Source organism: Panulirus ornatus, chromosome 10, assembly GCF_036320965.1.
Source record: "Panulirus ornatus isolate Po-2019 chromosome 10, ASM3632096v1, whole genome shotgun sequence".
NCBI lineage: Eukaryota > Metazoa > Arthropoda > Malacostraca > Decapoda > Palinuridae > Panulirus > Panulirus ornatus.
The window spans coordinates 31,941,845-32,201,884 of record NC_092233.1 but is presented as its reverse complement, the minus strand read 5'-3'; the positions used below and the strand labels follow the sequence as shown (position 1 = coordinate 32,201,884).

General features: G+C 41.2%; 2 protein-coding genes across 5 annotated transcripts; one reads left to right on the top strand and one right to left on the bottom strand.

The window, feature by feature from the left end:
- Positions 1–33,770: 33,770 nt before the first annotated feature.
- On the bottom strand, positions 33,771–102,443 carry LOC139750881 (gem-associated protein 8-like). Of its 4 annotated transcripts, none has more exons than XM_071665746.1 (4): positions 102,267–102,443; positions 92,367–92,543; positions 67,411–67,821; positions 33,771–34,228 (listed from the first exon to the last, which is right to left on the bottom strand). In XM_071665746.1, the coding sequence occupies exons 2-4, from the start codon at positions 92,541–92,543 to the stop codon at positions 34,061–34,063; spliced, it is 756 nt and encodes a 251-aa protein (XP_071521847.1). In that variant the 5' UTR covers positions 102,267–102,443; the 3' UTR covers positions 33,771–34,060. The 4 variants fall into 4 exon arrangements, with proteins under 4 accessions (XP_071521847.1, XP_071521849.1, XP_071521850.1 ...); XM_071665748.1 differs by having other exon boundaries at positions 67,411–67,818; XM_071665749.1 differs by lacking the exon at positions 102,267–102,443 and adding an exon at positions 101,981–102,218 and having other exon boundaries at positions 67,411–67,818.
- Positions 102,444–107,448: 5,005 nt separating this feature from the next.
- On the top strand, positions 107,449–247,463 carry LOC139750880 (minichromosome maintenance domain-containing protein 2-like). The gene is made up of 13 exons (XM_071665745.1): positions 107,449–107,617; positions 107,811–108,196; positions 108,356–108,504; positions 126,876–126,998; positions 136,563–136,708; positions 170,884–171,037; positions 181,199–181,346; positions 181,596–181,845; positions 182,717–182,909; positions 210,464–210,611; positions 232,039–232,181; positions 244,580–244,766; positions 247,010–247,463. The coding sequence occupies exons 1-13, from the start codon at positions 107,449–107,451 to the stop codon at positions 247,091–247,093; spliced, it is 2,280 nt and encodes a 759-aa protein (XP_071521846.1). The 3' UTR covers positions 247,094–247,463.
- The last annotated feature ends 12,577 nt before the right edge of the window (positions 247,464–260,040 follow it).

Sequence of the window (260,040 nt, the reverse complement as noted above, 5' to 3'; positions counted from 1 at the left end):
GGTATATAAATTTACGAAATGGAAGACAAAGCTTATGTAATTAAACACATTTTAATAATCTAATATATAATCACCAACACATTTGGGTCTGATAAAGACCATTTATGACCTTTATAATCCTAGTACGCTACGTCTGGCAGCGCGAACAAGGCACACAATAAACTAGCAGCTGACAGCAACAAACATTAAAATCTTCCTCAGATGATAATGTTTTCGGGTCTTGATATTTCTGGATGTTTGTATGGATTTTTTGGTTCGGTAGGTGACCCATTAGCGATGTGAAGAAGGACTGATATTTTGTGTGGGGAGAGTGTGGGTTAGGTTACGATTTCCAATTCCTTAACACAAGTAATTCTAGTAATATTTTTTTTTTCTATTTCATTTTTCCTGGGTAACTGTCCTAGCTTTCTCTACGGTTAGGATTATGTACTGTTAGTTACAGCAAAAACTTCGATGTCTTGATATTCCTTGAGCTCCACGTTATTCCCTTTCCAGCATCCACTCCCCCGCCTAATTTCTTTCAGTCTTGTAGTTTACCACTGAGTTCAGGAGCAAACATATGAAAACTGATTCAAATTTGTCAGGGACACGTTCAACTTACACTTTAAATTCGTTGCTGCTCGTTGAATCAACAACGAACAATGGAAAACTGTTCCAAACATTCACAACTCTGTAACAACAACTACCAGTTCTTAACGAGAGTGATAACTTTAAGAATAACTACCAGTTCTTAACGATAGTGATAACTTTAAGAATAACTACCAGTTCTTAACGATAGTGATAACTTTAAGAATAACTACCAGTTCTTAACGAGTGATAACTTTAAGAATAACTACCAGTTCTTAACGATAGTGATAACTTTAAGAATAACTACCAGTTCTTAACGATAGTGATAACTTTAAGAAGAACTACCAGTTCTTAACGAGAGTGATAACTTTAAGAATAACTACCAGTTCTTAACGAGAGTGATAACTTTAAGAATAACTACCAGTTCTTAACGAGAGTGATAACTTTAAGAATAACTACCAGTTCTTAACCAGAGTGATAACTTTAAGAATAACTACCAGTTCTTAACGATAGTGATAACTTTAAGAATAACTACCAGTTCTTAACGAGTGATAACTTTAAGAATAACTACCAGTTCTTAACGATAGTGATAACTTTAAGAATAACTACCAGTTCTTAACGAGAGTGATAACTTTAAGAAGAACTACCAGTTCTTAACGAGAGTGATAACTTTAAGAATAACTACCAGTTCTTAACGAGAGTGATAACTTTAAGAATAACTACCAGTTCTTAACGAGAGTGATAACTTTAAGAATAACTACCAGTTCTTAACGATAGTGATAACTTTAAGAATAACTACCAGTTCTTAACGAGTGATAACTTTAAGAATAACTACCAGTTCTTAACGAGAGTGATAACTTTAAGAATAACTACCAGTTCTTAACGAGTGATAACTTTAAGAATAACTACCAGTTCTTAACGAGAGTGATAACTTTAAGAACAACTACCAGTTCTTAACGATAGTGCTAACTTTAAGAATAACTACCAGTTCTTAACGAGTGATAACTTTAAGAATAACTACCAGTTCTTAACGAGAGTGATAACTCTAAGAATAACTACCAGTTCTTAACGAGTGACAACTTTAAGAATAACTACCAGTTCTTAACGAGAGTGATAACTCTAAGAATAACTACCAGTTCTTAACGAGTGATAACTTTAAGAATAACTACCAGTTCTTAACGATAGTGATAACTTTAAGAATAACTACCAGTTCTTAACGAGTGATAACTTTAAGAATAACTACCAGTTCTTAACGAGTGATAACTCTAAGAATAACTACCAGTTCTTAACGAGTGATAACTTTAAGAATAACTACCAGTTCTTAACGAGAGTGATAACTTTAAGAATAACTACCAGTTCTTAACGAGTGATAACTTTAAGAATAACTACCAGTTCTTAACGATAGTGATAACTTTAAAAATAACTACCAGTTCTTAACGAGTAATAACTTTAAGAATAACTACCAGTTCTTAACGATAGTGATAACTTTAAGAATAACTACCAGTTCTTAACGAGTGATAACTTTAAGAATAACTACCAGTTCTTAACGAGAGTGATAACTCTAAGAATAACTACCAGTTCTTAACGAGTGATAACTTTAAGAATAACTACCAGTTCTTAACGAGAGTGATAACTTTAAGAATAACTGCCAGTTCTTAACGAGAGTGATAACTCTAAGAATAACTACCAGTTCTTAACGAGAGTGATAACTTTAAGAAGAACTACCAGTTCTTAACGAGAGTGATATCTTTAAGAATAACTACCAGTTCTTGACGAGTGATAACTTGAAGAATAACTACCAGTTCTTAACGAGAGTGATAACTTTAAGAATATTCTACTGTGTTCTCTTGTTTTGCTGTTAGTTTCAGCTGTCAAGAATCTGTCGCAAGGTACGTCTTCCAGTCCTCAGATCAACTTATAGATATATATCGTGTCTCCTTAATATCGTCTACGAGCCAAATAGGGCAGATTTCTGATTATATCTATCATTATCAGCCATAACCCACTCCAAAACTAATGTAATGGATTCAGCCTCAGCAACATCTTTCTCACTCATGCTCGTCTCCTCGACCCAAAACCACCTAGTAAGATTTAGATGTGTTCAAATATTCATAAGGGCGCTTCTTAATTCTCTTATGTATCCACAAAAGGTTAAGTAACCATCTAAGACCTAAGTCTGCAATTATGCCATTCGAAAACAAAACTGCTTTTATTACATTTGAAAACGAATCAGTCCCCTAATATTTTCATCTGAAATATCCCAAGCCCGTATTAGTTCATTCACTATTTATTCTCTCTTCGCCATATGTCACCTGTACTACTATATATCTTCTTGACTAACCTGATATATATCACACGTTCAGCATGACCTCGCTATCGAAAAGGAATTCACCCAGGTGACTTGTGTTAAGTTTTAATGTCACACCTTTACTCTTCGTTCTTCTTAATTCCAACTGTACTTCGCAACTTCTCTCTCTTCCGCTCTCATTTTTTACCACTCTCGACCTAAATTCTTTGGGGTTTCAGAGCTACACATCCTCGGTGCAAGCTTCGTGCCATAACTCCACTTTTAATTTCAGTTTTTCTACAATCATCCTCTCTCGAATTCACTCCCAAATATTCAGACATCCACAACTTTCAGTGCTTCACCATGAAAAACTAATCTCACAGTCTGACTCTTCCATTTCAAAACAATAGCAAATTTTATTCCATTTCATTTTCAGAATCCTCCTCCATGCAGGTTCGAACCGGCCCACCATTATGTATAACTTTTCCAATGGTTTAACTAACTACAAACGGTGCATCACACTTTCTCTCTTTGGATATGTGCAAGTACTCTACGCATTCTCCTCCCTTCCTAAATCCACCTTGTTCCTCACCAATTAATCCTTTGGACACAATCAGTCACTATCCTGCCACAGACTTAGCCACCAATGCTAACGAGACATTCCTCTTGATTCCCACAGCCACTTGTACTCGCCTCTTCTGCACGAGTGGAACAATTACTGTTTTCATCCAACCATCAGGCACGTGACTGCTCTCTCATTCTTCCATTAACACTCTTCAGATCCATTCCACAGCAGCTTCACCTCCCATTCTTCACTATCTCGCTCACAACTTCTCTTGCAAAGAAATGATGCAACATGAGCTATTCCTCCATCATTATGGGTTTACCCTGTTGCTTTTTACCAGATTGCTCTGAGAATGACTTTATGCTTATTATACACTGGTACATTTATACTTTCTGCACATGATAAGGAATCGTCTAGCAAGCTTCCTCACGTTATAATCTCTGCTCTGTTTCATACAATTAAATCTGGTCCACTCCCGGCTCGTCATATTTTTGATAACTGGCATGTCACGAATTAAAGGAAGTCGCAGTCATAGTTACGTGAGATGGACGAAAAAGATCTCCCCAGGTGTCTGTATACTGCCTCCATGAGAGCTGCAGCCCAGGAACACGGCTTGGCTTGCAGCTGGTTTTTTCCTCTTTCTAAATCCCACTTGATCCCATTTCAAATATGAAGCGAAAACCCTCGTCATCGTTACATATTGTGTACACTTCATACATTTTCATTGTTTACGAGTCTGTTGGTGTCCTAACCTAGGATCTTTTAAAGTAAGGTCTTTAAAAACTCAGAGCACGGCTTTGAAACCTCATCTCCATCTTTTTTTTTCTATACATATAATAAATTCAACATAATCCTGTTTTAAATGTGAAGCGAAAACTCTCGCTTCTCAACTCGTCATCGAAACGTAATAATCTACAGGCGTTTTGCATGAGTTAGTTGCTGCTCCAGACTAGGCTGTTCTCTTCAGTAAGTTCTTAAAATAAAGGAAAACAGAAAAAGAATCGCTAAGAACGCTAAGCTCATCATCGAGGTTTACCCTGCGACTTACTCATGTCTGAGTCTTTACAGTAGAAAGGTTATGATAAGAAGGAAGAGTATTTCACAACTTCCCTGTTTGAGTTAAAAACAAAGGTATCGTAAGGGTCATTCCTGGTGTTCCTGGTTTCCACAAACAAATTACGAATAAGCAACAGCTAAGCAAGTGCCGCCGGTCCTGACCCTCGCGGCTTGACTACACACAAACACCTCACGAGAATAGTCGCCGTAATAAAGCCTGCAGAACAGAACAAAATTGTTACGGCATACGGAGAGACAATGGTTAAACGGAAGTGATGGTTAGTGTTAACAATATGGAAGACTTTATATAATTCGGGCTGAGAAAGAGGTGGAAGAAACCCCAAAATTGCACTTCATTCGTGGACGAGAGAGACCCCGGTACATGTGGAATAGAAGCTCATGAAATAAATAGTTTCGAAGAATATACAGGAACTTCAGCTTTTGGAAAGCGGGTTTTATATTAATTTTATGGCCCTCTAGAATAAAGTGGATGACAAAGGTATGGCCATGTCGGTGCTATTGCGGGGTTGTACAGTGGTGATTTGCAGTCTAATGGCGCGCAGTTCATAAAACTTTGAATTTGGCGCTTAATGTTTTCCGCGTTTTTCTCTATCCCAACCTCTGAACTAATTTTTCTAATTTGTCTCTAAACAAACCACTTCTCATCTAGATTACAGTACATCCATCATACAATGATTTTTCTTTATTTACTGAACATATTATCCAATAGAACAATGGCATCCAATCCATCACACCAACCTTGTACTATGGCATTATTAGATGTCAAGCAACTGGTCCCTTTTCTTACGTATTTCCAGCTAAGTTCAGTCACGAGCTGATAGCCATGAAATATAGCATATACACTGCTCGAAGCCTGTCTCGCCCTCTGGCCACCACATTGTGTACCTAGTCATATATATATATATATATATATATATATATATATATATATATATATATATATATATATATATATATATATATATATATATGTAAGGCATGTGTACGTGTAGGAAGAGAGGAAAGTGATTGGTTCTCAGTAAATGTAGGTTTGCGGCAGGGGTGTGTGATGTCTCCATGGTTGTTTAATTTGTTTATGGATGGGGTTGTTAGGGAGGTAAATGCAAGAGTTTTGGAAAGAGGGGCAAGTATGAAGTCTGTTGGGGATGAGAGAGCTTGGGAAGTGAGTCAGTTGTTGTTCGCTGATGATACAGCGCTGGTGGCTGATTCATGTGAGAAACTGCAGAAGCTGGTGACTGAGTTTGGTAAAGTGTGTGGAAGAAGAAAGTTAAGAGTAAATGTGAATAAGAGCAAGGTTATTAGGTACAGTAGGGTTGAGGGTCAAGTCAATTGGGAGGTGAGTTTGAATGGAGAAAAACTGGAGGAAGTGAAGTGTTTTAGATATCTGGGAGTGGATCTGGCAGCGGATGGAACCATGGAAGCGGAAGTGGATCATAGGGTGGGGGAGGGGGCGAAAATTCTGGGGGCCTTGAAGAATGTGTGGAAGTCGAGAACATTATCTCGGAAAGCAAAAATGGGTATGTTTGAAGGAATAGTGGTTCCAACAATGTTGTATGGTTGCGAGGCGTGGGCTATGGATAGAGTTGTGCGCAGAGGATGGATGTGCTGGAAATGAGATGTTTGAGGACAATGTGTGGTGTGAGGTGGTTTGATCGAGTGAGTAACGTAAGGGTAAGAGAGATGTGTGGAAATAAAAGGAGCGTGGTTGAGAGAGCAGAAGAGGGTGTTTTGAAGTGGTTTGGGCACATGGAGAGGATGAGTGAGGAAAGATTGACCAAGAGGATATATGTGTCAGTGGTGGAGGGAGCAAGGAGAAGAGGGAGACCAAATTGGAGGTGGAAAGATGGAGTGAAAAAGATTTTGTGTGATCGGGGCCTGAACATGCAGGAGGGTGAAAGGAGGGCAAGGAATAGAGTGAATTGGAGCGATGTGGTATACCGGGGTTGACGTGCTGTCAGTGGATTGAATCAAGGCATGTGAAGCGTCTGGGGTAAACCATGGAAAGCTGTGTAGGTATGTATATTTGCGTGTGTGGACGTATGTATATACATGTATATATGTATATACATGTGTATGTTTTTCTCCATTCAAACTCAAATCCCAATTGACTTGACCCTCAACCCTACTGTACCTAATAACCTTGCTTTTATTCACATTTACTCTTAACTTTCTTCTTCCACACACTTTTCCAAACTCAGTCACCAGCTTCTGCAGTTCCTCACATGAATCAGCCACCAGCGCTGTATCATCAGCGAACAACAACTGTCTCACTTCCCAAGCTCTCTCATCCCCAACAGACTTCATACTTGCCCCTCTTTCCAAAACTCTTGCATTTACCTCCCTAACAACCCCATCCATAAACAAATTAAACAACCATGGAGACATCACACACCCCTGCCGCAAACCTACATTCACTGAGAACCAATCACTTTCCTCTCTTCCTACACGTACACATGCCTTACATCCTCGATAAAAACTTTTCACTGCTTCTAACAAATTTCCTCCCACACCATATATTCTTAATACCTTCCACAGAGCATCTCTATCAACTCTATCATATGCCTTCTCCAGATCCATAAATGCTACATACAAATCCATTTGCTTTTCTAAGTATTTCTCACATACATTCTTCAAAGCAAACACCTGATCCACACATCCTCTACCACTTCTGAAACCACACTGCTCTTCCCCAATCTGATGCTCTGTACATGCCTTCACCCTCTCAATCAATACCCTCCCATATAATTTACCAGGAATACTCAACAAACTTATACCTCTGTAATTTGAGCACTCACTCTTATCCCCTTTGCCTTTGTACAATGGCACTATGCACGCATTCCGCCAATCCTCAGGCACCTCACCATGAGTCATACATACATTAAATAACCTTACCAACCAGTCAACAATACAGTCACCCCCTTTTTTAATATATATAATATATATATATATATATATATATATATATATATATATATATATATATATATATATATGTTATACCGGGGTCGACGTGCTGTCAATGGACTGAACCAGGGAATTTGAAGCGTCTGGGGTAAACCATGGAAAGGTCTGTGGGTCCTGGATGTGGATAAGGAGTTGTGGTTTCGGTGCATTACACATGGCAGCCATAGACTGATTGTGAACGAATATTGCCTTTTTCGTATGTTTTCCTGGCGCTACCTCGCTGAAGCGGGGGATAGCGATGCTGTTTCCTGTGGGGCGGGTAGTGCCAGGAATGGATGAAGGCAAGCAGGTGACCTCTCTCACATACTTCTCAATACATCCAGGGCTTCTGCACCCTGACCCACTCTATGGTTCACTTTATCTTCCATAATTCCTTTCGCAGTCATGTACCCTCTCCAGTATCTAAAACACTCCATGGCACCCAGATTCACTCCATTCAGACGACCCTCTCTCTCTCTCCCTTTACCTTACTTTTATTCACATTAACTCTCAACTTCCACTCTCTCTCAAGCTTAGACATCAGCTCCTGAAGTTTATCCCTTAAGTCGGCCAACAGAGCCCTGTCACTGCAAACGAGCTGATTCAGCTACCAGGTTCCCCCATCTCCCAACTGACTGAAAATCTGTCACTCTTCAAAACCCTAACACTTACCTCTCATAATCCCATTCATCAGTGGGTTAAACAGCCACGGTGACATTACACATTCTTGATGAAACATAGTATTTTCACTTGGAACCATTCACCCTTCTCTCTTTCTCCTTGTATGAATGCTTTACTTTCTTGGTGGAAACCCCTTACTAACTCTTGTAAGTTTCAACCTACACCATATATTTTGAGCACCTTTCACAAAGCATCTCCATCAACACTATCATATGCTTTCTCCAGATCTCTTTTTCTTAGTATTTCTCAAAGAAAACACCTGATACACACACTTCCAATCCGATACTCTTTGTATGTCACCACCCTTTCAGTCACCATTCTCCCTTACAACTTACCATGTATACTCAAACTTGTACCTCTGTAATTCAAACATTCACTTTTTAACCCCAATCACTCCATTACCAAACTACACATAGACCTCACTCAACATATCTTTGATGGCTTCAACCCCCTTCCCCCAGACACACACACACACTCACACACATATACGCAGTGGCAACAGACATCAAAGCTACTGACAGCATCCCTTAACATACTCCCACACAAAAGATACTCAACACCATCCTCCACAACTATCACAAAAATGTTTATCCATCTTCACAGATAGTCACACACAGGTTTCACAGGAGAGTTCTCCAGAGAAAATTTCCTTCTCCAACTCTTTAATATCTTCCTACATGACTTCACAACACAAAACAACCTTACAATTACATTAGAGCACCCTAACACACACAAAGCAACTACAAACATACAACATTGCATTGCACACTTGCAGCATTACCCTTCTAATAACAGAATGTCTGCATCTCCATAGAAGTCTTTAGTCACTTTTGGCCCTAAACAGACATGAATCCAACCTGCACCATCCTGTCACCATGAATTGCCCATAGCTCCTATTCATCAAAACACCAACTCTTCTAGGCATCAAATGCAACATACTCGACATTCACTCCCATGCCAAAAAATAAAAAAGCAAAAATATAAATACCCTTAAAACACTTAAACTGGCATCATAGCTGGGAAAATCCCTTAGAATCCTGTACAAACAATTCATCCACTCCATCCAAAACTCTGTCTCACCTGAAAGGCCATCCTTCCTATCAAGTACAGATATAAAAAATTGGCAAATCACACAAAACAGAGCATTCCAAAACATGACTGGAGCAACCACAAACACCCAACCCTACACAATGAAATAAGAGATCCTCCCAATATGCTTGACATTCCATCCTCTACAATGGCACTTGAGTCTTCCAATCCAAATTACTCAAAAACCATCAACCAATTCAAAAGTAGAAATAAAAATCCTCTCCCTACTTCAAACTTCAGTAACACAAATCACAGATCTCTCTGCCCCAAACAAGCATAACATGGACAAAAACATATATAACTGTAACCCAACAATCACTAAACAACCATTCTTCCAACCAGTTCCTAAACACCACCCCATCTGACATCTGATATATGCTATATATCTATCTGTGTCTCTGATGCCTGTTCCCTTTGGGAACTCCCCTTAAGGGGTGGCCATGTCAAAAGAGTCTCCACTTATCCCTATCCTTACATGCCTCCCTTGCATACATAATTACATACATTCTTCCTCTGTTTCTCTCCCTCCAGTATTCCTCCACCCTTGTTTGCCATGTCACAGGTGGTCTTCCACTCACACCAATTCCTTTAATTGTACTATTATACACTCTACTTGTAAACTCCTAGTCTTGTGTTCTTTCCACAGGCCCAAACCAACCCAAAATATTACATTTCACCTATTCTGCCACTCCACAATTCATTCCCTTTGCATTCCTTATCATACCATTCACCCTTTCATTTCTTTCTTCATCCCATCTAGTCACACCACATGCTCTTCTCAAATAGCTCATATTCAGCCTAGATTCTTGACCTGTGCTTCATTCTACATCCCTGTTTCGGCTACATATGTCAAGGTTGGGAGGACTATGCTGTCCCTTAATCCTTTCTTCACTTTCATGCTTTCAGCTCTTCCCTTCATTATTCTATTAAGGGACCCAATGACTCTTCTACCCTGTACTGCTCTCTCCTTCCCTATCACCACACTAAAGACAGCTCCCAGATACATAAATTCCCTCACTTCTTCCAGTCTTTTTCCCCTCTATCCACAGCACAATTTAGTACACTTTCTCCTTTCACTCTGTATGGTTTTACGAAATCTATACTTTCACTCCATTTCCTTTCAAACAGCATTACTTACTTTTACTTGCATTTACCTTCTATCTCCTCTGCTTACATACATCATACAACACTTACAACCTTCTGCAGCTCCTCTTCACTCTCAGCTAACAACACAGTATCATATGCAAACAAGTTTGCCCAAGCCACCATATCTCATTGCCATAGTCCATCTCTGCACCCCATAACTTTTGCTCAGCTCTACATCCATTCTTACACATGCATTTGCTCCTCTATAGAGAGCTTTTACACCATCCTACAGTTTCCCCCTATACCATATATTCTTAACCCACAAAATATTCCACTCAACTCTGTCACACACTTTCTGCAGATCCATAAAAGCTTCTTACCTTTTGCTAAATACTTTTCCACAGTCATCTTTACTACAAAAATCTGATCTACACATCCCCTACCTTTCTTAAAAAACCCCTAGCTCTTCACTTATTCTGCATTCAATCACTTCCATCACTCCATTAATCAGAATTCTTGCATAAACTCTTCCTGGTATACTTACCAGACTTATTCCCCTATAATTGCTACTTACATCCTTTGCACCTTTTCCTTTGAATAAAGAAACAATAATAGCCTTCACCCAATCCTCAGGCACAACCTTCTGTTTTCATGTTAAATTACACATAAGATACATCCACTCTATCACACTTTCTCCTCCATATTTCAGCATTTCAGCCATAATCCCATCCACTCCAGGTGCCTTTCCTACCTTGAGCCTCATAATTACCCCTCTTACCTCCCTCTTTGCTATAGGCCTTTGGACTTGTATTCTCTTCCTTCTCACCTTCATACTTATGCATGTAACAACTGTTGCCTCTCCTCCCACATTCATCAGTTCTTCAAAATACTCTTTCCATCTTCCTTTCACTTCCTTCTTTTGAGTCAGCAATTCCCCTTCCTTACCTCTCACATCAATATCTTTCCTTTTTCACCTCCTTCTAGTGTAGTTTCTTATCCCAAAACTTCTCACTTAACTTTCTTCCAAAATCTTTATCTCCTCTTTCTTTACTTTCCTCTTATCAGCTTCTTAACATTCTGCTTACATATTTTGTATTCTTCCCTCTTCCTTTACTGAACTTCCACTGGTACATTCCTGTTGAGTAAGCTACTATATGCCTTTTCCTTCTCTTCCATAGCATTTCTAATCTCTTCTGTCCTCCATACATTGCCCTTTTTATTCCTGTATCCAACTACTGATTCTACAACCTTTACTACTATTTCTCTAAACATTGTAAACACCTCATTCACATGTGACTGCATTCCTACATTCACTGCACTTCCATTTAAGCTTTCAGTTACCTTCCTTTCATCCTCCTCCCTGTATTTTTCCTGATTCTCTTCTCGCTTGCCAACATTTTTACCTCTCCATTCTTCCTTACACCATACCTCCATTTCCCTGATCCTCATCCACACAACAACTGCAAAATGGTTGGAGTCTTCAAAGAATCCTCTCATAACTCTAGCATCCAGCACAGCCTTTCTCATTCTTTCATCCATTGCCACAGAGTCAATCAAAGGCTTTTGCTCTTCTCTTCCATCATTCCACATCCATGTACATATGAGGATCATGTGCTAAAAAAGGTGTTTGCAAGGAATAAACCCCTCTCAGCACAAATATCCACAAGATAGCTTCCATTCTCATTCACTTGAGGCAACTATCTCACCAATTCCATCACATCCTGATTTCATATTCATATCACCCAAAATGACCATGTTTCTCTCATTCTCAAATCTGTTTTTACAGTCATTCAAATTCCTCCAGAAAAGCTTCATTTCATCCTTATCTCGTATAGTCTTCATATTCACAGGCACATATACACATACCCATGCATATTTCACAATCCCCAATCTCTCCTTTCGCCCACACTATTCTTGATCGATTCCATTCATGCTCTATATTACTTTCCCATACTCTTGGTGATAACAGAATTGCATATCCTTCTTTTCTTCTTCCCAGATATTTTTACTCATTCCCATTCATATTACACCTCCTTCCAAGCCCTCCCATGCCTTGCATTCATTTCCATTTTCACTCCACACATCCTGCCCAAGGATATGGGTTTCCCCAATCCCTAGTATATCCATGCTACAGTTTTCAAATCTCTCCATAATCTCCCTCCTTTCATTCTCTCTAGTCATCCCATTCACATTCAGAACCATCCCCCTAAATTGCTTTTTATTCTTAATCCTCAGCATCAATAGTAAATTCTGGTGCTGCTTCTTAGCTTTGATGCCTTACCCTTGACAGGTCACTGGCAGAGGGCAACTCCAGCACAGTTTCCAAAGGCAATGAGGCTCCAAAATTGTCAAAACTAAAAGTACAAGTACACCTCAGGTGTATGTCCAAATCTAAAACTATTGCCCTGATGTAATTGGACAATGCCTCCCCTTTAGTCCGATATATGCCCATGAGTTATACTTTCTTATCTACATTTTGGACATCACTTTTTCCTACAACATTACAATCACTGATTTGATATATTTTATGACCCTGGGGTTTTCATGAGCAACTGAATACTTCCCATCTATTCCCTGCATGTCATAGAAGAGTGATGAAAGGGGGGGGGGTTGGAAATCTTACCCTCCTTGTATTTTAATTTCTAAAATTTGGAGCAGGAGGAGTCAACTGAGGATTACTCATCCTCCTTGAAGGCTCAGGCTTGGGTATCTGAGTGTTTGCAGATGTAACCAAGATGAGAAGGGAGAGATGGGTAGAATGTTTGAGGAGAAACTTATATGTTCTCACACTGAGTGAAACAAAGCTAAAGGGGAAAGTGGGAAGAACAGTGGATATGTCTTAGGGGTAAAGTCATGGGTAAATGTAAGAGTGAGAGCTAAGGAAGGGGTAGCGCTGCTGCTGAATATGTGAAAAAGTGTAAGGAAGTGAGCCCCAGACAAATGTGGGCAAAAATGGAAAGGGATTACAAGAGGTGAGTGATCATTAGTACTTATGCTTCTGGAAACTAAAAGGAGAGAGGCAAATGTTTTGGGAGGAGATGAGTGAGTAAGCAGTTTTGATGCATGGGATTGGTTATTAGTGATGGGTGATTTGACTGTGAGAATAGGTAATGTGGCAGCTGAGGGTATGATTGTGGGGCATGGAGTACCCAGTGTTGTGAATAAAAATGATGAACAGGTTGAGGAGCTGTGTACTGAACAATGACTGGAGACTGAGAATACTTGGTGCTGAAACTGGTATGAACATATTATGGAAATAGGAGACGAAAGGATGACAAAGAAGGTACATGTGTCAAATGGGTAGTGAACAATGAAAAGAGCCAGATTGAATGGGAGATGAATTGATGAAATGACAAAGGTTTTCAGTATTTGGAGAATGAATATGTAGGAGGGTGTAAGGCATGCATGAAAGAGTAAATTGGAGCAATGTGGTATACAGGGGGCAACTTGTTGTCAATGGACTCAACTAGAGAACATGAAGTGATCAGGGGAAACTACTAATAAGTAAGTTGTGGTTTGAGCACCTTACACATGACAGCTAGATTGGATCAAGTATATGAAGCCATTTCTTCGTTCCTGACACTACCTTGCAAACAGGGGAAATGGCAAACAAGTATGAAAATAAAGTACTTATCTTTTATTTTCATACTTGTTCACTGTTTCCTGTGTTAGTAAGGTAGTGCCACCACCAGCTGAAGAAGAGTTCATTTGCTCACATCAATAGCTATCATTTTGTAATGCAACATAACCAGAGTCCCCATCCATAACTACATCTCACCAACCTTTCTGTGATTTCCCATGGCTGCTCACATTCCCTTGTTCTTGCTGTAGCACAGTGCTCAAATCTACTCTATGCCATGCAGGATCTTTCACAACCTGCATGTTCAGGCCCAAGCACTTAAAATCTTATTCACTCCAACCTTCCTCTTCTAATTTGGTATTGCCTTTCTCCTTGTCCTTTCTATTTCTGACACATTTATCCTTTTTAGTCAACCTATCCTCACTTATTCACTTCATATGGCCAAACCATCTCACTGAGGCACACCAGGTATTCCAATCATCAGTCATTTTTCCATACACAGCCTCATAAGATGTTTATTGTGATTCTTTACAACACTGGGTACTCCATGTCCCTCATTTCTTCCCTTTCAACCCAGTCTATACAGATGCTCCCCAACTTATGATTTTTCGACTTTACAATGGTGTGATAGTGATACACATTCAATAGAAACTATCCTTCGAATCTTGATCTTTTCCCAGGCGAGTAATATGCAGTACGATACTCCCTCATGATGCTGCGCAGAGGCAGAGCCGCAGCTTCCAGGCAGCCACGCAATCATGAGTACCTTCTACCGGTTATTCTCATGCCTAATCAGAAGAGAGAGAGACTGATGACTGTCAATGTAGTATCCTCACCATCTGGCAATTAATTTTAGTTATATGCTTCAAACATTCTTCAAGCCCAGTGTGCTTTCAGCTGTGTATGTTTATGGTGAGTAACCATAACCATTTTTGAGCACAGTATTCAATAAATTACGAGATATTCAACACTTTTTATTACAAAATAAGCTTTGTGTTGGATGATTTTGTCCAAGTGTAGGCTTATGTAAGAGTTCTAAGAATGTTTAAGGTAGGCTTGGCTAAGCTATGATGTATTAAATGTATTTTCCACTTATGTTATTTTCAACTTACGATGGGTTTATCGGAATGTAACCCCATCGTAAGTCAAGGAGCATCTGTACTTTTTCTAAATCCATAAATGCCACATAAAAATTCTTTTCTTATGTTTTTCTAAGTATTTCTGACATACTATCTTCAAAACAAACACATGATCCACACATCCCCCAACACTCCTGAAACAACATTGCTCTTCTCTAGCCTGATGCTCTAGCATGCCACTACCCGCTCAATCACCACTCTTCCATACAACACACTAGGTACCTGCAACAAACATTATTTATGTATTTATTTATTTTGCTTTGTCGCTGTCTCCCGCGTTAGCGAGGTAGCGCAAGGAAACAGACAAAAGAATGGCCCAACCCACCCACATACACATGTATATACATACACGTCCACACAAGCAAATATACATACCTATACATCTCAACATATACATATATATACACACACAGACATATACATATATACTCATGTACATAATTCATACTGTGCCCTTACTCATTCTCATCGCCACCCCGCCACACATGAAATAACAACCCCCTCCCCTCTTATGAGCACGAGGTAGTGCTAGGAAAAGACAACAAAGGCCACATTCGTTCACACTCAGTCTCTAGCTGTCATGTAATAATGCACCGAAACCACAGCTCCCTTTCCACATCCAGGCCCACAAAACTTTCCATGGTTTACCCCAGACGCTTCACATGCCCTGGTTCAATCCATCGACAGCACGTTGACCCCGGTATACCACATCGTTCTAATTCACTCTATTCCTTGCATGCCTTTCACCCTCCTGCATGTTCAGGCCCCGATCACTCAAAATCTTTTTCACTCCATCTTTCCACCTCCAATTTGGTCTCCCACTTCTCCTCGTTCCCTCCACCTCTGACACATATATCCTCTTGGTCAATCTTTCCTCACTCATTCTCTCCATGCGACCAAAGCATTTCAAAACACCCTCTTCTGCTCTCTCAACCACACTCTTTTTATTACCACACATCTCTCTTACCCTATTGTTACTTACTTGATCAAACCACCTCACACCACATATTGTCCTCAAACATCTCATTTCCAGCACATCCACCCACCTCCACACAACTCTTTCTATAGCCCACACCTCGCAACCATATAACATTGTTGGAACCACTATTCCTTCAAACATACCCATTTTTGCTTTCCGAGATAATGTTCTCGACTTTCACACATTCTTCAACGCTCCCAGAACTTTCGTCCACTCCCCCACCCGTATGATTCACTTCCGCTTCCGTGGTTCCATCAGCTGCCAAATCCACTCCCAGATATCTAAAACACTTCACTTCCTCCAGTTTTTCTCCATTCAAACTTACCTCCCAATTGACTTGTCCCTCAACCCTACTGTACCTAATAACCTTGCTCTTATTCACATTTACTCTCAGCTTTCTTCTTTCACACACTTTACCAAACTCAGTCACCAGCTTCTGCAGTTTCTCACACGAATCAGCCACCAGCACTGTATCATCAGTGAACAACAACTGACTCACTTCCCAAGCTCTCTCACCCACAACAGACTGCATACTTGCCCCTCTTTCCAAAACTCTTGCATTCACCTCCCTAACATCCCCATCCATAAACAAATTAAACAACCATGGAGACATCACACACCCCTGCCGCAAACTTACATTCACTGAGAACCAATCACTTTCCTCTCTTCCTACACGTACACATGCCTTACACCCTTGATAGAAACTTTTCACTGCTTCTAACAACTTGCCTCCCACACCATATATTCTTAATACCTTCACCTCTTGCCTCTTTCTTTTATACATCTCCCAGTCATTTGCATTTTTTCCCTGCAAAAATCGTCCAAATGCCTCTCTCTTCTCTTTCACTAATAATCGTACTTCTTCATCCCACCACTCAATACCCTTTCTAATCTGCCCACCTCCCACGCTTCTCATGAAACAAGCAACAAACATATGCCTATTTAATTGATAAAGTTGCCTTTATCCTCCCTTCCCTTCACACAATGACAAACAGGAATTCCACCAATCCTTTGGTATGTACCTCATAATTCATAAACTCAATGAAAACCCTAAAGAAACAGTTAGCAATATTGCCACCCCCTTTCTCAAGAATTTCAATTACAATTACATCAACTCCACCTGCCTTGCCACATTTCATGTTATGCAAGGCTCTCACCCATCTCTTCTCTTTTAACCATACCATTTGCTATGACCCCTCTGAATTTGCATATCTCCCTGACCCAAACACTTTATATCTGCCAAACTGTCACCAAAAACATTCAACAATTCTTTAAAATATTCAGTCCATCTTATCACTGTCTGTTACCATTTCCCCATTTGTCCCCTTCATCAATGTTAACATTTGTTCTACTCTTTTTCTCATGCTACTAACCTCCTTCCAAAATATTTTCTCCCTGAAGTTTGCGATTATGCTCTCACCCCAATTCTCTTTTGCCCTCAAAAAAAGCTTCCTCATGACTTTCTGTCATTTTCTTTTGTACATCTTCCACTCTCCTAAAAGTAATGCCCATACATCTCTCTTTTTACTTTCACAAGCAACTTAACTTCATTATCCCACTACTCACTACCCTTTCCCAACTCCAGCACACCACACTCTTCTCTTGCTCATCCTACCACAGCTTCCCAAAACACCTCCCTTCCTCACCCACTACACTAGCTTCATTTATTTTCAATTTTGCCATTCTACACTCAAATGGTACAAGGCTCTTTTCCAAGCTCACTTAGTATTACTACCATCTTTTCATCCACATTATTTCTTCTTTTCCAAAAGCCTCAACAATTCTTCACCCTTGCCTCTACCAGGTAAAGATCAGACATTCTACTAGCAGCTCATTTCACCTCATTCACATCCAAAAGTCTCTTTTGCAAGCCTGTTAATTAAATTTGTAATCCAACAAAGCCTGCTTACCATCCTCCCTTCTCCAAGTATACTTAGGTATGTCTCCTCTTTTCAATGCGGATATTCCACATCACCAGTCTTTTTCAGTAAATAACTCCACAAGCTGTGCACCATTTCCATTCACATCATTGATATCCCTTGCTCTCCAATTATGTCCTCATCTGCCACATTTCTCACTTTTGGATTTAAACCCCCCATCTCTCACATCAGCTGCTCCCAGAACAACCAGCCACTCTTAGTCACTCTTTCTTGTGGGCAGGTGCATAAGCAGTGGTAATCACACATCTCTAGCAGTACACTTTCATTTTTATCCATACCAATCTGGAGCTCACTTCTATAACACTCTCACACATTCCAACAAATCCACATCCACTTGAAGTGCTACCCTTCCTTTAGCTCTTACCCTCATCCTCACACTAATCCATGACCTTATCTATAAGAGATTTACATACCATTCTTCCACCTTACCCTTGAGCTTTGTTTCACTTTGAGAAAGTCCAGGTTCCTTTTCTCAAATATATTATCTGTTTATCTATATCTTTGATACCTATTCCCTCCAGGAACTTTTTTGAGTTGGTGGCCATGGGAAAAGTCTCAAAACTGATGAATTCCAGAGCTGCTTCTTTGCCTTTAGTGCCCCTTCTTCAACAGGCCACTGGCAGAGGGCAACTCTAGTGCAGTGTTTCTGGAGGCTCCTGCCCAATGTTCTTACTGACTATGTCTACCTGATATATCTACCTAATATTCCTGCCTAATGTTCTAATCTGCTTTTTCTACCTAATGATCTCGCCTGATGTTCTTACCAATTAATTCTACCTAAAGTTTCCATAAAATATTCCTCTCTACTGTTCCTACCTACTACTTCTATCTATTGTTCCTAACAGTTTGCCTGAAAGGCAAGGCTAGCACACAGCGCTCATAGCATAAAAATCTAGTTACGAAGAATGAGTTGTGCGAGTTGTGTCGTCAGGTATCATGAAGCAAGGAGAGATTGCGTGTGTTTCAACAGAATACCCACAGTCCATGTGTGGGTGAGGCAGAAAGACAGCTTCCTAGGTCACAAGAGTGCAACTTGACAACCACTGAAGCGTTGGCTTATTACATAGCTGTCAATAACCCTCTTGATACCAGGATGAGTAGTAATGGTAATATACCTACCTGGTTGGCAGCTGCCTACCAACTAATACCTACTTACTACCTATCCCTCTTTTCATATCATCTTGGTGACATCCACATGCATTCAGACACCTCAGCTTGAGCTTTTGAGAAGGATGAACACTACTTGCTCGGCTCCTTCTCCTAGTCCAGATAACTTCTCCCTCATTTTTCCCATATGCCTACACCATTTGATCACATCTCTTCAGCTCTCTCAACTAAATTCTTCTTATTACCACACCTCTCCCTTACCCTTTTATCGATTTCTTGATCAAACCACCTCATAGCATACAATGTCCTTAAACATTTAATTTCCAACACTTTCACCCTCCACCAGCTGCCCTCATCTACTGCTCATGCCTCACATCCACACAACATTGATGGGGCTATCATACCTTCAAACAAACCCAATTTTGCCCTCCCAGATAACGACCTCTCTTTCTACGCATTCCTCAATGCTGTCAAAACCTTTGCCCTACCCTATGACTCACCTCTTCTTCCAAGATTCCATTTGCTGCATGTCCACTCACAGGTATCTAAAACGCTTCATTTCTTTGAAATTTTCTCTGCTCAAATTTTCCACTAAAACTCATACCTCAACTCATCTGTCCTACTAAACCTATACCCATACTTTTATTCACATTTACTCTCAAGTTCCTCCCTTCTCACATTCTCCCAAACTCAATCACCAACTTCTGCAGTTTTATATGCGAATCTGCCACCAGTGCTGAGTCATCAGCAAACAACATACTCATTTCGCAGGCCACCTCACCCCTACAGACTGCATGTTCACCACTTTCACCAGAACCCTCGCATTTATCTCCCTCACCAAACCATCCATAAACAAATTAAACAGCCAAGGTAACATCACACACTCCTTCCACAGATGACACTTCACCTGGAAACCATTCACTCTCCTCTCTACAGTTTTGCACACGTCTTACACCCTGGATAAAAAACCTTTCACTGTTTCTAATGATCAACCCACCTGGCATGGTTGGTTTACAATGTGCAATAATTTCTCCCCACAGTCAATCACCCTCTAGCCATGCGAAAGACATGGTAACATAGACTGGAGATGGAGATCAGAAGCCAGGGCTTTGTGGTTAGAGGTTCTGTGAAATTCAAAGCAAAGTAGGAACATGGGTACCTCTACCACCATCAAATATAGAGGGAACAGTAAGAAAGAGGAAAGAAAGGTTTAATAAAAGATGTTAGATGTAAGGGAGCTTAAAGATGTTCAGCAGCTACAATATAGATGACACCCTGGCCAATCAACACTTGTAAGGTTAAAGAGAGCAAGGAATGAGTATACCATGATAAAAAAGGTGGAACAAATACCCTCAAAGGAGTCAGTTACGGAGCAGCTAATCAAGCCAAGGGATTCAGAAGGTAGAATCGTTGAGGATGACTTAAGGATATGTGACGAACTGAATAGCAAGTTCAAAAGTGTAAGACACTATAGCCCAAACACCAGTGAGATGGAAGTTTTAGAAAACAATGTTTGAGGACAATACACAAAGAAAGGAAGGTTGATCAAATAAGAAATGATAGGGTAGGAGAGATGTGTAAGAAAGAGTATGTATGAGTGCTGAAGAGGGTACGCTGGAACGGTTTAGACATATGGAGAGGACAAGTGAGGAAAAGATGACGAAGAGGATGCACATATGGTGCAAATATCAGAAATAAAAGGAACAAGGTAAAAGGGAAAACCAAGGAGGAAGCAGCAGGATGGAATGAAAGATGCTTTGAAGGCTCAGAACCTGGAAGTTCAGGAAGGTGTGAGGTGTGCAAGGGACAGAGAATAGTGAAGCAAAATAGTTTACTAGGAACCATGTGCAGTCAATGGGCTGAACCAAGTCATGTGAAGCAGTCCAGGGAAACCAAGGAAAAGTCTTTGGGGCCTAACTGTATATAGGTGGCTCTGGTTTTTATGCATTATTCATGATAGAGAGTGGATGTGAATGAATTAGGCCACATCATCTGTTCCTGACACTACCTCTTTGATGTGGGAAATAGTTAGCATGTAAGAGAAAAAGTCTAGAAAAGACATTAGCAGAATATTTAAAAGATCTCAACCCTTAAAAGGCTCATGATATTGATGAAATTTCACTATTTGTGCTGAAGATGTGTTCAGATACATAAATCTCTTAAAGATGTCACTGAAGAGAGGCAGAGTGTCAAAGAATATGAATAGATATGAACATCATATCTATCTACAAGAGAGGAGACTGGAAAGAGGCACTGAACTAGAGAGAGATCTTATTACCATTAATCTTCTAGAAAAGATACTACTGGTCAAAAAAGATTTTGTTCCATGGAAAAAATGTTTCTAAAGTATTTTTGGATGGTGAATCCAAAAGATTTCAGAATTTCTCTATCACCCAAGTTTTTTTTTGTTCCAGCATACTCACATATCATTACATACAGTATATGTATGTGCCAGTGCTCTATGGAGCATTTGAAACAAAGAGTTTATAAAACACAGCTATTGTCATTGTTTGTGAAGTGCAATAGCTTCTTTATGAAAGCACAAGCCTAGATAAATGAATCACTAGGAGCCTGTAGAAACATGATTGGATATGTTAGGACATTAAAACAGTTGCCCACCGAGTAGCACTTCTCTGTCAGTTGAGGGCTAGAACTCAATGTGTAAACAGAACCTTTTCCACTCTGTTGACAGATTGTGCTTTTGTGTATTCAAGTGTTGTGCTGATACCCCATCCACCATTATAATGCCAAGAAACTGTAAATAGTCCAAATTCCTGTGGTGAATTCACATTCATCTCGCAAAAGCATTCTCTAACACCCCTCATTAAAAAATGCTATGAGCATCACTTAGGTTGTAAAGTGAGTGACCTGGAAAAAAGACGAGTCCCCCATATTTGTTATGTTTCATGTGTCGGGCTTCTCACAGCCCGGTCAAAAGGTTCACACCATATTCCTTTGGCCATTCATATGGTTTGGAGAGAACCTAAAGATCATGCTTCAAGATTGCTACTTCTGCCTGACAAACATAAATGGTTATATATTTTATCTATTATACTTACTCACCGTTTCCTGCGTCAGCGAGATAGCACAAAGAAACTGATGAGCAATGGCCCAACCCACCCACGTATGTATATTTATATTTATTTATTTATATTTATTATACTTTGTCACTGTCTCCCGCGATAGTGAGGTAGTGCAAGGAAACAGACGAAAGAATGTCCCAACCCACCCACATACACATGTATATACATACACGTCTACACACGCACATATACATACCTATACATCTCAACGAATACATATATATACACACACAGACATACACATATACACATGTATATAATTCATACTGTCTGCCCTTATTCATTCCCGTCGCCACCCTGCCACACATGAAATGACAAACCCCTCCCCCCACATGTGCACGAGGTAGCACTAGGAAAAGACAACAAAGGCCACATTTGTTCACACTCAGTCTCTAGCTGTCATGTATAATGCACCAACACCACAGCTTCCTCTCCACATCCAGGCCCCACAGAACTTTCAACGGTTTACACCAGACGCTTCACATGCCCTGGTTCAATCCATTGACAGCATGTCAACCCTGGTATACCACATCATTCCAATCCACTCTATTCCTTGCATGCCTTTCACCCCCCTGAATGTTCAGACCCCGATCACTCAAAATCTTTTTCACTCCATCTTTCCACCTCCGATTTGGTCTCCCACTTCTTCTTGTTCCCTCCACCTCTGACACATATATCCTCTTTGTCAATCCTTCCTCACTTATTCTCTCCATGTGACCAAACCATTTCAAAACACCCTCTTCTTCTCTCTCAACCACACTTTTTATTAGCACACATCTCTCTTACCCTTTCATTACTTACTCAATCAAACCACCTCACACTACATATTGTCCTCAAACATCTCATTTCCAGTACATCCACCCTCCTATGCACAACTCTATCTATAGCCCACGCCTCGCAACCATATAACATTGATGGAACCACTATCCTTCAAACATACCCATTTTTGCTTTCAAGATAATGTTCTCGACTTCCACACATTTTTCAATGCTCCCAGAACTTTCGCTCTCTCCCCCACCCAATGATTCACTTACGCTTCCATGGTTCCATCTGCTGCCAAATCCACTCCCAGATATCTAAAACACTTCACTTCCTCCATTTTTTCTCCATTCAAACTTACCTCCCAAATGACTTGTCCCTCAACCCTACTGTACCTAATAACCTTGCTCTTATTCACATTTACTCTCAGCTTTCGTCTTTCACACACTTTACCAAACTCAGTCACCAGCTTCTGCAGTTTCTCACACGAATCAGCCACCAGTGCTGTATCATCAGCGAACAACAACAACTGACTCACTTCCCAAGCTCTCTCATCCACAACAGACTGCATACTTGCTCCTCTTTCCAAAACTCTTGCATTCACCTCCATTACAACCCAATCCATAAACAAATTAAACAACCATGGAGACATCATGCACCCCTGCTGCAAACCAACATTCACTGAGAACCAATCACTTTCCTCTCTTCCTACTCGTACTCATGCCTTACATCCTCGATAAAAACATTTCACTGCTTCTAACGACCTGCCTCCCACATCATATATTCTTAATACCTTCCACAGAGCATCTCTATCATATGCCTCCTCCAGATGAAAAAGATTTTGAGTGATCGGGGCCTGAACAAGCAGGAGGAAGAAAGGTGTGCAAGGAATAGAGTGAATTGGAACAATGTGGTACACCAGGGTCGACGTGGTCAATGGATTGAAGCAGGGCATGTGAAGTGTCTGGGGTAAACCATGGAGAGTTTTGTGTGGGCCTGGATGTGGAAAGGGAACTGTGGTTTCGGTGCATTATACATGACAGCTAGAGACTGAGTGTGAACGAATGTGGCCTTTGTTGTCTTTTACTAGCGCTACCTGGCACACATGCGGGGGACGGGGGTTGTCATTTCATGTGTAATGGGGTGGCGACGGGAAATGAATAAGGGCAGACAGTATGAATTATGTACATGTGTATATATAAATATGTCTATGTGCGCATATATATGTATATGTTCAGATGCATAGGTATGTATATGTGCGTGTGTGGACATGTATGTATATACATGTGTAAGTGGGTGGGTTGGGCCACTCTTTCGTCTATTTCCTTGCGCTACCTCGCTAATGCGGGAGACTGCGACAAAGTATAATAATAAAAAATATATATATATATATATAATATATATGCATTTTACCTTTCTAAAAGGGGAAACAGAAGAAGGAGTCACGCAGGGAGTGCTCATCCTCCTCAGATTGGGGTGTCCAAATGAGTGTGGATGTAACAAAGATGAGAAAAAAGGAGAGATAGGTAGTATGTTTGAGAAAGGAAGCTGAATGTTTTGGCTCTGAGTGAAACGAAGCTCAAGGGCAAAGGGGAAGAGTGGTTAGGGAATGTCTTGGGAGTAAAGTCAGGGATTAGTGAGAGGACAAGAGCAAGGGAAGGAGTAGCACTACTCCTGAAACAGGAGTGGTGGGAGTATGTGATAGTGTAAAAAGTAAACTCTAGATTGATATGGGTAAAACTGAAAGTGGATGAAGAGAGATGGGTGATTATTGGTGCATATGCACCTGGGCATGAGAAGAAAGATCATGAGAGGCAAGTGTTTTGGGAGCAGCTGAGTACTCGAGTGTGTTAGTAGTTTTGACGCATGAGACCGGGTTATAGTGATGGGTGATTTGAATGCAAAGGTGAGTAACGTGGCAGTTGAGGGAATAATTGGTGTACATGGGGTGTTCAGTGTTTTAAATGGAAATGGTGAAGAGCTTGTAAATTTATGTGCTGAAAAAGGACTGGTGACTGGGAATACCTGGTTTAAAAAGAGAGCTATACATAAGTATATGTATGTAAGTAGGAGAGATGGCCAGAGAGCGTTATTGGATTACGTGTTAAGTGATAGGTGCGCGAAAGAGAGACTTGGATGTTAATGTGCTGAGAGGTGCAGCTGGAGGGATATCTGATCACTATCTTGTGGAGGCGAAGGTGAAGATTTGTAGAGGTTTTCAGAAAAGAAGAGTGAATGTTGGGGTGAAAAGAGTGGTGAGACTAAGTGAGCTTGGGAAGGAGACTTGTGTGAGGAAGTACCAGGAGAGACTGAGTACAGAATGGAAAAAGGTGAGAACAAAGGACGTAAGGGGAGTGGGGAAGGAATGGGATGTATTTAGGGAAGCAGTGATGGTTTGCACAAAAGATGCTTGTGGAATGAGAAGCGTGGGAGGTGGGCAGATTAGAAAGGGTAGTGAGTGGTGGGATGAAGAAATAAGATTATTAGTGAACGAGAAGAGAGGCAATTGGATGGTTTTTGCAGGGAAATAATGCAAATGACTGAGAGATGTATAAAGGAAAGAGACAGGAGGTCAAGAGAAAGGTGCAAGAGGTGAAAAAGAGGGCAAATGAGAGTTGGGGTGAGAGAATATCATTAAATTTTAGGGAGAATAAAAAGATGTTTTGGAAGGAGGTAACTCAAGTGCATAAGACAAGGGAAAAATGGGAACTTCAGTGAAGGGGGTTAATGGGGAGGTGATAACAAGTAGTGGCGATGTGAGAAGGAGATGGAGTGAGTATTTTGAAGGTTTGTTGAATGTGTTTGATGATAGAGTGGCAGATATAGGGTGTTTTGGTCGAGGTGGTGTGCAAAGTGATAGGGTTATGGAAAATGATTTGGTAAACAGAAAAGAGGTAGTTAAAGCTTTGCGGAAGATGAAAGCTGGCAAGGCAGCGGGTTTGGATGGTATTGCAGTGGAATTTATCAAAAAAGGGGGTGACTGTATTGTTGACTGGTTGGTAAGGTTATTCAATGTATGTGTGATTCATGGTGAGGTGCCTGAGGATTGGCGGAAGGTATAAGTTTGTTGAGTATTCCTGGGAAATCATATGGGAGGGTATTGATTGAGAGGGTGAAGGCATGTACAGAGCATCAGATTGGGGAAGAGCAGTGTGGTTTCGGAAGTGGTAGAGGATGTGTGGATCAGGTGTTTGCTTTGAAGAATGTATGTGAGAAATACCTAGAAAAGCAAATGAATTTGTATGTAGCATTTATGGATCTGGAGAAGGCATATGATAGAGTTGATAGAGATGCTCTGTGGAAGGTATTAAGAATATATGGTGTGGGAGGCAAGTTGTTTGAAGCTGTGAAAAGTTTTTATTGAGGATGTAAGGCTTGTGTACGTGTAGGAAGAGAGGAAAAAGATTGGTTCTCAGTGAATGTAGGTTTGTGGCAGGGGTGTGTGATGTCTCCATGGTTGTTTAAATTGTTTATGGATGGGGTTTTTAAGGAGGTGAATGCTAGAGTTTTGGAAAGAGGGGCAACCATGCAGTCTGTTGTGGATGAGAGAGCTTGGGAAGTGAGTCAGTTGTTGTTTGCTGGTGATACAGCGCTAGTCGCTGATTCGTGTGAGAAACTGCAGAAGCTGGTGACTGAGTTTGGTAAAGTGTGTGAAAGAAGAAAGCTGAGAGTAAATGTGAATAAGAGCAAGAGCAAGGTACATTAAGGTTGAGGGACAAGTCAATTAGGAGGTAAGTTTGAACGGAGAAAAACTGGAGGAAGTGAAGTGTTTTAGATATCTGCGAGTGGATTTGGCAGCGGATGGAACTATGGAAGTGGAAGTGAATCATAGGGTGGGGAAGGGGGCGAAAGTTCTGGGAACATTGAAGAATGTGTGGAAGCCAAGAACATTATCTCGAAAAGCAAAAATGGGTATGTTTGAAGGAATAGTGGTTCCAACAATGTTATATGGTTGCAAGGTATGGGCTATAGATAGAGTTGTGCGGAGGAGGGTGGATGTGCTGGAAATGAGATGTTTGAGGACAATATACGGTGTGAGGTGGTTTGATTGAGTAATTAATAATAGGGTAAGAGAGATGTGTGGTAATAAAAGGAGTGTGGTTGAGAGAGAAGAGGGTGTTTTGAAGTGGTTTAGTCACTTGGAGAGAATGAGTGAGGAAAGATTGACCAAGAGGATATATGTATCAGAGGTGGAGTGGGAGACCAAATTGGAGGTGGAAAGATGGAGTGAAAAAGATTTTGAGTGATCGGGGCCTGAACAAGCAGGAGGATGAAAGGCGTGCAAGGAATAGAGTGAATTGGAATGATGTGGTATACCAGGGTCAACGTGCTGTAAATAGATTGAACCAGGGCTTGTGAAGCGTCTGGGGTAAACCATGGAAAGTTCTATGGGGCCTGGATGTGGAAAGGGAGCTGTGGTTTCGGTGCATTTATTACATGACAGCTAGAGACTGAGTGTGAACGAATGTGGCCTTTGTTGTCTTTTCCTAGCCCTACCTCGCACACATGAAGGGGGAGGGGGTTGTTATTTCATGTCTGCCGGGGTGACGATGGGAATGAATAAAGGCAGACAGTATGAATTATGTACATGTGTATATATGTATATGTCTGTGTGTGTATATATATGTATACGTTGAGATGTATAGGTATGTATATTTGCATGTGTGGACGTGTATGTATATACATGTGTATGTGGGTGGGTTGGGCCATTCTTTCGTCTGTTTCCTTGCGCTACCTCGCTAATGCAGGAGACAGCGACAAAGCAAAATAAACTAAATAAAATAAAATATATATTCGAGATAATGTTCTCGACTTTCACACATTCTTCAATGCTCCCAGAACTTTCGGCCACTCCCCCACCCTATGATTCACTTCCACTTCCATAGTTCCATCCGCTGCCAAATCCACTCCCAGATATCTAAAACACTTCACTTCCTCCAGTTTTTCTCCATTCAAACTTACCTCCCAGTTGACTTGTCCCTCAACCCTACTGTACCTAATAACCTTGCTCTTATTCACATTTACTCTCAGCTTTCTTCTTTCACACACTTTACCAAACTCAGTCACCAGCTCCTGCAGTTTCTCACATGAATCAGCCACCAGTGCTGTATCATCAGTGAACAACAACTGACTCACTTCCTAAGCTCTCTCATCCACAACAGACAGCATACTTGCCCCTGTTTCCAAAACGCTTGCATTCATCTCCCTAACAACCCCATCCATAAACACATTAAACAACCATGGAGACATCACGCACCCCTGCCGCAAACCTACATTCAGTGAGAACCAATCACTTTCCTCTCTTCTTACATACACGTACACATGCCTTACCTCCTCAATAAAAACTTCTCACTGCTTCTAACAACTTGCCTCCCACACCATATATTCTTAATACCTTCCACAGAGCATCCAGGTCCCACAAAACTTTCCATGGTTTACCCCAGATGCTTCATATGCCATGGTTCAATCCATTGACAGCACGTAGACCCCGGTATACCACATCGTTCCAATTCACTCATTCCTTGCATGCCGTTCACCCTCCTGCATGTTCAGGCCCTGATCGCTCAAAATCTTTTTCACTCCATCTTTCCACCTCCAATTTGGTCTCCCACTTCTCCTTGTTCCCTCCACTTCTGACACATATATCCTCTTTGTCAATACTTCCTCACTCATTCTTCCATGTAACCAAACAATTTCAAAACACCCTCTTCTGCTATCTCAACCACACTCTTTTTAGTACCACACATCTCTCTTACCTTTTCATTACTTACTTGATCAAACCACCTCACACCACTTATTGTCCTCAAACATCTCATTTCCAACACATCCACTCTCCTCTGCACAACCCTATCTATAGCCCATGCCTCGCAATCATATAACATTGTTGGAACCACTATTCCTTCAAACGCACCCATTTTTGCTCTCCGAGATAACATTCTTGCCTTCCACACTTTCTTCAATGCTCCCAGAACCTTTGTCCCCTCCCCTACCTTGTGATTCACTTCCGCTTCCATGATTCCATCTGCTGCTAAGTCCATTCCCAGATATCTAAAACATTTCACTTCCAGTTTTCTCTATTCGAACTTACCTCTCAGTTAACTTGTCCCTCAACCCTACTGAACCTCATAACCTTGCTCTAATTCACATTTACTCTCAACTTTCTTCTTTCACACACTTTACCAAACTCAGTCATCAACTTCTGCAGTTTCTCATCCAAATCATCCACCATTGCTGTATCATCAGCAAACAACTGACTCACTCAACAACAGATTGCGTACTTGCCCCTCTCCAAAACTCTTGCATTCACCTCCCTAATCACCCCATCCATAAACAAATTAAACAACCATGGAGACATCGTGCACCTCTGCTGCAAACCAAGATTCACTGGGAACCAATCACTTTTCTCTCTTCCTACTCGTACACATGCCTTGCATCCTTTGTAAAAATTTTTCACTGCTTCTAGCAACTTACCTCCCACACCATATACTCTCAAACCTTCCACAAAGCATCTCTGTCAACCCTATCATATGCCTTCTCCAGATCCATGAATGCTACATACAAATCCATCTGTTTTTCTAAGTATTTCTTACATACATTCTTCAAAGCAAACACCTGATCCACACATCCTCTACCACTTCTGAAAACCACACTGCTCTGTACATGCCTTTACCCTCTCAGTCAATACCCTCCCATATAATTTCCCAGGAATATTCAACAAACTTATGCCTCTGTAATTTGAACACTCACCTTTATCCCCTTAGCCTTTGTACAATGGCACTATGCATGCATTCCACCAATCCTCAGGCACTTCACTATGATCCATACATACATTGAATATCCTTACCAACTAATCAACAACACAGTCACCCCCTTTTTTAATAAATTCCACTGCAATACCATCCAAACCTGCCACCTTGCCAGCTTTCATCTTCTGCAAAGATTTTACTAACTCTTCTCTGTTTACCAAACCATTCTCCCTGAGCCTATCACTTTGCACACCACGCCAACAAAAACACCCTATATCTGCCACTCTATCATCAAACACATTCAACAAACCTTTAAAATACTCACTCCTTCTCCTTCTCACTTCATCACAACTTGTTAATATCTCCCCATTTGCCCCCTTCATCGATGTCCTCATTTGTTCTATTTTCTTATGCACTGTACTTACCTCCTTCCAAAACATCTTTTTATTCTATCTAGAATTCTATGATACTCTCTCAATTGAACTCTCTCATTTGCCCTCTTTTTCACCTCTTGTATCTTTCTCTTGACCTCCTGCCACTTTTATAAATCTACCAGTCATTTGCACTACTTCCCTGCAAAAATTGCCCAAATGCCTCTCTCATCTCTTTCACTAACAATCTTACTTCTTCATTCCACCACTCACTACCCTTTCTAATCTGCCCACCTCCCACCTGTCTTATGCCACATGCATCTTTTGCACAAGACATCACTGCTTCCTGGAATATATCCCATTCCTCCCCCACTCCCTTATTTAATTTTCTCTCACCTTTTTCCATTCTGCACTCAATCTCTCCTGATACTTCCTCAAACAAGTCTCATTTCCAAGCTCACTTACTCTCACCACTCTCTACTCTCCAATATTCTTTCTTTTCTGAAAATCTCTACAAATCTTCAGCTTCGCCTCCACAAGCCTTTCAATTAGCACTTAATCCGATAATGCCCTCTGGCCATCTATCATATTCATTGTGTATACTCGTGTATATTTCTCTTTTTAAACGAGGTATTCCTAATCACCAGTCCTTTGTCAGGCTTCTCATAGCTTGGTTAAAAGGTTCATGCCATATGCCTTTTGCCATTCATATAGTTTGGAGAAAACCCAAAGATCATGCTTCAGATTACTACTTCTACATGACAAAATATAAATGGTATAATATCAAAATCCACACATACTTGATTTACCATCTGCTATGTCAGGCCAGTACCTCATAGTCAGGAATTACCTGTGCCAGAGCCTCCAAGAAACATGACATTGGATGACGATGAGTCTGGTGATGAGAAAGCAGACCAAGTAGAGAACAATATGAATCCAACATTTGAGGCAAGCTGTTCTTCAAGTGAAGCATATTTGCCATGTCAAGGAGATCTTAATAATCTCATCTGTGATTTAAATTTGTCTATAATGCAAGCTGAACTTTTGGGTACCAGGTTAAAGGGCTGGGATCTTCTTCAGAATGAAACTAAAGTTTGTTTTTATTGTGATCACCAAGTCGTTTTCAAAAAATTTTTCTCCCTTGAAGATGATCTAGAGTTTTAAAATGATATCTGTGCTGTTATGGAGGCACTTGGCCATGAGTATAACACATGAGTGGCACTTGTTTGTTGACTCATCAAAAGTAAGCTTGAAAGCAGTTCTATTCCACAACAGACATAAGTTTCCCTCCATTCCTCTGGCTCATGCAGCTAACATGAAGGAATCGTATGCCTAAAGGTTGTGGCACTTTTACTTGGAAAGCAACTTGGTTACATGAAGTTCTGTTGTTTCTTCTGCGAGTGGGACAGATGGTACAAGAAAAAACTTTGTAAAGAGAGCGTCACTAAAATGAACATCACTGACTCCATTGAAGAAGAATGTCGTCAATGCTCCCCAAATTGATTCTGAGAAAATTTATCTGCCTCCTTTACACATTAAGCTCTGGTTGAAGAAGAACTTTGTCAAAGGTGTGCTTAAAGCGGGCCACTATTTCACATATTTGAAGAATAAATCCTCCAGAATCATTGATGCAAAAATCAAGGAGGGTATTTTTGTAGGACCACAGATCAGGGAACCTCTTTGAGATGTAAAGTTCGATGAAGAGCTAAATGAAGTTGAAAAAACTGCATGGCTGTCATTTAAGAGAGTTGGCAAAGATTCTTTTGGGAATATCATATCACAAAACCACTGTGATGTAAAAGATTAATTGACTTCATATAAAGCACTGGGGTGTAATATGAATCTAAAAATTCACTTTGTGGACTCGCACTTAGACTTTTTTCCAGAAAATCTTGGGGCAGTCAGTGATGAGCATGGCAAAAGATTTCACCAAGACATTTTGCACATGGAAAAGTGGTACCAAGGAAAGTGGAATACCTCTATGTTGGCAAATTATGGTTGGACACTAAGGAAGAATGTTCCTGAGGCCCAATATAGCCGAAAATTGTACACTTATACATTTTAGAGGTAAGTTTTTAAGTGTAAAATTAGACTTATTTATGAATGATTAATAAACATTTAATGTAAAATTTAACTGCTCTGTCACTAAAAAACCATGACCGATAGAAAAATTCTTAAAACATATTAGAATTCAGTGTAAAAAGTACTATAAGGTCCACCTATTTTTGTTCGTGGGACAAAAAAAGAAAGATTTTGTTGACCAGTGTTAAAAAGCAAATGGATGACTTTCTATGGAGGTGTAAGTACCGAAGTGAGAAACTGTATGGTTTTAGGGAAAGAAAGTAACGTGTAACAAATCTCTTAAATTTCTAAAAGAGTGAGCTCTGTCTTAGACAAAAGGGAAGGCTAAATGAACTCATTTCATCTGGACTACAAGAAAGCATTTGACACTACTGCATGGGAGGCTGATTAAAGACCTGAATCACCAGGTCAGGGATGAGAAGGGAAACTCCTTCAATAAGAGAAGATCATCTTGGTGACCAGCAAAGTGCTACAAGGTTCTGTTCCATTACCTTTACTCTTCTTTATCTATGTAAACAACTTGCCCAAAGGTATGGACTCTTACTGAAATAAGTTAACATATGCTGCAATAGTCATGAGGGAACTGAAGAGCAAGCAGGATTGCATCAACTTACAAGGGGACCTAAACAGACTCCAAAGTTAGTCTGTTACATGGTTGATGAAAATCCAACCAAGCAAATGTAATGAGTATCTATCTATTTATATCTCTGATGCCTGTTCCAATTGGAACTCCCTCAAAAAGGTGACCACATCAATAGAGCCTCCATAACTAAAGAACTCCATTGCCACTTCAAAACCTTTAGTGCCTCATTCTTAACAGGCCACTGGCAGAAGGCAAGTCTGGCGCAGTGTTTGCAGAGGCTCCAACCTAATGTTCCTAGTGACTACTTCTATCTAATGCTCCTATTTAATACTTCTACCAAATGTTTCTACCTAATAATCCTGCCTAAATGTTCCTACCTAATGCTCCTACCATTTTGCCAAAAGGCAGGGCTAGTGCATATTGCTCACCCCAGGAAAAGCTAGAGTTATAAAGAATGAGCTGTGTAAGTTAAGTATTGCCAAGTGTTACATATGACAAGGAGAGATCATATGTTTGTGGACAGAATGCCAGTAGTCCACATGTTAGTGAGGTAGTAGTGGGTAACTTTGACTGGAGCATTATGTAGAAGCATTAGGTAGAAGTAGTGGGTAGGAACATTAGATGGAAGCATTAGGTAGAAGTAGTAGGTTGGAACATTAGGCACAAACATTAGGTCGACACATTAGGTACAAGAAGTCAGTAGGAACCTTAGTTAGGAACCTCTGAAAACATTATGCTAGAGTTGCCCCTACCAGTGGCCTTCTAAAAGTGAAGCACTAAAGGCTAAGAAGCAGTACTGGAGTACAGCTATGGAGACTTTTGCCATGCCCACCCCCTTGATGGAGTTCCCAAAGGGAACAAGTTTCAGAGATATAGATACAATGGATAGATAGATCTGTCTTTGGATCATTTGGAAAATGAATCTATGGGCATTGACTTTTCCAGTAATGAAAGCTGACCAAGATGAGGCTGAAGATGCTTTTAGCACAAGTGGAAGTATTGGGGCCAGCAACCACTTCACTTTAACAACACTGACTGATGTAAATGATAATTTTACAAACTTTGATAATTTTGCTGTCTTGAAAAAATCATCAATGAATCACCGATTAAAATACACAACAATTTATTACATAAAGAAATAATAATCAGCAATCACTTTTTTTGGTGTTGGTAACATATTTAAAGCATAACTCACTTGACACTCACTAATTACTCCTGCACTTTTCAGCATGTTGTGCTGGCACAAATACAAAAGTTCTACACAGTATTAGAGTGATAGTAGCAGATGGAATATACTTCTGATGTGATCCTTTAATTGTTATATGAATACCTTTGAAAATGTAAGGTTAAATTATTTTTTTACAACTTAAATATGTAAAAGTGTTCTTTACAATTTCTAGTTGAACATGACATTTATGGGTATATTAGGCCAGTATTGAGGTTGATACAATGTACAAATACGGTCAAAAGACAGCTGAATGGCTGTTTCCATGGCATGTATTTGTGGAGATGAAGTTCCATATAAATGCTGCATTTCACGACTTCGGATGGTGTCTGGATGCTCCTGAAAGTAAAAATATAATAAAAAAGTGTAGTTAAATAGTCCAGGTTAATAAATCTTTTTACCAACTGATGCCTTTTATTCACCAGGTATGAAGTGACTACTACAAATCAATTACTTTACTACGAATGACAAATAACACCTGATGGAAATTACTTGTTTAACTGCTAAGAGAAGTCCCTGCTAAGCCCAGTTTGGAGAAAATATACTAGCTATAGTTCAGTTTACCCTAATGAATGAGTGAAAAATGAGATTACAATAAAAATGAACAGGGTGCAAGGTGAGGCAATAACATCCCTATGACTGGGATGCAGAATAAGAAGACAGCACAGTATGAGAAACAGAGGTCAAAATGGGATATGAAAAATAGAAGTAAAGAATGAAGAGCTGAAAAGGTCTGGCCATCCTGAATGAAGGAATCCAGGAAGACTTATGAAAAGAATGAATACGAAGGAGATGGAAGGAGGAAGAAGAGAGAAGCCAAAAATGAGGAGGAGACACAGAGATATGGTAGAGGGAAAATGAACAAGAAACAGTCTTTGGAATTTGGAAAGAATAGGAATACAGGAAGGAAACTACATAAGCCAGTATGTTGGATACTGAGACTGCAGCTCATTCACAGGGATACTTTTGATGGTATTTTCAAAATGGACTTACCTGCAAGTGATTACACCATGTGTTAGTTTTTTTTTTTTTTTTTCTTATACTTTGTCGCTGTCTCCCGCGTTTGCGAGGTAGCGCAAGGAAACAGACGAAAGAAATGGCCCAACCCCCCCCCATACACATGTATATACACACGTCCACACACGCAAATATACATACCTACACAGCTTTCCATGGTTTACCCCAGACGCCTCACATGCCTTGATTCAATCCACTGACAGCACGTCAACCCCGGTATACCATATCGCTCCAATTCACTCTATTCCTTGCCCTCCTTTCACCCTCCTGCATGTTCAGGCCCCGATCACACAAAATCTTTTTCACTCCATCTTTCCACCTCCAATTTGGTCTCCCTCTTCTTCTTGCTCCCTCCACCTCCAACACATATATCCTCTTGGTCAATCTTTCCTCACTCATCCTCTCCATGTGCCCAAACCACTTCAAAACACCCTCTTCTGCTCTCTCAACCACGCTCTTTTTATTTCCACACATCTCTCTTACCCTTACGTTACTCACTCGATCAAACCACCTCACACCACACATTGTCCTCAAACATCTCATTTCCAGCACATCCATCCTCCTGCGCACAACTCTATCCATAGCCCACGCCTCGCAACCATACAACATTGTTGGAACCACTATTCCTTCAAACATACCCATTTTTGCTTTCTGAGATAATGTTCTCAACTTCCACACATTCTTCAAGGCCCCTAGAATTTTCGCCCCCTCCCCCACCCTATGATCCACTTCCGCTTCCATGGTTCCATCCGCTGCCAGATCCACTCCCAGATATCTAAAACACTTCATTTCCTCCAGTTTTTCTCCATTCAAACTCACCTCCCAATTGACTTGACCCTCAACCCTACTGTACCTAATAACCTTGCTCTTATTCACATTTACTCTTAACTTAAATAGAAGTTACCTTCAGTAAAGTTCTATCACTCAACCGACAGAAGGGAGTACAATCTCGATGAGAAACATCTTACTCCATAATTGCCCATCATTTCCCTAATCTTCCTGGAGCCCCGTAAAAATGTCCCTGAGTTGTATAATAATTTACAGATAGTATGTGGTAGGCAGGCACAAGTGAGGGAGATATTACTGCCTGGGTGTTGGAAGTAGTGATAAAAGTGTCATGTTCCCCTCCATGGTCCAGGTTGCTCTTTTCTCTGTCTTATACACATGTGAGTTGCCGGAATTCAATCCACAATCCACAAACAGAAATTTTCTCTTACTAAACACTTCATGACACATAATTCACATAATTCTTTTTGCTAAATGAAGAACACAGTATAAGCATCAGTTAATGACCATGAGTAGGCTTGTAATAACAAATGAGAAGAAAGGTTTTGAACTGAAAAGACCTTTCTTCTATGTTATTATAAGCCTAATATTGTGGTGTGGGAAAACTTCCAGAGATACAGACAGTTTCTCCTGGAAAGAAGCACAATTATGCAAATGTCAGCTGTTACAGTAACTAAGTGATGATGCAGTCTAAAGTGAAAGGCAGAGTACAAGAGGAAGACAAGGAGACATTATACTATTACTATTGTTCAGTGTATGTGGTGAAGGGGGTAATAGCTACCAATAAAAGCAATGTGTGGAATTTGGGTGCAGAAAACATTAGAATAATTACCAGCTTGCAATTTACAAGTGATGAAGAACAAGTAAAACCCACCCAAAAAATATACAAGCAATGAGATATAAAATTTCTAAATGTGTGGAAAAAGACTAAAATAATGAATGCATATGAAAACAAGCAGGAAGGACTAAAGATATGAGATCAAAGAAGCTTACATATATGGACAATAATTTCATATACACTCAAGTAATGAAAACTATATTAAAATTAAGAAAGGCCAACAAACTGCATGTGATTCAAAGAATGGTAACAGGTAATGGGTATCATTAGTTATAGCAAAGTTCATCTGAAGTGAAGCAGTCTACATCAACTATATAAATGGCTGGAGCAGTGCAAGAAGTTGAAATAAATTTCTTGAGAAGTGAAAGTGGGGTGGATGGATTTAACAAATGAGAAATGTGGATGAAGTGTCTACCAGTTCTATAAAACACACAGAATGAGTATCTGAAGAGTGAATTTGAATGGTGAGATTAACAAAAATGTACATGAATGAGACGAGTGGATGAAGATATACATAAATAACCAGAAGCAAAATGAAAATACTGCATGAAATTAAGAGGGCTACCTTAGAAGAGGAATTTGAAAAAATTAAATTATTGTTGCATATGAGGAAATTTTAGAGATAATAAAAAGATATTTTGGAAGGAGGTAAATAAAGTGTGTAAGACAAGGGAACAAATGGGAACATCACTGAAGGGGGCTAATGAGGAGGTGATAACAAGTAGTGGTGATGTGAGGAGATGGAGTGAGTATTTTGAAGGTTTGTTGAATGTGTTTGATGATAAAGTGGCAGATATAGGGTGTTTTGATCAAGGTGGTGTGCAAAGTGGAGAATGATTTGGTAAACAGAGAAGAGGTGTAAAGCTTTGCGGAAGATAAAAGCTGGCAAGGCAGCGGGTTTGGATGGTATTGCAGAGGAATTTATTAAAAAAGGGGGTGACTGTATTGTTGACAGTTGGTAAGGTTATTTAATGTATGTTATGACTCATGGTGAGGTGCCTGAGGATTGGCGGAATGCTTGCACACTGCCATAGTACAAAGGCAAAGGGGATAAAAGTAAGTGCTCAAATTACAGAGGTATAAGTTTGTAGAGTATTCCTGGGAAATTATATGGGAGGGTATTGATTGAGAGGGTGAAGGCATGTACAGAGCATCAGATTGGGGAAGAGCAGTGTGGTTTCAAAAGTGGTAGAGGATGTGTGGATCAGGTGTTTGCTTTGAAGAATGTATGTGAGAAATGCTTAGAAAAGCAAATGGATTTGTATGGAGCATTTATGTATCTGGAGAAGGCATATGATACAGTTGATAGAGATGTCCTGTGGAAGGTATTAAGAATATATGGTGTGGGAGGCAAATTGTTAGAAGCAGTGAAAAGTTTTTATCGAGGATGTATGGCATAAGTACGAGTAGGAAGAGAGGAAAGTGATTGCTTATCAGTGATTGTTGGTTAGTGGCAGGGGTGCGTGATGTCTCCATGGTTGTTTAAATTGTTTATGGATGGGGTTGTTAGGGAGGTGAATGCATGAATTTTGGAAAGAGGGGCAAGTATGCAGTCTGTTGTGGATGAGAGAGCTTGGAAAGTGAGTCAGTTGTTGTTCGCTGAAGATACAGCACTGGTGGCTGATTCGGGTGAGAAAGTGCAGAAGCTGGTAACTGAGTCTGGTAGTGTGTGAAAGAAGAAAGCTGAGACTAAATGGGAATAAGAGCAAGGTTATTAGGTACAGTAGGATTGAGGGTCAAGTCAGTTGGGAGGTAAGTATGAATGGAGAAAAACTGGAGAAAGTAAAGTGTTTTAGATATCTGGGAGTGGATCTGGCAGCGGATGGAACCATGGAAGCGGAAGTGAATCATAGGGTGGGGGAGGGGGCAAAAATCCTGGGAGCCTTGAAGAATGTGTGGAAGTCGAGAACATTATCTCGGAAAGCAAAAATGGGTATGTTTGAAGGAATAGTGGTTCCAATAATGTTGTATGGTTGCAAGGCGTGGGCTATGGATAGAGTTGTGCGCAGGAGGGTGGATGTGCTGGAAATGAGATGTTTGAGGACAATGTGTGGTGTGAGGTGGTTTGATCGAGTAAGTAATGTAAGGGTAAGAGAGATGTGTGGAAATAAAAAGAGCGTGGTTGAGAGAGCAGAAGAGGGTGTTTTGAAATGGTTTGGTCACATGGAGAGAATGAGTGAGGAAAGATTGACCAAGAGGATATATGTGTCGGAGGTGGAGGGAACGAGGAGAAGTGGGAGACCAAATCGGAGGTGGAAAGATGGAGTGAAAAAGATTTTGAGTGATCGGGGCCTGAACATGCAGGAGGGTGAAAGGCGGGCAAGGAATAGAGTGAATTGGATCTATGTGGTATACCGGGGTTGACGGGCTGTCAGTGGATTGAATCAGGGCATGTGAAGCGTCTGGGGTAAACCATGGAAAGCTGTGTGGGGCCTGGATGTGGAAAGGGAGCTGTGGTTTTGGGCATTATTACATGACAGCTAGGGACTGAGTGTGAACGAATGAGGCCTTTGTTGTCTTTTCCTAGCGCTACCCCGCACACATGAGGGGGGAGGGGGATGGTATTCCATGTGTGGCAAGGTGGTGATGGGAATGAATAAAGGCAGACAGTGTGAATTGTGTGCATGGGTATATATGTATGTGTCTGTGTGTGTAATATATATGTGTACATTGAGATGTATAGGCATGTATATTTGCGTGTGTGGACATGTGTGTATATACATGTGTATGGGGGTGGGTTGGGCCATTTCTTTCGTCTGTTTCCTTGCGCCACCTCGCAAACGCGGGAGACAGCGACAAAGCAAAATAAATAAATAAATAATAAAAATAAATAGATGAAGAAATCAAACATTATCCCTCCTCCCTGCTGTAATAAAGAAGTAAAATTGCAAATATAAATTTCTTGACAGTCTCTAGTGGATTGTTGCAATACCTGGCAACTCAAATATAGTAAAAACATAGTATGCAGTATTTTTTAATGAACGAACGAAGAGAACAGCATGCTTTCACTTGTAAGGATGTGTGGTTGGCTGACCAAGAATGCTTCTTTATGTGGCTTTTTTTTTTTTTTTTTTTTTTGTCGCTGTCTCCCGCGTTTGCGAGGTAGCGCAAGGAAACAGACGAAAGAAATGGCCCAACCCACCCCCATACACATGCCTTGATTCAATCCACTGACAGCACGTCAACCCCGGTATACCACATCGCTCCAATTCACTCTATTCTTTGCCCTCCTTTCACCCTCCTGCATGTTCAGGCCCCGATCACACAAAATCTTTTTCACTCCATCTTTCCACCTCCAATTTGGTCACCCTCTTCTCCTCGTTCCCTCCACCTCCGACACATATATCCTCTTGGTCAATCTTTCCTCACTCATTCTCTCCAGGTGACCAAACCATTTCAAAACACCCTCTTCTGCTCTCTCAACCACGCTCTTTTTATTTCCACACATCTCTCTTACCCTTACGTTACTTACTCGATCAAACCACCTCACACCACACATTGTCCTCAAACATCTCATCTCCAGCACATCCATCCTCCTGCGCACAACTCTATCCATAGTCCACGCCTTGCAACCATACAACATTGTTGGAACCACTATTCCTTCAAACATACCCATTTTTGCTTTCCGAGATAATGTTCTCGACTTCCACACATTCTTCAAGGCTCCCAGAATTTTCGCCCCCTCCCCCACCCTATGATCCACTTCCGCTTCCATGGTTCCATCCGCTGCCAGATCCACTCCCAGATATCTAAAACACTTCACTTCCTCCAGTTTTTCTCCATTCAAACTCACCTCCCAATTGAATTGACCCTCAACCCTACTGAACCTAATAACCTTGCTCTTATTCACATTTACTCTTAACTTTCTTCTTTCACACACTTTACCAAACTCAGTCACCAGCTTCTGCAGTTTCTCACATGAATCAGCCACCAGCGCTGTATCATCAGCGAACAACAACTGACTCACTTCCCAAGCTCTCTCATCCCCAACAGACTTCATACTTGCCCCTCTTTCCAAAACTCTTGCATTCACCTCCCTAACAACCCCATCCATAAACAAATTAAACAACCATGGAGACATCACACACCCCTGCCGCAAACCTACATTCACTGAGAACCAATCACTTTCCTCTCTTCCTACACGTACACATGCCTTACATCCTCGATAAAAACTTTTCACTGCTTCTAACAACTTGCCTCCCACACCATATATTCTTAATACCTTCCACAGAACATCTCTATCAACTCTATCATATGCCTTCTCCAGATCCATAAATGCTACATACAAATCCATCTGCTTTTCTAAGTATTTCTCACATACATTCTTCAAAGCAAACACCTGATCCACACATCCTCTACCACTTCTGAAACCACACTGCTCTTCCCCAATCTGATGCTCTGTACATGCCTTCACCCTCTCAATCAATACCCTCCCATATAATTTGCCAGGAATACTCAACAAACTTATACCTCTGTACTTTGAGCACTCACTCTTATCCCCTTTGCCTTTGTACAATGGCACTATGCACGCATTCCGCCAATCCTCAGGCACCTCACCATGAGTCATACATACATTAAATAACCTTACCAACCAGTCAACAATACAGTCACCCCTTTTTTAATAAATTCCACTGCAATACCATCCAAACCTGCTGCCTTGCCGGCTTTCATCTTCCGCAAAGCTTTTACTACCTCTTCTCTGTTTACCCACTCATTTTCCCTAACCCTCGCACTTTGCACACCACCTCGACCAAAACACCCTATATCTGCCACTCTATCAGTTAAAAACAAATGGATGGATATACAATTCATTAAATCATATTTCATATATCATACTGAAATTCACAAATGAAAGCAAAAGCTAAAGGAATATATTACAAATAAACAAAAATGTATTCGAGCTTGTCATCATCATACATCAGACACCTGACCTGTCATGGAACCTACTTAACAGAGGGAAAAATAAAACATGAACCACAGTATATAAGTAACAGTAATAAATAAAGATTCAGCGAAAGGACACAACTGAAACCACATTTTTTTTTCACATGTCCAGTTCAGCAACATCATCATCATCACACTTATGGCATTGCTACACCATCATCTTCATGCTGATATCACTATTTCACTGAAATTCTCACACTAATGCAACACCTACACTGAGATCCTCACACTTATACTATCCTAAACCAGCATCACCATACCTACTATCCATCTATCTATATCTCTGACACTTGTTCCCAACTGGAACTCCCTCCAGGGGGTGGCCACAGCAAAAGAGACTCCATTAGTGAACTCCAGTGCCAGTTCTTAGCCTTTAGTGCCTCACCCTTAACAGGCTACAGGCAGGGCACAACTCTGACACAGTGTTTTGCAAAGGCTCCAACCTAATGTTCTTACTGACTTCTACATAATGCTTCTGCCTAATGTTCCTACCTACTACCTCTATCTAATGCTCCTGCCAAAATGTTTCTACCAAAAGTAAATAACTGATCCATTTTCCATTATAATCATTACAAGTACACAATAAGTCGCACTGTCATTTCAATGAAACTATTATTTTCACAAAATGGCTTGATTATAGGCATATCTATTTTCATCCCTTTGAAGGACTGATCCTTTAAGCCATCCAATTCTAACTTACTTTGAATGCATTTTAATAATGAAAAAGATAATCTTATCTTGAACTGCTTATGTATGATGTACCATGAAGAAATTACAAATAAAACACTTTAAAAGAAGTGCTCATTCATGACAGAGGTTAAAATGACATGAATACTGAAAAATCAGATACGAATATTAAAAATCAGACTCACATACCAGTGCTTGCATAAGTGACATCTGACCAAGGTGTTAACGAGGCTGTTAATCCAGATAATGGAACACACAATGCCTGCATGCCCTACACTATGAATCTGTGCCAAGCCAAAATTGTCCAGCATGGAAGACAGCTGGGATGAAGCAGAGTGGCCTTTTTCCAAAAGAAATTCACCTACTGACTTTACATGAGAAAGACAGACAACAGGAGGCCTGATTTGTCTACAACTGGGTTGTCTGGTTAAGAAGAAAAAAATTCAACTTGAAAAGAAAATGTAATTCTGCTCAGCAGTTTTTTAAGCTGTTACCAACTCCCTGCTGCTGCATATTGGCCTTCTATTGTCCCTGTTACTGCTGTCATTTATACAGTTTATTTCTGGCATTTTTCTCAAGAGTATACCTGAATTAATAAAATATTCATTTAAATGACTTTCGAAGGTATTTATAACCTTAGCATTCACTACATCTGATGGTAACTTATTCCAGTGCTCAAGACACCTACAGGAAAAGCTTTTTCCCGTGTCTGTAATACATCTTTTAGCTTTGAGTTTTATCCCATTCGTCCTGGTAACTGTATTTTCTTATATTTCATAAAGATGTTCATGATTTACTTTATTGAACTTGTTCAGAATTTCGAACACTTGGATTAAGTTGCCATGAAAACTACATTCTTTATGGGAAAAGAGATCTAATCGTTTTAGCCTCTCTTCACATGCCAGATTTCTAAGGGATGGAATCACTGTTGTCGCGTCTTTGTACTTGCTCTACTTTTTTCTTTTTTTTTTTTTAGTTTGGGGACTAAAACTGGACTGCATAACATGGGAGATTGTATATAAATGGTTTATGAGATAGGATGAGTGAGGTGACTTTCAAGATAAGGCCAGATCAGACCCTCCAGTGAAAATTATTGTGGAGTAAGATGGATCATAGGGTGGGGGAGGGGGCGAAAATTCTGGGAGCCTTGAAGAATGTGTAGAAGTCGAGAACATTATCTCGGAAAGCAAAAATGGGTATGTTTGAAGGAACAGTGGTTCCAACAACGTTGTATGGTTGCGAGGCGTGGGCTATGGATAGAGTTGTGCGCAGGAGGATGGATGTGCTGGAAATGAGATGTTTGAGGACAATGTGTGGTGTGAGGTGGTTTGATCGAGTAAGTAACGTAAGGGTAAGAGAGATGTGTGGAAATAAAAAGAGCGTGGTTGAGAGAGCAGAAGAGGGTGTTTTGAAATGGTTCGGGCACATGGAGAGAATGAGTGAGGAAAGATTGACCAAGAGAATATATGTGTCGGAGGTGGAGGGAACAAGGAGAAGAGGGAGACCAAATTGGAGGTGGAAAGATGGAGTGAAAAAGATTTTGTGTGATCAGGGCCTGAACATGCAGGAGGGTGAAAGGAGGGCAAGGAATAGAGTGAATTGGAGCGATGTGGTATACCGGGGTTGACGTGCTGTCAGTGGATTGAATCAAGGCATGTGAAGCGTCTGGGGTAAACCATGGAAAGCTGTGTAGGTATGTATATTTGCGTGTGTGGACGTATGTATATACATGTGTATGGGGGTGGGTTGGGCCACTTCTTTCGTCTGTTTCCTTGCGCTACCTCGCAAACGCGGGAGACAGCGGCAAAAAAAAAAAAAAAAAAAAAAAAAGATGGACTGATAAAGCAAGCATTAGAGGACTGTGAAAAGGTCATTCTGCTGGAATACCTCCCAGAATGCCAACAATAAAAGAATGGCTGTCAGAATGACAGTGAGGCCTGTCTAACATATGTATGAGAGCAAATGGACAAAGAAATGGACTTCTGAGGTCATCAAGCAGGGCCCGGTGAAATGACCTTCTGCTTGACCCCTCATGACAAGGTTCACTATGTGACATCTTAACAAAGTATCATTAATGTTGCACAAGTATCATCAGCTTTCTCTTCCCATTCAATTCAATATGTACATTAAATTCCTTGAACAAAACACGAGTGATAAAATTTACAAGGAGGCAAGGGGTGGCCATGCCACCTGCAACATGTGGGGTTAGATGTATTGGTATGGTGTGGGTGAATTGGCTGAAACTGAGGGAAAATTTAATGCTGACTAGTATCTGAAAATACTGGAAAGGGTCATGCTTCCCTCCATTTTTGCCTATGCTCTCCAATACCCAGAATGAAATATCTTCATGCAGGACAACTGGCCTGAGCATCCTACCAGGGTTGTGGGGCAGTGGTTTCAAGATAAGGGGATACTGACTCTCTTCTGTGGCCCAGCAAGGGTTGAAACCTCAACCCTACTGAAAATATTTGGGCATATATAGTCAGCAGTGGAAAAAACCTCATGGCAATGGCTGAACCATGCAAGGGCAGAGTGGGAGCTCAATAAGACGAAACAACAAATGGTTTATAATCATGCTGTATAAGTGCCCTAAAGGATACATGAAGTTTCTGTCAAAAATGGATGGAGGAGGCATTAATTATTTACCTTATTTGTTATCATAATATACCATGTATTCTATTTTGTGCATTTCATTTCATAACTTTTTGCTTCAACATAATGTGTCTCAAAAGTTTTGTCTTCATAATACAACAAACTGAATAAATTCACTTTCTTGACTAGATGGCCTATAAAAATAAAATGTATAGAGATTAGAAGATGTGGAAGATGCATATATATGAAATATTTTGTCTTCAAAGGTATGAATTAAAATCTTTTTAAAAAAAAGTTTGGTAAAATATCTTCAACATTTTTTATATATGTTTAAGTTTGCTACTTAAAGAAAAATGCCATTCCTAAAACACATGATGTTACATAATCTATGAAATGATCACTTGGATTAAAATTAGTACAACCATGTAACTTACATGGATGAATGTGATGGTTCAGTATCATAAAGTCTAACTACTGTTAATGATAATTCCTCAGTACTGAAGAATGGCAAGATCTACTCTGACATGCAATAAATGTGGTTTCAGTGGCCTATATTTTCTATTGATTCTTTACTTGTACCAGCAACATTTATCATGTGGTTCAAAAAAATAATTTCCTTAATGTGATTGTAATGACTGTAATGATGAATAAAGAATGAGTGAAAGAAACAGATAGCTGAAACCACATATTTTTGCATATTAGAGGAGAAATTCTTGCACTCCTCCAGAACTAAGGAATTGAAGATGTCCCATTTTGTCATTAACAGTGGTTTGTGATGTATGAAATTGACCACAAAAATGTTTGGGTTATTTAGCAAAATATTCAATTAGCTTTTGCAATGATTTTTCATTTTTTGTTTAATATCAGAAGTATCATATCATCATACTTCATAGCCATCTCCGTGTTAGCGAGGTAGCGCACAGAAACAACCCATCCACATACACTAGAATATACATAAATGCCCACACACACACATACATACCTACACATTACAACAGGTACATACATATACATATATCATACTTGACGGCCATCTCCCACATCAGCGAGGTAGCGCAAGGAAAGAGACAAGGAATGGCCAAACCCACCCACATACACATGCATAAACATAAACGCCCACACACACGCACATATACATACATATACATTTCAACATATACATACATATACCTACACAGTCATACACATATATACACATGTACATATCCATACTTGCTGCCTTCATCCATTTCCATAAACACCCCGCCACAAACAAAATAGCATCCCTCCCCCCTTCCAGTGAGGCAGCACCAGGAACAGACAAAAAAAGGCCACATTCGTTCACACTCAGTCTCTAGCTGTCATGTGCAATGCACTGAAACCACAGCTCCCTTTCCACATCCAGGCCCCACAGACTTTTCCATGGTTTACCCCAAATGCTTCACATGCCCTGGTTCAATCCAATGACAGCACGTCCACCCCAGTATACCACATCGTTCCAATTCACTCTATTTCTTGCACGCCTTTCACCCTCCTGTATCTTCAGGCCCCGATCACACAAAATCTTTTTCACTCCATCCTTCCACCTCCAATTTCGTCTCCCATTTCTCCTTCCCTCCATCTCTGACACATATATCCTCTACGTCAATCTTTCCTTACTCATTCTCTCCATGTGTCCAAACCATTTCAACACACCCTCTTCTGTTCTCTCAACCACACTCATATTATTACCACACATCTCTCTTACCCTTTCATTACTTACTTGTTCAAACCACCTCACAGAACATACTGTCCTCAAACATTTCATTTCCAACACATCAATCCTCCTCCACACAACCCTATCTACAGCCCATGCCTAGCAACAATATAACATTGTTGGAATCACTATTCCTTCAAACAAATCCACTTTTGCTCTTTGAGAAAATATTCTCACCTTCCACACATTCTTCAATGCTCCCAGAACCTTCGCTCCCTCCCCCACCCTGTGACTCGCTTCCGCTTCCATCGTTCCATCCAATGCTACGTCCACTCCCAGATATCTAAAACACTTCACTTCCTCCATTTTTTCTTCATTCAAACTTACCTCCCAATACATACATACACTGACTTGCTGCCTTCATCTATTCCTGTCGTGACCCCGCCACACATGAAACAGCAAACACACACACACACACACACACACACACCGCAAGGTAGAGCAAGGAAAAGACAAAAAAGGCCACATTCATTCACACTCAGTATCTAGCAGTCATGTGTAATGCACTGAAACCACAGCTCCCTTTCCACATTCAGACCCCACAAAGATTTCCATGGTTTACCCAAGATGCTTCACATGACCTGGTTCAATCCACTGAGAGCATGTCCATCCCAGTATACCACATCATTCCAATTCACTCTATTCCTTGCACGCCTTTCACCCTCCTGTATGTTCAGGCCCCAATCGCTCAAAATCTATTTCACTCCATCCCTTCACCTCCAATTTGGTCTCCTGCTTCTCCTCGTTCCCTCCACCTCTGACACATATATCCTCTTTGTGAATCTTTCCTCACTCATTCTCTCCACGTGACCAAACCATTTCAACACACCCTCTTCTGCTCTTTCAACCACACTCTTTTTATTACCACACATCTCTCTTACCCTTCCATTACTTACTTGATCAAACCACCTCACACCTTACACTGTCCCCAAACATTTCATTTCTAGCACATCCATCCTCCTCCACACAATCCCTATATATAGCCCACACCTCGCAGCCATATAACATACCCATTTTTGCTCTCTGAGATAGCGTTCTTGCCTTCCACACATTCTTCAACTCTCCCTAAACCTTTGCCCCCTCCCCACAATGTGACTCACTTTTGCTTGCCATGGTTCCATCCACTGCTAAATCCACTCCTAGATATCTAAAACACTTCACTTCCTCCAGTTTTTCTCCATTCAAACTTACCTCCCAACTAACTTGTCTCTCAATAATCTTGCTCTTATTCACATTTACTCTTAGCTTTCTTCTTTCAAACACTTTACCAAACTCAGCCACTAACTTCTGCAGTTTCTCACCTGAATCAGCCACCAGCATTGTATCATCAGCGAACAACTATTGATTCAATTCCCAAGACCTCTCATCCACAACAGACTGCATACTTGCTTCTCTCTCCAAAACTCTTACATTCACCCCTAATCACCCCATCCATAAACAAATTAAACAACCATGGAGACAACACACACCCCTGACACAAACCGACATTCACTGGGAACCAATCACTTTCCTCTCTTCCTACTTGTACATATGCCTTACATCCTTGGTAAAAACTTTTCAGTGCTTCTAGCAACTTACCTTCCACACAATATACTCTTAATACCCTCCACAAAGCATCTCTATCAACACTAGCATATGCATTCTCCAGATCCATAAATGCTACATACAAATCCATCTGTTTTTCGAAGTATTCTCACATAGATTTTTCAAAGCAAACATCTGATCCACACATCCTCTACCACTTCTGAAACCACACTGCTCTTCCCCAATCTGATGCTCTGTACATTCTTTTATCCTTTCAATCAATACTCTCCCATATAATTTCCCAGGAATATTCAACAAACTTATACCTCTGTAATTTGAACACTCTCCTTTATCCCCTTTGCCTTTGTACAATGGCACTATGCATGTATTCCACCAATCCTCAGGCACTTCACCAGGAACCATACATACAATGAATATCCTTACCAACCAATCAACAACACAGTCACCACCTTTTTTAAAATTTTCCACTGCAATACAATCCAAACCTGCCACCTTGCCGGCTTTCACTACCTCTTCTATGTTTACCAAACCATTCTTCCTGGCCCTCACACTTAGCACACCACCTCGACCAAAACACCCTTTATCCGCCACTCTATCATCAAATACATTCAACAAAACTTCAAAATAATCACTCCATTTCCTTCTCACTTCACCCCAACTTGTTATTACCTCTCCTTTAGCCCCCTTCATCAAAGTTTCCATTTGTTCTCTTGTCTTACTCACTTTATCAACCTCCTTCCAAAACATCTTTTTTATTATACTTTGTTGCTGTCTCCCGCATTAGTGAGGTAGCAAACGCGGGAGACAGCGACAAAGCAAAAAAATATTTTTTTTTTTTTTTTTTTTTTTTTTTTTTTTTTTTTTTTTTTTTAGACTGCGTGTCGTAGAAGGCGACTAAAAGGGAAGGGAGCGGGGGGCTGGAAATCCTCCCCTCTCGGTTTTTTTTTTTTTTTTTTTTTTTTTAATTTTCCAAAAGAAGGAACAGAGAAGAGGTCCAGGTGAGGATATTCCCTCAAAGGGCCAGTCCTCTGTTCTTTTCTTTTAAACTATTCGCCATTTCCCGCGTTAGCGTGGTAGTGTTAAGAACAGAGGACTGGGCCTTTGTGAAATATCCTCACCTGGCCCCCCCCTCTGTTCCTTCTTTTGGAAAATTAAAAAAAAACGAGAGGGCAGGATTTCCAGACCCCCCGCTCCCTCCCCTTTTAGTCGCCTTCTACGACACGCAGGGAATACGTGGGAAGTATTCTTAATCCCCTATCCCCAGGGATAATATATATATATATATATATATATATATATATATATATATATATATATATATATATATATATACATATATATATGTATATATATATATATATATATATATATATATATATATATATATATATATATATTATCCCTGGGGATAGGGGAGAAAGAATACTTCCCTCGTATTCCCTGCGTGTCGTAGAAGGCGACTAAAAGGGGAGGGAGCGGGGGCTGGAAATCCTCCCCTCTCACTTTTTTTTTTTTAATTTTCCAAAAGAGGGAACAGAGAAGGGGCCCAGGTGAGGATATTCCCTCAAGGGCCCAGTCCTCTGTTCTCAACGCTACCTCGCTAATGCGGGAAATGGCGAATAGTATGAAAGAAAAAAAAAAAAAATATATATATATATATATATATATATATATATATATATATATATATATATATATATATATATATATATATATTTTTTTTTTTATACTTTGTCGCTGTCTCCCGCGTTTGCGAGGTAGCGCAAGGAAACAGACGAAAGAAATGGCCCAACCCCCCCCCCCATACACATGTATATACATACGTCCACACACGCAAATATACATACCTACACAGCTTTCCATGGTTTACCCCAGACGCTTCACATGCCTTGATTCAATCCACTGACAGCACGTCAGCCCCGGTATACCACATCGCTCCAATTCACTCTATTCCTTGCCCTCCTTTCACCCTCCTGCATGTTCAGGCCCCGATCACACAAAATCTTTTTCACTCCATCTTTCCACCTCCAATTTGGTCTCCCTCTTCTCCTTGTTCCCTCCACCTCCGACACATATATCCTCTTGGTCAATCTTTCCTCACTCATCCTCTCCATGTGCCCAAACCACTTCAAAACACCCTCTTCTGCTCTCTCAACCACGCTCTTTTTATTTCCGCACATCTCTCTTACCCTTACGTTACTTACTCGATCAAACCACCTCACACCACACATTGTCCTCAAACATCTCATTTCCAGCACATCCATCCTCCTGCGCACAACTCTATCCATAGCCCATGCCTCGCAACCATACAACATTGTTGGAACCACTATTCCTTCAAACATACCCATTTTTGCTTTCCGAGATAATGTTCTCGACTTCCACACATTCTTCAAGGCCCCCAGAATTTTCGCCCCCTCCCCCACCCTATGATCCACTTCCGCTTCCATGGTTCCATCCGCTGCCAGATCCACTCCCAGATATCTAAAACACTTCACTTCCTCCAGTTTTTCTCCATTCAAACTCACCTCCCAAATGACTTGACCCTCAACCCTACTGTACCTAATAACCTTGCTCTTATTCACATTTACTCTTAACTTTCTTCTTCCACACACTTTACCAAACTCAGTCACCAGCTTCTGCAGTTTCTCACATGAATCAGCCACCAGCGCTGTGTCATCAGCAAACAACAACTGACTCACTTCCCAAGCTCTCTCATCCCCAACAGACTTCATACTTGCCCCTCTTTCCAAAACTCTTGCATTTACCTCCCTAACAACCCCATCCATAAACAAATTAAACAACCATGGAGACATCACACACCCCTGCCGCAAACCTACATTCACTGAGAACCAATCACTTTCCTCTCTTCTTACACGTACGCATGCCTTACATCCTCGATAAAAACTTTTCACTGCTTCTAACAACTTTCCTCCCACACCATATATTCTTAATACCTTCCACAGAGCATCTCCATCAACTCTATCATATGCCTTCTCCAGATCCATAAATGATACATACAAATCCATTTGCTTTTCTAAGTATTTCTCACATACATTCTTCAAAGCAAACACCTGATCCACACATCCTCTACCACTTCTGAAACCACACTGCTCTTCCCCAATCTGATGCTCTGTACATGCCTTCACCCTCTCAATCAATACCCTCCCATATAATTTACCAGGAATACTCAACAAACTTATACCTCTGTAATTTAAACACTCACTCTTATCCCCTTTGCCTTTGTACAATGGCACTATGCACGCATTCCGCCAATCCTCAGGCACCTCACCATGAGTCATACTTACATTAAATAACCTTACCAACCAGTCAACAATACAGTCTCCCCCTTTTTTAATAAATTCCACTGCAATACCATCCAAACCTGCTGCCTTGTCGGCTTTCATCTTCCGCAAAGCTTTCACTACCTCTTCTCTGTTTACCAAATCATTTTCCCTAACCCTCTCACTTTGCACACCACCTCGACCAAAACACCCTATATCTGCCACTCTATCATCAAACACATTCAACAAACCTTCGAAATACTCACTCCATCTCCTTCTCACATCACCACTACTTGTTATCACCTCCCCATTTGCGCCCTTCACTGAAGTTCCCATTTGCTCCCTTGTCTTACGCACTTTATTTACCTCCTTCCAGAACATCTTTTTATTCTCCCTAAAATTTAATGATACTCTCTCACCCCAACTCTCATTTGCCCTTTTTTTCACCTCTTGCACCTTTCTCTTGACCTCCTGTCTCTTTCTTTTATACATCTCCCACTCAATTGCATTTTTTCCCTGCAAAAATCGTCCAAATGCCTCTCTCTTCTCTTTCACTATTACTCTTACTTCTTCATCCCACCACTCACTACCCTTTCTAATCAACCCACCTCCCACTCTTCTCATGCCACAAGCATCTTTTGCGCAATCCATCACTGATTCCCTAAATACATCCCATTCCTCCCCCACTCCCCTTACTTCCATTGTTCTCACCTTTTTCCATTCTGTACTCAGTCTCTCCTGGTACTTCCTCACACAGGTCTCCTTCTCAAGCTCACTTACTCTCACCACCCTCTTCATCCCAACATTCACTCTTCTTTTCTGAAAACCCATACAAATCTTCACCTTAGCCTCCACAAGATAATGATCAGACATCCCTCCAATTGCACCTCTCAGCACATTAACATCCAAAAGTCTCTCTTTCGCACGCCTGTCAATTAACACGTAATCCAATAACGCTCTCTGGCCATCTCTCCTACATACATAAGTATACTTATGTATATCTCGCTTTTTAAACCAGGTATTCCCAATCATCAGTCCTTTTTCAGCACATAAATCTACAAGCTCTTCACCATTTCCATTTACAACACTGAACACCCCATGTATACCAATTATTCCCTCAACTGCCACATTACCCACCTTTGCATTCAAATCACCCATCACTATAACCCGGTCTCGTGCATCAAAACCACGAACACACTCATTCAGCTGCTCCCAAAACACTTGCCTCTCTTGATCTTTCTTCTCATGCCCAGGTGCATAAGCACCAATAATCACCCACCTCTCTCCATCAACTTTCAGTTTTACCCATATTAATCGAGAATTTACTTTCTTACACTCTATCACATACTCCCACAACTCCTGTTTCAGGAGTATTGCTACTCCTTCCCTTGCTCTTGTCCTCTCACTAACCCCTGACTTTACTCCCCAGACATTCCCAAACCACTCTTCCCCTTTACCCTTGAGCTTCGTTTCACTCAGAGCCAAAACATCCAGGTTCCTTTCCTCAAACATACTACCTATCTCTCCTTTTTTCACATCTTGGTTACATCCACACACATTTAGGCACCCCACTCTGAGCCTTCGAGGAGGATGAGCACTCCCCGCGCAACTCCTTCTTCTGTTTCCCATTTTAGAAAGTTAATACAAGGAGGGGAGGATTTCTGGCCCCCCGCTCCCGTCCCCTCTAGTCGCTTTTTACGACACGCGAGGAATACGTGGGAAGTATTCTTTCACCCCTATCCCCAGGGATAATATACATATTTATATATACATATACACATACACATACACATACATACGCACATATACACACACACACACATACATATATATACATATGAAAAATGTAAGAAACAATTTAGAAAACTGAAACTTCTAGCTTGAAATGAATGAAAAAAATGAATGTCACATAATGGTTCAACCTCTGGCTATGGAAAAAAGGAAATGTATAATTTATTTACACAAACGTCAATAGCAGTTCTCATCAATTTAACCACTGTATCAATAGGCTTCAATGTCTAAGCTACATTTTTCTCCAATTTCACTATTTTCCTTCACATTTTCAATTGTGTCTGAAGGTTCTACTTCAAGAGTGATTGTTTTTCCAGTAAGGGTCTTCACATCTTGGTTACATCCACACACATTTAGGCACCCCACTCTGAGCCTTTGAGGAGGATATATATATATATATTTATTTATTTTACTTATTTTGCTTTGTCGCTGTCTCCCGCGTTAGCGAGGTAGCGCAAGGAAACAGACGAAAGAATGGCCCAACCCGCCCACATACACATGTATATACATACACATCCACACACGCAAATATACATACCTATACATCTCAAAGTACACATATATATACACACACAGACATATACATATATACACATGTACATAATTCATACTGTCTGCCTTTATTTGTTCCCATTGCCACCTCGCCACACATGTAATAACAACCCCCTCCCTCCTCATGTGTGCGAGCTAGCGCTAGGAAAAGACACCAAAGGCCCCATTCGTTCACACTCAGTCTCTAGCTGTCATGTAATAATGCACCGAAAACACAGCTCCCTTTCCACATCCAGGCCCCACAGAACTTTCCATGGTTTACCCCAGACGCTTCACATGCCCTGGTTCAATCCATTGACAGCACGTCGACCCCGGTATACCACATCGTTCCAATTCACTCTATTCCTTGCACGCCTTTCACCCTCCTGCATGTTCAGGGCCCGATCACTCAAAATCTTTTTCACTCCATCTTTCCACCTCCAATTTGGTCTCCCACTTCTCCTCGTTCCCTCCACCTCTGACACATATATCCTCTTGGTCAATCTTTCCTCACTCATTCTCTCCATGTGACCAAACCATTTCAAAACACCCTCTTTTGCTCTCTCAACCACACTCTTTTTATTTCCACACATCTCTCTTACCCTTACATTACTTACTCGATCAAACCACCTCACACCACATATTGTCCTCAAACATCTCATTTCCAGCACATCCACCCTCCTGCGCACAACTCTATCCATAGCCCACGCCTCGCAACCATACAACATTGTTGGAACCACTATTCCTTCAAACCTACCCATTTTTGCTTTCCGAGATAATGTTCTCGACTTCCAAACATTCTTCAAGGCTCCCAGAATTTTCGCCCCCTCCCCCACCCTATGATTCACTTCCGCTTCCATGGTTCCATCCGCTGCCAGATCCACTCCCAGATATCTAAAACACTTTACTTCCTCCAGTTTTTCTCCATTCAAACTTACCTCCCAATTGACATGACCCTCAACCCTACTGTACCTAATAACCTTGCTTTTATTCACATTTACTCTTAACTTTCTTCTTTAACACACTTTACCAAACTCACCAGCTTCTGCAGTTTCTTACATGAATCAGCCACCAGCGCTGTATCATCAGCAAACAACAACTGACTCACTTCCTAAGCTCTCTCATCCACAACAGACTGCATACCTGCCCCTCTTTCCAAAACTCTTGCATTCATCTCCCTAACAACCCCATCAATAAACAAATTAAACAACCATTATGACATCACACACCCCTGCCACAAACCTACATTCACTGAGAACCAATCACTTTCCTCTCTTCCTACACGTACACATGCCTTACATCCTCGATAAAAACTTTTCACTGCTTCTAACAACTTGCCTCCCACACCATATATTCTTAAAACCTTCCACAGAGCATCTCTATCAACTCTATCATATGCCTTCTCCAGATCCATAAATGCTACATACAAATCCATTTGTTTTTCTAAGTATTTCTCGCATACATTCTTCAAAGCATACACCTGGTCCACACATCCTCTACCACTTCTGAAACCACACTGCTCTTCCCCAATATATTTTTTTTTTTTTTTTTTTTTTTCATACTATTCGCTATTACCCGCGATAGCGAGGTAGCGTTAAGAACAGAGGACTGGGCCTTTGAGGGAATATCCTCACCTGGCCCTCTTCTCTGTTCCTTCTTTTGGGAAAAAAAAAAAAAAAAAAAAAAAAAAAAAAACGAGAGGGGAGGATTTCCAGCCCCCCGCTCCCTTCCCTTTTAGTCGCCTTCTACGACACGCAGGGAATACGTGGGAAGTATTCTTTCTCCCCTATCCCCAGGGATATATATATATATATTATCATTTTTATTATTTATTATACTTTGTCGCTGTCTCCCGCGTTTGCGAGGTAGCGCAAGGAAACAGACGAAAGAAATGGCCCAACCCCCCCCCATACACATGTATATACATATGTCCACACACGCAAATATACATACCTACACAGCTTTCCATGGTTTACCCCAGACGCTTCACATGCCTTGATTCAATCCACTGACAGCACGTCAACCCTGGTATACCACATCGATCCAATTCACTCTATTCCTTGCCCTCCTTTCACCCTCCTGCATGTTCAGGCCCCGATCACACAAAATCTTTTTCACTCCATCTTTCCACCTCCAATTTGGTCTCCCTCTTCTCCTCGTTCCCTCCACCTCCGACACATATATCCTCTTGGTCAATCCTTCCTCACTCATCCTCTCCATGTGCCCAAACCACTTCAAAACACCCTCTTCTGCTCTCTCAACCACGCTCTTTTTATTTCCACACATCTCTCTTACCCTTATGTTACTCACTCGATCAAACCACCTCACACCACAAATTGTCGTCAAACATCTCATTTCCAGCACATCCATCCTCCTGCGCACAACTCTATCCATAGCCCACGCCTCGCAACCATACAACATTGTTGGAACCACTATTCCTTCAAACATACCCATTTTTGCTTTCCGAGATAATGTTCTCAACTTCCACACATTCTTCAAGGCCCCCAGAATTTTCGCCCCCTCCCCCACCCTATGATCCACTTCCGCTTCCATGGTTCCATCCGCTGCCAGATCCACTCCTAGATATCTAAAACACTTCACTTCCTCCAGTTTTTCTCCATTCAAACTCACCTCCCAATTGACTTGACCCTCAACCCTACTGTACCTAATAACCTTGCTCTTATTCACATTTACTCTTAACTTTCTTCTTCCACACACTTTACCAAACTCAGTCACCAGCTTCTGCAGTTTCTCACATGAATCAGCCACCAGCGCTGTATCATCAGTGAACAACAACTGACTCACTTCCCAAGCTCTCTCATCCCCAACAGACTTCATACTTGCCCCTCTTTCCAAAACTCTTGCATTTACCTCCCTAACAACCCCATCCATAAACAAATTAAACAACCATGGAGACATATATATATATATATATTTTTTTTTTGCTTTGTTGGTCTCCCGCGTTTGCGAGGTAGCGCAAGGAAACAGACGAAAGAAATGGCCCAACCCACCCCCAATACACATGTATATACATACGTCCACACACGCAAATATACATACCTACACAGCTTTCCATGGTTCACCCCATACGCTTCACATGCCCTGATTCAATCCACTGACAGCACATCAACCCCGGTATACCACATCGATCCAATTCACTCTATTCCTTGCCCTCCTTTCACCTTCCTGCATGTTCAGGCCCCGATCACACAAAATCTTTTTCACTCCATCTCTCCACCTCCACTTTGGTCTCCCACTTCTCCTCGTTCCCTCCACCTCCGACACATATATCCTCTTGGTCAATCTTTCCTCACTCATTCTCTCCATGTGCCCAAACCATTTCAAAACACCCTCTTCTGCTCTCTCAACCACACTCTTTTTATTTCCACACATCTCTCTTTCCCTTACGTTACTTACTCGATCAAACCACCTCACACCACACATTGTCCTCAAACATCTCATTTCCAGCACATCCATCCTCCTGCGCACAACTCTATCCATAGCCCACGCCTCGCAACCATACAACATTGTTGGAACCACTATTCCTTCAAACATACCCATTTTTGCTTTCCGAGAAAATGTTCTCAACTTCCACACATTCTTCAAAGCTCCCAGGATTTTCGCCCCCTCCCCCACCCTATGATCTACTTCCGCTTCCATGGTTCCATCCGCTGCCAGATCTACTCCCAAATATCTAAAACACTTTACTTCCTCCAGTTTTTCTCCATTCAAACTTACCTCCCAATTAACTTTACCCTCAACCCTACTGTACCTAATTACCTTGCTCTTATTCACATTTACTCTTAACTTTCTTCTTTCACACACTCTACCAAACTCAGTCACCACTTCTGCAGTTTCTCACATGAATCAGCCACCAGCGCTGTATCATCAGCGAACAACAACTGACTCACTTCCCAAGCTCTCTCATCCCCAACAGACTTCATACTTGCCCCTCTTTCCAAAACTCTTGCATTTACCTCCCTAACAACCCCATCCATAAACAAATTAAACAACCATGGAGACATCACACATCCCTGCCGCAAACCTACATTCACTGAGAACCAATCACTTTCCTCTCTTCCTACACGTACACATGCCTTACATCCTCGATAAAAACTTTTCACTGCTTCTAACAGTAAAGTGTGTGAAAGAAGAAAGTTATGAGTAAATGTGAATAAGAGCAAGGTTATTAGGTACAGTAGGGTTGAGGGTCATGTCAATTGGGAGGTAAGTTTGAATGGAGAAAAACTGGAGGAAGTAAAGTGTTTTAGATATCTGGGAGTGGATCTGGCAGCAGATGGAACCATGGAAGCGGAAGTGAATCATAGGGTGGGGGAGGGGGCGAAAATTCTGGGAGCCTTGAAGAATGTTTGGAAGTCGAAAACATTATCTCGGAAAGCAAAAATGGGTATGTTTGAACGAATAGTGGTTCCAACAATGTTGTATGGTTGCGAGGCATGGGCTATGGATAGAGTTGTGCGCAGGAGGGTGGATGTGCTGGAAATGAGATGTTTGAGGACAATATGTGGTGTGAGGTGGTTTGATCGAGTAAGTAATGTAAGGGTAAGAGAGATGTGTGGAAATAAAAAGTGTGGTTGAGAGAGCAAAAGAGGGTGTTTGAAATGGTTTGGTCACATGGAGAGAATGAGGGAGGAAAGATTGACCAAGAGGATATATGTGTCAGAGGTGGAGGGAACGAGGAGAAGTGGGAGACCAAATTGGAGGTGGAAAGATGGAGTGAAAAAGATTTTGAGTGATCGGGGCCTGAACATGCAGGACGGTGAAAGGCGTGCAAGGAATAGAGTGAATTGGAAAGATGTGGTATACTGGGGTCGACGTGCTGTCAATGGATTGAACCAGGGCATGTGAAGCGTCTGGGGTAAACCATGGAAAGTTCTGTGGGGCCCGGATGTGGAAAGGGAGCTGTGTTTTCGGTGCATTATTACATGACAGCTAGAGACTGAGTGTGAACGAATGGGGCCTTTTGTGTCTTTTTCTAGCGCTACCTCGCACACATGAGGGGGGAGGGGGTTGTTATTACATGTATGGCGAGGTGGGGATGGGAACAAATAAAGGCAGACAGTATGAATTATGTACATGTGTATATATGTATATGTCTGTGTATGTATATATATGTGTACATTGAGATGTATAGATATGTATATTTGCGTGTGTGGACGTGTATGTATATACATGTGTAAGTGGGCGGGTTGGGCCATTCTTTCGTCTGTTTCCTTGTGCTACCTCACTAACGTGGGAGACGACAAAGCAAAATAAATAAAATAAATAAGCTCTCTCATCCCCAACAGACTTCATACTTGCCCCTCTTTCCAAGACTCTTGCATTTACCTCCCTAACAACCCCATCCATAAACAAATTAAACAACCATGGAGACATCACACACCCCTGCCGCAAACCTACATTCACTGAGAACCAATCACTTTCCTCTCTTCCTACACGTACACATGCCTTACATCCTCGATAAAAACTTTTCACTGCTTCTAACAACTTGCCTCCCACACCATATGTTCTTAATACCTTCCACAGAGCATCTCTATCAACTCTATCATATGCCTTCTCCAGATCCATAAATGCTACATACAAATCCATTTGCTTTTCTAAGTATTTCTCACATACATTCTTCTGTTGGGGATGAGAGAGCTTGGGAAGTGAGTCAGTTGTTGTTCGCTGATGATACAGCGCTGGTGGCTGATTCATGTGAGAAACTGCAGAAGCTGGTGACGGAGTTTGGTAAAGTGTGTGGAAGAAGAAAGTTAAGAGTAAATGTGAATAAGAGCAAGGTCATTAGGTACAGTAGGGTTGAGGGTCAAGTAAATTGGGAGGTGAGTTTGAATGGAGAAAAACTGGAGGAAGTGAAGTGTTTTAGATATCTGGGAGTGGATCTGGCAGCGGATGGAACCATGGAAGCAGAATTGGACCATAGGGTGGGGGAGGGGGCGAAAATTCTGGGAGCCTTGAAGAATGTGTGGAAGTCGAGAACATTATCTCGGAAAGCAAAAATGGGTATGTTTGAAGGAATAGTGGTTCCAACAATGTTGTATGGTTGCGAGGCGTGGGCTATGGATAGAGTTGTGCGCAGGAGGATGGATGTGCTGGAAATGAGATGTCTGAGGACAATGTGTGGTGTAAGGTGGTTTGATCGAGTAAGTAACGTAAGGGTGAGAGAGATGTGTGGAAATAAAAAGAGCGTGGTTGAGAGAGCAGAAGAGGGTGTTTTGAAATGGTTTGGGCACATGGAGAGAATGAGTGAGGAAAGGTTGACCAAGAAGATATATGTGTCGGAGGTGGAGGGAACGAGGAGAAGAGGGAGACCAAATTGGAGGTGGAAAGATGGAGTGAAAAAGATTTTGTGTGATCGGGGCCTGAACTTGCAGGAGGGTGAAAGGAGGGCAAGGAATAGAGTGAATTGGAGCAATGTGGTATACCGGGGTTGACGTGCTGTCAGTGGATTGAATCAAGACATGTGAAGCGTCTGGGGTAAACCATGGAAAGCTGTGTAGGTATGTATATGTGCGTGTGTGGACGTATGTATATACATGTGTATGGGGGGGGTTGGGCCATTTCTTTCGTCTGTTTCCTTGCGCTACCTCGTAAACGCGGGAGACAGCGACAAAGTATAAAAAAAAAAGAAAAAAAAAAAAAAAAAAAATTCTTCAAAGCAAACACCTGATCCACACATCCTCTACCACTTCTGAAACCACACTGCTCTTCCCCAATCTGATGCTCTGTACATGCCTTCACCCTCTCAATCAATACCCTCCCATATAATTTACTAGGAATACTCAACAAACTTATACCTCTGTAATATGAGCACTCACTCTTATCCCCTTTGCCTTTGTACAATGGCACTATGCACGCATTCCGCCAATCCTCAGGCACCTCACCATGAGTTATACATACATTAAATAACCTTACCAACCAGTCAACAATACAGTCACCCCCTTTTTTAATAAATTCCACTGCAATACCATCCAAACCTGCTGCCTTGCTGGCTTTCATCTTCCGCAAAGCTTTCACTACCTCTTCTCTGTTTACCAAATCATTTTCCCTAACCCTCTCACTTTGCACACCACCTCGACCAAAACACCCTATATCTGCCACTCTATCATCAAACACATTCAACAAACCTTCAAAATACTCACTCCATCTCCTTCTCACATCACCACTACTTATTATCACCTCCCCATTTGCATCCTTCACTGAAGTTCCCATTTGCTCCCTTGTCTTACGCACTTTATTTACCTCCTTCCAGAACATCTTTTTATTCTCCCTAAAATTTAATGATACTCTCTCACCCCAACTCTCATTTGCCCTCTTTTTCACCTCTTGCACCTTTCTCTTGACCTCCTGTCTCTTTCTTTTATACATCTCCCACTCAATTGCATTTTTTCCCTGCAAAAATCGTCCAAATGCCTCTCTCTTCTCTTTCACTAATAATCTTACTTCTTCATCCCACCACTCACTACCCTTTCTAATCAACCCACCTCCCACTCTTCTCATGCCACAGGCACCTTTTGCACAATCCATCACTGATTCCACTGATACATCCCATTCCTCCCCCACTCCCCTTACTTCCATTGTTCTCACCTTTTTCCATTCTGTACTCAGTCTCTCCTGGTACTTCCTCACACAAGTCTCCTTCCCAAGCTCACTTACTCTCACCATCCTCTTCACCCCAACATTCACTCTTCTTTTCTGAAAACCCATACAAATCTTCACCTTCGCCTCCACAAGATAATGATCAGACATCCCTCCAGTTGCACCTCTCAGCACATTAACATATAAAAGTCTCTCTTTCGCGCGCCTGTCAATTAACACGTAATCCAATAACGCTCTCTGGCCATCTCTCCTACTTACATACGTATACTTATGTATATCTCGCTTTTTAAACCAGGTATTCCCAATCACCAGTCCTTTTTCAGTACATAAATCTACAAGCTCTTCACCATTTCCATTTACAACACTGAACACCCCATGTAAACCAATTATTCCCTCAACTGCCACATTACTCATCTTTGCATTCAAATCACCCATCACTATAACCCGGTCTCGTGCATCAAAACCACTTACACACTCATTCAGCTGCTCCCAAAACACTTGCCTCTCATGATCTTTCTTCTCATGCCCAGGTGCATATGCACCAATAATCACCCATCTCTCTCCATCAACTTTCAGTTTTACCCATATTAATGGAGAATTTACTTTCTTACATTCTATCACATACTCCCACAACTCCTGTTTCAGGAGTACTGCTACTCATTCCCTTGCTCTTGTCCTCTCACTAACCCCTGACTTTACTCCCAAGACATTCCTAAACCACTCTTCCCCTTTACCCTTGAGCTTCGTTTCACTCAGAGCCAAAACATCCAGGTTCCTTTCCTCAAACATACTACCTATCTCTCCTTTTTTCACATCTTGGTTACATCCACACACATTTAGACACCCCACTCTGGGCCTTCGAGGAGGATGAGCACTCCCCGCGCAACTCCTTCTTCTGTTTCCCATTTTAGAAAGTTAAAAATACAAGGAGGGGAGGATTTCTGGCCCCCCACTCCCGTCCCCTCTAGTCGCCTTCTACGACACGCGAGGAATGCATATATATATATGTACAGAGCATCAGATTGGGGAAGAGCAGTGTGGTTTCAGAAGTGGTAGAGGATGTGTGGATCAGGTGTTTGCTTTGAAGAATGTATGTGAGAAATACTTAGAAAAGCAAATGGATTTGTATGTAGCATTTATGGATCTGGAGAAGGCATATGATAGAGTTGATAGAGATGCTCTGTGGAAGGTATTAAGAATATATGGTGTGGGAGGCAAGTTGTTAGAAGCAGTGAAAAGTTTTTATCGAGGATGTAAGGCATGTGTACATGTAGGAGGAGAGGAAAGTGATTGGTTCTCAGTGAATGTAGGTTTGTGGCAGGGGTGTGTGATGTCTCCATGGTTGTTTAATTTGTTTATGGATGGGGTTGTTAGGGAGGTGAATGCAAGAGTATGCAAGTATGAAGTCTGTTGTGGATGAGAGAGCTTGGGAAGTGAGTCAGTTGTTGTTCGCTGATGATACAGCACTGGTGGCTGATTCATGTGAGAAACTGCAGAAGCTGGTGACTGAGTTTGGTAAAGTGTGTGAAAGAAGAAAGTTAAGAGTAAATGTGAATAAGAGCAAGGTTATTAGGTACAGTAGAGTCGAGGGTCATGTCAATTGGGAGGTAAGTTTGAATGGAGAAAAACTGGAGGAAGTAAAGTGTTTTAGATATCTGGGAGTGGATCTGGCAGCGGATGGAACCATGGAAGCGGAAGTGAATCATAGGGTGGGGGAGGGGGCGAAAATCCTGGGAGCCTTGAAGAATGTTTGGAAGTCGAGAACATTATCTCGGAAAGCAAAAATGGGTATGTTTGAAGGAATAGTGGTTCCAACAATGTTGTATGGTTGCGAGGCGTGGGCTATGGATAGAGTTGTGCGCAGGAGGATGGATGTGCTGGAAATGAGATGTTTGAGGACAATGTGTGGTGTGAGGTGGTTTGATCGAGTAAGTAATGTAAGGGTAAGAGAGATGTGTGGAAATAAAAAGAACGTGGTTGAGAGAGCAGAAGAGGGTGTTTTGAAATGGTTTGGGCACATGGAGAGAATGAGTGAGGAAAGATTGACCAAGAGGATATATGAATCGGAGGTGGAGGGAACGAGGAGAAGTGGGAGACCAAATTGGAGGTGGAAAGACGGAGTGAAAAAGATTTTGAGTGATTGGGGCCTGAACATGCAGGAGGGTGAAAGGCGGGCAAGGAATAGAGTGAATTGGATCGATGTGGTATACCGGGGTTGACGTGCTGTTAGTGGATTGAATCAGGGCATGTGAAGCTTCCGGGGTAAACCATGGAAAGTTGTGTGGGGCATGGATGTGGAAAGGGAGCTGTCGTTTCGGGCATTATTGCATGACAGCTAGAGACTGTGAACGAATGGGGCCTTTATTGTCTTTTCCTAGCGCTACCTTGCGCACATGAGGGGGGAGGGGGATGGTATTCCATGTGTGGCGAGGTGGCGATGGGAATGAATAAAGGCAGTGTGAATTGTGTACATGAGTATATATGTATGTGTCTGTGTGTGTATATATATATGTGTACATTGAGATGTATAGGTATGTATATTTGCATGTGTGGACGTGTATGTATATACATGTGTATGGGGGTGGGTTGGGCCATTTCTTTCGTCTGTTTCCTTGCGCTACCTTGCAAACGTGGGAGACAGTGACAAAGCAAAATAAATAATAATATAATATATACACACAGACATATACATATATGCACATGTACATAATTCATACTTGCTGCCTTTATTCATTTCCATCGCCTAACCGCCACACAAGAAATGACAACTCCCTCCCCCTGCACGCATGTGAGGTATTGCTAGGAAAAGACAACAAAGGCCACACTTGTTCACAATCAGTCTCTAGCTGTCATGTATAATGCACCGAAACCACAGCTCCCTTTCCACATCCAGGCCCTACAAAACTTTCCATGGTTTACTCCAGATGCTTCTCATGCAATGGTTCAATCCATTGAAAGCACGTCAACCCCGGTATACCACATCGTTCCAACGCACTATATTCCTTAAACACCTTTCACCCTCCTGCATGTTCAGGCCCCGATCGCTCAAAATCTTTTTCACTCCATCCTTCCATCTCCAATTTGGTCTCCCACTTCTCCTCGTTCCCTTCACCTCTTACACATATACCCTCTTTGTCAATCTTTCCATTCTCTCTATGTGAGCAAACCATTTCAATTCATCCTCTTCTGCTCTCTCAACCACACTCTTCTTATTACCTCACACCTCTCTTACCCTTTCATTACTTACTTGATCAAACTACCTCACACCAACATCTCATTTCCAACACATCAACCCTGCTCCTGCACAACCCTATCTATAGCCCACGCCTCGCAACCATATAACATTGTAGGAACCACTATTCCTTCAAACATACACATTTTTGCTTTTTGAGATAATGTTCTCGTTTTCCAGGCATTTTTCAACGCTCCCAGAACTTTCGCCCCTTTCCCCACCCTGTGACTCACTTCCACTTCCATGGTTCCATCCACTGCCATATCCACTCCCAGATATCTAAAACACTTCACTTCTTCCAGTTTTTCTCCATTTAAACTTACCTCCCAATTGACTTGTCCCTCAACCCTACTGTATCTAATAACCTTGCTCTTATTCACATTTACTCTCAGCTTTCTTCTTTCACACACTTTACGAAACTCAGTCACCAGCTTCAGTGGTGTCTCACCCGAATCAGTCACCATTGCTGTATCATCAGCGAACAACAACTGACTCACTTCCTGAGTCCTCTCATCCACAACATACTGCATACTTACCCCTTTCACCAAAACTCTTGCATTTACCTCCCTAACGACCCCATCCATAAACAAATTAAACAACCATGGAGACATCATGCACCCCTGCCGCAAACCAACATTCACTGAGAACCAATCACTTTCCTCTCTTCCTACTAGTACACATGCCTTACATCCTCGATAAAATCTTTTCACTGCTTCTAGCAACTTGCCTCCCACACCATATACTCTTAATACCTTCCACAGAGCATCTCTATCAACTCATATCATATGCCTTCTCCAGATCCATAAATGCTACATACAAATCCATTTGTTTTTCGAAGTATTTCTCACATACATTCTTCAAAGCAAACACCTGATCCACACATCCTCTACCACTTCTGAAATCACGCTGCTCTTCCCCAATCTGATGCTCTGTACATGCCTTCACCCTCTGAATCAGTACCCTCCCATATAATTTCCCAGGAATACTCAATAAACGTATACCTCTGTAATTTGAACACTCACCTTTATCCCCTTTGCCTTTGTACAATGGCACTATGCATGCATTCCGTCAATCCTCAGGCACTTCACCATGAGCCACAAATATAATGAATATCCTCACCAACCATTCAACTACACAGTCACCCGGTTTTACAATAAATTCCACTGCAATACCATCCAAACCTGCCACCTTGCCAGCTTTCATCTTCTGCATAGCTTTCACTACCTCTTCTCTGTTTACCAAATTATTCTCCCTGACCCTCTCACTTCGCACACGACCTCGACCAAAACACCCTATATCTGCCACTCTATCATCTAACACATTCAACAAACCTTCAAAATACTCACTCCATCTCCTCACATAACCACTATTTTTATTCCCCTAAAATTTAATGATACTCTCTCACCCCAACTCTCATTTGCCCTCTTTTTCACCTCTTGTACCTCTCTCCTGACCTCTTTCTTTTATGCATCTCCCAGTCATTTGCACTACTTCCCTGCAAAAATCATCCAAATGCCTCTCTCTTCTCTTTCATTAACAATCTTACTTCTTCATCCCACCACTCACAACCCTTTTCAATCTCTCCTCTTCCACCTTTCCCATGCCACAAGCATCTTTTGCGCAAGCCATCAGTGCTTCCATAAATGGATCCCATTCCTCCCCCACTCTCCTTACATCATTTACTCTCACCTTTTGCTATTCTGCTCTTAATCTCTCCTGGTACTTCCTCACACAAGTCTCCTTTCCAAGCTTACTTACTCTCACCACTCTCTTCACCCCAACATTCTCTCTTCTTTTCAGAAAACCTCTACATATCTTCACCTTCGCCTTCACAAGATAATGGTCAGACATCCCTCCAGCTGCCCCTCTCACCACATTAACATCCAAAAGTCTTTCTTTCACACGCCTATCAATTAACTTGTAATCCAATAACGCTCTCTGGCCTATTTACATATGTTTACTTATGCATAGCTCTCTTTTTAAACCAGGTATTCCCAATCACCAGTCCTTTTTCAGCACACAAATCTATAAGCTCTTCACCAATTCCATTTACAACACTGTACACCCCATGTACACCAATTATACCCTCAACTGCCACATTACTCATCTTTGCATTCAAATTACCCATCACTATATCCCAGTCTCATGCATCAAAGCTGCTAACACACTCACTCAGCTGCTCCCAAAACACTTGCCTCTCATGATCTTTCTTCTCATGACCAAGTGCATAGGCACTAATAATCACCCATCTCTCTCCATCAACTTTCAGTTTTACCCATATCATTCTACGGTTTACTTTCTTACACTCTATCACATACTCCTACAACTCGTGCTTCAGGAGTAGTGCTACTCCTTCCTTTGCTCTTGTCCTCTCATCAACCTCTGACTTTACTCCCAAAACATTCCCAAACCATTCTTACCTTTATCCTTAAGCTTCATTTCACTCTGAGCCAAAAGATTCAGGTTCCTTTCCTCAAACATACTACCTATCTCTCCTTTTTTCTCATCTTGGTTACATCCACACACATTTAGACACCTCAATCTGAGCCTTCAAGGAGGATGAACACCCTGCATGACTTCTTCTGTTTCCCTCTTTAGAAGGTCAAATACAAGGAGGGGAGGGTTTCAAGCCCCTCGCTCCCAACTCCTTTAGTTGCCTTCTATGATACGTGGGGAATATATGGGAAGTATTCTTTCTCCCCTATCCTAAGAATTATAATTCAATAATATCTGCATTCCTATAATCATTTTTACATGGATAAAAAATACAAAGGAAGCATTTCTGTCATCCAATTACCTCATCTTGGTAACGAAAACTTGCTGTGCTCATTCAATCATGAAAAAATACTTTATACTACACATTCATTATGTCTGAGTTACCATATATCACTACTGTCCACCACAGACTATTATAATGCTTACCTTAGGTCCAGTATCAGCAACTGAGTCCTCTGGTGTTAATGCCCCAGTGAGACCTTTTAACCTTGCCTTGGTAACCTTCCACTGTTCTCTGTGCTTCTCACTTTCCTCCATAAAAATCAGGAAGTCTTCAGCCACATCCATGTCCTCTTCATCATCAGCATCTTGAATATGCATTCCTTGACTCATCTGAGAGTGTAAAATTTCTGTATCACTTAGAACTCCAATGTTATTCTCATCACAGTGTTCCTTATTTCTTCTGTTCCTTCTTTTTCTTTTTCTCTTCCGCCTATTTCTGTTGGCTCGTGCAATATCAGCCAAACTTCTGTTGGAGCAAGATGAAAGTTGTTGCCCCAAGGGTATCTGGTGTAACTGTTCCTCTTGATGATTATTTTGATGCAAAAAGGATCCCTGCTGAAATTCAATGTTTATTAGGATTTCTAAGCAGATAGGAAACATTTATTTATAACTTGCTCATGATAAAATTTGAAATGAGAGACTCTTTGAGCCTAAACAAGGCAGCCTAAGAGATACAAAGGCTTTTATCGTTTACATCTTTCACAGCTATCACAATTAGACAAAGTCAGACAGCATGCTGAAATACCACATAAACAGGGACTAAGACAACCTAAACTACATACCACTAATTGCTAACTCTCATCCCAAATTTATTGATGGTGACATCTACACTTCATGCTGTTTCACTAAAAAAGTAAAAATTAACTGATTGGTGATGGATAAAATATATGGGGTGGATAAGATGGCTAACTATATCTTCAGCTCATTGCATATAAACTTTTTCGAACCTGAAAGCTCAGCTATATGTACAAAAGTTACATCGAATTTTTTTTTTTTTTTTTTGCTTTGTCGCTGTCTCCCGCGTTTGCGAGGTAAGTTATCATATTCTGTTTTCTTTTATAGTACAACTTTGGCATGTGCTCTTGAAAATTTGCTGCTTTTATGCCTCCAACTCTGGCCAGATCAAGCTGACTAAAGCCCACAGACACTGTGTGGACTATAGGAACTCAAGAAGTGGACAACTGTTGCAAGGCTTTCTCCTTTAACTGCTTGTTTGTGGAACCCTTTCTTACAGATGATTTTTACTGACTTCGGCAATTGGTCGGTATTTTTCCTTTGGAAACCAAGTGTGCTGTCTCTTGAAGAATACAAGACATATCAATTTTCCTCTTAACAGGAATGAACTTGACAGCTTTCCCAGAGAAAATAATTAGGTGCAACTTATTTTGTACTGATAAGTATTTGTGTTTTATCTATCTGTGCATAACAAAATGGAGTAAAAGCCTCATAAACAGTAAATGAAATATAGCACAATAAAGTATTCAAAACTTTCCCTTGATATATACAGCAATTTCATAACAATTCTGAAGTTTTCATGGTTTATGAATGACTGCAATTTTCATACTTTGTTCAACCAGAACTCATCACTACTTCTCCCACCTTACCAAAATAAATCTTATGGAGAGTGATGTTGATGGCACATCAGGAATTAAAGCTGTTTGTTCAGTTATGGAAAATGGTATTGCCACAGACTATATTGATTTCCTTTATATCCTTATTTAAAGGATATACTTTTGACTGAAACAAATAGTACCATCCACTGATTGTGAGACATGAAGCCTGTGATAGTCTCTTCAAGCTGTACATGGAAAAATATACAGGCGTTAGTGAAATGCGCGTTTCTTGCATTATCAGTGTTATGACATTTGTACATGATCAAAATGATTATTGGAGCATAGCCCCTCTTAGTCAGGTGGGAATTAAAAGGGTTAACTATATTAGGTGACTGCTTCCTTAAGTTTTCAGAACAATGCAATTTGTAGACAATGTTATTAGCATGAGGGGATATGAAGTTTTCGAAGTAAGGCCTGTTATATTGAGTTGCAAGGAAATTCAAGATTCTTTTTGATCTATTTAGTCCCAGTGATGTTGCATGGCCTATAAATGAGGACATATGGAAAAGGGTGGATGTATTGGAAATTAAATGTTTGAGGAAAATCTAAGGTGTGAAGTGGTATGACTAAGTGAATAATAAAATGGTAAGAGAGAGGTGTAGTGATAAGAAGAGTGTGGTTGAGACATCAGAAGACAATGTGCTGTAATGGTTTGGACAAATGGAGGGAATGAGGGAGGAGCGGTTAACAAAGGGGATACATGTATCAGAAGTGGACAGGAAAAGAAGAGGGAGACCAAAATGGATGTGCAATAATGGAGAGAAAAACATTTTGAGTGGTCAGGGCCTGCAAATGTAGATGTCCATTGGATAGAGTGAATTGGAATGATGTGATAGTAGTATACAGTGGTTGACATGCTGTCACTGAACTGAACCAAGGAATGTGCAACAGCTGGAGGAAACCTTGGAAAGGTTTGTGGGGTCTGGTTCTGGATAGGGGAATGTGGTTTTGATGCATGCACATGACAGCTTGAGAGTGGATGTGAATGAATATGGCCTTTCTTTGTCTGTTTCTGGGACTTCTTTGCTACTATGGGGAATAGTGGACTGGTGTGAAAAAATGAAACTTAGTGATTGACAAATTTAACAAACTATCAAAATAAGTATAATAACACTAGTGCAATGGAAAGCATACAGATTGTGAAACTATGTAATTTTGTGGGGATATTTCAATACAATTATTAGCAAACAAAAAAGTGAATTCATCTAACTGCTGAAAAATTATTGTGAATATACTCAAAAAGTCAATTTCAAGGGTAAAATGCTAGTGAAAATCCAGTATGCAAGAATAAATGAGCACAATAATCTCTGTAACAGGAATATTTCTTTCTTTCTCTTCCTTTCTTAAAATACCTCAGAGTATGCCTACACAAAAACTTAGCAACTACATGGTGCTATATGGCAAAATTATGCCAACCACTAACACCTCATACCAGGATGATGTGGTGAGTATGACATGTTTACTTAAGTTTTTGTTATGTCTGAACTTATCTAAAAAATGAAATATCCATTTCGGAAATTTCCATAATTTCAGTCTAACCTATGAGAGAAAATCAGTAAAGGAATATATGAGGGGTTAAAGGTTAAACTTTCATATATGAGGGGTCTAATCACCAGAAAGAAAAAAGTCTGATAAAAAGTGGTGAGATGATACATAACCCCCATCCTGCATATCATCACATGCCTGAGAACCTGCTTTCATATGGCCATGAAGGTTATCCAGTTCCTTTAGGGGCTCATGCACTATACCATCAGATTCAGGGTGGTACTTTTGCCTATATTTTCAGCCTAAAACACATAAACATAATTCTATGGTGATAAGACAAATCTGGTAGGGAGCCATCATAGAGGGCAAATAAGTATGTTTATTCCTTGTACACATCCCTGTTGGCCTTCATGAATGTCACTGTTCTTGATCAGATGTTCTAGTATGTGTTCTTTTTTTCACTCTTTCATCAACTTTTATCACAATCAAAGTCAAGCTAACCTGCTTGTACTGTACAGATATTTCCTTGAATCCTCCTTTATGTTTTGGTGTTACAAAGACCATTTTGTGATATGCAATTTTGCTTTAATCCAGACTTTGCCTTATCAGTAACATAACTGGTTTTGCTACTGCTGTTTTTGCCTTCTTGAGGATGATGGCTGGGATTCTATCTGGTCCAGGGGCTGAATTTCTTCAGAGATGGTCAACTGTTTTGCCTGTACCATATTCTGACGTCTAAATATCTATGAGTGCATTTCAAATGGCAGTAAATATTCCCTATTTTGCCATACTTGGATATGGAAATAAATGAACTACATTCAACCTTTTCTTAAAAAAAAGTTAATTACACGTTTTTTTCCTTACATATCAAATCAAATTACGACATCATAGAAATATACTATCAAATATGCTGCAAGGCCTACCTATATTCATTTTATTTATTTTGCTTTGTCGCTGTCTCCCGCGTTTGCGAGGTAGCGCAAGGAAACAGACGAAAGAAATGGCCCAACCCACCCCTATACACAATGTATATACATACACGTCCACACATGCAAATATACATACCTATACATCTCAATGTACACATATATATACACACACAGACACATACATATATACCCATGCACACAATTCACACTGTCTGCCTTTATTCATTCCCATTGCCACCTCGCCACGCATGGAATACCATCCCCCTCCCCCCTCATGTGTGCGAGGTAGCTCTAGGAAAAGACAACAAAGGCCCCATTCGTTCACACTCAGTCTCTAGCTGTCATGCAATAATGCCCGAAACCACAGCTCCCTTTCCACATCCAGGCCCCACACAACTTTCCATGGTTTACCCCAGACGCTTAACATGCCCTGATTCAATCCACTGACAGCACGTCAACCCCGGTATACCATATCGATCCAATTCACTCTATTCCTTGCCCTCCTTTCACCCTCCTGCATGTTCAGGCCCCGATCACACAAAATCTTTTTCACTCCATCTTTCCACATCCAATTTGGTCTCCCACTTCTCCTCGTTCCCTTCACCTCCGACACATATATCCTCTTGGTCAATCTTTCCTCACTCATTCTCTCCATGTTACCAAACCATTTCAAAACACCCTCTTCTGCTCTCTCAACCACGCTCTTTTTATTTCCACACATCTCTCTTACCCTTACATTACTTACTCGATCAAACCACCTCACACCACACATTGTCCTTAAACATCTCATTTCCAGCACATCAATCCTCCTGCGCACAACTCTATCCATAGCCCACGCCTCGCAACCATACAACATTGTTGGAACCACTATTCCTTCAAACATACCCATTTTTGCTTTCCGAGGTAATGTTCTCGACTTCCACACATTCTTCAAGGCTCCCAGGATTTTCGCCCCCTCCCCCACCCTATGATTCACTTTCGCTTCCATGGTTCCATCCGCTGCCAGATCCACTCCCAGATATCTAAAACACTTTACTTCCTCCAGTTTTTCTCCATTCAAACTCACCTCCCAATTGACTTGACCCTCAACCCTACTGTACCTAATAACCTTGCTCTTATTCACATTTACTCTTAACTTTCTTCTTTCACACACTTCACCAAACTCAGTCACCAGCCTCTGCAGTTTCTTACATGAATAAGCAACCAGTGCTGTATCATCAGCGAACAACAACTGACTCACTTCCCAAGCTCTCTCATCCACAACAGACTTCATACTTGCCCCTCTTTCCAAAACTCTTGCATTCACCTCCCTAACAACCCCATCCATAAACAAATTAAACAACCATGGAGACATCACACACCCCTGCCGCAAACCTACATTCACTGAGAACCAATCACTTTCCTCTCTTCCTACACGTACACATGCCTTACATCCTCGATAAAAACTTTACACTGCTTCTAACAACTTGCCTCCCACACCATATATTCTTAATACCTTCCACAGAGCATCTCTATCAACTCTATCATATGCCTTCTCCAGATCCATAAATGCTACATACAAATCCATTTGCTTTTCTAAGTATTTCTCACATACATTCTTCAAAGCAAACACCTGATCCACACATCCTCTACCACTTCTGAAACCACACTGCTCTTCCCCAATCTGATGCTCTGTACATGCCTTCACCCTCTCAATCAATACCCTCCCATATAATTTACCAGGAATACTCAACAAACTTATACCTCTGTAATTTGAGCACTCACTCTTATCCCCTTTGCCTTTGTACAATGGCACTATGCACGCATTCCGCCAATCCTCAGGCACCTCACCATGAGTCATACATACATTAAATAACCTTACCAACCAGTCAACAATACAGTCACCCCCTTTTTTAATAAATTCCACTGCAATACCATCCAAACCTGCTGCCTTGCCAGCTTTCATCTTCCACAAAGCTTTTGCTACCTCTTCTCTGTTTACCAAATCATTTTCCCTAACCCTCTCGACCAAAACACCCTATATCTGCCACTCTATCATCAAACACATTTAACAAACCTTCAAAACACTCACTCCATCTCCTTCTCACATCACCACTACTTGATATCACCTCCCCATTTGCGCCCTTCACTGAAGTTCCCATTTGCTCCCTTGTCTTACGCACTTTATTTACCCCCTTCCAGAACATCTTTTTATTCTCCCTAAAATTTAATGATACTCTCTCACCCCAACTCTCATTTGCCCTCTTTTTCACCTCTTGCACCTTTCTCTTGACCTCCTGCCTCTTTCTTTTATACATCTCCCACTCAATTGCATTTTTTCCCTGCAAAAATCGTCCAAATGCCTCTCTCTTCTCTTTCACTAATAATCTTACTTCTTCATCCCACCATTCACTACCCTTTCTAATCAACCCACCTCCCACTCTTCTCATGCCACAAGCATCTTTTGCGCAATCCATCACTGATTCCCTAAATACATCCCATTCTTCCCCCACTCCCCTTACTTCCATTGTTCTCACCTTTTTCCATTCTGTACTCAGTCTCTCCTGGTACTTCCTCACACAAGTCTCCTTCCCACGCTCAGTTACTCTCACCACCCTCTTCACCCCAACATTCACTCTTCTTTTCTGAAAACCCATACAAATCTTCACCTTAGCCTCCACAAGATAATCATCAGACATCCCTCCAGTTGCACCTCTCAGCACATTAACATCCAAAAGTCTCTCTTTCGTGCGCCTGTCAATTAACACGTAATCCAATAACGCTCTCTGGCCATCTCTCCTACTTACATACGTATACTTATGTATATCTCGCTTTTTAAACCAGGTATTCCCAATCACCAGTTCTTTTTCAGCACATAAATCTACAAGCTCTTCACCATTTCCATTTACAACACTGAACACCCCATGTATACTAATTATTCCCTCAACTGCCACATTACTCACCTTTGCATTCAAATCGCCCATCACTATAACCCGGTCTCGTGCATCAAAACCACTAACACACTCATTCAGCTGCTCCCAAAACACTTGCCTCTCATGATCTTTCTTCTCATGCCCAGGTGCATATGCACCAATAATCACCCATCTCTCTCCATCAACTTTCAGTGTTACCCATATTAATCGAGAATTTACTTTCTTACATTCTATCACATACTCCCACAACTCCTGTTTCAGGAGTACTGCTACTCCTTCCCTTGCTCTTGTCCTCTCACTAACCCCTGACTTTACTCCCAAGACATTCCCAAACCACCTAAATGGTTCTCCCTATAAGAGAAGAAAATGTCAAAAGAATTTGTGCAGGATCATTAGAAACTAACAATGATTCACCCAAATATACAACAAGTGTGACTGTACTAGCTACAAGCCAATAATAGCTATGAATACACTGTCCTACTTCATAGCACTTCCTAATTCAGGCATTACATGGTCATACAATGTTTACATTCTAGTTCAATCCAGGCAGAGTTTTGCAACGTCATAAGGTTCTATGAATAACCAATTTGTTTCAAGACATGACAAGGATATTTCATACCCAGGTCAAATCATCATCACCACAAGATATGCCAAACATGTCCTGATCATTGTAAATCTCTTCATCACCTGAGTTCTTATCAATTCTATTGCACAAAAGAAGCACCACATCATTTAGGAATGGCCTGCTGACCCACACCTCAATCATATCCTCTACCTAGTCATGAAAAATGGGGATTAAAACCATCACTACAAAACTGCAGGACAGTTTCCACATTCTGCATGCATAGTTAGCATGCTGTATATGTAGACTGTAGCTGTCTGTGCAGGGCAGTAAGGAGACATGTCTGTTGTCTTGTTATTGTTTTACTTCTCCCCTGTGTTGTTTGCTTTGTTGACATAAATAACTTTATTTCTCCCAAACAACTTATACTATGCATCCCTATGCTTCTTAATCACTTCCAAGTTCAAAAAAGGCATTAATGAACTTTTGATATTTTTGTAAAATGATCAACACATTCAATTTCCTTTTTTGAAGGAGACATAATCATTTGCTATAAATGCAAGCATTACTAAATCAGCTTTCTTCATTGGTGTTGACATTTCACAATATCTGAGATTAAAGACCCTCCTGTCAATGTAGTGAGCTCAATCACTGTCTATGAATAGTGCCATCAATATTACTGATATCTCAGTATTTCCAGATAAGGGCAGTACCTCAACAGGCCCTGGATGTCTAGCTAAAACATGCATCACATAAAGTGCTATCTTGGTGTGAAAATGTCTAAATCCACTGGGTTTGAAGATAACTCCTCAACAGTTACACTTTCTTCTTCGGCTATGATGTAAGATGACATGTTTTCAAGAAATTTGTTAAGAGATAAGAAATTTTCATGAAATAGATCTGACCAACTGGCAACTTTAAACAGCTGTCTACCCAAACATCCATGATTAGATCAATGAGAAATTCCTTAACTGTTCCACTGCTGTGAGACTCTAGGGAGAAACTGGTGGGTATTTTGGTACCAGGACTGTTGATTATATACTTGTCTCTCATTTCATGTTGCAATCTTTCTGTGCTTTCGATAGATTACTCTTTAAAGGCGGCAACCACAACATCATACCAACCACAGCCCATAGGAGAGGATTCCATGACTTTTATTACCATGCAACCAAAGGTTACTAAGGTAACAGTTATTTTGCAAACAGATGCCGTTAAGTCCACTCCATACAAAGATACTGTGTCTTTGGCAGGAAGCTCTGTAGCTTTCAGCATGGTACCAACTTCACAAAGATCACTAACAGCCACACATGACAGTCCTGATAGAAGTGAATATGTTAGCAACATGCTGATGTCCACAGCAATGTTTTGCTTGTCTGAAATTACTAAAAGTTTCCCCAGTATCTTTCAAATTAAAGTTCTCTATCTTTCCCTTCTGTAGATATATTCCAGGGATCCCACGTGTTACATGAGATCTGAGAAGTGGGGAAAAGAAATGTTCCTGATAACTTTAGTCTGTTATTTACAATTCTTTCTACTTCTGGATGCCATGCTGTAGAGCATTCAACAGGCTTTTTTTCAATGTTGTACTCATCCGGAGCCCTTATAGAAATATTGCTCATCTTCTGACTTTCTATGGCAGGACTAAAAGGGCTTAAAAAGACTTACTCCAAAACAGTAACCAAAGAAGCTATCCACTATTCTGAGCGAAAATTTTCAGAGGGCCTACAGGCCTTCTGAGGGTTGTCTACAGGGATATCAAGGCCTGTTCAGAACCCATTTGTCCCTGTCTGTTATATTTGCAGCAAACTGTGTAATGTCACCACCTTGATAAAAGGCTTGCCCTAAAGCCCTGTTGTGGTTTCACTGATGCAAAAGCCCTCATTTCTCAAAAGAAGTCTTTGTCCCTCGATGACTTGCATCAAGTTGCAAGAGTGCACACAGTAAGCCCCAAAGGGGGCTTATTTTCAAGTAAAAAAGTAGTGCTTTCTCTCTCTCCAGCATAAAAGTCTGAGGTCAGTGTAGTTTTCTTTTATAGCCAAATGGAGCATATGCTCTTAATCCATCCCTCATGTCCAGATATAATCCAAAATTGTGCCCTTCTTCCCACTTTACCACTTCAGACCTTTCATCTGAAGAGTTCACATCTTCTCCAAAAGTTGCTGTATCTACATTCTTGAGCAGCTTGTTCAAATCTGTGGGTTTTGGAAAAGTGGATGAACTCATGCAATTCTGTTGGGACAGAATGCTCTGTTGAATCATCTTAGAAATCTAGCCAGTAGCAGTCTATCAGATGCACCTGAAAAATGTTCCTGTGCAGTCCAAACTTGATTGTACTGCTTGCCAGCCATGGCTTCCTTCAGCTGCAAAGCATAAAGACCAGCCTGAAATATTACATCTTCAAACCCACTCCCAGGAACAAACTTTCCCATAACGCTGAAGTTTTCTTGAAAGAGGTGGAGGTCTTCTAAATGAATAACAACACTCATGAGCTCATCTGGGAAGTTTCACAAAGCAAGATATGCTTTTACTGCTACTCCAACTTTAAGTATCAGGTGAACCTTAAGCCAAATCTATGACTGTGTTGTTATCAGAGATGGGTTTGTAGATTAGGGGCAAACGTGTGATTAAAGTCTTGTGCGGTGAGTTACAACTGATTCTTGATACAATCTGATCTGCCATGTGTTTCGACTAAGTTTCCATAACATCACCTTTTCAAAAGTGCCTGATTCTTCCTTTGGGTATATTCATCCACTGATATTCCAGCCCTCCTATATTTGATCAATTGTCCTTCTTTAAAATCAATAAATTTCTACGGTAACACCATAGTTGGCTTTTACATGTATATGACATCCCAATAGTATTAGGTAATTGGCAAGATATGTTACATGATTAAGACTTAATAAAAGATAAAAGGATCATTCTGCAGCTATATATTCTACAATGATACTAGTCTTGGTTGCCATGGAATACCATATGATGTTAATGGGACAGAACAGTACAGTACAACACGGGGTAGAAGAGTCAGTGAGTCCCTTAAAAGAATAATGAAGGGTACAAGCATAAATATGGAATTGAAAATATGATTAAGGGACAGCACAGTCCTCCCAACCCTAACCTATTCAACAGGAACATGGACATAGGATGAGTCATAAAGGTCAAGAATCCATGTTGTGGAAATGTGTTACTTGAGAGGAACATGTGGAATGACTAGATGGAATGGAGAAAGTATAGAGGGGTGTGTGGGATATTTAATAAGCAAAGGAAATGAATTGTGGAATGTAGAATGGGTGAAGTGTAATACTTTAAGGTGGTTTGGGCATGTGAAGAGAAGGCAAGATGAAGAGTTTCCATGAAGAGTGTATCATAGATAGATTAAAGGGGTTGGTGTGAGAGGCAGAAAACCTGTAACATGGGGAAACAGAGTGGAAGAGTACTGGGAGAAAAATGAGGTTAGAATGCATGAAATGGTGTATGAAAGGGAGGCATGTAAGAAGAGAGAAAAGTGGTGATTCTTTTGCTGTAGCCAACCCTTGATGGAAGTTACCAGAAAGAATATTGTCAGAGATATAGATAATCAACCTCTTTTGAAAAATCAAGATAAAAAAATCAATTTGGTTCTTTCTGCAACTTTACATGAAAATGTAACTTTCCAATGAGACAATCACTACATACACAGGACAAATACGGATGAGGTTAAAAATGAAAATATGCGGTGTGGTCTGTTAACTGGTAAAATAGGAAAAACACATATTATTATTTTGCTTTGTCGCTGTCTCCCGCATTAGCAAGGTAGCGCAAGGAAACAGACGAAAGAAACGCCCAACCCACCCACATACACATGTATATACATACACGTCCACACACAGCATATATACATACCTATACATCTCAATGTATACATATATATATATATATATATATATATATACACACACAGACATATACATAAATATACCCATGTACATAATTTATACTGTCTGCCTTTATTAATGCCCATCGCCACCCCGCAACACACGGAATAACAACCCCCTCCCCCTCATGTGTGCGAGGTAGCGCTAGGAAAAGACAACAAAAGGCCCCATTCGTTCACACTCAGTCCCTAGCTGTCATGTAATAATGCACCGAAACCACAGCTCCCTTTCCACATCCGGGCCCCACAGAACTTTCCATGGTTTATCCCAGACGCTTCACATGCCCTGGTTCAATCCATTGACAGCACGTCGACCCCGGTATACCACATCATTCCAATTCACTCTATTCCTTGCCCGCCTTTCACCCTCCTGCATGTTCAGGCACGGATCACTCAAAATCTTTTTCACTCCATCTTTCCACCTCCAATTTGGTCTCCCACTTCTCCTCGTTCCCTCCACCTCTGACACATATATCCTCTTGGTCAATCTTTCTTCACTCACTCTCTCCATGTGACCAAACCATTTCAAAACACCCTCTTCTGCTCTCTCAACCACGCTCTTTTCATTACCACACATCTCTCTTACCCTTACATTACTTACTCGATCAAACCACCTCACACCACATATTGCCCTCAAACATCTCATTTCCAGCACATCCACCCTCCTGTGCACAACTCTATCCATAGCCCACGCCTCGCAACCATACAACATTGTTGGAACCACTATTCCTTCAAACATACCCATTTTTGCTTTCCAAGATAATGTTTTCGACTTCCACACATTCTTCAAGGCTCCCAGAATTTTCGCCCCCTCCCCTACCCTATGATTCACTTCTGCTTCCATGGTTCCATCCACTGCCAAATCCACTCCCAGACATCTAAAACACTTCACTTCCTCCAGTTTTTCTCCATTCAAACTTTTTTTTTTTCTTGCTTTGTCGCTGTCTCCCGCGTTTGCAAGGTAGCGCAAGGAAACAGACGAAAGAAGTGGCCCAACCCACCCCCATACACATGTATATACATACGTCCACACACGCAAATATACATACCTACACAGCTTTCCATGGTTTACCCCAGACGCTTCACATGCCCTGATTCAATCCACTGACAGCACGTCAACCCGGTATACCACATTGATCCAATTCACTCTATTCCTTGCCCTCCTTTCACCTTCCTGCATGTTCAGGCCCCGATCACTCAAAATCTTTTTCACTCCATCTTCCCACCTCCAATTTGGTCTCCCACTTCTCCTCGTTCCCTCCACCTCCGACAAATATATCCTCTTGGTCAATCTTTCCTCACTCATTCTCTCCATGTGCCCAAACCATTTCAAAACACCCTCTTCTGCTCTCTCAACCACGCTTTTTTTATTTCCACACCTCTCTCTTACCCTTACGTTACTTACTCGATCAAACCACCTCACACCACACATTGTCCTCAAACATCTCATTTCCAGCACATCGATCCTCCTGCGCACAACTCTATCCATAGCCCACGCCTCGCAACCATACAACATTGTTGGAACCACTATTCCTTCAAACATACCCATTTTTGCTTTCCGAGATAATGTTCTCGACTTCCACACATTCTTCAAGGCTCCCAGAATTTTCACCCCCTCCCCCACCCTATGATCTACTTCCGCTTCCATGGTTCCATCTGCTGCCAGATCCACTCCCAGATATCTAAAACACTTTACTTCCTCCTGTTTTTCTCCATTCAAACTTACCTCCCAATTGACTTGACCCTCAACCCTACTGTACCTAATAACCTTGCTCTTATTCACATTTACTCTTAACTTTCTTCTTTCACACACTTTACCAAACTCAGTCACCAGCTTCTGCACTTTCTCACATGAATCAGCCACCAGCGCTGTATCATCAGCGAACAACAACTGACTCACTTACCAAGCTCTCTCATCCCCAACAGACTTCATACTTGCCCCTCTTTCCAAAACTCTTGCTTTCACCCCCTAACAACCCCATCCATAAACAAATTAAACAACCATGGAGACATCACACACCCCTGCCACAAACCTACATTCACTGAGAACCAATCACTTTCCTCTCTTCCTACACGTACACATGCCTTACATCCTCGATAAAAACTTTTCACTGCTTCTAACAACTTGCCTCCCACACCATATATTCTTAATACCTTCCACAGAGCATCTCTATCAACTCTATCATATGCCTTCAACTCTATCATATGCCTTCTCCAGATCCATAAATGCTACATACAAATCCATTTGCTTTTCTAAGTATTTCTCACATACATTCTTCAAAGCAAACACCTGATCCACACATCCTCTACCACTTCTGAAACCACACTGCTCTTCCCCAATCTGATGCTCTGTACATGCCTTCACCCTCTCAATCAATACCCTCCAATATAATTTACCAGGAATACTCAAAAAACTTATACCTCTGTAATTTGAGCACTCACTATTATCCCCTTTGCCTTTGTACAATGGCACTATGCACGCATTCCGCCAATCCTCAGGCACCTCACCATGAGTCATACATACATTAAATAACCTTACCAACCAGTCAATAATACAGTCACCCCCTTTTTTAATAAATTCCACTGCAATACCATCCAAACTTACCTCCCAATTTACTTGACCCTCAACCCAACTGTACCTAATAACCTTACTCTTATTCACATTTACTCTCAACTTTCTTCTTTCACACACTTTACCAAACTCAGTCACTAGCTTCTGCAGTTTCTCACATGAATCAGCCACCAGCGCTGTATCATTAGTGAACAACAACTGACTCACTTCTCAAGCTCTCTCATCCACAACAGACTGCATACTTGCCCCTCTTTCCAAAACTCTTGCATTCACCTCCCTAACAACCCCATCCATAAACAAATTAAACAACCATGGAGACATCACACACCTCTGCCGCAAACCTACATTCACTGAGAACCAATCACTTTCCTCTCTTCCTACACGTACACATGCCTTACATCCTCGATAAAACCTTTTCACTGCTTCTAACAACTTCCCTCCCACACCATATATTCTTAATACCTTCTACAGAGCATCTCTATCAACTCTATCATATGCCTTCTCCAGATCCATAAATGCTACATACAAATCCATTTGCTTTTCTAGGTATTTCTCACATACATTCTTCAAAGCACACACCTGATCCACACATCCTCTACCACTTCTGAAACCACACTGCTCTTCCCCAATCTGATGCTCTGTACATGCCTTCACCCTCTCAATCAATACCCTACCATATAATTTACCAGGAATACTCATCAAACTTATACCTCTGTAATTTGAGCACTCACTCTTATCCCCTTTGCCTTTGTAAAATGGCACTATGCAAGCATTCCGCCAATCCTCAGGCACCTCACCATGAATCATACATACATTAAATTAACTTACCAACCAGTCAACAATACAGTCACCCCCTTTTTTAATAAATTCCACATACCACTTTTTTTTTTTTTTTTTTGCTTTGTCGCTGTCTCCCGCGTTTGCGAGGTAGCGCAAGGAAACAGACGAAAGAAATGGCCCAACCCACCCCCATACACATGTATATACATACGTCCACACACGCAAATATACATACCTACACAGCTTTCCATGGTTTACCCCAGATGCTTCACATGCCTTGATTCAATCCACTGACAGCACGTCAACCCCGGTATACCACATCGCTCCAATTCACTCTATTCCTTGCCCTCCTTTCACCCTCCTGCATGTTCAGGCCCCGATCACACAAAATCTTTTTCACTCCATCTTTCCACCTCCAATTTGGTCTCCCACTTCTCCTCGTTCCCTCCACCTCCGACACATATATCCTCTTGGTCAATCTTTCCTCACTCATTCTCTCCATGTGCCCAAACCATTTCAAAACACCTTCTTCTGCTCTCTCAACCACACTCTTTTTATTTCCACACATCTCTCTTACCCTTACATTACTTACTCGATCAAACCACCTCACACCACACATTGTCCTCAAACATCTCATTTCCAGCACATCCATCCTCCTGCGCACAACTCTATCCATAGCCCACGCCTCGCAACCATACAACATTGTTGGAACCACTATTCCTTCAAACATACCCATTTTTGCTTTCCGAGATAATGTTCTCAACTTCCACACATTCTTCAAGGCTCCCAGAATTTTCGCCCCCTCCCCCACCCTATGATCCACTTCCGCTTCCATGGTTCCATCCGCTGCCAGATCCACTCCCAGATATCTAAAACACTTCACTTCCTCCAGTTTTTCGCCATTCAAACTCACCTCCCAATTGACTTGACCCTCAACCCTACTGTACCTAATAACCTTGCTCTTATTCACATTTACTCTTAACTTTCTTCTTTCACACACTTTACCAAACTCAGTCACCAGCTTCTGCAGTTTCTCACATGAATCAGCCACCAGCGCTGAATCATCAGCGAACAACAACTGACTCACTTCCCAAGCTCTCTCATCCCCAACAGACTTCATGCTTGCCCCTCTTTCCAAAACTCTTGCATTCACCTCCCTAACAACCCCATCCACAAACAAATTAAACAACCATGGAGAACATCACACACCCCTGCCGCAAACCTACATTCACTGAGAACCAATCACTTTCCTCTCTTCCTACACGTACACATGCCTTACATCCTTGATAAAAACTTTTCACTGCTTCTAACAACTTGCCTTCCACACCATATATTCTTAATACCTTCCACAGAGCATCTCTATCAACTCTATCATATGCCTTCTCCAGATCCATAAATGCTACATACAAATCCATTTGCTTTTCTAAGTATGTCTCACATACATTCTTCAAAGCAAACACCTGATCCACACATCCTCTACCACTTCTGAAACCACACTGATGCATACCATATATATATATAAAAAAGAAAACATAAAATAGCCCCCACATTGATCTAATCAACATTCAGATTCTGATTCCTGGATAAAACAGTTATAAGTAAATACCAGTTTCATAAATTTTCCTTCACTGTATACTTGTCTATTCATAGTTGTGATGCTCACAACAATTGATTTGAATTAAGTGTGGCTTACCTTATTTCCTTTCCATCTGGCTTATTAGGTACATACATTGCTATATTACCTTGTATGAGTTAGGTTCTATCTGCTCTGAATGTTTCCAACTGATCCAAGTTTGTTTTGTCTCTAATTTTCTCAGTGAGCCACGTCTGTCAGATTATTCTGGACTGGGTTGCTGTCCCAAGTGTATTTGTGGATGTAATCAATTCTGATTCTAGAGTTCTTACTTAATCTTTGTATATCGATACACATCATTTTCCAAGGATTAATTATTCCTTTAACTGTCCTCCACTGGTTCTTAAAATTTATTATTTTTTTTTTATACTTTGTCGCTGTCTCCCGCGTTTGCGAGGTAGCGCAAGGAAACAGACGAAAGAAACGGCCCAACCCCCCCCATACACATGTATATACATACGTCCACACACGCAAATATACATACCTATAAAGCTTTCCATGGTTTATCCCAGACGCTTCACATGCCTTGATTCAATCCACTGACAGCACGTCAACCCCGGTATACCACATCACTCCAATTCACTCTATTCCTTGCCCTCCTTTCACCCTCCTGCATGTTCAGGCCCCGATCACACAAAATCTTTTTCACTCCATCTTTCCACCTCCAATTTGGTCTCCCTCTTCTCCTCGTTCCCTCCACCTCTGACACATATATCCTCTTGGTCAATCTTTCCTCACTCATTCTCTCCATGTGCCCAAACCACTTCAAAACACCCTCTTCTGCTCTCTCAACCACGCTCTTTTTATTTCCACACATCTCTCTTACCCTTACGTTACTCACTCGATCAAACCACCTCACACCACACATTGTCCTCAAACATCTCATTTCCAGCACATCCATCCTCCTGCGCACAACTCTATCCATAGCCCACGCCTCGCAACCATACAACATTGTTGGAACCACTATTCCTTCAAACATACCCATTTTTGCTTTCCGAGATAATGTTCTCGACTTCCACACATTCTTCAAGGCCCCCAGAATTTTCGCCCCCTCCCCCACCCTATGATCCACTTCCGATTCCATGGTTCCATCCGCTGCCAGATCCACTCCCAGATATCTAAAACACTTCACTTCCTCCAGTTTTTCTCCATTCAAACTCACCTCCCAATTGACTTGACCCTCAACCCTACTGTACCTAATAACCTTGCTCTTATTCACATTTACTCTTAACTTTCTTCTTCCACACACTTTACCAAACTCAGTCACCACCTTCTGCAGTTTCTCACATGAATCAGCCACCAGCGCTGTATCATCAGCAAACAACAACTGACTCACTTCCCAAGCTCTCTCATCCCCAACAGACTTCATACTTGCCCCTCTTTCCAAAACTCTTGCATTTACCTCCCTAACAACCCCATCCATAAACAAATTAAACAACCATGGAGACATCACACACCCCTGCCGCAAACCTACATTCACTGAGAACCAATCACTTTCCTCTCTTCCTACACGTACACATGCCTTACATCCTCGATAAAAACTTTTCACTGCTTCTAACAACTTTCCTCCCACACCATATATTCTTAATACCTTCCACAGAGCATCTCTATCAACTCTATCATATGCCTTCTCCAGATCCATAAATGCTACATACAAATCCATTTGCTTTTCTAAGTATTTCTCACATACATTCTTCAAAGCAAACACCTGATCCACACATCCTCTACCACTTCTGAAACCACACTGCTCTTCCCCAATCTGATGCTCTGTACATGCCTTCACCCTCTCAATCAATACCCTCGCATATAATTTACCAGGAATACTCAACAAACTTATACCTCTGTAATTTGAGCACTCACTCTTATCCCCTTTGCCTTTGTACAATGGCACTATGCACGCATTCCGCCAATCCTCAGGCACCTCACCATGAGTCATACATACATTAAATAACCTTACCAACCAGTCAACAATACAGTCACCCCCTTTTTTAATAAATTCCACTGCAATACCATCCAAACCTGCTGCCTTGCCGGCTTTCATCTTCCGCAAAGCTTTCACTACCTCTTCTCTGTTTACCAAATCATTTTCCCTAACCCTCTCACTTTGCACACCACCTCGACCAAAACACCCTATATCTGCCACTCTATCATCAAACACATTCAACAAACCTTCAAAATACTCACTCCATCTCCTTCTCACATCACCACTACTTGTTATCACCTCCCCATTTGCGCCCTTCACTGAAGTTCCCATTTGCTCCCTTGTCTTACGCACTTTATTTAACTCCTTCCAGAACATCTTTTTATTCTCCCTAAAATTTAATGATACTCTCTCACCCCAAATCTCATTTGCCCTTTTTTTCACCTCTTGCACCTTTCTCTTGACCTCCTGTCTCTTTCTTTTATACATCTCCCACTCAATTGCATTTTTTCCCTGCAAAAATTGTCCAAATGCCTCTCTCTTCTCTTTCACTAATACTCTTACTTCTTCATCCCACCACTCACTACCCTTTCTAATCAACCCACCTCCCACTCTTCTCATGCCACAAGCATCTTTTGCGCAATCCATCACTGATTCCCTAAATACATCCCATTCCTCCCCCACTCCCCTTGCTTCCATTGTTCTCACCTTTTTCCATTCTGTACTCAGTCTCTCCTGGTACTTCCTCACACAGGTCTCCTTCTCAAGCTCACTTACTCTCACCACCCTCTTCACCCCAACATTCACTCTTCTTTTCTGAAAACCCATACAAATCTTCACCTTAGCCTCCACAAGATAATGATCAGACATCCCTCCAGTTGCACCTCTCAGCACATTAACATCCAAAAGTCTCTCTTTCGCACGCCTGTCAATTAACACGTAATCCAATAACGCTCTCTGGCCATCTCTCCTACTTACATAAGTATACTTATGTATATCTCGCTTTTTAAACCAGGTATTCCCAATCATCAGTCCTTTTTCAGCACATAAATCTACAAGCTCTTCACCATTTCCATTTACAACACTGAACACCCCATGTATACCAATTATTCCCTCAACTGCCACATTACTCACCTTTGCATTCAAATCACCCATCACTATAACCCGGTCTCGTGCATCAAAACCACTAACACACTCATTCAGCTGCTCCCAAAACACTTGCCTCTCTTGATCTTTCTTCTCATGCCCAGGTGCATATGCACCAATAATCACCCACCTCTCTCCATCAACTTTCAGTTTTACCCATATTAATCGAGAATTTACTTTCTTACACTCTATCACATACTCCCACAACTCCTGTTTCGGGAGTATTGCTACTCCTTCCCTTGCTCTTGTCCTCTCACTAACCCCTGACTTACTCCCCAGACATTCCCAAACCACTCTTCCCCTTTACCCTTGAGCTTCGTTTCACTCAGAGCCAAAACATCCAGGTTCCTTTCCTCAAACATACTACCTATCTCTCCTTTTTTCACATCTTGGTTACATCCACACACATTTAGGCACCCCACTCTGAGCCTTCGAGGAGGATGAGCACTCCCCGCGTGACTCCTTCTTCTGTTTCCCATTTTAGAAAGTTAATACAAGGAGGGGAGGATTTCTGGCCCCCCGCTCCCCCCGCTCTTAAAATAGTATTATTATTATTTTCATTATACTTAGTTGCTGTCTCCCGCATTAGCAAGGTAGTGCAAGGAAACAGACAAAAGAATGGCCCAACACACCCACATACACACATATATACATAAACGCCCACACATGCACATATAAATACCTATACATTTCAAAGTATACATACATATACATACACAGACATATACATATGTACACATGTATATATGGTTTACCCCAGACATTTCAAATGCCCTGGTTCAATCCACTGACAGCACATCCACCCCTGTATACCACATCGTTCCAATTCACTCTATTCCTTGTACGCCTTTCACCTTCCTGTATCTTATGGCCCTGATCACTCAAAATCTTTTTCACTCCATCCCTCCACCTCTAATTTGGTCTCCTCCTTCTCCTCGTCCCCTCCACCTCTGACACACATATCCTCTTGGTCAATCTTTCCTCACTCATTCTCTCCATGAGACCAAACCATTTCAATACATTCTCTTCTGCTCTCTCAACCACACTCTTTTTATTACCACACATCTCTCTTACCCTTTCATTACTTACTCGATCAAACCACCTCACACCACATACTGTCCTCAAACATTTCATTTCCAACACATCCAACCTCCTCGCAACCATATAACATTGTTGGAACAACTATTCCTTCAAACATACCCATTTTTGCTAAGATAATGTTCTCACCTTCCACAAATTCTTAAATGCTCCCAGAACCTTCGCCCCCTCCCCCATTCTGTGACTCACTTCTGCTTCCATGGTTCCATCCGCTGCCAAATTCACTCCCAGATATCTAAAACACTTCACTTCCTCCAGTTTTTCTCCATTCAAACTTACCTCCCAATTTACTTGTCAATCAACCCTACTGAACCTAATAACCTTTCTCTTATTTACATTTACTATCAGCTTCCTTCTTTCACACACTTTACCAAACTTAGTAACCAACTTCTGCAGTTTCTCACCTGAATCAGCCACCAGTGCTGTACCTTAAGCAAACAACAACTGACTCACTTCCCAAGCCCAATCATCCACAACAGACTGCATACTTGCCCCTCTCTCCAAAACTCTAGCACTCACCTCCCTAACAACCCCATCCTTAAACAAATTAAACAACCATGGAGACATCATGCACTCCAGCTGCAAACCAACATTCACTGGGAACCAATCACTTTCCTCTCTTCCTACTCGTACCCATGCCTTACATACTCGATAAAAACTTTTCACTGCTTCTATCAACCTACCTCCCACACCATATACTCTTAAGACCTTCCACAGAGCATCTCCATCAACTTTATCATATGCCTTCTCCAGATCCATTAATGCTACATACAAATACATCTTTTTTCTAAGTATTTCCACATACATTCTTTAAAGCAAACACCTAATCCACACATCCTCTACCACTTCCCCAATACGATGCTCTGTACATGCCTTTACACTCTCAATCAATACCCTCCCATATAATTTCCTAGGATTACTCAACAACTTTATACCTCCGCAATTTGAGCACTCACCTTCATCCCCTTTCCCTTTGTACAATGGCACTATGCACTTATTAAACTATGTACTCATTACATTTGTTGTAATATTTCTTGTTTAGAGCTAGATTATTCACGATTTTTCAAGGCCCCTTCATCTCAACCAAGTTGTGTTTTCATTGGTGTTTTAATCCCATTTCTGCCTGGACTTTCCTTATTTGGTTCTCCAATGAAAAGAGATTCCACTGTTTCAATGTGTGTCTGCAGGCAGCATATCCTGGCTAATAATTGTTGCGACTCCCATTCCCTCTTGGTATCCTCTTTCAATACTTCCATATTCTTGCCAATAGTGGTTCATGCCATCATTCTGTTTTGGTCTTATGTTGAAGCTGATATGTGATTTCTAAATACTACAATCTACATACTTCATACTCAAGCAATTCAATGTTTTGTTCTCGTGATGCATATCCATTAATTTCCCTTTTTCTCAACTGTTTTGAAGGCCATGTTCATTACAGTATAAATTTCTTTGGTACTGGTTTTCGTTATGCAATCTTCTATTGTGTTCAAATCTTCCTGTATGTCTATTATCATTTCTAAGGTGAGTTTCCTTCTTTCTCCTTCTTGCACCTCCACTGTTATCAATTTTGGTTACAGTATTTTCTAAATGTCTCACTATTATGGTTGTTTAACTATACATTTCTCACTTTTCTTACGCCCTTGGTATCATTTTTATTTTTATTTTGCTTTGTCGCTGTCTCCCGCGTTTGCAAGGTAGCGCAAGGAAACAGACGAAAGAAATGGCCCAACCCACCCCCATACACATGTATATACATACACGTCCACACACGCAAATATACATACCTATACATCTCAATGTACACATACATATACACACACAGACATATACATATATACACATGTACATAATTCATACTGTCTGCCTTTATTCATTCCCATCGCCACCTCGCCACACATGGAATAACATCCCCCTCTCCCTCATGTGTGTGAGGTAGCGCTAGGAAAAGACAACAAAGGCCCCATTCATTCACACTCAGTCTCAAGCTGTCATGTAATAATGCACCGAAACCACAGCTCCCTTTCCACATCGAGGCCCCACAGAACTTTCCATGGTTTACCCTAGACGCTTCACATGCCCTGATTCAATCCATTGACAGCACATCGACCCCGGTATACCACATCGATCCAATTCACTCTATTCCTTGCCCACCTTTCACCCTCCTGCATGTTCAGGCCCCAATCACTCACAATCTTTTTCACTCCATCTTTCCACCTCCAATTTGGTCTCCCCCTTCTCCTCGTTCCCTCCACCTCTGACACATATATCCTCTTGGTCAATCTTTCCTCACTCATTCTCTCCATGTGCCCAAACCATTTCAAAACACCCTCTTCTGCTCTCTCAACCACACTCTTTTTATTTCCACACATCTCTCTTACCCTTATATTACTTACTCGATCAAACCACCTCACACCACACATTGTCCTCAAACATCTCATTTCCAGCACATCCACCCTCATGCGCACAACTCTATCCATAGCCCACGCCTCGCAACCATACAACATTGTTGGAACCACTATTCCTTCAAACATACCCATTTTTGCTTTCCGAGATAATGTTCTCGACTTCCAAACATTCTTCAAGGCTCCCAGGATTTTCGCCCCCTCTCCCACCCTATGATTCTTATCCGCTTCCATGGTTCCATCCGCTGCCAGATCCACTCCCAGATATCTAAAACACTTCACTTCCTCCAGTTTTTCTCCATTCAAACTTACCTCCCAATTGACTTGACCCTCAACCCTACTGTACCTAATAACCTTGCTCTTATTCACATTTACTCTTAACTTTCTTCTTTCACACATTTTACCAAACTCAGTCACCAGCTTCTGCACTTTCTCACATGAATCAGCCACCAGCGCTGTATCATCAGCGAACAACAACTGACTCACTTCCCAAGCTCCCTCATCTACAACAGACTTCATACTTGCCCCTCTTTCCAAAACTCTTGCATTCACCTCCCTAACAACCCCATCCATAAACAAATCAAACAACCATCGAGACATCACACACCCCTGCCACAAACCTACATTCACTGAGAACCAATCACTTTCCTCTCTTCCTACACTTACACATGCCTTACATCCTCGATAAAAACTTTTCACTGCTTCTAACAACTTCCCTCCCACACCATATATTCTTAGTACCTTCCACAGAGCATCTCTATCAACTCTATCATATGCCTTCTCCAGATCCATAAATGCTACATACAAATCCATTTGCTTTTCTAAATATTTCTCACATACATTCTTCAAACTGATCCACACATCCTCTACCACTTCTGAAACCATACTGCTCTTCCCCAATCTGATGCTCTGTACATGCCTTCACCCTCTCAATCAATACCCTCCCATATAATTTACCAGGAATACTCAACAAACTTATACCTCTGTAATTTGAGCACTCACTCTTATCCCCTTTGCCTTTGTACAATGGCACTATGCAAGCATTCCGCCAATCCTCAGGCATCTCACCATGAATCTTACATACATTAAATAACCTTACCAACCAGTCAACAATACAGTCACCCCCTTTTTTAATAAATTCCACTGCAATACCATCCAAACCTGCTGCCTTGCCGGCTTTCATCTTCCACAAAGCTTTTACTACCTCTTCTCTGTTTAGAAAATACTCCCTTGGTAATTTTTATGATAAAAGCATTATCTATTGAGGCTTTGAGATGAGTGTACTTACAGTCTTCCCCACAGCTGGGGGTGCGATATTTGTTATACTTGTAACAAATTTCTGGTGTGACCAAGAAGATCTAGGATGGAATGAAGAAGGGTTTGGGGTATTTGAACCTTGAACATTCAGTACAGAGAAAGGCATGCATGACATAAACTGGACTAACATGGTATGTGTTGGATCAACTTGCTGTCAAAGGGCTGAATGAGAGCATAAGATGCATTTAAGGTAAATCACAGAACAATCTGTGGGGCTTTGCTGTTGATGGAAGGCTCTTCTTTTGGTGTGAGAACTTGGGAGTGGATAGACGCAAATGCTGCTGTTGTTCATTTGTTCCAGATGCTAAATTGCTAAGGTGGGACGAGCAATAAGGAAAAGAAAAATCTATAACATGAAACTCCTCAACATGTTCAGAAAATATAATGGAACAACTATTGACAACTGGAAATGCAAACACTGCCCATTAACATGGCAAAGCAATGGATGCTCTTATGGGAAGTTTGGTTGGGTGGGAATCATAGGGGTGAGACCCCTTGATATGTATTGGGCTGAGTAAAGTTGGTTTGGTTAAGTTAGGATTTGTGTCTAAATTATTCATGCTCACACTTTTCCAGTAATTCAAAGCACTTCCCTCATGTGTTGGGGGTTTAAAGCTGGAAGAATATTTGGTTATGGGACTTCCATGGCAAAAAACTCATCTTACGCACCAGATTCATCTTACTCAATAAAATCTACAATTCTAAACAAATTCAGTCAGAAAATATAACAAATATGATCAAACAAGTTTCCTTTAGTTAACCAGAATCCCTCATGAAATCATATATCACTTAGTTAACTTAAGCACTACTAGCCACATACCAGGTTAGACAGTGCAGCCTTTGTATGTGTTGCTACATATTTTGCTTTTATCACTGCATCACGGTGAGCTGTCATCATCATGGTATTGTAGTGTTGCCAGAACAGAGCATATCGACGATCACTATACCATGGGTCCTCTGAGCTCAATGGGCTTTCCCTCTGCTCTTTGTTATGCATCTGTAAGCATAATTTGGATCAGTAAGTGTTCATTGGAGTATATAAGAAAACCTTTGTGCAAGGCCCAACCTTAAGCTTGTTGCTAGACCTAGCATCTGTTACCTGTATTGAAACATAAGAATCAGTATTCCTATAATCCCTTTCAAAATCTTAAAACATAGAGCACCTTACCTCTTATTGTGTTATCAGATCTAAACACAGAAAATTTCTTCACATTTTTCCCAAAATCTTAATGAAAAATTCAGCCAAAATTTATGTCGTCAACTGGCTGGATACTAAGGCCATTCAATCCAGGGGCAGAGCAAAATTTCTGTTATCACTGAGATGGTTGCTAAGGCCTCATCAATCCACTGCATTCATATGAGAGTGACTGCTAATTCAACGTGTGTCCCTGCCTGTTGCTGTGTATACTTATCACCTATTGGGATATACTAAATGCATGGTGACTGAGGGGTAGTGAATGCAAATTGCCAGAATTAATTCTGATTACTTTTATCATGATGACATTAGCAAAAATGGAAATCATCAAGCATGAAAGGAAGACTAAGAGCTTGGACCTAAATATGAGCTCTCCATCATATAAGAGAAAGACAATAAATAATCTTAGAGGCAGGAGCAAACTCATATCCTTGCAAGCAAGGTCAGATTGCATGACATATCTTAACACTTCTATAATCTGTTCTCCAATAGATTAAGTTTCATACTTGATAAAAGCATTGTTCATTGGCATCACTATGTTAACAATGTTTTCACACCAAAATGTTACAGTTTCATAATTGCTCTGTTCATCATCAAAGGGAGGAAACAAATCTTTAAAGAATGCATAAAAACCTATAAATCCTCCCCTAACCTAGCATTTTCTGTTTTTATACTGAATTCAGTCTGCAGTGTTAGTGAAACCTTGTGCAGAATTTTGGTATGAAAACTTTAAAAATAGTTATGTACCCTAAAGTAACCATTCACATCACTTAGATGCAATGCTCAACTTATAATTCCTTTTTTTTTTTTTTTTTTTTTTTTTTATACTTTGTCGCTGTCTCCCGCGTTTGCGAGGTAGCGCAAGGAAACAGACGAAAGAAATGCCCCCCCCCCCCATACACATGTACATACACACGTCCACACACGCAAATATACATACCTACACAGCTTTCCATGGTTTACTTCAGACGCTTCACATGCCTTGCTTCAATCCACTGACAGCACGTCAACCCCTGTATACCACATGACTCCAATTCACTCTATTTCTTGCCCTCCTTTCACCCTCCTGCATGTTCAGGCCCCGATCACACAAAATCTTTTTCACTCCATCTTTCCACCTCCAATTTGGTCTCCCTCTTCTCCTCGTTCCCTCCACCTCCGACACATATATCCTCTTGGTCAATCTCTCCTCACTCATTCTCTCCATGTGCCCAAACCATTTCAAAACACCCTCTTCTGCTCTCTCAACCACGCTCTTTTTATTTCCACACATCTCTCTTACCCTTACGTTACTTACTCGATCAAACCACCTCACACCACACATTGTCCTCAAACATCTCATTTCCAGCACATCCATCCTCCTGCGCACATCTCTATCCATAGCCCACGCCTCGCAACCATACAACATTGTTGGAACCACTATTCCCTCAAACATACCCATTTTTGCTTTCCGAGATAGTGTTCTCGACTTCCACACATTTTTCAAGGCTCCCAAAATTTTCGCCCCCTCCCCCACCCTATGATCCACTTCCGCTTTCATGGTTCCATCCGCTGACAGATCCACTCCCAGATATCTAAAACACTTCACTTCCTCCAGTTTTTCTCCATTCAAACTCACCTCCCAATTGACTTGACCCTCACCCCTACTGTACCTAATAACCTTGCTCTTATTCACATTTACTCTCAACTTTCTTCTTCCACACACTTTACCAAACTCAGTCACCAGCTTCTGCAGTTTCTCACATGAATCAGCCACCAGCGCTGTATCATCAGCGAACAACAACTGACTCACTTCCCAAGCTCTCTCATCCCCAACAGACTTCATACTTGCCCCTCTTTCCAGGACTCTTGCATTTACCTCCCTTACAACCCCATCCATAAACAAATTAAACAACCATGGAGACATCACACACCCCTGCCGCAAACCTACATTCACTGAGAACCAATCACTTTCCTCTCTTCCTACACGTACACATGCCTTACATCCTCGATAAAAACTTTTCACTGCTTCTAACAACTTGCCTCCCACACCATATATTCTTAATACCTTCCACAGAGCATCTCTATCAACTCTATCATATGCCTTCTCCAGATCCATAAATGCTACATACAAATCCATTTGCTTTTCTAAGTATTTCTCACATACATTCTTCAAAGCAAACACCTGATCCACACATCCTCTACCACTTCTGAAACCGCACTGCTCTTCCCCAATCTGATGCTCTGTACATGCCTTCACCCTCTCAATCAATACCCTCCCATATAATTTACCAGGAATACTCAACAAACTTATACCTCTGTAATTTGAGCACTCACTCTTATCCCCTTTGCCTTTGTACAATGGCACTATGCACGCATTCCGCCAATCCTCAGGCACCTCACCATGAGTCATACATACATTAAATAACCTTACCAACCAGTCAACAATACAGTCACCCCCTTTCTTATAATTCCCCCTTATAATTCCTATACCACACAAATTTTCTAGGTTCAATCATATCTAACCAAGAAACCTACAAGCTACCCTAATCTTAGTTAGGTTGTTTAGATCATCAATTAAGCCCTGTTGTAAAACGATATGCAACAAATATATGTCAACAACTACACAACAGCTTTTCAATAAAACAGCAAAGAAAACCCTTAAAATTTCATACTTCCAATGATAACACTATGCCCTTAACCTCTTACCTTCTCTAGACATAAATTTACTTGAGATGAAAGGCCCCCCTAGATGTAAGTACAAACTGAGTTTCACACCCCTGTTTCAATGACACTGCCAAGCCTGGGTTGCTGCAGAGCTGGTAGTGCATGACAATCAACTCCCACAGTCTAGCACCCTCTAGCTATACCAAAGACAGAGTATTCCCATGAGTTTTCTAAGAAGGAAACTGAGTGGCCATTAGCTATATTCAGAGGACCAGGCAAACGATGAACCTGAATTGCTTGATGATGGTTATCTATCTTTGGATTATGTAGAAAGTTGACCAAAAGGAAGCAACAAATGGTATTTCTAGTACAAGTGGAGGCAGTACTGCCAGTGCCTAACTGGCCTTGACAACATTGCATCTGTTCTTGAAATATATATATATTTTGCTATAAATGTAAGAAACCAAAAGGATATTTTGAAATGTATCACTGATCAAATACTACCGTTAGACCTGATAAAAAAGACACAAGATAAAAAAATCATAATAATACAGAAAACAGAGATATATCACCTTTGGTAAGGTTCCTTTGTCCACAGGTACAGTCATGAAAACAAATCAGCGTGGATGTCAGTAATTCAGAGAAAGCTTTGAATACCTCACTGAACCAACAAACTCCACAACCTTTTCATACACAACTGTCAAATTTAAGTAAGGGAAATCATAAAGGGAAGCATCCTGTCTAAAAGAACTTCGGCATGGAATAGTGTAACCCGCTCACTAAGTTCTCACTCAGTTGATTGCAACCTTCCTTGCTCACTTAAAGCAGCAAATAAACTCACAGAGCCCAATACATCCAGGTAAGATTAGCTGTATGCACTGAATAATGTGTATAAGAAATACTCAGAGAAAAGAAATACATACAGAAATGGATTTGTATGTAGTATTCATGGACCCAGAGAAAGCATATGAAAAAGCTGATAGAAATCCTTTGTGTAAAGTCTTAAGAATATATAATGAGGGTGGAAAGCTGCCAGAAGCAGTGAGTTTTCATTAAGGGTATAATGCATATGTATGATGAAGAAGAGAGGAGTGAATGGTTCTAAATGAAGAATGGTCTGCAGCAGGCGTGTGTGATGTCACAATGGTTGCTTAATTTGTATACGGATGGGGTAATATGGAGAATAAATGTGAGGGTAAACCATGGAAAGTTGTGTGGGGCCTGGATGTGGAAAGGGAGCTGTGGTTTCAGGCATTATTGCATGACAGCTAGAGACTGAGTGTGAACGAATGGGGCCTTTGTTGTCTTTTCCTAGCGCTACCTCGCACACATGAGGGGGGAGGGGGATGGTATTCCATGTGTGGCGAAGTGGCGATGGGAATGAATAAAGGTAGACAGTGTGAATTGTGTGCATGGGTATATATGTATGTGTCTGTGTGTGTATATGTATGTGTACAGTGAGATGTATAGGTATGTATATTTGCGTGTGTGGACGTGTATGTATATACATGTGTATGGGGGGGGGTTGGGCCATTTCTTTCGTCTGTTTCCTTGCGCTACCTCACAAACGCGGGAGACAGCGACAAAGCAAAATAAATATAAAAATAAATATAAATAAAATGTGAGGAGTCTTGGAGAGAGGGAAAAGTATGCAGTCTACAGAGGATGAGAGGGACTGGCAAGTGAGTCAGTTGTTGTGTGCTGATGATACAGCACTGTGGGCAGACTCATGTAAGAAACTGCATAAGTTGGTGACAGAGTCTAGAATGGTGTGTGAAAAGGGGAATTTGAGAGTAAATGTGATTAAAGCTAGGTTATTAAAACTAGCACAGTTGAAGGACAGGTTAGTTTGTCAGTTTGAATGGAGAAAAATTAAAGGAAGATAAGTGCTTTAGATATCTTGGATTAGACATGGCAGCAAATGAAATCATGGAAGCAGAAGTAAGTCATAGGGTGGGTGAGGGGAAGAAGGTTCTGGATGGGCAAAAATGGATATGTTTGAGGGTATTATAATCCCAACAATATCATATGGATGTGAGGAATAGGTATTAATAAAGCAATGTGGAGGAGGGTGGATGTGTTGGAAATGAAATGTATGAGAACAAGATGTGGTGTGAGGTGGTCTGATCAAGTAAGAAAAGGGTAAGAGAAAGATGCAGTAATAAAAAGAAAGTGTGTGAGAGAGCTGAAGAGGGTGTACTGAAACAGTTTGGAAATATGGAGAGAATGAGTAAGGAGTGGTTGACAAAATGGATATGTGTGTTGGAAGTGGAGGGAACAAGGAGAGCGGGAAGGCCAAACTGGAGATGGTAGGGTGGAGAGAAAAAGATTTCGAACAATCAGGGAGTGAACATGCAGGTCTGTGAAATGAGTGCACAGGATAGAGTGAACTGGATGGAAGTTGTATACAGGGGTCGATGTGATGTCAATGGACCAGGGCATGTGAAGCATCCAGGGTAAACCATGAAAAGATTTGTGAGGCCTGCTTGTGGATAGGGAGGCATGGTTTCAGTGCATTACACATGACATCTAGAGAATGGATGTGAGCAGATGCAGCTTTTCATTGTCTGTTCCTGGTGCAACCTCGCTAATGCAGTAAACAACCATCAAGTATAAAAAAAATCATATAAGGCTATAGTAATGAAGGTTTTTGTATATCAGGGAAAATAATCACTAAGTAAATAGGTAGTAATTGGCGGGCAGCCACTGACCAGGAAGGTATAATACTGGTACTACCTGCTTGGATATCAGGGAGGATTAGTGACAGTTGCATGGTGAGCCAGCACTTCAATGGTTGTTAAATTGCATTCTTCTGACCCAGGTAGCACTGTTATCTTTCTGATTCATCCATACATGGATTGCTGTCCAGAAATCTACAATCTCTCCATCACACATAACATTTGACATCATTTAACTTACATTAACAATTCATTTTTTGTACGTCTAGACCTTCCAACAGTGAGCACTATACGCCAGCCCTGCCTTCTGGTAAGATGGTAGAAGCGACTGATAAAAGTAGGAGATAAAAACAATAGAAGAGCAATATTTGAAGTAGTAGGTATGAATATATTGATTGAGAGGGTGAAGGCATGTAGAGAGCATCAGATTGGGGAGGAGCAGTGTGGTTTCAGAAGTGGTAGAGGATGTGTAGATCAGGTGTTTGCTTTGAAGAATGTATGTGAGAAATACTTAGAAAAGCAAATGGATTCGTATGTAGCATCTATGGATCTGGAGAAGGCATGTGATAGAATTGATAGAGATGCTCTGTGGAAGGTATTAAGAATATATGGTGTGGGGGCAAGTTGTTAGAAGCAGTGAAAAGTTTTTATTGAGGATGTAAGGCATGTGTACGTGTAGGAAGAGAGGAAAGGGATTGGTTCTCAGTGAATGTTGGTTTGCGGCAGGGGTGTGTGATGTCTCCATGGTTGCTTAATTTGTTTATGGATGGGATTGTTAGGGAGGTGAATGCAAGAGTTTTGGAAAGAGGGGCAAGTATGCAGTCTGTTGTGGATGAGAGAGCTTGGGAAGTGAGTCAGTTGTTGTTCACTGATGATACAGCACTGGTGGCTGATTCATGTGAAAAAGTGCAGAAGCTGGTGACTGAGTTTGGTAAAGTGTGTGAAAGAAGAAAGTTGAGAGTAAATGTGAATAAGAGCAAGGTTATTGGGTACAGTAGGGTTGACGGACAAGTCATTGGGAGGCAAGTTTGAAGGGAGAAAAACTGGAGGAAGTAAAGTGTTTTAGATATCTGGGAGTGGATTTGGCAGCGGATGGAACCATGGAAGCAGAAGTGAATCATACGGTGGGGGAGGGGGCAAAGGTTCTGGGAGCCTTGAAGAATGTTTGGAAGTCGAGAACATTATCTCGGAAAGCAAAAATGGGTAGGTTTGAAGGAATAGTGGTTCCAACAATGTTATATGGTTGCGAGGCATGGGCTATTGATAGAGTTGTGCGGAGGAGGGTGGATGTGCTGGAAATGAGATGTTTGAGGACAATATGTGGTGTGAGGTGGTTTGATCGAGTAGGTAATAATAGGGTAAGAGAGATGTGTGGTAATGAAAAGAGTGTGGTTGAGAGAGCAGAAGAGGGTGTTTTGAAATGATTTGGTCACATTGAGAGAATGAGTGAGGAAAGACTGACCAACAGGATATATGTGTCAGAGGTGGAGGGAACGAGAAGTGGGAGACCAAACTGGAGGTGGAGGGATGGAGTGAAAAAGATTTTGAGTGATTGGGGCCTGAACATGTAGGAGGGTGAAAGGCGTGCAAGTAATAGAGTGACTTGGAAAGATGTGGTTTACCGGGGTCGACGTGCTGCTAATGGATTGAACCAGGGCGTGTGAAGCGTCTGGGGTAAACCCTGGAAAGTTCTGTAGGGCCTGGATGTGGAAAGGGAACTATGGTTTCAGTGCATTATACATGACAGCTAGAGACTCAGTGTGAACGAATGTGGCCTTTGTTGTCTTTTCTTAGTGCTACCTCGCACACATGCAGGGGGAGTGGGTTGTTATTTCATGTGTGGTGGGGTGGCGATGGGAATGAATAAAGGCAGACAGTATGAATTATGTACATGTGTATATATGTATATGTCTGTAAGTATATATATGTATATGTTGAGATGTATAGGTATGTATATTTGCGTGTGTGGACGTGTATGTATATACATGTGTATGTGGGTGGGTTGGGCCATTCTTTCGTCTGTTTCCTTGCGCTACCTCGCAAACGCGGAAGACAGCGACAAAGCAAAAAAAAATATATATATATATATATATAGCGCTGCCTCGCTAACGTGGGAGACAGCGACAAAGTATAATAAATAAAAAAATATATATATATTTTTTCCCTGGGGATAGGGGAGAAAGAATACTTCCCACGTATTCCCTGCGTGTCGTAGAAGGCGACTAAAAGGGAAGGGAGCGGGGGGCTGGAAATCCTCCCCTCTCGTTTTTTTTTTTTTTAATTTTCCAAAAGAAGGAACAGAGAAGAGGGCCAGGTGAGGATATTCCCTCAAAGGCCCAGTCCTCTGTTCTTAACGCTACCTCGCTATCGCGGGAAATGGCGAATAGTATGAAAAAAAAAAAAAAAAAAAAAAATAATAATAAAGTAGGTAGGAACATTAGACAAGAGCATTAGGCACAATTAGTAAATTGGATCATTAGCTAAGAGCATTAGACAGAAGTAGTACATTGGAACATTAAGTACGTGCGTAATCAGCACGATCATAAGGTATGAGCCTATGAAAAGACTGCATTGGAATAACCCTCTACCAATGGCCTGTTTTGGGTTAGATGCTAATAGTTAAGAAGTGACAAAGGAATTCAGTCATGGAGACTTTTGCCATGGCCACCCATTGAGCGAGCTCACATAGTAACCAGGCATATGAATTTAGATATATAGTAAATAGGTAATACACTTGTTAAAATTCACAAAACTTAAAAAACCAATGTGCATATTATTAATGTACCAGAATTACATTTATCAGCTGGTATGGATGACATGGAAAGGCCAATTGGAGGCCTGGTGGGCAAAGGTATGAATATGGTTCAGTTATGGAGACTTTTGCTATGGCCACCCCTTGACAGAGATCACATATGCATATGAATATAGATAGATAGTAGATAGGTAAAAGACTTGTTAAAATTCACAAAAACCAATGTGTAAAATATCAATGTACAAGAATTACATTTATCAGCTGCTATGGATGACATGGAAAAGGCCAATTGAAGGCCAGGTGGGCAAAGGTATGAATATGGTCTATCATGGACCTGTTTACCAAATGGCGTCCTAGCTACGTCTCTTCATTGTATATCAACTGACTGTTATATTTCTTTCTTGTAGCTCCCCCTGATGGTGTGATTATTACACGAAAATGCACTCAGGACCTTACTACGTTTCATTTCCTTGTAGACTAATAGGAATATACTTGATCACTCACTCAACTGTGATCCTTTCTAATATGGTCTTTCATGTTTACTGACATTTGTTGGTAGTTAGCACAATGTTCAGTTGTGGATGTGACAGGTATATTTCAACTAAAATTTTTCATTTTTTCTTGAAAGTGAAACCCTAATTCCTATCACCTTATTACATGTTGCAGAATGAACTATTACACTCCAAACCTCAAACACTTACTCTCATTGTACTCTCCTTACACTAACACTATGAAAAAAATATGCTATATACAAAACTAGTAATTTCACCCTTTCTTACCACAAGGCTGCAAAGACCAGACAAAATTATCTATTTGTGACATTAGAAAATAAGGTGACATATATATTCAGGCAGCTTGGAATAGTTAGGTGAGATCTTCATGAATTCTTATGCATTATGGAAATGTTTCAGTTATGTTCACAATAATCATCCCCACATTTTCCGTACTCTTCTTAACCCTCTTCACTAATATTCATTTCAATAAAATGAAGTGATCACGATATTTTTTTTCTCAAAATTTCACCTCTAGCATTAATCACCATGGGATATTTTTTCCAAAAATTAAATAAATAGCAAATAAATAATTAAGATGATACAACTAAAGTAAATAATTACCTAGTTTGCACGTGATACATTAACAGTGCAAGGACAGTAAATTATTACCTTTCAAGATATACCAAGGGATTTTCCCATCACCATCTCCGCCAGTGGTTCCCCTTAACACAGTAATCTGTTAAACCATTTAATTCTACCACAAGTGATGACACGATCAGCACATGCATATTTCTAGTCTTCATCAGTGAGTGAAGAACATACTGAAATTATGCACAACCTAAAGGACATCACGAAGAAAGTTTTTCAAAATACTGTAAAAACTTCGACATGTTACAGAGACCTGATATATGAGCATCTATAATTCAGTCGAAAGGTGGAAATGTTTTGTGATTACCTTGATCTTTTATATGAGGCTTTATGACAAGTCGTTAAAGACTGATATTCCTATGGAACAATATATTTCCACCCAAAAGCCGTAACTACAATTACTAACGGCCGATAATCAACTCATTATTGCGCTTAGACAAGTTGAGTTTCAGCAAATGTTTTTACAAACAAACAAGAACACAGAGGAAACGAACATATGGTTATTTATGACAAAAATGAAGTACATATTTTCCAAAATATTATACAATATTGATTTAATTATGATTTCAAGACATGCAAATTTAGTATATCATGTAAAGGGTTTGAATCTTTAATTTAAGACGTTAGTCGTCTAATGATCCAAATTTTATACTGCATAAAGCCCTTTTGAGACCACTCCATACCGTTATTTTTATATGATCTTAAAAGTATAACTGAATTCTATATATTTCCCAATTCTTCTTGGCTGATCATTACTTTTACAGGACTTGATGTTGTCCAGCCAACCTAAAACTCGACTTAATATACACCATCAAATTCCTTTACAACTACTTGGTTATCGTTACAAAAATTCTAAGTAGAATTATTATAGCATTTTTTCAGTCTAATTTTTTAACATAGATCAGATATAATCTCGAGATGATAGAGTTTAGGTTCGTCGTCCGTGAGCGGCAAGTTTGGCTGAGTAGCGACACAGACGAATGGCGATGCAGAGCACTGGAAGTCGGTGGAGCTTTCAAAATCCCGAACACCTGAGGTATACATTTTCAAGAGTTTCTTAAAAAGGATAACTAAACAACTTTTGCATGAACTAAGAATCAGGAATAGATTATAAACAATTAGAATCAATGTATCATCGACTTTAGCTATAGTTGATGCGCTTGTAGTTAAAGAATATAGTTACTACCTACTTCATGCCCAAGGAGTAAATCCTTTCTATCCTTTTGAAGCTTCTCCAGCACTCAAGAAACTGATCACGTTCAACGGGCGGGAACTCCGTATCTTCTTTATGGATAATGCATTATGGGAATGAGGGGTTATAATACATGTATAAATGAGTGGAAGGCGAGCACCTTACCTCGTAAAGCAAAAATGGGTATGTATGAAGGAACAGTGGTTCCAACAATGTTATATGGTTGCAAGGCGTGGGCTATAGATAGAGTTGTGTGGAGGAGGGTGGGTGTGCTGGAGGTGAGATGTTTGAGGATAATATGTGGTGTGAGGTGGTTTGATCGAGTAAGTGGTGAGGGAGAGAGAGATGTGTGGTAGTAGGAAGAATGTGGTTGAGAGAGCAGAGGAGGGTGTTTTTGAAATGGTTTGGTCACATGGACAGAATGAGTGAGGAAAGATTGACAAAGAGGATATATATGTCAAAGTAGAGGGAACGAGGAGAAGTGGGAGACTAAATTGGAGGTGGAAAGATGGAGTGAAAAAGATTTTGAGTGATCGGGGCCTGAACATGCAGGAGGGTGAAAGGCGTGCAAGGAATGGAGTGCTGGAGACGAAAGAATGGCCCAACCCACCCACATACACATGTATATACATACACGTCCACACACGCACATGTACATACCTATACATCTCAACGTATACATATATATACACACAGACATATACATATATACACCTGTACATAATTCACACTGTCTGCCCTTATTCATTCCCGTTGCCACCCCGCCACACATGAAATGACATCCCCCTCCCCTGTATGTGCGCGAGGTAGCGCTAGGAAAAGACAAAGGCCACATTCGTTCACGCTCAGTCTCTATCTGTCATGAAATAATGCACCGAAACCAAAGCTCCCTTTCCACATCCAGGCCCCACAGAACTTTCCATGGTTTACCCCAGACGCTTCACATGCCCTGGTTCAATCCATTGACAGCACGTCGACCCCGGTATACCACATCAATCCAATTCACTCTATTCCTTGCACGCCTTTCACCCTCCTGCATGTTCAGGCCCCGATCACTCAAAATCTTTTTCACTCCATCCTTCCAACTCCAATTTGGTCTCCCACTTCTCCTCGTTCCCTCCACCTCTGACACATATATCCTCTTGGTCAATCTTTCCTCACTCATTCTCTCCATGTGACCAAACCATTTCAAAACATCCTCTTCTGCTCCCTCAACCTCACTCTTTTTATTACCACACATCTCTCTTACCCTTACATTACTTACTCGATCAAACCACCTCACACCACATATTTTCCTCAAATATATATATATATATATATATATATATATATATATATATATATATATATATATATATATATATATATTATCCCTTGGGATAGGGGAGAAAGAATACTTCCCACGTATTCCCTGCGTGTCGTAGAAGGCGACTAAAAGGGGGAGGGAGCGGGGGGCTGGAAATCCTCCCCTCTCTATTTTTTTTTTATTTTCCAAAAGAAGGAACAGAGAAGGGGGCCAGGTGAGGATATTCCCTCAAAGGCCCAGTCCTTTGTTCTTAACGCTACCTCGCTAATGCGGGAAATGGCGAATAGTTTGAAAGAAAGAAAAAAAAAAAATATATATATATATATGTATATATATATATATATATATATATATATATATATATATATATATATATATATATATATATTTTTTTTTTTTTTTTTTTTTTGTCGCTGTCTCCCGCGTTTGCGAGGTAGCGCAAGGAAACAGACGAAAGAAATGGCCCAACCCACCCCCATACACATGTATATACATACGTCCACACACGCAAATATACATACCTACACAGCTTTCCATGGTTTACCCCAGACGCTTCACATGCCTTGATTCAATCCACTGACAGCACGTCAACCCCGGTATACCACATCGCTCCAATTCACTCTATTCCTTGCCCTCCTTTCACCCTCCTGCATGTTCAGGCCCCGATCACACAAAATCTTTTTCACTCCATCTTTCCACCTCCAATTTGGTCTCCCTCTTCTCCTCGTTCCCTCCACCTCCGACACATATATCCTCTTGGTCAATCTTTCCTCACTCATCTCTCCATGTGCCCAAACCACTTCAAAACACCCTCTTCTGCTCTCTCAACCACGCTCTTTTTATTTCCACACATCTCTCTTACCCTTACGTTACTCACTCGATCAAACCACCTCACACCACACATTGTCCTCAAACATCTCATTTCCAGCACATCCATCCTCCTGCGCACAACTCTATCCATAGCCCACGCCTCGCAACCATACAACATTGTTGGAACCACTATTCCTTCAAACATACCCATTTTTGCTTTCCGAGATAATGTTCTCGACTTCCACACATTCTTCAAGGCTCCCAGAATTTTCGCCCCCTCCCCCACCCTATGATCCACTTCCGCTTCCATGGTTCCATCCGCTGCCAGATCCACTCCCAGATATCTAAAACACTTCACTTCCTCCAGTTTTTCTCCATTCAAACTCACCTCCCAACTGACTTGACCCTCAACCCTACTGTACCTAATAACCTTGCTCTTATTCACATTTACTCTTAACTTTCTTCTTTCACACACTTTACCAAACTCAGTCACCAGCTTCTGTAGTTTCTCACATGAATCAGCCACCAGCGCTGTATCATCAGCGAACAACAACTGACTCACTTCCCAAGCTCTCTCATCCCCAACAGACTTCATACTTGCCCCTCTTTCCAAAACTCTTGCATTTACCTCCCTAACAACCCCATCCATAAACAAATTAAACAACCATGGAGACATCACACACCCCTGCCGCAAACCTACATTCACTGAGAACCAATCACTTTCCTCTCTTCCTACACGTACACATGCCTTACATCCTCGATAAAAACTTTTCACTGCTTCTAACAACTTGCCTCCCACACCATATATTCTTAATACCTTCCACAGAGCATCTCTATCAACTCTATCATATGCCTTCTCCAGATCCATAAATGCTACATACAAATCCACTTGCTTTTCTAAGTATTTCTCACATACATTCTTCAAAGCAAACACCTGATCCACACATCCTCTACCACTTCTGAAACCACACTGCTCTTCCCCAATCTGATGCTCTGTACATGCCTTCACCCTCTCAATCAATATCCTCCCATATAATCTACCAGGAATACTCAACAAACTTATACCTCTGTAATTTGAGCACTCACTCTTATCCCCTTTGCCTTTGTACAATGGCACTATGCACGCATTCCGCCAATCCTCAGGCACCTCACCATGAGTCATACATACATTGAATAACCTTACCAACCAGTCAACAATACAGTCACCCCCTTTTTTAATAAATTCCACTGCAATACCATCCAAACCTGCTGCCTTGCCGGCTTTCATCCCTGGGGATAGGGGAGAACGAATACTTCCCACGTATTCCCTGCGTGTCGTAGAAGGCGACTAAAAGGAGAGGGAGCGGGGGGCTGGAGATCCTCCCCTCTCGTTTTTTTTTTTTTTTTTTATTTTCCAGAAGAAGGAACAGAGAAGGGGGCCAGGTGAGGATATTCCCTCAAAGGCCCGGTCCTCTGTTCCTAACGCTACCTTGCTAATGCGGGAAATGGCGAATTGAGTGAAAGAGAGAAATATATATATATATATATATATATATATATATATATATATATATATATATATATATATATATATATATATAGAAGTGTTTTGGGAACAGTTGAGAGAGTATGTTAGCAGGTTTGATGCACGAGACCGGGTTATAGTGATGGGTGATTTGAATGCAAAGGTGAGTAATGTGGCAGTTGAGGGAATGATTGGTGTACATGGGTGTTCAGTGTTGTAAATGGTTTTCAGAAGAGAGAATGTTCGAGTAAAGAAATTGGTGAAAGTAAGTGAGCTTGGGAAGGAGACTTGAGTGCAGAATGGAAAAAGGTGAGAGCAAAGGACGTAAGGGGAGTGGGGGAGGAATAGGATGTATGTAGTGAAGCAGTGATGGCTTGCGCAAAAGATGCTTGTGGCATGAGAAGCGTGGGAGGTGAGCAGATTAGCAAGGGTATTGAGTGATGGGATGAAGAAGTAAGATTGTTAGTGAAAGAGGAGAGAAAGGCATTTGGACGATTTTTGCAGGGAAAAATAAGAATAATGTTAATAATATTAATAATTATAATAATAACAATAATAATGATAATAATCATAAAGATAATTGTAGTGATAATAATGATAATAATGATAACAATAGTAATAATAATAATAGTAATAATATTGATAATAATATAGATAATTTTTTTCACACCAGGCTTATGGAAGATGCAGAAGACTTGCACATTGCAGCTCTAAAATGGCTGGATCATTCAGGTGGACTGAGTCATTTACATGCTGCCCTAGTAGCTCGAGCAGCACTCTGTCCTTCACCTAAAGTGCTCAGTGTACCCGTCTTTGTGAATGTCATGCAATTGCGAGAGATGAATGGTGTGTATATACTATGTTTATGATTTATTTTCATCCTTAAACTTTTCAGAGGATCTCCTTCAGTCATATTTTTTCTAAACTTCAATTTTTCAATAACAGTGCTCATTTACTTTTGATATAATACAGGTCAAAAGCAATGGTGAACTAAAGAATGATTTATTCACAAATATTATACTGATTTATTTGACAACAGAGGAGTTAGCAAACTTGGTGGTTCATAGACCACTGGAGGCACAGCAAGTATTCCATCAGATAATTCACATCGCTTCAGTTGCCGTTGCACTTGAGCTCAATGGTAAACACCCCAACAACAATAATGAAGTTTTTGAAAACAATGAGGATGACCACTGTGCTCCAGGACCAATGACACATATCCCTGACACAAACAACATTACTTCACTTTATCTCGAGGGAAACTCCAAGTCTTCAAAAACCCATGTCACAGTTAATGCTCTCTCAAGTGAAGAAGTGAAACTGGATAGAGTGGACCTCAACCTTACCCTACAGTCCCTTGCCTCTGATCTGCCTCTTGATGCATCTGTGTCAGGGGATTCCTCCAGTGTCCTCACAGCTGCACAAGTAAGTCTCCACACTTTTTTCTTCTCAAGAAACAAAAATAAAGTAAGGTATATAAACAGTGTTGGTTACATATCAAACTTCTAACAAGCAATATAATATCAACTTGCCTTTGTAATAAATTAGTTGAAAAAATTTATGTAAGCATCATCGTTTGTTCAGATTCATGTGCCTCTGCGTGTGGACGGGATACCATGGACAAGGGAGTGGGTGGTAGATGGAGTGAGGGACTTGCCACTACAGGTACAGGAACCAAAGCTGGCTCTGGTGTCTGGCAAGATCATCTCTATCTCTCTTCCTACCTCTTACACGTAAGTTAGGTGATTTGGAATATTTTAGTCCTAGTTTTGTCTCTATCATTTCATGGAATACATTATTCTCTTAAAAATTCATAGTACTGGGCAAACGGCATGGAACAGCATGTAAATACATTCCTTCTTGGATCATGAAATGAATGATACCCAAGTGTAGGAAGATTGAGTATGAATTAAGTGTACTTTTTGTTTACCTCTACACCATACAGATACATATCTCCTAGTACATATAATAAATGGTTTGGATGTCAACTTTGTCCACTCTTTACCTCATCAGTAGATTTATTTGAAAATTTATGAAGTCACCCATATGGGTGGGTAATGTTTCTATGAAATAAGACTAATTGAATATGTAAAAATTATTGATGTAAAAGACTGTGAAAAAGTGTGCTGAAAATGTGTCACCTTTTTTTCTTAATGTGAAGTATCCTACAGCTATGATAAAAAACACAGAGAACCACTTGAAATAATGAAGATCATATCATTAATCAGTAATGCCAGGGAAGCCAATCCTTACAATTTAGGTACTTTATGAAGCCTAAGGTGGTTACACCTTTCAGGAGATTATTGCTGAATGTTGAGATAAGGATTTTAAGGTGACTGATGACTTACTAACATCATCCAGTTGCATGTCAAAGTCATAGCAGGACTATGTCAACTTGCCACTGTGTTATTTCATTCTTGAGATAAGGACAAATATTGAAAGCATAGTTTCTGACCACCTTCCATTACTGACATTACTTTGGGTCTTTCTTCTGTTCTTACTCATGGGATAGAACCTAAAAGCATAAAATGGGATTTTGACAGTCAAGAAAAGATGGAAAGTATTGTAAAGCAATCTCATGTAAATTACAACCCTTTGCAATGAGGCTGCATTCCTTTATGATACTAGTCATGTCTGTACAAATCCTAAGTACCTTTAGGTACATGTCTCTACAAACTCTGCACCATGAGTTTGTGGTACAACTATACTTAAGTGATGTCAGGTGGTTGAAGAAGAGTACAAAGTATTTGAAAGTGAAGCTATCCATCTAACTATCTATCTATCTGTTTGATCTAAGCAGCCAAAACAGACATGGAATGAGTCACAAAAGTCATGAACCCATGCTGTGGAAATGAGCTATGCAAAAGGAGCATGTGGTATGATTAGATGGAATGAAGAAAGAAATAAGGGGGTGAATGAGAGATCTGATACAGCAAGGAATGCAAAGGGAATAGATTGTGGAGTGGTAGAGTGGGTGAAATGTAATGCTTTAATGCTTTGAGGTAGCTTGGTAGACAAAATCTAGCCAAGTTTAATGCTACCAAGGCCCAATTTACCTATCTCTCCCTCAAAAACTCCTCACAACTTTCATTTCTCCTTTGATGGTTCTGTAATTCCACCTCTTGACACATTGAACATACTTGGTACTACTGTAACGTCCATTCTTTCTTGGAAACCCACATTACGGTAATAGCTAAGTGTGCCTCTGACAAATTGGGTGTCCTGTTTAGATACAAAAAATTCTTTTCTCCTGAACAGTTGCTTTGTTTATGGAGTACTGCTCTCACACCTGTGGTGGTTTTAACTCTGTATCTTTATTTAACAGAGCTGAGTCTAAAGCCATCTGACTTATATACTGTCCAAGGCGAACTTCCAAACTTGACCCTCTTGCCCTATGCCACAATGTTGATTCACTTTCCTTCTTTTACTGACGTGACTTTGGTTTTTGCCTCTGAGAGATGGCTTCTTGTGTGACCCACCACTAACTAGACTGGGCAGGCTGCTGTGTCATGATTATTGTGTGGATGTCAGCAACTTAAGTGTGGGTTGTTTTGATAACTGCTTTCCGTAACCCCAAAGCTCTGGAAATCTCTGCCTTCTTATGTCTTTCCCTGTAACTATGACATGGCACATTTCAAAAGATAGGTTTTTCACTTCCTCCAAAATTTTTAATTACTTTCTCTTGTCTTTTCTTTTTTCTTTTCATAATTCTCTCTATATTTCAATTAAGGCCCATCATTGATGTGGACTTTTGTCTGTGACTGAAGCCTTAGAAAACATTAAAAGGGAAGTTTACATAGAGAATGTATGATAATGATTAAAGAGATTGGTGTGAGAGGAAGACCACCCATGGCATGAGGAAAAAGAGTGAAAGAGTACTAAAGGGAGAGAAATGGTGGAGAAATGCATGGAATGGTGTATGCAAGGGAGGCATGTATGGACAGGGATATGTGGAGACTGTTTTGCAATGCCCATCCCCTTGGTGGTAGTTCCCCGAGGGAATGGGCATCAAAGAGAAGGTGAAGCAAAAGTATAAACATGTCTCAGGATGGAAAAGACTGTGTAAGGATCATAGGACTGCAAGTAAAGCTGTCATGGGCCTTAGCTGATTAAATGCAATGCTCATGAACCAGATTTAATCCCACATGCATTAACTTGGAGAACATACAGTGGAATATAAATCATCCTGTGTTAACACATGAACAATAGAGAAAAAATTGAACTCTCCATGAACTACTACCCTTCAAAATTATTTCTTTGAGAGGGAAATGGAAAATATCATGTGGTAGCAGGTAGAGGCATTAGACTGAAATCTTTAGGAACATTAGGTAAAAGCCTCTGCAAACACTGCGCTAGACTTGCCTTCTGCCAGTGGACTGTTAAGGGTGAGGCATTGAAGAATAAGAAGTAGCACTGGGGTTCTTTAGTTATGGAGACTGTTGCCATGGCCAGCCCTCTGAGGGAGTTCCAGTTGGAACAGGCAACAGAGATATTGATAGATAGATAGTGGTCTTTTATTCATCAGAAACTTTCACCTGCATTAATTATACATGAAAGAGATGGGAAATTTTAACCTTTTCGGCTTCAGGTGTTTGTCCCATTAGGCAGCAGTGGAGTACCTTTAGAAGCACACAAGTGTCTCAGTCAGCCTTGTGGTTATGTGAGCTATATTCATTGATGGTTACATTATTCATCACTTCAAGATACTTAGTAAAGTGATTATAGCCCCTTTTTTGAACATCAAGGTTCCATCTAAATCTGTAAATAGCAGGCCCATAGCTACTGTCAAAATACTTCAAAATCCTAAGTAAATTTACAATAGTCATCATATTCATGAGATGTGGGTGTTCTTTTCACATTATAGGAGGACATGCCACTTATGTCCCCAACCCACTTTGAGAAGCTTCTATGACATGTGCCCTCTGTTCCCCTCCAGCAAGATAATATTCCCTGTTCTTGGACTGTGTCTGTTAGTGGTTATTCCATGAGTGAGAAATCACCATCAGTGGGTGGAAAGGAGTCATGTCTTGTCAAAGACCTTGCTCCAAATGAGTTCATTTCCCGACTCCTAGGTGGATTGCATCTTTAAGTCTGTGAGGACCTTATAAAACAGTCTTGGGGTGATAAAACTGTAACAGTAAAGGTACTCTTTTTTCCACTGAAGGAGTCTTCCTCATTCCTGCCTGAAGATCTAGCTTCTTTTTCAGCCTCATATATGGTACAATGTCAAGTGCTTTCTGGTAGTTCAGTTGTACACACCTTATCCAACCTTCCCATTTGTCTAAATCGGAGTTTACTTTCTCATACAAGTCTAAGAAGTTTGTAGTTTCTCTTTTAGATAGTTTCTCCATTGCAAGTAGTAATCCAATTATTTTCTCATTGCATCTTACAGCATTTTGCAGAATACACTCATTGGAGAAAGCAGTTTATAGTTCATTGCAAATTCTCAGTCTCCCTTGTTGAATATACAGAAGGTATGATATTTGCCCCTTCTCATTCCCCTGACGTTTTCCCTTTACTAACATCTTGAATGACATTTTAGGTGGTTTGGAAGCATATCTGTGTTCTGCTTCAGCACATATTTAGAAACTTTATTAGGATCATGAGCACTAGGTAAAAGTAGTTATTAGGAACATTTGATAAGAGCCTCTGCAAACCCTGTGCTAGGTTTGACCTCTGCCAGTGGCCTGTTAAGGATGAGACACTAAAGGATAAGAAGCAGCACAGGATCTATTTAGTTATGGAGACTGTTGCCATGGCCACCTCTTTGAGGGAGTTCCAGTTTACATGAGAAAGACAGACAACAGGAGGCCTGATTGGCCCACGACTGGGTTGTCTGAAAAAAGAAAAAAAAAAAAAAAAAAAATCTGCTCTAGTTTTTTAAGCTGTCAAGCTGTCACAGACTCCCTGCTGCTGCACATTAGCCTTCTAGTGTCCCCATTACCAGTGTCATTTATTCATTTATTTCTGGTGTTCTCAAAGTATACCTGAATTTATAAAATATTTGTCTAAACTTTTGAAGGTATCAATAGTTTTACCATTCACTACATCTGACGGTAACTTATTCCAGCACTCAACACACCTCTAGGAAAAGAAGCTTTTTCCCATGGCTGTATTATATCTTTTGGCTTTGAGTTTTATTCCATTTGTCCTAGTAACCATACTTTCTTGAATTTCAAAAAATGATCGTGGTTCACCTTTTGAACTTGTTCAGAATTCTGAGCACTTGGATTAACTTGCCGTGAAGTCTACATTTTTTAAGGGAATACAGATCCAGTCGTTTTAGCCTCTGTATGCCAGATTTCTAAGAGATGGGATCAATTTTGTCTTGCGCCTTTGTACTTGCTCTATATCTTCCATTTTTTTTATAGTTTGGAGACCAAAACTGGACAGCATATTCAAGATGGATGGTCTTACTAGAGAATTACAGTGCGAGAATTGTTTCTGGAGTCTTGTAATCTACGTTCCTGGCTATGAAACCTAACATTAGGTTGCCTTTTTTACTTGCTGCTTGACCTTTTTAGTGTATTTCAAACTGTCGCTAATGACATCTCCAAGGTCTTTTTCTCAATCTACTTTAGTTAGAGTGTTTCCAAATAGTTTGTAGTCGTAACATACATTCTCGTCTCCAAAGTGCATAACTTTACACTTGTCTACATTGAACTTCATTTGCCATCTGTCTGACCACTCTGGTAGTAAGTCAGTATCCCTAAATCATTTCACAGTCCCACATGTTTACATCTCTACCTCTTAGTTTAATATCATTAGCAGATTAGGAGATCTTAGATATGAGACCAAGTCCTATGTCATTAATGTATATTATGAAAAGAATTAGACGAAGGATGGCCCCCTGTGGTACACCACTGGTTATCTCTTCATAGGTTCCCAATTAGTGATGGGAGGTGCAAGAAAAGCTAACTATTGTGCATGATCTTTTTGTGGGGAGTCAGTAAGTGACCAAAAACTACATGTTGACAGCGAGTTGATAGTGAAAGTTGTTCATTAAAGGAAGGAATGTTTGGACACACTAAGAGGGAGATGGCAGATCAGAATGCTGATAGCCCAGGTCGAAAAAAGTGGAGATGAGGCAGTCAGACGATGGTTCGATATATGATACTTACAAAATAGACCCCCTCCGGCACTGTTCACCTTCCAGTGCGGCCTGTCGTACGGAAGTATCGGACGTACCCTGCCCGCTTCTCGCTACAACAATCTGTCCTCAGGAACTGGTACCTGCCCTTGTAGCTTCAGGAGAACAGCCAAGTCCCGCTCACCACAAGCGCACAAAGGGAAAACACCTTCTCCAGCCCGATGGCCGACACCATATGAACAAGGCAGGCCCGATTAACCTGTGCTCTTGGACCACATCCTGTGAAAGGAGTGGGTCCAGGTTAGGGCTTCAACTGAGCACACCTCTAGGTCCCGGTAAGAAACCCGTAACCCTCTGAAAACACTCGCACTTTCTTGGCACCATGCGCCACGCCAGTTAACTGTGGCAAATGTCACATGCACGGTGCCTTTCCCGGTGAAATCCCGTAAGCCCTGAAGGACTTCCAGGGTGCCGTAAGAGCTGCACTTATGTAGATGTGCAGCTGAAAGTACGAAGTGAACACCAGACTTGAGTATCTATTATAAAAGCCTTTTTGCCTTTGGAAGCCACGATGTCCGGCTTCATAAAGGACCCCACAATAGGAATGCGAGGTACGCAGGCCACTTCGTACCCCATCTGCCTCGACCGACCAACCAAATAGGCACTGATGTTATCGTGCCTCTTTACCCTACCCCGTGAGTACGCGGGCATACTTTGGCGATATGCCCAAGCGTACCGGGCTTGTGACAAGTGTCACAGAGACCGTTGTTTTCGGGCCGGCCTCTAGCAGCCCTAGCAGGGGCGGGTAAAGCGCCAATCCTCACTTGGACGGCTTTCACGTAATCAGCACCAGATAGGAAATGGTTCCCCTATTTACCCATCTGCTGACCTGAGGCACGGTAGCAGATGGAGCGAGACCCGCATCGTCATCGATGCTGATCAGATTGGCCTTCTATAAGCCATGGCGTTTAAGTTTATTACCCGCCTGCCGACCAGCAATACACGTGGGTCCGGACCAGCGCTGCAGCTTGCTCATAACTGCAGCCACCTGAATCACCAGGTCAGTTGAAGTGAGTAATTTCTCGAACCTGGCTTGATTATTTAGCTGGACGGTCGAGACAAAGTCCGGTATACTAAGCCCACCATCTCCTGCCGCCAAGTGGAAGTATGAGCAGGGAACATCATGGGCTACGCGGAACCAGTGGCGAACCGCGACTCTTGACTCGCCTGTCCATGCGTGCTAGCTGCGTCTTATAATCTTCCCCCAGCACCAAGCGATACATGAGCTTTGGCACTCAGTGGTCCACTAGCAACACAATCCTTTGTTGAGATTTTAGAGGGGCTCTGGTCATGTTAAGGAGCCCCTCTTCTGGTAGGGCACCATAGGACTTACGCCTGCACCCTGCTCCAACAAGAACGCCGAGGTACCTAAAATCGCCCTCAGCACTCATGAAGCCGATAGGGCTACCCAAGACTTGAAACGTCCTACCTTTGTTGACGTACCAAGTCTTGCGCTTGCTATCGATCTCCATGTTGAGGGAACGACACTCCCGGGTTCACTCAAAGTTCAACCCTGCAAGCGTCTCTGTCATGATGTTGATTGCCTGTTGCAAGCCAGTTGGCGTCTTTGCCACCAGAACCAAGTCATCAGCAAATGTCAGCACTACCTTCTGGTCACCGATTCCGATGCCCACACCTAATTCCTTAACTCATGCACTCCCTAGTCAATCACAAGGTTGAAAAGGATTGGTGATAGAGGGTCACCCTACTTGACCCCACGAGTCATTTTGATTCTTCCCGACATCTCGCCGCTACCTTCGATGTGTGTGAAGGCTCAGCCATAAGTCAACATAAATTTGCCCTGACGAGGGCAGGAATGCCCTTCCGCGGCATGGCCTGCTCGACAGTGCTATGATTAACACTGTTGAATGCTTTGGCCATGTCGAGGAATGCCAGGTGCACACCATGGGCATGTTCCTGTGCACGACCGACGATCGCATCCAAGATCGTGAGGTTTTCAAGGCATCTGTCCTCAGGAACGAATGCCTTTTGAGCTCCGTCGATCTAGACGAGGCTCGAGATATGGCTGCTTAAGATTTTATGAAGCAGTCGGAGTATGGCACAAGAGATCGTGATAGGCCTGTAGTCCTTGGGTTCTGTCGGATTAGGTACTTGTGATATCAGCACCATACGATTTGCCTTGAATGGTTCTGGCAACGTAGATGTGGCTAGCCACAGGTTATACATCTTGCAGAGTACTCTTGGAGGAATGGACTTCAAAAAGTGCGTCTACATTCCTTCAGGGCCAGGGGCTGATGTCTTTGTGGCATTGAGGTGGTGTGGTACCTCACTTATGATTATAACTTCTACTATCTGTTCACTTGTTAAGTCACAATCGGTAATTACACGTCAATCCAGCTCAGATGGTCGAGAGAATAGAGCTTCCCAGAAGGGGTAGAGGGTTTCTGGCCCAACCGATGTTGGCAGTACCTCCCATTCGTCTTTCAACACAGTCCGGCAGCCAAAGACTTATTCTTTTTGTAAAGCCTCTGTACTTTACGGTATTGTTCTCTCCGAATACGATTTCCATGCAAAGGAGCCTCCTCAGTAAGGTGTACGCTGCTAGGGTTCGCTGGCTGTCTTGCTCCGTGTTCCCCACGATTCCGGTGGTGTGAGGGCGAGCCACAGGAGCTTATCAGTTGCCTGGCATGCTCTGTAGCTACCCTGATTGCGGCATGGTTGTCACCCTGGCGCAAATGGCTCAGGGTAACACTTCAGACTTCCTCTCCCTGTGATGGATTTGTGGTGCCAGGCCCGAGTGTGTCAAGATAGGTGGCAGTCTCTGCAACGAAGGAAGCAACGGATTGGGATTGGGGAACTCGCGGGGCGTCTGGGACAGATAAAACCGTGGGATCAGTCTCAAGGCCAGGAGTGGCCGGCTCTTTTCCTCCGAAGACAGCCCCCTCTCCCACATCCGCAAGATCTTCACCACTAGAGTCAGCACGCACACGCCTTCTTGCGCGTGGTGCCTTCTCGAGGGCGCCATTCCGTGTGTTACTTCCTGTAGTTGCCGGGACATGCCACCCCTCCGACACACTACCAGTCACCTCACCTTCACCGGTTTCCTGGTGAAGATTAACGTCCAAGGTCAGCACCTGAACTCTGATCTTATACTGCGCTTTCCTTCGAAGGGCTTTTTGATCGCTTCGACCGTCCTGGAAGGAACAGTCGCCTGCAACCGCTGGTTCAAGCCCAGGCCAGCAACTAGTGAAGGACCAGCTGCTATCTTCGCCTCTGCCCTTGCGAGGAGCTCTATCTCCTCATCGGTCCGTTGAGCCTTGGAGAGAACGTGTCGCGTCGCCAGCTCTTGATGGAAAGAGCCGGAATGTGCCTGCCTTTCGTGGGCCCTACGGCCCCGAAGCTGGCAAAAGTGATCCCACAATGTGGGCAAGTGAGAAAACGGTCGTCGGCTGTTGTCGGCACCCGAAATACCAACAGTGGCTGGTATGCTAGTCCAAGAGAAATTGTTGGCCGTAACGAGTGCCACGGAACGAAAACCCGTGACGGGTGGACACTCCGAAAAGGATCGAACAGTACTGCCGCCCGAAGGAAGCAGAGGACTGCAGTTAAGAGATGGAAGCTGCCACTGTGCTTCATTCCTAGGACTTCCTTTTGGTAGTTGTCCTACTGTACCAGCAAACGGAGCTGGACAACTTCCGACTCTCAGCTGTTTGATTGACCAATGCTGGGTGACCAGTGAATGGTGCTAGGGCTTGAAGTCGCAACCTCTCAAGTTATCGGCTAGATGGTTTTATAAAGCGGGGCGACTCAAGCCAATCTGATGCTTTGCCGTGTAATACTACTACACGCTGTGTTCTTCTGGTAAGCCAGTCTATGATTCAGGTACAGACTACACCGATTCCGTGTGCTTTGATTTTATGTAAAAGTCTCTTGTGAGGTACTTAATCGAAATTGTTTTGGAAATCTAAATATACTACATCAGACGGTAATTTTTCGTCCTAATTCTTATAAATAGCGTAAAAAAAATTCCAGCAATTCGTCAGGCAGGATCTTAGCGGAAATCGTGCAGGTTGTCCAATATAAGTTTGTTCTAGAAACGTGACAATTTTATCTCGTAATATTTTTTTTCATCATTTTACCTAACACTGACGTAAGGCTAATTGGGTGGTAGTTCAAGGCACGCTTTTTGTCATATATATATATATATATATATATATATATATATATATATATATATATATATATATATATATGTATATATATATATATTTATTTATTTATTTATTTATTATACTTTGTCGCTGTCTCCCGCGTTTGCGAGGTAGCGCAAGGAAACAGACGAAAGAAATGGCCCAACCCACCCCCATACACCTGTATATACATACGTCCACACACGCAAAATATACATACCTACACAGCTTTCCATGGTTTACCCCAGACGCTTCACATGCCTTGATTCAATCCACTGACAGCACGTCAACCCCGGTATACCACATCGCTCCAATTCACTCTATTCCTTGCCCTCCTTTCACCCTCCTGCATGTTCAGGCCCCGATCACACAAAATCTTTTTCACTCCATCTTTCCACCTCCAATTTGGTCTCCCTCTTCTCCTCGTTCCCTCCACCTCCGACACATATATCCTCTTGGTCAATCTTTCCTCACTCATTCTCTCCATGTGCCCAAACCACTTCATACCACCCTCTTCTGCTCTCTCAACCACGCTCTTTTTATTTCCACACATCTCTCTTACCCTTACGTTACTCACTCGATCAAACCACCTCACACCACACATTGTCCTCAAACATCTCATTTCCAGCACATCGATCCTCCTGCGCACAACTCTATCCATAGCCCACGCCTCGCAACCATACAACATTGTTGGAACCACTATTCCTTCAAACATACCCATTTTTGCTTTCCGAGATAATGTTCTCGACTTCCACACATTCTTCAAGGCCCCCAGAATTTTCGCCCCCTCCCCCACCCTATGATCCACTTCCGCTTCCATGGTTCCATCCGCTGCCAGATCCACTCCCAGATATCTAAAACACTTCACTTCCTCCAGTTTTTCTCCATTCAAACTCACCTCCCAATTGACTTGACCCTCAACCCTACTGTACCTAATAACCTTGCTCTTATTCACATTTACTCTTAACTGTCTTCTTCCACACACTTTACCAAACTCAGCCACCAGCTTCTGCAGTTTCTCACATGAATCAGCCACCAGCGCTGTATCATCAGCGAACAACAACTGACTCACTTCCCAAGCTCTCTCATCCCCAACAGACTTCATACTTGCCCCTCTTTCCAAAACTCTTGCATTTACCTCCCTAACAACCCCATCCATAAACAAATTAAACAACCATGGAGACATCACAAACCCCTGCCGCAAACCTACATTCACTGAGAACCAATCACTTTCCTCTCTTCCTACACGTACACATGCCTTACATCCTCGATAAAAACTTTTCACTGCTTCTAACAACTTGCCTCCCACACCATATATTCTTAATACCTTCCACAGAGCATCTCTATCAACTCTATCATATGCCTTCTCCAGATCCATAAATGCTACATACAAATCCATTTGCTTTTCTAAGTATTTCTCACATACATTCTTCAAAGCAAACACCTGATCCACACATCCTCTACCACTTCTGAAACCACACTGCTCTTCCCCGATCTGATGCTCTGTACATGCCTTCACCCTTTCAATCAATACCCTCCCATATAATTTACCAGGAATACTCAACAAACTTATACCTCTGTAATTTGAGCACTCACTCTTATCCCCTTTGCCTTTGTACAATGGCACTATGCACGCATTCCGCCAATCCTCAGGCACCTCACCATGAGTCATACATACATTAAATAACCTTACCAACCAGTCCACAATACAGTCACCCCCTTTTTTAATAAATTCCACTGCAATACCATCCAAACCTGCTGCCTTGCCGGCTTTCATCTTCCGCAAAGCTTTCACTACCTCTTCTCTGTTTACCAAATCATTTTCCCTAACCCTCTCACTTTGCACACCACCTCGACCAAAACACCCTATATCTGCCACTCTATCATCAAACACATTCAACAAACCTTCAAAATACTCATTCCATCTCCTTCTCACATCACCACTACTTGTTATCACCTCCCCATTTGCGCCCTTCACTGAAGTTCCCATTTGCTCCCTTGTCTTACGCACTTTATTTACCTCCTTCCAGAACATCTTTTTATTCTCTCTAAAATTTAATGATACTCTCTCACCCCAACTCTCATTTGCCCTTATATATATATATATATATATATATATATATATATATATATATATATATATATATATATATATATATATATATATTTATATGTGTGTGCACGTGCACACAGTTCACACTGCCTTTATTCATTCCCATCGCCACCTCGCCACGCATGGAATAACGTCCCCCTCCCCATCATGTGTGCGAGGTGGCGCTGGGAAGGGACAACAGGGGCCCCGTTCGTTCGCACTCGGTCTCTGGCTGTCGTGCAATAGTGCCCGAAACCACAGCTCTCTCTCTCTCTCTCTCTCTCTCTCTCTCTCTCTCTCTCTCTCTCTCTCTCTCTCTATATATATATATATATATATATATATATATATATATATATATAGGGAGGATATATGGGGATAGGGGAGAAAGAATACTTCCCACGTATTCCCTGCGTGTCGTAGAGGGCGACTAAAAGGGGAGGGAGCGGGGGGCTGGAAATCCTCCCCTCTCATTTTTTTTTTTTTCCATAAGAAGGAACAGAGAAGGGGGCCAGGTGAGGATATTCCCTCAAAGGCCCAGTCCTCTGTTCTTAACGCTACCTCGCTAACACGGAAAATGGCGAATAGTTTGAAAGAAAAGAAAGAATATATATATATATATATATATATATATATATATATATATATATATATATAATAATAATGTCCTTAATGGCGAATTGTGACGTTATTTCGTCTTGGTACATAGTGGCGGATTGGAAGTCTATTTTCACTATAACAATGGCAGATTTGTGATGGGTCTGAGGTCTTTGTGTGAAGGTGCCCATTGAAACCCATGTTGATGGATTGAGGCATATACAGCGAGTAAATTAGGGCTGGATGGAAGGTATCATTGAAGAGATACCTGAGGGTGAGATGAACAGCCCATACCCCACATTCTACTTTCCTCATCATCCTGTCGTCAGGGAAGTCAGCACCACAAGTAAAGCATCCTCCTCGAAGGCTCAGAGTGGGGTGCCTAAATGTGTGTGGATGTAACCAAGATGTGAAAAAAGGAGAGATAGGTAGTATGTTTGAGGAAAGGAACCTGGATGTTTTGGCTCTGAGTGAAACGAAGCTCAAGGGTAAAGGGGAAGAGTGGTTTGGGAATGTCTTGGGAGTAAAGTCAGGGGTTAGTGAGAAGACAAGAGCAAGGGAAGGAGTAGCAATACTCCTGAAACAGGAGTTGTGGGAGTATGTGATAGAATGTAAGAAAGTAAATTCTCGATTAATATGGGTAAAACTGAAAGTTGATGGAGAGAGATGGGTGATTATTGGTGCATATGCACCTGGGCATGAGAAGAAAGATCATGAGAGGCAAGTGTTTTGGGAGCAGCTGAATGAGTGTGTTAGTGGTTTTGATGCACGAGACCGGGTTATAGTAATGGGTGATTTGAATGCAAAGGTGAGCAATGTGGCAGTTGAGGGAATAATTGGTATACATGGGGTGTTCAGTGTTGTAAATGGAAATGGTGAAGAGCTTGTAGATTTATGTGCTGAAAAAGGACTGATGATTGGGAATACCTGGTTTAAAAACCGAGATATACATAAGTATACTTATGTAAGTAGGGGAGGTGGCCAGAGAGCGTTATTGGATTACGTGTTAATTGACAGGCGCGCGAAAGAGACTTTTGGATGTTAATGTGCTGAGAGGTGCAACTGGAGGGATGTCTGATGATTATCTTGTGGAGGCTAAGGTGAAGATTTGTATGGGTTTTCAGAAAAGAAGAGTGAATGTTGGGGTGAAGAGGGTGGTGAGAGTAAGTGAGCTTGGGAAGGAGACTTGTGTGAGGAAGTACCAGGAGAGACTGAGTACAGAATGGAAAAAGGTGAGAACAATGGAAGTAAGGGGAGTGGGGGAGGAATGGGATGTATTTAGGGAATCAGTGATGGATTGCGCAAAAGATGCTTGTGGCATGAGAAGAGTGGGAGGTGGGTTGATTAGAAAGGGTAGTGAGTGGTGGGATGAAGAAGTAAGAGTATTAGTGAAAGAGAAGAGAGAGGCATTTGGACGATATTTGCAGGGAAAAAATGAAATTGAGTGGGAGATGTATAAAAGAAAGAGACAGGAGGTCAAGAGAAAGGTGCAAGAGGTGAAAAAAAGGGCAAATGAGAGTTGGGGTGAGAGAGTATCATTAAATTTTAGGGAGAATAAAAAGATGTTCTGGAAGGAGGTAAATAAAGTGCATAAGACAAGGGAGCAAATGGGAACTTCAGTGAAGGGCGCAAATGGGGAGGTGATAACAAGTAGTGGTGATGTGAGAAGGAGATGGAGTGAGTATTTTGAAGGTTTGTTGAATGTGTTTGATGATAGAGTGGCAGATATAGGGTGTTTTGGTCGAGGTGGTGTGCAAAGTGAGAGGGTTAGGGAAAATGATTTGGTAAACAGAGAAGAGGTAGTAAAAGCTTTGCGGAAGATGAAAGCCGGCAAGGCAGCAGGTTTGGATGGTACTGCAGTGGAATTTATTAAAAAAAGGGGGTGACTGTATTGTTGACTGGTTGGTAAGGTTATTTAATGTATGTATGACTCATGGTGAGGTGCCTGAGGATTGGCGGAATGCGTGCATAGTGCCATTGTACAAAGGCAAAGGGGATAAGAGTGAGTGCTCAAATTACAGAGGTATAAGTTTGTTGAGTATTCCTGGTAAATTATATGGGAGGATATTGATTGAGAGGGTGAAGGCATGTACAGAGCATCAGATTGGGGAAGAGCAGTGTGGTTTCAGAAGTGGTAGAGGATGTGTGGATCAGGTGTTTGCTTTGAAGAATGTATGTGAGAAATACTTAGAAAAGCAAATGGATTTGTATGTAGCATTTATGGATCTGGAGAAGGCATATGATAGAGTTGATAGAGATGCTCTGTGGAAGGTATTAAGAATATATGGTGTGGGAGGCAAGTTGTTAGAAGCAGTGAAAAGTTTTTATCGAGGATGTAAGGCATGTGTACGTGTAGGAAGAGAGGAAAGTGATTGGTTCTCAGTGAATGTAGGTTTGCGGCAGGGGTGTGTGATGTCTCCATGGTTGTTTAATTTGTTTATGGATGGGGTTGTTTGGGAGGTGAATGCAAGAGTTTTGGAAAGAGGGGCAAGTATGAAGTCTGTTGTGGATGAGAGAGCTTGGGAAGTGAGTCAGTTGTTGTTCGCTGATGATACAGCGCTGGTGGCTGATTCATGTGAGAAACTGCAGAAGCTGGTGACTGAGTTTGGTAAAGTGTGTGAAAGAAGAAAGTTAAGAGTAAATGTGAATAAGAGCAAGGTTATTAGGTACAGTCGGGTTGAGGGTCAAGTCAATTGGGAGGTGAGTTTGAATGGAGAAAAACTGGAGGAAGTGAAGTGTTTTAGATATCTGGGAGTGGATCTGGCAGCGGATGGAACCATGGAAGCGGAAGTGGATCATAGGGTGGGTGAGGGGGCGAAAATTCTGGGAGCCTTGAAGAATGTGTGGAAGTCGAGAACATTATCTCGGAAAGCAAAAATGGGTATGTTTGAAGGAATAGTGGTTCCAACAATGTTGTATGGTTGCGAGGCGTGGGCTATGGATAGAGTTGTGCGCAGGAGGATGGATGTGCTGGAAGTGAGATGTTTGAGCACAATGTGTGGTGTGAGGTGGTTTGATCGAGTAAGTAACGTAAGGGTAAGAGAGATGTGTGGAAATAAAAAGAGCGTGGTTGAGAGAGCAGAAGAGGGTGTTTTGAAATGGTTCGGGCACATGGAGAGAATGAGTGAGGAAAGATTGACCAAGAGAATATATGTGTCGGAGGTGGAGGGAACGAGGAGAAGAGGGAGACCAAATTGAAGGTGGAAAAATGGAGTGAAAAAGATTTTGTGTGATCGGGGCCTGAACATGCAGGAGGGTGAAAGGAGGGCAAGGAATAGAGTGAATTGGAGCGATGTGGTATACCGGGGTTGACGTGCTGTCAGTGGATTGAATCAAGGCATGTGAAGCGTCTGGGGTATACCATGGAAAGCTGTGTAGGTATGTATATTTGCGTGTGTGGACGTATGTATATACATGTGTATGGGGGTGGGTTGGGCCATTTCTTTCGTCTGTTTCCTTGCGCTACCTCTCAAACGCGGGAGACAGCGGCAAAAAAAAAAAAAAAAAAATATATATATATATATATATATATATATATATATATATATATATATATATATATATATATTTTTTTTTTTTTTTTTAACTATTCGCCATTTCCCGCGTTAGCGAGGTAGCGCTAAGAACAGAGGACTGGGCCTTTATATATATATATATATATATATATATATATATATATATATATATATATATATATATATATATATATATATATTTTTTTTTTTTTTTTTTTTCATACTATTCGCCATTTCCCACGTCAGTGAGGTAACGTTAAGAACAAAGGACTGGGCCTTTGAGGGAATATCCTTACCTGGCCCCCTTCTCTGCTCCTTCTTTTGGAAAATTAAAAAAAAAAATGAGTAACATTTGCTAGTTTCCAGTCAGTTGACACCTGACCATCCGATAGAGATTTATTGAATATTTTTGCTATGGGGTTTATCAGATGTCTCCTGACCTCCTTTAAGAATCTTGGAGCAAAGTTATCTGGGCCGTTGGATTTGTTAGGATTTGATTAACCTCATTAGTCAGTCATGTTCATTTCGTAATAGTGTAATTCTTTTACTTTTTTCCTTTGTCTTATATAGTTAAAGGATTCCTTAGGATTATTCTTAATTTTGAAAGATATTCTTTATTCTTCGCGTTTACTGTCTTATGCCCTTCCTACTCTCTTTGGATTTTGATTGATTCCTTGTGATTTCCATCGGTCCCCATTGATTTGAATTTCATGTTTCTTCTTTTGGCGAATTAGTCCTTCTATTCTATTCATCCATGATGGTTTTGAAATATAGCAAGTTTTCTTCGTAATTTGTGGAATATGTTTATTTTCAAGCTTGAGTAGTGTGTTTTTAGAATTCCACATTTCCTCTCCTGTGGACTTCAAGAAGTTTTGCCCAGTTGGTGGGGGGAATTTCTTGTCTAATGTTTTCATAATTTGTTCGTTTGTAATCTGGGATCAAGAGTTTGTTGTAATTCATTTCATAATCTAATTTTATCTCTAATCAAACTGTGATCGCTGTTTGACATACTTTCGCGTACTTTGCAAGAGTTTATTAAGTTTGTGTCACTGGTGAGGACAAGATTAAGAATGTTTTTACCTTTAGTTGGATTTTTAATTGTTTCAGAAAAGCGTCTTAATCGGTTCTGTTAGTCTCGCTCCCTTTTGGTCACCTCTTAGCGTGTTCCAGTTTATGTTTGGGCTGTTGAAGTCTCCTGGCATTATAACCTCTTTACTGTTTATAATAGTTTTGATTTCATTGTATTATAACTTATTATCGTCTTTTTGCTTAAGAGGTCTGTAAATAACACCGAGACGTAGTTTACTTTTGAAGTTGTCAGTAATATCAATATAAAGATTCGGGTGTGTGTCTACTGTACTTATCTTTAAAGCACTTAGATTGTTACCAACGTAGATGAGAGCACCACCAACCTACCCTGTACAGGAGATCTTTCGTAAATACTTTGTATCCGGGTATTGCTAACTCGGCGATAAACTGTTTATTCTCAGTTTACTCACGCTTCTGAGAGTGCAGTTATGTTCGGTTTTTCAGTAACGTATTGGAATAAGTTCATCGCGTTTTGTAATGACGCTCCGGGTATTTGCGTATATTAAATTTATTTTCTTCTGAGTTGATATCTGGGCCGAATTTGCCTTTTTTTTTTTTTTTTGTTGGAACAGGCATCAGAGATATAGAAAGCTCATGATCCTTATGAGGGCCAAGGCCCTTTAGAAGATAAGTTTCTGTCATTTCTAGATATTTCAGTGCTGTATAAAACCTCTTTCATTCCAACTCATTAATGTTGGGCCTTTAGTGTCTCCCATAGTAAAGACAGTTCTGAGCTTATCATTCAGCTCCATTCATATCTTTTGTTTATCCTCTAGAAATAATCCCTCTGCATCCCTTTGCCAGAGTTGTTCCTTTGTAATTGACATTTAATTCTGACAGATTTATGGAAAAGTTTTGGTGTCTCTTCACTCTTTTACTATACTCTTTCCAAAGTGTCTCTGTTCCTCCTTTTCAAATGCTGGTTGGTTGTAGTGCTACCTATATCTTATCATAGCATTACCAGATTCTATCTGCATGTGTTTACACTGCAGGTGAAAAGCTCCCTTCAGTTATGTTGCATTGCTGGCATTGAACAAAAAGGAGTACATCCTTATTATGGACCTTCTCACTTCAAAGGAGTCCAGGACTGCTACAGCTTCAAGGCTGCATGAGTCTCATAAAATGAGTCCTGGGATTACATGATCAATCTCCTCAGTACATTCCTAAGCTCTCACTTTTGGCATCCAAAATTTTACTGAACTATACCTCTCTTTTCAACCCTCATTTTGTATTTGCGGCTAAAGGTACCTATGTTCTCATTATTTAAGTTTCATATAACCTCCACAACAATGATTTATATCAAGCATTTGAACACCACTTTCCATCAACTTTTTTTAATAAAAGTAGTCTCTAATGGTGGCAATGATTCAGTTATGAAAATCAAATTACAGCGAAAAAGATGCATTTATCATTAACATAAAGTATGAAAATCCATACATACTTGGAATAATACATTTGAATATGGAAGCTAAAGTACAAGTCAGCTGTGAATCCTAGTTCTGATTTATAGGGTGTGGGCACGATATGTGTGTAGCAGCAGTAACTGTGTTGGTATGGCCAGAGACCTGCATGTAAGAGTGTTTGCTGTTGGGAAACCAGAGACTGACACCATTCATCACCATCCAAAGTGCAGGTGAGTATAGATGCTGTTTGTCAATTAATTGTCAAAAGCCCATTTATTCAGGGTTCTCATAGATAACTTCTGTCATATTACGTCTGCATATTGTTACATCTTTTTCTTCTGATATTGATATAATTATCCTATTTTACATGAGGTATTGTAAATGCTAATTTGTTAAGTTTCCTTGGTTTTCATGAACCATTAATTGCATATATAGCAAAAAAAAAAAAAATTGTGTACGAAGTTGGTACTGTATTCCAATTGGTGTGAAAAATTATTGAAAATATAGCATGGGCTATAAATAGTTGTGTGGAGGAGGAAGGGTGTGTCGGAAATTAAATGTTTGAGGACTATGTGGTGTGATGCGTTTTGATCGAGTAAATGATGAGGGGGTAAGGGAGGTGTGTAGTGATGAAGGGAGTGTGGTTGAGAGCAGAGGAGGGTGTGTTGAGGGTCACGTGGAGGGAATGAGGGGAGGGGTTGACGGGAAGTATGTGTGTGTGTGTCGGTGGTAGAGGGAACGAGGAGAGGTGGGAGACCGGATCGGAGGTGGAAGGATGGAGTGAAAAAGATTTTGAGCGATCGGGGCCTGAACATACAGGAGCATGAAAGGCATGCAAGGAATAGAGTGAATTGGAACGATGTGGTATATCGGCGTCGACATGCTGTCAATGGATTGAACCAGGGCATGTGAAGAGTCTGGGGTAAACCATGGAAAGTTTTGTGGGGCCTGGATTTGGAAAGGGAGCTGTGGTTTCGGTACATTACACAGCACAGCTCGAGACTGAGTGTGAATGAATGTGGCCTTTGTTGTATTTTCCTAGCGCTGCCTCGCGCTCGCGTGGGGAGAGGGAGTGCTGTTTCATGTGGCGGGGTGACAACGGAATGAATGAAGGCAGCAAGTATGAATATGTACATGGGTATATATGTATATGTCTGTGTATGTATATGTATGTATACGTTAAAATGTATATGTAGGTATATGTGCGCGTGTGGGCGTTTATGTATATGCATGTGTATGTGGGTGGGTGGGGCCATGCCTTCGGCTGTTTCCTTGCGCTACCTCGCTAACGCGGGAGACAGCGACTAAGTATAATAATATAATGATGATAAACTTAGGTTTATAATCATCCTCACTTCCTCTCAGTTAGATGACTGATAATGATGTAATGAAACAAGATTTTTTTTTATGTTGGTGGCTCCAGTCATGAACAAAAGTACAAATCGAGGTTTGGCCTTAATTGAAATATTTAGAGGTTAAATAGAGGGAAAAAGAAGGGACAAGGAAAAGTATGAAATTTTGAGTGAGTGAAAAACCTGCCTTTTAAAAAGTGCCAAGTCATAGTCATTGAGAAAGACGTGAGAGGGTAGTGAGTTCCAAAGGTTTGAGGTGTATGGAAGGAAACAGTGATCAAAATGGCCCACCCTTGAGTTGCCAATAGCTACCATGTGATAAGTTGGACCACTTTCAACTCGTCTCTATCAAGTAAGTATGCAGAGGTAGAACCACACTGGATGTGAGAGCAGTATTCTATACAAGGACAGATGAATCCTTTGTTTAAACTGAACAACTACTTGAAAGAAAAAACTTTAAGATCTGTACAGGACTTTGTTATATAGATGCAGAGGAAACCATTTCCATAACATGGGCTTTCCAAGATAGGTTTAAAGATATCTATCCAGTATTCTTAAGAAATTCATATGAGATTGCTTGTAACAGCATGAAGAATTCATTTTCCTTTTGACCCTTACAGATCCAACTTGGTGGGTTACAGTTTATTTGTAAAGTATCATCACATGAATTTCTGAAAAATAATGTTACCTTACCATCAAAAAGTTAATGTTGCAAAGGATGCTTATTTTTCAACAAGACACATACTATATTTCATCCCTTAGTTGTGCCATGATGAGCATATAATTTACTTACTATTCATTGTACAAACAAAGATTCAAAAAACAAACAATAAAGGGGAAGATTCTTGTTACCATTGACTCTGTTCAGTGTACTGAGTTACCTATAGTTTTCCCTGGATAAACTTAGCTTGTTAGGCATCAAGAAAATATTTTTACTGATACATGAAAAATTAAAACCATTCATATACAAAATTCCAGCATACTATTATTTTATTATACTTTGTCGCTGTGTCCCGCGTTTGCGAGGTAGCGCAAGGAAACAGACGAAAGAAATGGCCCAACCCCCCCCCCATACACATGTATATACATAAGTCCACACACGGAAATATACATATCTACACAACCTTCGCATACATATGCTCATATTCCTTGAAGACTCAGGCTGAGATGTCTCAATGTGCATGTGCACAGTTGTAAGTAGTATAAAAAGAAGGGAGAGATAGTATGTTTGAGGAGAGGAATCTGGATGTTGAATCAAGCTCTTGAGTGAAACTAAGCCCCGGAGAAAGGGGTACAAATAGTTTGGGAATGTTTTAGGGTAAAATTAATGATTAGCATGGGATGATGAATAAGGAGGGAGTAGCAATTCTACTGAAGAAGTTGTGGGAATATGTGAAAGGTAAGGTTACTACATCTTTAGGGATGGAACAGAAGGGGGAGGTGTTGCCCAAGTCCATCAGGGCGATTGTAGTTTTTTAAACAGACAAACACTTGATGTGTGCTGGGGTTTCAGTTTTACAGACAGTTTGGGAGCCCTGCTGCCTCTGGGAAACACTGTGCTGGTGTTTAACTTCTGCCAGGGGCCTGTCAAGGGTGAGGTGCAAAGACTGAGAAGTGACAATGAATTCTACTGATTATGCTGGGGAGTAAAAGGAATGAGCAAATGAGGGTGATAGGCTGAGGAAAATGGATGACTGATGAGAGTAAGAGGAGGGAGCTTGTAGACATATTTAAAAGTGATAGTTGTGCTAGGGGTTGGGGAACCCACGTCCTTGGGCAGGATGTATGGAGTGAAAATGGATATGATGTATAAGGGTATAGTGTAAAGCATGTATGAGGTAGTGGTATAGATGGGAATGAATGAAAAATTATCAGGGAAAAGGGAAAAAGGGATGTGTAACTGAGCTATCACCAATATTATGGGGGAACGTTACAAAGCATAGAAGGAATGGATCAAGAATAGTTAGGTTGAAAGGAAAGATTGGAATTGTGGAGTATGCTGAGGATGTGTATATGTGCCTGTGAATATGAAGACTGCAAGGTAAGGATGAGATAAAGCATTTCTAGAGAAATCTGAATGAGTATATATGGTTTTGAGAGAAGGAAGTGATTGTAATGGGTGATATGAATGTGAAGAGGGCTTCAATGAAATTGGCAAGATAGTTGGTAAATGGTAAATGAGAATGGAAGTTATCTTGGATATTTCTGTGCTGAGAAGAGTTTATTCCTTGCAAATGCCTTTTTTTTAGCACAAGTTGATCCAGATATGCACGGATGAGAAATGATAAAAGAACAAAAGGGTTTGATTAACTAAGTGGCAGAAGATTCTTTGGACAATGATCATTTTGCTGTTCTTATGGGAGTGGGGATCAAGGAAACATGGAGGTATGGTGTAAGGATGAATCAGAAAGAATGAAAGAAGTATGAAAGGAGGGTCACTTAAAGTTCATATAAAAGTGCAGTAAATGTAGAGATGCATTCATGTGTGAATGAGGTGTTAAGATTTTCACAGAAAGACTATTAAAGGTTGTAGAATTAGTAGTTAGATACAAGGTCATGATATATAGGAATAAAAAGAAAAATACATGGTAGAGGGATGAGTTTACAAATGCTGTAGAAGAGAAGAAAAAGGCATATGGTAGATTGCTCAAAAGGAATATACTAGTGGAAGTTCAGCAGAGGAGGAGGGAAGAACCTAAGATGTGTAAACCAAATATTAAGAAGCTGCTAGAGGAAAGCAAAGAAAGAGGGAATGAAGAGTGTAGAAGAAAGTTGAGTGAAAAGTTTATTGAAAATTAGAAATTGTATTAGAAGGAGGTGAAAAAAGAAAGAGGTGGTTGTAAGAGTGGAAATGTTCATGTAAGAAGTAAGGAAAAGGAATTGCTGAGTCAAAAGGAAAAAGTGAAAGGAAGATGGAAAGAGTATTTTGAACAACTGATGAATGAGGTAGAAGTTGAAGCAGCAGTTATAACATGCATGGGTATGGAGGATGGAAGGAAAACAATACAAGTGCAAGAGCTTAAAGTAAGAAGGGAGTTAAATAGAGTGATAATGAGGCTGAAGGTAGGAAAGGCACCTGGAGTGGATGGGATTATGGCTGAAGTAAAGAGGAGAAAGTGTGAGAATGGATGTATTTGATATGTAATTTAGCATGGAAACAGAAGGCTGTGCCTGAGGATTAGATGAAAGCTATCACTGTTCCTTCATTCAAAGGAAAAGGTTCTAAGGATATATATAGCAATTTGAGGAATAAATCTGTTAAGTATATCAAGAAAAGTGTATGCAAGTGTTGATTGATTGGGTGTGGAAGTGACTGAATGTAGAATAAGTGAGGAGCAAGGGGACCTTAGGTAAGGTAGGGGCTGTGTGGATCAGATTTTTTAGTGTAAATGACTTTAAAAAGTACCTAGTGAAAGGTAAGAAGCTGTATACAGCTTTTATAAATCTGAAGAAAGCATATGAGAGAGTTGAGAGGAGTGTTTTATGGGAAGTGTTAAGGATATATGGGATAGGGGTCAACTGTTAGGTAGTGTGAGTCTCCTATAAAGTAGCAAATATATGTGTGAGAGTGATAAAGACTTGTTGGTATACATATGGGTGTGAAGCAGGGCTGTGTGATGTCACCATGGACTGATGAGAGATGCGAAAGCAAAATTAGGGAAAGTGGCTGTCTGCAGAAAGGATTAAGGGACAGCATAAGCCTCCCAACCCTAACCTATGTAGCTGGAACATGGATGTGGAATGAGTAAAGAGGTCAAGGATCTACGCTGTGGAAACATGCTACTAGAGAGGAGCATGTGGTATGACTAGATGGAATGAGGAAAGAAATGAGGGGGTGTATGAGAGATATAGTATGGCAGAGAATGTCAAGGGAATGACTTTTGCAGTGGTAGAGTGAGTGAAACATAATACTTGGGCATATGGAAAGAATGCAAAATGGGGATTTTAAAAGGAAAGTGTATGATAGCACAAGTAAAGGGGTTTGGTGTGAAAGGAAGACCACCTGTGAAATGGGGAAATGGAGTAGAAGAGTACCAGGAGAGAAATGGTGGAAGAATGTGTGGAACAGAGTATGTGATGGAGGCATATAAGGACAGGGATAAGTGGAAACTCTTTTGCTGTGGCCACCTGCTTAATGGAGGTTCTGAAAGGGAATGGGCATCAGAGATATTGATAGATAGGTAAGGAAGTGGGCCCATAACAGATATGGTGTTAGAATGAGAGTGGATTAAGAGAGGTTGGTGACTGGACACAGAAGGACTAGGAAGGGAGACAAGTGTTTTAGGAGGATCTGAGTGAGTATGACTGCAATGTGCTTCATAGTGGGGTAGAAGGTGGGCAGACACTGCTTGATTATATAGTAATTTATAGGCATGCAAAAGAGAGACTCTTGTATGTGATTGTGATGAAATGGGCAGCGAGTCAGACATCTTGTCTTTACATGGTAGAGGTGAGGCGCAAAGCTTGTAGAGGCTTTACGAAGACAGGAAATGTTATGGATGGGAAGGTGGTGAAAAAAAAGTAGGCATGCAAAAGAGACTTGTGTAAAGTGATGCCAGGAGAGATTGAGTGTAGAGTGGGAAAAAGGTGACAGTAAATGAATTTAAGGGAGTGGATGTGGAAAAGGAGTTGTTTAGAGGAGCTCTGTGTAAATGTGCAAGTGAAGTGTGTAGAATGCAAAAGTTGGGAGGTAGGTATATGAGAAAGAATAGTAAATGGTGGGTTGAGGAAGTTAAGTTGCTAGTGAAAGAGTAAAGGGAGGTATGAGGGATTGGGAAATGCATCAGAGAAATTGGCAGGAGGTCAAGAGAAAGGTGTAGGGGCTGAAAAGAAGGACAAGTGAGAATTGGGGAGAGTGAGTATCAGCAAACTTCAAAAAAAAAAATAAGCAGATGTTTGGAAGGAGGTTAATAGAGTGAAAAAACAAGTGAACAAATGGAAGCATCAATGAAGTGGGAAGATGAATAAGTGTAACAGGTAGAAGAGGTGAAGAGGAGATGAAGTGAGTGTTTTGAAGGACTGTTGCATTCTTTTGTCGACAGAATGGCAAATGATAGGTGTTCTAGATGTGGAGGTAAACAAGGGGAGAGTCATGGCAAGTAGTTTTGTGAAAGGAGAAAGTGTAGTGAGAGCCTTGCATAAGATGAAGTGTAGCACAGCAGTGGGAGTGCATGGAACTGTAGTTGAAATTCTTGAGAAAGGAGGTGATTTTGTTTATTGGTTAGTTAGAGGTTTCAATATGTGTATGGATCATGGTTTGACACCTGAGAACTGGTAGAATGCCTGTATGGTGTCATTGTGTAAAGGTAATAAAGACAAAGGTGAATGTTTAGTTACAGAGTTATAAGTTCTTTAAGTATATTTTATAGGATGTATGGAAGAGTGGTGATTGAGAGGGGGTGGCATGCATAGGGCATCAGATTGGGGAGGATGTGTGGATTACGTGTTTGCTTTGAAGAATTTGTGTGAGAAATACTCAGAGACACAGAAGGATCTGTATGTATTATTCATGGATCTAGAGAAAGCACAAAATAGAGTTGATAGAGATGCTTTGTGAGTGTTATGAATATATGGTGTGGGAGCAAAACTTAGTAGCGAAGTTTTTATCAAGTGGGTAAGGCATGTGTGCAAGTAGGTAGAGGGAAGGGTGAGTGGATCCAGATGAAGATGGATCTGCAGCAGTGGTGTTTGATGGCATTATGGCTGCTTAATCTGGCAGGTTGGCAATCTGTCAGGGGTGGTGGGGCTCAAGAGGTGATTCAGTTACTGTGTGCTGATGATATGGCACTGATGGCAGATTCATGTGAGGAAATGCAAAAGTTGGTTTCTAAGTTTGAAAGAGCATGTGAAAGAAGAAAACCTAGAGTAGATGTAAATAAAAGCAAGCTTATTGGGTTTAGGAGTAGGTTTAGGAGTGGAGAAAGATTACTTAAGGTGTGTGTTTGAATGGAGAAAACTTGTAGGAGGTGAAGTGTCTTATTCATCTTTGAGTGGACATGGCAGCAAATGAGAGCTGAAGTAAACAATAGGACAAGTGAGGAGGCAAAAGTTCTAGGTGCATTGAGGAACATGTTGAAAGAGAGTGAATATTGGGCATGTTTGAAGGTATAGCAGTCGCAACAGTGTTGTATAGATGTGAGGGATTGGCTGTAGGTGAGAATGTACAGAAAAGTGTGAATGTGTTAGAAATGATGTTTAAAGACAGTATGTGGTATGAGTATGGTTGGTTAAGAAATTATAGGGTAGGATATAGGTATGTTAATAACAAGAGTTTGTTTGAGAGGGCTGAGGATGGTGTGCTGGAATTGCTTAGACAGAGAATGAGTGAGGAGAGGTTGACAAAGAGGGTATATGTGTTAGAGATGGAGTAGGCATAAAGATGAATAATGAACTGGAGATTTGAGTGCTTGGGGCTTCAATGTGGAGGATGGTGTATGGTGTGCACAGGCTAAAGTGATTTGGAGCAATGTGGTATACATGAGGTGACATGCTATCAGTGGACTGAATCATGACATGTGATGCAGTCATAGAAAACCTCAGAAAGGTCAGTGGGACCTGGTTGTGGATAATAGGCTGTGGTTTTGGTGCATTACATATGACAGCCACAGAGAAAGTGAACAAAAGATGTTATTCCTTTGGTGGCAATCCCTTTCTAACATGGGAAACAGTGAACAAGGGTGAGAGAAAACATGAAATTTAGAGTGAATCCACCCTCAATATATTCAGATTTAGCATGATTCATGTTCTGTGATTCTCAGTAGCATTCAGTCAGTTTCAGCTGAGCAAGAAACAAATAAATTGCCATCAGTGGAAATATATATCATATTAGCTCTTTCTTGGTAAATATGAAATAACTCAAGCTTAAGCTTAGAAAAAAAATCACTGTTAGCAGCAGTTTGGACCACTCTTATGTTCTTCCTCATAAGAAAAACTCTGTACTAAATGTTAATGAAACCCTCATGAAATATATTTTTCCATACTTACAAAGGAATACAATGATTTTCAAATAGCAAGAAAGAGTAGAGACATGCAGATACCTTAAAGGGGAAAAAAAATTCTTCACATTTTTCATGTAACTGAGGATGTGCAAATATAGCCATGCATGGATATGAAGCAAAATATTTATCAGTATATATCTGTGGTACTGTTTTCAACCTCTGTAATTGGAAATTCATTCCATATATTAAGAGATCTGTTGAAAAAATACTTTGCCTCCTTTGAAGTAAAGTATTTGTCTATAAGTTTGTATCCATTACTTTATGTGAAATCAGGTGAATCTATCCTTAAGTAGCTTTTCAGACTGAGATTAATGAATTCTTTGATTATTTTGAATACTTGTGCTAGATCATGTTCTTAGTCTTCTCTTTATTTAGCTAAATAGATGTAAGTTGTTTAGTAAGCTCTCATAGTATTTGTTTCTCAGTTTAGGAATAATCTTGGTCGTTCATCATTATACTCTCTCCATTCTGCTTTATTTTTTCCTAGTACGGTGACCAAAACAGAACAAAGTATGAAATAGACATAGTATTCAAGCTGGGGATGCAGCAGTGAATTGTAAAGAGTGAGGATTATTTTCCTGAACTTGAATTTGACAGCCCCTCTATAAATCCAAGAATTAGCAGTTTATTGCTTTTGTTCCTTGTTTACTTGGCTTTAGGTCACCAGAGGTTATTACACCCAAGTCTTTTTTTTCTCAGCAGAGTACATCCTATAACTTGCCTTTTCCTTTTTACTGTCAATATGTAAAACTTTCCACTTATTGATATTAAAATTTGTTTGCCATTTGTGAGCTCAATTCGTTAGTTTGTATATGTTTTTTAAAGGCGCAAATGCTCTACATCAGTTGTAGATTTATGTACCAATTTAGGATCGTATGCAAACTTCAGTATCTAACAATACAACCCAATATCAATATCATTAGTATATATGAGAAAGAGAGCCAATCCTAAGCCCGATTCTTGTGGCACACCACTTGTTACGTTCAACCAATATTCTAATGCACCAAAGTACAATCCTACCTGAACCATGTTACTTAACATTTGTTAGTAACCTTTGATGTCCTTTGATGTGGAACTTTGTCAAATACTTTTTGAAAATCCAAATAGATGACATCACCTGATTTACATTCATCATACATGTTGATTATATCATAGAAGGACTAGAGAAGAGTTGTTGGACAAAAGTGATTTAATTGAAAACCATTCTAAGAACTGTTTATCAAATAGTGGTCCTATATGATTTACAGTCTTTTCCTGAATGATGGTTTCCATAAGTTTACCAACTACAGATTTTAAACTAACTGGATGGTTATTAACAATTTCATATAGTACAACACTCCATGTAATAGATACATGAAATGATTAGGACAGTTTAGCTTTGATTTACTTGTAACACTACCAGTTTTTATGTTGCCCGCCATTAATACAGTTTTATTGTCTGCAGAGTGTGTCACTCACCACTAGTTGAGGATCCATCATCAAGGGAGCTAGGGGAAAAGTTGATGGTGTTCCTGTTGCCAGATGCCCAGGCCAACACACTTGCAGTGGATGCCTACACACGTGTTCAGGCTCTAAAGCTAATACTAAGAGGTCAGGACTGGTCATATTAATGGTATTTTGCAACTCATATTTTTGATATGTGATTAAATGGAATAAAGTGGAGAAGATAAGGCAATGTAATGTCTGAAGAAAGACATTTTTGTGGTCATCAGACCTTTCTTATGAAAATGTTAACTCTAGAATAAGTGATACAGAGGAGTAAATGTACAGCATTTACTTATTTGTATATTCATTATTCTTAGTCGCTGTCTCCCACATTAGCAAAGTAGCGCAAGGAAACAGACAAGGAATGGCCCAACCTACCCACATACACATGTGTATACATAAATGCCCACACATGCACATATACATACCTATACATTTCAACGTATACATACATATACATACACAGACATATACATATATACACATGTACATATTCATACTTACTGCCTTCATCCATTCCTGTCGCCACTCCGCCACACATGAAATAGCATTCTCTCTCTCTCTCTCTCTCCCACCTCCAGCGAGATAGGGATAGGAAAAGACAAAAAAATGCCACATTCGTTCACACTCAGTCTCTAGCCATCATGTGTAATGCACTGAAACCACAGCATTTACTTATACATGAAAATTTCTTGAAAGTTAACAAAAAACAATCTTATATTGTCTTAAATGAGTATGGTCAGGTAATAAAGTTACTCTAGAAAATTTTCTGGAAGAATTTCTGTTGTTAAAAGCAAGCATGAAAGGTAAAAGTGGTATAGTGGTTAGCATACATGACCGTGATGCATTCACAGGCCACCCAGGGTTGAGTGCATAGGTTTGAATCATGGTTGCAGCAGTCAGTCCACAGTCAAGCCAGCTGTTCATCCACCCCTAGGGGATGGTCAGTAAAATGGAGGTAGTGATGCAGGGGCAGGGTAGAGCCAGGAATGGATGAAGGCACCCAAGTATGTATATGTAAAGGTGTATATATGTATATATGTCTGTGTATGTGTATATGTTAATATATTTTTTATTTTTGCAGGGGAAAAATGCAATTGAGTGGGAGATGTATAAAAGAAAGAGACAGGAGGTCAAGAGAAAGGTGCAAGAGGTGAAAAAGAGGGCAAATGAGCGTTGGGGTGAGAGAGTATCATTAAATTTTAGGGAGAATAAAAAGATGTTCTGGAAGGAGGTAAATAAAGTGCGTAAGACAAGGGAGCAAATGGGAACTTCAATGAAGGGCGCAAATGGGGAGGTGATAACAAGTAGTGGTGATGTGAGAAGGAGATGGAGTGAGTATTTTGAAGGTTTGTTGAATGTGTTTGATGATAGAGTGGCAGATATAGGGTGTTTTGGTCGAGGTGGTGTGCAAAGTGAGAGGGTTAGGGAAAATGATTTGGTAAACAGAGAAGAGGTAGTAAAAGCTTTGCGGAAGATGAAAGCCGGCAAGGCAGCAGGTTTGGATGGTATTGCAGTGGAATTTACTAAAAAAGGGGGTGACTGTATTATTGACTGGTTGGTAAGGTTATTTAATGTATGTATGACTCATGGTGAGGTGCCTGAGGATTGGCGGAATGCGTGCATAGTGCCATTGTACAAAGGCAAAGGGGATAAGAGTGAGTGCTCAAATTACAGAGGTATATGTTTGTTGAGTATTCCTGGTAAATTATATGGGAGGGTATTGATTGAGAGGGTGAAGGCATGTACAGAGCATCAGATTGGGGAAGAGCAGTGTGGTTTCAGAAGTGGTAGAGGATGTGTGGATCAGGTGTTTGCTTTGAAGAATGTATGTGAGAAATACTTAGAAAAGCAAATGGATTTGTATGTAGCATTTATAGATCTGGAGAAGGCATATGATAGAGTTAATAGAGATGCTCTGTGGAAGGTATTAAGAATATATGGTGTGGGAGGCAAGTTGTTAGAAGCAGTGAAAAGTTTTTATCGAGGATGTAAGGCATGTGTACGTGTAGGAAGAGAGGAAAGGGATTGGTTCTCAGTGAATGTAGGATTGCGGCAGGGGTGTGTGATGTCTCCATGGTTGTTTAATTTGTTTATGGATGGGGTTGTTAGGGAGGTGAATGCAAGAGTTTTGGAAAGAGGGGCAAGAATGAAGTCTGTTGGGGATGAGAGAGCTTAGGAAGTGAGTCAGTTGTTGTTCGCTGATGATACAGCACTGGTGGCTGATTCATGTGAGAAACTGCAGAAGCTGGTGACTGAGTTTGGTAAAGAGTGTGAAAGAAGAAAGTTAAGAGTAAATGTGAATAAGAGCAAGGTTATTAGGTACAGTAGGGTTGAGGGTCAAGTCAATTGGGAGGTAAGTTTGAATGGAGAAAAACTGGAGGAAGTAAAGTGTTTTAGATATCTGGGAGTGGATCTGGCAGCGGATGGAACCATGGAAGCGGAAGTGGATCATAGGGTGGGGGAGGGGGCGAAAATCCTGGGAGCCTTGAAGAATGTGTGGAAGTCGAGAACATTATCTCGGAAAGCAAAAATGGATATGTTTGAAGGAATAGTGGTTCCAACAATGTTGTATGGTTGCGAGGCGTGGGCTATGGATAGAGTTGTGCGCAAGAGGATGGATGTGCTGGAAATGAGATGTTTGAGGACAATGTGTGGTGTGAGGTGGTTTGATCGAGTAAGTAACGTAAGGGTAAGAGAGATGTGTGGAAATAAAAAGAGCGTGGTTTAGAGAGCAGAAGAGGGTGTTTTGAAATGGTTTGGGCACATGGAGAGAATGAGTGAGGAAAGATTGACCAAGAGGATATATGTGTCGGAGGTGGAGGGAACGAGGAGAAGTGGGAGACCAAATTGGAGGTGGAAAGATGGAGTGAAAAAGATTTTGTGTGATTGGGGCCTGAACATGCAGGAGGGTGAAAGGAGAGCAAGGAATAGAGTGAACTGGAACGATGTGGTATACCGGGGTTGACGTGCTGTCAGTGGATTGAATCAGGGCATGTGAAGCGTTTGGGGTAAACCATGGAAAGCTGTGTGGGTATGTATATTTGCGTGTGTGGACGTATGTATATACATGTGTATGGGGGTGGGTTGGGCCATTTCTTTCGTCTGTTTCCTTGCGCTACCTCGCAGACGCGGGAGACAGCGACAAAGAAAAAAAAAAATTATTATACTTAACCACCGTCTCCTGAGTTAGTGAGGTAGCACAAGGAAACAGACAAGGAATGGCCCACCCCACCCACATACACATGTATATACATAAACACCCACACATGCACATATACACACAAATACCTTTTAATGTATACATGCATATACATACACAGACATATAGACATGTATATATTCATACTTGCTCCTTCATCCATTCCTGTCGCTACCCCACCACACATGAAATAGCAAGAGGTGAAAAAGAGGGCAAATGAGAGTTGGGGTGAGAGATTATCATTAGATTTTAGGGAGAATAAAAAGATGCTTTGGAAGGAGGTAAATATTGTGCATAAGACATGAGAACAAATGGGAACATTGGTGAAGGGAGCAAGTGGGGAGGTAATAACAAGTCGTGATGAAGTGAGAAGGAGATGGAGTGAGTATTTTGAAGGTTTGTTGAATGTGTTTGATGATGGAGTGGCAGATATAGGGTGTTTTGGTCGGGGTGGTGTGCAAAGTGAGAGGGGTCTGGGAGAATGGTTTGGTAAATGGAGAAGTTAGTGAAAGCTTTGTGGAAGATGAAAGCTGGCAAGGTGGTGGATTTGGATGGAATTGAAGTGGAATGTATTAAAAAAGGGAGTGACTGTGTTTTTGATTGGTTGGTAAGGATATTCAGTGTATGTATGGATCATGGTGAAGTGCCTGAGGATTGGCAGAATGCGTGCATTGTGCCATTGTACTAAGGCAAAGGGGATGAAGGTGAGTGTTTATACTACAGAGGCATAAGTTTGTTGAGTATTCCTGGGAAATTGTATGGGAGGCTATTGATTGAGAGGGTAAAGGCATGTACAGAGCATCTGATTGGGGAAGAGCAGTGTGGTTTCAGAAGCGGTAGAAGATGTATGGATCAGGTGTTTTCTTTGAGGAATTTTTTCTTTTTTTTTTATACCTCGTCGCTGTCTCCCGCGTTTGCGAGGTAGCGCAAGGAAACAGACGAAAGAAATGGCCCAACCCCCCCCCCATACACATGTACATACACACGTCCACACACGCAAATATACATACCTACACAGCTTTCCATGGTTTACCCCGGACGCTTCACATGCCCTGATTCAATCCACTGACAGCACATCAACCCCTGTATACCACATCGCTCCAATTCACTCTATTCCTTGCCCTCCTTTCACCCTCCTGCATGTTCAGGCCCCGATCACACAAAATCCTTTTCACTCCATCTTTCCACCTCCAATTCGGTCTCCCTCTTCTCCTCGTTCCCTCCACCTCCGACACATATATCCTCTTGGTCAATCTTTCCTCACTCATTCTCTCCATGTGCCCAAACCATTTCAAAACACCCTCTTCTGCTCTCTCAACCATGCTCTTTTTATTTCCACACATCTCTCTTACCCTTACGTTACTTACTCGATCAAACCACCTCACACCACACATTGTCCTCAAACATCTCACTTCCAGCACATCCATCCTCCTGCGAACAACTCTATCCATAGCCCACGCCTCGCAACGATACAACATTGTTGGAACCACTATTCCTTCAAACATACCCATTTTTGCTTTCCGGGATAATGTTCTCGACTTCCACACATTTTTCAAGGCTCCCAAAATTTTCGCCCCCTCCCCCACCCTATGATCCACTTCCGCTTCCATGGTTCCATCCGCTGACAGATCCACTCCCAGATATCTAAAACACTTCACTTCCTCCAGTTTTTCTCCATTCAAACTCACCTCCCAATTGACTTGACCCTCAACCCTACTGTACCTAATAACCTTGCTCTTATTCACATTTACTCTTAACTTTCTTCTTCCACACACTTTACCAAACTCCGTCACCAGCTTCTGCAGTTTCTCACATGAATCCGCCACCAGCGATGTATCATCAGCGAACAACAACTGACTCACTTCCCAAGCTCTCTCATCCCCAACAGACTTCATACTTGCCCCTCTTTCCAAGACTCTTGCATTTACCTCCCTAACAACCCCATCCATAAACAAATTAAACAACCATGGAGACATCACACACCCCTGCCGCAAACCTACATTCACTGAGAACCAATCACTTTCCTCTCTTCCTACACGTACACATGCCTTACATCCTCGATAAAAACTTTTCACTGCTTCTAACAACTTGCCTCCCACACCATATATTCTTAATACCTTCCACAGAGCATCTCTATCAACTCTATCATATGCCTTCTCCAGATCCATAAATGCTACATACAAATCCATTTGCTTTTCTAAGTATTTCTCACATACATTCTTCAAAGCAAACACCTGATCCACACATCCTCTACCACTTCTGAAACCACACTGCTCTTCCCCAATCTGATGCTCTGTACATGCCTTCACCCTCTCAATCAATACCCTCCCATATAATTTACCAGGAATGTATGTGAGAAATACTTAGAAAAACAGATGGATTTGTATATAACATCTATGGATCTGGAAAGGCATATGATAGGGTTGATAGAGAAGATTTGTGGAAGGTTTTAAGAGTATATAGTGTAGGAGGTAAGTTGCTAGAAGCAGTAAGAAGGTTTTACCAAGGATGTAAGGTATGTCTATGAGTAGAAAGAGAGGAGAGTAATTGGTTCCCAGTGAATGTCAGTTTGAGGCAAGGGTGTGTGATATTCCCATGGTTGTTTGATTTGTTTATGGATGGGGTGGTTAGGAAAGTGAATGTATGAGTTTGGAGAGAGGGGCAAGTATGCAGTCTTTTGAGGATGAGAGGGACTGGGAAGTGAGTCAGTTGTTCACTAGCGATACAGCTCTGGTGGTTGATTTGGGTGAGATACTGCAGAGGTTGGTGACTGAGTTTGGAAAAGTGTGTGAAAGGAGAAAGTTGAGAGTAAATGTGGAAAAGAGCAAGGTTATTAGGTTCAGTAGGGTTGAGGGACAAGTCAGTTGGGAGATAAGTTTGAATGGAGAGAAACTGGAGGAAGTGAAGTGTTTTAGATTTCTGGGAGTGGACTTAGCAGCAGATGGAACCATGGAAGTGAGTCATAGGTTGGGGGAGGGGGCGAAGGTTCTCGGAGTGATGAAGAATGTGTGGAAGGAGAGAACCTTATCATGGGAAGCAAAAATAGGTATGTTTGAAGGAATAGTTGTTCTAACAATGTTATATGGTTGTGAAGCATGGGCTATAGATAGATGTGTATAGAGGAGGGTGAATGTGTTGGAAATGAAATGTTTAGGGACAATATGTGGTGTGAGGTGGTTTGATCGAGTAAGTAATGAAAGAGTAAGAGAGATGTGTGGGCTATGTGTGGGCTTGGGCTATGGATAGAGTTGTGCGCAGGAGGATGGATGTGCTGGAAATGAGATGTTTGAGGACAATGTGTGGTGTGAGGTGGTTTGATCGAGTAAGTAACGTAAGGGTAAGAGAGATGTGTGGAAATAAAAAGAGCGTGGTTGAGAGAGCAGAAGAGGGTGTTTTGAAATGGTTTGGGCGCATGGAGAGAATGAGTGAGGAAAGATTGACCAAGAGGATATATGTGTCGGAGGTGGAGGGAATGAGGAGAAGTGGGAGACCAAATTGGAGGTGGAAAGATGGAGTGAAAAAGATTTTGTGTGATCGGGGCCTTAACATGCAGGAGGGTGAAAGGAGGGCAAGGAATAGAGTGAATTGGATCGATGTGGTATACCGGGGTTGACGTGCTGTCAGTGGATTGAATCAGGGCATGTGAAGCGTTTGGGTTAAACAATGGAAAGCTGTGTAGGTATGTATATTTGCGTGTGTGGACGTATGTATATACATGTGTATGGGGGTGGGTTGGGCCATTTCTTTCGTCTGTTTCCTTGCGCTACCTCGCAAACGCGGGAGACAGCGACAAAACAAAAAAAAAAAAAAAATATATATATATATATATATATATATATATATATATATATATATATATTGCTTTATATTTTGCTTAGCCGCTGTCTCCCGCCTTAGCGAGGTAGCGCAAGGAAACAGACAAAAGAATGGCCCAACCCGCCCACATACATATGTATATACATACACGTCCACACACGCTAATATACATACCTATACATCTCATTGTACACACATATATATACACACACAGACATATACATATATACACATGTACATAATTCATACTGTCTGCCTTTATTGTTCCCATCGCCACCTCGCCACTCATGGAATAACAACCCCTTCCCCCCTCATGCGTACGAGGTAGCGCTAGAAAAAGACACCAAAGGCCCCATTCGTTCACACTCAGTCTCTAGCTGTCATGTAATAATGCACCGAAACCACAGCTCCCTTTCCACATCCAGGCCCCACACAACTTTCCATGGTTTACCCCAGATGCTTCACATGCCCTGGTTCAATCCATTGACAGCACGTCGACCCCGGTATACCACATCGTTCCAATTCACTCTATTCCTTGCACGCCTTTCACCCTCCTGAATGTTGAGGCCCCAATCACTCAAAATCTTTTTCACTCCATCTTTCCACCTCCAATTTGGTCTCCCACTTCTCCTCGTTCCCTCCACCTCTGACACATATATCCTCTTGGTCAATCTTTCCTCACTCATTCTCTCCATGTGACCAAACCATTTCAAAACACCCTCTTCTGCTCTCTCAACCACACTCTTTTTATTTCCACACATCTCTCTTACCCTTACATTACTTGCTCGATCAAACCACCTCACACCACATATTGTCCTCAAACATTTCATTTCCAGCACATCCACCCTCCTACGAACAACTCTATCCATAGCCCACGCCTCGCAACCATACAACATTGTTGGAACCACTATTCCTTCAAACATACCCATTTTTGCTTTCCGAGATAATGTTCTCAACTTCCAAACATTCTTCAATGCTCCCAGCATTTTCGCCCCCTCCCCCACCCTATGATTCAATTTTGCTTCCATGGTTCCATCCGCTGCCAGATCCACTCCCAGATATCTAAAACACTTTACTTCCTCCAGTTTTTCTCCATTCAAACTTACCTCCCAATTGACCAGTCCCTCAACCCTACTGTACCTAATAACCTTGCTCTTAACTTTCGTCTTTCACACACTTTATCAAACTCAGTCACCAGCTTCAGCAGTCTCTTACATGAATCAGCCTCCAGCGCTGTATCATCAGCGAACAACAACTGACTCACTTCCCAAGCTCTCTCATCCACAACAGACTGCATACTTGCCCCTCTTTCCAAAACTCTTGCATTCACCTCCCTAACAACCCCATCCATAAACAAATTAAACAACCATGGAGACATCACACACCCCTGCCGCAAACCTACATTCACTGAGAACCAATCACTTTCCTCTCTTCCTACACGTACACATGCCTTACATCCTCGATAAAAAGTTTTCACTGCTTCTAACAACTTGCCTCCCACACCATATATTCTTAAAAACGTCCACAGGGCATCTCTATCAACTCTATCATATGCCTTCTCCAGATCCATAAATGCTACTTACAAATCCATTTGTTTTTCTAAGTATTTCTCACATACATTCTTCAAAGCAAACACCTGATCCACACATCCTCTACCACTTCTGAAACCACACTGCTCTTCCCCAATCTGATGCTCTGTACATGCCTTCACCCTCTCAATCAATACCCTCCCATATAATTTACCAGGAATACTCAACAAACTTATACCTCTGTAATTTGAGCACTCACTCTTGTCCCCTTTGCCTTTGTACAATGGCACTAGGCAAGCATTCCGCCAGTCCTCAGGCACCTCACCATGAATCATACATACATTAAATAAACTTACCAACCAGTCAACAATACAGTCACCCCCTTTTTTAATAAATTCCACTACAATACCATCCAGACCTGCTGCCTTGCCGGCTTTCATCTTCCGCAAAGCTTTTACTACTTTTTCTCTATTTACCAAATCATTTTCCCTAACCCTCTCACTTTGCACACCACCTCGACCAAAACACGCTATATCTGCCACTCTATCATCAAACATATTCAACAAACCTTCAAAATACTCACTCCATCTCCTTCTCACATCACCACTACTTGTTATCACTTCCCCATTAGCACACTTCACTGAAGTTCCCATTTGCTCCCTTGTCTTACGCACTTTATTTACCTCCTTCCAAAACATCTTTTTAATCTCCCTTAAATTTGATGATACTCTCTCACCCCAACTCTCATTTGCCCTCTTTTTCACCTCTTGCACCTTTCTCTTGACCTCCTGCCTCTTTCTTTTATACCTCTCCCACTTATTTGCATTTTTTCCCTGCAAAAATTGTCCAAATGCCTCTCTCTTCTCTTTCACTAATAATCTTACTTCTTCATCCCACCACTAACTACCTTTTCTAATCAACCCACCTCCCACGCTTCTCATGCCACAAGCATCTTTTGCGCAAGCCATCACTGCTTCCCTAAATACATCCCATTCATCCCCCACTCCCCTTACCTCCTTTGTTCTCACCTTTTTCCATTCTGTACTCAGTCTCTCCTGGTACTTCCTCACACAAGTCTCCTTCCCAAGTTCACTTACTCTCACCACTATCTTCACCCCAACATTCTCTCTTCTTTTCTGAAAACCCCCACAAATCTTCACCTTCGCCTCCACAAGATAATGATCAGACATCCCTCCAGTTCCACTTCTCAGCACATTAACATCCAAAAGTCTCTCTTTCGTGTGTCTATCAATTAACACATAATCCAATAACGCTCTCTGGCCATCTCTCCTACTCACATACGTATACTTATGTATATCTCGCTTTTTAAACCAGGTATTCCCTGTCACCAGTCCTTTTTCAGCACATAAATCTACAAGCTCTTCACCATTTCCATTTACAACACTGAACACTCCATGTATACCAATTATTCCCTCAACTACCACATTACTCACCTTTGCATTCAAATCACCATCACTATAACCCGGTCTTGTGCATCAAAACCACTAACACACTCATTCAGTTGCGCCCAAAACACTTGCCTCTCATGATCTTTCTTCTCATTCCCAGATGCATATTCACCAATAATCACCCATCTCTCGCCATCCACTTTCAGTTTTCCCCATATCAATCTAGAATTTACTTTCTTACACTTTATCACATACTCCCACAACTCCTGATTCAGGAGTAGTGCTACTCCTTCCCTAGCTCTCTTCCTCTCACTAATCCCTGACTTTACTCCCAAGACATTCCCAAACCACTCTTCCCCTTTACCCTTGAGCTTCGTTTCACTCAGAGCCAAAACATCCAGGTTAATTTCCTCAAACATACTACCTATCTCTCCTTTTTTCTCATCTTGGTTACATCCACACACATTTAGACACCCCAATCTGAGCCTTCGAGGAGGTTGAGCACTAAATATATATATATATATATATATATATATATATATATATATATATATATATATATATATATATATATATATATATATATATATTTTTTTTTTTTTTTTATACTTCGTCGCTGTCTCCCGCGTTTGTGAGGTAACGCAAGGAAACAAACGAAAGAAATGGCCCAACCCCCCCCCATACACATGTATATACATACGTCCACACACGCAAATATACATACCTACACAGCTTTCCATGGTTTACCCCAGACGCTTCACATGCCTTGATTCAATCCACTGACAGCACGTCAACCCCGGTATACCACATCGCTCCAATTCACTCTATTCCTTGCCCTCCTTTCACCCTCCTGCATTTTCAGGCCCCGATCACACAAAATCTTTTTCACTCCATCTTTCCACCTCCAATTTGGTCTCCCTCTTCTCCTTGCTCCCTCCACCTCCGACACATATATCCTCTTGGTCAATCTTTCCTCACCCATCCTCTCCATGTGCCCAAACCACTTCAAAACACCCTCTTCTGCTCTCTCAACCACGCTCTTTTTATTTCCACACATCTCTCTTACCCTTACGTTACTCACTCGATCAAACCACCTCACACCACACATTGTCCTCAAACATCTTATTTCCAGCACATCCATCCTCCTGCGCACAACTCTATCCATAGCCCACGCCTCGCAACCATACAACATTGTTGGAACCACTATTCCTTCAAACATACCCATTTTTGCTTTCCGAGATAATGTTCTCGACTTCCACACATTCTTCAAGGCCCCCAGAATTTTCGCCCCCTCCCCCACCCTATGATCCACTTCCGCTTCCATGGTTCCATCCGCTGCCAGATCCACTCCCAGATATCTAAAACACTTCACTTCCTCCAGTTTTTCTCCATTCAAACTCACCTCCCAATTGACTTGACCCTCAACCCTACTGTACCTAATAACCTTGCTCTTATTCACATTTACTCTTAACTTTCTTCTTCCACACACTTTACCAAACTCAGTCAACAGCTTCTGCAGTTTCTCACATGAATCATCCACCAGCGCTGTATCATCAGCGAACAACAACTGACTCACTTCCCAAGCTCTCTCATCCCCAACAGACTTCATACTTGCCCCTCTTTCCAAAACTCTTGCATTTACCTCCCTAACAACCCCATCCATAAACAAATTAAACAACCATGGAGACATCACACACCCCTGCCGCAAACCTACATTCACTGAGAACCAATCACTTTCCTCTCTTCCTACATGTACACATGCCTTACATCCTCGATAAAAACTTTTCACTGCTTCTAACAACTTTACTCCCACACCATATATTCTTAATACCTTCCACAGAGCATCTCTATCAACTCTATCATATGCCTTCTCCAGATCCATAAATGCTACATACAAATCCATTTGCTTTTCTAAGTATTTCTCACATTCTTCAAAGCAAACACGTGATCCACACATCCTCTACCACTTCTGAAACCACATTGCTCTTCCCCAATCTGATGCTCTGTACATGCCTTCACCCTCTCAATCAATACCCTCCCATATAATTTACCAGGAATACTCAACAAACTTATACCTCTGTAATATATATATATATATATATATATATATCAAACCACCTCACACCACACATTGTCCTCAAACATCTCATTTCCAGCACATCCACCCTCCTGCGCACAACTCTATCCATAGCCCACGCCTCGCAACCAGACAAAATTGTTGGAACCACTATTCCTTCAAACATACCTATTTTTGCTTTCCGAGATAATGTTCTCGACTTCCATACATTCTTCAAGGCTCCCAGGATTTTTGCCCCCTTCCCCATCCTATGATCCACTTCCGCATCCATGGTTCCATCCGCTGCCAGATCCACTCCCAGATATCTAAAACACTTTGCTTCCCCCAGTTTTTCTCCATTCAAAATTACCTCCCAATTGACTTGACCCTCAACCCTACTGTACCTAATAACCTTGCTCTTATTCACATTTACTCTTAACTTTCTTCTTTCACACACTTTACCAAACTCAGTTACCAGCTTCTGCAGTTTCTCACATGAATCAGCCACCAGTGCTGTATCATCAGTGAACAACAACTGACTCACTTCCCAAGCTCTCTCATCCCCAACAGACTTCATACTTGCCCCTCTTTCCAAAACTCTTGCATTCACCTCCCTAACAACCCCATCCATAAACAAATTAAACAACCATGGAGACATCACACACCCCTGCCGCAAACCTACATTCACTGAGAACCAGTCACTTTCCTCTCTTCCTACACGTACACATGCCTTACATCCTCGATAAAAACGTTTCACTGCTTCTAACAACTTGCCTCCCACACCATATATTCTTAATACCTTCCACAGAGCATCTCTAACGTAAGTAAGTAACGTAAGGGTAAGAGAGATGTGTGGAAATAAAAAGAGCGTGGTTGAGAGAGCAGAAGAGGGTGTTTTGAAATGGTTTAGGCACATGGAGAGAATGAGTGAGGAAAGATTGACCAAGAGGATATATGTGTCGGAGATGGAGGGAACGAGGAGAAGTGGGAGACCAAATAGGAGGTGGAAAGATGGAGTGAAAAAGATTTTGTGTGATCGGGGCCTGAACATGCAGGAGGGTGAAAGGAGGGCAAGGAATATAGTGAATTGGATCGATGTGGTATACCGGGGTTGACGTGCTGTCAGTGGATTGAATCAGGGCATGTGAAGCGTCTGGGGTAAACCATGGAAAGCTGTGTAGGTATGTATATTTGCGTGTGTGGACACGTATGTATATGCATGTGTATGGGGGTGGGCTGGGCCATTTCTTTCTTCTGTTTGCTTGCACTGCCTCGCAAACGCAGGAGACAGCGACAAAGCAAAAAAAAATATATATATATATATATATATATATATATATATATATATATATATATATATATATATATATATATATATATATATATATAAGGGGAGGGGAGTGGGGGAGCAATGGGATGTATTTAGGGAATCAGTGATGGATTGCGCAAATGATGCTTGTGGCATGAGAAGCGTGGGAAGTGGGTTGATTAGAAAGGGTAGTGAGTGGTGGGATGAAGAAGTAAGATTATTAGTGAAAGAGAAGAGAGAGGCATTTGGACGATTTTTGCAGGGAAAAAATGCAATTGAGTGGGAGATGTATAAAAGAAAGAGACAGGAGTTCAAGAGAAAGGTGCAAGAGGTGAAAAAGAGGGCAAATGAGAATTGAGGTGAGAGAGTATCATTAGATTTTAGGGAGAATATAAAGATGTTCTGGAAGAAGGTAAATAAAGTGCGTAAGACAAGGGAGCAAATGGGAACTTCAGTGAAGTGTGCTAATGGGGAGGTGATAACAAGTAGTGGTGATGTGAGAAGGAGATGGAGTGAGTATTTTGAAGGTTTGTTGAATGTGTTGTATGTGTTGAATGTTTGATGATAGAGTGGCAGGTATAGGGTGTCTTGGTCGAGTTGGTGTGCAAAGTGAGAGGGTTCGGGAAAATGATTTGGTAAACAGAGAAGAGGTAGTAAAAGCTTTGCGGAAGATGAAAGCCAGGAAGGCAGTGGGTTTGGATAGTATTGCAGTGGAATTTATTAAAAAAGGGGGTGACTGTATTGTTGACTGGTTGGTAAGGTTATTTAATGTATGTATGACTCATGGTGAGGTGCCTGAGGATTGGCGGAATGCGTGCATAGTGCCATTGTACAAAGGCAAAGGGGATAAGAGTGAGTGCTCAAATTACAGAGGTATAAGTTTGTTGAGTATTCCTGGTAAATTATATGGGAGGGTATTGATTGAGAGGGTGAAGGCATGTACAGAGCATCAGATTGGGGAAGAGCAGTGTGGTTTCAGAAGTGGTAGAGGATGTGTGGATCAGGTGTTTGCTTTGAGGAATGTATGTGAGAAATACTTAGAAAAGCAAATGGATTTGTATGTAGCATTTATGGATCTGGAGAAGGTATATGATAGAGTTGATAGAGATGCTCTGTGGAAGGTATTAAGAATATATGGTGTGGGAGGAAAGTTGTTAGAAGCAGTGAAAAGTTTTTATCGAGGATGTAAGGCATGTGTACGTGTAGGAAGAGAGGAAAGTGATTGGTTCTCAGTGAATGTAGGTTTGCGGCAGGGGTGTGTGATGTCTCCATGGTTGTTTAATTTGTTTATGGATGGGGTTGTTAGGTAGGTAAATGCAAGAGTTTTGGAAAGAGGGGCAAAAATGAAGTCTGTTGGGGATGAGAGAGCTTGGGAAGTGAGTCAGTTGTTGTTCGCTGATGATACAGCGCTGGTGGCTGATTCATGTGAGAAACTGCAGAAGGTGGTGACTGAGTTTGGTAAAGTGTGTGAAAGAAGAAAGTTAAGAGTAAATGTGAATAAGAGCAAGGTTATTAGGTACAGTAGGGTTGAGGGTCAAGTCAATTGGGAGGTAAGTTTGAATGGAGAAAAACTGGAGGAAGTGAAGTGTTTTAGATATCTGGGAGTGGATCTGGCAGTGGATGGAACCATGGAAGCGGAAGTGAATCATAGGGTTGGGGAGGGGGCGAAAATCCTGGGAGCCTTGAAGAATGTGTGGAAGTCGAGAACATTATCTCGCAAAGCAAAAAATGGGTATGTTTGAAGGAATAGTGGTTCCAACAATGTTGTATGGTTGCGAGGCGTGGGCTATGGATAGAGTTGTGCGCAGGAGGGTGGATGTGCTGGAAAGGAGATGTTTGAGGACAATGTGTGGTGTGAGGTGGTTTGATCGAGTAAGTAATGTAAGGGTAAGAGTGATGTGTGGAAATAAAAAGAGTGTGGTTGAGAGAGCAGAAGAGGGTGTTTTGAAATGGTTTGGGCACATGGAGAGAATGAGTGAGGAAAGATTGACCAAGAGGATATATGTGTCGGAGGTGGAGGGAACAAGGAGAAGTGGGAGAGCAAATTGGAGGTGGAAAGACGGAGTGAAAAAGATTTTGAGTGATCGGGGCCTGAACATGGAGGAGGGTGAAAGGCGGGCAAGGAATAGAGTGAATTGGATCGATTTGGTATACCGGGGTTGACGTGCTGTCAGTGGATTGAATCAGGGCATGTGAAGCATCTGGGGTAAACCATGGAAAGTTGTGTGGGGCCTGGATGTGGAAAGGGAGCTGTGGTTTTGGGCATTATTGCATGACAGCTAGAGACTGAGTGTGAACGAATGAGGCCTTTGTTGTCTTTTCCTAGCGCTACCCCGCACACGTGAGGGGGGAGGGGGATGGTATTCCATGTGTGGCGAGGTGGCGATGGGAATGAATAAAGGCAGACAGTGTGAATTGTGTGCATGGGTATATATGTATGTGTCTGTGTGTGTATATATGTGTGTACATTGAGATGTATAGGTATGTATGTTTGCGTGTGTGGACATGTGTGTATATACATGTTTATGGGGATGGGTTGGGCCATTTCTTTCGTCTGTTTCCTTGCGCTACCTCGCAAACGCGGGAGACAGCGACAAAGAAAAATAAATATGCGTGCATAGTGCCATTGTATAAAGGCAAAGGGGATAAGAGTGAGTGCTCAAATTACAGAGGTATAAGTTTGTTGAGTATTCCTGGTAAATTATATGGGAGGGTATTGATTGAGAGGGTGAAGGCATGTACAGAGCATCAGATTGGGGAAGAGCAGTGTGGTTTCAGAAGTGGTAGAGGATGTGTGGATCAGGTGTTTGCTTTGAAGAAATACTTACTTTTGAGAAATACTTAGAAAAGCAAATGGATTTGTATGTAGCGTTTATGGATCTGGAGAAGGCATATGATAGAGTTGATAGAGATGCTCTGTGGAAGGTATTAAGAATATATGGTGTGGGAGGAAAGTTGTTAGAAGCAGTGAAAAGTTTTTATCGAGGATGTAAGGCATGTGTACGTGTAGGAAGAGAGGAAAGTGATTGGTTCTCAGTGAATGTAGGTTTGCGGCAGGGGTGTGTGATGTCTCCATGGCTGTTTAATTTGTTTATGGATGGGGTTGTTAGGTAGGTAAATGCAAGAGTTTTGGAAAGAGGGGCAAGTATGAAGTCTGTTGGGGATGAGAGAGCTTGGGAAGTGAGTCAGTTGTTGTTTGCTGATGATACAGCGCTGGTGGCTGATTCATGTGAGAAACTGCAGAAGCTGGTGACTGAGTTTGGTAAAGTGTGTGGAAGAAGAAAGTTAAGAGTAAATGTGAATAAGAGCAAGGTTATTAGGTACAGTAGGGTTGAGGGTCAAGTCAATTGGGAGGTGAGTTTGAATGGAGAAAAACTGGAGGAAGTGAAGTGTTTTAGATATCTGGGAGTGGATCTGGCAGTGGATGGAACCATGGAAGCGGAAGTGGATCATAGGGTGGGGGAGGGGGCGAAAATTCTGGGGGCCTTGAAGAATGTGTGGAAGTCGAGAACATTATCTCGGAAAGCAAAAATGGGTATGTTTGAAGGAACAATGTTGTATGGTTGCGAGGCGTGGGCTATGGATAGAGTTGTGCACAGGAGGATGGATGTGCTGGAAATGAGATGTTTGAGGACAATGTGTGGTGTGAGGTGGTTTGATCGAGTGAGTAACGTAAGGGTAAGAGAGATGTGTGGAAATAAAAAGAGCGTGGTTGAGAGAGCAGAAGAGGGTGTTTTGAAGTGGTTTGGGCACATGGAGAGAATGAGTGAGGAAAGATTGACCAAGAGGATATATGTGTCGGAGGTGGAGGGAACGAGGAGAAGAGGGAGACCAAATTGGAGGTGGAAAGATGGAGTGAAAAAGATTTTGTGTGATTGGGGCCTGAACATGCAGGAGGGTGAAAGGAGGGCAAGGAATAGAGTGAATTGGAACGATGTGGTATACTGGGGTTGACGTGCTGTCAGTGGATTGAATCAAGGCATGTGAAGCGTCTGGGGTAAACCATGGAAAGATGTGTAGGTATGTATATTTGCGTGTGTGGACGTATGTATATACATGTGTATGGGGGGGGTTGGGCCATTTCTTTCGTCTGTTTCCTTGCGCTACCTCGCAAACGCGGGAGACAGCGACAAAGTATAATAAATATATATATATATATATCTATATATATATATATGGTTCTCAGTGAATGTAGGTTTGCGGCAGTGGTGTGTGATGTCTCTATGGTTGTTTAATTTGTTTATGGATGGGGTTGTTAGGGAGGTGAATGCAAGAGTTTTGGAAAGAGGGGCAAGTATGCAGTCTGTTGTGGATGAGAGAGCTTGGGAAGTGAGTCAGTTGTTGTTCGCTGATGATACAGCGCTGGTGGCTGATTCATGTAAGAAACTGCAGAAGCTGGTGACTGAGTTTGGTAAAGTGTGTGAAAGAAGAAGGTTAAGAGTAAATGTGAATAAGAGCAAGGTTATTAAGTACAGTAGGGTTGAGGGTCAAGTAAATTGGGAGGTAAGTTTGAATGGAGAAAAGCTGGAGGAAGTGAAGTGTTTTAGATATCTGGGAGTGGATCTGGCAGCAGATGGAACCATGGAAGCGGAAGTGAATCATAGGGTGGGGAAGGGGGCGAAAATTCTGGGAGCCTTGAAGAATGTTTGGAAGTTTGGAAGTCAAGAACATTATCTCGGAAAGCAAAAATGGGTATGTTTGAAGGAATAGTGGTTTCAACAATGTTGTATGGTTGCGAGGCGTGAGCTATGGATAGAGTTGTGCGCAGGAGGATGGATGTGCTGGAAATGAGATGTTTGAGGACAATGTGTGGTGTGAGGTGGTTTGATCGAGTATGTAACGTAAGGGTAAGAGAGATGTGTGGAAATAAAAAGAGTGTGGTTGAGAGAGCAGAAGAGGGTGTTTTGAAATGGTTTGGGCACATGGAGAGAATGAGTGAGGAAAGATTGACCAAGAGGATATATGTGTCGGAGGTGGAGGGAACGAGGAGAAGTGGGAGACCAAATTGGAGGTGGAAAGATGGAGTGAAAAAGATTTTGTGTGATCGGGGCCTGAACATGGAGGAGGGTGAAAGGAGGGCAAGGAATAGAGTGAATTGGATCGATGTGGTATACCGGGGTTGACGTGCTGTCAGTGGATTGAATCAGGGCATGTGAAGCGTCTGGGGTAAACCATGGAAAGCTGTGTAGATATGTATATTTGCGTGTGTGGACGTATGTATATACATGTGTATGGGGGTGGGTTGGGCCATTTCTTTCGTCTGTTTCCTTGCACTACCTCGCAAACGCGGGAGAGAGCGACAAAGCAAAAAGAAAAAAAATAAAATATGTATATATATATATATATATATATATATATATATATATATATATATATATATATATATATATATATATATATACGAATAAAGTGTATATGGACGCGTATTCATATATATATATATATATATATATATATATATATATATATATATATATGTATATATATTTAGTGCTCAAGCTCCTCGAAGGCTCAGATTTGGACGATTTTTGCAGGGAAAAAATGCACTTGAGTGGGAGAGGTATAAAAGAAAGAGACAGGAGGTCTAGAGAAAGGTGCAAGAGATGAAAAAGAGGGCAAATGAGAGTTGGGGTGAGAGAGTATCATTAGATTTGAGGGAGAATAAAAAGATGTTCTGGAAGGAGGTAAATAAAGTGCGTAAGACAAGGGAGCAAATGGGAACTTCAGTGAAGGGCGCAAATGGGGAGGTGATAACAAGTAGTGGTGATGTGAGAAGGAGATGGAGTGAGTATTTTAAAGGTTTGTTAAATGTGTTTGATGAGAGAGTGGCAGATATAGGGTGTTTTGGTTGAGGTGGTGTGCAAAGTGAGAGGGTTAGGGAAAATGATTTGGTAAACAGAGAAGAGATAGTAAAAGCTTTGCGGAATATGAAAGCCGGCAAGGCAGTGGGTTTGGATGGTATTGCAGTGGAATTTATTAAAAAAGGGGATGACTGTATTGTTGACTGGTTGGTAACATTATTTAATGTATGTATGACTCATGGTGAGGTGCCTGAGGATTGGCGGAATGCGTGCATACTGCCATTGTACAAAGGCAAAGGGGATAAGAGTGAGTGCTCAAATTACAGAGGTATAAGTTTGTTGAGTATTCTTGTTAGATTATATGGGAAGGTCTTGATTGAGAGGGTGAAGGCATGTACAGAGCATCAGATTGGGGAAGAGCCAGTGTGGTTTCAGAAGTGGTAGAGGATGTGTGGATCAGGTGTTTGCTTTGAAGAATGTATGTGAGAAATACTTAGAAAAGGAAATGGATTTGTATGTAGCATATATGGATCTGGAGAAAGCATATGATAGAGTTAATAGAGATGCTTTGTGGAAGGTATTAAGAATATATGGTGTGGGAGGCAAGTTGTTAGAAGCAGTGAAAAGTTTTTATTGAGGATGTAAGGCATGTGTATGTGTAGGAAGAGAGGAAAGTGATTGGTTCTCAGTGAATGTAGGTTTGCGGCAGGGGTGTGTGATGTCTCCATGGTTGTTTAATTTGTTTATGGATGGGGTTGTTAGGGAGGTGAATGCAAGAGTTTTGGAAAGAGGGGCAAGTATGAAGTCTGTTGGGGATGAGAGAGCTTGGGAAGTGAGTCAGTTGTTGTTCGCTGATGATACAGCACTGGTGGCTGATTCATGTGAGAAACTGCAGAAGCTGGTGACTGAGTTTGGTAAAGTGTGTGAAAGAAGAAAGTTAAGAGTAAATGTGAATAAGAGCAAGGTTATTAGGTACAGTAGGGTTGAGGGTCAAGTCAATTGGGAGGTAAGTTTGAGTGGAGAAAAACTGGAGGAAGTAAAGTGTTTAAGATATCTGGGAGTGGATCTGGCAGCGGATGGAACCATGGAAGCGGAAGTGAATCATAGGGTGGGGGAGGGGGCGAAAATCCTGGGAGCCTTGAAGAATGTGTGGAAGTTGAGAACATTATCTCGGAAAGCAAAAATGGGTATGTTTGAAGGAATTGTGGTTCCAACAATGTGGTATGGTTGCGAGGCGTGGGCTATGGATAGAGTTGTGCGCAGGAGGGTGGATGTGCTGGAAATGAGATTTTGAGGACAGTGTGTGGTGTGAGGTGGTTTGATCGAGTAAGTAATGTAAGGGTAAGAGAGATGTGTGGAAATAAAAAGAGCGTGGTTGAGAGAGCAGAAGAGGGTGTTTTGAAATGGTTTGGGCACATGGAGAGAATGAGTGAGGAAAGATTGACCAAGAGGATATATGTGTCGGAGGTGGAGGGAACGAGGAGAAGTGGGAGACGAAATTGGAGGTGGAAAGATGGAGTGAAAAAGATTTTGTGTGATCGGGGCCTGGACATGCAGGAGGGTGAAAGGAGGGCAAGGAATGGAGTGAATTGGATCGATGTGGTATACCGGGGTTGACGTGCTGTCAGTGGATTGAATCATGGCATGTGAAGCGTCTGGGGTAAGCCATGGAAAGTTGTGTGGGGCCTGGATGTGCAAAGGGAGCTGTGGTTTAGGGCATTATTGCATGACAGCTAGAGACTGAGTGTGAACGAATGGGGCCTTTGTTGTCTTTTCCTAGTGCTACCTCGCACACATGAGGGGGGAGGGGGATGGTATTCCATGTTTGGCGAGGTGGCAATGGGAATGAATAAAGGCAGACAGTGTGAATTGTGTGCATGGGTATATATGTATGTGTCTGTGTGTGTACATATATATATGTGTACATTGAGATGTATAGGTATGTATATTTGCGTGTGTGGACGTGTATGTATATACATTGTGTATGGGGGTGGGTTGGGCCATTTCTTTCGTCAGTTTCCTTGCGCTACCTCACAAATGCTGGAGACAGCGACAAAGCAAAATAAAAAAATAAAAAAAATATATATATATATATATATATATATATATATATATATATATATATATATATATATATATATATATATATTTATTTAATTATTTATCTTATATTTATTTTGCTTTGTCGCTGTCTCCCGCGTTAGCGAGGTAGCGCAAGGAAACAGATGAAAGAATGGCCCAACCCACCCACATACACATGTATATACATACACGTCCACACATGCAAATGTACATAATGTACATACCTACACATCTCAATGTATACATATATATATACACACACAGACATATACATATATACACATGTACATAATTCATACTGTCTGCCTTTATTAATTCCCATCGCCACCTCGCAACACATGGAATAACAACCCCCTTCCCCCTCATGTGTGCGAGGTAGCGCTAGGAAAAGACAACAAATGCCCCATTCGTTCACACTTAGTCTCTAGCTGTCATGTAATAATGCACATGTCATGTAATAATAATATATATATATATATATATATATATATATATATATATATATATATATATATATATATATATATATATACATATATATATAATTATATTTTATTATACTTTGTCGCTGTCTCCCGCGTTTGCGAGGTAGCGCAAGGAAACAGACGAAAGAAATGGCCCAACCCCCCCCATATACATGTATATACATACGTCCACACACGCAAATATACATACCTACACAGCTTTCCATGGCTTACCCCAGACGCTTCACATGCCTTGATTCAATCCACTGACAGCACGTCAACCCCGATATACCACATCGCTCCAATTCACTCTATTCCTTGCCCTCCTTTCACCCTCCTGCATGTTCAGGCCCCGATCACACAAAATCTTTTTCACTCCATCTTTCCACCTCCAATTTGGTCTCCCTCTTCTCCTTGTTCCCTCCACCTCCGACACATATATCCTCTTGGTCAATCTTTCCTCACTCAGCCTCTCCATGTGCCCAAACCACTTCAAAACACCCTCTTCTGCTCTCTCAACGACGCTCTTTTTATTTCCACACATCTCTCTTACCCTTACGTTACTCACTCGATCAAACCACCTCACACCACACATTGTCCTCAAACATCTCATTTCCAGCACATCCATCCTCCTGCGCACAACTCTATCCATAGCCCACGCCTCGCAACCATACAACATTGTTGGAACCACTATTCCTTCAAACATACCCATTTTTGCTTTCCGAGATATATATATATTTTTTTTTTTTTGCTTTGTCGCTGTCTCCCGCATTTGCGAGGTAGCGCAAGGAAACAGACGAAAGAAATGGCCCAACCCACCCCCATACACATGACTTGATTCAATCCACTGACAGCACGTCAACCCCGGTATACCACATCGCTCCAATTCACTTTATTCTTTGCCCTCCTTTCACCCTCCTGCATGTTTAGGCCCCGATCACACAAAATCGTTTTCACTCCATCTTTCCACCTCCAATTTGGTCTCCCTCTTCTCCTCGTTCCCTCCACCTCCGACACATATATCCTCTTGGTCAATCTCACTCATTCTCTCCATGTGACCAAACCATTTCAAAACACCCTCTTCTGCTCTCTCAACCACGCTCTTTTTATTTCCACACATCTCTCTTACCCTTACTTTACATACTCGATCAAACCACCTCACACCACACATTGTCCTCAAACATCTCATTTCCAGCACATCCATCCTCCTGCGCACAACTCTATCCATAGTCCACGCCTCGCAACCATACAACATTGTTGGAACCACTATTCCTTCAAACATACCCATTTTTGCTTTCCGAGATAATGTTCTCGACTTCCACACATTCTTCAAGGCTCCCAGAATTTTCGCCCCCTCCCCCACCCTATGGATTTGTATGTAGCATTTATGGATCTGGAGAAGGCATATGATAGAGTTGATAGAGATGCTCTGTGGAAGGTATTAAGAATATATGGTGTGGGAGGCAAGTTGTTAGAAGCAGTGAAAAGTTTTTATCGAGGATGTAAGGCATGTGTTCGTGTAGGAAGAGAGGAAAGTGATTGGTTCTCAGTGAATGTAGGTTTGTGGCAGGGGTGTGTGATGCCTCCATGGTTGTTTAATTTGTTTATGGATGGGGTTGTTAGGGAGGTGAATGCAAGAGTTTTGGAAAGAGGGGCAAGTATGAACTCTGTTGTGGATGAGAGAGCTTGGGAAGTGAGTCAGTTGTTGTTCGCTGATGAACAGCGCTGGTGGCTGATTCATGTGAGAAACTACAGAAGGTGGTGACTGAGTTTGGTAAAGTGTGTGAAAGAAGAAAGTTAAGAGTGAATGTGAATAAGAGCAAGGTTATTAGGTACAGTAGGGATGAGGGTCAAGTCAATTGGGAGGTAAGTTTGAATGGAGAAAAACTGGAGGAAGTAAAGTGTTTTAGATATCTGGGAGTGGATCTGGCAGCGGATGGAACCATGGAAGCGGAAGTGGATCATAGGGTGGGGGAGGGGGCGAAAATCCTGGGAGCCTTGAAGAATGTGTGGAAGTCGAGAACATTATCTCGGAAAGCAAAGATGGGTATGTTTGTAGGAATAGTGGTTCCAACAATGTTGTATGGTTGCGAGGCGTGGGCTATGGATAGAGTTGTGCGCAGGAGGGTGGATGTGCTGGAAATGAGATGTTTGAGGACAATGTGTGGTGTGAGGTGGTTTGATCGAGCAAGTAACGTAAGGGTAAGAGAGATGTGCGGAAATAAAAAGAGCGTGGTTGAGAGAGCAGAAGAGGGTGTTTTGAAATGGTTTGGGCACATGGAGAGAATGAGTGAGGAAAGATTGACCAAGAGGATATATGTGTCGGAGGTGGAGGGAACGAGGAGAAGTGGGAGACCAAATTGGAGGTGGAAAGATGGAGTGAAAAAGATTTTGTGTGATCAGGGCCTGAACATGCAGGAGGGTGAAAGGAGGGCAAGGAATAGAGTGAATTGGATTGGTATACCGGGGTAGACGTGCTGTCAGTGGATTGAATCAGGGCATGTGAAGCGTCTGGGGTAAACCATGGAAAGCTGTGTAGGTATGTATATTTGCGTGTGTGGACGTATGTATATACATGTGTACGGGGGTGGGTTTGGCCATTTCTTTCGTCTGTTTCCTTGCGCTACCTCGCAAACGCGGGAGACAGCGACAAAGCAAAAAAAAATATATATATATATATGTATATATATATATATATATATATATATATATATATATATATATATATATATATATATATATATATAAACACCCATACATGCACATATACATATCAACGTATACATACATATACATACAAAGACACATTCATATATACACATGTATATATTCATATTTGCTGCCTTCATCCATTCCCATCGCTACCCTGCCACACAAGAAAAGACAAAAAAGGCCACATTCTCTTGCACTCAATCTCTAGCTGTCATGTGTAATACACCTCTGACACATATATCTTTTTTGTCAATCTTTCCTCACTCATTCTCTCCATATGTTCAAGCATTTCAACACACTCTCTTCTGCTCTCTCAACCATACTCTTTATATCTCTTGCTGTTTCATTTCTTACTTGATCAAACCACATCACACCATGTATTGTCCTCAAACATTTCATTTTCTACACATTCACCCTCCTCCGTACAACCTTATCTATAGCCCATAACTTGCAACCGTATAACATTGTTGGAACCACTATTCTTTCAAACATACTCATTTTTGCTCTCCGAGATAATGTTCTCGTCTTCCACACATTCTTCAATGCTTCCAGAACCTTCGCCTCCTCCCCCACCCTGTGACTCACTTCCACTTCCGTGGTTCCATCTGCTGCTGTGTCCACTCTGAGATATCTAAAACATTTCACTTCTGCCACTTTTCCCCATTCAAACTTACCTCCCAATTAATTTGTCCCTCAACCCTACTGAACCTAATAACCTTGCTCTTATTCGCATCTTCTCTCAACTTTCTCCTTTCACACACTTTACCAAACTCAGTCACCAACCTCTACAGTTTCTCACCTGAATCAACCATCAGTGCTGTATGCTTTGCGAACAAGAACTGACTAACTTCCCAGGCCCTCTGACCAAAACAGACTGCATACTTGCCCCTCTCTCCAAAATTCTTGCATTCACCTCCCAAACCACCCTATCCACAAACAAATTAAACAACCATGGGGACATCATGCACCCCTACTGCAAACCGACATTCACTGGGAACCAATCACTCTCCTCTCTTCCAACTCATACCTTACATCCTTGGTAAAAACTTTTCACTGCTTCTAGCAGCTTACATCCCATACTATATACTCTTAAGACCTAGCACAAAGCATCTCTATCAACTCTATCATATCCCTTCTCCAGATCCATAAATGCTACAAACAAATCCATCTGTTTTTCTAAGTATTTCTCAAACACATTCTTCAAAGCAAACACCTGAACCACATATCCTTTAACACATCTGGAACTACACTGCTCCACCCAATCTAATGCTCTGAACATGCCCTCACCCTCTCAGTTCATACCCTCCCATATGATTTTCCAGGAATACTCAACAAGCTTATCTCTCTGTACTTTGAGTACTCACCTATATCTCCTTTGCCTTTGTACAATGGCACTATGCATGCATCCTACCAATCCTCAGGCACTTCACCATTATCCATACATACAATGAATATCCTTACCAACCAGTCAACAACAGAGTCATCCCCTTTCTTAGTAAGTTCTACAACAGTACCATCCAGAACTGCCACCTTGCTGGATTTCATCCTCTGCAAAGCTTTCACTACCTTTCTCTCTTAAGCAAACCATTCTCCCAGAACCTCTCACTTCTCACACCACCCTAACCAAAACACTCTACATCTGCCACTCTGTCATCAAAAACATCCAACAAACTTTCAAAATACTCACTCCACATCCTTCTTACTTCATCACTTCCTGTTATTACTTCCCCCCCTTGCCCCTTTCATGGATGTTCCCATTTGTTCTCTTGTCTTATGGATATTACTTACCTCCTTCCAAAACATCTTTTTATTCTTCTTAAAGATCAATGATTCTCTCACCCTAACTCTCATTTGCCCTATTTTTCAACCCTTGCACCTTCATCTTGACCTCCCATTGCTTTCTTTTATACATCTCCCACTCATTTGCTCTTCTTCCTTGTAAGTGTCATCCAAACTCCTCTCTTTTCTCTTTCAGTAACAACTTTACTTCTTCATCCCACCACTCACTGTTCTTTCTAATCTGCCCACCTCCCACCTTTCTTATGCCACATGCATCTTTTGCACATGCCATCACTGCTTCCCTGATTTCGTCCCATTCCTCACTCCCCCCCCCCCCCCCCCCCCCACACACACACACACACACACACACACACACACACACACACACACACACACACACACACACACACACACACACACACACACACACATCGTTTGCTCACATATTTTGCCATTCTACGCTCAATCCTTCTTGGTACTTCCTCATGCAAGTCTCCTTTCCAAGCTCACCTACTGTCACTACTCTCTTCTCCTCAACATTCTCTCTTCTTTTTTGAAAACCTATGCAAATCTTCACCTTTGCCCCCATAAGCTAGTGATGAAACATCCCACCAGCTACCCCTCTCAGCACATTAATACTCAAAAGTCTCATCTTTTGCATGCCTGTCAATTAGCACATTATCCAGTAATGCCCTTTAACCATCTCTTCTACTTATATATGTATACTTATGTACATCCCTCTTTTTAAATCAAATAATTCCAATCACCAGCCTTTGTTCATAACGCAAATCCACAAGATCTTCACCATTTCCATTCACAGCACTGAATACCACATGTACACCAATTATACTCTCATCTGCAATATTACTCATCTTCACATTTAAATCACCTATCACTAATACCCGGACTCGTGCACCAAATCTGCTGACACACTCACTCAGCTGCTCTCAAAATACTTGCCTCTCATGATCTTTCTTCTCATGACCAGGTGCATAAGCACCAATAATCACCCATCTCTCTCCATCCATTTTCAGTTTTCCCCACATCAATCCAGAATTTACTTTCTTACAATCTATCGTACACTCCCACAACTGCTTCAGGAGTAGTGCTACTCTGTCCTTAACTCTTGTCCTCTCAATAACACCTGACTTTACTCCCAAGACTTTTCCAGACCACTCTTCCCCTTTACCCTTAGGCTTTCTTTCACTCAGAGCCAGAACATCCAGGTTTCTTTCCTGAAACATACTACCTATCTCTTCTTTCTTCTCATCTTGGTTACACCTCAGTCTGAGCCTTTGAGGAGGATGAGCACTCCTTGCTTGACTCCTTCTGTTTCCCCTTTTAGAAATTGAAATATATAAATGTTTTAACAAGGTAGCATCAGGAAACAGAAGTGGAAACATACTTCCACTCACACACACACACACACACATATGCTCTCTGGAAGGTATCAAGAGTATATCGTGTGGGAGGTAAGTTGCTAGAAGCAGTGAAAAGTTTTTATCGAGAATGTAAAGCATGTGTATGAGTAGGAAGAGAGGAAAGTGATTGGTTCCCAGTGAATGTTGGTTTGTAGCAGGGATATGTAATGTCTCCATGATTGTTTGGTTTGTTTATGGATGGGGTTGTTAAAGAGGTGAATGCAAGAGTTTTAGAGAGAGGGGCAAGTATGCAGTCTGTTGTAGATGAAAGGGCCTGGGAAGTGAGTCAGTTGTTGTTCGCTGATGGTACAGCGCTGGTGGTGGATTCGAGTGAGAAACTGCAGAAGTTGGTGGCTGAGTTCGGTAAAGTGTGTGAAAGAAGCAAGTTGAGAGTAAATGTGAATAAGAGCAAGGTTATCAGGTTCAGTAGGGTTGAGGGACAAGTTAATTGGGAGGTAAGTTTGAATGGAGAAAAACTGGAGGAAGTGAAGTGTTTTAGTTATCTGGGAGTGGATTTAGCAGCGGATGGAACCATGGAAGCGGAAGTGAGTCACAGGGTGGGGGAGAGGGCGAAGGTTCTGGGAGCATTGAAGAATGTGTGGAAGGTGAGAACGTTATCTCAGAGAGCAAAAATGGGTATGTTTGAAGGAATAGTGGTTCCAACGATGCTATATGGTTCTGAGGCATGGGCTATAGATAGGGTTATGTGGAGGAGGGTGGATGTATTGGAAATGAGGTGATTGAGGACAATACGTGGTGATTGGTGGTTTGATCAAGTAAGTAATGAAAGGGTAAGAGAGATGTTTGGTAATAAAAAGAGTGTGGTTGAGAAAGCAGAAGAGGGTGTATTGAAATGGTTTGCCCACATGGAGAGAATGAGTGAGGAAAGATTGACAAAGAGGATATATGTGTCAGAGGTGGAAGGAATGAGGAGAAGTGAGAGACCAAATTGGAGGTGGAAGGATGGAGTGAAAAAGATTTTGAGCTATCGGGGCCTGAACATACAGGAGGGTGAAAGGCATGCAAGGAATAGAGTGAATTGGAATGATGTGGTATAACAGGGTTGACGTGCTGTCAGTGGATTAAAGCAGGGTATGTGAAGCATCTGGGGTAAACCATGGAAAGTATTATGGGGCTTGGATGTGGAAAGGGAGCTGTGGTTTTGGTGCATTACACATGACAGCTAGAGACTGAGTGTGAACAGATGTGGTGTTTGTTTTCTTTTCCATGTACTACCTTGCATGCACACGGGGGGGGGATGCTATTTCATGTGTGGTGAGGTGGCAATGGGAATGGATAAAGGCAGCAAGTATGAATATGTATATGTGTATAGATGTATATGTCTGTGTATGTATAGGTATGTATATGTGTATGTGTGGGCATTTATGTATTTACATGTGTTTGTGGGTGGGTTGGGTCATTCTTTGATCTGTTTCCTTGCACTATCTCACTAACATGGGAGACAGCATCAAAGAATAATATGAAATAAAACAAATATATATATCTGTCTGATCATTATCTTGTGGAGGCGAAGGTGAAGATTTGTGGAGGTTTTCAGAAAAAAAGAGAGAATGTTGGGGTGAAGAGAGGGGTGAGAGTAAGTGAGCTTTGGAAGGAGACTTGTGTGAGGAAGTACCAGGAGAGACTGAGTGCAGAATGGAAAAAGGTGAGAGCAAAGGACGCAAGGGGAGTGGGGGAGGAATGGGATGTATTTAGGGAAGCAGTGATGGCTTGTGCAAAAGATGCTTGTGGCATGAGAAGCGTGGGAGGTGGGCAGATTAGAAAGGGTAGTGAGTGGTGGAATGAAGAAGTAAGATTATTAGTGAAAGAGAAGAGAGAGGCATTTAGATGATTTTTGCAGGGAAATAGTGCAAATGAGTGGGAGATGTATAAAAGAAAAAGGCAGGAGATCAAGAGAAAGGTGCAAGAGGTGAAAAAGAGGGCAAATGAGAGTTGGGGTGAGAGAGTATCATTAAATTTTAGGGAGAATAAAAAGATGTTTAACAAGTAGTGGTGATGTGAGAAGGAGATGGAGTAAGTATTTTGAAGGTTTGTTGAATGTGTTAGATGATAGAGTGGCAGATATAGGGTGTTTTGGTCGAGGTGGTGTGTGAAGTGAGAGGGTTAGGGAGAATGATTTGGTAAACAGAGAAGAGGTAGTAAAAGTTTTGCAGAAGATGAAAGCCGGCAAGGCAGCGGGTTTGGATGGTATTGCAGCGGAATTTATTAAAAAAGGGGGTGACTGTATTGTTGAGTGGTTGGTAAGGATATTTAATGTATGTATGACTCATGTTGAGGTGCCTGAGGATTGGCAGAATGCATGCATAGTGCCATTGCACAAGACCAAAGGGGATAAAGGTGAGTGCTCAAATTACAGAGGTATAAGTTTGTTGAGAATTCCTGGGAAATTATATGGGAAGGTATTGATTGAGAGGGTGAAAGCATGTACAGAGTATCAGATTGGGGAAGAGCAGTGTTGTTTCAGAAGTGGTAGAGGATGTGTGGATCAGGTGTTTGCTTTGAAGAATGTATGTGAGAAATAATTAGAAAAGCAAATGGTTTTGTATGTAGCATTCAAGGATCTGGAGAAGGCATATGATAGAGTTGATAGATATGCTCCTTGGAAGGTATTAAGAATATATGGTGTGGGAGGTAAGTTGCTAGAAGCAGTGAAAAGTTTTTGTCGAGGATGTATGGCATGGATACGAGTAGGAAGAGAGGAAAGTAATTGATTCTCAATGAATGTCAGTTTGCAGCAGGGGTGCGTGATGTCTCCATGGGTGTTTAATTTGTCTATGGATGGGGTTGTTAGGGAGGTGAGTGCATGAGTATTGGAGAGGGGCAAGTATGCAGTCTGTTGTGGATGAGAGAGCTTGGGAAGTGAGTCAGTTATTGTTTGCTGATGATACAGTGCTGGTGGTGGATTCGGGTGAGAAACTGCAGAAGCTGGTAACTGAGTTTGGTAAAGTTTGTGAAAGAAGAAAGTTAAGAGTAAATGTGAATAAGAGCAAGGTTATTAGGTACAGTAGGGTTGAGGGACAAGTCAATTGGGAGGTAAGTTTGAATGGAGAAAAACTGGAGGAAGTTAAGTTGTTTTAGATATCTGGGAGTGGATTTGGCAGCGGATGGAACCATGGAAGTGGAAGTGAGTCACAGAGTGGGGGAGGGGGCGAAAGTTCTGGAAGCGATGAAAAATGTGTGGAAGGCGAGAACATTATCTTGGAAAGCAAAAATGGGTATGTTTGAAGGAATAGTGGTTCCAACAATGTTATATGGTTGTGAGGTGTGGGCTATAGATAGAGTTGTGCGGAGGAGGGTAGATGTGTTGGAAATGAGATGTTTGAGGACAATATGTGGTGATTGGTGGTTTGATCGAGTAAGCAATGAAAGGGTAAGAGAGATGTGTGGCAATAAAAGTGTGTGGTTGAGAGAGCAGAAGAGGGTGTTTTGAAATGGTTTGGTCACATGGAGAGAATGAGTGAGGAAAGATTGACAAAGAGGATATATTTGTGAGAGGTGGAGGGAACGAGAAATGGGAGACCAAATTGGAGGTGGAAAGATGGAGTGAAAAAGATTTTGAGCGATCCGGGCCTGAACATACAGGAAGGTGAAAGGCGTGCAAGAAATAGAGTGAATTGGAATGATGTAGGTATATCGGGGTGGACGTGCTGTCAGTGGATTGAACGAGGGCATGTGAAGGGTCTGGGGTAAACCATGGAAAGTTTTGTGGGGCCTGGATGTGGAAAGGGAGCTGTGGTTTCGGTGCATTATACATGACAGCTAGAGAGTGAGTGTGAATGAATGTGGCCTTTGTTGTCTTTTCCTAGCGCCACCTCATGCCCATGCGGGGGGAGGGGGTTGTCATTTCATGTGTGGTGGGGTGGCGACGGGAATGGATGAAGGCAGCAAGAATGAATTATGTACATGTGTATATTTGTATATGTCTGTGTATGTATATATATATGTATGTGTTGAAATGTATAGGTATTTATATGTGCGCGTGTGGCCATGTATGTGTATACATGTGTATGCGGGTGGGTTGGGCCATTCTTTCATCTGTTTCCTTGCGCTACCTCACTGACGTGGGAGACAGCGACAAAATATCATGAATAGAATAACAGATACATATATATATACATGTACTGTATTCATACTTGTTGGCCTTCATCCATTCCTGATACCACCCAGCCCCACAGGAAACAACACAAATGCATGAAGGAAAAGAAAAATGATAACATATTTTCCCTTCTCTTCCCCCAACCCTTTCACTACCCCCTGCATCAGCAAAGTAGTATCAGGAAACAGAAGAATAAAGGCCACATTCACTTACACTCATTCTGTAGCTGTCATGTGTAAAGCATTGAAACCACAGCTCCTTTTCCTTATCCACATCCAGGCACCACGGACCTTTCCATGGTTTATCCCAGATGTTTCGCATGCCCTGCTTCACTTCACTTACAGCATATTGATCCTAGTATACCATATAGTTCCAAGTCACTCTTATTTCATGTATGCCATTCACCCCTCTGCATGTACAGGCACTGATTGCTCAAAATCTTTTTCACTCCATCCTTCCATCTTCAATTTGATCTCCCAGTTCTTCTTGTTCCCTCCACTTCTAACTCCCAGTTCTTCTTGTTCCCTCCACTTCTAACCCATATTTCCTCTTTGTCAACCTTTCCTTACTCATTCTCTCCCTATGTCCACACCATTTAAACACACCCTTTTCTGCTTTCTCAACCAAGCTCTTTTTGTGTGCACTTATCCCTCTTACCTTTTCATTACTTAATCAAACCACCTAAGAATTATTTTAAAGCTTATGCTGCACTAACATTCCCTCATACACTACCTTTACTGTGTTAAGTAGATGGTACTGAGATATAGCAACATATGAGGCCTCCATGTTGATGGAGATGCACCTGAGGGCCTGAATGATGCATTTGTGGTGTGTGGAGGCCTAAAGGGATATGCACATGATTTAGGAATTTTGAATTTAGTGTACAATTTAAAAGGGTGGTGCAGAAACCTTGTTGTATGTAATATATGTTGAACTTAATCATGAACTAGCAAATGATGTGGTATTTCAGAGTTAAAGGGTTAAATGAATGAGTTTCACTTACCAGAATTGTGCTTAACATTCAACTTTTCTGGAACTTATCTATTCCATTATGCAGTTCAATGAACCCTGAGATAATCATAATTCTTTCAACCACATTTTGCTGTTGGTAAAACTAGAGTACCCTTGAATGATGGGAGTAGTCACATATAGAATCTTTATGCAAAACCAAGAGTCTTCATAAGAAGCACTACATTTCTTGGGTGTGCTTAATTATTCTGAAAATATTTTGACATTGTTTGGTTAATCAATGTCACCTCAGTCACTGTAGATGCTTTCATTAGAGAATTTCCTTTTCTGAAAGCAATAAATGTGACTTTGTAAATATATGAAAATGTGTCACATATGTAGATATGAAAACAGCAACCATAAAGTGATGTGTCTTTTGTCATATGGTGACGACATGACTAAGCTTACCCATTGTTTTACCTTCCCCCACCCCCCTTTATCTCCATTTTGCCAAACATATAAGTTATGTTATCTCACTCCTTTGTATATATCTTTTACATTCACATGAATTTCTTTATTAAGCATCATCAGTGAATTCACTCACAGATCACATCCTCCCTTGCTAGCAATTCACCATACAACACCATCCTCTGCCACCACCACAAAATAATCTACATATAAACTTCAGAGCTAAACCATGGCCATGTCAATTATGTTTGCTTGTTCATACATATCCTTTACTTTCATATGTATTTCTTTCTTTTATAGTGGGAAACAGAAAATTTGAAGACCTTGATTTTTGTGTTTGCCCATATTGAGGAGGGAACATGGGAAGTCATGTGGCTTTTAAGAGTTAGAAGGGATATTACAATGATTGTAATAGCAGGATAGCAATGATAGTAAGCCTTCCCCATGGAGTAGGGGGTCCCTGCCCTTTCCAAGCTTGCATGAGTGGGGTTGAGGACTATATTGTTGTAAATTCATTTTCACAAAAGGCTCTCACTTACATGGTAATAAGCAAGTAGATAGTTAATACTTGTAATAAAGAGTTTTCATAACTAATTATGTATTGACGTGTGTATGTGGACATTTGATCAACAAACATATAATATACTGTCTTCAGATGGATGTCTGCTCTGGCACAAATCCATCATATTTTGATTGTTCATATTTGTTCTTTTTAAAACATTACAGGATGCAATTTTCTTCATATTCTCCTATTTTATGTATTATTACTGTTAGGGTGGTAGAAGTTAGTAGGCAGCCAATGACCAGGAAGGTACATTACCAGTACTACCCACCTAGGTATTGGGGGGGTTAATGATATCTGCTTAATGAGCCAGCACTTTAGTGGATGTCAAGTTGCACTCCTCTGACCCAGGTAGCTGTCTTTTCTTTCTGCCTCACTAACACATGGACTACTGGCATTTTGTCCACAATCTCTCCTTGTCATACGTAACATTTGACATCACTTAACTCACACAGCTCATTTTTCCTGTGGTGAGCACTATGCGCTAGCCCCATCTTTTGGCAAAGATATAGATGGATAGATTTTACTGTTAGGTAGTATTACTAATTTGGTTAACCTAAGGAACACTAAATCCAAAGGCTGAGTATATCCATGCATTCCATTAGATGAGATGATACGTGGCTTGGAGCCAGGTCAGCCGTTAGCTGCAACAGTTATGGTGTCCTCTCAAAAGCTACCACAGTTCCCCTCACTGGAAGCCATCCTGGTGCACCCTCCTACACCCCTCAGGCCACCTTCGTCCCTGCCACCCATGTTCAGGTCATGTTCATTACACGATGATTTTCAGTGGGTTGTTTCATGAACTGTCACAGAGCATCTTTTAATGTACAAAGTGGTGGGGGATTTGCTTTAGCAGGTCCCATTTGCAGCCTCAGCAGTGTAATGGAAATCTTTGCTTTTGCCCAGTGGACAATACCAAATCAGGCCCTGTCTGGAAAAAGTTTTGAGAATTTTTTACCTCACCACTGGAAATTCCTTAAAAGATGAATAGACATGTAAGATCAATCATTTGACTTTTAATTCATTAGAATTAATCATATACAGATGAAAGTAGTAGTTCATACATTTTGCAGAATGTCTGTCACTTGTATGGTGTTGGTCTTTTGGATGGTATACAAGTTTCTTCATTGTGAACTTGGGTTAGTAGAATTACCTTACAATAAATGTGGATAATAAAGCACACATCTCAGTTTGTTATCTTAAGCTCACACAGGTACAAAAGTTACGTGTTGTTTACTGTTGAGGTAACTTTTCAAACCAAAAACCATTTTCTTTGCCAAAGGCAAAGCCCTCTGAACATCTGAGAGAGCTTTTGTTCATGGTGGGTTAAAACTCAGTTTGCATCCTACAGAACAGAGTGAATCCATGAGATCTTACCCCTGTTGATCATCATAAATCATATGAAGTTAGTGGATACTCACTCACAGGGTCTTCAAACTGTAATCTTCTTGGACCTATGACTTTTTAACACAGCTGATGTGGAATTGCTGATGTGGTGGAATAAGCCCACCCAGCTCATTTATTTACTAATCCCTGACACCTGCTTTGGGCCTATTACTATCCATAATAAAGATTATTTCCCCTAAAAAGGAAAAAAGGGAGAAGGGAAAGGAAACTTGAATTATTGCTCATAGGACTCTTCCTAAAGTACAGAAATAGCTCTTCATACTTCAAAAGCTCCACTTCTTACTTATGGACAGAGCCCCTTAAATGTCTGAAAGCATATTCACGTGAAGGAAGATGGCTTGATGAACCAAAAAAACAAAAAAATTTTACCTTTAACCCTTGCACTGTGGCTTAGGCATATCCATTAATAATATTTGAATTGGCTGTCTTTGCCTTGAGCTGAAACTTATGACATCCCACATATTGTTATCAAAGAGTACAACAATTTTTTTCATTACTTTGGTCAGTATATGTGAAGATATCAAGGAGGGCTGTTTGAGAACTTCGCCCTCATGTTGTGATAATATGTAAAGATGTGGTAATCTTACAAGGAAATGCATGTTACTTGTGAAAAGCCTTAGAAATAACAGATGGTGGCAGCTTCTAAAAAGTGGAGGGGCTCACTGGAGCAAAAGCCAATGATCTGAAGGCAATGATGTTGCATATATCAGTTCTATACAAGTAAGTCTAAACAAAATGGGGGGCTGAGACCCCCTGCTTTTCATAGTGGGGGGTTTCAGCCCCCCCTCCTGCCCCACTGTGCTGCCACCACTGAATAACATTTGTATGAGACAAAATCACTTTCAGAAATATCTTTCACTACATCTTGGCCTAGCAAGGGAGCATCAAGAGTCAAAGGGTGTGTAGTAGATGTAAACAGTGTTTCACTCAGTTGAGATGTGTATCATTTTATTCAAGAAAAGATATGTTTTAGTTAATCATAATAACAAACTTCTGGAGATATTTTTTAAAAGATTTGAGAATATCCTGCATGCACATTTCAAGATATAAGGATTGCCACAGGTGAAGGGTTAATGACAATCCCATCATCTACAATAAAGGAAGAGAATGGCATGGACCTTGTACATTAACCCTCAACATCCACAAAACAAAAGAAAAAAATTCTCCCTCTCCTGAAAATAGGAAACTTAAGATTAATTGAAGTGTTTACTTTTTTAAGTTAGCTAAGATGTCACTGGCATCAAAAGCCTTAATTGAGGATGAAGAAGTAAGGTTGTTAGTGAAAGAGAAAAGAGAGGCATTTGGATGATACAAGGAAGGGAAGCAAATGATTTGGAGATGTATAAAAGAAAGTGGCAGGAGGTCAAGAGGAGGGTGCATGGGTTTAAAAAGAGGGCATATGAGAGTTGGGAGAATAAAAAGATGTTTTGGAAGGAGGTGAATAATGTGTATAATACAAGAGAACAAATGGAAACATCGGTGAAGGGGGCAAGTGGGAAAGTAATAACAGTTAGTGATTAAGTGAGAAAGAGATGGAATGAGTATTTTGAAGGTATGTTGAATGTGTTTGATGATAAATTGGCAGATGTAAAGTGTTTTGGTTAGGTTGGTGTGCAAAGTAAGAGTATCAGGGAGAGTTCTTGGTGAAAAGAGGTGGTGAAAGCCTTGCGGAAGATGAAATTTGGCAGGGTGGTGGGTTTGGATGGTATGATATTACAGTTGAAATCATTAAGAAAGGGGAGGATTATGTTGTTAATTGGTTGGTAAGAATATTCAATATATGTATGGATCATGATGAAGTGCCTGAGGAATGATGGATTGCTTGTATAGTGCCAATGTACAAAGGCAAAGGGGATAAGGGTGAGTGTTCAGACTACAGAGGCGTAAGTTTGTTGAGTATTTCTAGAAAATATTATGAGAGGTTATTGATTGATAGGGTGAAGGCATGTACAAAGCATGAGATTGGGGAAGAGCAGTGTGGTTTCAGAAGTGGTAGAGGATGTGTTGATCAGGTGTTTGCCTGGAAGAATGTGTGTAAGAAATACTTAGAAAAACAGATGTATTTGTATGTAGCATTTATGGATCTGGAGAAGGCATATGATAGGGCTGATAGAGATGGTTTGTGGGAGGTAAGCTGCTAGAAGCAGTGAGAAGTTTTTATCAAGATTGTAAGGCATGTGTACAAGTAGGAAGGGAGGAGAGTGATTGGTTCCCAGTGAAGGTTGGTGTGTGGCAGCAGTGCTTAATTTGTTTATGGATGGGGTGGTTAGAGAGGTAAATGGAAGTTTTGGGGAGAGGGGTGAGTATGCAGTCTGTTGGGGATGATACAGCACTGGTGGCTGATTCAAGTGAGAAACTGCAGAAGTTGGTGACTGAGTTTGGAAAAGTGTATGAAAGGAGAAAGTTGAGAGCAAATGTGAATAAGAGCAAGGTTATTCAATTCAGCAGGGGTGAGGGATAAGTTAGTTGGGATGTAAGTTTGAATGGAGAAAAATTGGAGGAAGTGAAGTGTTTTAGATATTTGAGTGGACTTAGCAGCAAATGGAACCATGGAAGTGGAAGTGTCAAAGGGTGGGGTTGGGAGTGAAGGTTCTGGGAGCGATGAAGAATGTGTGGAAAGAGAGAACATTATCTCAGAGAGCAAAAATGGGTATATTTGAAGGCATAGTGGTTCCAGCAATATTATGTGGTTGTGAGGGATTAGCTATAGTTAGGGTTGTATGGAGGAGGGTGGATGTGTTGGAAGTGAAATGTTTAAGGACAGTATGTGGTATGAGGTGGTTTGATTAAGTAAGGAAAGGGTAAGAGAGATATGTGGTAATATAAAGAGTGTGGTTGTGGGAGCAGGAGAGGGTGTGTTGAAATAGTTCGGACATAGGGTGAAAATGAGTGAGGAAAGGTTGACAAAGAGGATAAATGTGTCAAAGGTGGAGGGAGCAAGGAGAAATGGGAGACCAAATTGGAGGTTGAAGGATGGAGTGAAAAGGATTTTCAGCAATCGTGGCCTGAGCATGCAGGAGGGTGAGAGATATGCAAGGAATAGAGTGAATTGGTGTACTGGGGTCGATGTGCTATCAGTGAACTGAACCAGGGCATGTGGAATGTCTGGAGTAAACCATGGAAAGATCTTTAGGGCCTAGATGTGGATAGGGAGCTGTGGTTTCAGTGCATTACACATGACATCCTAAACTAGTTACCCATCTTATTGACAAACCATAAAGGTGGATGAACAGCTGGGTTGACTGTAGAGTGACTGCTGTAACCTGGATTTGAACCTATGTGCTCCATCTTAGGTGGCCTTTGAATGTGTCATGGTTAGGAATGGAGGTCATAGCCTTCTTAAAATATCAAATATTATGTTAATGGAATGCTGAAAACAAACATAGGGGTAAGTTTAGCTCATGTCCAGTTGCATAGATAAAAGAATACGTATTACATCATCACCCAGCACATTCTGCTACAGAACCTTGTTTGGTGCCGCTAGATATATTCTTGCTGTAAATGGAACATTACTTTTAGCTTTATGTAGGACTTTACATGAAGTTTATTGTCATTTTCACCTACATATTGTACATAGCTTCTTTTTTTTTTGTATTACAATTCATACAAAACTACCTTGTTCATAGAACTGAATGGAATACTTTTGAGAAATGTGATGTGTGGATGGTATCATCTGAGGTGGGCCATATGTGTAAGCCTACTAGCTGGCTGGGCAAGCAATTCCTTATCAGTCTTCCCTGTTTGTTTAGCCCCACATATTCCGTTTCTGTTTCATGCACACATTTCATTTTGAGAGAAGAAAAATGAAAAAAAATTCTTGAATGTTATTATTAGTAGAGCTATAGTCCATGGTAAATAATGAACAGAATTCTGATGCAGTTATTATGAAATGAAAATAGCAATGTTTTTCATCTTACACTCCATGTCTCTCTTTCTCATTGCATCCTTCCTATCATCCAATCTCTCCTAACCCACTACTGAGATGGATGTATCTTGTGACAGCACTTTATACATGCATAGATCAGCAATGCTTTGCACTCTTTAAGTTTTTTGAGTATTGGAGGATCCAATCATGGAGAAAAGTCCACATTAAGGCCAGGCCTGAATCGAATAAGAGAGAAGTTAATGATTGGGAAACTGAAAAGACAAGAAAAGTATTTTGTGAATTTTTGAGGAAGTAAAAAGCCCTTTTTGGAAAGTGCCCGGTCATATTTATGTTAGAAAAAAACACAAGAGTTTAAAGAGTTTCAAAGCTTTGAGGTGTAGAGAAAGAAACAGTTATCAAAAAAGCCCATCCTTGAGTTGCCAACAGTCACAAGTAAACATGTGATGCATCAGCTTGTTGACTATTGTGTGGTCTAGCTAGTGGTAGGGGAACACAGACAGACAAAAACAAAAGAAAAGCAAAAGAAACAAAAACAAAGAGGCAAAAGAAAAAGTAATACCCATAGAAGAGGGAAAGTAAGCCAACACTGCAGTTTAGGACAAGTATGTCAAGATATGCAGTAAGCCTGGGACAGTATATAGGTGGGACTGCTTTCAACTTAACTCTGTCAAGATGCAGGGTTAGAGCCACCCCAGATGTGAAAGCAGTACTCCATATAAGGATGACTTAATCCTTTGTATAAATAGAGCAACTGTTCAAAAGAGAAGAGATTTTGACATCTAAACAGGACTCCCAGTTTCTTAGAGTTAGACTGCTATTCCCATAATATGGGGTTACCAGGATAGAGTGGATGTTACAGTAATACCAAGTATGTTCATTGAGTCAAGATGTGGAATTACAGATCTGTCAAAGATGAAAGGAAAGTTGTGATGAATTTTTGATTGAGAGATGGGTAGAAACTAGGTCTAGGAGGCATTAAACTTAACCAGATTTTGTCTACCCTGTTGAGACATCTTGTCCAAGGCTGAGTTTATTGAGGAAGTTGTGTCAAGACAGGATACAGATAGCGTGAGAGAAGGAGCAGAATTGAAGAATATGGAGGAATGCAGTGTTGAGTAATCAGCACATGAGTGCATTTGGTTATTTTTTCAAGAAAAGAGAGAAGGGAGAAAAATGTGTAGGAGAAAGGACAGAACCTTGAATGACACCACAGTTGATGGAGAAAGGGTAAGAGGCTGATCCATCAACTGCCAAGGAGATATTTCAGCCAGAGAGGGAGCAAAGTGAGGAAGGAAAGATAAAAGAGGAAGGTTTAGAGATGAGACCCCAGTGCAACATCCCAGTCAAAATCTTTGGATATCTTAAAGGCAACTAAAGAGGATTCCTCAAAATCTTTTAGGGATGATGACCAGACATTAGTAAGATAGGAGAAAGCATGACCAGTGAATCTAACCTTTTGGAAACCATACTGGTGGTGTGGTGAAGAGAAGGCTGTGAGATTCAAAATGTTTGAAAACCTGGGAACTAAGGAGGGATTAACAGACTTTGGAAATGATAGATGTCAAAGCAAAAGGACGATAGTTAGAGGGGTTTGAATTGTTACTGTTCTTATGAATGGGACTCACCAATGCATGCTTTTAAGAAGGGAAAATTTTGGCTTTTAAACAGATGTGGAACAGACAAACAAGTACTGATGCAAGTTCAAAACACTCTTTGAGTACTTGGGGATAGGTACCAGCAGGACTGTAAGCTTTGCTTGTGTCCAGAGAGAGAAGTGCTTTTCAAACAGTTTAAAAAGGATATTATGGAGAAGGGCTCAGGATTGATAAAAGGAGCATCAGGGGCTGAAGGAATGTAAGAGTCATCCAAGGTAGAGTTAGAGATGAATTGAGAACCAGAGTTGATTTGTTTACAGGTGAGACAGTTATAGTACCATCAGAGCAGAAACGTAAAGGAAGTTGTAAGTAATGCCCTTAGCTAAAGACCAAAAAGACCTATCAGTTGAAGAGGAGAGGTTATCAATCTTCCTTTGAATAAAGGAATGCTTTCCCTCATGGTTGATGTAATGATATCACAGGCATTGATAAATGCTAAATGGGAGTCAGAGGAAGGAAAGTTTTTCCAAGCCTGATATGCCTGGTCCCTTATCTGAATGGCCTCAGAACAGGAACGGTTGACCAAAGGATTGGAAGAAGTCATCGTGGAGGAAGAGGGAATATATGCTCCCAATCCTGCAAAAGTAACCTTTGCTATGCATTTGATGGATACAGAAGCATCATCCCTCAAGAGAATTATCTTGAGAGAATTATCAAGTTATCTCAGTCAGCTTTGTTGAGATGCCAATATTTACATTTAGAAGGAGCCACTGGAGGGGGAGGTCCTGTTGAAAAGGTACATTTATGAGCATGGTCAGATGAACCAATTGGGAGTGAGATTGTGTAGCTACAGTTTGAAGGATTAGAGATGAAAAACAGATCCAGAATATTAGGAGAGTGGTCACAGCAGTAGGGAATATTGGGGAGGGGGTAGATAATTTGCTCTAAATCATTGAGAATGGAAAATGTGAGGGGTCAATCACTCCACCATCTGTGTGGGAGGAATTCAACCATTTCCTGTAGTGAATGTTGAAATTTCTTAGGTAGAGGATCTTGGATTGCAGGTGATATGTTATGACCTCATGGCACAGGCTTAGAAGTTGTAAAATTTGTAGAGCTAGGAGAGCAGATAGCTAAACGATGGAACAGTGTGGTAGTTGGGAGACAGACCTTGAGCCATATAAAATTGAAGTCTGGGTGCTAAGTCCTTGAGGCATGCAACAGGTGTATTTATGTTGAAATAGCACAGACACCACCTTAGTGGATATTATAGTTGGATATGAGAAAGGGGCTTGTGAGAGCATCATTATACAGTTGGGTATTAGATAGAAGAAAGATATTAGATGGTATTCAACTGAAGAGATGTTACTTGAGAGACCATGAATGATGGTAAGCTGAACAGAAAAATAGGCAGGTCTATCAGAGTGGGAAATGTCGTGGGAGGGGTTGGTACTACTACTGTCTAAGCACTTCCTCATATGGATAGTAGAGTTGTATGGAAACCCAGAGATTCTTAGCATCCCATGATGCTAGGGACTAGAGGCCATAGGTTTGTTGGACCTTAAAAATGAAAAATGACTGAACAGTCAGGGTATGGCAAGAGAAATTATGTGAAGAAAATAAGTGAGGTTTAAGTAGATGTATTGTACTTGTAAGGGGAAGATGGTAGGACTAGCCTGGCAGTCCCATTTTGACGAAACAGAAAGTAAGAACGGCAGTCTTAACATGGAGGGTATAAGATGGTTCTGGGAACTGCCTCAACACTCTTGAGTGAGGATTGTAGAACTACCCCAGGTGGCTGCTGTTAACAGCCATATAAGTGCCGTATCATCAGCAAAGAACAACTGACTCATCTTCCAGGTCCCCCTGCCTCCAGCATACTGCACACTTGCTCCTCTCTCAAAGATCCTTGCATTCACCTCCCTCACCACCCCATCCAATAACAGATTAATTTGCTATGGTGACATCACACTATCCCTCTGCAGATCCACCTTTGCCCTGAGGCACTCACCCTCCTCTCTGTCTACTTGAACAAATACCTTACTCTCTTGATAAAAACTCTTCACTGCTTCTAATAGCTTACCTGCCACACCATATATTTGTGGTACCTTCCACAGAGCTTCTACATCAAGCAAAAACTTGATCCACACATCCTCTAACACTCCTAAAATCACATTGTTCTCCCCTAGTCTGATGCTCTGTGCATGCCATCACCATCTCAATCACTACTTTGTTTCCACAGCGACAAAGTATGATAAATAAAGATAAATAGTTAATGTAATAAAGTAATGTCATAAACTTAGAATATGACCTAATATAACATTGCTCTCAGTGCACCTAATTATCCAGAGTTAAATGTAGATACAATAGCACTGTAAGAAATCAGTACAAAAGCTTACAAGAGCATTTACTGTTATATGCAGAAATGTAGGCACAGTTGACAGTGGTGGGGAAGGGTGATTGTGGAGTTTTGTTGGTGTGTGGATGTGGTACAGTAATGATCATTTCAATTCTTTGAGATCAACCAAAATATCGCAGAAAAGAACCATTATATTTGCTAGATTTGGTAAATCATTCACTAAAATCAGTTCTATCATGTTTATGGTATACAGTAGGATATAGGATGGAATATACAAACACAGAAAATAACGTTAAAGAAGGGAAGAGAAATACACAATAATAACCAACCACAAAACCAGACTGTATGGGAGGATTGGTGGAGTGGGTGAGTGATGCCTACCTTGTCCCACTATCCCCATCTTTCAACTTCTTACCCTTACTCATGGAATTAGCAGTTATTTCTTGTGCAGTAATTCATCATTTACATTTACTGTACTACGTGAGATTATACTTTATTCGTGATGCAGTAGAAATGTTTCTGGAGAACTTTGAATACCACTTTTTCAGATATATACTTACTGAATTGAATATAAATGTTTACAATATTTTGCTACACAGGCTATATATCTATGGGTCTGAAATTGAGAGATGGCCATGATTAGGGCATATAATCACCCATGACATAATGACTACCATGAAAATCTTTAGTTAATGAAAAGAGTCAGTGTGTCCATAAAGTATTGTTCTGATTGTTACAATAATTACTTTGTCTTCATCTTTTTTATATAATACTCTCCTTACATCAAAGCAAAGGTTTTCCTTTTCATATATTTTATGAACCCATAAAGGATGGAATCCAAATAGTATGGAAGCATTCCCAGGATGAGGGAACATTAAAAAAATTCAAAAAAATATTCTGTTATCAGTTAATGGGAAATATCAAGAAAAGCTCAACAAATTTCTAATAAGTTTTATTAATTTGTTGCTGTACAGACATTTAAACTTGGTTGCACCATATTTGCTAAGTTTATGTTTGTTGGCTTTTGCTGACTTGTACATCTTTGTCTCCTCTCTGCTACCAGCAATGGATTTCTGATATGCAAAGGACTTTTCCCAGTGTAAACAGTTCAACATTCACCAAATCAGTAATATCATAATTAGAGCCTCAAACACTCTCACTAATCAGCCATTAATTGGTGTGGGGCATACCAAGCATGCACACCTGGGCTGTACCTTCCCTCATCGAATTATATGGGTAATGAGACACTAGGATTTTTTCCGAGGCTAACTATTGTTCCTTTTACGCTAGGTATCTCCTAATACTGATAAATTGCATCTTCCAATTTATGGGACAGTGGGAAAAGGCAATCCATACTCAGAGACATAATACCCCATCATATTATGTGGGTAACTGATACTTTTGGAATTTTTCCCTATGCTGATTACAGATCCTTGTGACATAAACTTCCTTTGCTTATTGATAAGGTGCATCTTCCAGTTTGAATTCAGTAGGAGAAAGGCAACACACGCAACAACACTCCCCGCACTGTAAAACCAAATTTTAGTAGTATGAATGCAGATCTCAGGGGTTTACTTTTGTACGCCAATCTACTGTAGTCACCTGTTTATCACATCAAATGAGTTCTAGATTTTCTAGGAAGATCAAATAACTACATTCCCTTCAATCTATAGACGACTGGTGGAGGACCGACACTCTTCCCCTTGGTCGCTGGTGATGACATTGGCGTACATGTTTGCTGCTTCTGTTACTCCAGCTGGCACCTTCCATACATTGAAATTGGCACTCCTGCTCTCACTTACTTCATGTTCATCAAAAAAGGTCAAGCTGTGAATAGCTTTCATGTAACTTCTTTGTGTAGCATTCTGTGTTACTGTATTTATGATTATGGATCAGTTGGTATTCTGAACATTATCACTCACATTATATACTTGTTTTTCATATATCAGCATATGTACAACTGAAAAGATGTGTCCATTCCTGGTAATATAACAGAACTTACTGAATCAGTAATAGTAGACTATACATATGAGAAAAGAAAACTTTCATGAATGTTGAGTTTATTCTCAGGCTGGGTTAGCAGTTCTAGGTGTTGGCAGCAACACCACCCTACTGCTACGCCTTTTATGGTACAGTGCTCGTTTTGCCCCTCGTGGTGTAATCCATTCCTCCTTGGATTCTGTTACTGCTAACTGCACTAAAGACAGTGAGGGTAATATATGGGTACATGGAGGGTCACTTCTCATGGCTCATGGTGGAGTATGTGTTCTGGGAGACTTCTCTAAGTTCAAGAAGGAATCTCAAGAAGCAGTATGCCGAGGTAAGCTCTTAGATGTTTATCATAAAAGGGGGATTTTCAAATGGAAGCATGGGGACTTCTATGATAAAAAGTTTTGTGAGGTTTGATAAATCTAACACATTTCTGGATCATATTTAGGGACTTTCTTCTACTTCAAAAGAAGTTTCTTTTTCATTAAAACCATATAGTTCACTTAATATTGTGAATATGTGATGCTTAGTCTTACTCTCTTCTGAACCACTGAGGTATTGGCACAATAATTTTTTTTGTATACATATTCACCATTTATCATGTAGGGGAGGTAGTGTCGAGAGCAGAGGACTGAGCCTTAGAGGAAAAAAATGTATTTGCAAGAAAATATTTTCATTTCCATATGATATAGATTGTTCCCTTTATTCTAAGTTGGTTTTCCAATGTAAAATAATATGCAAAATCAGTACTTTGGGTATCAATAATCACTATTGCCTCATGTCAACAACAACATAAAAAAGGTTTAAAAGAATAGTGTATCTTGATTTTCCATATGAATATTAAAGACTAATTGTCTTGAATTAGGTTAAGAAAAAGGTAAAAAAAAGAATGAGATGCTTCAAGAGGTTTAACTGATAGGAAAAGTAGTACTTGGAAACATGAGTCAAAGGTAAAATTGTTGGAAAAATAGAAAAAAGAAATAGCAAAATAACTAGATTTGGTGTATATTGCTGTGTTGGAAAATGTGTGAGTGTCCATTAAGTAACAATGCTCTGTGAGTATGACTCTAGGAAATAATAGTGAAAGATAGGACAATTCCTATACTTTTCCAAGTGAACACTTCCTTTACTGATCAAGACCTGTTGGTCTATTACATGATAAAATAAAAATGCCTTTGTTTATTTTTTTCCTTTTGTGACAGCTCTGGAGAGTGGAACAGTCCAAGTTGAGCGTGCCACATTTGTCCGCCAACATATGCCTGCACTAACATACCCACTACGTGCTGCTGCATGGGCATGCTATGACCCAGTTCGTGCCTGTAATCATGCATCCAGAGAGTCTATTGACAGCTTCTTACATGTGCCACTAGGGGACCTTAAAAAGTCTGTTACTGAGTGAGTGTTACGAAGAAAGTATGTACATTAATAGGAAGTACTTTGTCAAGAGCTTTTGTTTTTAATACTTTTTTTTTAAGATAACATAATGACTGCCGCACTCCCACAAACAGTAATATTTGTCTATAGAAAATAACATACAAATTTATTCAAAACATCAAAACAATGATATGTTCACTCTGGTCCCTTGCAAATGGCACCAGTGTACCTTGTGCTCCCTATGCTGTCCAGGTATTAGTAAACAGCAAGAGATGGTTCTTTGCAACAAGTTGCTCAGATGGGTTAATATATGTTTGCCACCTACTTCAATATGGAAGCAGTAAGCTATATACCTATCTGTATCTCTGATGCCCATTCCCTCTGGAACTTCCTTAAGGGGAAGGACATGACAAAAGAATTGCCATAACTGTTGAACTCGTGTTACTTCTTTGCCTTAAGTATCTCACCCTTAACAGGCTCATGGGAAAGGGCAACTCTGGCATAGTGTTTTTAGAGGATCATACCTAATGATCCACCACCTACCTCTACCTTATGTTTCTGCCTGATGTTCCAATCTACTATTACATAATGTTCCCAGCTGATGCTCCTATCTTTTTTTTTACTTCTATGTACTGCTCCTGTCTAACTTTCCTACCTATTACTCCTATATATTGCTCTTACCATTCTACCAAGAGGCAGGGCTAGCACAAAGCCCTCACAACAGGAAAATCTAGAGATAGGAAGAATAAGTTGTGTGAGTTAAGTGTTGTCATATGTTATGTGACAAAGAGAGACTGCATGTTTTTGGAGAGAATGCCAGCAGTCCACATGTGGTTGAGGTAGAAAGTCAGTAACTTGGATAAGAGGAGTGCAGCTTGACCACTACTGACGTGGTGTTAGCAGCAAGCAAACATGAAATTCATTCTGTTCATCAGTTTTATAATTCAGTTGGTCTCTTCTTTATATTTTCTTTATTGGCAAAGGCTTACTATACTTATGAAAAATGGATTCTGAATTCAGATGCACTGGATTTTTTTGAGCCCTTTAGTTATAAACCAAGAACAGAGTTAAGCATTTTTCCTTTCTATAATTGTGGTCATTATCCCTGAACTTGGATTACACCTTGGCAATTGAGGCCATAACTGGGAGGCATGGGGCACTTAGTGCTGTGAGTGTAAATTGTGTGTAGCTTGAGGAGTTTTGTCCTGAAAAAGGACTGGTGGTTGAGAATACATGGTTTGAAGAAAAGGGATATAAATAAGTAGATTTGGGTTTTAGGGGTTGATGATGGGTAAGCTTTATCAGATTATGTATTTATTAACTGGCAGAGGCTTTTGCATATAAATGTTTGAGACGGGCAGCTGGTGGAATGTGATCATTCTTGGTAGAGGCGAGGGTGAAAGTTTACGGAGGCTCTAGGAAAAGAGGAAATTATGTGGTTGGGAAGACAGTTAGGAAGGTGAATGAGTCTGGAAAAGAAGCTTGTGTGAGCAGATATCAGGAAAGACTGGGTGAAGAATGGCAAAAGATAGAAGTAAAGAAAACTTGAGGAGTGGTTGAGGAATGGGATGTATTTATGGAAGCAGTTGTTAACTGTTCAAGAGAATTAAGTGGCAAGTGGAAGATGGGATGGTGGCACATGAGAAAAGTTAGTGAATGGTTGGATGAAGTGAAACTGTTAATGAAAGAGAAAACGAGAAAACAGCATTGTATGGTCTTTACTTTGCAAGTAAGAATGAGTGGGAGATGCATAAGAGGAAGTGGTAGGAGGTCAAGAGTAATGTGCAGCGGCTGAATAAGAGGGCAAGTGAGGATTGAGATGAGAGTATTGGCAAACTTAAGGGAGGATAAGACGGTGCATCAGATGAATTTGTAAGGAGAACAAGAGAACAAATGAGACCATCATTGAAGGAAGCAGAGGTAGAAATAGTAACAGGCAAGGAAGAAGGGAAGAGGAGATGGAATGAGTATTTTGAACTTATGAATGTGTTAGATAATAAGATGTTTGGGTCATGGATACCTGTGAAAAGAGAGATTCATTGCAAGTGGTTTAGTGGAAAAAGAAGAGGTGGTTAAAGCCTTGCATAAGATAGTGTGGTTGGGATGGATGGAATTGCAATTGAATGTCTTAAGTAAGGATGTGACAATTTTGTTGATTGTTTAGTTTTCATTTTGAATGAATGTACGGCTGAAGTTGAAGTGCCTGAGGATTGGCAGAATGCCTGTATAGTTCCACTGTATAAAGACAAGGGAGATAAAAATGACTGTTCAAATTACATATGTACAAGTTTGTTGAATGTTCCTGGAAAAGTGTATAGGAGAGTGATGACTGAGAGAGTGTCAGAATGGGGAGGAACAGTGTAAATTCAGAGTGGTAGAGAATGTGTAAGTTTAGTGTTTGCTTTGGAGAATGTGTGAGAAATGTTTAAAGGAAGAAAGATTTCTACTTGGCATTTATGGAACTGGAGAAAACATATGATAGGACTGACAGGGATGTTTTTATGGAAGGCATTACAAATAATATGGTGCTGGAGGAATGTTACAAGCAGCATTAAGAGAAAAAGGTATGTGTGTGAGTTGGAAGGAGGGTGAGTGGTTTTACGTGAAAGTGGGTCTGTGGCAGGGGTGTGTGATATTAACACGGCTGTTTAATCTGTATATGGATGGGATAGTTAGGAAGTTGAATGCTAGAGTCATAGAGAGAGGGGTAGGCCTGCAGTCTGTTAGGGTGAAGGGGTCAAGGAGGTAAGTCAGTTACCATTTGCTGATGATGAGTCTGGTGGCAGCTTTGTGTGAGAAGCTACAGAAACTGATTTTTGGGTTTGGGGAGTGTGAAAGGAGACAGATGAAAGTTAATGTCAGTAAAAGCAAAGTTTTGCAAGGGAGAGAGACAGGCCAATTGGAGTGTGAGTTTGAATGTAGAGAACCAGGAAAAAGTAGTGTTTTGGATATCTGGGAGTGGATATGGAAGTGGATGGAACCATGGGAGCTGAAGTGAGCCACAGGGTAAGTGAGGGGCCTAAGGTCCTGGGTGTGTTGAGGAATAGATGAAAGAGTGCTCACTACTCTTGGGAACAAACATTGCCAGTTGTATGAGACATGGTGCAAGTTGTTCAAGGCATGGTGACATTGTTCCAGTTACAGTGACAATTGTCCTAGGAATGGTGCTGATTGATTTAAGATAAGATGCTGGTTGTCTTAGGTACAGTGTCAGTTGTATTAGATATGGTGCTGGTTGTTCTAGGTATGGTGTTAGTTGCCCTAAAAATGGTACCAATTGCTGTAAGTATGGTGCTGGTTCTAGGCACTGTGCCAGCTGTTCTAGGCACATAAGAGGCTGTTCTAAGTAATGATGTAGCTGTTCAAAGTACAAAACCAGCTGTGCTGAGCATGGAACTGGTTGCCTTTACCCAACAACCCCACCTATGGTCCAGCTTCAGGCACTGTAGCTTTTCCACAGATTCAAAGACAAAAATTTTCACTAACAGTATCATTTAGATTGCAGGTTGCTCCTTATTGATACTTGATCATTGATGGAATGTGGACAAACATGCTTTTTTCAAGTATGTACTGGATCTGGGATTTTCATGTGGTAATCCTTGGTGTGCCTCAGTTTGTGGATGTAGGACCAAGTACTGCCTCAGTAGTAATAACTGACAGTAGATGCCTAATCATAAGGTATGATATCACTGTGTAGTGGCTTCCTCAGAGGTGCTGATAAATACCTTGAGCAAGTTATAATTTCTTAAACTTACAGCTTCCTCAGAGGTGCTGATATCTACCTTGAGCAAGTTCTATTTTCTTAAATTTGCATCAAACCTGAGCATGAAATACCCTGCTATTCACTTGAATTTGATATAGTTTGAAGCTTTCATTGTATGACAATATCATTCAAGACTTCACAAGTACTCCTTCATGAAAGGATAATGTACATCCTGCAACCCCTCAAAATGAGTAGAAGCATAAATAGATGAATACTAAGGTACAGATATGTAGGAAAAATAAGGGCGGAAAGTCCGATGAGTAGGGCATACTTAGTTAATCCTCACCTAAACAAGAGTTATTTCAGCTTGTCTGAAGGAATGATCTGGCCAGACCCCTTTAAAAATGGTAGAAAGCATTTGTAAAAGATTGTTGTAAGGATATCAATAATTCTTTTTTTTCTTTTTTTTTCTTTTTGTCGCTGTCTCCCGCGTTTGCGAGGTAGCGCAAGGAAACAGACGAAAGAAATGGCCCAACCCACCCCCATACACATGTATATACATACGTCCACACACGCAAATATACATACCTACACAGCTTTCCATGGTTTACCCCAGATGCTTCACATGCCCCGATTCAATCCACTGACAGCACGTCAACCCCGGTATACCACATCGCTCCAATTCACTCTATTCCTTGCCCTCCTTTCACCCTCCTGCATGTTCAGGCCCCGATCACACAAAATCTTTTTCACTCCATCTTTCCACCTCCAATTTGGTCTCCCTCTTCTCCTCGTTCCCTCCACCTCCGACACATATATCCTCTTGGTCAATCTTTCCTCACTCATTCTCTCCATGTGCCCAAACCATTTCAAAACACCCTCTTCTGCTCTCTCAACCACGCTCTTTTTATTTCCACACATCTCTCTTACCCTTACGTTACTTACTCGATCAAACCACCTCACACCACACATTGTCCTCAAACATCTCATTTCCAGCACATCCATCCTCCTGCGCACAACTCTATCCATAGCCCACGCCTCGCAACCATACAACATTGTTGGAACCACTATTCCTTCAAACATACCCATTTTTGCTTTCCGAGATAATGTTCTTGACTTCCACACATTCTTCAAGGCTCCCAGAATTTTCGCCCCCTCCCCCACCCTGTGATCCACTTCCGTTTCCATGGTTCCATCCGCTGCCAGATCCACTCCCAGATATCTAAAACACTTCACTTCCTCCAGTTTTTCTCCATTCAAACTCACCTCCCAATTGACTTGACCCTCAACCCTACTGTACCTAATAACCTTGCTCTTATTCACATTTACTCTTAACTTTCTTCTTTCACACGCTTTACCAAACTCAGTCACCAGCTTCTGCAGTTTCTCACATGAATAATTCATAAACTTACTAAAAAAGATTTATAACACATTAAGCATTACAAGAAAACAAAATTTAACCCGAGACATAACTTACAGTAAATACTCTTTGAAATTATGTCATAATTTTGAATGCATTCCTGATATTGGCACCATCCTTCCATGTGGTCTATCTTTATCTGTGACACCCCTTTACTCCAGGAATTCCCATCAAAGGGATGGTCATAGAGAAAAAGTCTCCACTTATCCCTGTCCTTACATGCCTCCCTCGCATACACCATTCCACACATTCTTCCCTCATTTCTCTCCTTCCAGCACTCTTCCACTGTATGTCTCAAATGACATAGGTGGTCATCCTCTCACTTTAACCCCTTTAATCATACTATTACACTCTCTCTTTCAAAATTCCCCATCATGCATTCTTTACACATGCCCAAACCACTTTACCATGCATTCTCTTTGTATTCCATGCCATATCAAATCTCTCTTACACCCCTTCACTACTTTCTTTGTTCCATTTAGTCATACCAGATGCTCCTCTCAAATGATTCATTTCCACAGCCTGGATTTTTTACCTCTGTGACTCATCCCATGTCCATGTTTTGGCTGCATAAGTCAGGGTGGAGAGGATTAAGCTGTCCCTTAACCCTCTCTTCACTTCCATGCTTACACCTCTGCCTTTCATTCTTCTGTTTACTTATATTCTGTCACCTCTTCCAGCCTTTCTCCCCCATATATATAACATGGTTTAGTACAATTTCTTTCACTGTATAGGGCTTTGCAGAATCTATATTTTCACTATGTTTCCTTTATGCTTATTTATTTATTATACTTTGTTGCTGTCTCCCACATCAGTGAGGTAGCCCCAACCCACCCACATGCACATGTATGTACATACATGTCCACACACACACATATACATACCTATACATTTCAACGTATACATATATGTATTTATATATTGGGAATGTCTTGGGAGTAAAGTCAGGGGTTAGTGAGAGGACAAGAGCAAAGGAAGGAGTAGCAGTACTCCTGAAACAGGAGTTGTGGGAGTATGTGATAGAATGTAAGAAAGTAAATTCTCGATTAATATGGGTAAAACTGAAAGTTGATGGAGAGAGATGGGTGATTATTGGTGCATATGCACCTGGGCATGAGAAGAAAGATCATGAGAGGCAAGTGTTTTGGGAGCAGCTGAATGAGTGTGTTAGTGGTTTTGATGCACAAGACCGGGTTATAGTGATGAGTGATTTGAATGCAAAGGTGAGTAATGTGGCAGTTGAGGGAATAATTGGTATACATGGTGTGTTCAGTGTTGTAAATGGAAGTGGTGAAGAGCTTGTAGATTTATGTGCTGAAACAGGACTGGTGATTGGGAATACCTGGTTTAAAAAGCGAGATATACATAAGTATACGTATGTAAGTAGGAGAGATGGCCAGAGAGCGTTATTGGATTACGTGTTAATTGACAGGCGCGCGAAAGAGAGACTTTTGGATGTTAATGTGCTGAGAGGTGCAACTGGAGGGATGTCTGATCATTATCTTGTGGAGGCTACGGTGAAGATTTGTATGGGTTTTCAGAAAAGAAGAGTGAATGTTGGGGTGAAGAGGGTGGTGAGAGTAAGTGAGCTTGGGAAGGAGACTTGTGTGAGGAAGTACCAGGAGAGACTGAGTACAGAATGGAAAAAGGTGAGAACAATGGAGTAAGGGGAATGGGGGAGGAATGGGATGTATTTAGGGAATCAGTGATGGATTGCGCAAAAGATGCTTGTGGCATGAGAAGCGTGGGAGGTGGGTTGATTAGAAAGGGTAGTGAGTGGTGGGATGAAGAAGTAAGATTATTAGTGAAAAAGAGAGAGGCATTTGGACAGATTTTTGCAGGGAAAAAATGCAATTGAGTGGGAGATGTATAAAAGAAAGAGACAGGAAGTCGAGAGAAAGGTGCAAGAGGTGAAAAAGAGGGCAAATGAGAGTTGGGGTGAGAGAGTATTATTAAATTTTAGGGAGGGATAAAAAGATGTTTTGGAATGAGGTAAATAAAGTGAGTAAGACAAGGGAGCAAATGGGAACCTCAGTGAAGGGCGCTTATGGGGAGGTGATAACAAGTAGTGGTGATGTGAGAAGGAGATGGAGTGAGTATTTTGAAGGTTTGTTGAATGTGTTTGATGATAGAGTGGCAGATATAGGGTGTTTTGGTCGAGGTGGTGTGCAAAGTGAGAGGGTTAGGGAAAATGATTTGGTAAACAGAGAAGAGGTAGTAAAAGCTTTGCGGAAGATGAAAGCTGGCAAGGCAGCAGGTTTGGATGGTATTGCAGTGGAATCTATTAAAAAAGGGGTTTGACTGTATTATTGACTGGTTGGCAAGGTTTTTTAATGTATGTATGACTCATGGTGAGGTGCCTGAGGATTGGCGGAATGCGTGCATAGTGCCATTGTACAAAGGCAAAGGGGATAAGAGTGAGTGCTCAAATTACAGAGGTATAAGTTTGTTGAGTATTCCTGGGAAATTATATGGGAGGGTATTGATTGAGAGGGTGAAGGCATGTACAGAGCATCAGATTGGGGAAGAGCAGTGTGGTTTCAGAAGTGGTAGAGGATGTGTCGATCAGGTGTTTGCTTTGAAGAATGTATGTGAGAAATACTTAGAAAAGCAAATGGATTTGTATGTAGCATTTATGGATCTGGAGAAGGCAAATGATAGAGTTGATAGAGATGCTCTGTGGAAGGTATTAAGAATATATGGTGTGGGAGGAAAGTTGTTAGAAGCAGTGAAAAGTTTTTATCGAGGATGTAAGGCATGTGTACGTGTAGGAAGAGAGGAAAGTGATTGGTTCTCAGTGAATGTAGGTTTGCGGCAGGGGTGTGTGATGTCTCCATGGTTGTTCAATTTGTTTATGGATGGGGTTGTTAGGGAGGTGAATGCAAGAGTTTTGGAAAGAGGGGCAAGTATGAAGTCTGTTGTGGATGAGAGAGCTTGGGAAGTGAGTCAGTTGTTGTTCGCTGATGATACAGCGCTGGTGGCTGATTCATGTAAGAAACTGCAGAAGCTGGTAACTGAGTTTGGTAAAGTGTGTGAAAGAGTTAAGAGTAAATGTGAATAAGAGCAAGGTTATTAGGTACAGTCGGGTTGAGGGTCAAGTCAATTGGGAGGTAAGTTTGAATGGAGAAAGACCGGAGGAAGTAAAGTGTTTTAGATATCTGGGAGTGGATCCGGCAGCGGATGGAACCATGGAAGTGGAAGGGAATCATAGGGTGGGGGAGGTGGCGAAAATCCTGGGAGCCTTGAAGAATGTGTGGAAGTCGAGAACATTATCTCGGAAAGCAAAAATGGGTATGTTTGAAGGAATAGTGGTTCCAACAATGTTGTATGGTTGCGAGGCGTGGGCTATGGATAGAGTTGTGCGCAGGAGGGTGGATGTGCTGGAAATGAGATGTTTGAGGACAATGTTTGGTGTGAGGTGGTTTGATCGAGTAAGTAATGTAAGGGTAAGAGAGATGTGTGGAAATAAAAAGAGCGTGGTTGAGAGAGCAGAAGAGGGTGTTTTGAAATGGTTTGGGCACCTGGAGAGAATGAGTGAGGAAAGATTGACCAAGAGGATGTATGTGTCAGAGGTGGAGGGAACGAGGAGAAGTGGGAGACCAAATTGGAGGTGGAAAGATGGAGTGAAAAAGATTTTGAGTGATCGGGGCCTGAACATGCAGGAGGGTGAAAGGCGGGCAAGGAATAGAGTGAATTGGATCGATGTGGTATACCGGGGTTGACGTGCTATCAGTGGATTGAATCAGGGCATGTGAAGCGTCTGGGGTAAACCATGGAAAGTTGTGTGGGGCCTGGATGTGGAGAGGGAGCTGTGGTTTCGGGCATTATTGCATAACAGCTAGAGACTGAGTGTGAACGAATGGGGCCTTTGTTGTCTTTTCCTAGCGCTACCTCGCACACATGAGGGGGGAGGGGGATGGCATTCCATGTGTGGCGAGGTGGCGTTGGGAATGAATAAAGGCAGACAGTGTGAATTGTGTGCATGGGTATATATGTATGTGTCTGTGTGTGTATATATATGTGTACATTGAGATGTGTAGGTATGTATATTTGCGTGTGTGGACGTATGTATATACATGTGTATGGGGGGGGGTTGGGCCATTTCTTTCGTCTGTTTCCTTGCGCTACCTCGCAAACGTGGGAGACAGCGACAAAGTATGATAAAAAAATAATAATAATAATATATATATCCCTAGGGATAGGGGATTAAGAATACTTCCCACGTATTCCCTGCGTGTCGTAGAAGGCGACTAAAAGGGGAGGGAGTGAGGGGCTGGAAATCCTCCCCTCTCGTTTTTTTGTTTTTTTTTATTTTCCAAAAGAAGGAACACAGGGGGCCAGGTGAGGATATTCCAAAAAAGGCCCAGTCCTCTGTTCTTAACGCTACCTCGCTGACACGGGAAATGGCGAACAGTTTAAAAAAAAAAAATATATATATATATATATATTCTTTCTTTTTCTTTTAAACTATTCGCCATTTCCCGTGCTAGCGAGGTAGCGTTAAGAAGAGAGGACTGGGCCTTTTTTGGAATATCCTCACCTGGCCACACTCTGTTCGTTCTTTTGGAAAATTAAAAAAAAAAAAACCGAGAGAGGAGGATTTCCAGCCCCCACTCCCTCCCCTTTTAGTCGCCTTCTACGACATGCAGGGAATACGTGGGAAGTATTCTTAATCCCTTATCCCCAGGGATATATATATATATATATATATATATATATATATATATATATATATATATATATATATATATATATATATATATATATATATATATTATTTTTTTTTTTATTATACTTTGTCGCTGTCTCCCGCGTTTGCGAGGTAGCGCAAGGAAACAGACGAAAGAAATGGCCCAACCCCCCCCCATACACATGTATATACATACGTCCACACACGCAAATATACATACCTACACAGCTTTCCATGGTTTACCCCAGACGCTTCACATGCCTTGATTCAATCCACTGACAGCACGTCAACCCCGGTATACCACATCGCTCCAATTCACTCTATTCCTTGCCCTCCTTTCACCCTCCTGCATGTTCAGGCCCCGATCACACAAAATCTTTTTCACTCCATCTTTCCACCTCCAATTTGGTCTCCCTCTTCTCCTTGTTCCCTCCACCTCCAACACATATATCCTCTTGGTCAATCTTTCCTCACTCATCCTCTCCATGTGCCCAAACCACTTCAAAACACCCTCTTCTGCTCTCTCAACCACGCTCTTTTTATTTCCACACATCTCTCTTACCCTTACGTTACTCACTCGATCAAACCACCTCACACCACACATTGTCCTCAAACATCTCATTTCCAGCACATCCATCCTCCTGCGCACAACTCTATCCATAGCCCACGCCTCGCAACCATACAGCATTGTTGGAACCACTATTCCTTCAAACATACCCAAAGGTATTAAGAATATATGGTGTGGGAGGAAAGTTGTTAGAAGCAGTGAAAAGTTTTTATCGAGGATGTAAGGCATGTGTACGTGTAGGAAGAGAGGAAAGTGATTGGTTCTCAGTGAATGTAGGTTTGCGGCAGGGGTGTGTGATGTCTCCATGGTTGTTTAATTTGTTTATGGATGGGGTTGTTAGGGAGGTAAATGCAAGAGTTTTGGAAAGAGGGGCAAGTATGAAGTCTGTTGTGGATGAGAGAGCTTGGGAAGTGAGTCAGTTGTTGTTCGCTGATGATACAGCGCTGGTGGCTGATTCATGTGAGAAACTGCAGAAGCTGGTGACTGAGTTTGGTAAAGTGTGTGGAAGAAGAAAGTTAAGAGTAAATATGAATAAGAGCAAGGTTATTAGGTACAGTAGGGTTGAGGGTCAAGTCAATTGGGAGGTGAGTTTGAATGGAGAAAAACTGGAGGAAGTGAAGTGTTTTAGATATCTGGGAGTGGATCTGGCAGCGGATGGAACCATGGAAGCGGAAGTGGATCATAGGGTGGGGGAGGGGGCGAAAATTCTGGGGGCCTTGAAGAATGTGTGGAAGTCGAGAACATTATCTCGGAAAGCAAAATATATATATATATATATATATATATATATATATATATACACACACACGTACATAATTCATACTTGCTGTCTTTATTAATTCCTGTCACCACCTTGCCACACATGAAATGACAACGCCCTCTCCCCACACGTCTGCGGGTTAGCGCTAGTAAAAGACAACAAAGGCCACATTCGTACTCACTCAGTCTCTAGCTGTCATTTATAATGCACCGAAACCATGGCTCCCTTTCCACATTCAGGCCCCACAAAACTTTCCTGATTTACCCCAGACGCTTCACATGCCCTGGTTCAATCCATTGACAGCACATTGACCCCGGCATACCACATCATTCCAATTCACTCTATTCCTTACACGCCTTTCACCCTCCTGCATGTTCAGTCCCCAATCGCTCAAAATCTTTTTCATTCCACCCTTCCACCTCCAATTTGATCTACTTCTCCTCGTTCCTTCCACCTCTGACACATATATCCTCTTTGTCAATCTTCCCTTACTCATTCTCTCCATGTGACCAAACCATTTCAAAACACCCTCTTCTGCTTGAGACCACGCTCTTTTTATTACCACACATCTCTCTTACCCTTTCGTTACTTACTCGATCAAACCACCTCACACCACATATTGTCCTCAAACATCTCATTTCCAACACATTCACCCTCCTCCACTCAGCCTTATCTATAGCCCATGCCTCACACCCATATAACATTGTTGGAACCACTATTCCTTCAAACATACCCATTTTTGCTTTCCGAGATAATGTTCTCTCCTTCCACACATTTTTCAACGCTCCCAGAACTTTTGCCCCCTCCCCCACCATGTGATTCACTTCCGCTTCCATGGTTCCATCTGCTGCCAAATCTGCTCCCAGATATCTAAAACACTTCACTTCCTCCAGTTTTTCCCCATTCAAACTTACCTCCCAATTGACTTGTCCCTAAACCCTTCTGTACCTAATAACCTTGCTCCTGTTCACGTCTACTCTCAGCTTTCTTCTTTCACACACTTTACCAAACTCAGTCACCAACTTCTGCAATTTCTCACCTGAATCAGCCACCATTGCTGTATCATCAGCGAACAACTGACTCACTTCCCAAGCCCTCTCATCCACAACAGACTGCATATTTGCCCCTCTCTCCAACAGTCTTGCATTCACCTTCCTAACAACCCCATCCATAAACAAATTAAACACCCATGGAGACATCACGCACCCCTGTTGCAAACCGACATTCACTGAGAACCAATCATTTTCCTCTCTTCCTACACGTACACATGCCTTACATCCTCGATAAAAACTTTCCACTGCCTCCAGCAACTTGCCTCCCACACCATATACTCTTAATACCTTCCACAGAGCATCTTTATCAACTCTTATCATATACCTTCTCCAGATCCATAAATGCTACATACAAATCCATTTGTTTTTTCTAAGTATTTCTCACATACATTCTTCAAAGCAAACACCTGATCTACACATCCTCTACCACTTCTGAAATCACACTGCTCTTCCCCGATCTGATGCCCTGTACATGCCTTCACTCTCTCAATTAATGCTCTCCCATATAATTTCCCAGGAATACTCAACAAACTTATACCTCTGTAATTTAAGCACTCACTTTTATCCCATTTGCCTTTGTACGATGGCACTATGCATGCATTCTGCCATTCCTCAGGCACTTCACCATGAGCCATACATACATTGTATATCCTCACCAACCAGTCAACAACATAGTCACTCCTTTTTTTGGTAAATTCCACTGCAGTACCATCCAAACCCGCCGCCTTGCCGGCTTTCATCTTTCGCAAAGCTTTTACTACCTCTTCTCTCTTTACCAAATCATTCTCCTTGATCCTCTCACTTCGCATACCACCTTGACCAAAAACCCTATATCTGCCACTCCTGTCATCTAACACATTCAAACAAACCTTCCAAATACTCAATCCATCTCCTCACATCACCAATACTTGTTATTACTTCCCCATTAGCCCCCTTCACTGATGTTCCCATTTGTTCTCTTGTCTTACACACTTTATTTACCTCCTTCCAAAACGTCTTTTTATTCTCCCTAAAATTTAATGATACTCTCTCATTCCAACTCTCATTTGCCCTCTTTTTCACCTCTTGCACCTTTCTCTTGACCTCTTGCCACTTTCTTTTATACATCTCTCAGTCATTTGCACTATTTCCTTGCAAAAATTGTCCAAACACCTCTCTCTTCTATCTCACTAATAATCTTACTTCTTCATCCCACCACTGACTACCCTTTCTAATCTGCCCACTTCCCATGCTTCTCATGTCACAAGCGTCTTTTGCGCAAGCCATCACTTCTTCCCTAAGTATATCCCATTCCTCCCCCACTTCCCTTATGTCCTTTGCTCTCACCATTATCCATTCTGCTTTCAGTCTCTCCTGGTACTTCCTCACACAAGTCTCCTTGCCATGCTCACTTACTCCAACCACTCTCATCATCCCAACATTTTCTCTTCTTTTCTGAAAACCTCTACAAATTTTCACCTTCACCTCCACAAGATAATGATCAGACATCCCTCCAGTTGCTCCTCTCAGCACATTAAAATCCAGAAGTCTTTCTTTCACACGCCTGTCAGTTAACACGTAATCCAATAACAATCTCTGTCCATCTATCCTACTTACATACGTATACTAATGTATGTCTCGCTTTTTAAACCAGGTATTCCCAATCAACAGTCCTTTTTCAGCACAGGAATCTACAAGCTCTTCCCCATTTCCATTTACAACACTGAACACCCCATGTACACGAATTATTCCCTCACCTGCCATATTACTCACCTTTGCATTCAAATCACCCATCACTATAACCTGGTCTCGTGCATCAAAACTGCTAACACACTCACTTAGCTGCTCCCAAAACACTTGCCTCTCATGGTCTTTCTTCTCATGCCCAGGTGCATAAGCACCAATAATCACCCATCCCTCTCCATCCACTTTCAGTTTTACCCATATCAATCTAGAGTTTACTTTCTTACACTCTATCACATACTCCCACAACTCCTGTGTCAGGAGTACTGCTACTCCTTCCTTTGCTCTTTTCCTCTTACCAACCCCTGACTTTACTCCCAAAACATTCCCAAACCACTCATCCCCTTTACCCTTGAGCTTCGTTTCACTCAGAACCAAAACATTCTGGTTCCTCTCCTCAAACACACTACCTATCTCTCCTTTTTTCTCATCTTGGTTACATCCACTCACATTTAGACACCCCAATCTGAGCCTTTGAGGGGGATGAGCACTCCCCGCATGACTCATTCTTGTGTTTCCCCTTTTAGAAATTTAAAATACATGGATAGGAGGGTTTCTATTCCCATGCTCCCGTCCCCTTTAGTTGCCTTCTACGACATGCGGGAAATGCGTGGGAAGTATTCTTTCTCCCCTATCCCCCTATTCCCTTTTAACACTATTATTTTACTTTAACTCAAATTTACCAACAATCACCCATGCTTACAAACATTATAAAACACATTTACAACTTTCTGCAACTTCTCTTCACTCTCAGGGAACAGCACAGTATCATTCTCAAACAGGCTTGCCATTAGCCACCATACTTCACTACCACACTCCGTCTCTACATCCCTTTTTCATAGTTTTGCTTTCATCTTTCTTGTCACTCCATCTATATATATGTTTAAATGCTACATTGACATCATACAGCCCTTTCTCACACCCATAAGTATACCAAAACTTTCACTTATCTCTCTATCCACTCTTACACATGCATTTGTACCTCTATAGAAGGTTTACACACCATCCAGCAGTTTTCCCCCTACTCTATATATCCTTAACATATCCCATAAAGCATTCCACTCAACTTTGTCATACGCTTTTTCCAAATCCCTAAAAGTTGCATACAGCTTCTTACCTTTTGCCTGATACTTTTCTTCTGTCATTTTCACCCCAAAAATATGATCTACACATCTCCTACCTTTTCTAAAACTACCCCCTTCCTCTTCAGTTATTTTGCATTCAGTTACTTCCATCCCGCTATCAGTCACCACTAATGGTACACCTTTCCTGGTATACTCAACAGACTTATTCCCCTATAATTGCCACATATGTCCTTAGCACTTTTCCTTTGAATAAAAGAACAATAAAAGCTTTCACCCAATCCTCAGGCACATCCCTTTGCTTCCATGCTAAATTACATATCCATTGCATTCTCTGACATATTTTCTCCCCCATTCTTCAACATTTTAGCTGTAATCCCATCCACTCCTGGTGCCTTTCCTACCTATGACCTCATTCTCACCCTTTTTACTTCCATTCTTGCTGTAAACACCCTGCACTTATGTCCCTTTCTTTCCATCCTTCATATCCATGCATGTAATAACTTTTCCTGCATTAATCATTTCTTAAAAAAAAAAAATCCAGCCTCCTTTTAGTTCCTCCTTTTGATTCAACAAATTCTGTTCCTTACTTCTCACATTAAAATTTCCCTCTTACATCCACCTTTTTTCTTTCTCACCTCCTTAAAGTACAATTTCTTATTATTCTCAAACATTTCACATATCGTTCTTACAATCTTCACCTAGTCTGTTTTTGCTTTCTTCTATCAGCCTCTGAACATCCTCCTTTACTGAACTTCCACTGGTAATTTCCTTTCAAGCAGTCTGCCATATGCCTCATTCACACATGACTGCATCCCTTTGCAGTCTTTCTGATTCTTCTTTTCCCTTGTCAACACTTTTACTTCTCAATTCTTCCTTATGCTGTACCTCCACTTCTCCCTGATTCTCACCACCACAAGAATTGAATAATGGTCAGAATCTCCAAAGAATCCCCTCACAACTCTAGCATCCAACAGATCCTTTCACCTACTGCAACATAATCAATCAAATCCTTTAGTTCTTCTCTTCTCTCATTTTACATCCATGCATATCTGTGAATCTCCTGTGCTGAAAAAATGTGTCTTCGAAGAATAAACCTCTCTCAGTCAATATTTCCACAAGATAATTTCCATTCTCACTTACTCCAAGCACTTCCTTTTCACCAACTATCTTGCCAGTTTCATCAAATCCACCTTCACTTGTCTATCTATCTCATTGCACCACCTTACCCCTATTTCACTCCATTGTATCTTTTCCCTGCATATTGTATCTCCATGTGCTAAACACTTCAAATAAATCTTCGTCATTTTCACAAAACATTCCATCTCTCCAAGCACTTTCTTTCCACAACTATCTTTCCTTCATTACTTCACTTACTCATCAACCACCTCTACTACCCCATTTTCTCATAAATTCCGATCTCATTTCATCTACACATCCCATCCTCTGCCGACCTTCCACATCATTCATCTTCATTGCACTCTTCTCCACCTTGCAGTTACCCATCTACTTGTCTGAACACTCATTATCCTCTCATACAAGTCCCATTTATTCATCCAGATAATTTCATCGACTTCACCATACACTCTCCTGATATGTTTCCCACTAGCCAAACATCACTTATATCCTAATCCGCTCCTTTTCACAGTCTAATCACTACCAATATTCTCTTTATTTTTTAGCCAAATGAGTCATCAATTTGTTATTCGTACTCTTGCTCTTCATTTTTAATTTTTAAAGTAAATTTATTTTTTTTTAATATACTAGGATATTTTATTGTAGTCCAAAATGCAAAATTGTCTTTACTTCAAGAAAAAATTGTTCCTTCAAGTGTGCATGAGAAACCTGCATGGATATCTAGTAATAAGACATGCTCTTGATGGCATAACACACAAGGTAGTGTTTTTTCAGTGTTTTGCTGTGTTATTACTTTCCCTTTTGAAATAAAAATATTGTCCTTATCCTATATTTTTTGTCAACTACTTTTTCATATTGTAGTGCTGAAAAGTGCTAAATGGTGTGATATAAAAAAAAAGAAAAGAAATATACATGTTCAGGTCACTTGAGTTGAAAAAAACATGGTAAAAGAGGATACATAGGTTCTTGAGGCATAAGGAACTTGGTTAGTGTTCACAAGGTCGAAGGTTTGGTGACCACATTTCATGTCTCTTTCTAAACCATATTTTTGGTAATATAGAATTTCTTTTTACTATTTCAGCATGCCAGAAGGTCAGGAGTGATCTATGTGCAGTAGGAAGTTTTGCACTCAGTTTTCCAATAATCTTGCAATGCCTTTGATTTGCAGATTTTAACAGACAGATCCAGAGGAAAAACTGGCTGCAGACACTGACAAAATAACTGTTCTAACAGCAGGGTAGATGTCTTTCAGAACATTGTCAACTCCAGCTTGCTGAGTGCATCAGGGGAGGTGAATAATTGACATCAGGAAGCAGCACTGTGAGTGCACTGAGGGGCTAAACTCCTTAAAGATTTATCTTTGATGGCAGTGATTACAGAAATTGGTTTCAGGCCTTGAATGATGTCAAGGACAGTGAGCACAAAGTAAGGGTTATCAGTGACTTTATGATCTGAGGACAACTGTAAGAATTCTGCACCAGGAACCCTTCATGCTGTAAATGTTTTTATTTTCTAGGTGCACAGGTAGATGATGCTGCCAATGCTGCAGAGGAGGTTTGTGGTGGCACTAATAATAATATGCTTGATAATTGTCACGTAGGTACTAAAGTCTGGGAGCGGGGGGCTGGAAATCCTCCCCTCTCGTTTTTTTTTAATTTTCCAAAAGAAGGAACAGAGAATTGGGCCAGGTGAGGGTATTCCCTCAAAGGCCCACTCCTCTGTTCTTAACGCTACCTCGCTAATGCGGGAAATGGCGAATAGTTTGAAAGAAAAAGAAAGGTACTAAAGACATACTGAAAGAGAGATTGAAGGGTTGGTTGGAGAGATATCACTGGCTTATTTGATGTTTCCAAGGTAAAGCTGATAATATTATGATTTCAGGAGTTCTTCCCTGGATTGGTACCAGAAATGTCTTCAATAGTAATGCATTGTCTAAATGATAGATTAATGGCATCTTTGTTTTCTGGAGGAAGTTGAGTTTGTAGAGTTGTGGCAGAACTTTTACATGTAATCTGATTTGTTTATGAAGGACAGACCACATGTGAATGAAGTGGTTGCTGTACATTATAGTAGGCTCCTTAGTGAATCTATACATGCATTTCAGTAAAAAAAGAAAAAAAGCCTGTGGAGCAGACACATCCCATTCCATAGGTACCCTTCTAAAATGGTCTTAATCTCACTTAAAATATATTTGAAGTTAATGCCTAGTGTGTACATGACAAAAGTTTAGAGACAATAGCATTAGAAGGGAATAATGATATGATTGCTGTTTCTGAATCTTGGTTAGATATCAGATATAGAGATTTCCTTAAATACTCAAATCTAGGGTACACTATCTTCAATAGAGATAAGGGGAAATAAAAAGAGGTGGTGGTGTCTTGCTTTTTCTTTAAGCTCATTTTCAAACTGTAGTGAAAAATGCAGCCACAGAGAATTTTTACTTCATTTTTGTAGAAATAAAGATAATTTTCATTAGAAAATAAAAGTAGGAGTAGTTCATAGGCCACCTGCACAGACACCAGAGATAGGCAAAAGATTTTGTGATCGTTTTGCAGAAATTTGTGATGAACATGATTCTATCACAGTTCGAAATTTTAACATACTGGTATCTAAGTGGGGGGACTCCCTTTCCAGTAGCTCTGGGCATGGATTCTACTTAAATTTGTTTGATAGTGCCCTAATCCAATTAGTTGACAAACCTAATCATGATGAGACTATATTAGATTTAGTTCTAGCAACAAATGAGAATACTGTTATCAATGTTGAAGTTGGAGAAAAATTTGATACGTATGATCACCAACAGATTACTTTTGATGTCACTTTCAACACTGCATGTAATGTTGATTAATGTGACAATTATGAAAAAATGCCCCATTTTAAGCTGACAAACTTATGATTTTGCATTGCTCTTGACAAGTGATAATGGGATGATATGGTTAATAGAAAAAGGTGAGAGCAAAGAATGTAAAGGGAGTGGGGGAGGAATGGGATGTATTTAGGGAAGCAGTGATGGCTTACGCAAAAGATGTTTGTGGCATGAGAAACGTGGGAGGTGGGCAGATTAGAAAGGGTAGTGAGTGGTGGGATGAAGTAAGATTATTAGTGAAAGAGAAGAAAAAGGCATTTGGATGATTTTTTGCAGGGAAATAGTGCAAATGACTGAGAGATGTATAAAAGAAAGAGGCAGGAGGTCAAGAGAAAGGTGCAAGAGGTGAAAAAGAGGGCAAATGAGAGATGGGGTGAGAGAGTATCGTTAAACTTTAGGGAAAATAAAAAGATTATCCCTGGGGATAGGGGATTAAGAATACTTCCCACGCATTCCTCACGTGTCGTAGAAGGCGACTAAAGGGGACGGGAGTGGGGGGCCAGAAACCCTCCCCTCCTTGTATTTTAACTTTCTAAAAGGGGAAACAGAAGAAGGAGTCACGCGAGGAGTGCTCATCCTCCTCGAAGGCTCAGATTGGTGTGTCTAAATGTGTGTGGATGTAACCAAGATGAGAAAAAAGGAGAGATAGGTAGTATCTTTGAGGAAAGGAACCTGGATGTTTTGGCTCTGAGTGAAACGAAGCTAAAGGGTAAAGGGGAAGAGTGGCTTGGGAATGTCTTGAGTAAAGTCAGGGGTTAGTGACAGGACAAGAGCAAGGGAAGGAGTAGCACTACTCCTGAATCAGGAGTTGTGGGAGTATGTGATAGAGTGTAAGAAAGTAAATTCTAGATTGATATGGGTAAAACTGAAAGTTGATGGAGAGAGATGGGTGATTATTGGTGCATATGCACCTGGGCATGAGAAGAAAGATCATGAGAGGCAAGTGTTTTGGGAGCAGCTGAATGAGTGTGTTAGTGGTTTTGATGCACAAGACCGGGTTATAGTGATGGTGATTTGAATGCAAAGGTGAATAATGTGGCAGTTGAGGGAATAATTGGTATACATGGAGTGTTCAGTGCTGTAAATGGAAATGGTGAAGAGCTTGTAGATTTATGTGCTGAAAAAGGACTGGTGATTGGGAATACCTGGTTTAAAAAGCGAGATATACATAAGTATACGTATGTAAGTAGGAGAGATGGCCAGAGAGCGTTATTGGATTACGTGTTAATTGATAGACGCACGAAAGAGAGACTTTTGGATGTTAATGTGCTGAGAGGTGCAACTGGAGGGATGTCTTATTATTATCTTGTGGAAGCAAAGGTGAAGATTTGAGGGGGTTTTCAGAAAAGAAGAATGTTGGGGTGAAGAGAGTGGTGAGAGTAAGTGAGCTTGGGAAGGAGACTTGTGTGAGGAAGTACCAGGAGAGACTGAGTACAGAATGGAAAAAGGTGAGAACAAAGGAGGTAAGGGGAGTGGGGGAGGAATGGGATGTATTTAGGGAATCAGTGATGGCTTGCGCAAAAGATGCTTGTGGCATGAGAAGCGTGGGAGGTGGGTTGATTAGAAAAGGTAGTGAGTGGTGGAATGAAGAAGTAAGATTATTAGTGAAAGAGAAGAGAGAGGCATTTGAACGATTTTTGCAGGGAAAAAATGCAATTGAGTGGGAGATGTATAAAAGAAAGAGGCAGGAGGTCAAGAGAAAGGTGCAAGAGGTGAAAAAGAGGGCAAATGAGAGTTGGGGTGAGAGAGTATCATTAAATTTCAGGGAAAACAAAAAGATGTTTTGGAAGGAGGTAAATAAAGTGCGTAAGACAAGGGAACAAATGGGAACTTCAGTGAAGGGGGCTAATGGGGAGGTGATAACAAGTAGTGGTGATGTGAGAAGGAGATGGAGGGAGTATTTTGAAGGTTTGTTGAATGTGTTTGATGATAGAGTGGCAGATGTGGGGTGTCTTGGTCGAGGTGGTGTGCAAAGTGAGAGGGTTAGGGAAAATGATTTGGTAAATAGAGAAGAGGTAGTAAAAGCTTTACGGAAGATGAAAGCCGGCAAAGCAGCAGGTTTGGATAGCATTGCAGTGGAATTTATTAAAAAAGTGGGTGACTGTATTGTTGACTGGTTGGTAAGGTTATTTAATGTATATATGATTCATGGTGAGGTGCCTGAGGATTGGCGGAATGCTTGCATAGTGCCATTGTACAAAGGCAAAGGGGATAAGAGTGAGTGCTCAAATTACAGAGGTATAAGTTTGTTGAGTATTCCTGGTAAATTATATGGGAGGGTATTGATTGAGAGGGTGAAGGCATGTACAGAGCATCAGATTGGGGAAGAGCAGTGTGGTTTCAGAAGTGGTAGAGGATGTGTGGATCAGGTGTTTCCTTTGAAGAATGTATGCGAGAAATACTTAGAAAAACAAATGGATTTGTATGTAGCATTTATGGATCTGGAGAAGGCATATGATAAGAGTTGATAGAGATGCTCTGTGGAAGGTATTAAGAATATATGGTGTGGGAGGCAAGTTGTTAGAAGCAGTGAAAAGTTTTTATCGAGGATGTAAGGCATGTGTACGTGTAGGAAGAGAGGAAAGTGATTGGTTCTCAGTGAATGTAGGTTTGCGGCAGGGGTGTGTGATGTCTCCATGGTTGTTTAATTTGTTTATGGATGGGGTTGTTAGGGAGGTGAATGCAAGAGTTTTGGAAAGAGGGGCAAGTATGAAGTCTGTTGTGGATGAGAGAGCTTGGGAAGTGAGTCAGTTGTTGTTCGCTGATGATACAGCGCTGGTGGCTGATTCATGTAAGAAACTGCAGAAGCTGGTGACTGAGTTTGGTAAAGTGTGTGAAAGAAGAAAGTTAAGAGTAAATGTGAATAAGAGCAAGGTTATTAGGTACAGTAGGGTTGAGGGTCAAGTCAATTGGGAGGTAAGTTTGAATGCAGAAAAGCTGGAGGAAGTGAAGTGTTTTAGATATCTGGGCATGGATCTGGCAGCGGATGGAACCATGGAAGCGGAAGTGAATCATAGGGTGGGGGAGGGGGCAAATATTCTGGGAGCCTTGAAGAATGTTTGGAAGTCGAGAACATTATCTCGGAAAGCAAAAATGGGTATGTTTGAAGGAATAGTGGTTCCAACAATGTTGTATGGTTGCGAGGCGTGGGCTATGGATAGAGTTGTGCGCAGGAGGGTGGATGTGCTGGAAATGAGATGTTTGAGGACAATATGTGGTGTGAGGTGGTTTGATCGAGTAAGTAATGGAAGGGTGAGAGAGATGTGTGGAAATAAAAAGAGTTTGGTTGAGAGAGCAGAAGAGGGTGTTTTGAAATGGTTTGGTCACATGGAGAGAATGAGTGGGGAAAGATTGACCAAGAGGATATATGTGTCAGAGGTGGAGGGAACGAGGAGGAGTGGGAGACCAAATTGGAGGTGGAAAATGGAGTGAAAAAGATTTTGAGTGTTCGGGGCCTGAACATGCAGGAGGGTGAAAGGCATGCAAGGAATAGAGTGAATTGGAACGATGTGGTATACCGGGGTCGACGTGCTGTCAATGGATTGAGCCAGGGCATGTGAAGCGTCTGGGGTAAACCATGCAAAGTGTGTGGGGCCTGGATGTGGAAAGGGAGCTGTGGTTTCGGTGCATTATTACATGACAGCTAGAGACTGAGTGTGAATGAATGGGGCCTTTGGTGTTTTTCCTAGCGCTACCTCGCACAGATGAGGGGGAGGGGGTTGTTATTCCATGTGTGGCGAGGTGGCTATGGGAACAAATAAAGGCAGACAGTATGAATTATGTACATGTGTATATATGTATATGTCTGTGTGTGTATACATATGTGTACATTGAGATGTATAGGTATGTATATTGTGCGTGTGTGGACATGTATGTATATACGTGTATGTGGGCAGGTTGGGCCATTCTTTCGTCTGTTTCCTTGCGCTACCTCACTAACGCGGGAGACAGCGATAAAGCAAAATAAATAAATAAATAAATAAATAAATAATAAAAAGATGTTTTGGAAGGAGGTAAATAAAGTGCGTAAGACAAGGGAACAAATGGGAACATCAGTGAAGGGGACTAATGGGGAGATAATAACAAGAAATGGTGATATGAGAAGGAGATGGAGTGAGTATTTTGAAGGTTTGTTGAAGGTGTTAGATGATAGAGTGGCAGATATAGGGTATTTTGGTCGAGGTGGTGTGCGAAGTGAGAGGGTCAATGAGAATGGTTTGGTAAACAGAGAAGAGGTAGTGAAAGCTTTGCAGAAGGTGAAAGCCGGATGGTATTGCAGTGGAATTTTTATTAAAATAAGGGGTGACTTGTGTTGTTGACTGGTTGATGAGGATATTCAAAGTATGTATGGCTCATGGTGAAGTACCTGAGGATTGGTGGAATGCATGCATAGTGCCATTGTACAAAGGCAAAGGGGATAAAAGTGAATGTTCAAATTACAGAGGTATAAGTTTGTTGAGTATTCCTGGTAAATTATATGGGAGGGTATTGATTGAGAGGTTGAAGGCATGTACAGAGCATCAGACTGGGCAAGAGCAGTGTGGTTTCAGAAGTAGGAGAGGATGTGTGGATCAGGTGTTTGCTTTGAAGAATGTATGTGAGAAATACTGAGAAAAACAAATGGATTTGTATGTAGCATTTATGGATCTGGAAAAGGCATATGATAAGAGTTGATAGAGATGTTCTGTGGAAAGTATTAAGAGTAAATGGTGTGGGAGGCAAGTTGCTAGAAGCAGTGAAAAGTTTTTATCGAGGATGTAAGGCATGTGCAAAAGTAGGAAGAGAAGAAAGTGATTGGTTCTCAGTGAATGTCAGTTTGTGGCAGGGGTGTGTGATGTCTCCATGGTTGTTTAATTTGTTTATGGGTGGGGTTGTTAGGGAGGTGAATGCAGGTGTTTTGGAGAGAGGGGCAAGTATGCAGTCTGTTGTGGATGAGAGGGATTAGGAAGTGAGTCAATTGTTGTTCGCTGATGATACAGCGCTGGTGGCCGATCCAGGTGAGAAACTGCAGAAGTTGGTGACTGAGTTTGGTAAAGTGTGTGAAAGAACAAAGCTGAGAGTAAATCTTAATAAGAGTAAGGTTATTAGGTAAAGCAGGGTTGAGGTCAAGTCAATTGGGAGGTAAGTTTGAATGGAGAAAAACTAGAGGAAGTGAAGTGTTTTAGATATTTAGGTGTGGATTTAACAGCGGATGGAACCATGGAAGTGGAAGTGGTTCACAGGGTGGGGGAGGGGGTGAAGGTTCTGGGAGCATTGAAGAATGTGTGGAAGGCAAGAACATTATCTTGGAAAGCAAAAATGGGTATGTTTGAAGGAATAGTGGTTCCAACAATGTTATATGGTTGCAAGGCATGGGCTGTAGATAGGGTTGTGCGGAGGAGGGTGGATGTGTTGGAAATGAGATGTTTGAGGACAATATGTGGTGTGAGGTGGTTTGATCGAGTAAGTAAAGAAAGGGTATGAAAGATGTGTGGTAATAAAAAGAGTGTGGTCGAGAGAGCAGAAGAGGGTGTATTGAAATGGTTTGGTCTCATGGAGAGAATGAGTGAGGAAAGATTGACAAAGAGGATATATGAGTCAGAGGTGGAGGGAACGAGGAAAAGTGGGAGACCAAATTGGAGGTGGAAGGATGAAGTGAAAAAGATTTTGAGTGATCAGGGCTGGAACATTCAGGAGGGTGAAAGGCTTGCAAGAAATACAGTGAATTGGAATGATGTGGTATACAGGGGTCGACGTGCTGTCAATGGATTGAACCAGGGCATGTGAAGTGTCTGGGGAAAACCATGGAAAGTTTCGTGGGGCCTAGATGTGGAAAGGGAGCTGTGGTTTCGGTGCATTACACATGACAGCTAGAGACTGAGTGTGAATGAATGTGGCCATTGTTGTCTTTTCCTTGTGCTGGCTTGCGCGTGTGAGGGGAAAGGGGAGTGCCATTTCATGTGTGGCTGGGTGGCGATGGGAATGGCTGAGGGCAGCAAGTATGAATATGTACGTTTGTATATATGTATTTGTCTGTGTATGTATATGTATGTATACATTGAAATGTATAGGTATGTATATGTGCATGTGGGCATGTATGTACTTAATGTGTATGTACTTACATGTGTATGTGGGTGGGTTAGGCCATTCTTTCGTCTGTTTCCTTGCGCTACCTTGCTAATGAGGGAGACAGCAACAAAATAGAATGATATGAATATGATATGGTTAATGAAAACAACATGAATATATCTCAGAAATGCTTCAATAAAACTTTCAAAGAAGTAAAGGGAGCATATGTTCCCAAGCGTAGTAGATGGTCTATTTCTAAAACAAAGCCAAGGTGGTGGGATGGTGAAATGGCGAAGTGTCTGTTGTCTAAGAAAGTAGCTCATAAGAAACTCATAGACCAATAGCCAACATGATAGAGTAAGGTATGTAAATTAGCACAGATAAACTAAGAGGCTTATACAACAAAGTAAACATCAGTATGAAGTGCATATTGCCTAAAATGGCAAAAGAAATCCTAAGGAGTTTTACAGTTGTGTTAGGAGCATTAGATTTATTACCCAGTCAAGTGGTTCATTGATTATGGAAAATAGTGACTTAGTTCAAGACAAGACAGCCGTAGGAGAAATCCTAAATTACTTTTTTGTATCTGTATTTATGACTGAAGACACAACTCATGTCCTGAATGTAGGTGCTAATAAGAGAGAAGAATGTCTTGCAGGATATTACATAAAAGTTGATGATATACTATCAACAATAAATGGAATAAAAGTAAATGAATGGGCAGGCCCTGATAAGTTTTAACCGAGGACAATGACACAGGCAAAAAATTAGATAGTTAAGTCCTGACTGCTCGTCTCATTAAGTCACTTTCCATGGAAAAGTTCCAAATGAATGGAAGTTTGCCATGTAACATCAACATTAAAAAATGATGCACTTCCAGAATATTATCATCCAGCTTAGCATCTGTAGTTGGAAAACTCATGGAAACCATCATTCAAGACAGAACTGTAAACATTTTAGAGGACCACCACTTGATGAATGAATCTCAGTATGGTTTTCAACATAATTGCTCATGTCTGACAAATCTGCTTGATTTCTTTTATGATATAATCAACAAGTATTATGACAATAAGGCAGCTAATGTCATCTATCTAGATTTTCAAAAAGCATTCGATAAGGTTCCACATCAAGTTATCAGCAAAAATTGTCTTGTGGTACTGATGGGTTGTACTTCAGTGGATAACAAATAGGTTGACTGGCTGTAAACAGAATTATGATTAATGGTTGAGCCTAAAATTGGTTAGACATAAGTAGTGTGCCACAAGTATCAGGCTTTGGATCAGTTCTCTTTCTCAGATAAACTAATGGCATTGATAGTGGGCTGAACTGTAAGATATCAAAATTCACAAATGACTCTAAGCTGGGAAATATAGCTACAACTGAACTTAAATATCTGCAGAGACAAACTGATGGACTGGGCCCATAAATGGCAAGTGAATTTACATATTGATAAATACAAAGTTTTACATTTTGGGAGTAAAAATGAAATGGTAAGGTACTGTATGAATCATGTTGAGCTGCCAAAGGTAAATGAGGAAAATGACTTAGGCATGATTATCTCTGGTGACCTAAAACCAAGTAAGTAGTGCATAGAAGCAGTGAAAAGGGCAAACAGGATTCTTCAGTTCATGGGTTGGGCTTTCAAATTTAAGTGAAAGGAAATCATCCTAACTTTTTACAGTTCACTGGTGCAGCCCCATCTTGAATATTGTGTTCAAGTTTGGTCACCCTACTTAAAAAAAAGACATAGACAGCATGGAAAGGGTACAGTATCATGCTAGCAAAATGAATCCTGGACTGAGAAACAAATCCTATGCAAGCCCACAAAACAACAAATCTATTTAATCTAAAACGAGAGTTAAGAGGTGATCTAGTACAAACATTTGAAATTATCAAAAGCTTTGATAATTAACAATCCTCTTAAAACTTGATTCATGTGATTTCAAGAACAGTAATGGATACAAACTCATAGGCAACCATTTTACCCTGAAAGAGGCAAAGTATTTCTTTAAAGGGATTGAAAGCAGTACTAGATACATTCAAGAACAGACTTGACAAACATTTTGCTTCATGTCCATGACTAATATTATTTGTGCCTCCTTTGCCACACTGATAGTTTGCAAGTTTTTCTTCTTTGAATTATCAACTCTCAATGCATTTATCTGTAAGTTTCTGATATCTTCCACTATCACAATCAGGGACCCAATCATCTGTTGCTGTTTGAATTCCTTTGCATATGTGTTGTGGTGTATTACTTTTAACTAAAAATCTTTTGAAATTGTTATGTCATAATTATTCCTGTAAGTACCTTTCTGGCACTAAGATATTTCACTAAATCTAACAAAGGGTGGGGGGGTGGTGTCTGGCCAGAGCCTCCCTTGTTCAGATTAGGGTTATGTATGATGAATGAAAGTGTGAGGGAAGACTGAAAAGTACAAGTGTATTTCCCAGATTCTGCATTATCAGCCTTACTTTCTGACAGGCATATTATTGACATCATGTGTTCTTACTTGCATTTGTACACCAGTGTGTTTGGTCTGGTAGTGTACACGGAGACACCAGCAGGAGAGTGTGAAAGTGAGGCAGAAGAGGTGATCACCCTACATACACTACTTGAGGGGACAAGACCACAGCCCCCTACTCAACCACTCCTTCCCCCAGACCAGCTCCTACAGGTTATTGCCATTTATTCCTTTATATATTTTCATAGGACAGGTGTATATTGCAATGGCAGGAAGGTATTGTTTGCTTAGTTTTCAGTGCTTAAATTACCAGTATTATTTTCAGTTTCACTGTATCATTATTTCTGCTTCTTGTACTATTAGTCTGCATAGCTTACAATTGAAAGTCTGAGCCAAAATTTTATGTTCTTTTCATCATATTATCACCAGCATCTCACTTCCAGTATCTGAGATAACCTAAATAAAACCTGAGTAAATCTCAACAACAATGCTTTGATAACATATGTTGATATACAATACTATAGAGTGCATCCACATACTCAAATATCATTCCAGTATGTGCTTTTAGAAGTTAGTTGAGGTGGGGGCAAATGTGAAAGTAATGCAGACAAAGGGGCAGGATTGTCTGTGGATAAAACTGAAAGTTAGCTTGTAGGAGAAACTGGACGTGTAGACTCTTGGCTGCCCTTGCTGCTTTGATTTGAAATTGAAGAATTTATTTTGGATTGACTTTCTTTTTACTATTAGATGTCTTTATAACAATTAAAGGTATCAGTTATTAACCTACCACTTTTAGGAACTATTGTATAGGATCATTTTCACCAAAAATAACCATTGTTGTTCGATCAGCTGGAAATCTGAGACACCTGTTTTATTGTTAAATTTCACTGGGATGACTCAACAGGAAGCATTTCTTTTTCAACTCATGGTGAATCTAAGTCCAGTGAATCTTCAAGTGACAGATCTCCATGTAGTTCAAGCAGTGACATGATAAGGATCTTGGGAGCCTGGGGCAAATATTTTCTTGCCTCTAATCCTTAAAAATGACAAAGAATTTTAAAGCCATCCAAACTAATGGGCTGTGAAATGATTCAAGGAAAGTCAGATCCTCTCTTTTTCGGCAGCATTACTCTCCCTCCCATAAAGCTACTGGTCCTTGGGATAATCTAGGAACAGTCAGATCTTCACATTTTCAGGGCCAACCAAACTGTCCAGCCCAAGGATGATTTAAGGAAAATCAGATCCTTTCATTTTCAGGGCCTCCCAAATTGGGATAATTAAGGACAGTCGAATTTTTTCATTTTCAGACCCCTTCCTGAATGATGAACCCTGTGACAATTTACAAGAAATAAAATTTTCTCAGTCCTCTCCATCTCCATCCCCACCCTCTGAACTTGCCATTGGACGCAAGCAGTTTCTCCATGACAGCCTCATCCACTTCATCAAAACCAGCTTCATTTGAACACTCGGAAAATCATTTTCAAAGTCCTGCAAGTCACGCATATTATCAGACGAGATTTTCTCCAAAGTTCCATTTGTGTATGACAGCGGAACTTCATTCCATGACATGTTCCAGCTTCTTAATCATATTCATGCTTGCTGCCTTCATCCATTCCTGTCACCACCCCACCACACATGAAAAAACAGCAAGAAAAACCCGATTGCTCAAAATCTTTTTCACTCCATCCTTCCATCTCCAATTTGGTCTCCCACTTCTCCTCATTCCCTCCACCTCTGACACATATATCCTCTTTGTCAATCTTTCCTCGCTCATTCTCTCCATGTGTCCAAACCATTTCAATACACCCTCTTCTGCTCTCTCAACCACACTCTTTTTATTACCACACATCTCTCTTACTCAGTCATTACTTAATCAAACCACCTCACACCACATATTGTCCTCAAGCATTTCATTTCAAACACATCCACCCTCCTCCGCACAACTGTATCTATAACCCATGCCTCGCAACCATATTAGATTGTTGCAACCACTATTCCTTCAAACATACCCATTTTTGCTCTCCGAGATAATGTTCTCACCTTCCACGCATTCCTCATTGCTTCCAGAACCTTTGCCCCTCCCCCACCCTGTGACTCACTTCCACTTTCATGGCTCCATCTGCTGCTAAATCCACTCCCAGATATCTAAAACACTTCACTTCCTCCAGTTTTTCTCCATTCAAACTTACCTCCCAATTTACTTGTCCCTCAACCCTGCTGAACCTAATTCCTTCATCTTATTCACATTTACTCTCAGCTTTCTTATTTCACTCACTTTACCAAACTCAGTCACCAGCTTCAGTTTCTCACCAGAATCAGCCACCAGCGCTGTATCATCAGCGAACAACAACTGACTCACTTTCCAAGCCCTCTCATCCACAACAGACTGCATACTTGCCCCTCTCTCTAAAACTCTTGCATTCACCTCCCTAACAACCCCATCCATAAGAAATTAAACAACCATGCAGACATCACTAACCCCTGCTGCAAACTGACATTCACTGGGAACCAATCACTTTCCTCTCTTCCTACACGTACACATGCCTTACGTCCTCGATAAAAACTTTTCACTGCTTCTAACAACTTGCCTCCCACACCATATATTCTTAGTACCTTCCACAGAGCATCTCTATCAACTCTATCATATGCCTTCTCCAGATACATAAATGTGACATAAAAATCCATCTGTTTTTCTAAGTATTTCTCACATACAATCTTCAGAGCAAACTCCTGATCCACACATCCACTATCACTTCTGAAACCACACTGCTCTTCCCCAATCTGATGCTCTGTATGCTCTGTACATGCCTTTACCCTCTCAATCAATACCCTCCTATATAACTTCCCAGGAATAGTCAACACACTTGTACCTCTTTAATTTGAAAACTCATCTTTATCCCCTTTGCCTTTGTACAATGGCGCTATGCATGCATTCTGCCAATCCTCAGGCACTTCACCGAGAAACATCCATACATTGAATATCCTTACCAATCAGTCAACAACACAGTCACCCCCTTTTTTTTTTAATAAATTCCACTGCAATACCATCCAAACCCGCCACCTTGCCGGCTTTCATCTTCTTTATATGTATATGTATATTTTTTATTATTCTTTTTATTATACTTTGTCACTGTCTCCCGCGTTAGCGAGGTAGCACAAGGAAACAGACAAAAGAATGGCCCAACCCACCCACATACAAATATATGTACATACACGTCCACACACGCACATATACATACCTATACATTACAACGTATACGTATGTATACATACACAGACATATACATATATACACTTGTACATAATTCATACTTGCTGCCTTTATTCATTCCCGTTGCCACACCCTCCACACATTAAATGACAACCCCTTCCCCCGCATGTGCGCGAGGTAGAGCTAGTAAAAGACATCAAAGGCAACATTTGTTCACACTCAGTCTCTAGCTGTCATGTATAATGCACTGAATCCACAGCTCCCTTTCCACATCCAGGCCCCACAGAACTTTCTATGGTTTACCCCAAATGCTTCACATGCCCTGGTTCAGTCCATTGACAGCATGTTGACCCTGGTATACCACATCGTTCCAATTCACTTCATTCCTTGCACGCCTTTCACCCTCTTGCATGTTCAAGCCCCGATTGCTCAAAATCTTTTTGCCTCCATCCTTCCACCTCCAATTTGGTCTCCCACTTCTCCTTGTTCCCTCAACCTCTGACACATATATACTCTTTGTCAGTCTTTCCTCACTCATTCTCTCCATGTGACCAAACCATTTCAAAACACCCTCTTCTGCTCTCTCAACCACACTCTTTTTATCATCACACATCTCTCTTACCCTTTCATTACTTACTCGATCAAACCACCTCACACCACATATTGTCCTCAAACATCTCATTTCCAACACATCCACCCTCCTCTGAAGAACTCTATCTATAGCCCTCGCCTCACAACCATATAACAATGTTGGAACCACTATTCCTTCAAACATACCCATTTTTGCTCTCTGAGATAATGCTTCTCGCCTTCCACACATTTTTCAATACTCCCAGAACTTTTGCCCCCTCCCCCAGCCTGTGACTCACTTCTGCTTCCATGGTTCCATCCGCTGCCTAATCCACTCCCAGATATCTAAAACGCTTCACTTCCTCTAGTTTTTCTCCATTCAAACTTACCTCCCAATTGACTTGTCCCTCAACCCTACTGTACCTAATAACCTTGCTCTTATTCACATTTACTCTTAACTTTCTTCTTTCACACACTTTACCAAACTCAGTCACCAGCTTCTGCATTTTCTCACCTGAATCAGCCACCAGCACTGTATCATCAGCGAACAACAGCTGACTCACTTCCCAAGCTTTCTCATCCACATGAGACTGCATGCTTGCCCCTCTTTCCAAAACTCTTGCATTCACCTCCCAACAACCCCATCCATAAGCAAATTAAACAACCATGGAGACATCATGCACCCCTGCCGCAAACCACCATTCACTGAGAACCAATTTTTTTCCTCTCTTCCTACTCGTACACATGCCTTGCATCCTCTATAAAATCTTTTCACTGCTTCTAGCAACTTTCCTCCCACACCATATATTCTTAATACCCTCCACAGAACATCTCTATTAACTCTGTCATATGCCCTCTCCAGATCCATAAATGCTACATACAAATTCATTTGTTTTTCTATGTATTTCTGACATACATTCTTCAAAGCAAACACCTGATCCATACATCCTTTACCACTTCTGAAACCACACTGCTCTTCCCCAATCTGATGCTTTGTAAATGCCCTCACCCTTTCAATCAATACCCTCCCAATAATTTCCCAGGAATACTCAACAAACGTATACCTGTAATGTGAACACTCACCCTTATCCCCTTTGCCTTTGTGCAGTGGCACTATGCATACATTCTGCCAATCCTCAGGAACTTCATCATGAGTCATACATACATTAAATATCCTCACCAACAAGTCAACAACACAGTCACCCTCTTTTTTAATAAATTCCACTGTAATACCATCCAAACCCGCCGCGTTGCCGACTTTCATCTTCCGCAAAGCTTTTACCACCTCTTCTCTGTTTACCAAATCATTCTCCCTAACCCTCTCACTTCACACACCACCTCGCCCAAAACACCCTATATCTGCCATTCTATTATCTGACACATTCAGTAAACCTTCAAAATACTCAATCCATCTTCTCCTCACATACATGTTATTACTCCATAGCCCTTCACCGTGTTCCTTGTTTCTTGTCTTCGAACTTTATTTACCTCCTTCCAAGAATTTTATTCTCCTAAAATTAATATACTCTCTACCTAACTCTCATTTGCCCTCTTTTCCCTCTTGTACTTTCTCTGACTGGCTATCTTTTGTATACATCTCCACTCAGTTGCACGACTGCCACATATAAAATCACCAAATTACATGTCCTTCTCTCACAACATCTAACTTCTTCACTCCCTCTTTTTAAAAAATTCCCACTGCAATAACACCCAAACCCCGCCGCTTTCCCGATTTTCATTTTCCGCAAAGTTTTACCCCCTTTCTCTGTTTCCCAAAATCTTTCTCCCTACCCTTCATTCGAAACCCCACCTCCCCCAAAACACCCTATATTCCCCTTTATTATTGCAAATTCAGTAACCTTCAAAATACTAATCATCTTCTCAACCCCACTACAGATTACCCCCCTTAGCCCCTTCCCGATTTTCCCCATTTGTTCTTTGTCTTAGCACTTTATTTACCCCCTTCCAAAAATCTTTTTTTTCTCCCAAATTTTTAAAAAAATACTTCTCCCCAACTCTCATTTGCCCTCTTTTTCACCTCTTGTATCTTTCTCTTGACCTGCTTCTTTCTTTTTTCCATCTCCACCTTTTGGACTTTCCCCCCAAAAAAAATCATCAAAAAATTTTGTCCCCTTTTCTTTCACTAAAAATCTAACTTCTTCATCCCACCCCTCACTACCCTTTTTTATCTGCCCCCCCCACATTTCTCATTTCCCCAGGTGTCTTTGTGAAAGCCCTTGCTTTCTCCCCCCAAAAAAATCCCCTTTGTCCCCCCCCCCCCCCCTTTTTTATTTGCTCTTTACCCCCGCCTTTTTTTTTAAAATTTTTTTTCCCGTTTATTTGCACTATTTCCCCCCCGCAAAAAAATCAAACCAAAAGCCTCTCTCTCTTCTCTTTCACTAACAATTTACTTCTTCTCCCCACCACTCAAACCTTTTAATTCCCCACCCCCCATGAGTGACTGGAAACGATTTGGTATAGGGGGGGTCAAGTGCGGTCAGTGGACTAAACCCCAGGATAAAAGCATTGGGGGGAAAACCATGGAAGTTTTGTAAGGGGCCTGGTGGGGAAAAGATGTGGGTTTTCGGGCATTATACATGACAGCTGAGAGGTGTGAACAAATGTGGCTTCGTTGTTTTTTCCCTTGGTTCCCTCACGCCTGGGGGGAGGTGGTTGTCATTCATGTGGGGGGGGGTGGTGACAGGAATAAACAAAGGCAGCAAGATGTTTTTTATTATTTTTTTTTTGCTTTGTCGTGTCCCCCGCGTTAGGAGATGCGAAAGGGAAAAGACGAAAAAAAGGCCCAACCCCCCCACTTTAACAGTATTACACACGTCCAACAGAAAATATACTCCCCCTTAATTAAATGTAAATACATTTAACCACAGACTTTTATTATTTAAATTACAAATTATACTGTCTGCCTTTATTTGTTCCCCATCCCCCCTGCCACCATGGAATAACAACCCCCTCCCCCATGTTGCGATTTGTGCCTAGGAAAAAGGCACCAAAGGCCCACTCGTTCACACCCCAGTCTCTGCTGTCATGTAAAATGCCCGGAAACCAAGCCCCCCTTTCCACGGCCCCCAAAAATTTTTTTTTTTCCTGTTTTTCCCCCAGACGTTCACTGCCGGGGTTCATCCAGGACGAGTGACCCGGTTTTCCACATGTTCAATTCCCCTTATTCCTTTTACACCCCCTTTCCCCCTCCTGCATTTTAGGCCGGATCACCAAAATTTTTTTTACCTTCCTTTCCACCTAAATTTGGTTTCCCATTCCTGCCCCCTCCAACCTGGCCCCTTTACCCTCTTTGTCAATCTTTCCTCATCTTCTCCTGTGACCAAACCTTCAAAAACCCTCTTCCGTCTCTAACCCACCTTTTTTTTTCACACCTTCTTTCCCTTTACATTATTTATCGATAACCCCCCTCACACCAATATTGTTTCAAACTTCATTTCCCACTCCCACCCCCCTGCATAAACTCTTCCTTAGCCACGCTCGAAACCCATCAACTTGTTGGAACCACTATTCCCTTAAACATCCCCATTTTGTTTGCGAGATAATGTTCTCGATTTCCCAAACATTCTTAAAAGCCCCCAGAATTTTGCCCCCCCCCCCACCCTTTTGTTCACTTCCGTTTCCCATGGTTCCATCCGTCAGTTTCCACCCCCAGTATCTAAAACATTTTATTCCCCAGTTTTTCCATTCAAATTACCCCCCAATTGACTTGCCCCTCAACCCCACTGTCCCAAAAAACCTTCTCTTATTCCTTTACTTTAACTTTCTTCTTTCACCACTTTACAAACTCAGTAACCGTTCTGCAGTTTTCACAAATCAGCACCAGCGCGTTTATATCAGGCGAACAAAAAAGGGACTCACCCCCCCAAGCTTCTCATCCCAACAGATGATACTTGCCCCTTTTTTCCAAAAATTTTTGCATTCACCTCCTTAAAAACCCCCGACCCAATAAACAAATTAAACAACATGGGAATCACAACCCCTGCGCAAACTAATTCATGGAACCAATCACTTTCCTTTCTTCCTCACGTACACATGCCCTTAGTCTGATAAATTTTTCATGTTCTATCACTTGCCTCCCAACCATATATTCTTAATACCTTCCACAGGAAACATTCTAAAACTTTTCTTTTGCCCTTTTCCCCTCCCTAAAATGCTACATACAATCATTTGTTTTTTTTAAGGGATTTTTCCATACATTTTCCAAGCAAACACCGGGTCCCACATCCCCTTTCCACTTCGAACCCCCATGCTTTCCCAGTCTGATGCCTTGTAATGCCTTCCCTCTCAATCAATACCCCCCCTATAATTTTCCAGGAATATAACAAAACTTTATATCGTATTTGGATCATTATCCCCCCTTTTCCTTTGTACCCAAAGGCCTATGCAAGCATTCCGCCCCAAACCTCAGGCACCTCACCCCGGATCTTACATACATTAAATACCTTTCCAACCCGTCAACAATACAGTACCCCCCTTTTTTTAAATTCCCGCAATACCTTCAACCTGCTGCCTTGCCGGCTTTATCATCCTTTAAACTTTTACTCCTTTTCTTATTTACCAAATCGTTTTCCCTAACTCTCATTGCACATTGCAATGAATTATTTTTAAAATGTGTATATACGTATATGTCTGTGTATGTATTTATATGTATAGGGTTTAAAAAGTATGGTATGATACGTGCTGTCTGGATGTTATTTTATATACATGTGTTGTTCGGGGGGTTGAGGGATTCTTTCGACTGTTTCCTTGCATATGTCACTAACGCGGGAGCAGTTTAAAAATATAATAAGAAGAAAAATCATGAGAGCTGTGTTTTGGGAGCCGCTGAATGAGGTGTGTAGTGGGTTTTGAAGCATGAAAACGGGTTATAGTGATGGGGATTTGAATGCACAGGTGAGTAATGTGAGTGAGGGAATAATTGGTATACATGGGTGTTCACTGTTGAAAAATGGAAACGGTGAAGAGTTTTGTAGTTTATTGTAAAAAAAAGGACTGGGGGATTGGTTTAAAAAAGAGGGGATATAAAAAATATATGTATGTAAGTGGGGGAGAAAAGGGCGGTTAAGGTAGCGTTATTGGATTACGTTTTAAAATGATAGGCCATGAAAGAGAGACTTTTGGATTTTTAATGTGCTGGGGGGTGCAATTTGGAGGGATGTTGACCCTTTCTTGGGGGCAAAGGGTGAAGATTTATAAAGAATTTTCTCAAAAGAGAGAATGTTGGAGTGAAGGAATGGTGAGAGTAAGTTGAGGGGAAGGAGCTTGTGTGAGGAAGTACAAGGAGAGACGGGATACAAAATTAGAGGAAAAAGGTTGAGAAAAAGGAGGTAAGGGGAGTGGGGGAGGAAGGGGAGTTTTTTAGGGAAGCTTTGATGGCTTGGAAAAGATGTTGTGCTGAGAAGCTTGGAGGTGGGCGTTTAAAAAAGGGGGTTGGGGTGGTGGAAAAAGAAGTGAGTTTTATGAAAGAGAAGAGAGACCCATTTGGACGTTTTTGTAGGGAAATAAGCAGTGAGTGGGAGAGTATAAAAAAAAGAGAAGGAGGAAGAGAAAGGGCAAGGGGGAAAAAAGGGGCAAATGGGGGATGGGGTGAGAGAGTATCTTTAAAATTTTTGGGGGGGGGGGGTAAAAAGATGTTTTGGAAGGGGGTTTTTAAATAAAAGTGCGTAAGAAAAGGGAAAAATGGGAACTTAGTAAAGGGGCTAATGGGAGGTGATAAAAGTAGTGGTGATTTGGAGGAGATGGAGGGTATTTTGAAGTTTTTTAAATGTTTTTGTGATAGAGTCAGATATAGGGTGTTTTGGTCGAGGTGGTTGCATAGTGAGGGGGTTAGGGAAAATGATTTGGTAAAGAGAAAAAGGTAGTAAAAAGCATGGGGGAAGATGAAAGCCGGCAAGGCAGCAGGTTTGGAGGTATTGCAGTGGAATTATTAAAAAGGGGGGGGACGGGATTGTTGACTGTTGGAAAGGGTTATTTAATGTATGTATGTTTCCTGGTGAGGTCCCTAGGACTGGGGAATGCTTGCATGTGCCTTTGTACAAAGGCAAGGGGGTAAGAGTGATTGTAAAATTTACAGGGTATAAGTTTGTTGGTTTTCCCTGGGAAATAATGGGGGTATGATTGAGGGTTGAAGGCATGTACGAGCATCAGTTTGGGGGAAAACAGTGGGGGTTTCAGAAGGGGTTTAGGGATGTGTGGATCAGGTTTTTGCTTTGAAAAATTTTTTTGAAAAATTTACTTAGAAAAGAAAATGGATTGTAGTTGCATTTATGGATCGGGAGAAGGATATGATAGAGAGCTATGGGAAGGTATTAAGGATATATGATTTGGGGCAAGTTGTTAGAAGCAGTGGAAATTTTTATCGAGGATGTAACCCTGTGTACATGTGGAAAAGGAGGAAAGGGTTGGTTCTAAAGCAAAAGTAGGTTTTGCGGCTGGGTTTGTTGATGTCCATGGTTGTTTAATTTGTTTTATGGAGGGGGTTGTTAGGGAGGGTGAATGAAAGAGTTTGGAAAGGGGGTAGTTGCAAGTCTGTTGTGATGAGAGGCTTGGTGACATGAGCCAGTTGCTGTTATGATGTACAGGCTGGTGGCTGATTTGGGTGAGAAAGCAGAAGCTGGGGGGCTGAGTTTTTTTGGGAAAGTGTGTGAAAGAAGAAAATTTAAATTAATTTTAAAAGGCAAGGTTATTGGTCATAGGGGTTTTAGGGTCAAAGTCCCAAATTTGGGGGGTAAGTTTTAATGGTTAAAATGTTTGGGGGAAAATGAAGTGTTTTGATATTGGGAGTGGATTTGGAGCGGATGGACCTGGGAAACAGAAGTGAATCAAGGGTGGGGGAGGGGGCAAAAATTTTAGGAGCCTGAAGAATGTGTGAAGTCGAGAGCATTATCTCTGAAGCAAAAAGGGGTATGGTTGAAGGAAAAAGTGTTCCAACAATGGTTGTATGGTTGCAAGGCGGTGGGCTTGGATTAGAGTTGGGGCGGAGGAGGGTGGATGTGTGGGAAAAGAGATGTTTGAGGACATTAAGTGGTGTGGGTGGTTTTATGAGTAAGTAATAATGGGTAAAAGGAATTGGGTAAAAAAAAGATGTGGTTGAGGAAAACAGGAAGAGGGTGTTTTGAAATGGTTGGAAATGGGGAGAAAGAAGTGAAGAAAGATTGACAAGAGGATATATGTGCAGATGGTGGAGGGAACGTGGACGAAGTGGGAGACCAATTGGGGGGGAAAGATGGAGTGAAAAAAGGGTTTTGAGTGATTGGGGCCCGGGAAAATGCAAGGGGGGTGAAAGGCAAGCAAGGAATAGAGTGATTGGAACAAAGTGGTATACCGGGGTCAATGTGCTGTCAATGGATGGGAACCCGGGATGTGAAGAGCCTGGGGCAAAACCATGGGGAAAGTGCGTCGGCCGGAGGTGGAAGGGAGCTGTGGTTTCGGTGCATTTATTATAAGGGCAGCTAGAGCTGGTGTGAACAAATGGGGCCTTGTTGTCTTTCTAGCGCTACTGACCTGGGGGGGGGGGGGTTGTTATTCCATGTGTGGGGAATTTTTGTTTCCCTGTTCCAATTCACTCTTTTACGTAAGCCTTTCCCCTCCGGGGTTTGGCCCCTCACTGAAAATCTTTTTACTTTCATCTTTTCCGGCTCATTGGTCTCCATTCTCTCCCTTCCCTCCACCTCTGAAACATATCCTCTTTGTCATCTTTCCTCCCCTCACTTCTCCCTGTGACCAAACCATTTCAAAACACCCTCTTTGCTCTCAACCCCATCCTTTTTTTTCCCCACATCTTCTTACCCTTTTTATTACTTAAACGATCAAACTGCCTCACATACATATTGTCCTTAGACATCTCATTTCCAGCACATCCACCCTCCTCCGCACAAACTGTATCCATAGCCAATGCCTGAACCATATAACATGATCCCAGGGACTTCCGCCCCTTCCCCCACCTATGACTCACTCCGCTTCCATTTGTTCCATCGCTGCCAAATCCTTTCCCAGGATATCTAAAACAAGGGGGGTTCTTCCTCCAGTTTGTCTCCATTCAAAATTACCTCCCAATTGACTTAGTCCCTAAACCCTACTGTACTAATAACCTTGCTCTTATTCACATTTACTCTCAGCTTCCTTCTTTCAAATACTTTACCCAAATCACCAGCTTCTGAGTTTCTCACCGAATCGCCACCAGCTCCTGTATCATCACGACAACAATTGACTCACTTCCTAAGCTTCTCTCATCCACAACAGACTGCATTACTTGCCCCTGTTTCCAAAAACTTGCATTCACCTCCATAAATTCAAACAACCATGGAGATATCATGACAACCCTGCCGCAACCGACATTCACTGAGACCAATCACTTTGCTCTTCTTTCTTACTTGTACACATGCCTTGCATTCTCGATAAAAAACTTTTACTGCTTCTAACAACTTGTCTCCACTCCATTATTCTTAATACCTTCCATAGAGCATCTCTTTTAACTCTATCATATGCCCTTTCCAGATCCATAATTGCTAATAAAATCCATTTGCTTTTCTAAGTATTTACTCTACATTCCTCAAAGCAAAGACCTGGTCCACAAATCTCTGCCACTTCTGAAACCACACTGCTCTTCCCCAGTCTGTGCTCTGTACATGCCTTCACCCTCTCAATCAATACCCTCCCATATATTTTACAGGAGTACTCACAAACTTATACCTCTGTAATTTGAAAGCACTCACTCTTATCCCCTTTGGCCTTTGTTACATGGGCACTATGCAAGCATTTCGCCAATCCTCTAGGGCACCTCTCCTTTGAATCATACATACATTGAAAAAACCCTTACCAACCAGTCGAACAGAATACAGTCAGACCATCCCTTTTTTGTAATTAATTCCACTGCCTATACCATACCAAAAACCTGCTGCCTGGCCGGTTTCATCAGCGTAAAGCTTTTACTTACTTTTCTTATTTACCAAATCGTTTTCCTAAACTTCTCACTTATGCACATGTGCAAATGATTATGTCATGTGTATATACGTATATGTCTGTGTATGTTATATATGTATACGTGAAATGGATAGGTATGTATACGTGATGTTGGATGTGTATGTATTATTACATGAGTATTGTCGGTGGGTTGAGGCATTCTTTCGGACTGTTTCTTGCACTATGTCCACTAAGCGGGAGGAAGTGACAAAGTATAATAGAGAAGAAAGATCTGAGAGGCAAGGGTTTTGGGAGCAGCTGATTGAGTGTGTTAGTGGTTATGATTGCATGAGACGGGTTATAGTGTATGGGTGATTTGAATGCACAGGTGAGTAATTGGTGGCAGTTGAGGGAATAATTGGTATACATGGGGGTGTTCATGTTGAAAATGGAAACATAGTTTCTGTTATGGTGAGAGCTTGTAGATTTATGTGCTGGAACACGGATGGTGATTGGGTTTAAACGAGAGAGATATACAAAAATATAATGTATGTAAGTAGGAGAAATGGCAGGGAGCGTTATTGGATTTACGTGTTAATTGATAGGCACATGAAGAGAGACTTTTGGAAGTTATGTGCTGAGAGGGCAATGGAGGATGTCTGATCATTATCTTGTGGAGGCGATGGTGAAGATTAAAAGGATTTTCAAAAAGAAGAGAGAATGTTGGGAGTGAAGAGAATGGTGAGAGTAAGTGAGCTTGGGAAGGAGACTTGTGTGAGGAATACCAGAGAGGACTGAATACAAATGGATGAAAAAGGTTGAGAACAAGGAATGGTAAGGGGAGTGGGGGAGGAAATGGGAAGAATTTAGGGAAGCAGTGATGGCTTGCGCATAAGATAGCTTGTGGCTTATGAGAAGCATTGGAGGTGGCAGGATGGTAGAAAGGGTAAGTGAGTGGTGGGATAAAGAAGTGAGATTTTTAGTGAAAGAGAAGAGAGTAGTGCATTTGGACGATTTTTGTAGGGAAATAATGCAAGGGAGGGGGAGATGTATAAAAGAAAGAGAAAGGAGGTCAAGAGAATAGGTCTGCAAGCAGTGAAAAAGTGAGGGCATATGAGAGATGGGGTGAGAGAGTATCATGAAATTATCAGGGGGGATTAAAAAGATGTTTTGGAGGTAGGTAAAATAAAGTGCGTAGTGAATAGGGAATACAAATGGGAACTTCAGTGAAGGGGGTAATGGGGGAGGTGATAACAAGTAGTGGTGAGTGTGGATGGAGATGGAGTGAGGTATTTGAAAGTTTGTTGAATGTGTTTGATGATAGAGTGGCAGATATAGGGTGTTTTGTCGAGGTGGTGTGCAAAGTGAGGGGGTTAGGGAAAATGATTATAGGTAAACTAGAGAAGAGGTAGTAAAAGCATTGTGGAAGAGTGAAAGCCGGCAAGGCAGCAGGTTTGGATGGTATTGCAGTGGAATTTATTAAAAAAGGGGGGGCGTGACCTGTATTGTTGACTGTTGGTTTAAGGTTATGTAATGTTATGTATGATCCATGGTGAGGTGCTGTGGACTGGCGGTTGCTTTGCATGTGCCGTTGTACAATGGCAAAGGTGTTAAGAGTGAGATGCTCAAATTCAGAGGTATAAGGTTTGTTGAGTTTTCCTGGGAAACTATATGGGAGGGTGTTGATTGAGAGGGTGAAGGCATGTACAGAGCATCAGATTATGGGATAAAAAGCTGTGGGGTTTCAGAAGTGGTAGAGGATGTTGTGGATCAGGTGGTTGCCTTTGAAGAATGTATGTGAGAAATACTTAGAAAAGCAAATGGATTTGGGTTTTTATGTTTTGCATTTATGGATCTGGAGAAGGCATATGATAGAGATGCTATGTGGAAGGTATTAAGGATATATGATTTGGGAGGCAAGTTGTTAGGAGCACGTGGAGAGTTTTTATCGAGGATGTAAGGCTGTTGTACATGTAGGAAGAGAGGAAAGAGATTGGTTTCGCGAATGTTGGTTTGCGGTGCAGGGGTAATTCTGTGTGATGCTCCATGGTTGTTTATTTTGTTTATGGATGGGTTGGTTGGGAGGTGAATGCAGAGTTTTGTAAGCGGGGGTTGAGTATGCAGTCTGTTTTTGATTGTGGAATGAGAGCAGCTCTGGGACTGAGCCAGTTGCTGTTCACTGATGATACAGCGTGGTGGCTGATATGGGTGGAGAACTGCAGAAGCTGGGGATGAGTTGGTAAAGTGTGTTGAAAGAAGAAGTTGAAATTAAATTTGAATAAGAGAAAGGTTATTAGGTTACAGTAGGGTTGCGGGTCGTCAAGTCAATTGGGAAGGTAGTATTGAATGGATAAAAATGTGGAGGAGTTGAAGATGTTTTAGATATTGGGAGTGGATTTGGCGCGGATGGGAAACCAGGAAGGCAGAGTGAATCAAGGGTGGGGGAGGGGGCAAAAAATTTTAGGAACCTTGAAGAATTGTGAAGTCTGAAGCATTATCTCTGTGAAGAGCAAAAATGGGTATGTTTGAGGAACAGAGGTTTCAACAGATGTTGTATGGTTGCAAGGGCGGGTTGGCTATGGATAGGAGTTGTGCGGTAGGTGGGTGGATGTGCTGGAAATGAATGTTTGAGGACATTAAGTGGTGGGAGGTGGTTTGATGAGTAAGTAATAATTAGGGTAAGAAGAGATGTATCCCATGTTGGTAATAAAAAGAGATTGTGTGGAGAGCAGAAGGGGTGTTTTGAAATGGTTTTCGTACATGGAGAGATATAGGGAGTGAGGAAAGATTGACCAAGTGGATATATTGAGTCAGAGTGTGGAGGGCACGTGGAGGAAGTTGGGCGACCAAATTGGAGGTGGAAAGATGGAGTGAAAAAGATGTTGTGTGATTGGGGGCTCTGAAATGCAAAGAGGGTGGAAAGGCATGCAAGAATAGAGTGAATTGGAACATATGTGGTATTACCGGGGTCAATTTGCTGTTCAATGGATTGAACCAGGATGTGAAGAGCTGGGCCAAACCATGGGAAAGTTCTGTCTGGGCCTGGAGGTGGATAGGGAGCTGTGGTCTTCGGTGCATTATTATAAGACAGCTAGAGGACTGAGTGGTGAACAAATGGAGGCCTTGGTATTGTCTTTTCCTAGCGCTACCTCGCACACTATGAGGGGGAGGGGGTGTTACTTCCATGTGTGGATTATCGTTGCCATCTGTTGCCAATTCACTACTTTTACAGGTAGCCTTTCACCCTCCGCATGTTTAGGCCTCACCGATCACTGTAATCTTTTTCACTTCATTCTGTCCGGCTACGATTTGGTTCTGTCTCCCACGCTTCTCCTCGTTCCCTCCAACCTCTGTAACACTTTCCTCTTTGTCAATCTGTTACTCACTCACTCTTCCATGTGACCAAACCATTTCAAACACACCCTCTTCTGACTCTCTCTACACATCCTTTGTTATTCCCCACACATCTCTCTTATCCCTATTAATTACTTACTCGATCAACTTGCCTCACACTTACAGATTGTCATTGAAAAATATGTCTTTCCAGCCACATCACCCTCCTCCGCACAAACTGTATATCCATAGCCCAGGCCTAGCAACCTTATAACATGCGCCAGGACTTCAGGCCCTTCCACCACCCCTATGACTCACTTCCGCTTCCATGGTTCCATCCGCTGCCAAATCCTTTCCCAGATATCTAAAACAGTTCTTGCCTCCAGTTTGTCTCCATTCAAACTTACTCCCAATTGACTTTGTCCCTTAAACCTACTGCTACCTAATAACCTTGTATTATTCTCATTTACTCTCTGCTTCCTTACTTTCCATTACGTTACTACTCACAGCTTCTGTATAGTTTATCAGAACCGATCATGCCACAAGCTCTGTATCATGCAATCCGACAACAATGGGACTCACTTCCTAGCTCTTCTATCCAAACAGAGACGGCATACTTGTTTTTTTTTTTTTGCCCCTGTTTCCAAAAACTTGCAATTCACCCTCCATAAATAAACAACCTTGGATGATATATGCAAATACCCTGCAGCACAACCGACATTCACTGAGAAGCAATCACTGTGCTTCTCTTTCTTACTTGTACACATGCCTCTGCATATCCTCGATAAAATTTTCACTGCTTCTAACAACTTGTCTCCACTCCATATATTCTTTTGATAACCTTCTTTAGTGCATCTCTTTTAAACTCTAGCATATGCCATGTCTCAGATCAATAAATGCCTTCATACAAATCCTATTTGCTTTTCTTAGGTTTTTCAGACAGTCTCAGTCTACAAGTCCGGGTACCACACATCCTCTACCACTTCTGAAACCACACTGCTCTTCCCCAGTCTGATGCTCTGTACATGCCTTCACCCTCTCAATCAATACCCTCTCATATAATTTACCAGGAATACTCAACAAACTTATACCACTGTAATTTGAGCACTCACTCTTATCCCCTTTGCCTTTGTACAATGGCACTATGCAAGCATTCCGCCAATCCTCAGGCACCTCACCATGAATCATACATACATTAAATAACCTTACCAACCAGTCAACAATACAGTCACCCCCTTTTTTAATAAATTCCACTGCAATACCATCCAAACCTGCTGCCTTGCCGGCTTTCATCATCCGTAAAGCTTTTACTACCTTTTCTCTATTTACCAAATCGTTTTCCCTAAACTTCTCACTTTGCACATGTGCAAATGAATTATGTACATGTGTATATACGTATATGTCTGTGTATGTATATATATGTATACGTTGAAATGTATAGGTATGTATACGTGCATGTCTGGATGTGTATGTATATACATGTGTATGTCGGTGGGTTGAGGCACTCTTTCGACTGTTTCCTTGCACTATGTCACTAACGCGGGAGACAGTGACAAAGTATAATAGAGAAGAAAGATCATGAGAGGCAAGTGTTTTGGGAGCAGCTGAATGAGTGTGTTAGTGGTTATGATGCATGAGACCGGGTTATAGTGATGGGTGATTTGAATGCACAGGTGAGTAATGTGGCAGTTGAGGGAATAATTGGTATACATGGGGTGTTCACTGTTGAAAATGGAAACGGTGAAGAGCTTGTAGATTTATGTGCTGAAAAAGGACTGGTGATTGGGTTTAAAAAGAGAGATATACATAAATATATGTATGTAAGTAGGAGAAATGGCCAGAGAGCGTTATTGGATTACGTGTTAATTGATAGGCACATGAAAGAGAGACTTTTGGATGTTAATGTGCTGAGAGGTGCAACTGGAGGGATGTCTGATCATTATCTTGTGGAGGCGAAGGTGAAGATTTATAAAGATTTTCAGAAAAGAAGAGAGAATGTTGGAGTGAAGAGAATGGTGAGAGTAAGTGAGCTTGGGAAGGAGACTTGTGTGAGGAAGTACCAGGAGAGACTGAATACAAAATGGAAAAAGGTGAGAACAAAGGAGGTAAGGGGAGTGGGGGAGGAATGGGATGTATTTAGGGAAGCAGTGATGACTTGCGCAAAAGATGCTTGTGGCATGAGAAGCATTGGAGGTGGGCAGATTAGAAAGGGTAGTGAGTGGTGGGATAAAGAAGTGAGATTTTTAGTGAAAGAGAAGAGAGAGGCATTTGGACGATTTTTGTAGGGAAATAATGCAAGTGAGTGGGAGATGTATAAAAGAAAGAGAAAGGAGGTCAAGAGAAAGGTGCAAGAGGTGAAAAAGAGGGCAAATGAGAGATGGGGTGAGAGAGTATCATTAATTTTAGGGGGGATAAAAAGATGTTTTGGAAGGAGGTAAATAAAGTGCGTAAGACAAGGGAACAAATGGGAACTTCAGTGAAGGGGGCTAATGGGGAGGTGATAACAAGTAGTGGTGATGTGGGAAGGAGATGGAGTGAGTATTTTGAAAGTTTGTTGAATGTGTTTGATGATAGAGTGGCAGATATAGGGTGTTTTGGTCGAGGTGGTGTGCAAAGTGAAGGGGTTAGGGAAAATGATTTGGTAAACAGAGAAGAGGTAGTAAAAGCATTGTGGAAGATGAAAGCCGGCAAGGCAGCAGGTTTGGATGGTATTGCAGTGGAATTTATTAAAAAAGGGGGTGACTGTATTGTTGACTGGTTGGTAAGGTTATTTAATGTATGTATGATCCATGGTGAGGTGCCTGAGGACTGGCGGAATGCTTGCATAGTGCCGTTGTACAAAGGCAAAGGGGATAAGAGTGAGTGCTCAAATTACAGAGGTATAAGTTTGTTGAGTATTCCTGGGAAACTATATGGGAGGGTATTGATTAAGAGGGTGAAGGCATGTACAGAGCATCAGATTAGGGAAAAAGCAGTGTGGTTTCAGAAGTGGTAGAGGATGTGTGGATCAGGTGTTTGCTTTGAAGAATGTATGTGAGAAATACTTAGAAAAGCAAATGGATTTGTATGTTGCATTTATGGATCTGGAGAAGGCATATGATAGAGATGCTATGTGGAAGGTATTAAGGATATATGATTTGGGAGGCAAGTTGTTAGAAGCAGTGGAAAGTTTTTATCGAGGATGTAAGGCATGTGTACATGTAGGAAGAGAGGAAAGAGATTGGTTCTCAGCGAATGTAGGTTTGCGGCAGGGGTGTGTGATGTCTCCATGGTTGTTTAATTTGTTTATGGATGGGGTTGTTAGGGAGGTGAATGCAAGAGTTTTGGAAAGAGGGGATAGTATGCAGTCTGTTGTGGATGAGAGAGCTTGGGACATGAGCCAGTTGCTGTTCACTGATGATACAGCGCTGGTGGCTGATTTGGGTGAGAAACTGCAGAAGCTGGGGACTGAGTTTGGTAAAGTGTGTGAAAGAAGAAAGTTGAAATTAAATTTGAATAAGAGCAAGGTTATTAGGTACAGTAGGGTTGAGGGTCAAGTCAATTGGGAGGTAAGTTTGAATGGATAAAATGTGGAGGAAGTGAAGTGTTTTAGATATCTGGGAGTGGATTTGGCAGCGGATGGAACCATGGAAGCAGAAGTGAATCACAGGGTGGGGGAGGGGGCAAAAATTTTAGGAGCCTTGAAGAATGTGTGGAAGTCGAGAGCATTATCTCTGAAAGCAAAAATGGGTATGTTTGAAGGAACAGTGGTTCCAACAATGTTGTATGGTTGCAAGGCGTGGGCTATGGATAGAGTTGTGCGGAGGAGGGTGGATGTGCTGGAAATGAGATGTTTGAGGACATTAAGTGGTGTGAGGTGGTTTGATCGAGTAAGTAATAATAGGGTAAGAGAGATGTGTGGTAATAAAAAGAGTGTGGTTGAGAGAGCAGAAGAGGGTGTTTTGAAATGGTTTGGTAACATGGAGAGAATGAGTGAGGAAAGATTGACCAAGAGGATATATGTGTCAGAGGTGGAGGGAACGTGGAGAAGTGGGAGACCAAATTGGAGGTGGAAAGATGGAGTGAAAAAGATTTTGAGTGATTGGGGCCTGAACATGCAAGAGGGTGAAAGGCATGCAAGGAATAGAGTGAATTGGAACAATGTGGTATACCGGGGTCAATGTGCTGTCAATGGATTGAACCAGGGCATGTGAAGAGCCTGGGGCAAACCATGGAAAGTTCTGTCGGGCCTGGAGGTGGAAAGGGAGCTGTGGTTTCGGTGCATTATTATAAGACAGCTAGAGACTGAGTGTGAACAAATGGGGCCTTTGTTGTCTTTTCCTAGCGCTACCTCGCACACATGAGGGGGGAGGGGGTTGTTATTCCATGTGTGGAATATCGTTCCATCGTTCCAATTCACTCTTTTACATGTAAGCCTTTCACCCTCCGGCATGTTTAGGCCCCGATCACTGAAAATCTTTTTCACTACATCTTTCCGGCTCCAATTTGGTCTCCCACTTCTCCTCGTTCCCTCCACCTCTGACACACATATCCTCTTTGTCAATCTTTCCTCACTCACTCTCTCCATGTGACCAAACCATTTCAAAACACCCTCTTCTGCTCTCTCAACCACATCCTTTTTATTCCCACACATCTCTCTTACCCTATTATTACTTACTCGATCAAACTGCCTCACACTACATATTGTCCGTAAACATCTCCTTTCCAGCACATCCACCCTCCTCCGCACAACTGTATCCATAGCCCATGCCTCGCAACCATATAACATGCTCCCAGGACTTCCGCCCCTTCCCCCACCCTATGACTCACTTCCGCTTCCATTGTTCCATCTGCTGCCAAATCCTTTCCCAGATATCTAAAACAGTTCTTCCTCCAGTTTGTCTCCATTCAAACTTACCTCCCAATTGACTTGTCCCTAAACCCTACTGTACCTAATAACCTTGCTCTTATTCACATTTACTCTCAGCTTCCTTCTTTCACATACTTTACCAAACTCACCAGCTTCTGTAGTTTCTCACCCGAATCAGCCACCAGCTCTGTATCATCACCGAACAACAATTGACTCACTTCCTAAGCTCTCTCATCCACAACAGACTGCATACTTGCCCCTGTTTCCAAAACTTGCATTCACCTCCATAAATCAAACAACCATGGAGATATCATGCAACCCTGCCGCAAACCGACATTCACTGAGAACCAATCACTTTGCTCTCTTCTTACTTGTACACATGCCTTGCATCCTCGATAAAAACTTTTCACTGCTTCTAACAACTTGTCTCCCACTCCATATATTCTTAATACCTTCCATAGAGCATCTCTTTTAACTCTATCATATGCCTTCTCCAGATCCATAAATGCTACATACAAATCCATTTGCTTTTCTAAGTATTTCTCATACATTCCTCAAAGCAAAGACCTGGTCCACACATCCTCTGCCACTTCTGAAACCACACTGCTGTTCCCCAATCTGATGCTCTGTACATGCCTTCACCCTCTCAATCAATACCCTCCAATATAATTTCCCAGGAATACTCAACAAACTTATTACTTTCAAGACATCAGTCATATCAAGTTGTTGATTCTATGGTCATGTTTCACACACAGTATCTGTCTTTGGTACGAAGTCTGGAGGTTGTGTTCAGCACAAGTGCTGAGAAACTCATCCGTGGCTACTATGTTGCCACCAGGAGGCTTCGTGGGGACTGTGTTCAAGGCTCCTCTGTACCTGTTACTGCTATAAATGTGTTGTAAGTATATAATCATTTATGTAGCACTGATTAGTGTTAACTGTACAAAATGAAAGTTTCATTGTTGCAAGGAATTTCTATCACTGGTGGACTGAACAATGTCTCCCTATCTATCTATCTATCTATCTATATCTTTGATGCCCATTCCCTCTGGGAACTCACATCAAAGGGGTGACTACAGCAAAAGTCTCCACTTATCCTTGTTCTTACACGTCTCTCTTGCATACTACATTCCATGCATTCTTCTGCCATTTCTCTCCCTTCAGTTCTCATCCATTCTATTTCAATGTCATAAGTGGTCCTCTCACACCAACCCCTTTAACTGCCCATTCTCTCCACACGCCCAGACCACTTCAAAGTAAAATTTTTCCCTACCATACCACACATCTCTCATACACCCCCTCATTTCTTTATTCCATCTGGTCATGGCACATGCTTCTCTCAAATAGCTCATTTCAACAGCCTGATGGTAACAAAGATTTAGTATAATCTCCACAACTGAAGGTATCCCTGCTAATGAAGCTGTACTTGTCTTTGGGGAAGTTAGTGAAGAAGCCACATAAAGAGGAGTGTTGAGCTCTCCAAAAGTGATAAATTTGGGACAGAAGATGGGCATGCCCAACTGTAAATTACAGAAATAAGATTGTGGTTGGATAACACAAAGGGGTAAGAAATATTTCATGTATAATGGGAGTCACTCTTCCTGCTTCACACTCATTCTGAGCATGTGGTGTAATATTTCTGAAGGTTCATATCAATCAACTCCAACACTGTGCCTGTGTATGAAGTAAGATTAGTGTGAAACATAGCTCTGGAAAAATAAAGACAAAACTTTCAAGATTCCTCTTTAAATGTGCTGGCCACCCTCCCTCCACATTCATTTCTAGATAAGGTAGTGTAATATTTCTGAATAAGTTCATGTTACTCTTCACCAGTGCATAGATTTAAAAATTAATATGAAGCAAAGATCAAGACAGAAATAAACAATATCTCAAAGTCCTTCTTTCATATTAGGAGCTGTCATTGATGTTATAGAAACCCACTCTGTTCCTTACTCAGCAGTGGACTAGGCCAACAGGAAGGTAGCCATATAACTTTCTTAGCATCTCTTACTTTTGCATGTCAGTCTGTCATATCATGGAGGATTTTTTCTTTACATTGCATAGGTGCAAGTGGACACTTCAGCCAATATATTGTCCATCTTATAATTCTAGCAGTTGATTGGCCCAAAGGTCCACACAAACAGCCAAGTTCCAACCAGCACTGCTTTTGTACTTGATGTGTTCTTGAACACATTGGTTCCAACCCTTTTCATAAAATCATATCATCATTTGATTCATCTCTCTTTTCATGGCCTCTTTTCCAAAGCTGGGCACAAAAGCAGTAATCCAATAACATAAGGTAAAAAACATACATAAGAAAGAGAACAAATGAGAACATCGGTGAAGGGGGCAAATGGGGAAGTAATAACAAGTAATTATGAAGTGAGAAGGAGATGGAGTGAGTACTTTGAAAGTTTGTGAATGTGTTTGATGATAGAGTGGCTGATATAGGGTGTTTTGGTCAGGTTGGTGTGCAAAGGGAGATCAGGGAGAATGGTTTGGTAACAAGAGAAGAGGTAGTGAAAGCTTTGCAGCAGGTTTGGATGGTATTGCAGTAGAATTTATTAAAAAGGGGGGCGACTGTGTTGTTGATTGGTTAGTAAGGATATTCAATGTATATATGGATCATGGTGAAGTGCCTGAGGATTGGCAGAATGCATGCATAGTGTCATTGTACAAAGGCAAAGGGGATAAAGGTGAGTGTTCAAATTACAAAGGCATAACTTTGTTGAGTATTCCTGGGAAATTATATGGGAGGGTATTGATTGAGAGAGTAAAGGCATGTATAGAGCATCAGATTGGGGAAGAACAGTATGGTTTCAGAAGTGGTAGAGGATGTGTGGATCAGGTGTTTGCTTTGAAGAATTTTTTTATTTTTTTATTTTGCTTTGTCGCTGTCTCCCGCGCTAGCGAGGTAGCGCAAGGAAACAGACGAAAGAACGGCCCAACCCACCCACATACACATGTACACAAATACACGTCCACACATGCAAATATACACACCTATACATCTCACCATATACATATATATACGCACACAGACACACACATATATACACATGTACACGGTTCACACTGTCTGCCTCCATTCATCCCTATCGCCACCCCGCCACACAAGAAATCACAACCCCCCCCCCGACACATGCGTGAGGCAGCGCTAGGAAAAGACAAAAAATGCCACACCCGCCCACACCCAGCCTCCAGCTGTCATGTATAATTCGCCGAAGTGCATATATATATTTTATTCATATTTATTTATTTTGCTTTGTCGCTGTCTCCTGCATTAGGAGGTAGCGCAAGGAAACAGACGAAAGAAATAGCCCAACCCACCCACATACACATGTATATACATACACGTCCACACAAGCAAATATGCATACCTATACATCTCAACGTATACATATATATACACACACACAGACATATACATATAAACACATGTACATAATTCTTATTGTCTGCCTTTATTCATTCCCGTCGCTAATCCGCCACACATGAAATAACAACCCCCACCCCCCAAATGTGCACGAGGTAGCGCTAGGCAAAGACACCAAAGGCGACATTCATTCACTCTCAGTCTCTAGCTTTCATGTAATAATGCACTGAAACCACAGCTCCCTTTCCACATCCAGGTCCCACAGAGCTTTCCATGGTTTACTCCAGACGCTTCACATGCCCTGGTTCAATCCATTGACAGGACGTTGACCCCGGTATACCACATCATTCCAATTCACTCTATTCCTTGCACGCCTTTCACCCTCCTGCGTGTACAGGCCCCAATCACTCAAAATCTTTTTCACTCCATCTTTCCACCTCCAATTAGGTCTCCCACTTCTCCTTGTTCCCTCCACCTCTGACACATATATCCTCTTGGTCAATCTTTCCTCACTCATTCTCTCCATGTGACCAAACCATTTCAAAACACCCTCTCCTACTCTCTCAACCACACTCTTTTTATTACCACACATCTCTCTTACCCTATTATTACTTATTCGATCAAACCATCTCACACCACATATTGTCCTCAAACATCTCATTTCCAGCACATACACCCTCCTCCGCACAACTCTGTCCATAGCTCACGCCTCGCAACCATACAACATTGTTGGAACCACTATTCCTTCAAACATACCCGTTTTTGCTTTCCGAGATAATGCTCTCGACTTCCACACATTCTTCAACGCTCCCAGAACTTTCGCCCCCTCCCCCACCCTATGATTCACTTCCACTTCCATGGTTCCATCTGCTGCCAAATCCACTCCTGGATATCTAAAACACTTCACTTCCTCCAGTTTTTCTCCATTCAAACTTACCTCCCAATTGACTTGTCCCTCAACCCTACTGTACCTAATAACCTTGCTCTTATTGACATTTACTCTCAGCTTTCTTCTTTCACACACTTTACCAAACTCAGTTACCAACTTCTGCAGTTTCTCACATGAATCAGCCACCAGCGCTGTATCATCAGTGAACAACAACTGACTCACTTCCTAAGCTCTCTCATTCACAACAGACTGCATACTTTCCCCTCTTTCCAAAACTCTTGCATTCACCTCCCTAACAACCCCATCCATAAACAAATTAAACAACCATAGAGACATCACACACCCCTGCCACAAACCTACATTCACTGAGAACCAATCACTTTCCTCTCTTCCCACACGTACACATGCCTTACATCCTCGATAAAAACTTTTCACTGCTTCTAACAACTTGCCTCCCACACCATATATCCTTAATACCTTCCACAGAGCATCTCTATCAACTCTATCGTATGCCTTCTCCAGATCCATAAATGCTGCGTACAAATCCATTTGCTTTCCTAAGTATTTCTCACATACATTCTTCAAAGCAAACACCTGATCCACACATCCTATACCACTTCTGAAACCACACTGCTCTTCCCCAATCTGATGCTCTGTACATGCCTTCATCCTCTCAATCAATACCCTCCCATATAGTTTCCCAGGAATACTCAACAAACTTATACCTCTGTAATTTGAGCACTCACTCTTATCCCCTTTGCCTTTATACAATGGCACTGTACAAGCATTCCACCAATCCCCAGGCACCTCACCATGAATCATACATAGATTAAATAACCTTACCAACCAGTCAACAATACAGTCACCCCCTTTTTTAATAAATTCCACTGCAATACCATCCAAACCCGCTGCCTTGCCGGCTTTCATCTTCTGCAAAGCTTTTACTACCTCTTCTCTGTTTACCAAATCATTTTCCCTAACCCTCTCACTTTGCACACCACCTCGACCAAAACACCCTATATCTGCCACTCTATCACAAACACATTCAACAAACCTTCAAAATACTCTCTCCATCTCCTTCTCACATCACCACTACTTGTTATCACCTCCCCATTAGCCCCTTCACTGAAGTTCCCATTTGTTCCCTTGTCTTACGCACGTTATTCACCTCCTTCCAAAACATCTTTTAATTCTCCCTAAAATTTAATGATACTCTCTCACCCCAACTCTCATTTGCCCTCTTTTTCACCTCTTGCACATTTCTCTTGACCTCCTGCCTCTTTCTTTTATACATCTCCCACTCATTTGCATTATTTCCCTGCAAAAATCGTCCAAATGCCTCTCTCTTCTCTTTCACTAATAATCTTACTTCTTCATTCCACCACTCACTACCCTTTCTAATCTGCAAACCTCCCACCCTTCTCATGCCACAAGCATCTTTTGCACAAGCCATCACTGCTTCCCTAAATACATCCCATTCCTCCCCCACTCCCCTTACGTCCTTTGTTCTCACCTTTTTCCATTCTGTATTCAGTCTCTCCTGGTACTTCTTCACACAAGTCTCCTTCCCAAGCTCACTTACTCTCACCACTCTCTTCACCCCAACATTCTCTCTTCTTTTCTGAAAACCTCTACAAATCTTCACCTTCGCCTCCACAAGATAATGATCAGACATCCCTCCAGTTGCACCTCTCAGCACATTAACATCCAAAAGTCTCTCATTTGCGCGCCTATCAATTAACCCGTAATCCAATATCACTCTCTGGCCATCTTTCCTACATACATATGTATACTTATGTATATCTCTTTATAAACCAGGTATTCCCAATCACCAGTCCTTTTTCAGCACACAAATCTACAAGCTCTTCACCATTAACATTTACAACACTGAACACCCCATGTATACCAATTATTCCCTCAACTGCCACATTACTCACCTTTGCATTCAAATCACTATAACCCGGTCTCGTGCATCAAAACCACAACACACTCATTCAGCTGCTCCCAAAACACTTGCCTCTCATGATCTTTGTTCTTATGCCCAGGTGCATATGCACCAATAATCACCCATCTCTCTCCGTCAACTTTCAGTTTTACCCATATCAATCTAGAGTTTACTTTCTTACACTCTATCACATACTCCCACCACTCCTGTTTCAGGGGTAGTGCTACTCCTTCATTTGCTCTTGTCCTCTCACTAACCCCTGACTTTACTCCCAAAACATTCCCAAACCACTCTTCCCCTTTACCCTTGAGCTTCGTTTCACTCAGAGCCAAAACATCTAGGTTCCTTTCCTCAAACATACTACCTATCTCTCCTTTTTTCTCCTCTTGGTTACATCCACACACATTTAGACACCCCAATCTGAACCTTCGATGAGGATGAGCACTCCCCGTGTGACTCCTTCTGTTTCCCCTTTTAGAAAGTTAAAATACAAGGGCGGGAGGGTTTCTAGCCCCCCCGCTCCCGTCCAATTTAGTCGCCTTCTACGACACGTGAGGAATGCGTGGGAAGTATTCTTTCTCCCCTATTCTTAGAAAAACAGATGGATTTGTATGTAGCATTTATGGATCTGGAGAAAGCATATGATAGGATTGATATAGATACTTTGTGGAAGGTCTTAAGAGTATATGGTGTTGGAGGTAAGTTGCTAGAAGCAGTAAACAGTTTTTACCAAGGATGTAAGGCATGTATACGAGTAGGAAGAGAGAAAAGTAATTGGTTCCCATTGAATGTCGGATTGTGGCAGGGGTGCATCATGTTTCCATGGCTGTTTCATTTGTTTATGGATGGGTTGGTTAGGGAGGTGAGTGCAAGAATTTTGGAGAGAGGGGCAAGTATGAAGTCTGTTGTGGATGAGAGGGCTTGGGAAGTGAGTCAGTTGTTGTTCGCTGATGATACAGCGCTGGAGGCTGATTCGGGTGAGAAAGTGCAGAGGTTGGTGACTGAGTTTGGTAAAGTGTGTGAAAGAAGGAAGTTGAGAGTAAATGTGAATAAGAGCAAGGTTATTAGGTTCAGTATGGTTAAGGGACAAGTTATTTGGGAGGTAAATTTGAGTGGAGAAAGACTGGAGGAATTGAAGTGTTTTAGATATCTGGGAGTGGACTTAGCAGTGGATGGAACCTTGGAGGCAGAATGAGTCACAGGGTGGGGAAGGGGGCAAATGTTCTGGGAGCATTAAAAAATGTGTGGAAGGCGAGAATGTTATCTCGGAGAGCAAAAATGGGTATGTTTGAAGGAATAGTGGTTCCAACAATGTTATATGGTTGTGAGGCATGGGCTATAGATATGGTTGTGCGGAGGGTGGATGTGTTGGAAATGAAATGTTTTAGGACGATGTGTAGTGTGAGGTGGTTTGATTGACTAAGTAATTAAAGGGTAAGAGAGATGTGTGGTAATAAAAATGGTGTAGTTGAGAGAGCAGAAGAGGGTGTGTTGAAATGGTTTGGACATATGGAGAGAATGAGTGAGGAAAGATTGACAAAGAGGATATATGTGTCAGAGGCGGAGGGAACAAGGAGAAGTGGGAGACCAAATGGGAGTTGGAAGGATGGAGTGAAAAAGATTTTGAGGGATCAGGGCCTGAACATACAGGAGGTTGAAAGGCGTGCAAGGAATAGAGTGAATTGGAATGATGTGGTATACCAGGGTCGACGTGCTGTCAATGGATTGAACTAGGGCATGTGAAGCCTTTGAGGTAAACCATGGAAAGGTGTGTGGGGCCTGGATGTGGAAGGGAGCTATGGTTTTGGTGCATTACACATGACAGCTAGAGACTGAGTGTGAACAACTATGACATTTTTTGTCTTTTCCTGGCAGTACCTTGCTGGGGGAATGGATAAAGGCAGCAAGTATGAATATTTACATGTGTATGTATGTATATGGGCGTTTATGTTAATATATGTGTATGTGGGTGGTTGGACCTTTCTTCGTCTGTTTTCCTTGTGCTATCTTGCTGATGTGGGAAACAATGATTAAGTATGATAATAATGATAATAATAATATGCTAATAATTGAAGTTAATCCTTGTTATCGGACCATTATTGGAAGTTAACTTTTATAATCATTATCGGAAGTTAACTTACAATAACCCAATTTTTTTAGTCCGATAATGTCTTAATTTTTGTGCAATGAAATTTTTATCATTTTATGTTTTCTTTTTAGGTTCTACTATGATTGTTATCCTTTGTTAATTCTGTTTCTTTTAATAGGAAAGTTTAAACTATAATTGGTATAATCATTATCAGAAGTTAATTTATAATACCCGATTTTTTTAATCCGATAATGTCTTAATTTTTGTGCAATAAAATTTTTAATTTATGTTTTCTTTTCAGGTTCTACTATATAATTGTTATTCTTTGTTAATTCTGTTTCTTTTAATAGGAAAGTTTAAGCTATAATTGGTTTTATAATTGATATATTTTGTTCATTCTATTTGTTGTCATTTACATGTAAATGTGATATGTCAAGTGTTATGTAAATTTGTTTCATATGTCCAACATAATCATGCAATGATTTTTATTATTTCTGTTTAGCGATGAAAATTATATGGTGTGCAAAATGATACAAACAAATATTAAAAACAGATTAATCTTTGCCTTACATTTTATGTTAGTAATAGCTCAGCCACCAAACACGCCATTACTGACGCCCTCCCTGACCCCAGTTCTAACTCCACCCTCCCTTCCATTCTCTATGCTGTTCCCATACCGAATGGGTACAATGCAAGGTTACAAGTGGAGGTGTCCATGGATCTTGTTGGTTGACAGTTGCCAGTTATCTGGCAGGGCAAGAATTCTATTAAGATTCATGAACTTTGTAATCATTATGTAAAAAGCTAAATAAAATACTTTAAAAAGGACATATATAGGCTGTTCTTTTTTTCTTAAAATGAATAGGATGATCAGGTTCTAAAGCAGGACAGATTGTCCTTAAAAGGGCAGACCTAGCAACCCTGTCACACCCTGTGGATTTGGCCATGGCCAGTAATGCTCCTCAGAATCATCATCAACTTGACAGCGCTCAGATCTCTAACTTCTCTTTTATGGTTTGGTCTCTACAAGTTAATTTATGACTACAGTGGACCTTAGTCCATGGAACACCAGGATGAAGTTCTTTACATTGTGATCGCCTGTCTCAGGCTTTTCCGAGTCTCAACCTGACTCTGTCTGTGGCAGAGACTTCTCAGCCATCTGACAGCCAGGTCACCGCCAGCCAGGACCAGGAGCCTTTCCGAAACCTCTAGCCCCACCTGGAGGGATACTTCAAGCTCATACATCAGGACAAGGACAACAACAAGTTATTTGATTTTGAGTGCTAAAAATGCCTCCCTACCAAGAAAATTGTTGGAGGCCATGTCACCAGCATCAATAATTGAGGAGGAGATCAAGGCTGACTCTGGCCGTGGCTAGTGCTGCCACCACTCCCTCAGCAGCAGCAGCAGCATGCACAGCTCTGAACACTGCCATCCCTGAATTGCCTGCCAAGAAGGTTCAGCAGCCCACCATCAGCTAGGCCCTGGGCTCAGTCAGCAATGGCACTGCCATACACCAGTCCACCATTGACAAAAAGATAGTCTGTCTTTTCGTCAACAACGTACTCTTACTCCACTTGGTTGAGTCCGAGTTGTTTGTTGATCTGATAAGGACCCTCAGCTCAACAAAGGTCAGCATGTCCTCCACACCCTGGGTAGGCGCATTGATAACAAACAACGGGCAGTCGAGGAGGCCCTCATCAACACTTTTGATGGACTGACATACTGGTGACCACTGCTGACTGTTGGACTGCTCACAATAGGTAATTACCATTTATTTATTCATAAATATTTATTGTGCTACATGTAGTTAGAATAAATAATTATGCATATATAGTAAATATTAGTTTTTTGTTATAAAAATTGGTGTAAATTGAACTTGTTTAATTCCAAAATATTAGAAATAAAACTTGATAATTACTTAACCACTAGTCAGTACTAATCACAGTTCAGTAATGTAGTGCATAATAATGATTTATAATAATTTGCATAAATTAAACTTAACTTTCATTTTAAAATGTATAAAATAAAACTTAATCATCAGTGTATTATTCAGTAATCATTTAAGCAGTATTGTACAGTTTATTACTCAATAATCGCTTAATCTTTGTTTCAGATCTTTCCTCAGCATGACAGCTCACTGGATGACCCAATCACCAAGGCCAGGAGGCATGCTGTCCTCATCTACACCCGTCTGACTGGTCACCACACTTATGATGTCTTAACGGAGGCCATGGTCCAGGTCCATGAGAGCTTCAACATCCAGGACAAGGTAGTCAGGACAACCACCAACACTGGATCAAAATTCGTGAAGGCTTTCACCTAGTATGGCAGCCAGGTGGACCTGTTGCCTGACCTCGACAGTGTTGGCAGACTCCCTCAGGCCGACTCAGACAACGAGTTTAACATGGCTGTGGATGATGATGCCATCAACCTTGTAACCCTTGGCAAACTCCTTGGTGAGGAACACTTTCACCTCAGTCTACCAATCCACATGAGGTGTGTGGCTCACACCTTCAGTTTGGTGGCCTCCTCAAGCAGATGGGCTTTGCCGTTGCTGCCTTCAACACCCTCAACAAGAAAGCCCACAGCAAGGCTCAAGCACTCTTCAATGCCTAGGGGAGGAGCCCTTGGATCAGCAATGCCACTGAGAAGGCACTTGGCAAGAGGCTGGTGGCCCCTGGTAGACAAGGTGAAATGCCTTGTACAACTCACTTGTCCTCCACAACATCCTGGCCACCAAGAAGGCAAGTACAGCAGGTTCTTTAACCACATGGAGAACCTCTCAGCCTTCAGTGACCAGGGGAAAGCCTTCCTGAAGGAGTGTGCCAAAGTCATGTTCCATGTGACTATCGCCCTTGACAACATCCAGGGGATGAAGAACGCCTATCTTGGAACCCTCCTTCCCATAGCGGGCATCACCTCGTGAAGCTCAGGAACATGAAGAACAGCTTGGCCGTCTGCAAGCCACTGATCGACGCCCCTATTAGCAGTCATCACCACCTGGTTCAACCACTGCCTGAATGACCAGGACTTTCATCTAGAAACTGCCTTCCACCCAAAGTTCTGGCTCCTCAGACTGCACAGGTTCGACAGCAACCTAACAATCTCTGTCAAGGCTGCCATGAAGGATGAGGTTGAGAGAGCACTGAGGGACCAGAACAGTAACAGCACCACCCACTCCAGCAACGGTAGCCTGTGGTCACTGCTGTGCATGCCTGACGACCTCTTTGCAGGATGGGTGGCCAGTGTCATGCAGAAGGCTGAGAAACTTGTTGACACCTGGCTGGACACTGATGGGAAGGAGGGCATGGCCAACTCTGACTTCATGGGGGAGGAGGTCTTCATCAACCTCTTCCTGAAGTACAACACACCCATTCTTTCCTTTGCTGCAATGGATTGGCTTTTCTCTCTCAGCAAGGACATCCTGAGGCCCAAGAGGTCTAGACTGTCAGCTGTGCCTAACTTTGAGAAGTTGGCCTTCCTGAAGGGCAACCAGCAGATTGTGTGAGTGTGTGACTCATAGACCCTTAAAAGACATTTTCATAATGTGATTATTATATCATCTTAAGTTGTCAGTAATTAGGAATTACTATTACTTTTACATTTTGAGTTGATTAATTGCTGTTTCTGAGTTTGTTTATAAATATTGTACCGTACAGTATGCTTGATTCTTTAATAAATGCAAGTACATTTCAAACTTACCTTTCAGTTCTTGCTGGAATAATTATCTGATAAATTAGAATTAAGTTCATGGTATTGGTTTGGTTGCAAGGGTTTCAAAACAGTAAATTTCTTAATAAAAATATCAAAAACTATTAAGCAAAAAGTTGCAAAACTTGTAGAAAATGCTTATTTATTTTTGGATTTAATTGTCATAAATAAGCATTTTCTATGGGTTTTGAATATTTTTTCCTTTTTTAAATTTTCATTAAAAAAGTTAGTTATCAGATTATTGTTAACTTCTGATACCTAGGTATTAGAATTATCAGATTATTGATATTGGACTTAAAAATAGGGGTTATCAGATTATCATTACCAAAGTTAACTTTTTAGTCATTTGTGCCCAACACTGCTTGTTTCATCTTACTCAAGAACAGTTTTCAAGATATTTCATAACAGTTAAGAAATTCAAACCTTTTGCATTCATGTGTGACTGATCTTGTTACAAGAAATAACTTGGAGGTAAAGAACAAAAGAGAGGGAAGATGTGTAGACCAGACTTTGGCTTGCAGTTTTGGTTGAAAAAAATATTATGCATCATTTATGGATTATGAAAACAGTATATGATAAAAGTTAAAGACTTTGGGAAATCTTAGTTCTAACTGAATGTGTAGACAACTTACAATGATAGTCCTTGTCTGAGAGTTAATGGTGATATGGACAGCCCAGAGTACATACAGGAATGCATCAGTGTTGTGTAACGTCACAATGGTTACTGAGCTCCAGCTGCATAGGATTACATTATGAGTGAGAAGTCACCCTTGGCAATTTCATATCATGATCAGTGAATGAAAGGGAGCAGTGTCATTGAAGAACTTTTCATTTCAAATGAGTTCAGTTCTCAACTACTGATTCTAGGGGTGCTTTAGAGCTACAGAATAGCAGACTGCAGCTGATTAATTATTTTCTGGTGGTGGTGACAAAGCAGTCTGAAATAGAGTTAAGCAGGGACATTGTGATTCCAGTGACAGACCTGCGCTAGGTATTAATGTGTTACTGCCAAGATGGATGATAAAGTGATAGCAAACAAAATAAATGGGGATCCAACGCAGGCTGAAAACATGAACACGGCAGCAATAAAGGGAGCAAAAAAAGCATCTAAGGTATACAGGGACTATGAGCTGAAGTTTAACATAAAAGCAAGGAACATAACAAAGGTATTAAACTGGGTGAATCAATTTAAAATTTTGAACTTCTTAGGTTCGGTTCTACAGGTATGTACTTTATGACAATGCCATATTTGAAAAAAAATAAAAATAATATGTTTTCCTTAGGGCTCAGGTTGCTGCCAGTCATGCCCGACTTGCCCTTCGCTGCACTGTAGAAGGATGGGATGCTGTTACTGCAGTGTTATTGTGTGAGGAAGCCCTAGCAGCACACTCTGGTTACTCACTCCTCCAGGTACCCCCTACCCCACATCTACCTCTTCACACTGACCTACACACTCTTGTTGGAAGGAAGGTAAGATTGTCAGTTCATCTTAAATTCTATTTCAGTTTACATGAAGTGGGATCAAGTACCTCCTTAGCTATGTCTGGTGTGCTAAGTTTAAAATGGGATCAAGTGCATCCTTAACAATTTTCATTGTGCTAAGTTTAAAATAAGACCCCCAACTTAATGTCCAGTGTCCTAAGTTGAAAATGGAACTTCCACATTAATAAAAACACTTGATTTTTCACCTTTCCCAATGAGTTGATTCACCAGGTACCTAAAAACTTCATTCCTACCTCCACCTTCATATATAAAATGACTCCAATGTTCATTCCTACCTCCACCTTCATATATAAAATGACTCCAATGTACATGAAAATGTCACTCCTCCAGCAACCTATTCAAAATACCTCCAGCCTTAAATGTTGTATTTACTGCATTTGTCCATTTCTTTCATGGCCTACCTCTTCTTGTATATTTAACACATTTACCTTAAAAGATGGATATTCATGCAAGGAGAGTGACTCCTCTAGATGTAAATCTAAGCATCAAGTTTTGTGGCTCTATTTCAAAGCCACCAAATGATCCTATATGTTTGTAAATTTGGCAGTGCAAGAGTTTTTCTCCCCAATGTCAGTCACCATCCAGTAATGCCAATGACAGCACATGAGTCTTCTAGGAAGAAAACTGAGTTTAGCTAGATTTTGAGGACCCTGGTAGATGATCCTTACTTTTTGATGATCTGTCTTTAGATCGAGAGTTATTATGGTCACTGAGTCTTCAAGCATTGAAAATTGACCAAGGTGGGGGCAGGAAAAGATGTTTCAAGCAGAGGCAGCACTGCCAGCACCTGCTGACCTTGACAGTAATGCCTAAGACTGGTGTAGATGGTAATTTTACAGATTTATAATTTTCCTGTCACGAAAATATTACTACTATCACACTGCTTGTGACAAGAAATAATTGATTACATAAAACATAATCAGTAATCAACTTTCCAGCATAAGTAAATGATAAAACATGTACATTCCAAACACTATTGGAATGATATAAAAGGATAAAATATAGCTAAGTGACTTTTTTTTTCTTTGATATATGAATATCTTTTTTTGCCCTCTTTTTCACCTCTCGCACCTTTCTCTTGACCTCCTGCCTCTTTCTTTTATACATCTCCCAGTGAAAGGCATGCAAGGAATAGAGTGAATTGGAATGATGTGGTAAACCGGGGTCGACGTGCTGTCAATGGATTGGATTGAACCAGGGCATGTGAAGCATCTGGGGCAAACCATGGAAAGTTCTGTGGGGCCTGGATGTGGAAAGCGAGCTGTGGTTTCGGTGCATTATTACATGACAGCTAGAGACTGAGTGTGAACGAATGTGGCCTTTGTTGTCTTTTCCTAACACTACCTGGTGCACATGAGGGGGGGAGGGGGTTGTTATTTCATGTGTTGCAGTGTGGCGATGGGAATGAATGAAGGCAGACAGTATGAAAAATGTACATTTGTATATATGTATATGTCTGTGTGTGTATATATATGTATACGTTGAGATGTATAGGTATGTATATTTGCGTGTGTGGATGTGTTTGTATATACATTTGTATGTGGGTGGGTTGGGCCATTCTTTCGTCTGTTTCCATGCGCTACATCGCTAACGTGGGAGACAGCGACAAAGCAAAATAAAATAAAATAAAATATGAATATCTTTGAAACCGTAAGGTTAAATACATCTTTTATACAACCTAAAGAACTCATGAAGGTAACTTGGTTGGTATGGAAACCTAACTCCTGAGTTGGGGGCTTAATTATATCATACTTTCTGCAGTGTATCATCTGCCATGCACCCAAGAGAGCCAAGCCATCTTCAAAAGCTTTCATCAACTCATCTTTCTAATGATTTCTTTAACATACATAACTTTCGCACATCTTCACTCTTAACTTTATACATTTTCAGATTTACAATCACACTATGCAAGTTATCTATCCTCATTGCTTTTATTTTCCTCCTGTTTGGATCAATGAAAACAAAGGTTTCACTTCTACAGAGACTAGATAAACATGTACAAGTCTTGTACAAACACACATATACTGAAATTCTTCACTTTCATCCTCCAAAAGCTGACTAGGGTGGGAAGTGCTCATTATCAAGGTTATGTTTATTGAGGATACTATGCAGCTTCTACTTTCCATTATGATTTCATATCTGAGCTGTTCAACACTTAGTGGCCAACTCAGTTATTTCAGTATCTGGTACCATATAATTTTCTTTTTCAGAATGATGAACGTATGGTAAGTTTTCAAAGGACCCTTGAAGAATTTATTGAGACTCATACGGGAGACATACCTACAGTAATCTGAGCATCAGGTCAAAGGAAGCCTGTCAAGTATCTACAGTTTCTTATGTTCTAAGAAGAAAAGTTTTCACGAGGCAGTTCAGAGGTTTCAGATAAAGCATGAATATGACTTTAGTATGGTTTCTACCTTAGTTAGAGCTTAGAATGATGAAGCATGGATCAATTAATTTTCTATTTTGTAAGGATTATTTAAAGAGAAGAAAAGACAAAAGGGTTACTTAAGGCATTAACAAAATTATATTGTAGTCACTCCAATGTTAGTTTCAATGGAAAAGAAATAAATTAGGGTCTGATAATTCAATAATGATAGTAAGAGGAAAACTGTGGTTAAAAGCAAGTTCATCTAAGTTAAAGAACATGCAAAAAATCTTCACTATGTAGTATTTTCACTCATCAAAATTTCCTTTGTAAAGAAAATCTAAATATTAGAGGCCCAGAGCTGATTCACCTATTCAAAATTTAAGAAATCAGAAAAGTACAAAATATGATGTAAGAAATGTAAGTGGTGAAGACATGATTACAAATGGTTCATATAAGAAAACCTGTTATCATGGTAAGGCCAGATACAATGTACTTAACCAAAGGTTAGTATAGGTCTATGAGAGTAACAATGGAAATACAATATCTGGAAGGGCAAAAGTGGATATGTTTAAAGGTAAAATACTCACAGCGATGTTGTTTGGTGTGAGATTGTTTGATCAAATAAATAATAAAAGGGTTTAGGAGAGTTCTGGTAATAAGAGTGTGGTAATGAGAGAGCTGAAAAGTGTGTACTGAAATTTTCATTTTTTTTTCCAAAAAGAGGGAACATAGAAGGGGGCCAAATGAGGATTTTCTCTCTAAGGCTGTCCTTTGTTCTTAATGCTACCTCACTAATACGGGAAATGGCGAATAGGTAAGGTTATTTAATGTATGTATGACTCATGGTGAGGTGCCTGAGGATTGGCGGAATGCTTGCATAGTGCCATTGTACAAAGGCAAAGGGGATAAAAGTGAGTGCTCAAATTACAGAGGTATGTTTTTTGAGTATTCCTGGGAAATTATATGGGAGGGTATTGATTGAGAGGGTGAAGGCATGTACAGAGCATCAGATTGGGGAAGAGCAGTGTGGTTTCAGGAGTGGTAGAGGATGTGTGGATCAGGTGTTTGCTTTGAAGAATGTATGTGAGAAATACTTAGGAAAGCAAATGGATTTGTATGTAGCATTTATGGATCTACAGAAGGCATATGATAGAGTTGATAGAGATGCTCTGTGGAAAGTATTAAGAATATATGGTGTGGAAGGCAAGTTGTTAGAAGCAGTGAAAAGTTTTTATCGAGGATGTAAGGCATGTGTACGTGTAGGAAGAGAGGAAAGTGATTGGTTCTCAATGAATGTAGGTTTGCGGCAGGGTTGTGTGATGTCTTTCATGGTTGTTTAATTTGTTTATGGATGGGGTTGTTAGGGAAGTGAATGCTAAAGTTTTGGAGAGAGGGGCAACTATGCAGTCTGTTGTGGATGAGAGAGCTTTGGAAGCGAGTCAGTTGTTGTTCGCTGAAGATACAATGCTAGTGGCTGATTCAGGTGTGAAACTGCAGAAGGTGGTGACTGAGTTTGGTAAAGTGTGTGAAAGAAGAAAGCTGAGAGTAAATGTCAATAAGAGCAAGGTTATTAGGTACAGTAGGGTTGAGGGACAAGTCAATTGGGAGGTAGGTTTGAATGGAGAAAAACTGGAGGAAGTGAAGTGTTTTAGATATCTGGATTTGGCAGCGGATGGAACCATGGAAGCGGAGGTGTATCATAGGGTGGGGGAGGGGGAGAAAATTCTGGGAGCGTTGGAGAATGTGTGGAAGGCGAGAACATTATCTCGTAAAGCAAAAATGGCTATGTTTGAAGGAATAGTGGTTCCAACAATGTTATATGGTTGCGAGGTGTGGGCTATGGATAGAGTTCTGTGGGGCAGGGTGTATGTGCTGGAAATGAGATGTTTGAGGACAATATGTGGTGTGAGGTGGTTTGATCGAGTAAGTAATAATAGGGTAAGAGTGATGTGTGGTAATAAAAAGAGTGTGGTTGAGAGAGCAGAAGAGGGTGTTTTGAAATGGTTTGGTCACATGGAGAGAATGAGTGAGAAAGAATGACCAAGAGGATATATGTGTCAGAGGTGGAGGGAATGAGAAGTGGGAGACCAAATTGGAGGTGGAAAGATGGAGTGAAAAAGATTTTGAGTGATCGGGGCCTGAACATGCAGGAGGGTGAAAGGCATGCAAGGAATAGAGTGAATTGGAACGATGTGGTATACCAGGGGTTGACATGCTGTCAATGGATTGAACCAGGGCTTGTGAAGCGTCTGGAGTAAACCATGGAAAGTTCTGTGGGGCCAGAAAGTGGAAAGGGAGCTGTGGTTTCGGTGCATTTATTACATGACAGCTAGAGACTGAGTGTGGGCATGTATGTACAAACATGTGTATGTGGGTGGGTTGGGCCATTCTTTCGTGTTTCCTTGCACTACCTCACTAGTGCGGGTGACAGCGACAAAGTATAATAAAATATATATATATATATTTATATTGGGGTGTCTAAATGTGTGTGGATGTAACCAAGATGAGAAAAAGTTGAGATAGGTAGTATGTTTGAGGAAAGGAACCTGGATGTTTTGGCTCTGAGTGAAATGAAGCTCAAGGGTAAAGGGGAAGAGTAGTTTGGGAATGTTTTGGGAGTAAAGTCAGGGTTGGTGAGAGGACAAGAGCAAGAGATGGAGTAGCATTACTCCTGAAACAGGAGTGGTGGGAGTATGTGATAGAGTGTAAGAAAGTAAACTCTAGATTGATATGGGTAAAACTGAAGGTAGATGGAGAGAGATGGGTGATTATTGGTGCATATGCACCAGGGCATGAGAAGAAAGATCATGAGAGGAGAGTGTTTTGGGAGCAGCTGAGTGAGTGTGTTAGTAGTTTTGATGCACGAGATCGGGTTATAGTGATGGGTGATGTGAATGCAAAGGTGAGTAATGTGGCAGTTGAGGGATTAATTGGTGTACATGGGGGTGTTCAGTGTTGTAAATGGAAATGGTGAAGAGCTTGTAGATTTGTGCGCTGAAAAAGGACTAGTGATTGGGAATACCTTGTTTAAAAAGCGAGATATACATAAGTATACGTATGTAAGTAGTAGAGGTGGCCAGAGAGCATTATTGTTTTACGTGTTAATTGATAGGCGTGCGAGAGAGACTTTTGGATGTTAATTTGCTGCGATGTGCAACTGGAGGGATGTCTGATCATTATCTTGTGGAGGCAAAGGTGAAGATTTGTAGAGGTTTTCAGAAAAGAAGAGAGTGGTGAGAGTAAATGAGCTTGGGAAGGAGACGTGTGAGGGAGTACCGGGAGAGACTGAGTGCAGAATGGAAAAAGGTAAGAGCAAAGGATGTAAGGGGAGTGGGGGAGGAATGGGATGTATTTAGGGAAGCAGTGATGGCTTGTGCAAAAGATGCTTGTAGCATGAGAAGCAGGGGAGGTGGGCAGATTAGAAAGGGTCGTGAGTGGTGGGATGAAGAAGTAAGATTATTAGTGAAAGAGAAGAGAGAGGCATTTGGACAATTTTTGGAGGGAAAAAATGCAAATGAGTGGGAGATGTATAAAAGAAAGAGGCAGGAGGTCAAGAGAAAGGTGCAAGAGGTGAAAAAGAGGGCAAATGAGAGTTGGGGTAAGAGAGTATCATTAAATTTTAGGGAGAATGAAAAGATGTTTTGGAAGGAGGTAAATAAAGTGCGTAAGACAAGAGAACCAATGGGAACATCAGTGAAGGGGGCTAATGGGGAGGTGATAACAAGTAGTGGTGATGTGAAGAGATGGAGTGAGTATTTTGAAGGCTTGCTGAATGAGTTAGATGATAGAGTGGCAGATATAGGGTGTTTTGGTCGAGGTGGTGTGCAAAGTGAAAGGGGGAGAATGATTTTGTAAATAGAAAAGAGGCAGTAAAAGCTTTGCGGAAGATGAAAGCTGGCAAGGCAGCGGGTTTGGATGGTATTGCAGTGGAATTTATTAAAAAAGTGGGTGACTGTGTTGTTGACTGGTTGGTAAGGATATTTAATGTATGTATGCCTCATGGTGAGGTGCCTGAGGATTGGTGGAATGCTTGCATAGTGCCATTGTACAAAGGCAATGGGGATATAGGTGAGCGCTCAAATTACAGAGGTATAAGTTTGTTGAGTATTCCTGGGAAATTATATGGGAGGGTATTGATTGAGAGGGTGTAGGCATGTACAGAGCATCAGATTTGGGAAGAGTAGTGCAGTTTCAGAAGTGGTACATGATGTGTGGATCAGGTGTTTGATTTGAAGAATGTATGTGAGAAATACTTAGAAAAACAAATGGATTTGTATGTAGCATTTATGGATCTGGAGAAGGCATATGATAAGAGTTGATAGAGATGCTTTGTGAAAGGTATTAAGAATATATGGTGTGGGAGGCAATTTGTTAGAAGCAGTGAAAAGTTTTTATCAAGGATGTAAGGCATGTGTACGAGTAGGAAGAGAGGAAAGTGATTGGTTCTCAGTGAATGTCAGGTTTGCGGCAGGGTTGTGTGATGTCTCCATGGTTGTTTAATTTGTTTATGGATGGGGTTGTTAGGGAGGTGAATGCTAAAGTTTTGGAGAGAGGGGCAAGTATGTAGTCTGTTCTGGATGAGAGAGCTTGGGAAGTGAGTCAGTTGTTGTTCACTGAAGATACAGCGCTAGTGGCTGATTCGGGTGTGAAACTGCAGAAGGTGGTGACTGAGTTTGGTAAAGTGTGTGAAAGAAGAAAGCTGAGAGTAAATGTGAGTAAGAGCAAGGTTATTAGGTACAGTAGGGTTGAGGGACAAGTCAATTGGGAGGTAAGTTTGAATGGAGAAAAACTGGAGGAAGTGGTGTTTTAGATATCTGGGAGTGGATTTGGCAGCGGATGGAATCATGGAAACGGAAGTGAGTCACAGGGTGGTGGAGGGGATGAAAGTTTTGGGAGCGTTGAAAAATGTGTGAAAGGTGTGAACATTATCTTGGAAAGCAAAAATGGGTATGTTTGGAGGAATAGTGGTTCCAACAATGTTTTATGGTTGCAAGGCATGGGCCCCGATCACTCAAAATCTTTTTCACTCCATCTTTCCACCTCCAATTTGGTCTCCCACTTCTCCCTCACTTCGTTCCCTCCACCTCTGACACATGTATCCTGTTTGTCAGTCTTTCCTCACTCACTCTCTCCATGTGACCAAACCATTTCAAAACACCCTCTTCTGCTCTCTCAACCACACTATATTTATTACAACACATCTCTCTTACTCTTTCATTACTTACTTGATCAAACCACCTAACACCACATATTGTGCTCAAACATCTCATTTCCAACACATCCACCCTCCTCTGCACAACACTATCCATAACCCAAGCCTCACAACCATATAACATCGTTGGAACCACTATTCCTTCAAACATACCCATTTTTGCTTTCGAGATAATGTTCTCAAGAGCCTTTCACACATTGCCCCTTCCCCCACCCTGTGACTCACTTCCGCTTCCATGGTCCCTTCCGCTGCCAAATCCACTCCCAGATATCTAGAACACTTCACTTCCTCCAGTTTTTCTCCATTCAAACTTGCCTCCCAATTGACTTGTCCCTTAACCCTACTGAATCTAATAACCTTTCTCTTATTATCATTTACTTTCAGCTTTCTTCTTTCACACACTTTACCAAACTCAGTCACCACCTTCTACAGTTTCTCACCCGAATCAGCCACCAGCGCAGTATCATCAGCGAACAACAACTGACTCACTTCCCAAGCTCCTTCATCCACAACAGACTGCATACTTGCCCCTCTCTCCAAAACTTTTGCATTCACCTCCTTAACAACCCCATCCATAAGCAAAGTAAACAATCATGGAGACATCATGCAACCCTGTCGCAAACCAACATTCACTGAGAACCAATCACTTTCCTCTCTTCCCAGTCGCACACATGCCTTACATCCTTGATAAAAACTTTTCACTGCTTCTAACAACCTGCCTCCCACACCACATATTCGTACTACCTTCCACAGAGCATCCCTATCAACTCTATCATATGCCTTCTCCAGATCCATAAATGCTACATACAAATCCATTTGCTTTTCTAAGTATTTCTCACATACATTCTTCAAAGCAAACACCTGATCGACCACTTCTGAAACCACACTGCTCTTCCCAAATCTGATGCTCTGTACATGCCTCTACACCCTCTCATCAATACCCTCCTATATAATTTCCCACGAATACTCAAGAAACTTATACCTCTGTAATTTGAGGACTCACCTTTATCCCCTTTGCCTTTGTACAATGGCACTATGCATGCATTCCGCCAATCCCCAGGCACCTCACCATGAGTCATACATGCATTAAATATCCTCACCAACCAGTCAACAACACAGTCACCTCCTTTTTTAATAAATTCCACTGCAATACCATCCAAACCCATTGCCTTGATGGCTTTCATCTTTCGCAAAGCTTTTACTACCTCTTCTCTGTTTACCAAATCATTCTCCCTAACCCTCTCACTTTGCACACCACTTCGTCCAAGACATCCTATATCTGCCATTCTGTCATCTAACACATTCAACAAACCTTCAAAATACTCACTCCATCTTCTTCTCACATCGCCACTACTTGTTATCACCTCCCCATTAGCCCCCTTCACTGATGTTCCCATGTGTTCTCTTGTCTTACGCACTTTATTTACCTCCTTCCAAAACATCTTTTTATTATCCCTAAAATTTAATGATACTCTCACCCAAATTCTCATTTGCCCTCTTTTTCACCTCTTGCACCTTTCTCTTCACTTCCTGACGCTTTCTTTTATACATCTCCTAGTCACGTGCACTATTTCCCTACAAAACTCATCCAAAAGCCTCTCTCTTCTCTTTCCCTAACAATCTTACTTCTTCATCCCACCACTCTACCCTTTCTAATCTGCCCACTTCCCACGCTTGTAATGCCACAAGCATCTTTTGTGCAAGCCATCACTGCTTCCCTAAATACATCCCTTTCTTCCCCCACTCCCCTTACGTCCTTTACTTTCACATTTTTCCATTCTGCACTCAGTCTCTCCTGGTACTTCCTAACACAAGTCTCCTTCCCAAGCTTACTTACTCTCACCACTCTCTTCACCCCAACATTCTCTCTTCTTTTCTGAAAACCTCTACAAATCTTCACCCTCGCCACCACAAAATAATGATTAGCCATCCCTCCAGTTGCACCTGTCAGCACATTAAAATCCAAAAGTCTCTCTTTCATACACCTATCAATTAACATGTAATCCAATAACACTCTCTGGCCATCTCTCCTGCTTACATACGTATACTTATGTATATCTCTATTTAAACCAGGTATTCCCAATCACCAGTCCTTTTTCAGCACACAAATCTACAAGCTGTCACCATTTCCATTTACAACACTGAACACCCCATGTACACCAATTACTCCCTCAACTGCCATGTTAATCACCTTTGCATTCAAATCGCCCATCACTATAACCTGGTCTCGTGCATCAAAACTACTAACACACTCACTCACTTGCTCCCAAAACACTTGCCTCTCGTGATCTTTCCTCTCATGCCCAGGTGCATATGCACCAATAATCACCCAGCTTTCTCCATTTACTTTCAGTTTTACCCATATCAATCTAGAGTTTACTTTCTTACACTTTATCACATACTCCCACCACTCCTGTTTCAGTAGTGCTACTCCCTCCCTTGCTCTTGTCCTCTCACCAATCCCTGACTTTACTCGCAAAACATTCCCAAACCACTCTTCCCCTTTACCCTTGAGCTTCGTTTCACTCAGAGTCAAAACATGCAGGTTCCTTTCCTCAAACATACTACCTACCTCCTTTTTTCTCATCTTGGTTACATCCACGCACATTTAGACACCCCAATCTGAGCCTTCGAGAAGGATGAGCACTCCCCGCGTGACTCCTTCTTCTGTGTACCCTTTTAGAATGTTAATATACAAGGAGGGGAGGGTTTCTAGCCCCCACTCCTATTCCCTTTAGTTGCCTTCTACAACACGTGAGGAATGCTTTGAAGAATGTATGTGAGAAATACTTAGAAAAGCAAATGGATTTGTATGTAGTATTTATGGATCTGGAGAAGGCATATGATAGAGTTGGTAGAGGTGCTCTATGGAAGTTGTTAGAAGCAATGAAAAGTTTTTATCGAGGATGTAAGGCATGTGTACGTGTAGGAAGAGAGGAAAGTGATTGGTTCTCACTGAATGTTGGTTTGCGGAGGGGTGGGTGATATCTCCATGGTTATTTAATTTGTTTATGGATGGGGTTGTTAGGGAGGTGAATGCAAGAGTTTTGGAAAGAGGGGCAAGTATGCAGTCTGTTGTGGATGAGAGAGCTTGGGAAAAGAGTCAGTTGTTGTTCACTGATGATACAGCGCTGGTGGCTGATTCGGGTGAGAAACTGCAGAAGCTGGTGACTGAGTTTGGTTAAGTGTGTGAAAGAAAAAAGCTGAGAGTAAATGTGAATAAGAGCAAGGTTATTATTAGGTGCAGTAGGGTTGAGGGACAAGTCAGTTGGGAGGTAAGTTTGAATGGAGAAAAACTGGAGGAAGTGAAGTGTTTTAGATATCTGGGAGTGGATGGAACCATGGAAGTGGAAGTGAATCATAGGGCAGGGGAGGGGGCGAAAGTTCTGGGTGCGTTGAAGAATGTGTGGAAGCTGAGAACATTATCTTGGAAAGCAAAAATGGGTATGTTTGAAGGAATAGTGATTCCAAGAATGATATGTGGTTGCGAGGCGTGGGCTATAGACAGAGTTGTGCGCAGGAGGATGGATGTGCTGAAAATGAGATGTTTGAGGACAATATGTGGTTTGAGGTGGTTTGATCGAATTAGTAATGAAAGGATAAGAGAGATGTGTGGTAATAAAAAGAGTGTGGTTGAGAGAGCTGAAGAGGGGGGTTTTGAAATGGTTTGGTCACATGGAGAGAATGAGTGAGGAAAGATTGACCAAGAGGATATATGTGTCACAGGTGGAGGGAACGAGGAGAAGCAGGAGACCAAATTGGAGGTGGAAAGATGGAGTGTAAACGATTTTGAGTGATCGGGGCCTGAACATGCAGGAGTGAATGGCGTGCAAGGAATAGAGTGAATTGGAATGATGTGGTATACCGGGGTTGACATGCGGTCAATGGATTGAACCAGGGCATGTGAAGCGTTTGGGGTAAACCATGCAAAGTTCTGTGGGGCCTGGATGTGGAAAGGGAGCTGTGGTTTCGGTTCATTATACATGACAGCTAAAGATGAGTGTGAACATATGTGACCTTTGTTGTCTTTTCTTAGCGCTACCTCATGCACATGCGGGGAGGGGGTTGTTATTTCATGTATGGCGGGGTGGCGACGTGAATGAATAAGGGCAGACTATGAATTATGTACATGTGTATATATGTATATATCTGTGTGTGTGTGTATATATATGTATACATTGAGGTGTATAGGTATGTATATGTGCGTGTGTGGACATGTATGTATATACATGTGTATGTGGTTGGGTTGGGCCATTCTTTCGTCTGTTTCCTTGCGCTGCCTCACTAACGTGGGAGACAGCAACAAAGTATAATAAATAAAATAATAAATATTATATTTCATTATCATACTTTGTCACTGTCTCCCGCGTTAGCAAAGTAGTGCAAGGAAACAGACAAAAGAAAGGGCCAACCCGCCTACATACACATGTATATACATACACACCCACACATGCACATATACATACCTATACATTTCAACATATTCATACATAGACATATACATATATGCACATGTGCATATTCATAATTGCTGCCCTCATGCCTTTCCGTCGCCACCCTGCTACACATGAAATGGCATCCCCCTCCCCCCATGCGAGGTACTGCTAGGAAAAGACAACAAAGGTACATTTTTTCACACTCAGTCTCTAGCTGTCATGTGTAATGCACCGAAAACACAGCTCCCTTTTCCACATCCAGGCCCCACAAAACTTTCCATGGTTTACCCCAGATGCTTCACATGCTCTGGTTCAATCCATTGACAGCACATCGAACCCGGTATACCACATCGTTCCAATTCACTCTATTCCATGCACGCCTTTCACCCTCCTGTATGTTCAGGCCCTGATCACTCAAAATGTTTTTCACTCACTTCATCCTTCCACCTCCATATTTGGTCTTCCACTTCTCTATGTATTTCAGAAGTGAAGCAGACAAGCAGTGGAAGGATGTATTTAAAAAAATTTGAATGATTTATGCCTGAACATGATGGAGGGTGAAAAATGTGCAGGAGATAGAGTGAATTGGATTGATGATTTGTATACAGGGGTGACATATTGTAAGTGAAGCAGCCGTGGAAAAATATGAAACCTGTGGGGCCTGATTGTGGATAGAGGGGCTGTGGTTTCAGTGCACTGCACATGACAGCCAGAGAATGGAGGAGACTGAAAGCAGCCTTTCTTCATTTTTTCGTAGTGCTACATCATTAATGTGAGAAATGGCAAATAAGTAGGGAAAAAAAAATCAATTGCAAAAAAGATTGACATGCAGTGAGTACATAAATGAAGCTAAACGTACTTCAGATTGGGGAGTGACATGAAAGATGTCAGTGAAGACATTCTGGGAGAATTTTGAATGAAGACATGTTTTACCTGATGACTCACGTAAGACTTGGTCATTCACCTCAACATAGTGGTTAAAAGATAATTATGAATACATGTATGTGAGCTCAACATATACCTCCTCCCAATAAATGAAGTTATTTCTATGGCATTATCATTCAAAATACTCTAAACTTTCAACAACTTGCTTATGAAGTACATCCATTCTCCGAAATACTGGCTCTTCCCTTCATACATTAATACACTTACCAACCCTGTTGTTTGGAGGTACATAACTTTACACACTTTGAAAACCAAACATTTAACCATATGAAATAATTTTATGAAGCTTCTCACCACTATTTTAGGAATCTCTCATACAGTAATAGTTTAAGGAGGTTCATTTTATATTTTCTTGTTAACCCATTAACGTCTTCGGACAGATATTTGCATGAGCCAAGTGACACCTCTAGATGGATATTTATGCATGGAATTTCTTGCCCCAATTTCAGGGTCATGTGCTGAGCCTGAGTGGTGACAAAGCATGATAATTTGTCCCTGAAATTAGTTATCCTTAAGCCATGCCAGTAAGAGCACATTTTTGTGAGCTTTCTAGAAAGGATTGGCTGGATGCCTGTCACTGTAAAGAGATCAGGGAGACAAAGTATTTGAATTCTAGAGATAGAAGTTTGTTGATTTTACCTTGTTAGTTGCATGGAAAACTGGTGATCGAGCAGGTGGTGGCATGCACAAAGCATCAAACTGGAGAGAATAATGTGGTTTAAGGAGTGAGGATGCGTAGATCAAGCATTTACTTTGAGTATGATGTGAAAAACATATTCTTTTATAAGTAGGAGGTTCCAGACACAAAAGTCCTTATCATGACCAGGCCTTAATCAAAACATAAAGATTAATGATATGAAAAAAGAATAGACAAGGGAAAGTAATTACTGGGAAAGACATGAGAGGATAGAGAATTCCAAAGTATCGAGGAGTAGGGAAAGAAACAGTTATCAAAACAGCCCACCCTAAAGTTCCGAATGGCCATGCAGTAATCATATGACGCAGCTGCTTGATAAGTATAACATGGTATGGCTAGTGGTGGGGGCACACAAGCAGCCCATTTTGAGGAGCAAAAATCAAATGCCTACAGAGGAGGGAAAGTGAACCACTATTGTGGCGTACAGCAAGAGTCAAGTTTTTATGTTCACATGGGAGAGTTTATAAGTCAGGCTGCTTTCAGCTCGAGTTGTCAAGTAAGGATGCATAGCCTGAACCAACTCAGATATGAGAGCAGTATTCCATATAAAGACAGATCAACCCTTTGTATAAATGGACCAAATGTTCACAAGAAAAGGAATTTTGACATCTAAACAGGACTCCAAGTTTCTTACGAGGAAGACTTAACTATTTCCATAATGTGAGGTTTCCAAAACATAGTGGATGTCACAGTAATTCCACTTATATTCATTGAGTTGGGGTGGAACTATAGAACAATCAAAGGAGAGGAAAGTTGTGAAGAATTTTCAATATAGAGATGGACAGAGTCTTAAAGAAACAAGAATATGTATGTGGCATTTATGGATCTGAAGAAAGCATGTGATGGGGTTTATATTCATAATCTATGGAAGGTCTTATGAATCTATCATGTGGAAGGAAAGTTATTAGAAGCAGTGAGGAGTTTTACTGAAGAAAGTATGGTGTGTGTGCAAGTACGCAAATAAGAAGATGAGTGGTTCCAGGTGAAGGTGGGTATGTGGCAGGAATGTGTTATGTCACCATGGTGTTTAATGTTACTGTATGGGGTAGTGAAGGTGACTGCAAGGGTCTTGGAGTGAGTAGCAGGTATGTTAAGGAAGGGGAACTTAGGTGTCGATTGCTATTTGCTGATGATATGACGCTGAAGGCATATTCAAGTGAGAAATAGCACTAGTTGGTGTATGAGTTTGAGAATGTGTATGGAGAGGAGAAAGTTGAAAATAAATGTGAATAAGGGAAGATGATTTGGTTTAGCAGTGAAAAGAGACAGGTTATTTGGACAGTGAGTTTGAATGGAGAGAAGTAAGAGGAAGTGGAGTGTTTTTGGAGCTTGGGAGTGGAAATGGCAGCAAATGAAATCATGGTGGCCGAATTGAAACATTGGGTGGTCGAATGTGGAAAGGTCTTTGGTGCACTGAGAAATGTGTGGAAAGAGGTTACTGTCTTTTACGGGAAAGATGGATATGTTTGACAATTCAGTAGTTCTGTTTGTGCTATATGGACATGGCATGTAGGCCTTTGACAAAAATATAAAGGATAGGGTGAATGTGATGGAAATGAAATGTTTGAGGACAATATGTT

Bases quoted from the DNA above. Each gene is read 5' to 3' on its own strand.
- LOC139750881 (XM_071665746.1), bottom strand. From the start codon at position 92,543: ATGCATAACAAAGAGCAGAGGGAAAGCCCATTGAGCTCAGAGGACCCA. The intron at 67,822-92,366 runs GTATGTGGCTAG...ATTGAATTTCAG, and splicing joins AGGCTGCACTGTCTAACCTG to CAGGGATCCTTTTTGCATCA. The intron at 34,229-67,410 runs GTAAGCATTATA...TTTTACTTTCAG, and splicing joins TTGCTGATACTGGACCTAAG to GAGCATCCAGACACCATCCG.
- LOC139750880 (XM_071665745.1), top strand. From the start codon at position 107,449: ATGGAAGATGCAGAAGACTTGCACATTGCAGCTCTAAAATGGCTGGAT. The intron at 181,347-181,595 runs GTCAAGCTGTGA...GTTTATTCTCAG, and splicing joins CTTCATGTTCATCAAAAAAG to GCTGGGTTAGCAGTTCTAGG. The intron at 232,182-244,579 runs GTAAGTATATAA...TGTTTTCCTTAG, and splicing joins GTTACTGCTATAAATGTGTT to GGCTCAGGTTGCTGCCAGTC.